This window comes from Chrysemys picta, chromosome 10, assembly GCF_011386835.1.
Source record: "Chrysemys picta bellii isolate R12L10 chromosome 10, ASM1138683v2, whole genome shotgun sequence".
NCBI classification, from domain to species: Eukaryota; Metazoa; Chordata; order Testudines; family Emydidae; genus Chrysemys; species Chrysemys picta.
This window is the reverse complement of record NC_088800.1, coordinates 64,711,861-65,000,011: the sequence shown is the minus strand read 5'-3', so window position 1 is coordinate 65,000,011 and position 288,151 is coordinate 64,711,861. Positions and strand designations below refer to the sequence as shown.

Genomic DNA, 288,151 nt, shown 5'->3' with positions numbered 1-288,151 from the left:
TGGGCTTGCACTACAGGGCAAAAAATAGCAGTGTAGACGTTCCTGCTCAGTCTGAAGCCTGGGGCTCTGAAGCCCGGCAAGAGGGGAGGGCCTCAGAGCCTGGGCTCCAGCCCAAGTGAGAACATCTACACTGCTATTTTTAGCCCCCTAGTGAAAGCCCTGCAAGCCCAAGTCAGTTGACCCAGGCTCTGAGATTCACTGCTGCAGGATTTCTTTGCAGTCTAGACCCAGCAATACCAGATCAAGCCTGCTCATCTTCCAACCTGGTTTGTTCTAAACTGCCAGCCCTGCAAACTCAAGAGCCTGAAGGCTGCTAGAGTCAAACTAGCTCTTTGTTTCTCAAATATCATTCACCACTAAAAATCTGCAGGCCAAATTTGGCTTAATTACCTGTATGCAACCCCACTGTCTTCAATGTGGCTGCCCAGAGGTAAGGGAGGACAGAATTTGGCCCTACGTTTGATGTTTGGGTGGCAATCCTGCTGATGCATGAGCAGGAATAGACTTCAGTTCATTCTCTCATGGCCACACCACCTCTTCAGTGTTAAGGGGAGTAAAAACTTTCCTCTGCTTTTGTCATGGAAGTAAGCAGATGAGGCTGAATGTAGACAAGCTATTGAGTAAGCTGAGCCCACTTTTACATCGTGACATTTCAGAGTAAGCCACGCAGTAAGGTCAGTCATAGGTTTCCTCCAAATTCTTCAAACAAAGGGACTGGCAGGGAGAGAAAAAGAGCAAGGGACTGCCACGCCAGAAGCTCTGCTTTGGGATAACTACAGCTTCATGCTCAGGGCCGGCGCATCCCATTAGGCGACCTAGGCAATGGCCTAGGTTACTACAATTTGGGGGGTGGCGACCGCAGCAGTATTTTGGCGGCGGACCTTCCGCCGCCTCTGTGGCGGGCGGCATTTTGGGGCGGGACCTTCCGCCGCCTAGGGCGGCAGAAAAGCTGGTGGCGCTCCTGTTCAGGCTGCATTACATTCTGAATAGATTCACCACAGGTTTGGGAGAAGATGAAAGACTTCATCTCAAGTTCTTCTCTGCTGAATTTGTGTCCTTGTACGGTATCCTACATACCATGTGGCGTCCCTGCCACTTCTGCCAGGGAGCCCTTCAGAAACCCCTTTTAAAGAGAATGCAGTGAAAGTCAGGACACAGCTGGGCAGCAGCTTAGAGAACTCCTCCATACTAACTGACAGTCTTTCCCAGGGCGTTGGGGGTGGTGGTGTCCTCAATCTTCCAGTCTGTTGAGACTGTTAAACTGAGCTGCCTTTTCTAAAGCTGTCATCTCAGTCTCTACCCTTAAGATGTAATTCATTGATCAGTGAACATCACTTCCTTTACACTGGGATCTAGAGAGCCCTGTCTGGTGGAGATACCATTCTGTGGTGGTGGCTAAACTCTTCCTTTCCACACAGGCAGAGAAAAATGCCCAAGTGGAGAGTCCCCTCCATATGCAGGAGGGCAGGTGAACGAGTGGTTACAGAATATTTAGTCACGTACTATTCAGGCACGAAAAGAGCTCACTTTTCAGTAGATGTCTCATCAGCCAATACCTTGAGCTGTTTCTAAATGCAGTGTGTCCAGGGGAAATCCAACACCCAGATAAACTTTTGGGTGGTTTACCAAAAGGCTTTGAACAGCAAAAATAGTTTTGCTTCCTTTGTCAGACCTAGATCTGAGAACATTAGATTAAAAGTAAGTCTTGCTATTAAAGTAAGCACTGTACACTGTAAATACATATACATAAAATATTAAAGTTAACTTTTGAATCACAATCTTTCCAAGGTTGTTTTTAAGGCTACTTTTACAAGGCTTTTCCAGAAAGCTCTGCAGGGCAGTCTATCTGTCTTGACCATACAACATAGTATTCACTATAGAGTAAACATGGATTTGGGGTTGGGGTTGGGGGGGAGAGTATAGTCAGTGGGTAGGGCACTGAACTGGGACTCTCGAGACTATGGTCCATTCCCAGCTCTACCACAGTCTTCCTATGTGACCTTGAGAAAGTTACCTCATCTACCCTATGCCTCAGTTCCCCATCTGTGAAATGGGGATAACAGCTTCCTTACAATCATGATGTTGAGGATAAACTCCATGATTGTGATGTGCAGACACAACAGGGATTAGTGACATATAATACCTAGATGGACATAAACTTGCATGCATCATTTTCCTCTGAAGAATAAAATGGACTGCTTTGACTTTAACAAGGTTATCTAAAGTCCTGCTGTAATTTCAAGACTATTTTAAAAATGTTAACATCAGATTTACGTAGAACCGGCACTTCCTCTGAATACAGAGAATTAAAAAACACAAGTTCTCCTTTTCCAATAACTGCATTTTTTTAAAAACAAGGGATAGCATGGCAAAAACAGAGCGTGTGAAAAAGGGAACTAAAGTCTTTTCTACATAGTGCAGGTAAAGCACACCAGCGGGGTGTGATTTGTAAGCGCTTTAACGTGCTGTACTCTAACTGCTCCATGTAGATCCTGCTATGCTCTAAAAGGTATCGAATTTGTGTTAACATAGTCCTGTTTCAACACACTAATGTAAAGTAGGTACCTTTTAGACTGGGCTAGCAGAGTCTATGGGGGCAGTTAGAGAGCAGCATGTTAGTGACTTTTACAAATCATACCCCTCTAGCTTGCTTTGCCATGTAGACAAGTCCTAAATCTGATTTTTGCTTCTCACTATTCATTGCATTCCTCTCACCTAAATCAGTGCATTTTTAAAAGGGTTTATTCTGTGCCTGAGGTGGAGCGCTATGTTCCTCAGTTTCTGACTTTGAGAGCAAACATAGTGCATGCTATGGGAACTAGGGAAATGCAACCTAGATGGTGCTACTATAAGGTTGGTGCAAAACTGGTTGGGAAACCATTCCCAGAGAGTAGTTATCAGTGGTTCACAGTCATGCTGGAAGGGTATAACGATCAGGGTACCGCAGGGATCAGTTCTGGGTCCGGTTCTGTTCAATATCTTCATCAATGATTTAGATAATGTCATAGAGAGTACACTTATAAAGTTTCCAGACAATACCAGCTGGAAGCTGGGAGGGGTTGCAAGTGCTTTGGAGGATAGGATTAAAATTCAAAATGTTCTGGACAAACTGGAGAAATGGTCTGAGGTAAATAGGATGAAATTTAATAAGGACAAATGCAAAATACTCCACTTAGGAAGGAACAATCAGTTGCACACATACGAAATGGGAAATGACTGACTCGGAAGGAGTACTGTGGAAAGGGATCTGGGGGTCATAGTGGAGGGTCATAAGCTAAATATGAGTCAACAGTGTAACACTGTTGCAAAAAAAGCGAACATTATTCTGGAATGTATTAGCAGGAGTGTTGTAAGCAAGACACGAGAAGTAATTTTTCGCTCTCCTCCGCGTTGATTAGGCCTCAAGTGGAGTATTGTGTCCAGTTCTGGATGCCACATTTCAGGAAAGATGTAGACAAATTGGAGAAAGTCCAGAGAAGAGCAACAAAAATGATTAAAGATCTAGAAAACTTGACGTATGAGGGAAGATAGAAAAAACTGGTTTTGTTTAGTCTGGAAAAGAGAAGACTGAGAGGGGACATGATAACATTTTTCAAGTACATAAAAGGTTGTTACAAGGAGGAGGGAGAAAAAATTTTTCTTCTTAACCTCTGAGGATAGGACAAGAAGCAATGGGCTTAAATTGCAGCAAGGGAGGTTTAGGTTTGACATTAGGAAAAATTTCCTAGCTGTTAGGGTGGTTAAGCACTGGAATAAATTGCCTAGGAGAGTTGTGGAATCTCCATCATTGGAGATTTTTAAGAGCAGGTTAGACAAACACCTGTCAAGGATGGTCTAGATAATACTTAGTCCTGTCATGAGTGCATGGGACTGGACTAGATGATCTCTCAAGGTCCCTTCTACTCCCATGATTCTATGCATCACACAAAAGGCATCAAGTTGTGCAGTAGCTTATGTTAACACAAAGGTCATTCTCAAGGAATGAGTGCTCATTCATGGCCTGAGCCAATGTCCACTGAAGACAATAGAGAAAAAAATCCCGCTGATTTCCCTGGGCACTGGAAGATGCCTTTGCAGTAATCCAAATCACAGGTCTAGTTAAGGCTCTATTAGCACTACCACTGTAAATTGTATATGAATTTACTCTGGATGAAACTTGGCATATTTACCACTACCACCACCCTGCCAGCTGATTACAGCAATAAGCCATAGCAGGGCAAGCATTAGTGTTTGACACATGCTTCTGGGGGCATTGCAAAGCACATGGCCAAGAAGTATTTCCAGCACCACCACGCCATAATTTGCTGCTGTTAGTGAATGGTTCCTTAATTAAAAACCTTATGGGGATGGACAGTGATACACCAGAACAATCCACTATGAAATATAGTTTCCAGTTAAAAGGCAAGATACTTTCCCTATCATTGTATCTTAAACCTAGTGAACCTACTCTTTAGAATATATTTATTTTCCCCTCAACTCTTCTCTTCAAGGCTCCCTGGACTATTACTTCTCTCTGCTTCCTTCCCTCAGATGCCCAGCTGCCTTTCCAGCAACAGATTGTAGCACAGCCACTTTTGTCTCATTCCCCCTCACCACCATTGCCCATGTTGCTTATGGTGGCATCTAGAAGACAACTAGTAAAATGAAAGCACTGACCACTTAGGTCAATTCAACATCCCATGGAACTTTCTGAAAAAGCAGAGGTGTTTTCATGACCAGCCCCCAAGTGGTTGACAGAGACAGTCTCAACAGGCAGTCTTAAGGTAAACTGCTGATCAGATGACTAACCAGTCTATTGATGGCTGGGGTCAGAGTCCTCCAGTCAGAGGCATTGCTGTGATTCTGAGCCCTAAGACATTTGCTTTGTATGCAACATAAAGAATATTAATAAAATCCCAGAAGTTAAGCGTCTGTCTGGGTTTGCAAACCAAAACCTCCCAGCTGGGTTTGCATGGGCGAAATGATAAGTCAGGTGACTGAGAGAGTAATAATAGAACTAATTTGTAATCAGGAAGTTCTGTTTTCTTGTGACTTCTACTTCAGAACAATACCCACAGGCGTGGGCTGCGTTTGGGATAAGCTTAGGCTCCAAAGGGATGGGCATGAGTAAAAAGGGGGGAATATGACCACATATGCAGGGTTTTATTTCCAACATGTATTTAAATTGTACCTCTAACTGAAAATCAAACCTGAGAATAAGAAATAGAGCTGAAGAGGGCACTGCCAATCTTTAATTATTGTCTTTCCCTTTTCTGGTGGCAAGCTTCCCTTCCTCACCCATCCCCCGGAGCTACAACATGGGTTATTTAATAGCAGCTTCTGGGTTTAGTTTTGTAGATGCTACAGAACTAAAATGAAAACCCTCCTATCTAAGTAGTTACCATCCTAAAAAAGCCTAGTGTCAAATCCTGCCCTTGGGTGACTGTGCATGCAGCTCTCAGTTGAAAGCAGTGGGAGCTCAACATGCCTCAGGAGGTTGAATATGGCCCTTTCATTCATCAGCTTATAAAACAGGTTGCATATTGGGGCATTGCAAAATGACGATAGTGTTTAAGTTTAAGGTGATCTGGCAAAGCTTGGTTTCATTTTTTAAGTGTGTTAGGTAGGGGTTTTCAAAGGAGTTTAAGGGAATCTAGGTGCCTAACTCATTGAAGTTCTGTGGGATTTAGGCACCCAACTTTCATGTGCCTTTGAAAATCCCAGCCTTACTGCAAGTTGAATAACTCAGAGAAAAGGAAGTGCAAACAGGCTGGCCTGCTCTGCACTTTGTAGACTCAGCACCATGCTGTGATGTTACAGCTATAAGAAGTCCTCTGTGGAGAATGGATCCAATTTCAGAGGGCACAGATAGGCAGTCATTTAAACCTGGCAAGGTATACAGTGTTTTTCTGAAAATATCATGCTACTGGAATACACACACTTCAAAGAGTCATCCAGCCTGCCACTTACTCACACACCTGGAATCCATTTCTTTCGCTAGCATCAGCATCCTGGTAGCACTATGGTACACACTGGGATGTCACAGTAAAGTGGGAGCTGCCGGGAATAACTGAAGGGGATCTAAACAGAAAATAGAACAGAGCTTGTATGCCAAATGCTCCTTAGTCTCATACTTTGGGGCTGATGTCCCAAAGAGCAAGGGTAACTCACTTATAAATATTCAATACTTTTATTTATGCCGGGTCCCCCTCATCTAACTTCCAACGGATTCTCTCCCTATCCCCCCCAGTGAATCTGTGCTATGTGGCAGGAGTGAGGGAAGGACAACCCACTAAGCAATCTGCACAGTAGCCCTGTAATTTCTCATTGCCTTCCCTAGCTCAGTCCTCTCACACTTCTGGGCAACATAGCCCTTTGCTTTCCCTAGACAAGTGACTGGGGAAGGTGGAGCAGGTGCAGCAGAGGCAATAATCATGCCATAAAGAGTCACCAGACCCGTCTAACTCCATCTGCAATCTGCTCTCAACTTACTGGCAGAGTGCTCAGAAGTTTTGTGTAGGAAGGGTGTATAATGCCCTGGAGACATACCCTTTCTAAATCCCCCTTCTGCTTATGGCAGTGGAAAATGCTTTATGAGTTATGACCTCCAGTTTTTAACACTTCCATGCAGGGACTAGTTCTCTTTTACAGCACCAGCAAACACATTTAGTTAGAGCCATCCAGATAGAGCCTCACTGGAAAGAAGAATCAAGACCCATGGGCGCTCAGACAGTATAAAGGAGATTTTAGCCTCTCTTCTAGTTCCTGGAGAAAGCGATGGTCTTATATTGCATCACATACCTTCTGGTCAGTGAGAGTGAATGTATACAAAGCAGATTGGGCCAGACTGCAATCTTGAATGAAGCTAGTTTGTCCCTAGCTAACACATTTCTAGAGTGACTTTAGTTCTTGTGAAAGCCACCTGACAGTCATCCCTGGAGGAGATGACTATTTCATTCACAAGAAGGGCAGGAACGACAAGAGCTTCCTGACTCTGACCTGCCAACCTCTCCCTGCTCTGAGAAGTCTGGTGTAAACTCAGGTGTTTTTACTGAAGATGATATGAGCCAAGAATTGCTTTTTCTTTTTTTTTTTTTAAAAGGAGGTAACTTCTAGGACTACATGCCTCTGCCCCAGCTCTCCACCCCAGACCCCACCCTTTGTGGGTTTCATTGCAGCGGGTTAAGGGAAGGACCATGGTAGGCCCCAGTAGCAGAGGGGATGGTGTCACTCATTGAGGCAGTTCCTCACAGTGTGAAAGGCATCAGGCAGATGGGAAGATACCAATGCATATGTAGGTGAGGATGCTTCCAATGGGGACCCACCCCTGAAGGAGAGTGAACACTTTAAACACGATCAACTGCAATAGGGGTGAACTGGAGGAAGCATGCACACAGCACTGGAAGCAGCAGCGCTCCCCGCTCCAGCAGACGTCTGCTGGATACCAAGACCTGCAACAGCAGGCTCCCAATCCTCATGAACTGCTCTCCTGCCCACAAAGCCAAGGTCATGTGAGACACTGAGGGAGATGAGACAATTCTCTTGATTTGACCATAGACCTCACAATATTTAATGTTTTTTTTAAAAGCCCAGCACAGCTCCTCCAGTCAAGTTAATCTCAGCTTCCATTTAAATAGAATACATTTCTAGTCCTCATGGTTGCTGAGCAAAGCTGAAAAGCATGACCTGAATGTTCCCCAAGGGCTCGGAAACTAGACGGTCAATAAAAGCCCAAAATGCTTGTTTGAGTTTTTTGGTCTCATGATTTTGGGGCCCTGATCATAATTTTTCAATGCTGGGGGTTGGTCCTACTAGGGAAACATGAAAGTCATAAGAGGTGACACATTAGTCAGGTGGGCTGTTCTCATGAGATGGTGAGTTAAGTTCACAAAGAAGTCAATATTTTTACTTCCTTATTAAGACACCAACAAGGGTGGTATCTGATATAGCAACTTCTGCACAAATTCATTTTGTATAAATCATCTCACTACAGATCTAGCCTGTACATAAATCAATAGCAAGTGATAAAAGTCTCTTACCACCATACTCTGAGTGAACCAATGAAGATATTCTGGTTAACAAGACAAACAGACTCATTTCTCTGACATATGAGTTACCTAATTTAAGACAAAATGCTTTAAAATAGACACTTGAATAACTGCTGGTATTAGGAAAAAGGCCAGAGAAATTAATAAAGATTCTTTGACCAATAGAGTATAAATAGTGTAAGTATAGTCAATTGCAAATTGTCACATAAGTTGGAGATTACTATCATATTGAAGTCAGACAAAACCAGAGAGGGAAATGCAGTGAAAAGGCCAAACTGAAATAACCAAAGAAAGGGACGTGCAGAACCACAGTGCTACGTTGAGTTTCAGAATGACACAGACTAAGCAGAAGCCCTGAAAGAGGCACAAATTGTGTAATGGATAACAAAAATGAGAAACATGCTTGGAAACCCCCTGAAATATGTACTAGACACAAAAGAGACTGGGGCCTTCACACTTGTACTGTTTTAGAGGTATAAATATTTCACATAACGTATTGTACTTTGGCTTAGCAAGCTCCATTCACTGTAGTAGAAAAGATGCAGCCCTTGCTGCTTTCATTCTAGATTGGAAAGTGCCAGAGAGCATGGCTTCATACTAGTTTGTAAAAAAGCATGCACCATTCTCATCATACTTTGTATTGAGCAGGAGGGATGTTTCCAAATAAGTTTCTGAATATTTGCTGTAATAAGAAAAGGGAATTTCATTTACCTGTATTTGGCACAACAGATTTTGAACGCCAGCGTGAATTAGCTGATTCTAACGGCATGTCTACCTTGCAGCTGGGAGGTGTAATTCCCAGTGAGGGAAGACATACACATGCTAACTCTGCTCAAGCTAGTGCCTAAAAATGGAAGTGTGGCTGTAGTGGTGGCAGCGGATCAGGCCAATTGCCCATGTACAAGTCCATCAGACCATGTGGGTATGTACTCAGGTGGCTATCCTGAGCTGCTGAGTCCACATTGCTATTTTTAGCACAGTAGCAGAAACAGAGCTAGGGCTTGTATGTCTACCCATGCTGGGAATTACACCTCCCAGCTGCTGTGTAGACATAGCCTAAAAGACACTTATCCTGCATGTAGAAGCATGCCAGATGATGGGTGTGCCCACTCAAAACAGCTTAGATTTCAAATCTGATAACATTTACAACAAACTGCTTGTGACATATCTACAGAGCAACAATCATATGAAGAAACTACTGAGCAAACAGCTTTGGACATTTACACTGGGAAAATCTTAAGCAGTTCACAGAAAACAGACATAATCTCTTTGTTTGCACAGGTTATTCTTCCAGCTCCAGTACTGACACAAGTCATAATGCAAATGGTTTAGTTAGAAATGGACCAACACAGATATTGTTTACCCAAACCTGCCCATCCAGAGAACTTTGGTGGTTCACAAGATGGACCCCAGATCCAAACCAGCCCTAACTCTGGTTTTATTTCTACAAAAATGGAACCTGTACACACATGAAAGCCAAATCTTTGCAACTTCAGACCACTTCCAGTTTTAATACAGAATTTAGGAGATTTAAAAATCAGGAAGGTGTTGTTCTCTAGTTTCCCACATACATTTAAATATAAAAAAAATATTCTAATACATTAAGAGTCTCCCCTGATGGGGAAGTTTTCCCTCATCCACATCTCTTTGGTCAGAAAGGCTAGACACAAGCTATTAAATCTAGTAAGAACAATCTTGGCTGAAAGGAGCAGGAGGTTCCCTCTTCCTTCCTTCAATTGAGTTAATTTCTTCTGCAGCACTCCGAGCGATTGCCATCTGGAACCAGATACCAAAACATACCACCCCCCAGGGTACCTTCTGTTGTTCTACTGGGAAATAGCCTTCCTCTTTTAACACATTTTGCAGCTCACAGTTTCTTGGCTTTAGTATTTTTAGCCTTAAAACTACCCTCTAAAATCTAATAACTAAAATTTCTATACGATACTATCTTTTCTCTAGAAGTCACTGTGACCCTCAGTGCTCCCCAGTGTCACCTGCACACTATTGTCATGATAAATGCCCAAATGTTGGTATGTAATATATCACTGCAAAACTAATAACTCACCAATCATTAATGTTCTTGTGTGATGTATGTATGGTAAACCCACAAAGGACTTCATAGACATGTACTGCAAATGAGTTCTTAACATTTAGGAGGCAGTGCCTAAGCCTTGCCTGTTTCAGACAAAGGAACTTGGTTCTACCAGATTGAGTGTCTCTCTCATGTAAATTGGGCAAGGTATGACCTAAGACAAAGAAAACACATTTGCATGCACGTAAACAAAGACATCAGGAGTGCAAGTGTGGAAAAATGAATACTTAATAATCTTGACTGGGAATGGAGTCTTTACCCCATGACCCTGATGTTTTGTGTTCAGAGGCCTCGTCCAAATGGCAGATAAGGTTTTGCACTTCTACAGGGCCTTTAATGACTGAAAGTCTTGCAGCCGCCCCCCTGCACCACCCTCGAGTGTCCCCCAGCCTCCACCTGCTGCCCCCGCACAGCTCCCCGGGGCCTGGACCGTTCCTGCCTCTCCCCTGCAGCTCCTCGCTGACTCCGCTTTTCTGGCTCCCTGCATCAACTGCTGCTGCAGGTCCTAGTACCCCCCACCTACTAATGCCAGGGCAGGCTATCCTGCCTCTGCCCTTCTGCCTCGGAGGTCCCATCCTTTTTCCAGCGGGACCCTCCACCAGCACGGGGGGGCCCCCGCCCGCAGTCACCGCTCCTGCCCCACGCTGGGCAAGGGGCAGCCCCATCTCCCATCCCCAGTGAGGCTACAGTGAGGGGCAGCAGCAGGGGAGGAGGTGCACATGTGATGGCAGCCCCCCCCCCCCCCGGCACCCACCAGAGGGGAGGTGATGGGGCTTCCTGGACCCGAGAGGGGCCCTAGGAGCACGTGCAGTGACAGTGGTGCAAATTGAATGTGCTGCTGGGGGAAAGAGGAGACCCCTCCCCCCAGAGCTCACTGCTGCCAGCGAGGAGAGGGCTGAGGGGAGTCCTCTTCTCTGGACCCAGCCCTGGGGCAGCCTGCCTGCATCCCAAACTCATCCCCAGCCAGAGTCCTCATCCCCTGCACCCCAACCCTCTGCCCTAGCCCTGAGCCCCTCCCACACCCCAAACCCTTCATCCCCAGCCACACCCCACAGCCCTCACCCCTGCACCCCCTCCCTCCACACCCCCTCCGATCCCCAAACTCCCTCCCAGAGCCTGCACTCCTCACCCCCTCCTGCACACACCCCCACATTCCCCCCCCCCACACCCCTCGCCCCAGCCCGGAGCCTGCACTCCTACCCCTTTTCACACACCCTTTTCTGCCCCCAAACTCCCTCCCACAGCCTACACCCCTCACCCCCTCCTGCACTCCCTCCCACAGCCTGCACTCCCATCCCTTGGCCCAGCCCAGAGCCTACACCCAAACTCAGTCCTAGAGCCTGCACCCCTCACCCCCTCCTATACCCCCACCTGCTGCCCCAGCTCGGAGCCTGCAACCAGCACCCAAACTCCCTCCCAGAGCCTGCACCCTTCCTGCACCCCAATCCCTTGCCCCAGCCCAGGGCCTGCACCCCAGACCTCCTTTCCCCACCCAAACTCCCTCCCAGAGCCTTAGGCAGGTGGGGGGCGGAGTTTGGGGAGGCAGGTTCTGGGTACCACCAAAATTTCTACAAACCTGCCACCCCTGCTACTACCCCCCTTTACAGCATGGAATCCCCCTCTGTGGTTTAACAGCTCACAGCAACATTCCATAACAGTTACAGGGCAGGAAATGAACAATACCAGATCAGACTGAAACTGCAAGATGATTTTAGGGAGATAGAATGTAAGTTACTTGAGTTGGAGTTTGGCTGGGAGACCAAGATGAACATATCACTGTTATAAAAACTGCAATAGGATCTTGAACAATCGCAAGCACTAGCGAAAACAAAGAAATGAGAACTCGGGCCACTTTAGTGGAGAGATAGTTGGCAGGTATGTTTGCACTGCAATCACAAGGTATGGACATACCTAAGCTAACTTTAAGCTAGCTAGTTCAGGTACTGGTCTGGTAGTACTGAAACTGCATCAGTGCATGCAGCATTCCTAGTGGGCTTGTTTAGCCTGCTCTGAAGTGCATCCTGCCGCGTCTTCACTGCTGTAGTATCCACATTAGCTAGATCAAAGCTAAATTGGGCAAATCTACACAAACTGAAGTCACACCCAATGAGAGCAGTGCAGAGATACCCTAACCGAGATGGTACCAATAGGGCACTTGGAACACTGGGCAGAAATACACAACAGAGAGACAAAGAAAAAGGAACGCCCTGGAAACCAAAAAATGAGTTTTAACCAGTCATATGGTCAGATGTTGTGGCAATGAAGAGGCAGGAACATGCTCTCATGGAAACACAGCTGGTCTAGAAATACAAAGGTTGCATGTGTGTGCACACACCAACCCACCCAGGTGTCATGGTAATCTATTGCTACATCATTTGAACTAGATGTAGAGAGGGTACCCCTGTATGGGAAGTGCTGTGATCTTCTGAATGCCCCATAGAGCAAATAGTGATCTCTACTGTTAATCAACAGATAATCCCAGAATAAAGGATTTTTTGGTTTTGACTCCACAATTAAGCTAGTGAAAATTAGAAATGTGATTTAAAAAAGAAGACTAGTGAAGGAAGAAGGTGTAGCTTCACATAAATATTGTAAATTGCTTCCTAACTAAGGCCCCAGTCCTGTGACAAGTTATGCACATGAATAATTTGATTAAAGTTAAGCACATGCATAACTGTATGCAGGACCAGGGCCTGTGTTCTGACCAGTATGCTATACAACACAGATACAAAAGTTTAAAAAAATTACACCCCCTCCCATTTCAAGTTGTCTTTGGCTGAATACCAGGAATCACTGGGCTTGTAGAGCACCGTGTTGGTAATATCAACAGAATAGCATACCTATTTGTCTAGGGATGGGTATGGGACCAGCTACCACAGTGTTTAGGCACACAAGAATGTTGCTTGCATAAGGACTACAAGATGAGACAGATGAGAAAGATTACAGATGCAGGCATAAATATACTGACACACGAAGAGAAGGGAGTGGATGTGGTGAACTTGACACCTCCTCATCAATTATTGGGAGTGGACCACGTCCACCCTGACTGAATTGGCCTCTCTCCACTTGTAAGGTAACGCCTTTCTCTTCATGTGTCAGTATATTTATGCCTGCATCTGTAATTTTCACTCCATGCATCTGAAGAAGTGGGGGTTTTTACCCATGAAAGTTTATTATGCCCAAATAAATCTGTTAGTCTTTAAGGTGCCACCGGACTCCTCATTGTTTTAATTTTTAGCTAAGTCATATTGCATCCACTATTTCAGAGATTTGTTACACGGTACTGTATGATCTTCATGGCCCTACGCTACCCAAGAGAAAAACAGTCTTACTATGGCAGAGTGTGTCCTATATTCTACACGGTTATCCATATCAAGCATAACAAACCCCATAGTAACACATATATATCCTGCTACAGTAGATAGACTGTCAGATTTTAAAAAGGCAGGCAGGCATTTTATTCACATAAATAACTTAAAACCAACTGATACGTCATTTTCTTTGGAGCATTGTACAGTAAGTTGTACTGGCATAGTTTCTAAGGCTCAGCATTCTTTTATGCTGCATGGGAGACATTTCAAATGAGCACTCATGAATTTTGGAAAGAAAGAAGTAGACCATGATGCAACACGTAGGACTGAAATATGACAGTTGTTCTGAGAATTTACTCTGAAGACAATGAGAAGTCAGTGTTCCTTGAGTGGGATTTTTCCCTAATTAAGCACCAGTGTGCAACCAGTTTCTATCTTCACAGGAATAAGTATAGGCAGAATTTGTCATCAGTGCATTTTCTATAATCCACTCATGAAGAAATTATGTAGGAAGGGTGATATAGGGCTGGAAAGACTGTAGGGAAGGGGACATCCTTCCAAAAGTGTTAATTGCCTTTGATAACGAAGTACCACCTTTCACAGTCTTGGAGCGCCCTTTGCAGGCCCCTGTCTCGCCTTGCCGGGCCCCCGTGTCCCTCCCAGACCCTGGTGCCCCTTTTCACTGGGGTTCTGCCCCTTGCAGTACTCCCACAGTCTCAGTGGGTCTCCCCTCCCTGGGGAGCTCCCCACCCCCCTATCCCCACCTTGCCTCAGTCTTGGCTACTGCCAGTCCCCATCTAGCCCCCGCTCACTGGGGCAGACTGCAGTATGATTGCCACTCATCACTGGCAAGGAGGGTTTGGGCCTGCTGCCTCTGCCTACCTGTGGGCTGCCCTCTGCAACCCCAGTACCTTTTGGCCTTGCACTAGACCAGCAGCCTGGGGGTGGGGGGGATTTCCAGGCTGGAGCTCCCCAGCACCTCTTGCCTTCCCCCAGCCCTGCTCCACCTTAGGTACCCAGGTACACTCCCCAGCAGCCAGGCTCTTCTCCCTCTAAAGGCAGAGAGAGAGAGAGAGGGCAGGTCTTCACTACCCGCTGGATCGGTGGGTAGAGATAGATCTATTGGGGATTGATTTATTGCGTCTTGTCTATACGCGGCTAAATCGATCCCCAAACGCGCTCCCCGTCGACTCCGGAACTCCAGCTTGCGAGAGGCGGAAGTGGAGTCGATGAGGGAGTGGCAGCGGTCGACTCACTGTCGTCCTCATGGCCAGGTAAGTCGACCTAAGATACGCCGACTTGAAGTTGCGTATCTTAGGTTGACCCCGCCCCTAGTGTAGACCAGGGCTCAGAGCGCCTGGCTCATAGCCCTTTTATAAGGGCCAGCTGTGTTCTGTTTGGGGTGTGGCCCCAGCTGAGGCTGCTTCCCCAATCACAGCCCTCTCCTGGGCTGTTCTAAGCCCTTTAAGGTGGGAGCGGGGCGACCACCCTGCTCCACACCTCATCAGTATTGTATAGGTATTCTTATAACAAGTATTAGAAGATATTGCTATCACTCCAGTAGCTTCTACCTGTTAGAAGACAAACTGATACCGTTTTAAGGGTGTTAGCTCTAAAAGTGTGCCAACATTAAGGAGCCTGGCCAAATTAAGGCAACTATTTTCGATAAATTAGTTGTCTAGCACTGACTAGGGTGACTATGGAGAACTGCCAAGTCCAACAATTCAAGTGCACATAACTGGGAAATCCCATATACTGTCTACAGCCTTTGGATAAAAGCAGGAGAGTTACACAGTAAAGTAGTTGAACTAAAAAACACTTGTTTGTAGAGTATCAAAAGCTAAAATTGGGTACAGCTGACACTTCAAAGCCATTGTCAAAAAAAAACCCTTATGCTAACTGAGATAATGTATTTGTTCTGATAATGCTAAATTACAAATCAGAAAACTCTGCTACTGGAAACTGGCTGCTAATCCAGGAACTATTACCCACACAAGTAGCTCTCTTGACTTCAAAGGAAAAATGCTCCCATTTGCAGTAGGGTAGAATTTCAACAATAGATCTGTGTTTCATGTTTTAGGACCTCTATAGTAACTCTGTGCTGGCCAGTTTCTTTTTTATTACAGTGAAAGTCCAGTATTTTGGAATACTTTGGCCTGTAGACAATGTTAGTGAGAGAAGACTCAACATTTTTTAATTATAATGATTTTATTGAATAACCTTTTTGAACCTTTGGATGCAGTATAACAATACATGTTATGAAATCAGAAAGTCACAATCTCATTCCCACCCGCTCCCACCAGCTACAACTCTTCCTACTGGAGTTTATCTGGAGGCAGGAAAGAACATGAAAGGAATCTAGTATTGGACATACTGGGCCTGTTAAAAAAATCCTTGGATATGGGAGGGTCTGAAATTTATATCAGGTTGAAGCAGATTTAATTCTGGACCTCAGAAAGCACAATGTGGCCCTAAATACACAAGGGTATTTTTGTTATTGTTGCCTTTACATCTTTAAGGTCCTATTGACTCTTCCATGGGTGTTTGTGCCATTGATGCCAACTGGCAAAAGGTTCGCTGTTCTTTATGAGCGACTCCTCTCTAAAACCTGACAAACTCACTACAAATAATCCACCACTAGCATGATATTTATCCATAAAGGGTAAAATGGGAGGCCTCTACTGAAAGCTTGTAATTTTTCAAAGCTCAGAATCATTGTGGGATTATGTCTGAGTAATATTTAAGCAATAATGTAACTATATTGAAAATTATACCCTTACAGTCTTGGAGTAAAAGTGCGTCACCAGGGAATATGTCTCAGGGATGGCCTATACAAGTGTGAGGGAGTTGTCACCTCCTGCCTCTGCCCAGGCTACTCAATAACATAATGTATTGTTCAATTATCCACCTTTGCACCAACCTAGAAAAGTCAATGAAAACCATCAAAGACAAACCATAAACGTCAAAACCACTTTGAAGTTGAAAGGAACAATATGACAACAATGTCATATTGTGATAAAGCCAAGAGACTGATTCAGTATATCACAGGGTGGAGAAAGACACTCTGCATCCATTCACTGAGGAAGTAGTTGGAGGAGTGGGGGTTTCCATGAAGGACTGGGTCCTATCTCCTTAGGGCTAGCAAGTGCTGTAAGAGACTGAACGTTGAGGTGAGAATCTACTTTATTAGACAGGAAAGGAAACTCTCACTAAGGATAGGTCCTAGTTCTTGGTTTATGATTTTGTTTTGTATGTAACCAGCTATTTCCCTCACACTTGTTTCTAAGAAAGAATAGAGATTTGAATAAATACATTTCCTTTTGTCTTACTATAATTGACCCTAGCTGTGTGTTATAAAGGAGCGGTGGGCTAAGGTGAAACTGGGGTACACTGTTCCTTTTGGAGCAGAGGATCTGGGATTTATGTGGGAATTCAGTGATATGAGGCTGGCTATGATGCAGGGACATTTTGAAGGAACTTTGGGGTTGGGATGCATCTATTGTCAACCTCCAGGGCAGGTGTAGCCCAGAGGAGAGTGCTTGAGTGGCTGACAGGTTGATTGTGTTATGGAGCTAACACCCAGCTACAACTCCCTCATGCTGGAGGAAGAGGTGCTGGAACAATTTGTTTGGGGGGGGGGGGCTGAGAGCCATTGAACCAAACTGTAAACCCTATGTATATGATGGAAACCACTACAAGCCCAGGGGTATGGCACCATCCCCAGTTCCAGCACCTATAACGGGAGGCAGGTGGCAACAAAGTGACCCTCAGTTTGGATGCCCCAAGAAGTGTCACAGCATTGTAGAAAAAGAGATGTTAAACATAACTGTTCAAGAGTAGCATAAAGAAAGCTATACTCTAACATCCTGTAATAACCCAATGTGTTTCTAATGCAAACAGAAGTAGGGTGGCTTTTGGGGAGCAGAATACATCAAATAAAAAAAAACAATAATTTATAGATGACTGCCCTCATTGAGGACAGGATGGAATGTACTCACAATATTCACTTTATCCTCTATTTAATGAGTGTTCTGAGGCTTATTTGACCATTAATCATCCAAATATTGCACTGAATATAATTTTGATTATTTTCTCTACATGTTTTTATAGTGCATTCACCATAGAATTGGTGTCAAGTATCAGAGAGATAGCCGTGTTAGTCTGAATCTGTAAAAAGCAACTGAGAGTCCTGTGGCATCTTTAAGACGAACAAATGTATTGGAGCATAAGCTTTTGTGGGTGAATACCCACTTTGTTAGACACAACATGCTCCAATACATCTGTTCGTCTTAAAGGTGCCACAGGACTCTCCATAGAATTGGTGTGGTTCACAAACCTCAATACATTTTTCTGACAATACTCTTGTAAGGGGAGTGCTATTATCCCAGTATGGAAAATGGAGGCACAGAAAGATCAAGGCCAAAGTTACTGTGCCCACTGTTGTCACAGTTTCAAGGATAACTGCACCTTCACCCCCCCCCCCAGCCTTTTTTTGTGGTCAGTTCCAGGAACACCCCTCAGGTCTCCAGCCATCACCTGTCTGCAGGCAGGGACATATGTCCAGCTCCCTTCTGACCATGGATTTTAAGACTGCACAGCTCCCTGCCATACACTGTGATGTCCCCAGTAAGCCAGACTGCCTAACAGCCAGCTCCTATACTTTGTTCATAGCCCTTGGAGTGAAAGCAGTGTATGCCAACAGTTACAAGTTACCACACAGCTTTTCAAAAGCAGAGAACGTTTAAAACCATCAGAGAGAACATATAAAAAACAATAAAGGGTTCTATATACTTAATAAACCTACTGTAAGTCACCTATCAGACCTATGGGCCCTGGTAGGCTAAAGTTCTTTCACCTCTTCCCTCCAGGATTGGGGTCCCCTAGCACCAAAAGGTTCTGTCCATTTTCTGAATCAAAAGGAAAGTCTGTTTCAGTCCAAGGTCAACTTCTTACACCACAAGCCCTTTTGAATCTCGGAAAAACCCAGTTTCAATCAGTAGCTACTTCAGTGCATTACCTCTCAGGCATTGTTTACAGTCTCAGTGACTCACAAACAACAGCCAATATTTTTAGTTCCTGGAGGACTAAAATACTGCCTAGGGTAGCAATATTTGTCACATATAACTCCAGATTTTTCATTGGACTTAGCATTATATAAGAGTTTTGAGTTTTGAGTGCTTAGAACTACTATAAATCAGTTGGGCACCCAGAAAGTGAGGAACCACCCTTAGTGGCCAGGAGTAAAAATTTATTTTAATTTAAATTTAGCATTACCTAGGAACTCTGAGGAAGAAGCAGGGATAAGAATTCCTCTCTTTAGTGTGGCAGAGAACTGGCCTTAATCAGGAGACGCTCCGTTCCCTTCTAGGAAAGTCTCCCAGGCTCATGACAGGTACACAACTTCTGATATACATGAAGCAGGGGTCCCACAGACAACAGCCTCCTTCACTATACAACCCTCTTTCATCCTGTCAAGGCTGGTTCCCCACTTTGAACTTTAGGGTACAAATGTGGAGGCCTGCATGAAGACTTCTAAGCTTAACTACCAGCTTAAATCTGGTCCGCTGCCACCATTCCCAAATGGAGTCCCTTCCCAGGGAAGCCTTGAGAAACCTTTCACCAATTCCCTGGTGAATACAGATCCAATCCCCTTGGATCTTAAAGCAGGGAGAAATGAACCATTCCCCCTCCTTCCTTCCACCAACTCCTGGTGAATACAGATCCAACCCCCTTGGATCTAAAAACAAGGAAAAATCAATCAGGTTCTTAAAAAGAAGGCTTTTAATTAAAGAAAAAGGTAAAAATCATCTCTGTAAAATCAGTATGGAAAATAACTTTACAGGGTAATCAAACTTAAAGAGCTCAGAGGACTCCCCTCTAGTCTTAGGTTCAAAGTACAGCAAACAAAGATAAACACTCTAGTAAAAGGTACATTTACAAGTTGAGAAAACAAAGGAAAACTAACACGCCTTGCCTGGCTATTTACTTACAAGTTTGAAATAGGAGAGACTTGTTTAGAAAGATGTGGAGAACCTGGATTGATGTCTGGTCCCTCTCAGTCCCAAGAGCGAACGACTCCCCAAACAAAGAGCACAAACAAAAGCCTTCCCTCCCCCCCGCCCCCAGATTTGAAAGTATCTTGTCCCCTTATTGGTCCTTTGGGTCAGGTGTCAGCCAGATTACCCGCGCTTCTTAACCCTTTACAGGGAAAAGGATTTTGGAGTCTCTGGCCAGGAGGGATTTTATGGCACTGTACACAGGAGAGCTGTTACCCTTCCCTTTATAGTTATGACTTGTCCCCCAAATCACAGATAGTGTTGGACAGCCGGTTCTACACTGGCTGTGATTTCTTCCTGGAGCTCTAGGAGAAAACAGAGTTAATAAGATACATGCACCTTTAGACATACTACTGATTATATAAAAACTAACAATATGTTCCACATTCCAAGAACAATTTTTAACCAGTTGATTCTGGGAAACTTTCCTGGGAGAGTGCATCAGCCACTTTGTTAGAAGCCCCTGAAATGTGTTGTATTTCAAAATCAAAATCTTGGAGAGCTAAACTCCACCGAAGAAGTTTTTTATTATTCCCCTTGGCGGTATGAAGCCACTGTAGCGCAGCATGGTCTGTTTGTAGTTGGAAACACCGTCCCCAAACATATGGGCGTAGCTTTTCCAGCGCGTACACAATGGCTTGGCATTCCTTTTCGCTGATTGACCAGTGGCTTTCCCTCTCAGACAGTTTCTTGCTGAGAAACACGACAGGATGGAATTCTTGATCCGGTCCTTCCTGCATTAAAACTGCTCCCACGCCTTGCTCGGACGCACCTGTGGTTACTAGGAACGGTTTGTCAAAGTCTGGGGCCCTTAGCACAGGGTCAGACATGAGTGTTGCCTTAAGCTGGTTAAAGGCCTTTTGACACTCATCAGTCCACTGAACTGCATTTGGCTGTTTCGTTCTGGTTAGGTCTGTCAGCAGGGCGGCGATTTGGCTGTAGTGTGGTACAAATCGCCTATAATATCCGGCCAAGCCTAAGAAGGATTGGACCTGTTTCTTTGACTTTGGAACCGGCCACTTTTGGATAGCATCCACTTTGGCCTGTAGGGGATTTATAGTTCCTCGACCCACCTGGTGCCCCAGGTAAGTCACTCTGTTTTGGCCTATTTGACACTTTTTAGCCTTAACAGTTAGTCCTGCCTGCCGGATGCGCTCGAAGACTTTTTCCAGGTGCGCCAGGTGTTCTGTCCATGAATCAGAAAAAATGGCCACATCATCGAGGTAGGCAACTGCAGATTCTCCCAATCCCGCTAGGAGACCATCTACAAGTCTTTGGAAGGTGGCGGGTGCATTTCACAACCTGAAAGGGAGTACATTGAATTCATACACCCCTGCCTGGGTGACGAAGTCTGACCTTTCCTTAGCGGGTTCATCTAGTGGTACTTGCCAGTACCCTTGGTTAAGTCTAAAGTAGAGATGAATTGGGCATGTCCCAATTTCTCGAATAGCTCATCTGTGCGTGGCATTGGATAGTTGTCAGGACGAGTTACAGCATTTAGCTTACGGTAGTCCACGCAAAAGCATATTTCCCCATCTGGTTTGGGAACTAGAACCACTGGAGATGCCCATGCACTATTAGAGGAGCGGATTATACCCATCTGTAGCATGTCCTGGATCTCCCTTTGTATAGCAGTTTTGGCATGAGGTGACTCCCGGTAGAGTGGGGTTCTAATTGGGTGAGCATTACCTGTGTCAATTGAGTGGTATGCCCGTTTGGTCCGTCCTGGAGTGGCTGAGAAAATTGGTGCAAAGCTTGTGCACAGCTCCTTGATCTGCTGTCGCTGCAGATGTCCAAGGGTTGTGGAGAGGTTCACCTCTTCCACGCCACCATCCTTTTTTCCTTCGTAGTAGACACCTTCAGGCCACTCCGCGTCATCGTTTCCTGGGTTGTAAACTGGCAAACATTTAATTCTCTGGAATAAAAGGGCTTAAGAGAATTAACATGATATACCTTAGGTTTTATGTTGGAGGTGGGGGAGGCTATGAGATAGTTAACAGCTCCTAGGCGTTCTTGGACCGTGAATGGTCCTTCCCATGACCCTTCCATTTTATGGGCCTGGAGCGCCTTTAAGACCATGACTTGGTCTCCTACTTTGAAGGACCGTTCTCTGGAATGTTTATCATACCAGGCCTTTTGCTCTTCCTGAGCATCCTTTAGGTTTTCTTTAGCAAGGGCTAAAGAGTGTCAGAGGGTGCTTTGTAAGTTACTTACAAAGTCTAGAATGTTAGTTCCTGGAGAAGGCGTAAACCCCTCCCATTGCTGCTTTACCAACTGTAATGGCCCCTTAACCTCGCGGCCATACACAAGTTCAAATGGTGAAAACCCTAAACTGGGATGTGGTACAGCCCTGTAGGCAAAAAGCAACTGCTGCAACACTAGGTCCCAATCATTGGAGTGTTCATTTATGAATTTACGTATCATGGCCCCCAAAGTTCCATTAAACCTCTCCACCAGACCATTGGTTTGATGGTGATAAGGGGTGGCAACCAAGTGATTCACCCCATGAGCTTCCCACAGGTTTTTCATGGTCCCTGCCAGGAAATTAGTTCCCGAATCTGTAAGGATGTCAGAGGGCCAACCTACCCCGGCAAAAATGTCTGCTAATGCCTGGCAACACTTTTAGCCCTGGTGTTGCTTAAGGGTACTGCTTCCGGCCATCGGGTAGCAAAATCCATGAAAGTCAGTACATACTGCTTTCCTCTGGGTGTCTTCTTTGGGAAAGGACCCAGAATATCCACAGCTACTCGCTGAAATGGGACCTCAATTATGGGTAGTGGCTGGAGAGGGGCTTTAACCTGGTCTTGGGGCTTTCCCACTCATTGGCACACCGCACAAGACCAGACATAATTAGCAACGTCCTTGCCCATTCCCTCCCAGTGGAAGGACTTCCCCAACCGGTCTTTGGTTCTGTTCACCCCAGAATGGCCACTGGGATGATCATGGGCTAAGCTCAAGAGCTTTACCCAATACTTAGTGGGAACTACCAACTGTCTTTGAGGATGCCAGTCTTCCTGGTGTCCACCAGAAAGAGTCTCCTTGTATAAAAGTCCTTGTTCTACAACAAACCGGGATCGGTTAGAAGAGCTGAGAGGCGGTGGGGTGCTCCGTGCCGCCACCCAAGCTTTCTGAAGGCTGTCATCTACTTCCTGCTCAGCCTGGAACTGTTCCCTTGATGCTGGAGACATCAGTTCCTCCTTGGACTGTGGACTGGGGCTTGGTCCCCCTGGAAGCGATGCAGGTGTTGGGGCTGTTTCCATTGACTGTGAACCGCTGTCTGCTGGTGCACTATGTGGTATTTCAGGCTCTGGCTGAGCCTCTTGGGTAGGGTTATCTGCTGCTTCCGCCAGTTCAGGCTCGCTGGTGCCCTCTGGCATTGGAGTTGTAGACGGGTTTGCAAGCACTGGACTCAGTGCTGGCAATGGTTCTGGTGCTGGTTGCGTTGCCAGTTCCGGTTCTGGGACTGGCTTTGGCTGGGTCTCTGGGATTGGATCCACTAAGGCTGTTGCAGTCGTTGGCAGGGGATCCGGTTCCACTACCTTTGTTTGGGTCTCTGGTAACACAGACGGGGCCCTGCTGGACAGCTCAGGAACAGGGATGGGGGTGCAAGCTTGCTTAGCCTGGCTGCGGGTGACTATTCCCACCCTCTTGGCTAGCTTCACATGGTTGGCCAAGTCTTCCCCACCTCTGCTAAGGGTCCACTGAGCTGCGGCCTCAGCTCTACCATGTATTGGTCTACAGTGAGGCTGTATCCAAGGCAGGCCCTTTCAAAATTTTCTAAGAAGGCCTCAGTATCATCGCCTGCCTTGTAGGTGGGGAATTTTCTGGGATGGGAAGTGGTACCTGGAGAAGGGTTGTTAGGATTGGCTGTTGTATCCGGCCTAGCCCGTGCTAATTCCAGTTCATGCTTCCTTTCTTTTTCTCTCTCCTCCATCTCTTTTTCTTTCAGCTCCATCTCTCTCCTGTGGGCCTCCTCTTTGGCTTTTTCTTCTTTCTTGTGGGCCTCCTCTTTGGCTTTCTCTTCTCTTTCTCTCAGCTCTATCTCTTTTTCTTTCAGCTCCATCTCTCTCTTGTGGGCCTCCTCTTTGGCTTTTTCTTGTCTTTCTCTCAGTTCCATCTCTCTTTTGTGGGCCTCCTCTTTGGCTTTTTCTTCTTTTGTAGTCGTTTTCTTGTGCTGGGTCACACCCCTCTGCTCTTGACTGAAACTGGGATGCACTCAGCTCTGGCTGCTGCTGAGTTAACAGAGACTTTCTAACTAGCTACTCCCGAGGATGTAAAAAGAAAAAAAAAAAAAACAATTCAGCTTGTAAATTCCTTTTACCAGTTGTTTGCTCATTAATGAACACTTCTCTTAACAAAGGCCCTTGTTAAAAAAACTTAACACCTCTGCCTTCAGGCAAGGAGAGATAAGATATGCATCTACCTTCAGCTCTGCTTTCCAAGCAGCTAGAAGGAAAAAAAAAATCTTACTGGCTTTTGGGTTTAAAATGAATCCCACCTCTGCCACCATGTCAAGGCTGCTTCCCCACTTTGAACTTTAGGGTACAAATGTGGGGGCCTGCATGAAGACTTCTAAGCTTAACTACCAGCTTAGATCTGGTCCGCTGCCACCATTCCCAAATGGATTCCCTTCCCTGGGAAGCCTTGAGAAACCTTTCACCAATTCCCTGGTGAATACAGATCCAAACCCCTTGGATCTTAAAACAAGGAGAAATTAACCATCCCCCCTCCTTCCTTCCACCAACTCCTGGTGAATACAGATCCAACCCCCTTGGATCTAAAAACAAGGAAAAATCAATCAGGTTCTTAAAAAGAAGGCTTTTAATTAAAGAAAAAGGTAAAAATCATCTCTGTAAAATCAGTATGGAAAATAACTTTACAGGGTAATCAAACTTAAAGAGCTCAGAGGACTCCCCTCTAGTCTTCGGTTCAAAGTACAGCAAACAAAGATAAACACTCTAGTAAAAGGTACATTTACAAGTTGAGGAAACAAAGGAAAACTAACACGCCTTGCCTGGCTATTTACTTACAAGTTTGAAATAGGAGAGACTTGTTTAGAAAGATGTGGAGAACCTGGATTGATGTCTGGTCCCTCTCAGTCCCAAGAGCGAACGCACTCCCAAACAAAGAGCACAAACAAAAGCCTTCCCCCCCGCCCCAGATTTGAAAGTATCTTGTCCCCTTATTGGTCCTTTGGGTCAGGTGTCAGCCAGGTTACCCGAGCTTCTTAACCCTTTACAGGTAAAAGGATTTTGGAGTCTCTGGCCAGGAGGGATTTTATGGCACTGTACACAGGAGAGCTGTTACCCTTCCCTTTATAGTTATGACACATCCCCACAGCAGGTCCAGTCTACACATTAAATAAAGGAGCGGCTCTGTTGTAAAAATAGTCTGTATCGTAACACATAGGCACAGAGGAGCCAGATTATGGTTGCATAGGAAATATTAATTTAGACATTTCCTAATATTTTGAGTGCTTCACTTTACAGTATTGTTAGATGACAACTACTGTGTGTGTATCCGCATAATATTTGCTAAGAGCTGGAAGTCACAATGAACCTGAAAAGAGATTTATTATATTTGAACTGGGAGGGGAAACTCAGTTTCTTGTTTAAAAATATTGTAGGATTAGAGAAGCGATGTCTTGATAGTGGATTTTGAAATAACTGTTCAAGTTGTTTGGATATGGTTGGGAGTTGGGTGGTTTATTCTCTTAGAGAAAAACAAATTATGGGCTCAGTTTTGCCTTCTAATATGTGCATACAACACTTAGTGTGCCAGGTAATGTGCAGATCTGCCAAACCTTGGCCATTTTGGATTAAAGACGTAAAAAAAGTATCTTGCTTTTGTGATGAAGGGATTTGCAATCTTACAATGAAGTTTAAAATTTGGAAACAGCACAAGCCCAACAAATAAATGTGACATTGTATGTTCAAAAGGAACAATCACTAAAAATGAGGGTAGAAATAACTCCAACTGAGTTCACTTAAATATAGGCTACATAGAAAAGAATCTTGCTAAACCATGCTCTTCAGTTTGCACAGAAAATTGACTCTCTTTCCCTAATTCTCAGCAATAATTTAATAGGTGATGCAGTAATGAGTTTAATATGGCTAAGAATTATTTTCACTTCACATGGGCCCAGTCTGAAAACACGATCAAAAGTAAACCTTGGTACCATGAGCACTCACGCTGAAGTAAATTGGACTGTCTACAAGTAATAGCTACTAAGCTTTTAGCATCCAGGCCCTGTATTACAGTAAGATTATTGATTCATAGATTCATAGATTCTAGGACTGGCAGGGACCTCGAGAGATCATCAAGTCCAGTCCCCTGCCCTCATGGCAGGACCAAATATTGTCTAGACCGTCCCTGATAGACATTTATCTAACCTACTCTTAAATAGCTCCAGAGATGGAGATGCCACAACCTCCCTAGGCAATTTATTCCAGTGTTTAACCAGCCTGACAGTTAGGAACCTTTTCCTAATGTCCAACCTAAACCTCCCTTGCTGCAGTTTAAGCCCATTGCTTAAGGTGAACAAGTTTTCTCCCTCCTCCTTATGACACCCTTTTAGATACCTGAAAACTGCTATCATGTCCCCTCTCAGTCTTCTCTTTTCCAAACTAAACAAACACAATTCTTTCAGCCTTTCTTCATAGGTCATGTTCTCAAGACCTTTAATCATTCTTGTTGCTCTTCTCTGGACCCTCTCCAATTTCTCCACATCTTTCTTGAAATGCGGTGCCCAGAACTGGACACAATACTCCAGTTGAGGCTTAACCAGCGCAGAGTAGAGCAGAAGAATGACTTCTCGTGTCTTGCTCACAACACACCTGTTAATGCATCCCAGAATCATGTTTGCATTTTTGCAACAGCATCACACTGTTGACTCCTATGTAGCTTGTGGTCCACTATAACCCCTAGATCCCTTTCTGCCGTACTCCTTCCTAGACAGTGTCTTCCCGTTCTATATGTGTGAAACTGATTGTTCCTTCGTAAGTGGAGCACTTTGCATTTGTCTTTGTTAAACTTCATCCTGTTTACCCCAGACCATTTCTCCAATTTGTCCAGACCATTTTGAATTTGACCCTGTCCTCCAAAGCAGTTGCAATCCCTCCCAGTTTGGTATCATCTGCAAACTTAATAAGCGTACTTTCTATGCCAATATCTAAGTCGTTAATGAAGATATTGAACAGAGCCGGTCCCAAAACAGACTCCTGCTGAACCCCACTTGTTATGCCTTTCCAGCAGGATTGGAAACCATTAATAACAAGTCTCTGTGAGTACGGTTATCCAGCCAGTTATGCACCCACCTTATAGTAGCCCCATCTAAATTGTATTTGCCTAGTTTATCGATAAGAATATCATGTGAGACCGTATCAAATGCCTTACTAAAGTCTAGGTATACCACATCCACCGCTTCTTCCTTATCCACGAGACTCGTTATCCTATCAAAGAAAGCTGTCAGATTGGTTTAACACGATTTGTTCTTTACAAATCCATGCTGGCTATTCCTTATCACCTTACCGCCTTCCAAGTGTTTGCAGATGATTTCCTTAATTACTTGCTCCATTATCTTCCCTGGCACAGAAGTTAAACTAACTGGTCTGTAGTTTCCTGGGTTGTTTTTATTTCCCTTTCTATAGATGGGTACCATATTTGCCCTTTTCCAGTCTTCTGGAATCTCTCCCGTCTCCCATGATTTTCCAAAGATAATAGCTAGAGGAGCAGATACCTCCTCTATTAGCTCCTTGAGTATTCTAAGATGCATTTCATCAGGCTCTGGTGACTTGCAGGCATCTAACTTTTCTAAGTGATTTTTAACTTGTTCTTTTTGTATTTTATCTGCTAAACCTACCCCCTTCCCATTAGCATTCACTATGTTAGGCATTCCTTCAGACTTCTCGGTGAAGACCGAAACAAAGAAGTCATTAAGCATCTCTGCCATTTCCAAGTTTCCTGTTACTGTTTCTCCCTCTTCACTGAGAAGTGGGCCTACCCTGTCTTTGGTCTTCCTCTTGCTTCTAATGTATTGATAAAAAGTCTTCTTATTTCCCTTTATTCCCGTAGCTAGTTTGAGCTCATTTTGTGCCTTTGCCTTTCTAATCTTGCCCCTGCATTCCTGTGTTGTTTGCCTATATTCATCCTTTGTAATCTGTCCTAGTTTCCATTTTTTATGAGACTCCATTTTCTATCTTTCCTAACCAGCAGAATAGCTTGCTTTTGGGCCCTTAATAGTGTCCCTTTGAAAAACTGCCAACTCTCCTCAGTTGTTTTTCCCCCTCAGTCTTGATTCCCATGGGACCTTACCTATCAGCTCTCTGAGCTTACCAAAATCTGCCTTCCTGAAATCCATTGTCTCTATTTTGCTGTTCTCCCTTCTACCCTTCCTTAGAATTGCAAACTCTATGATTTCATGATCATTTTCACCCAAGCTGCCTTCTACTTTCAATTTCTCAATGAGTTCTTCCCTATTTGTTAAAATCAAGTCTAGAACAGCTTCCCCCCAGTAGCTTTTTCAACCTTCTGAAATAAAAAGTTGTCTGCAATGCAGTCCAAGAATTTGTTGGATAAACTATTATTTGTTGGATAAGCTATTATTGTCAAAGTAATAAAATACATCTTATCAGTAATCTTTGCTTTCCAATTGTTTGTGTATTTATGTGCCTATTTGCAAAATTCAGTTGACAATGGGTGAAAGCTTGCACTGTATTATGTATTTACTTGCTGTATTAATAGCTGATTAAAGCTAGGTCCTGTGCAACATTTTGGAGGTGTACTTACTTGGTAATTTCTTCATTTAATCCAGATTTTTCTGTATTATTATTTCAGTTAGATGTTTTAGTGCACAGTGATAAATTACGCTTTAGCGTGTTTGTCTAGTGACTGTAATGAATCATATCTAATATGCTATAGATATTAACCCTTTTTTAATCCTTCATCCAACCATTATCAAATTAAAATATTTTACCCACTGGTCTCAAAAAGCCCCTAAATTTCTGTCACATTTCCCTCCTTATCTTTTTCTCATAACAATAAGTTATTAAAGTTGCTAAAATGTTAAGTGTAGCTTAGCTGTGTCATTTCATGCTTTCATTATGTAGTGTAGCTGAGCTACACTACATATACTATACTTAGGCATGTCAAACAAAAAAAAAATCAGGTGATTATTAAAATAACCCTCAGATAAATCCTGCTTCAGTTACACAAGTATTTAGCCAATAATAGAATTACACAAGTAATTCATTGTTTTCAATGGGACTATTCACATATTCACATGGGGAAAGAGAGCAAGATTTAAATAAAACAAAAACACACTGTGTACTTTCCCCTAGTATGTTGGAAATCTCATTTTAGTAGTCTGAACAGCACTTTTGATCACATCATTGACATGATAAAGTGTATTTTTAAATTGTAAAAAAAAAAAACCAATTGTTTTACAATGCTTATGTGTGTGTATATATATATATATATATACACACACACACACACTATATATATATATATATATATATATATATATATATATATATATATATATATATACACATACACCCACACCCACACCACTGCCAGCTACGAGTAATAAGGAAACAGAATGTACTCAGTACAAAAGTAAGAAATTAAAATCAGTTTAATGGGCTCTCAGGCTTGGATTACAAGTTTTTTTTTTATATAGAAGCTTCATTCTATTCTATTAAATCTTTTGCCATTTTCTCCCCACTTGTGGGTTTTGTCTTCAACAACAGAACCTAAGAGCTACTTCCTAGACTGGATATGTTTTCAAAACCAATGTTTGTTGTCACTGAGACTCAAACAAAGGTTCTTTTCTTGAAAAACCTATACAAAAAGTGAGAGAATAAAGGAGCTCACTAAAATAACAAGGTATTTGAACTGTTTTTTTGTTTTAATCAACTTAACTTTTTTTTGTATTTTGGTTTAATAAAGGCAGAAGAGGTTCTGGTTTGCCAGCATACAGCAAACAGAAACAAATTTGAGAGCAAGAGGCTGTATCTGAATTAGGTTGCTTTGTTTCTTAATTAAAAAAAATACTGAAGGTAAATGGAAAGCAAACAAGTAGGTGAGTGGTGAAGGGGAGGACAGTCTCTGCTATGGGATTGGATTTTGTACAGCACCTTGCTCAATACACCACCAGTAGCCCCCCCCCTGCAATATAACTAATCATCTAAAAATCCCATCCACCCTTCCCAGCACCTTCTCCACCAACTAGCCCAGACCCCTACCCACACCTCTAATAGCCTAATCCCCTATTATCCTCTCCCCCCGCCTCGGGCCGGACTCTTTTCACTGTGACACCCGCTTCTCCCCCCGCCCCCCGCTCCTTAGCAACCGGTCGCGGCTGGCCCGCGAGGCAGAGCCCGCTGCCGTCCGGGCCGGACTAGGTCCGGGGGGACCGCGGAGCATCCGGCTCGACTCGGCGCGGACGGCAGGATGAAGCAGGTGGGCCCTGGCGCCCAGTCCTTGCGCCTCAGCCAACGGGAGGCGAGCGGGGAGGGCAGGGCCTGGGTGGAGGTGCGGTGTCAGTAGGTGAATGGGAAGTGGTCGGAGGCTGGGGGCAGAGGGAAAGGGATGATAGGGTGGGGGAGGTGGCTGGGGGCAGAGGGTGATAGGGTGGGGGAGGTGGCTGGGGGCAGAGGGAAAGGGGTGATAGGATGGGGGGAATTGGGGTGTTGGGGGAGGTGCTAGAGGGCAGAGGGAAGGTGGTGATAGGCTGGTGAGAATTGGGGTGTCAGGGGAGGTTGGGAGGGCAAAGGGAAGGTGGTGATAGGCTGGGGGAGGTGGGGTGTTTGGGAAGATGGGTGGGGGGGCCAGAAGAAAGGGGTGTAGGCTGGGGGAAGTTGGAGTGTCAGTGAGGAATTGTCTCTTTTGCCATTGATGTCTGGATGTTGGGGGGTTTCTCTCTCCAGCCATTAGTGGATGACACTGAGGATGTGTCTCTTGACTTTGGGAATGAAGAGGAACTGGCATTAAGGAAAGCAAAAATCAGGCAAGTACTTTAGAAATTTAGTGTAAATTAATTACATGATTATTCCCTTAAATGCCATATCTTAAAAGCAGGAATCTGTGGGAAAGGCACTGGTTTTACTGATAGACAACCAGAACAGGAAAATACTCCTCAATGTGCATGAAACCAGCTGTCTGTCTTTCCTCCTTGACAAACTGCCGCCCAGGAATTATTCATGCCTTTAGTCAGGATCCAAGCATCGCTTTGCCAGTTCTTAAGCCTCTTCAAAATTGCATGTATCACCCAGAAAATATGTATGCTCTCTTTGCTGTGGACAGCGTGTTAGCCTTTAAAAATCCAGCTCAAAAGAACATTTTCTTCTTCCATAAATTTTTTTTGTATGAAATAATCTTGTTGAAAACAAAAGGTTCCTATTCAGGACACTGTTCCAGCCCGGAGGGAAGGCAAACATCATTTACTGGCACCTTCTCTTCATCTAGTTGTAAAATGCCATTTGCAGTACAACTGTCACCTAGTGGGGGAGAACAGCTTGTCATGCCAGATGACCAGACTTTCCTTTGTCATGTAATTTGAGCTGTTCTTGTAAAATTTAGCTGTTAGGTCAATAGGTCTTTTCCAAATCTATCTGATCCATCCTTTTGGAGCAAAGTAGGTTTGTTTTCCCACAGTATTCTAGTACTTTGTCCATTCTTCATTTAGATGTCACTATACATGGAGATTTCATTACTTTAGTTAGGAGACTGTTCCACAGTCTATTAGAGCAATGCCAAGGTTTTTATTATGCCAACAGGAATAGAAGTATACACAGTACTGATGAACGGATAACCTTGTGCTTTGATTTGTATTACCTTCCCCTCACACAGCAGGTGTTGGTATTGTTTATTTGCATCAATGGGAGAAGGAAACTAGGGAAAGATGCAAAGTGATCAATGTGTCCTAATCCATCTACTTTCTTTAGTATTATTTCCATAGGGATCAACCTCTCTTCTCAATATGGCAATAAAAATTTGTCTCATTTGCAAAAAAATCTGTTTTAAATTACAGAAATGTGATTCCTTAAGCTATTCCCATGGAAGCTTATTTTTATATTTCTGAAAATGTGTGTGTAAAGGAAAGAGGATGGAAAACATCAAGGATCTAGTCATACTTCAGTTTGTTGTGATTCAGAGTATCAGAATAATATGCACGCCTTCTCCTTGATTTAACTTCCCCTTTACTACTGCTTCACGTAGTTTGAACTCAAAATGGTGCTTATACAAACAGTTACCCGTAGTAGCCTGTGCATTTCTGGTTCACTGATGGCGTATCAGGCAGTGAGATAGAATGCCTTTAAATACTGAAGGGCACTGGTGTCCCAAAGAACGAAAGAGTAGCCAGTGCACTAAGGCTATGTCTGTACTAGAGATCTTACAGTGGCACAGCTGTACCAGTGCAGCTGTGCTGCTGTAAGATCTCCCATGTAGCTGCTCTGTGTCAACAGGCGTGAGCTCTCCCGCCGGCATAATTAAACCACCCGCAACGATCATGGTAGCTATGTTGGTGAGAGAGTGGTGCCTGCCGACATAGCGTTGTCTACACTGGCGCTTCTGTTGGTGAAACTTATGTTGCTCAGAGGGGTGTTTTTTCCCCCCACACCCCTGAGTGACATAAGTTATACTGACAAAAGTGCTAGGGTAGACAGCCTCTTTGCTGTCTCTTTAGTTTCTTTTGCTTACTTATACCCACAAAGTTAACAGTCCTATCCCCAGTCGTTTAGAAATGTAGGCTGGAAGGGATCTTGAGAAGTCATCAAGTCCAGCCTATTGCCATAGGGCAGGACCCAATCCAGTGGTTCTCAATCTATTTACCATTGTGAGCCGCAGTGCAGCTCTCTGTGTGTTATGTGGGCCGCCTCCACACAATATATATACACTATCTGTATGGCCCTGAGGATGTCACATGGGCTGCAGCCATGTGCTGATCAGGGTGCGAGTTGAGAACCACTGCAATAAACCTAGACCAACCCTGTTTTTAAAAACCTCCAATAATGGTGATTTCACAACCTCCCTTGGAAGAGTATGCCAGAGTTTTATAGTTAGAAAGATTTTCCTAATCTCTAACCTAAATCTCCCTTGCTGCAGATTAAGCCCTCTACTTCTTGTCCTACCTTCAGTGGACATGGAGAACAGTTGAGCACCATCCTCTTTATAACAGCCCTTCACATGCTTGAGGAAAGTTAGCAGGACTCCCCCCTCAGTCTTTTTTCCTCAAGACTAAAACATACCCTCTTCTTTTAACCTTTCCTCATAGGTTTTCTAAACCTTTTATCATTTTTGTTGCTCTCCTCTGAACTCCAATTTGTCCACATCTTTCCTCAAGATTGTTGACCAGAATGGAGCACAACTGAGGGAGGCCTCACTAGTGCTGAATAGAGCAGGGCAATTATCTCCCGTGTCTGACATACAACACTGCTGTTAATACATCCCAGAATATTAGCCTTTTTTGCAGCTGTATCACATTGTTGATTCATATTCAATTAGTGATCCAGTATAACCCCCAGATAAGTTTCAGCAAGACTACCACCTAACTAGTTAGCCTCCATTTTCTAGCTGTGCATTTGATTTTTCCTTCCCAAATGAAGAACTTTACACTTGTCTTTATTAAAATTCATTTTGTTGAAATCAGACTAATTCTCCAGTTTGTCAAGGTCATTTTGAATGCGAATCCTCTCTTCCAGAGTGCTTACAACTCCTCCCAGTTTGGTGTAATTTGTTAATATAAGCATTCTCATTTCTAACCTATAGGCACACTCTCCACTCCATTATCCATTCATTAATGAAAATATTGATTAGCACTGGATCCAGGACTGACCTCTGCAGGACTCCACTAGATATACCCTTCTGGTCTGACAGAGAACCATTGATGATTACTCTTAGCGTATGGTCTTTCATCCAGTTGTGCACCCACCTTATAATCATTTCATTTATAGTCCAGCAGCTACTTTCAAAAACTAAATGTGGAGTGTTAAACAGGTCACATTTTAGTTTTGAAGGGAGAGAACTGAAAGGGCAGACTAACGGACAGGAAAAGTGTCCATTTGCTTTATTTTTTGTTTTTCTGTTTAGCATTTTTTTTTTCTTTTCAGATGAGCAAGTCATGGTGGCTCAGTTTGCTTACTTGATGGCATCAGATACAACCACAGTTCTAGGAATAGTCCAATTGTTAGCATGTGCTGCCTCTGCTGGGTGCACAGCCACAGAGTACCTCAGCAGTAGATATGAGATAGCGGAGTGGAGACTGAGGAAAAACTTTTCATATAATCCTGAGATTTGAAATTTTCATTAATAGGCAAAAGATAATTACTTTGACAATACCTCACAACTCCCCTAAAGGATACTTTCATGCTTGAGATTTTTTTTTTTTTGCTATACCACATTTACTACTCACTCCAGCATTTTTGTTCTGATGAAAATGTACCAGACACAAAATCAGCTTTGCCTGCTCTTACCTTGATGGAACGGACTGAATTTATTCAATAAACAAACAAACAAAAAAAAAGGCAGCCTATCCACTACAGACAAAATCAATTGTGCAAGACTTTGCTATAATTAACTTTAAAAAGTGCATTTGTAGGATGAGTAAGTGGCCACTCTGAATGTTGCAAAATTTTAGGAAGGTATTTTTCTCAAAATATTCTTACAAACAATTGTGGCACATTGATTAAGAACAGATTAAACATAACATACTTGTAAATAAAGAAGTAAAGTCCAGATCCAATGCACATTGAAGTCAGTGGAACAACTTCTACTGGCTTCAAAATGGGTGTTGGATGGGATCTCAAGGTAATACAAAATCTACAAGAATTGGCTCTTAGATTTTATTTTCTAACCTATCATTTTTTTCCAAAGGTTTTTAAATAATTCCTTGAAAGCTGAAAATGAAATTTTCACGGGAACAAATTATTTAACTCCATTTAAAGCGAGGTGGAGTTGCTCATAAGTGCTTTAAATGCTTACAAATGTTCCTTAATAGAAGGGCTCCTTTATTTAAAGAAAAGGGGCAGGGGAGTAGATCAGTCTGTTAGGTTTTCAGTACAATTCTAAGACTAGGGTCAGATAAAAATAGAGCAAGATTTGAGCCTTTCAACCTTGACATTGTTTTTAATTAAATGATTTCACTTCCTCCTTTAAACATCTGTAGCATTTTGTTTTTACTGTTAATCTCAAATTAGACTCTTTACAGACACACTAATTCTAGTTAACATTGTCTCCATTTCAATTTGATAAATAAAACTCATTTTGCATGACTTATTCAATCATGTCTTTGACCACTGCTTGTAGGTTATACCCTTCTCCCCCAATTTCTGTTCATCTAGTCCTAGGGCTAGTCTACACTACCCGCCCAGATCGGCGGGTAGAAATCGATCTCTCGGGGATCAATTTATCGCGTCTCATCTAGATGGATAAATTGATCCCCGAATTTGTAAGAATGCCTGTGATTTGAGATTATTTTCTGCTGGTTTCATCTTAGCAATAAAAGGAATGTGAGGTCTATCTTGTTTTGCTGTAGTTCTTCGTTAGCAGACCAAGAACATTTGGTAGGCCATTAAATTAAGAGGTAGTTCTGTTAATCCTTAACAAGAGCTTTTAACTTTAAGGTATTTGAATTTGATCTTTAACAAGAAAAAGTTTAACATTCTGAAGAGAAAATATTTCCCTTTTCAATCGGATTTCATTTCCTAGATAGGCATCAACCTACTTTTAGTTTAGTTTTTCATTTGACTAGTCTTTCCTGTTTTTCTTGGAAGACTGAATCTGAACTTCTAAATAAAAAGTAAAAAACAAATCACCAAGAACCTTTTGAGCCCTGCCTTAAATAAAAAAAGTAAATACCCATTTTTTTCCTTTTACAGGCCACTATCAAAGAGCCCAAAAATTAAGTATCCCTGCGTACTGTTTACTAAGGGCTTGTCTATTCACTTTTTACATCTATTTAACTAGATTGGTGCAGTTGCCTAGTGTGGAGGCAATTATACCATATCAAGGTGTAAAACACAAGTATAATTTTTCAGTAAAGCTAATCCAATAAACGCCTTTATATCAGTATAACTATATTCACACTAGGGAAATGCACCAAATGTAACTAAATTGATTTTTCTACCAGTTTAGTAAAATGGTTCAAAAATTCAGTGTAGAGAAGCCCTAAGACTGCCTTCTTTGATGGCCACTGTCCACTGAGAATTAAACTGAAATTGCCAACTTAATTTATAAGCAATCATTTAGCTAGAAGTCACCGATTCTGCATGGTGTAGTGCTCATGTGGAGCCCAATGTATGCATACAAATGCAGGATCAGAGGGTGAGATGGTAAGTTTTGGTTACTGTTGCTCAGGACTGGCTTTGAATGCATGAACTAGAGCTAAAGGGTCATTACATTTTAAATGTCTCCTGAACCATCCTATGTCACTTAGTTCTCTGCCTCTAATACCAAACTATAGCAATCATCTTAGAAAAAAATCATGATGCTGTTTCTTTGAACTGCATGTTAGTTAATATGAATTGGCTTTTTTGTTTACTAATTACATTGGCCTCTTCTGACTGTCCTTGTATGTCTAGAGAGCTTTTAGGAAGGGCTGTTTTCAGTTGCAGAAATAATATTGAATTAAATATAGATAAATACCATTTATGATTTTGGAAGGTATACATTTCGCTTTGTTCAAAAGGGACACAGGTGTTCTGGCTTAATGTTTTACCTGCTTTATAACACAGTTCTGCTTGGGAATATTCTGTCAAAAATCTTATTTAGACAGTAGGAACTAGAAACTGTCAGTTGCAGCTCTGAAGCAGAAGAGTGAACAAGTCAACAAATCTATTCCCAGAGTTTTTTTTCCTGGTGCATAAATGAGGAAGTAAATTACTGTACCAGATTAATTTAAAGGTCCTTTGGCACAAACAGAAATGGACTACATTGAAATACAACATGGAATTCTTTAAGCTTCTGAGAGGTTATTCTAAACAATGGGGTGCAAGTTATTACATACATACATATGCACAAAGCAGAAGAGCCTGGAACCCTAGCTCTGTGAGTAGGTTCTTGACTGATTAAATCCTGCAGGCCAACCACTTGGTCAATAGTATTTGCTATCAGCATGACTTAGGTAATATATAAGATGCGTAAACACACTTCAGTCACTGTTTCCCAAGTGCATAAATGAGGAAGTAAATTACTGTACCAGATTAATTTAAAGGTCCTTTGGCACAAACAGAAATGGACTACATTGAAATACAACATGGAATTCTTTAAGCTTCTGAGAGGTTATTCTAAACAATGGGGTGCAAGTTATTACATACATACATATGCACAAAGCAGAAGAGCCTGGAACCCTAGCTCTGTGAGTAGGTTCTTGACTGATTAAATCCTGCAGGCCAACCACTTGGTCAATAGTATTTGCTATCAGCATGACTTAGTTAATATATAAGATGCGTAAACACACTTCAGTCACTGTTTCCCAAGTAGAAAAAGGTTTCAAAGCCATAAGCTAGTGAAGAATATGCTGAAGTCATTGAATAAAATATTACACTTTTGCTCAGCATTGTCTGATATGGCAATACAAGATTGACAGGGATACCATGGTGGGAGCTTCAGAAAAAGCAGAAGACCATCACTCAGCCAAACATGTAGTTTGTTTTGGTTTATCGTAATCCTACCTTCCTATTTTTTTAGCCACAGGTTTCCATGGTGAAAACTAAACCTAATTGCCTTTTCAACTAATTATGCAACTTATCTTTATGATTTACATTCTGAACTTCCCACAAAGAGGAAGCCACGTGTAGGTGTCGGATATAAAAAAACACCCAATATTTAGAGAGAGAGACAGGACATATTAATTTGCGAAGAAGTTAGAAAGCTGTAGAGCACATCTCAGTCTGTAGAGAGGCAGCATTTCATGGCATCAATTCCTCCTCAAAGTCCACTGCCTTCTTGCCAAAACTCCTGCAAATATGGTGCAAAAATAAAAAAAATCCCCAATTTTAACAATTGTAATGGGACCTATACTCTGGGGGAAGTGAGGCCATGATTAACTTGTGTGACAAAGTTCCTCCTCTGCCTTGGTAGGTCCTGCATTTTTTGGCAGAATTATTCACCTCACAGGTTCACTGCAGCCCTCAGTTTGGCCGCTTCTGATAGAGGCTCAAACCTACCGTTCGCTCAGCTAACCTCATCACAGGCCAGCATTGGGGAACTGGAGAACAATCCCTGCAGTCTCTCTGTCCCACCTAGTGGGTCAGGGACAGGCCAGATCCCTTTCCAAATTAGACCTTCCCTTCTGGTGTTTCTCACAGACCAGGTCAACTCCTCCTGTGTCCGATCAGGAGTTTGGGGGGAACCCAGACCCACCCTCTACATCGGGTTCCAGCCCAGGGCCCTGAGGATAGCAGCTGTCTACAATGTCCCCTGTATCAGCTGCATGACAGCTACAACTCCCTAGCCGACTTCCCCATGGCCTTCCCCCAGCACCTTCTTTATCCTCACTGCAGGATCTTCCTCCGGAAGCCTGATCACGCTTGTACTCTTCAGTCCTCCAGCAGCATACCTTCTCACTCCCTTCTCCTTGCATGTCCCTTTACTAACTGATGGGAGGTCCTTTTTAAACCAGGTATCCTGATTAGCCATAATTGATTCTAGTAAGTTCTTAATTGGCGCCAGGTGTCTTAATTAGCTTGCCTGTCTTAACTGGTTCTAGCAGGTTTCTGATTGCTCTAGGGCAGCCCCTGCTCTGGTCACTCAGGGAACAGAAAACTATTAATCCAGTAGCCAGTATATTTGCCAGTCTGACCTGTGGGAAAATTCCTTCCCAATCTCACACAGGGTGATCAGTTAGACTCTAAGCATGTGAGCAAGAACCAGCCAGCCAAGCACCTGAGAGAGAGAATGCCTGGTGTCACCTTAGAGTCCTGTGTCTCCAGCCGTGGTCATCCTTGCTGCTTCAAAGGATGCTTCTTCCAGTGAACACCTATCCAAGTCTGGGATCAGAACATTTCTAAGTCCTGGTAGCACTATTAACACCTTAATGTCCCTCAACATTAGTACAGCTAATACATTTCAGCAACTGGTCTATTCTGGCAGCCGTTACCCACCACTTGTCTGCCTGGTTTTGCTCCATCACTAACGTTTATCAGCACAATGCACCTTTTATGTGAAGCTCTGCCTTGTGTAACCTCTCCTTGCTACTTACCACAGCAGAGTAATAGTCACTTGCCTTTCTGGTCCATTTCATTAATGTCATAGGTCTTCCCAGACATCCTGGCAATGACTACATAGCTCCAACGCCCTACATTTCCCCATATTGATTTGCTGTTAAAATCAGAAAGTGTGAAACATACATTCCTCATTATCCCTACTGGAGTGAAGTTGACACACATTACAGATCTGCAATAGTAATTCAGTATCCCAGTTTTGACAATTTCCAATATAATCATGTCTTTTTACACAGAAACTGCTCAGAGGAAGTAAAAAAAAAAAAAAACTTTCATCTAAAATTTCATATGCTTAATTGTAAACCAGAGAATGGTTTTTGGAAAGTTTGAGGTTAGTGTGGGTACGAACAGAAGAATGATTAAATATCAACTCATCTGTTTACCTGGATTTGTTCCCTGTGTCATTATTGCTTTTTTAATAAAGTGAGTTTCTCTCTTTTGTGAACACTGCATTGCCAGTTGGTTCTGGAGGAATGAAGTATTCTATTCGGCTAGCACATCATAAACAATTATTAACTAAGTTTTGACTGCAGGAGCTTTGACTGGTGTGGATTAATGAATGTAACTCTCTGGTATAACCATATGTTAATCATATACTTTTGAAAATACTACTATCTACAAAAATTTATTATTGTCCACTCCTAACTAAAAACTTAAACATCATATTTTGAACTCAATTAAAACTATTGCATTAGGCTTTACATTTACTTTTTTGCAGTCTTTTACTTTAGTCAGAGTTAATTCATTTAAATGTTAACATCTACAAAACTGCTAGCATGTCAGCTCATTTCTGGAAGTAATCATTTTGGATAGGACCCATTCCATAAGTTTCACCTTCACCTCCGGATACTATATCACCAGCGAGGTATTTTGATCTGTTAATATTACTGTATCTTGCTGCTTAAGTCTTGTAAAAATTTGGCTATACTAATTAATGGCAGCTTTATAGGGACAATTCCAACATTTTATATGCAGGCAACATTGTGAATTTTATGTTGGAGACCCAACACTGGGTCTACTGCTCACGCTTCCTGCTACCTGTCACATTTAAGCGTCGGCTATGTCTCATTCATTTAAAAAAATAACTTTCTTTAGAGGATCAGTAAAGATATACAGCAGGGGTACTCAAGCTGAGGGTCAGGAGGTTATCACATGGTGAGGTCGTGAACTATCAGCCTCCACCCCAAACCCCGCTTTGTCTCCAGCATTTATAATGGTGTTAATATATATAAAAACGTGTTTTTAATTTATAAGGGGGGGGGTCACATTCAGAGGCTTGCTATATGAAGGGTCACCAGTACAAAAGTTTGAGAACCACTGCTATACAGTGTTTTTACTATACCTTGCATAATAGCATTAATTATTAAAATGGGAAAATTGACTAATTATTGATTAACTAACAAATTAGCTGCCTTATTCAGAAGGTAAATTGTGTTTTTCCATCACAGGGGGTGATAGTTGAATTCCTAAAATAGAAGTGCCTTCAAAATTAATTGGCAAGCTAACACTGAAATCTGTATATGTGCTAATTAAGTATTAGTCTGCTACCTTGCAGATGGAATCTGCAACATAAAACATTCCTCAATAAAACAGCTTTCCTGCTGAACAGGACAGATGCAAGTTCACCTTCTTTCCAAAGGGACAAGATTTGTTTAAGTGGCTGGGTTTTTGCTTGTATCAGCCGAACAGGTCCAACTAACCATTGGAACTGTGAATTGAGCTCAAGTTCACATACTTCATAGCTTGTGTACGCCAAGCTTATTGTCTACACCAGGGGCTCCTTGCATTCCTCCATTCTCTCCCACAAGCTCCTTCTGTGCCACCCTCCTATCCCCTTCTGTTTCAGGGTTCCCCTGAAACTCTTCCCTGCCACTCCCATTTCCACCTTTCCCCCATGCCAGGGGCTCTGTATCTCCATCCCCCACCCCACCAGGGGTTTCGTGTGCCCACCCCCCCTATTCCTGGGTCTCTGTGTACAATCCTCTTTCCCAGGTCCTCCAATCTCCCCCACCACCAGGAGTTCAGTTCCCAATGAACCCCTCTCCCGTACCAGGGTCCCCCATTCTCCCCCCTCTGCCAGGGGCTAAGTGCACCCTCTTTCCCATACCAAGGTCCCCCTAGTCCCTCCCAGGGTGGGTGTCCCCCTATTCTCACCAATATGCCACGGGACTGCCTACAACAAATGATGAAAAAACTAGATTTTTTTTGTTCTAAATTGGGGAAAGAAGAAATGTTTATAGGTAATAGGCAGCACAATCTTCTTTTTAGTCTTATGCTGAAACTTAGCTAGTGGGAAAACCATGATTGTTTTGTTGAATAAGGGATCTACATCCTATCACACACATTTAAGTAGATATCACATGTTTTTCAACAACATTTCATAAACATTAAATTGCAACATTGGTAAATATTGTAATATGTTTTGTCTCTTAAGTTAGTAAGTGTTCTGGATTGTTTCTCTAGGCATCCCCTGGCTACCTTTTTTCACCTGTTTTTCCGAGTGAGTGCTATTGTTACCTACTTGCTCTGTGACTGGTTCAGCAAAAGCTTTGTTGCCTGTTTTGTCACTATTCTTCTCCTTCTGTCATTTGACTTTTGGTCTGTTAAGGTAAGAACATTCTGAACGAGTAATGAAGTTTAGAAATATCTGTTTATTTCTTGATTTTGATTTTTCTTAATGACAAATACAGTGAAAAATAACCATCAGATAATCCTGTACTGCTCTTCCTTTATTGAACTTGCTGAACAGCTTTGTTTTAACTAGATGGAAGCAGCATTTACATATTTTAGTACAAATATTAAGGCAGTTACCTCACCTATGGTAGTCTTGTTTATGCTTTGCCTTTGGAATCAGGTAAGGTAGTGTTCTATGCCTTAGTGATCTTTACATTCAATTTAAAGAGCAGTATTCATTGATGAACTCCAAAAAGCATGATAGCTATAATACCATATAATATAAGCTATAATATAAGGCCTTTGAGATTGAGAAGCTTTTGATGTAAGAGGGGAAAATTTTTCATTTATACATCTTTTAAAAAGCCTGGAGTCTAGGCACCCTGAAAGTGTAAAGAGATACCATAAATTTCTAATAACTTCAGAATATAACCCCATAGCTTTAATGCAGTTCTAAACCACTTAATAATGGAGAAAATGCAAAGGATCAGAGAGGAGGACTAAGGCACTGATTTTACAATCAAATCCGTGTGGGTAGACTCTTGTGCCTGCATGGAACCCTCACAGAAACCAGTGGGGCTCTTCATAGATACCAAGGATCACTGAAGTCCTGATCCTACAGTTTGAACTGCAGAAGACAGCAATATTGCCACTAATGTGCTGGGCCTTCTGAATTTGACCCCATCTTGTAGAAAAGTCTAGTGATACTGACAGGAAAATCTGTCACTACTCACTAGTTATTTGAAAAGCAATTTTAAAATGAAGACAAACTGGAAAAAACAAACTTTTAATCTTGTTCTGCCTGGTCATGATGTCTTAGAAAGCTTTGGAGTACTTAAAGAAAACAAAGAGTTTATTTAAATTTTTTGTCAAACCGATAAAAATTGATCTATGTTAAATCTAGGATTTTTTTGGGGCGGGGCTGGGGGTGTGTGTGTCTGGGCAAGAAAAGAAGCCTAGAAGTGAGAAAAAGTTACCTGAGCTATAAAGCCTGTGGATGTCCCTACCTACATATGTGGCTTTCCATTTTACTTCAAAAGTGACTGAATAAACATTGTTCCTGTATTATACTAAATTTAGATTATTTTGAGATTTTGGGGAGGGCCTTTGGATGCATTAAAATGGGCAGTTGAATATATATGTTAACCTTGCATTCAAAGAAAGTCTTAGAATGAAGGGAAAAGGGAGAGAAATGGAACAAGGACTGTGTGTTAGTTTATAGATGCATGTTGATATAATGAAAAATTTGTACAGTAATCATTCATATGTAAAGATTAGTGCCTAACTTGTTTGTTTGTGAATCTTTATTACTTGCTTGTTTATAATGAATGTTCCTCTTTTCTGTCTGTTCTATACCCTTTTGGATTTCCCCTCTTACATTCACAGTGTGACTGGGTGTTCCCCAGATGAACTTCACTATCTGAATAACTCCTCTTGTAATCGACTTGGGAGAGACATTTTCCCATTGAAATAAAATTGCATTGTATTAATGCTTATATTAGAACAGTATTATAAGGCTCTATAGTTTATTGGCCTGTCACCATGCACCCCTAAAAAATTTGGCATAACTCTCAAAACTTTAAACAGTTGACAAAAATGATCTAGTCTTTCAGAGTCGTGTTTGTGAATTAAAAATAAATAAATCTTGGTCTAATGTGAATTACCTAGTTGATTTATGGAAATAACTGACTACCTCTGTCTCTAGAATGTAACTGGAAGACTCTTAGTTGGCTTACGTTGGTGGAACCAGATTGATGAAGATGGAAAAAGCCACTGGGTTTTTGAAGCAAAAAAGGTACTTTTAAAGTAAGAACTGTAGTAAAACTTTATCCATGTTACAATGTATAATGATAAACAGCTGATAAGTAGCGCTGATACACTATTAAGTGCAGTTAATTCTGGAATTTTAATGTTGTGTAAAGGATATTTTTATCCCGATTTTACAGCTCTTGGGATAAATTTACAGAGCAATATTAAAGGAATTGAGAGCACATTTGAGAGTTTTTTCATAGCACTAAACTTTTGTCATGCTACAGTTTCAACACTTTGACCTTGGTGACAACAACAGGTCCTGGCTTTATGACAAATTTATATAATTTTATTGCTTGTAGAGTTACAATTTTTATTTCCTGGAGAGAGAACATTATGTGTTAGCTTGGTGTTGTATTTGCCCACTCCTGTTACTGATGGCAGTTCTGCTCTGATACTCAAGAATTGTGCTGGAAATGAAAGTTACCTATCTATAACCAGAGCTCTTTGAGATGGACTATGTATATTAACATTCCTGGGTGCAGCTCAGACAGTGGAATCTTTTCATAGCAGTGCCCATTACAGTGCTCATGTATCCCTCCTACCTCTTCCCCTTGCATTCCTGAATATTCTGAGGGCAAGGTTATAAAAAGGCATATGGTACCTTTTGCTACTTCAGTTCCTTTCACCACTTTCTCAGACTCAAGATTCTATTAAGATTCCAAGGAAGAGGAGAAATTGGGTGGGGAGTGTCCATCTCGGAGGACAGGTAAGTAAGAGGATACTCAAAGAAATGAAGGTTACTATTCCATTTATGGAGTACTGCTTGCCAAACTATCATATAAGTGGGAAGGTAGGACTTTGAGTGCTAACTGAAGCCAAAGCCAGGTAGCAGTATTTTGTAAATGTACGTATAGAACTCCAAGGAGCAGCCTTTTAGAAATGCAGAGTTTAACTATCCCTATAATCCAAGCTTTTTTCCTAATATCTAACCTAAATCTCTCTTGCTGCAGATTAAGCCCATTATTTCTTGTCCTACCCTCAGATCTGCCATGGAACTGGAATTGAAGTCTCAACTAAGAACAAAGAATAAAAAACTAAGTTTAACACTATACTAAGCTAAAGCACTGCATTTTTAGAGAATGATTTGGGTGTGATGGTTCCAGAGAGATTCATGTCAGGCTACTGCCTAGTTGAAAGAAACTGAAGTGGTAGAGGGCACCCTCCCCCCTTTATAATAGCCTTGCTTTCAAACATTCTGGAATGCCAAGGAGTGCATGAGTGCTCTAACAGACACTGCTATGAGAAAGTTCCAGTCTGCCTCACCCACTGGCGTATCCCCAGAGTGGGAATATGCTGAAGACATGCTATAACCTTTCCTAACAAGCTCTTGGGGTAAAGATTCATCAGTTTCCAACTTGGATGCTATAACTTTTCTGACCATACTGGATTTAAGTTCTATAAAAAACCCAAACTCTTTGTTTATAAGACCTGTGCACTGAATCTTTACTTTGCTCTACTTAAACCATTGCTTCCCTTTTTGTGCTTCATTCTAGCTCTTCATACATTTTGGATGTTTCCTCTTTCACTCAAGACAACTCAGCATTTTTGTAGATTGAAAACAGTCCTGTTTGTGCATAAGAGAACGTGTTAAAGTCAAATCAGTACTTTAACTCGCGTTAGTGTCTGAGTTACCTCTTCAGGAGTCAGCTCAGATATATCTGGCTTCTGCGGGAGCAGGAGTCATGCCTATTATGTATTTGTTGTGACTTCAAAATAGACTGGGCATGCTCTGCAGTTACCCACTTAAACAGTAATCTTGAAGGATTCCCTTTGTATTTAACAGAGAATGAAGTTTGCGTGGTGCTAGGCATGACCTTCACTGTAAAATATATCAAACATTTAATAGTAAGTTATACAAATAAAGTGAAATCTATCATTGTACACAGTTTAATAATAGAAGAGCTGGCTTGCATTTCATGATTTCTAAATTGTCGTATGTTGCAAGCTTGAAACATATAGCGTGCCAATTTATTCTAAATGGCTTTCCAGATAGTTATGTCATTGCTCATTTGCAGTGGAGCATTTTACACAGCATAGAGTATATCTAGAGTAGACCAGTGGTCTCCAACCTTTTTACACACAAGATCACTTTTTGAATTTAAGGGCAACCCAGGATCTACCCCCACGCCTTCCCCGAAGCCCCACCCTGCTCACTCCATCTCCCCACCCCCGTCCATTGCTTCCTGTCCCTCACCCTCAATCACTTTCACTGGGCTGGGGCAGGGGGTTGGGGTTGTGGGGGATGCAGACTTTGGGCTGGGGACGAGGGGTTTGCAGTGTGGGAGGGGGCTCCGGGCTGAGCCTGGGGCAGGGGGTTGGGGTGAGGGGTGCAAGCTCTGGTAGGGAGTTTGAGTGCAGGAGGAGACTCTGGGCTGGGGCAGAGTGTTGGGTGCAGGAGCGGGTATGGGGTGCAGGCTCTGGGAGGGTGGTCAGGACTGGGGCAGAGGGGTTGGGGTGTAGGAGGGGGTATGGGGTGCTGGCTCCGGGAAGGGGCTCAGGGCTGCGGTGCGGCCTCCCGCTGGGCAGCACTTACCTCGGGCGGCTCCCGGTCGGCAGCACAGTGAGGCTAAGGTAGGCTCCCTGCCTGTCCCGACCCCACACCGCTCCCGGAAGGGGCCAATGCACCCCTGGAATGAGCGGGGGGCATGTGGCTCCGCACGCTGCCCCTCTCTGCAGGCACCGCCCCCACAGCTCCCATTAGCCAGGAACGGGGAACTGTGGCCAATAGGAGCTGCGGGGGCAGTGCTTGCATGCAGGAGCAGCATGCAGAGACCCCTGCCCCCCCTTGGGGCCATGCTGGCAGCTTCCAGGAATGGTGTGGGGACGGGGCAGGCAGAGAGTCTGCCTTAGCAGCAACCCCACTGCCCCCCCCAGAGATCGCGATTGACTGGGAGAGACTCTAGGATCAACCGGTTGGTGACCACTGGAGTAGACTGATCTGTGCTCCTAGTTTTTCCAAAATCCAAGGTGAGATTAAATATGAGCCAAAATGACACATTGATTTTTGAGAATTAAGTGGCGGTTTGGTTCACAATTTGCTCCTAAAACATTATTATTCTGCCTGTTAAACAGTGTAGTGTGCCGGACATACTCATTCTAGGGTACTTCATAATTTTGTAGCATTTAAATAAAATCAACTGAGTTCTACCACTTAGTATGTTTCTTTTCATATTGTTGAAGATAAACTTGAATTTTAATGGCTGTTTCATGCAGAATATAAATGTCTAAAATGCTTGGTGGTTCAACTAGTTACCCAGCATACCTATGGTACTAAGTAGAGTTCAGGGCATGACCAATTTTTGTCTGTGTAAATAAAATTAATACAGTATTTAGAAGCTGTATTTTGTTCTCCCATGCTGCAATGATTTCAGTTAACTGAATGCCAATCTAAGGAAGCATACAGCCAGGCAATAGGAAATAATTTATTTCAAGTAGCTACAGCTGATATTATATAAAACACAACAGGAACATATAAATGCATATAAATTATCTGTGAAAGGAATGCCTCAGTCCTTAACTCTTGTTAGGGTGTTTTGGTAACTAAAACTAAATGTTTTTCCTTCTAGGTATCTACAAGCATAGCTGCCTCAACCGAAGTTGAAGCTCGAATCTTTTGGCTTGGACTGATTATCTGTCCAGTTATTTGGACAGTGTTCTTTTTTAGCACTTTGTTTTCCTTGAAGTTGAAATGGCTGGTAAGCATGGGGTAACTCCATATGAGCTGTGGGTGATAAGTGCAGTGAAGGGGAAAGGAGCAGAGAAACCAGTATATTAAAAATATAGTTTTAAGTTAGATTCCATAGGAAGTAAGAATTTAAGTTAGAAGATTAAAATGATAGCTTCAAGAAGTTGTAGAGCAGGCTTCTGTTTTCAAACCGTGAGACATTTTGCTGACATTGACCGTCTACAGTCATGGCCTCCCGCAGCTCCCAGTGGCCGCGGTTCGCTGTTCCCGGCCAATGGGAGCTGCGGGAAGCGGCGGGCAGCAGGGGCTGGGAATGGCGAACTGCGGCCACTGGGAGCTGCGGGATACTGTGCCTGCAGACAGTCAATGTCAGCAAAATGTCTCATGGCCTGCAATCAGATTACCCTGATGGGCCGCATGCGGCCCGCAGGTTGCCCACCATTGGTGTATAGCATATGCTTGAAATGAGGCCTTTTAAACTTCAGTTACCATTACTGGTTCCAAAATAAGATTCTGTTTTCTAGAAAATGTCTGGTACTTTCTTTGGAAGAGAGTACTACCAATAATATTAATTTTCTTAAGTTCATTAGACAGCTAGATGGAGAAGTGCAAAGTACTATACTTAGGAAGGAAAAATCAAATTCACAGCTACAAAATGGGGAATAACTGGCTAGGTTGTAGTACTGGTGAGAAGGATCTGGCTGTTATAGTGGATCACATGTTGAATATGAATTGACAGTGTAATGCAGTTGCGAAAAAGATTAATATTCTGGGGTGCATTAACAGGAGTGTCATATATAAGACACAGGAGGCAATTGCCCCACTCTATTTGACACTGGTGAGACCTCAGCCAGTACTGGGCGCCACACTTTAGGAAAGGCTTGGACAAACTGGAGAGAATCCAGAGGACAGGTTTTATCATTTTTGTGGCTGTCACCGTTCAATCACCAAATAAGCACTATTTTTTCCATACATTGTGGAAAAAGTAACCATGTAACTTTTCTAAATTGTTTAGAAAACCTGACCACTGAGGAATGGTTAAAAAAACGGGCACGTTTAGTCTTGAGAGAAGACAACAGAGGGGGGAACCTGTTATGTCTTCAGATTTGTTAAGGGCTGTTATAAAGAGGACAGTGATCAATTGTTCTCCATGGCCACTGAAGGTAGGACAAGAAATAATGGGCTTAATCTGCAGCAAGAGAGATTTAGGTTAGATATTAGGAAAAAAGCTTGGATTATAGGGATAGTTAAACTCTGCCAAGAGGTTGGCAATCCCCATCATTCAAGGTTTTTAAGAACAGGTTAGACAAGCATCTGTCAGGGATAGTCTAGATATAGTTGGTTGTGTCTTATCGCAGGGGGCTGGATTTGATAAACTCTCGAGGTCCCTCCAGCAGTCCTACATTTCTGTGATTCTGAAAGCTGCTGAAGGTGACCTATTAGAAAATGTTTACCAAATTGTTTTGTGGTACTAAAATTATGCTTTCTGCAAATGTTGGCATATCTTCTAAACTGTACTCTTAAGTCTTTCATTAATTTGCAAATTATTATAGAACTTCCTTTGTAGGTAAAGGGGTAGTGGCATTCAAGGTTAAATATATTAAAGGTCTTGTAAATAGCTGGTAGTGAGAATTTGGCTATGAATGTCTTAAAATGAAGGGAACATGACTGTATGTAGATTTAAAGCACTGACAAAATGGGTCAAGCTGGAAGGAGTGAGACCAGAGCTGGGAGGCGGGGAACTGATTTCCATCCTTGAAATGTAAAGTGAGACTTCCTTTCCCCCCCCCCCCCCCCCCCCCAAAAGGCTAATCTGTCAGTGGCTAGGGAGAGGTGTTACTGGTTATTTAAGCTTCCTAAAATGCAAGCTTTATTATTTGAAGGTAAATTCCTTTTGATATTACTTACACTAATCATCATTATCATTTTGTCCATACTAAGTTGTTGATTGTCTATAGCCTCTTAGAGAGACAAGTTGGGTGAGGTAATACCTTTTATTGGGCCAACTTCTGCAGGCTCTTGTGATAGCTGGAATCTCCCTTCAAGCTGCTAACTTATATGGATACATCCACTGTAAATTAGGAGGGAAAAAAAGCATCAGCAAAGTAACTTCGAGGTTTTTGTCACAGCAGATGTTTCAGAGGGTAAGTATTAAGCTTAGTTATTATTCTCAATAGTCTCATCATGTATGTGTTTTCCATAGCAGCTTTTAAGGAATGAGGCATTATGCTGATTTACACTTTGATAGACATGATTGAGGAATGCCAGGTTGTGCTTTATAGTGAGTTGTGTTCATCACATATACATCTAAGTGGACCTACAGATTTCCTGTGCACGAATAATATCAGCGCAAAAGTCTGTCAACACTTTTAAAGTCTCAAGCTAGTGGTCTCTCTTTCTGAAATGCAAAATTAGTGTTTAATCTGAAAAACCAGTTTGGGAATTGTACGGTCTAACTGCTGCACTGCAAAAGAGTAAGTGTGACCTGAGAAGCCAAAAGGACCCATTGACAAGGACTGCTTTGCAATAAATGAAGGTTTTCCTTGAAAAGTGGCCTGTAAAAAGGGCCTATAAAATTGTCCTGGTATTTGTTCGAGTTCTGTTCATGGTTTGGGGTATGGTACAAAAAAATATCTTGCTGCTGCTACTACACTCTTTTCTTTTATGGATGTGGATGGCAAAGACCAACAAATCAATTTCTTGTTTCCCAAAAGATGCAGAATTGAGTGGCTTAAGAAAATAAGCACAATTTTCCCCCTACATTGTGGAAAAAGTGACCATGTAACTTTTCTAAATTGTCTTGTGTGCATGCCTGAGGTATAAGACAATTAGACAATGTGTTTTATAAAAAACCCATTCTGTGCTGATGTATTACCTCCTTGGAATAGTTAAGATTAAGATTTTGTAAAGTACATTAGAGGTGGCAGCAAAAATGATTGAGGAATGATTGCAGTAGATGTTCTAGATACTAATGCTGGAGCAGCGTTAGGTTAGTAGAACATCATCTTTGGATTTCATGTTTTCATTCTACAGGAGAGACAAGAAGAAATTCAGGGTATGGATGTCCTGAAGGATATGGAAATACATAACCACTAGGTGACTGTAAGTTGAGGACTGATATTGGAAAAATGGATAAGCAATAAGGCAACATCTATTAAGTAACACTATTCTAGAGCATGAACCCTGTCTGAACAAGAATAAAGAATTGCTTGATCAAAACATGTCAAACTCAGATTTTTAGTGACAGAGTTCCTTTGTTGCAGTTATAAGCTAACACCTTAAGATAAAAAGGCAATGTATTCAGGAAGGAAAATTTCAATTTTTACTTAAAACAGGCCAAAGTATCCTACCATGCAAATAATTTCTTGCTTCTGTTTGAGAAGTTAATACAGAGTTTGTTTGTTAATGATTGGGGTCATTTTAAACATTAAGATAGAGATCGGGAATCCTCCAGAGGATTTCTGATCTCTGGGTGTTTCTAATACTCAGTTCTGTGATATTCATACTATATAGATCAGGCAGCATAATTTCAGAAGTGTAATAAAAAAGACAACTGCAGTTTTCCTAAAGTATGTGCTACTCATTTCTCAGAGTTTGGGCTTATTTCTGGCATAAAGGAGGGAGGTCTGGAATCGGAGATTGGGATCATAGAATATCAGGGTTGGAAGGGACCTCACGGGGTCATCTAGTCCAACCCCCTGCTCAAAGCAGGACCAATTCCCAACTAAATCATCCCAGCCAGGACTTTGTCAAGCCTGACCTTTAAAACCTCTAAGGAAGGAGATTCCACCACCTCCCTAGGTAACCCATTCCAGTGCTTCACCACCCTCCTAGTGAAAAAGTTTTTCCTAATATCCAACCGTAACCTCCCGCACTGCAATTTGAGACCATTACTCCTTGTTCTGTCATCTGGTACCACTAAGAACAGTCTAGGTCCATCCTCTTTGGAACCCTCTTTTAGGTAGTTGAAAGTAGCTATCAAATCCCCCCTCATTCTTCTCTTCTGCAAACTAAACAATCCCAGTTCCCTCAGCCTCTCCTCATAAGTCATGTGCTCCAGCCGCCTAATCATTTTTGTTGCCCTCCACTGGACTCTTTCCAATTTCTCCACATCCTTCTTGTAGTCTGGGGCCCAAAACTGGACACAGTACTCCAGGTGAGGCCTCAACAATGTCGAATAGAGGGGAACGATCACGTCCCTCGATCTGGCAATGCCCCCACTTATACAGCCCAAAATGCCATTAGTCTTCTTGGCAACAAGGGCACACTGTTGACTCATATCCAGCTTCTTGTCCACTGTAACCCCTAGGTCCTTTTCTGCAGAACTGCTGCCTAGCCACTTGGTCCCTAGTCTGTAACAGTGAATGGGATTCTTCCGTCCTAAGTGCAGGACTTTGCACTTGTCCTTGTTGAACCTCATCAGGTTTCTTTTGGCCCAATCCTCTAATTTGTCTAGGTCCTTCTGTATCCTATCCCTACCCTCCAGTGTATCTACCACTCCTCCAAGTTTAGTGTCATCTGCAAACTTGCTGAGAGTGCAGTCCACGCCATCCTCCAGATCATTAATGAAGATATTGAACAAAGCGGGCCCCAGGACTGATCCTTGGGGCACTCTGCTTGAAACCGGCTGCCAACTAGACATGGAGCCGTTGATCACTACCTGTTGAGCCCGACAATCTAGCCAGCTTTCTATCCACCTTATAGTCCATTCATCCAGCCCAGACTTCTTTAACTTGCTGGCAAGAATACTGTGGGAGACCATATCAAAAGCTTTGCTAAAGTCAAGGAATAACACATCCACTGCTTTCCCCTCATCCACAGACCCAGTTATCTCCTCATAGAAGGCAATTAGGTTAGTCAGGCATGACTTGTCCTTGGTGAATCCATGCTGACTGTTCCTGCTCACTTTCCTCTCCTCTAAGTGCATCAGAATTGATTCCTTGAGGATCTGCTCCATGATTTTTCCAGGGACTGAGGTGAGGCTGACTGGCCTGTAGTTCCCCGGATCCTCCTTCTTCCCTTTTTTAAAGATGGGCACTATATTAGCCTTTTTCCAGTCATCCAGGACCTCCCTCGATCGCCATGAGTTTTCAAAGATAATGGCCAGTGGCTCTGCAATCACATCCACCAACTCCTTTAGCACCCTCGGATGCAGCGCATCCGGCCCCATGGACTTGTGCTCGTCCAGTTTTACTAAATAGTCCCGAACCACTTCTTTCTCCACAGAGGGCTGTGCTGCCCAGAGCAGCAGTCTGGGAGCTGACCTTGTTCGTGAAGACAGAGGCAAAAAAAGCATTGAGTACATTAGCTTTTTCCACATCCTCTGTCACTAGGTTGCCTTCCTCATTCAGTAAGGGGCCCACACATTCCTTGACTTTCTTCTTGTTGCTAACATACCTGAAGAAACCCTTCTTGTTACTCTAATATCTCTTGCTAGCTGCAACTCCAAGTGTGATTTGGCCTTCCTGATTTCACTCCTGCATGCCTGAGCAATATTTTTATACTCCTCCCTGGTCATTTGTCCAATCTTCCACTTCTTGTAAGCTTCTTTTTTGCGTTTAAGATTAGCAAGGATTTCACAGTTTAGCCAAGCTGGTCGCCTACCATATTTACTATTCTTTCTACACATCGGGATGTTTTTTTCTTGCAACCTCAATAAGGATTCTTTAAAATACAGCCAGCTCTCCTGGACTCCTTTCCCCCTCATGTTATTCTCCCAGGGGATCCTGCCCATCAGTTCCCTGAGGGAGTCAAAGTCTGCTTTTCTGAAGTTCAGGGTCCGTATTCTGCTGCTCTCCTTTCTTCCTTGCGTCAGGATCCTGAACTCGACCATCTCATGGTCACTGCCTCCCAGGTTCCCATCCACTTTTGCTTCCCCTACTAATTCTTCCCAGTTTGTGAGCAGTAGGTCTAGAAGAGCTCTGCCCCTAGTTGGTTCCTCCAGCACTTGCACCAGGAAATTGTCCCCTACACTTTCCAAAAACTTCCTGGATTGTCTGTGCACCGCTGTATTGCTCTCCCAGCAGATATCAGGGTGATTAAAGTCTCCCATGAGAACCAGGGCCTGCGATCTAGTAACTTCTGCTGGTTGCCGGAAGAAAGCCTCGTCCACCTCATCCCCCTGGTCTGGTGGTCTATAGCAGACTCCCACCACAACATCACCCTTGTTGCTCACACTTCTAAACTTAATCCAGAGACTCTCAATTTTTCTGCAGTTTCATACCGGAGCTCTGAGCAGTCATACTCCTCTCTTACACACAATGCAACTCCCCCACCTTTTCTGCCCTGCCTGTCCTTCCTGAACAGTTTATATCCATCCATGACAGTACTCCGGTCATGTGAGTTATCCCACCAAGTCTCTGTTATTCCAATGACTTCATATTTCCTTGACTGTGCCAGGACTTCCAGTTCTCCCTGCTTGTTTCCCAGGCTTCTTGCATTTGTGTATAGGCACTTAAGATAACTCGCTGATTGTCCTGCTTTCTCAGTCTGAGACAAGAGTCCTCCCCTCTTGCACTCTCCTGCTCGTGCTTCCTCCCAGTATCCCATTTTCCCACTTACCTCAGGGCTTTGGTCTCCTTCCCCCGGTGAACCTAGTTTAAAGCCCTCCTCACTAGGTTAGCCAGCCTGCTTGCGAAGATGTTCTTCCCTCTCTTCGTTAGGTGGAGCCCGTCTCTGCCTAGCACTCCTCCCTCTAGGAACACCATCCCATGGTCGAAGAATCCGAAGCCTTCTCTCCAACACCACCTGCGTAGCCATTCGTTGACTTCCACAATTCGACGGTCTCTACCCAGGCCTTTTTCCTGCACAGGGAGGATGGACGAGAACACCACTTGTGCCTCAAAGTCCTTTATCCTTCTTCCCAGAGCCACGTAGTCTGCAGTGATCTGCTCAAGGTCATTCTTGGCAGTATCATTGGTGCCCACATGGAGAAGCAGGAAGGGGTAGTGATCTGAGGGCTTGATGAATCTTGGCAGTCTCTCCATCACATCGTGAATCGTAGCTCCTGGCAAGCAGCAGACCTCTCGGTTTTCTCGGTCAGGGCGGCAGATAGATGACTCAGTCCCCCTGAGGAGGGAGTCCCCGACCACCACCACCCTCCTCCTTCTCTTGGGAGTGGTGGTCGTGAAACCCCCATCCCTAGGACAGTGCATTTCATGCCTTCCAATCGATGGAGTCTCCTTCTGCTCCCTTCCCTCAGATGTATCATCTACTCCACTCTCCGCATTAGTACCTGTGGAGAGAACATGAAAACGGTTGCTCACCTGTATCTCCATTGCTGGTACATGGACGCTCCTCTTTCTTCTTCTGGATGAGGAGAGCAGAGGAAAAGAACATTTGAGAGAGATGTCTGGCAACACAGCACTTTATTACCTAGTGAATTAAACTCCTACAAATAAATTAAAGCCTGAACACTGACTTATTTCCTTGCTATAAATCAAGTAGGCAGGAAGCTCCCTCAAGTCAACTCATTCTGTTATGCAACCACACAGTCAAGTTTATATTGATTTAAATTTGAAAACAAATACAGTTAATTTTCCCTTGACATTTACCCTCTAATTTCTTGTATTACAAACAAGGAAACTAATGTTAACTTGTCTAAGTAAAAAAAAGGTATTAATTTGTTCCTACTAGGCTGAAAGTTATTTTTCTTTTCCCAGACACTCTGATCACAAAAGAGGAGACAATCCTAAATTTAAGTGACTGCACTCTAAATATGGAACTCTACTAATCAAAGAAAAAGATGTCCAAGTGATCTTATCCAATGAAACACAGCATGGAAATGCACACTACAATTAATCCTCAAATGAAGAAGGCTTGAAAGTACTAATATTTAAAAAAAGAGACTCAGGTAAATGTTCCAATGAAAATATGTATTTAATGTATAAGAGTTTCTGAATAAAGTCTATATGTGAACATCTTTGGAGATTAATTTCACTAACGACATATGCAAGATTTCAGGTATCACAAAATAGTGCATCAGAGGTGAAATCTACATGCAGTAAGTGACTTATTTCTATAAACTTATAATAAAGCTTTGAGACAGCAGATGGACTAGCTGGTGTTCAAATAATATGGTGATTGCACACAACAAGAACAGGAAATTAAAGCAAGGACATTAACTTGAAAGCTATTTATTTGCAATACAGAAAAGGAGTACAAGTCTTTACATTCTTCTTATCAATTCAGGACACAATAGTTGCTTTCCTATAATTAACTGTACATTTATTCCGTTCCTTGGTTAGATAATTTTTCTTGAGTGGTGTAGGCCACAATATTCTTGAATCCCTTCAAAGAGGCAAAAACAAGGTAGTAGTGAACTTATTTTAGGTATTGTTGATCACTGTATGGATCTATTGCCTGCTGTGGGCATAAGTCACAACTTATATTTGGTTTAAAGAATATCTCAACATGCCTTTTAGACCCATTTTTCTTCTGCTATTTGAATACTTTCTGCATTTTGTACATTTGCTCTTCCAGAAGTGTAAGAGTGACATATTCAAAACTTCATTCACTGGTAAGCTACCAAATTCCATTTAAGAAATGCCTGTTCATAGAAAGCAAAACTATTTTATTTTGTCAGTAAGAGTACATGATGTATTTGCTGGAACTCAGTGAAGGTCAAAATAAGCCACAGAAGACACATTTATTTTAGTTACCTGGAGTTAAATAGCTATCATTTTAACAGAATTAATATAAGTGGCTGAAGTAATTCTCTGAGACAAATAAAGAGATAACAAATGGTGCAATTTCATGATTCTTATACTGTACATTCTGCCAAAATTATGCTGTTGATGCCTTCATAGCACATTTTAGAAATTAATTGCTCAGACAAATAATTCACAGATCAGTCTTTTAACATGACATACTTACTTTGGATGATATTCCTGTAAGATGAAGTAGCTGGGGACTCAGGTATTTCAGACAAAAAGGATTGGCCTTTATCACAACTTTTCCCTCTAAAAAAGAAAAAAAAAAGTTAAAACCCTTGTGATGCAGGAAAACAAACAAACAAACAAACAAACAAACAAAAATTGCCTGAAATTTACCTCCCCAAAATTGCTGTACCAGTCCAGTGAACCAAGGACTTATGTTCTTCCTGTGTCAGTAACATATAAATGAAGCATGGTAGCTATTTTTTTATAGATAGCTATTAGAACTAAGTAGCAGAACAATATAGTTTTTCAGATTGAGGTCCTAGGTTTTCCTAGATTTAGAAGTCTATGCACATGCCCTGTCTATACCATCTTTCCATCTACATGGGATGCTGTTCCTTAATTCCATGGAAGAGTAGCACCAAGATGGTCTTGCTTTGCACTCGATAGTGTAGATTGGTATATATTATCTACTAGTAACTTGGTTCTTTACATACTAGCTCTTTTCTTTTAATATATCTAATTATCCACTGAAAAAATCCAACTAAATTCATACAACTAGCATTTTTTCAGTTGTTATAGAAGCTCTAGTTTTAACTATATCAAAACTTGATGTTACAAGATTTTAATCTTCCTGTAAATGAGCGGTTTTTCAAATAAATTGCACACTCTAAATTAGTCATGTTAATAAGTGTGAAAGGCTGACATGATTACTATTTAAACCTAAGCAGGAAGTTCTCTCATCATTTTACTTATTTCAGACCAAACCATATTATCACAGTTCCACAAACTATATTTACTAGAATTTTCATTCTAAAAGAATCAGCTATTGGACACTGTATTTTGTGTTTATCACAGTGAATAAGTCTAACACATAGTTGATATGCCAAAAATAACCCTAAAGTAATGGCAAGCACATTGCTGCTTATTATTATGTAATTTGCCAAGCTTCCCTATTTGAGGATCTAGGAGCACTTTACCAAGGAGAGAAATATTTAAATTTTGGCCCATCTTCTCTGTTCCTCCAGTTGTTGGCAGAAAGATTTGAGATTCAATCTGTAATATTAAAAAAAAGGACAAGTAATACAAGACAACTCCAGAAAAAATCATTTTGAGAACGACATTTCTTCAGCTTTGTTTAGTGGTATTTTCCAAAACATCACTTATTGAAATCCCAATTAAAACAGGACCATAAATTGTGGGCTTCTGAAGGCTGTGTATGGTAGTTTGCTGGTATACTATCACTAAGTACATTGGAGGTCTACACAATTAAAACATTTGACCTAAGCTTTCGTACAAATCATTTCTGCCCATTAAGAGCATTTTAGGTGCATATATAAATCACAAGTACCATTTCTAATACATTTTTCCTCTTTTCGTCTACTTTAGGTTACTATTCCTCCAAGATATTTATTGTGGTATATACACAATCCTAATTTTAAAATTGTGGGTTAGAATTTAAATTTACAAGAGTGAGGGATTTGAAAGCAGACAGTGTGGCCAGCCAAAAGCTGTCAATATTCTTTAATTCTGACCTGCAAAAACCTAATTCTTTCCAAGACCTGGGACTCCTGAACAGAGACTGACGATTATGTCTGATTTTCAAGCACTCATATTGCTTTGAGGATGTGTTCCAATGGGTAATAGGTTGATGCCAAGGAACTTACCTGAAACCCATGGACCCACATTCCCAAGACCAAAAACATGCAGACTAATGCACTACCGTCCTTCAGTTCTTCTCTAACTGGGTCAGTAACATGTCCTTTGTCATCTTGTTCCCTTCCAAGACCAATCCTCAGACTCTGTATGTGCCAGTCATGATAAACATAATCAGGCATGGGAATGTTTTTAGAAAATGATTACGGTAACAGTGTAGCTATACCCCATTCCACAATGCTTCCAGTTTGTACTTTCACGTGTTGAAAATAACAAGAAAGTTCTGAAGCAAAAGCAGTCTGTGTAGCTCACTTATGTATTAGGATTATCAGGAGTTCAACATCTAAAGGAAATGGATAGTAATGCAGAAACATCTAAATGTTTGCGTAAGCTTTTAGAAGCAAAACTAAACAAGAAGGGAGGGTGCAGTAGTGCTTGAAAACACAGCACTTCAGAAGTTTCCTACATCACAGAAGCTGCAACATCCCACATCATCGATTCAGAGATGCCAGCTAGTGGCTCCTCTTAATAGGAGCATTTAAGACATAGAGTTGTTAAACACAGATCTTAAAGTAGGTCTGTCATTAAAATATAGATGTCTAACATGTAACATCCCGCTGTGTAGCTGAAGCCTCCATTTCAAAATTGCTATTTTTATACAATGTCCTGGCTCCTAAAAGAAGCTACAAAACTAGTCCTTGGCCTAAGGAAAGCATGTTTCGTAACTATCTAAGGACAACAGTACCTGTATAAAGGAGCTTGATACTGTTTCCACCAACAGAAAAAGGATTTTTTCCGGTACTACTCCAAAAAGGATTTTTTAATTAATGGCTTTACTCAAGAGATCAAGCAAGTTTGTGGCATGATAAGTAAATCCTTTCCCTTCCCTCATGGTCACCACAAAACATACATACATTTGGAGTGCATATATTAAGACGAGTTAAAGTATTTTTAGATAGTCTTACCTTACATTTTGGGCATACAAAGCCACTCATATTTTCAACAACACCTATGATTGGCAGTTTCACCTTATGACAGAAGGTGATCTCCTTTCAAACATCTTGAAGTGATATTTCCTATCAAAGGCAAGTGTTATTTTGTCAGTCCGCATGTACTAGACTTTTTTCATCTATGAGTTTCCCCTACAAAGCAAGCTTTCCTAGTCCAGAAATCTTTCAAGCTACTGTTACAAGAGCGCTCACTGAATTCTTGCTGACTTCTCTTCACATTCTGAGCATGTTTTCCACCATCAGATTAAACATATAACCTATTGTCTGGTTTACTCAGTTAAGGTATCTTCTGTTTTGAGACTGACCAAAGATTATCAAGCTTTTTAGATCCTTATTCAACCAACTTAGCTTCCAGCATCTTTAAATCTGTCCAACAATTCTGGCATGGGATCAATCATCTTTATGCATATCGCCTGCATTCAGGTCCTATCTTCAGTGACAAGTATTTTTTAAATAGAATGGATTATGCAAATATTACTTTTGCATCTACTGTTAGTTTACAGAAAGACATCAACAAACTAATCTGGTGAAGGTGTTGAGGAAGATGTGCGGGAACGGGTTTACTCACTCTTTCCAAAGTAAATTCTAACATCACTCCCTCATCCTCACCCTTCTCATGCACATGCCTGACTTCATTTCCTTCTACTCCCTCCTACCACATAATTTGCATTCTGCTCCCTACTCAGTATTCCACTTGTTTCCTGCCCCTTGTGCCTCTGGACATTTTCTTGTTGCTCCTACTCCTGTAAAACTGCCTCTTCCTGCACAATTGGCCTCTTCTCCGCTTCCTTCAAATTACCCACCAAGAATGTACCTTTGATTTAGCTAGACTTCTGCCACTAATCTCAGCTCTGGTGCCTGACTTCAAACAAAAAGCGCCTCCCCCCTATCTCCCCAAAAAACACAAAAACAAAACAAAACACATTATACACATCCCAAGAAGGAAAAGTATACTAAACCACAGAGGTTCTACTTTCCTTAAAAAATAAAAATAAAAAAAGCTCACTACAATTCTCCCCCACCCCAACATCACTAGTATTGGCCTGCTGTTTAATGTTATCACTCCTTACTTCCCTCCTAACACCACCTGTAAGTCAACAGTATTGCAAGTTCCTGAAGGAAAAAGGACTCTGAAGTCTGTAACATGCCATAGAGCTGTATACAAGTCAACATAGTGTCATTTAAATGAGAAAATTATTTGATCTCTACCGATCAGCATCCAATAATTTCATAGAATCATAGACTTTAAGGTCAGAAGGGACCATTATGATCATCTAGTCTGACCTCCTGCACAATGCAGGCTACAGAATTTCACCCACCCACTCCTGTATCAAACCTGTGTCTGAGCCATTGAAGTCCTCAAATCATGGTTTAAAGACTTCAAGATGCAGAGACTCTTCCAGCAAGTGACCTGTGCCCCACGCTGCAGAGGAAGACGAAACCCCCCCAGGGCCTCTGCCAATCTGCCCTGGAGGAAAATTCCTTCCTGACCCCAAATATGGCAATCAGCTAAACCCTGAGCATGTGGGCTAGACTTGCCAGCCAGACACCCAGGAAAGAATTCTCTGTAGTAACTCAAATCCCATCCCATCACAAGCCATTGGGCATATTTACCGCTAATAGTCAAAAACCAATTAATTTCCAAAATTAGGCTACCCCATTATACCATCCCCTCCATAAACTTATCAAGCTTAGTCTTGAAGCAAGATATGTCTTTTGCCCCCACTACCTCCCTTGGAAGACTGTTCCAGAACTTCACTCCTCTGATGGTTAGAAACCTTCGTCCAATTTCAAGTCTAAACTTCCTGATGGCCAGTTTATATCCATTTGTTCTTGTGTCCACATTGGTACTGAGCTTAAATAATTCCTCTCCCTCCCTGGTATGATTGCTCTCTACAAATATATCGGAGGAATAAATATCTCCCCTCAGCCTTCTTTTGGTTAGGCTAAACAAGCCAAGCTCTTTGAGTCTCCTTTCATAAGACAGGTTTTCCATTCCTTGGATCATCCTAGTAGCCCTTCTCTGTACCTGTTCCAGTTTGAATTCATCCTTCTTAAACATGGGTGACCAGAACTGCACACAGTATTCCAGATGAGGTCTCACCAGTGCCTTGTATAACGGTACTAACACCTCCTTATCTCTACTGGAAATATCTCGCCTGATGCATCCCAAGACCGCATTAGCTTTTTTCATGGCAATATCACATTGGCGACTCATAGTCATCCTGTGATCAACCAATACTCCAAGGTCCTTCTCCTTCTCTGTTACTTCCAACTGATGCATCACCAGTTTATAACAATAATTCTTGTTCTTAATCCCTACATGCATGACCTTGCACTTTTCACTATTAAATTTCATCCTATTACTATTACTCCAGTTTACAAGGTCATCCACATCTTCCTGTTTGATATCCCGGTCCTTCTCTGTATTGGCAATACCTCTCAGCTTTGTGTCATCCACAAACTTTATTAGCACATTCCCACTTTTTGTGCCAAGGTCAGTAATAAAAAGATTAAATAAGATTGGTTCCAAATCCAATCCCTGAGGAACTCCACTAGTAACCTCCCTCCAGCCTGACAGTTCACCTTTCAGTACAACCTGTTGTAGTCTCCCCTTTAACCAGTTCCTTATCCACCTTTCAGTTTTCATACTGATCCCCATCTTTTCCAATTTAGCTAATAATTCCCCATGTGGAACCGTATCAAATGCCTTACTGAAACTGAGGTAAATTAGATCCACTGCACTTCCTTTGTCTATAAAATCTGTTACCTTCTCAAAGAAGGAGATCGGATTGGTTTGGCACAATCTACCTTTTGTAAAACCATGTTGTAATTTGTCCCAATTACCATTGACCTCAATGTCCTTAACTACTTTCTCCTTCAAAATGTTTTCCAAGACCTTGCATACTACAGATGTCAAACTAACAGGCCTGTAATTGCCAGGATCACTTTTTTCCCCTTTCTTAAAGATAGGAACTATGTTAGCAATTCTCCAGTCATACGGTACAACCCCTGAGTTTACAGATTCATTAAAAATTCTTGCTAATGGGCTTGCAATTTCATGTGCCAGTTCCTTTAATATTCTTGGATGAAGATTATCTGGGCCCCCCCGATTTAGTCCCATTAAGCTGTTCGAGTTTGGCTTCTACCTCGGATGTGGTAATATCTACCTCCATAGCCTCATTCCCATTTGTTATCCTACCATTATCCATAAGCTCCTCATTAAAGACTGAGGCAAAGTATTTGTTTAGTTATTGGGTCATGCCTAGATTATCCTCAACCTCCACTCCATCCTCAGTGTTTAGCGGTCCCACTTCTTCTTTCTTTGTTTTCTTCTTATTTATATGGCTATAGAACCTTTTACTATTGGTTTTAATTCCCTTTGCAAGGTCCAACTCTACATGGCTTTTGGCCTTTCTCACTTTATCCCTACATGTTCTGACCTCAATAAGGTAGCTTTCCTTGCTGATCACTCCCATCTTCCATCCTTGTAGGCTTTCTGATTTTTCTTAATTGCCTCTCTGAGATGCTTGCTCATCCAGCTTGGTCTACAACTCCTGCCTATGAATTTTTTCCCCTTTCCTGGGATGCAGGCTTCTGATAGTTTCTGCAACTTTGACTTGAAGTAATTCCAGGCCTCCTCCACCTTTAGATCCCCAAGTTCTTCAGTCCAATCCACTTCCCTAACTAATTTTCTTAATTTTTTTAAGTTAGCCCTTTTGAAATCAAAAACCCAGTCACAGATCTATTTTTCTTTATCCTTCCTTTGGTTGTGATGAATGGATCATGCTGCACATGGGTCCCAAATGGCAGGAAGAAGATTCTGAAGCCAACTGGCTGAGTTAAATAATTTCCTTCCATGGAGAGACATTCCTTTGTGCTACAGTTGATTGACATGGTCATTTCTGTAAAGTTAATAAGTGTTCCAAAGCAAAGATTTGATTTAACTGGTATTACATTTGTAGCAGTACTTCTCTTACCTGAGGGGTAGTGATTATAACTGCTCCATCTTTGTATGCAGAACTTAGATATGCACAATAGATAAATGTTCATCTGAAGTACCTGGAGGTGTATCCACAATAAAGTAGTCAATTTCACCCCGCTGCACATCACAAAGAAATTGTTTGATCATTCCTAAGAACAGATGCAAGATGAATAACAAATTTGAAATTTAGAAACATACAAGCTAGAAAATAGCAAGTGTGCACAGTTTCCTCACTCTCCACTGTAAACTTAAAGGAGCCAAAAGCTTGAGTGAGACATTGAGAATTTGGTCTGTTATTCAAAAAGTCTGAAAGGCACTTTGAGAATCTATTCTATGCTAAAAGATTAGAATTCGAGAATTTGAAAGTAGAAGGCAACTTGGGTGAAAGTGATCATGAAATCATAGAGTTTGCAATTCTAAGGAAGGGTAGAAGGGAGTACAGCAAAACAGAGACAGTGGATTTCAGGAAGGCAGATTTTGGTAAGCTCAGAGAGCTGATAGGTAAGGTCCCATGGAAATCAAGACTGAGGGGAAAAACAACTGAGGAGAGTTGGCAGTTTTTCAAAGGGACACTATTAAGGGCCCAAAAGCAAGCTATTCCGCTGGGTAGGAAAGATAGAAAATGTGGCAAAAGACCACCTTGGCTTAACCACGAGATCTTGCATGATCCGTAGCAGCTGCCGGTGCCTCTGCGGGCGTTGCCATCCCGGACGAGCCCCCAAATTGTCGGAGAAAAACAGAGTTCTCACTATTTGTTTAGGTACAGCAAGTCAGATGCTTTATTAACTCTCACAATTGCGCAGAGGGAGAGAGCTAAGCAGGTCTCTCAACAGGTAAACAATTACAGCAAGCATTTATACCTTTTGTTACAGACAATAATGAGCAACAGTTGCATTTTGTTTATACATAGGCCATCTTGATATCTCATTTCTTCACTTGTTTTGACTCTTGCCAACATACAATATTTTCTATACCTTATCTACACAAGGTCTTCTACACCTTATCTATACCAGGTCATAATGACTTCTTACACAGTTCTTTCTTACCCGCCTCACACAATCCTCGCTTCTACAAATCTCGCGTTATCAGGGTTACAGTTAGCCTAACTCTTGCTAACAAACTGTCATGCATTGCATCCCCTTCCTGTCAGTTCTTTCTCTGCTTCCACAAAAATAAAAAGGAGTCATATAAAAAAATGGAAACTAGGACAGATTACAAAGGATGAATATAGGCAAACAACACAGGAATGCAGGGGCAAGATTAGAAAGGCAAAGGCACAAAATGAGCTCAAACTAGCTACGGGAATAAAGGGAAACAAGAAGAATTTTTATCAATACATTAGAAGCAAGAGGAAGACCAAAGACGGGGTAGGCCCACTGCTCAGTGAGGGGGGAGAAACAGTAACAGGAAATTTGGAAATGGCAGAGATGCTAAATGACTTCTTTGTTTCGGTCTTCACCGAGAAGTCTGAAGGAATGCCTAACATAGTGAAAGCTAATGGGAAGGGGGTAGGTTTAGAAGATAAAATAAAAAAAGAACAAGTTAAAAATCACTTAGAAAAGTTAGATGCCTGCAAGTCACCAGAGCCTGATGAAATGCATCCTAGAATAGTCAAGGAGCTAATAGAGGAGGTATCTGATCCTCTAGCTATTATCTTTGGAAAATCATGGGAGACGGGAGAGATTCCAGAAGACTGGAAAAGGGCAAATATGGTACCCATCTATAGAAAGGGAAATAAAAACAACCCAGGAAACTACAGACCAGTTAGTTTAACTTCTGTGCCAGGGAAGATAATGGAGCAAGTAATTAAGGAAATCATCTGCAAACACTTGGAAGGCGGTAAGGTGATAGGGAATAGCCAGCATGGATTTGTAAAGAACAAATCATGTCAAACCAATCTGATAGCTTTCTTTGATAGGATAACGAGTCTTGTGGATAAGGGAGAAGCGGTGGATGTGGTATACCTAGACTTTAGTAAGGCATTTGATACAGTCTCGCATGATATTCTTATCGATAAACTAGGCAAATAAATTTAGTTGGGGCTACTATAAGGTGGGTGCATAACTGGCTGGATAACCATACTCAGAGAGTAGTTATTAATGGTTCCCAATCCTGCTGGAAAGGTATAACAAGTGGGGTTCCACAGGGGTCTGTTTTGGGACTGGCTCTGTTCAATATCTTGATCAACAACTTAGATATTGGCTTAGAAAGTACGCTTATTAAGTTTGCAGATGATACCAAACTGGGAGGGATTGCAACTGCTTTGGAGGACAGGGTCATAATTCAAAATGATCTGGACAAATTGGAGAAATGGTCTGAGGTAAACAGGATGAAGTTTAACAAAGACAAATGCAAAGTGCTCCACTTAGGAAGGAACGATCAGTTTCACACATACAGAATGGGAAGACACTGTCCAGGAAGGAATATGGCAGAAAGGGATCTAGGGGTTATAGTGGACCACAAGCTAAATAGGAGTCAACAGTGTGATGCTGTTGCAAAAAAAGCAAACATGATTCTGGGATGCATTAACAGGTGTGTTGTGAGCAAGACACGAGAAGTCATTCTTCCGCTTTACTCTGCGCTGGTTAGGCTTAAACTGGAGTATTGTGTCCAGTTCTGGGCACCGCATTTCAAGGAAGATGTGGAGAAATTGGAGAGGGTCCAGAGAAGAGCAACAAAAATGATTAAAGGTCTTGAGGATATGACCTATGAAGGAAGTCTGAAAGAATTGTGTTTGTTTAGTTTGGAAAAGAGAAGACTGAGAGGGGACATGATAGCAGTTTTCAGGTATCTAAAAGGGTGTCATAAGGAGGAGGGAGAAAACTTGTTCATCTTAGCCTCTAAGGATAAGACAAGAAGCAATGGGCTTAAACTGCAGCAAGGGAGGTTTAGGTTGGACATTAAGAAAACGTTCCTAACTGTCAGGGTGGTTAAACATTGGAATAAATTGCGTAGGGAGGTTGTGGAATCTCCATCTCTGGAGATATTTAAGAGTAGGTTAGATAAATGTCTATCAGGGATGGTCCAGACAGTGTTCAGTCCTGCCATGAGGGCAGGGGACTGGACTCAGTGACCTCTCGAGGTCCCTTCCAGTCCTAGAATCTATGAATCTATGAATTACCCGAAATATGACTGCAGCCACACTCAACATTAAAAGCATGGGTCTATTCCGCAAGGAGAGTATGTAAAATGGCACCGTCTCACTCAAAATACCTGCTCTGTGTCTGACTTCAGCAAATATATATTTTTACTCCTGTTAACAGTGCAGAGCCATCACAGATGAGTGAGGTGGATTCTATTACTTCATATATATCAGAATTATTTAGCAAGTTCCAATCAGTTACATCTGTAAAACTCCATCTATGGCAAGTGATAAAAGATACCACTGAAGCCATAATTTTGCCTGCAGAAGTTTCATTACTGGTAGTGATGCTATAAAGTAAAGAATTCAGTTTTACTCTCAGATCCCATCATTTGCAAGGCTAATACTTAGAAATCACCATCTTTTCAGCTGATCATTTTAAATGTAGAAGGTTTTGGATACAACAATCCTGGACTCTCACAATATCAGTACAGAGTCACTGTTCAGAAAGATCTGCACCTTAAGTTATACTTCCAACAGAGCATTCTACTCAAATTTCTCTATATTTTAACTCAATATAAGAACCATCCTATAGTGAAAGGAAATGCTAAGAATAACTGCTTTTCCAGCAAACCAAGTTTTATATGGAAAAAAGGAAGCCCTCTACATTGCAATAGTTTATGCTCCCCGATGCAACAATCAACAACAATGAAAATACTTAAGCTACAGACCATCTTTTTTGGGTCCTCTCCAGATAACAGCATCATCAGAACCATTGAGCAAGAACCCCACTGACATGACACTTAAGTTTTCTTCAATATACTAGAAAAGAGGAAGCATACTATTAAAATAGCCCAGAAAGAAATTTACTTGACAAAATAACATCCTTACCAGTTCTTAAATGGAGCAAAACATAGTTTAAGAAAACGGATGTTGGAGGAAAAGTAAGGACACTTCATTTTTTCAGTCAGTCAAAGGCTGCATGATTTCTGTACAACAGTCAGTAATCTGACTATATTTACATTTTAAAGAGCCTTTTACAAACTAATAATGCCAATTAGTGCAATAATCTTCACAGAATCACTATTGAGAAGGCATGTGGCTAAAATTCTTCCCTTTCTCTCTCAGATTCAGAAAAGTATTTCTGTGGTGGCATTGAACAAAATCTGAAATAGTTCCATGCGTTTTGTTAAGAACATCACTTCTGTTATCCCTTGGGATTTAATTATCAGCAATGTTATTATAACTGAAAGTGAAGTATTGTGCATAAGTGCATGAGAACCAGAAATAATGAAACCGAATAGTCTATTTTCACTGCCCAAACCAAAATAAGTGCAAAGGAAAACAGTTGAAAAAAAGCGAAACTTTACTTTATTTTAAAATATTTGGTTATAATAACCCACTGTGATGCTAGTAACAGAAGGAATTTTTGTAACGCTATGATTTTTAACCTGTAGTGAGTCTTTAAGAAGCAGGACGTCTGTATATGGAAAAGACTGGGTGGTAGGGAGAAAATAGTTCTAGTTTCTCTCTGGAATAGGCCCCCGAAATGGTATTCTTTTTTTAAAAAAGAAAAAAAAACCCTCAGTTCTAATGGGCAGTCATTCACCATCTCAATGGAAGTTAATTTGTATCTTCCTTGGTAGCTGCAGCAGGAATTGCCAAAGCATGGAAATTGAATTGTCCCCTCATGCTCAGGGACAGACCCCTTGGGATGGTCTGTGCAGGTCAGGATCGGCACAAATCAGCCAGTGCAATCCTGAGCAACTTTGTGCTACTGCTGTGTATCCACTGATCTATGAAAAAATACTTCAGGCTCAGACATTTTTAACGAAGGCTAAATTCCCTTAAAGTTACTTGAGAGATTAGGAGTTTATTACTCTTCAACCAGCAGTATTTGAATTGAGATCTTAAACATCTCAGTATTTACAATCCATTGTGAGGTACAACTTTTTAAACAGTCTAAAACAAACAACAAAAACAGTCTTAAGCATATGTGCAACTCTCAGCAATTAGCCATTTGTGTACCATTCTGAGCAGCAGGGGGAATTGCTTGAAAATAAATTGCTTTTGCGGGAGTCCTTTCTGTGAATTTAACATGTAGCAAAGCTTCTGAAATGCAATTTGAACTCGTCTGTGCTACATTCTTCACCACACTCAGAGCAAAAAAGGTTATTCTAAAATACGCGGGGCGTACGGGGCCTATCAGGGTAGTCCGCTGGTGGGCTGCCAGACAGTTTGTTTATATTTGCATGGCCACCTGCAGCTCCCAGTGGCTGCGGTTCACCATTCGCAGCCAATGGGAGCTGCGGGAAGTGGGCGCAGGCTGCAGGATTGCCCACCACTGATCTAGAGACATGTTCAGCACACTCAGATACAAAGACAAGCATTCCTCTATCTAGCTAATTTCTCACAGCCCCATAATTTAAAAGAACACATGACAACAACCTCGAAGCAGATGAAATTATAGCAAAAAATAGAATTGACAGCGATTAAAAAGCCTGAAGAATAGTGCAAAAGTTTAGTCTCTTGGTTAGGGCAATGGGATTCTTGTCTTCTCTTCTCAGCTCTGCCACCTACTCATGCAAAGCTGTATCAAGCTGGAAATGAATAAATAGCACAGAGATTGCATTGTTATACTATGCTTTGTTTTTGAAACATCTGATATTTTAGTAAGAAAAATGAGCAAAAGAAGTTTGATGTTTAATAACAACTGAAATATTTTTGAAGTACAGTGTACACATTAGAAACTAATTCAATCTACACATTGTAAACCAAGATCGGTTTCTTTGGCAAAAGATCAGGGGGTAGCCATATTCGTCTGTATCCACAAAAACAACAAGGAGTCTGCTGGCATCTTAAAGACTAACAGATTTATTTGGGCATAAGCTTTCATGGGTAAGCGTGGCGGAGGTTTTTTACCCATGAAAGCTTATGCCCAAATAAATCTGTCTTTAAGATGCCACCGGACTCCTTGTTGGTTTTTTTTGCAAAAGAATTATTACAGCTTGTTTAAAGTGTCATAGAACAATCCTGGATTGTCCAATCCTTGAGTTGTTATAACTAAAGCAGGTAAATGTTCCCTGAGCAGCCAAGCAGGAATTGGTAGAGCCCTGTGCGGATACAAAATTTATATCTGCGGATATAAAATGGATATCTGCAGCATTGCAGGGCTCTAGCAACAACGAGAAAGACCAGCAGGGCCATGGCCAGCGACTACGCCAGGCGAAAGCAGCAGCATGTTGGGCCGCCGCTTGCAGGAATCAGTGCCCAGCCTGGGCAGCTCCTCTGGTGTGACTGTACCACACTCTGCCCACTGGGGGTGGCACCAGGCTCACTGGCAGCTGTCCCTAGTCACACTAGTAAGTGCAAGTGGCTCACACATTCCCGGGAAGGAGTCCCTTCCAGGCAGCGGTGTGTATCACCAACATGGGAGGGGTTGCAAGCACCTTGGAGGACAGTATTAGAATAAAAAAAGACTGATAAATTGGAGAATTGGTCGGAAATCAACAAGATGAAATTCAAAAGAGACAAGTGCAAAATACTTAGCTAAAAAAATCAAATGCACAAATACAAAATGGGAAATCACTGGCAAGGCAGTAATACTGCTGCACAGCATCTGGAATAGCGTGTCACAAAGTGAATGAGGCAATAATAGAATGCAGTTGTGAAAAAGATTAATAGTCTGGGTGCATTTAACAGATTGTAGGTAATTTTCTCACTATACTTGGCACTGGAATACTGTACACTTTAGGAAAGATGTGGACAAAATGGAGAGCGTCCAGAGGAGAGCCACAAAAGTGATAAAAGGTTTAGAAAACCTGACCTCTGAGGAAAGGTTAAAAAAACTGGGCATGTTTAGTCTTGAGAAAAGAAGACTGAGGGGGACCGTAAAACAGTGTTCCAGTATGTTAAGGCTGTTAAATAAAGGACAGTGATCAGTTGTTCTCCATGTCCACAGAAGGGAGAACAAGAAGGAATGGGCTTAATCTCCAGCAAAGGAGATTAATGTCAGATTAGAAAAAACTTTCTAATTATAAAGGTAGATAAACTCTGGGCGAGGCTTCCAAGGGGAAGGTTGTAGAATCCCCATCGTTTGAGTTCTTTAAGAACAGGTTAGATAAGCACCTGTCGGGGGTGGCCTAGATATACTTGGTCTTACCTCAGCACAGGGGGCTGTATTATAGGACTTCTAAAGGGCCCTTCCAGCCCTACATTTCTATGATATTAATATAACTTGAGTGCAACAGTGAAAGGAGTGCAGATTTTTCTTATTTTGGGATATTAGAAGCTTAGCAACTGTATTAAAAAGGACTGTGAAACAATTGCTTCCATTAGAAATACACATCTCTGTAATAGAAACACATGATACTATCAGGTAAATTGTCCAGGTCTTTAAAAAACCTTCTAATGCCACTTAGTTTCCAAGCATTATTCTTCCATATCTCTTAAGTGTTAGGAGAAAAAGCCATGAGCTGCAGAGGCATAATGATCTCTCTCTCAAATATTATATCGTACCTTTCATCAGCCTTACGGCAAACTACATAGGCAAAGGTATCAGGGGGTAGCCGTATTAGTCTGTATCCACAAAAACAACAAGGAGTCTGGTGGTACTTTAACGACTAACAGATTTATATGGGCAGAAGAAGTGGGTTTTTTACCCACGAAAGCTTATGCCCAAATAAATCTGTTAGTCTTTAAGGTGCCACCAGACTCCTTGTTGTTTACATAGGCAAAATCACCAGGACATATAGGACAAACAGCCCTCTGCCTACCAAAAAAAAAAAAAAAAAAAAGCACACCATACAAACAAGAGAAATACCAGACAAGGACATAGAGCAAACTCCAACACTTACGAAATGTCAAGGTCTCATCCCAAAGTCCTGATTTCTTTGTATTCTTGTGACATCAGAAGGAGGAAGACCTGAGTTGACTGTTCAACGGTTTGAATCTGCAGCCCTTGGGAGACTAGGTATCCTTTCTCACTTTTAACTTTCATCTGTTGAAACTAAATCTAGTGGTCTTTCAGATTTACACAGCATCATTGTACAATGTGAAGAAGACAGCTGAATTAAAGATAGACTAAAAAAAAAACACTTGGAAAATATAGTTTGTCCGCTGAATGGTTCTGAGGAAGAACTGAATCAGTGATCAAGTCCAACATTTGACCTTTTATTTGCATTGGGGGAAGAAACAGATTTTAATTAAATAACCACAAGAATTGCTGAAACTCTCTCACAATCGTCAGGTATACAAAGGTTCCCCCCACTTGAAAGTCTCTGAAAATGTGGATGCTATTTTTGCCAACAGGTCTGGGAAAGAAAAAAAAATCCAGCCAAAGACTAAGAGGTACATGATAACCAACAGGAGGGAAAAAAGAATCAGAGTGGAAAAGGCCCATTGCATTATTCCAATGCAAGAAAGTTCTCTGCAGTACATTTCTAGTGGCTTTTTCCAGAGTGAATAATAAAAAAAATTATTTGATTTTAGAGATAGTTTTAAGGGGAATGCTGCATTAATCTTTCTACTGTTGGATAATCACATGTCCCTCTAATGACAGGTTTCAGAGTAGCAGCCGTGTTAGTCTGTATCCGCAATAAGAAGAACAGGAGTACTTGTGGCACCTTAGAAACTAACAAATTTATTAGAGCATAAGCTTTCATCTGAAGAAGTGGGCTGTAGTCCACGAAAGCTTATGCTCTAATAAATTTGTTAGTCTCTAAGGTGCCACAAGTACTCCTGTTCTTCTTTTTATGTCCCTCTAAGAGGACACAAGGCAAGGGCTAAATTACCTTTAGATTAAGTTCAAATTCCCCTCTGTTATCTGGTGATTTTGAACCAGCCACATACACCAACACAAGATAAAGAGGTAGAATACATTGATTAATATTTTCAACTAGTGAGGAAATTCCACTTACGCAGAAGAGAAAAATATAAGTCTTATGATAAAAACCTCTTGAAAGAAAACAAGCCTAACTTCCAGATGTTCATGGTCAGAGTGGTCAGCCATTCAGACCTGGTTCCTCAAGTTTAGTGATAAGAGTTTTTTCTGACTTCTGTGTCCCCAGTGCAGCAATAGCAAATGTCTGCTGGGTTTTTTCCACCCCCACCCCGCTATTTTTTTTTTAAATCATGAGGTTTTTTTACAGTTTCACTCAAGTGCCCTTTGACTTTCTGTGGAGGATACTCGGCATTTTGTTATTCAAAAAGGCTTGTTTTCATTACCATATGTCCTTACAAAATATTTAATAGGAGTACTTGTGCCACCTTAGAGACTAACCAATTTATTAGAGCATAAGCTTTCGTGGGCTACAGCCCACTTCTTTGGATGCATAGAATGGAACATATATTGAGGAGATATATATATACACATACAGAGAGCATAAACAGGTGGGAGTTGTCTTACCAACTCTGAGAGGCCAATTAAGTAAGAGAAAAAAATTTTTTTGAAGTGATAATCAAGCTAGTCCAGTACAGACAGTTTGATAAGAAGTGTGAGACTACTTACAAGGGGAGATAGATTCAATGTTTGTAATGGCTCAGCCATTCCCAGTCCTTATTCAATCCTAAATTGATTGTATCTAGTTTGCATATCAATTCCAGCTCAGCAGTCTCTCGTTCTAGTCTGTTTTTGAAGCTTTTCTGTTGTACCATCAGGGGCTCATTCACCTGCACATCTACCAATGTGATATATGCCATCATGTGCCAGCAATGCCCCTCTGCCATGTACATTGGCCAAACCGACAGTCTCTACACAAAAGAATTAATGGTCACAAATCTGACATCAGGAATCATAATACTCAAAAACCAGTGGGAGAACACTTTAACCTGTCTGGTCATTCAATAATGATCATTCACCTGCGGGTGGCTATTTTACAACAGAAAAGCTTCAAAAACAGACTCCAACGAGAGACTGCTGAGCTGGAATTGATATGCAAAATTGATACAGGGACGGCTCTAGGCACCAGCAAAACAAGCTGGTGCTTGGGGCGGCACATTTTTAGGGGCGGCATTCTGGCGCGGGCCATGCCACCCCTAAAAACGTGCCCCGGCTGCCCTAACTCACCCCCACTGCTGCCGTTCACGCGCCGCTGCTCGCCCTCCCTCCCAGGCTCTCAAACCCAGGAGGGAGAGGGAGATCCCAAGCAGCTGCGGCACGCAAAACAGCTGATTCGCTGGCCGCGGCCACTTGGGATCTCCCCCGCCTTCCCGGGTTTGAGAGCCTGGGAGGGAGGGGGAGCAGCGGCGCGCGAATCAGCTGTTTCATGTGCCGCAGCCGCTCGGGATCTCCCCCTCCCTCCCAGGTTTGAGAGCCTGGGAGGGAGGGGGAGACCCCGAGTGGCTGCGGCGCACGCGCTGCTTCTCCCTCTCCCTTCCTCCCTCCTAGGCTTGAGAGCCTGGGGAGAGGAGGCAGGGCTGGGGATTTGGGGAAGGGGTGGAGTTGAGGTGGGGCTGAGGGTGGGGTAAGAAAAAAACAGGGGGGGTGGCCAAAATTGTTTTTGCTTGGGGCGGCAAAAATCCTAGAGCCGGCCCTGACTAGATACAATCAATTTAGGATTGAATAAGGACTGGGAATGGCTGAGCCATTACAAACATTGAATCTATCTCCCCTTGTAAGTAGTCTCACACTTCTTATCAAACTGTCTGTACTGGGCTATCTTGATTATCCCTTCAAAAGTTTTTTTTCTCTTACTTAATTGGCCTCTCAGAGTTGGTAAGACAACTCCCACCTGTTCATGCTCTCTGTATGTGTGTATATATATCTCCTCAATATATGTTCCACTCTATATGCATCTGAAGAAGTGGGCTGTAGCCCACAAAAGCTTATGCTCTAATAAATTTGTTAGTCTCTAAGGTGCCACAAGTACTCCTGTTCTTTTTGCGGATACAGACTAACACGGCTGCTACTCTGAAAATATTTAATGGCACTTTAAACTATCGTAATAAAATATTGTCTGCCTTAAAAGTAATAAACATTGAATTTTAAGATATGGACTTGAGAATGCTCAGGAAGCTAATTATTGACAATTCAAGCTGGCAGATGCATGATGGAAATGTTAAAAATACAAGTGTTTTGAACCTGTGCAGTTTACTGTTCCAGTTACTAATTTGTTTAGAATTAGGGGCCATTCCTTTTAAGTAACATTGAGCACCTGAACTTCTAAAATGGGCACATTTTAAACGGCACTCTCTGCAACGAAGTCGTATTTATAGAATGTCGATGTTACACTTCAGCCAATATTCCCTCACTAACTACCCCAGCAACCTCATTCACATTTAATACGAGGGACAACAGCAAAGAAGCACAGATGAAAGAACCCTCACATCAGAAGAATAATTACTCAACATAACAATTTCTCTGAAAGAATGGAAGAGAGCTATTGAAGATTAGCCTTGTTCACTCCGACCAGGGACAGCAGACATCTCAGCACCACCTCATAATCAACTGTTTAAACTAATTGTAAATTGAAAGATAATTGGTCCACATGCAACACATTGCTGAAAAGTCAACTTTTGACTAAGAATTAAAACAGCGTCTCACCCCAAACTTTCAGATCTGGACCCTAATTTGTTCTGCTATCTTCTCACTGCTTGCAACATGAATAGAGAGCCCAACCTTTTGTTAACATTAAAGTAGTCACATATTTCTCATTTTCAAGTGATCTTTTTTAATTCCATGCAGCAGGCAAATAATCCTATTTCTATAGATTCTCCCTCTTTGTTCACACAATAGGTGGTTTATTTGCACTGAGCAGCCAGCTCAGTTCCCTCCTTTTGCTGATAAATTATCATCCCCGTGAGATGAATGTTAGCTCTGAAACACAAACCTACTCTGGATCTTTGCTACGCTGCTGGAAGTGAAAAATAAAACACAAGAGCATCTCTTTGCTAAATTTAAGACACCATGGCAGCTTTAACCATCTACTTGCTTCTAGTTATGACACTACCTTAATGTAGTTTTGAAGATATCCTTACAAAAACTAAGATTTTGAGATTTTACATGAAAAATCAGTTACTAGGTTAATAATGCAAAAAAGCCCAATAAATGAATATTGTGGCAGTTTCCTGTATGGGAATTAGCATAATCAAATCTATTATTTGTCAGCTGCTAAATGTTGTTTCATATTAAATCCCTAAATCACATTTAAGTCTTCCCATTCATTTCAATATGAATTACCATTCTAGTAGATTTGTGTCCCTCTTAACAGGAATGTAAAAACTGGCACACTGGACGAGATCAGCAGTCAATGTATTCCAGTATTTCACCTCCACTATTGGCCAGTAAGTACCAGCTGCTTCCAAGAAAGGCACAAGAAATCCCATAATTGCCTACTGCAGGGTAACCTGGCCCCAGGGAAAGTTTCCTCCTAACCTCCAGTGATTAAAGATTTGTTTGTGTCCTGAAGGGTTTATATCCCTTCCCAGACAAATGCACTTTATTTTGGATGGAATATAACAACTATGAATATTCTTGTTATCCCATGTAAGTGCCCTGCTCTTTTTTGAACCTTGTTCAGCTCTTGGCCTGAATGTCTTGTGCCACTGAACTTCAAAATGAGTGTTGCATGAAAAAGTGTTTCCTTTTACCAGCTTGGCATTTTTCACCTTTCAGTTTCACTGAATGCAAGGTTATTCCTGTAATCTGAGACAGGGTGAGATACAAGTTTGATCTACCTTCTCTGTGCCACTCATTGTTTGTATTTCCATTTGATTAGTCACCTTTAAAGTAAAGATTCTAAGTAGGGTTTATTACTAGTGGCAATAAGATTAAAATTTGATTTTGAATAAACACTTTTTTTTAGGAACAGCTGATTGCAGAAAACATGTCAGTTGTGAAACAGTCCTAATTATTGGGAGGAGGAATTGTTAGGGATTTGGGAAGCCACCCCCAAGCAGGCCCTGGTTAACCCCTAGCTTCTCCCATTCATTCAGGCACATCTGCCCTGGCCCCCTCCTCCTCCACATCCCTCTGCCCCAACTCTCCCCTGCCCTCCCACTCCCATTCAGCCCCATCTCAGTGCTGTCAGCCCACTAGCCCCTGTGCCCCTACCCCACTCTGTCCACCTCCAGCCCTTCTGAACCCTAGTCTAGGTGACCCCCCCCCCAGCAGCCCCATGTGCCCCACTTTGTCCGTCCCCCCTCACCTGGCCTTGCAGGCAGGGCGCTGTGAGAAGGCAGTCACTGCTGCCTTCCTCTCCACAGCTGGTTGCTCCTGCCTGGAGCCAGCTGCCCTCTCTACTGGCACCACAGCAGCTGCTAGTGGGCAAAAGGTGTAATTGCAGCACCTCCCACAGAATCTATTTCCTGTGGGCGGGAATGATTTTTGCACATGCACAGTCGTGCAGAATTCCACAAGGGGTAATTTCTAGGTTTTTTTAAATGTTCTCAACTGTTATCTTGAACCATTTTAAGTCACATAATTTTAAAATTGCTGAGCCATTAAGTCTCAAGATTTAATTAGTTAATTGCAAGTACTACTAGCAATCATACTATATGTCTTGCTGTCTTCTCACCACACCTGACAAGTCAATCTTGTCTCCCGTCTTTCCCCAGTATTGTAGTTTTTCTTCAAACATAGATGCCACCAACCCACCTTTACTTCAAAGAGACCATTTCTACATATTTAAGAATTGATTCTAGTCTCAGAAACAAAGCATGCATTGTCTTGTGTTTTAGAAATAACTGCAACTTCACTTGGTGACATGCAGCCCCCACATATGGCATATCTGGCAATGTGAATGATTGTCTTTGACTGATTTTTTCAGCCTGGACTTTGGAAGCACTCTAATAATACCATCTACCAGAAGGTGAGTGCGCAATTCATGGGTCAGTATGCCAATATCATGACTTTCTAACCCCTGCCCCCAAACCAACTGTATGCTGGCTTATTTGGAACTGTTCCATACCCATAAGAAAAAGAATAAAACTCCGAGGAGGATTTGGATTAAACAAGTTAAAACCTGAAGAAAGTGCTCTGTGTAGCTCAAAAGCTGGTCTCTTTCACAAAGAGTTGGTGCAACTTTGTGGCCTTGTAGGTTATTTATTACAGAATTTGGAAAACACATTTGGCAATACCAAGTGGGAAGCATGATCTTACGACTGCTGGAAGAGCAGAGCTTCGGGGGCTCCCACCTACCTGAAAGTTCTAATGGTTTCATCATACAAACTAAGGTTTCAGAGTAGCAGCCGTGTTAGTCTGTATCCGCAAAAAGAAGAACAGGAGGACTTGTGGCACCTTAGAGACTAACAAATTTATTAGAGCATAAGCTTTCGTGGACTACAGCCCACTTCTTCGGATGCATATAGAATGGAACATATATTGAGGATATATATCTCCTCAATATATGTTCCATTCTATATGCATCCGAAGAAGTGGGCTGTAGTCCACGAAAGCTTATGCTCTAATAAATTTGTTAGTCTCTAAGGTGCCACAAGTCCTCCTGTTCTTCTTCATACAAACTAAATACCCTGTGTTTTATACATACTCTACCGAGGCAATCTGAGATCCTTTGGAATGAAGGTCTACACAGTATAAATGCAAACTGATTATGTACACAATTAAGTACATCAAATAAAGTGACATTAGTATGATGGATTTACATGAATTATAAATAAGGCTCCATGTTTGTCACAGAGGTCACGGATTCAGTGACTTTCTGTGACCTCCGTGACTTCTGCAGAGGCTGGTGTGCCTTGCCTGGGAGCTGCCTGAGCCCCCGCCCAGTTTTAGTCAGTGGTATATAGTAAAAGTCATGGACAGGTCACTGGCTGTGAATTTTTGTTTACTGCCTGTGACCTGTCCGTGACTTTTACTAAAAATACCTGTGACTAAAACATAGCCTTAATTATAAATCCTATCCAGTAGAAAGGCAATCATCATGTTGTTAGACTATTGCAACACCGCCAGCCTCACCGCTTTGGAATCACGAGTGCGGAATCTCCATTTGGCAACCACTACATAATACTGTTTCACACACATATTTTGCAATTACATGTGACCTCTGACCTCTCTCCTAGTCACAGAATCTCAGACTCTGCTATAGCAACACAATAAGGGGATCAAAGGGAGCTCCAGGGATGAAGTCAGGGAGAAAAATTGTGGCAGTTGTGTAACCTCAGATAATTTTTTGATATCTTTTACAGTTCAGAGACCAAACTAATCAAATTCAGCTTTTTGTGCAATGTTATAGTCAACTCTGACTTCCTATAAAGTGAGAACTTTTGACAACAGCCATTCTCACTGTTTAGTCTATTGCCATAGTTCCCTCCAAAAAGACACGCCCCCTGCAATCCAGTGGAAAACTCTCAAACCAACCAGAAAGACATTCTAAGCACGTGTATTTTGAGTTTCCAAACTCCTTTCTTTAAAGGGACACTGAGTTGCATTTGGGCACGGAGCTAGCATCCACCAGCTCTCAGAGCTTTTTAGCTGTTGAGCACACTCAGTTCTTGCGCCAAATGCCACCATTATATCTGCCTTTTAACCAAGTGATGGAAGTTACAAACTCCATAGCCCAGATGAATGTAGTGCTGTAGAATAGCTGACAACAAATGTTCTATAACAGGTTGGCCAGCTTGTGACCCAAAACAGGTTGCATATGCAATTACGTTTAACTTTCACCATCCAAGAATTTCACTAAGAGCTTCTCTCTAGATTGAGCATTAATCCTTCAGTTTTATTCTTTGTTTGCCTACAACGATTATATTGTTTAGCCAATAGGGCTATATATCCACCTTAAAAGAGGCACTGAATAACAAAATTATTTGTAGTATCCTCCCAGAAGTTTGAAACCCTGTCTTTGTCTGTTTTAATCGTCTACAACTAACAAATCCCTCCCCCCCCCCCCCCCACCCCCCGCTCCACCCATATCTCTTAAGAGGCACAAGTGTAACATGATCTTCACACAATCCTGTTGCTCTTCTTTATGTTTGGTAACACAGCTCTGGGACCTGGGTGTAACTCATGCTCCCTCTGGTGACTGGTATATAAATTATATAGAAACAGTTTCTATATTTGTGTATGTATTTAATGTCTCAGTAACAGAGTGGTGGATTTATAAAAAGCTTTAGAACCTAGATGGCACTGCCCAAGCATGTAATCTTGAGTATCAGAAATTGTTGCACAGACTACCTTCAAACTGATTATTGCACAGACTACCTTCAAACTGATGTAATTAGAACGCAACTGTCAATGTCTGATAGTGAAAGCATATGAATCAAATAAAATGTTAAGCAACTGCATTGTATGGTTGAAAAGAAGATCTAATAACTTTTAGTGTATTTTCTTGGGGGGGAAATTACCAATGTTCCAAATTTATACTGTTGCTTATGAAGATTCACCTTGTCAGGCCTCAGCAACCCTAGTTCTACTTGCATGGAAGCAATGTCAGACTCAGGTAATTTAATTTACATTGGGAAAGTGCAGACTGAACTAACTTATGCAGTAGTATGAAGACCAAACTGTCCACATAGTACAGACTTCACTTGCCAACAGGCAAGCAGCATAAGAAAATATTTCACTTAGTTGTTACATATTATACATTAGACAAATTACCATGTGTGTCACAAAATAAAGTCACTTATTTCTAGTTTTTTTTATTTCTTTAACATGCCTGAAACATTGATTATTGAATATGTTAAACAATATTCTGTAGAAACCTGTTTCATAGAGGTATCGGTTTTGCCACATCAGGGTAAGGGGAAATGAGAATTGATCCAATATGAAGTGTTTGTGAAAGATTTGTCTTTCTGAATGAAGTAATACCGCATGTGGAAACTCACAAGCATGGGAAAAGATTTAAAAGCTATTAATTAAAGGAATGTTCTTTCCTGAAAAACAGAAGCTGGTTTCATAGCATTAACTGCAAACCTATTGAGACAGATTTTAGAAAAAAAGTTCATAAACATAACATTCTATCAGTACTAAGCACATAGCATAGGGTTACCATATTTAACAAATAAAAAAAGAGGACCCTCCATGGGGCCCTGGTCCCGCCCATTTCCCACCCCAGCCCCGCCCCAACTCCAACCCTTCCCCGCCCCAACTCCGCCCCTCCTCCCTCCCACTCACAGCCACACGAAAAGGGCTGCCCGAGTGCTACCGGCTTCACGGTTTGCCGGGCAGCCCCCAGACCCTGCGCCCCCCGGCCGGCGCTTCCCCAGTGCAGCTGGAGCCCGGGAGGGGAAGCACCCAGCCGGGGGCGCAGGGTCTGGAGGCTGCCCGGCAAACCGTGAAGCCGGTAGCGCTTGGGCTTCGGGCAGCCCCTATGCCTCCGGACCCTGCGCCCCCGGCCGGGCACTTCCCCTCCTGGGCTCCGGCGGCGCAGGGTCCGGAGGCATGGGGGCTGCCCAAAGCCCGTAGCGCTCGGCTCTTAAACAGAGCCGAAGAGTCAGGGGAGGAGCAGAGAAGCTCTGCTCCTCCCCTGACTCTTCGGCTCTGTTTAAGAGCTGAGCTGCCCGAGCGCTACCGGCTTTGGGCAGCCCCCATGCCTCCGGACCCTGTGCCGCCGGAGCCCGGGAGGGGAAGTGGCCGGCCAGCATTTTCCCAGACATGTTCGGCTTTTTGGCAATTCCCCCGGGACGGGGGTTTGATTGCCGAAAAGCCGGACATGTCCGGGAAAAACCGGACGTATGGTAACCCTAACATAGCACACATGTTCAAGGTGTTGTTACTGAACCTATTTACTCTATGTGTGCCCAAAATTTCTCTTTTTGTGCATACTGACAAAGACAACTTTTTACTGTTATCAGTATTGAAGAATCCAGACAGCATTAGAAGAGTCAGCTACATTCTAGACTACCTCACGTATCAGCAACACAAATGGCTAAGCTCATATTTAAAAAAAAAATATTGTTTATGGTGACTGAGGAAGTAGGAAGCCAAGAAGAGTCGCACACCACAGAACTTGAAACCAGGCTTCACACTGAGGGTGTTGACAGTTAAGCTTACAAGTCAGCACAAGACTCTTAACCGATTTGATAATGGAAGCTACTGGGGAAGCAGGGCCGGCTCTACCATTTTTGCCGCCCCAAGCAAAACAAAACAAAAACACCCGGACTGTGCCACCCCAAGAATGGAAGGAATGCCGCCCCTTAGCATGTGCCGCCCCAGGCACGTGCTTTTTCGGCTGGTGCCTGGAGCCGGCCCTGTGGGGAAGAATGTCACATGCCATTTTTATAATTATTTTTCTGATCTTAACTGTACTGGAAACAACCAATGAAATGTTAAGGTTTTTTATTGTGTATGTCAGATTTTTTTTTTAAAGATGCATTTTAGTAGCTTTCACTTCTCTGGGGTGGGAAGGGAGATATAGGAGTAAAATAAAGCCCCCTTCTTACTCCCAGAACCCCTTAGAACAGACTAACAGGCACATGGGAAGACAACCACATGCCTGAACTACTTTTACCTGCTCCTCACAGTGCCCAGGTGTGTGCAGGATAACGCGTTTTATGGCAGCTTCTCTCACCACCTACGTATCCTCTTGCCCAGTGGCAAGTCTAGCTAGATTGTGCCCTTTCAGAGATGCAAGCAGCTTCCTTTTCACCTCCAAGTTCCCTAGTCAGTGATGTATCTGTGTGGGAGGGGCGAAGAGGATGGGACACCAAAGACAGAACAGAGAGAGTTAGCAGGTGGACTGTAGTTATTTGTATTTATTTCAACAAGATACCTAGATATGGACTGTGCTGTCTTACAGACTGTGTGTGCCTACACCCAAAAATACTGAATCTGTAAGAGACTCGTGTGGGGCAGTCATTTGATCTTTTGGGGATTTCAGGGGTGTTTTCCTTCAACCTAACACCAGTTCCAACAGTTTAAATGCTTGCAGTTTTTGAGGGAATGACAAATATCTTATTTACAAAAGAATTTTAAACACACCAGCAATTCCTCTTATACTAGGAGTAACGATAAACAGGAATTCCTCATACAAAAAGGGAAGTCAGTTATGCAGCATTTTCCTTCTTCAGAATTAGGCATTAAAAAGGTGAGGGACAGTTTTTACATCTTCTGGCATAATCACAGTACATCTATCAGGGGGCAGGGAGCTACATGTAACCTCATTAACCCCCATACTGGCATTGCCCTATTGCCCCTTCCTACCTCCCCCACTAGCACTTCCCAAATGGCCAGTTTTGCCAAAGAAAGAAAGAAAGAAAGAAAGAGTCAGGATGTCCAAGACAGAACTTAAAAAGAGGACTGTCTCAGCCAAAACGGGACATATGGTCACCACCAACTTAAAAAAAACTTATTTGTTATCCAGTTAATCTCCTCCAAATTAGAGATTCCCCCTGAGTATCAATATCTCTTTGATGCGGCAGGATGAAACCTTCATTCTTGGTAAGACTCTCTAAGACTGGGGTGGGCAAACTTTTTGGCCTGAGGGCCACATCGGGGTATGGAAATTGTATGGTGGGTCATGAATGCTCACAAAATTGGGGGTAGGAGTGAGGGAGGGGGTGATGGCTCTGGCTGGGGGTGCAGGCTCTGGGGTGGGGCCAGAAATGAGGAGTTCAGGGTGCAGGAGGGAACTCCAGGCTGGGGTGTGGGCAATGGGGAGGGGGTGAAGGCTCTGGGGTGAGGCTGGGGATGAAGGGTTTGGAGTGCAGGAGGGTGCTTCGGGGTTGGACCGAGGAGTTCCGAGGGTGGAAGGGGGATCAGGGCTGAAGCAGGGGGTTGGGGTACAGGGGAGGGGTGTGAGGGCTCCAGCTGGGGGTACAGGCTCTGGGTGGGGCCGGGGATGAGGGGTTTGGGGTGCAGAAGGATGCTTCGGGCTGGGACCAATGGGTTCAGAGGGCGGGAGGGGGATCAGGGCTGTGGCAGGGGATTGGGGCATTGGGGGGGGGGGGGCTCAGGGATGCAGGCTCTGGGTAGCGCTTACCACAAGCAGCTCCCAGAAGCATGTTCCCTCTCCGTCTCTGAGGCGTGGCCAGGCGGCTCTGCACAGTACCCTGTCTGCAGGTGCCACCTCTGCAGCTCCCATTGGCCGGGAATCGCGGCCAATGGGAGCTGTGGAGGCGCCACCTGTGGATGGGGCAGCACACAGAGTCGCCTGGACGCGCCTCAGAGACAGAGTGGGGGACATGTCGGCTGCTTCCTGGGAGCTGCGTGGAGCAGGGCAAGCCCCCGACCCTGCTCCGAGGGTGGAGTGGGGCAAACCCAACTCCACTCCCCAGCGGGAGCTGAGCAGGGCCGGCTCTGGCTTTTTTGCCGCCCTAGGCAAAAAAGCCACCCGCCGCCCTCCCCCCCCCGCGCGGCAGGGGAGGGCACCTAGCCCAGTCACGGGCCCGCAATCCCCGACCGGCTGGAGCGCCGGGGGGGAGGGTGGAGAGCCCAGCCGGGACTCTCCACTCTCCCCGGCGGCCAGAGAGCCGGGGGGAGAGTGGAGAGCCCCCGCGGCCAGAGCACTGGTGGGAGGGCGGCGAGCCCACCGCAGCTCTCTGCTCTCTCCAACCAGCCGGAGCGCTGGGGGGAGGGCGGCGAGCCCTGCCGGGGCCCCGCTCTCGGGCCGGAGCGCCCTGCCGTGCCGCCCCCCTCCAGGCGCCGCCCCAAGCAGATGCTTGGTGGGCTGGTGCCTGGAGCCGGCCCTGGAGCTGAGGGCTGGGTTAAATGGTCTGATTGGCCGGATGTGGCCCATGAGCCGTAGTTCTCCCACCCTTGCTCTAAGAAATCAGAAAGTCAAAGATAGGACATTGATGGAAACATTACTAACAGGCTTTTCCTCTCCTTCCTGGTCAGTTCATTTCTGGGGCCAGCGCTGGTTGAGGCTCAGACAGGCAACGGGGCCAAATTGAAGGTGACACTGTTGACAGAAGGCACAGCCTCCCTTTTTCAATCTCATGCTTGGGTTAGGGATCTAAGCCCAGATTCAGAGGAGAGTCTTACCTACCAGCAGTCATATGCTCAAGGGACTAATAAAGATGTGAGCACTAGTAGATGTATACATGTGTCACCTATGAATTTATGTATCAGAGGGATAGCCATGTTAGTATGGATCTGTAAAAAGCAACAGAGAATCCTGTGGCACCTTTAAGACTAACAGATGTATTGGCGCATAAGCTTTCGTGGGTGAATGCCCACTTCGTCAGACGCATGAATTTAGACTCCAGTGCAGGCGCTCTTCTAAACTGGCTGTGGTTGGTAAGGGAAACCACACACCATTCTTTGCTTTGAAGTACCACTATGGCAAGAGCTAGTCCTGCTATACATACACATTATCATTCCTCCACTTTTGACTACTTTATTTTTATATTACATTAGTATCTAGAAGAAGCTTTAGCCAATTCAGGGGCCCATGGGGTTATATATTCAGCTAACATATGGTGAACAACATTCCCTGCTTTCTCTCAGCTGTTTCTTTCTTCTGTCCTTAATGTGTTGGCTGGTTTATTTGCTTCAGCGCCACACATTATGGACAACTAGTAGCTGAAAGCCTGTGCTGTAAGAACTGTGCCAGTTGATCTAAGTAATCCACCATCTGTGCAGTCTCCCTCATACACCCAATGCAATTGTTGCATGAAAGTTATCTGTAGAGGAAGGGTGGTGATTGGTTAAGTTACTTCTGAGATCACAATGGTCTAGAACTCTTGGCATGGCATAAATGCAAGCCTTTCTGCCACACAGGTGTAATTCATAAATGGCTGAGAACTTAAATTGGCTGGTAACAGATCACAGATCCGATTGATGATTAAATGTGGTGATATTCTGAACAAAACCAGCTCTCAACCATTTTTATAGCTGTTTCCATCGCTTCACACTGCTCAGATATTACAGGCTTCAGAGTGACAATCCTGGATTCTTATTATATGGATAGATTTTTAATCTAGCCAATGAGCCAGAAAAATGTGTGGTGTTCAGTCTCCCTTAACCTATTTCCTTCCAAGTCCCTGATTTTTATACTGAGATCTGGAAATGCAATCCCAACTGTGCCTGGAGACAGTTCTTATAATACAAACAGAAACATTAACACCTCCCCCACCCCAAATTGCAGCATGTGAAAGAGACAGGCTGCAGCAGTGAGGACAATTTGACAATGTTACATTGTAACTTATCCAAATCAGTCACTAGCTTTTCAGTAACCTCATTTAAAACCAAAACCAACTCCTAAAATCATAGGGTTGGAGAAATTCTACTCTTTTGTGCATACTGAGCCACATAAAAGTTGCTCATTCATATTTTTACAGAGCAAGGCTGATTAAATGAGAAATTAAAATTCACATCAGCGTGAGAGCTCATGCCAGCGTATCTAGCCAAAGTACATCCAAAGGGAGAAGGGAAATTGCTGATCTCAACCACAGAACTCTTGACATCAGTTTTTAAATAGTTAGAAGTAGTAAATATTGTCAAACATTTTGAAGGTTTTTACACAGGAAAGACCAGATTGTGCTTCCAAAATTCACACATAGGGGGCACCTTCTGCATACATATCTTCTGTTCTGTGTTTGAAATTAACAATTTGAGATTGTCAAATAACAGGCTCAGATATAATTATTTAATCAAAGATTACCAATCAGATTAGTATAGCACTGTACAGAAAGAATAGATACATTACCACCCTTAGCATAAGGTAAAGAATCAGCCTCTATTTCTTCCTACTCTGTCTCTGGTAGGATGGTGGCAGTCTGTACTTCCCACTGTAACTTCTGAACCTGCTCTCTTTTACAGGGAGGTGAGACAAAAAACTTAAAATGATCTAAGACTTATTTCTAAATTACTTTACCTGCCTGACCCTTTGGGTTTTGGCAACTAGTGTTTGTAATATGTCATGTGATCAAACTTCCTACTTCACCAATCTGGATAGCACTACTGTATAGTGCTAAAAAAGTCATTTCCTCACCATGGATGTTCAAAGATTTTCAACTTTAGTTTATTTAGTTAATAACTGTAGGATACCATAATGGACTTTTCAGAGCACAGGACATATCCGTGACAATTATTGGTAATGGGGAAATAGGAATTTGAGGAAGCCATGCCTTGCATTCTATTTGGTTGTCTTTGGCAACCCTATAAACATAAATGAAATGTCAGTTCTAAGAAGATGGTGTTGGAATTTCAAGGGAAGTTTCTTCATTTAGTCCAGATGGGACTAGATGAACCATGAATGCACATCTGTAGTGAGAGATTCTGCTACTAATCTGTCATTACCACTTTTACACTGTGATTTATTTCTGAATTGTCCTGTAACATGTTACCTTTGGGAGATTATTTTGTTTACTGTGAAACTTCCTTTACTTTCTAAATTCCTATGCTATCTTTGTGATATCTATGCATGGATTTATTTACAAATAAAACTGCTTTACCAAAGTTACTTTGAGTGAAGAAAGGTAAAGCCTTTGAATATTGGAATTGTTTGTTAGCCTACTGATGCATTCTGACCATTCAAGGGCAAGCATCCATACAGGTAAGCCTACTGAAATCAGTAGGCACTACTATGGTCAGTTGAACTACTCACATGCAGTATAGGGAATGGAAGCATAGGTCTCTAGCAGATGAGCTAAATAGGAATTGTCACTAGTTGTCATTAGCGTTTGATTTTAACTGTAAAAAAATTGTTTAAAAAGAGTCTTACTAAAGTAATCAGTGAAGCGAGAAACAGTGAGTGCTACCATAATCCTGACACACTTCACCCCATCACTGTGTCTACATATAAAGCAGAGAACCCAGGAGCTAAAAGTAGTGCAACTTTTAAACTCCGTAGGCCAGCCATTAGAGGGTGACATACTCAAAAAGTTGAGCCAGTCTACCCAATAAAGAGGTGGGGTACATATATAGATTATCTGTCATGTTATACTGGCCCACTAAATAATATTTATTACCTTTTGGCTTTGAAAAAGAAAGTTTGCTACATGAGAGATCATGTATTACTCAGTCTAGATAATAAAATGGCATTGCTATTGTTCACAGAAGTTCTGAACACATTTTTCTCCTCTCTGACTAGCAGATAATGGTTGCCTTCCAATGAATTTCATTAGGGAAGTCCCATTTTCAATATTATTCCTCCTTCACTTGAGTGTTGGCACCAGGGGGCTACTACCTCTGAATGGATCTTTACTGGCTCCCAGTGGAGCAGATTACTGTCAGACCAGTGAAAAAGTCCACAGTAATTAACTTGCATACACTGCAGTTTATTTGAGAAGGAATTACACAAGCGGTAAAGGGTTACATTAAGCACATAACTCCTATGTTAGACATTAAAGAACTATACATTAAGAGCTATACATTCCTCTTAGCGAGCCTCTCTTTCACAAACATACACAAACAGGCCCTGTGCTAGCCTCACACAGTTCCTGCTTGGCAAACAGAGAAGGTGGCTACCCATTCTAGGGGCAACTTCTTCTCTCCAGGTCTGGTCTCCTCAGCCCTCTGGTCTATCTCAGATTTCCTTGAGGCAAGGCCTTGGCTGACTGGAAATCCCTCTGGCTCACAGTCCTACTCGAGCCCACGGAGCACATTTTGGCTACTATGGCTAGCTTCTTCAAGCGTTAATTAAGGAATCCCCCAACAGAAATTTAATTTGCTTGATTTTTATATTCTTTTTTTCCTCTCAAAGGAGTCATATGCCTTCAAATAGCATAACTCAAATTGATGTAGCTTAGATCCACTTACCGTGGGGTCCACAGTACGCGATGTCGACGGGAGACGCTCTCCTGTTGATTTCCCTTACTCTTCTCGATCTGGTGGAGTACAGGAGTCAACGGGGGAGCGATCGGCAGTCGATTTAGCAGGTCTTCACTAGACCTGCTAAATCAACTGCCGATGCATCAATCGCCACTCGTTGATCCCCCGGTAAGGGTATGTCTACACTACGGGATTAATCCAAATTTATATAATTCGGATTTGAAAAACAGGTTGTATAAAGTCGAAATGTATGCGGCCACACTAAGCACATTAATTCGGTGGTGTGCGTCCAAGTACCGGGGCTAGCGTCGATTTCTGCACCGTTGCACTGTGGGTAGCTATCCCATAGCTATCCCATAGTTCCCGCAGTCTCCCACGCCCAATGGGATTGTGGGTTAAGATCCCAGTGCCTGATGGGACAAAAAACATCGTCGCAGGTGGTTCTGGGTACAGCCTCACCTCCTCCCTCCCTCCTCCCTCCCTGCATGAAAGCAACGGACGGCAGACAACCATTTTCGCGCCTTTTTTCCTGGGTGGGTGAACACTGCAGACTCCATACCACGGCAAGCATGGAGCCCGCTGAGCTCAAGACAGCAGTCATGAACATTGTAAACACCTCGCGCGTTCTCGTGGAGTTTATGCTCAGCCAGGACCAGAAAAACGAGGCGAGGAGGCAGCGGCGGCGTCAGCGCAGCGACAAGCATGATGAGGACATTGACATGGACACGGACACGGATACAGAATTCTGTGAAACCACGGGCCCCGGTGCTTTGGAGATCATGTTGTTAATGGGGCAGATTTTATCCATGGAACGCCGATTCTGGGCAAGGGAAACAAGCACAGACTGGTGGGACCGCATAGTGTTGCAGGTCTGGGACGATTCCCAGTGGCTGCGGAACTTTCGCATGCGTAAGGGCACTTTCATGGAACTTTGTGACTTGCTGTCCCCTGCCCTGAAACGCCAGAATACCAAGATGAGAGCAGCCCTCACAGTTGAGAAGCGTGTGGCGATAGCCCTGTGGAAGCTTGCAACGCCAGACAGCTACCGGTCAGTCGGGAATCAATTTGGAGTGGGCAAATCTACTGTGGGGGCTGCTGTGATGCAAGTAGCCAAAGCAATCACTCAGGTGCTGCTACGAAAGTTAGTGACTCTGGGAAATGTGCAGGCTATAGTGGATGGTTTTGCTGCAATGGGATTCCCTAACTGTGGTGGGGCGATAGACGGAACCCATATCCCTATCTTGGCACCGGAGCACCAAGCCACCGAGTACATAAACCGCAAGGGGTACTTTTCAATGGTGCTGCAAGCACTTGTGGATCACAAGGGACGTTTCACTAACATCAACGCGGGCTGGGCGGGAAGGGTTCATGACGCTCGCGTTTTCAGGAACACTACTCTGTTTAAAGGGCTGCAGCAAGGGACTTACTTTCTGGACCAGAAAATAACCGTTGGGGATGTTGAAATGCCAATAGTTATTCTTGGGGACCCCGCCTACCCCTTAATGCCATGGCTCATGAAGCCGTACACAGGCAGCCTGGACAGGAGTCAGGAGCTGTTTAACTACAGGCTAAGCAAGTGCAGAATGGTGGTAGAATGTGCATTTGGCCGTTTAAAAGGTCGCTGGCGATCATTATTGACTCGCTCTGACCTCAGCCAAAGAAATCTCCCCATTGTTATTTCTGCTTGCTGTGTGCTCCACAATCTCTGTGAAAGTAAGGGGGAGACCTTTATGGCGGGGTGGGAGGCTGAGGCAAATCGCCTGGCTGCTGATTACGCGCAGCCAGACACCAGGGCGATTAGAAGAGCACACCAGGAAGCGCTGTGCATCAGAGAAGCTTTAAAAACCAGTTTCATGACTGGCCAGGCTACAGTGTGAAATATCTGTTTGTTTCTCCTTCATGAAAACCCGCCCCCTTTATTGACTGATTTTCTGTAAGGAACCCACCCTCCCCCTTCCCCCAGCTTTCTTTCAAACCAAATAAAGTCACTATCATTTAAAAATCATTTATTCTTTATTAATAGATTAGAAAAAGAGGGAGGGAACCCGGGTGGTATTTGGGAGGAGGATTGCTGGGAAGGAAAAAGCCACAAAGAAAAGGTTAAAAAAATGACAGCCTTTTGCTTGGGCTGTCTACTGGGGTGGAATGGGAAGGTGTATGGAGCCTCCCCCCCCCGCATTCTTACACGTCTGGGTGAGGAGAATACGGAACATGGGGAGGGGGGAGGGTGGAACAGGGGCTGAAGCGGCAGTCTGTTTTCCAGCAGCCGTTCCTGAAGCTCCACCAGACGCCGGAGCATGTCTGTTTGCTCACGCAGCAGCCCCAGCGTTGCATCCTGCCTCCTCTGGTCTTCCTGCCGCCACCTCTCATCTCGAGCGTCCCTCCTCTCCTCACGTTGGTCCCTCCTGTCCTCACGTTGGTCCCTCCTGTCCTCACGTTGGTCCCTCCTGTCCTCACGTTCACTGGCTTCTTTCCTATACTTTGAAACTGTTTCCTTCCACTCATTCAGATGAGCTCTGTCACTGCGGCTGGATTCCATAATTTCAGAAAACATCTCGTCTCGCGTTCTCTTCTTACGACGCCTTATCTGTGATAACCTTCGGGATGGAGGAGGGAGGCTTGAGGAATTTGCAGCTGCTGTAGGGAGGGGAAAAAAAGAGAGAATTGTTTAAAAAGCTACATTTTGCAGAACAATGCTTATACTCTTTCACGGTGACCAACACTATTCACATTACATAGCACATGTGATTTCTGTGCAAGGTCGCATTTTGCCTCTTAATGCTGAGTGCCTGTGGCTTTGCTGCTAGAGATCACAGGTCTGGGCAACAGAATTCGGCTTGCATGCGGCCATGGTAAGCCATTGTTTTACAGCTTCTGCGCCCTCCTTTCCCACATACCAAGCATAGCCTGTAGAGTGCTGCGGTTTTTCTGTTAACATTCAGCAGCAGCAGCAGAAAACAAACTAACCACCCCCCCCCCTCGCCATGAATTCTCTGGGATGATCCCTGATACCAGCCACGCGGTGGGGGGGAGGGGTACAGCGAAGATCCCTGCAGGCACCAAACTAACCACCCTCCCCCCCCGCCGCCGCCCCCCTCCTGCCATGAATTCTCTGGGATGATCACGGTACCCCTCCCCCCACCGCGTGGCTGGTAACAGGGAAGATCCCTGCTAGCCAAACACGAAAAACTCAGGGCCAATTTCCCATCTGCGCTTGGCTAACTGCAGGGAAGGATTTATTTTCCGCCACAGGCAAACAGCCCAGTAGGAACGGCCACCTCTGTCCCCTTAATTAAGTTCCCGTATTTCAACCAGGTTACCAGGAGTGATATCACTCTCCTGAGGATTACACAACAAGATAAAGAACGGATGTTGCCTGAATGCCAGCAAACACCGGGACCATATGCTGCCAGGCTTTGTCAGGCAATGATACCAGATTACTTGCTGCAAGAATGGTGTGGTCAAGTGTCCTACCATGGAGGAGGGAATAAGGATGCACTGCCCAGAAACCTTGTGGCAAGGCTTTCGGAGTACCTCCAGGAGAGCTTCATGGAGATGTCCCTGGAGGATTTCCGCTCCATCCCCAGACACGTTAACAGACTTTTCCAGTAGCTGAACTGACCGCGAATGCATCCCAAGTCCTCAGGGCAAAGTAATCATTAAAAACCGTTTGCTTTTAAAACAAGTTTTATATTTTAAAAGGTAAACTCACCTGAGGTCCCTTCCATGGGGTCAGAGTCTTGGGTACTGGCTTGGGAGGCTTGGGAGGGTACTTCAGTCAGGGTGAGAAAAAGATCCTGGCTGTTAGGGAGAACGGAGTGCTGTGTGCTCTCTGCAAGCTCATCCTCATCCTCCTCCTCCTCCTCTCCCCCATCGGCAGAATCCTCAGGCGTCGCTGATGAGACTATCCCCGACCCAGAATCCACGATCACAGGTGGGGTAGTGGTGGCAGCCCCCCCTAGAATTGCATGTAGCTCGGCGTAGAAGCGGCATGTCCGCGGCTCTGACCCGGAGCGACCGTTTGCCTCCTTTGTTTTTTGATAGGCTTGTCTGAGCTCCTTGACTTTCACGCGGCACTGCTCAGAGTCCCTATTGTGGCCTCTCTCCATCATGCCCTTGGAGATTTTTTCAAAAGTTTTTGCATTTCGTCTTTTAGAACGAAGTTCTGCAAGCACTGAATCCTCTCCCCATACAGCGATCAGATCCAGTACCTCCCTCACGGTCCATGCTGGTGCTCTTTTTCGATTATCAGCCTGCATGGCTACCTGTGCTGATGAGCTATCTGTGGTCACCTGTGCTCTCCACGCTGGGCAAACAGGAAATGAAATTCAAATGTTCGCGGGGCTTTTCCTGTCTACCTGGCCAGTGCATCCGAGTTTAGATTGCTGTCCAGAGCGGTCACAATGATGCACTCTGGGATAGCTCCCGGAGGCCAATACCATCGAATTGCGGCCACACTATCCCTAATTCGAAATGTTAAAATCGATTTAAAGGGCCCTTTACATCGAAATAAATAGCGTCGTTGTGTGGACGGTTACAGGGTAAATTCGAATTAAAGCTGATAAATCCGAATTAAAGTCGTAGTGTAGACCAGGCTTAAGTGTAGACAAGCCCTCAGATACCCAACACTGGAGCGTTTTGCACTGCTGCTAGACTGAAAGGCCAATTCCACAATATGTTCATTTTACTTTAGGAATATTTTAGTTAACACTTTGGATAGAGGAAACATTTCCAGCTGGTCTGATCCTGGCAAATTGTTATACAGATAAGTTTGGAAGGATTTTACCATACGTACTCAAACCAACGAAAAATAGTTCCATTGATCATCAAAATTTACATATAGGAAAATAAGAAAAATGCTGCTTGAGAACTTAAGAGTTTGCTTTAAGGATATTAAATGATGAATTCTGACAGCAATCTTGCCATCAATGATGCACATGAATAACTTTGCACCAATGAGTAGTTGCAATGTGTTAGTTCATTGGGGGTACTCATAGGAGTGAAGTTACTTATATGCACAAGATTTTGCAGAATCAGGCCCTCTCTGCTTAAAAAGCCCAATCCAATTTCCAGTGCAGTTGATGTAGCTTCATTCCCTGGGTTTAGCATGCTAACCCAATGCTGCTGAATGTGTTCCTAACACTGCAGGGAAATTACATTAAGAAGTCATCTTTAAAAAAATACCCCAACCTCCATCCCTCCTAATTTTGAGCCCAAATTAACTGACAGTGTCTCTCTAGTTTTCCCAGACAGGAATGTGCCACAGTGTAACTAATGCTCATATACAGTATATTTCCCCAAATTGAAAATTAAACAGTTTCATATGCTGTAGATAAAAAGCAAAGATGGTCATTGTCTAGAATTGAACACTTACAATTTTGAAACCAATCTGCAGCAATTTAAGGAATATTGTTTAAGAGAGAGAAACATTATTTCTATTGAAACAAATGATTTATCTGCAAAATTCCTTGTATGGGGATGAGCCACATGGAGGTCTCAAAGCAGTGGATTTAAGAAAGTCTAAGATGTAAGACAGAGGTACAAAATATAGAGAGGAGAAATGGGAAAAATGCATTTCCAGTATGGGATTTTAGTAAATATTTGTAAATGGGAGGGAATAAATTAAAAGGAGGCGTGAGAGAGGGCGCTCCACCTTACAAAAGGAAACCTCATGTAAATGCACAAACAGAGGCAAAGCCTGAGGTTTTTACTCAGTTTTACTTTATACACACTCAGCCAGTTTTCTAAGTCAATTGTACAGATAACTATACAGTTACTTGTCTGGGGGTGACTATGCCAAAGGCCGTGTTAAGCCTTTAAGCATGGCTGGTGTAAGCCAGATGTTCCCAGGAACCTGAGCACAGGTCTGCACTGGGAGCTTATGCAGTGAATAACAATCCTCTGCAGTCTTTCAAAGCAACCTGCTTCCTCAGTTTGTTTGTTTGCTTAATAAAGCCAACCTGAGCATGCTTAAGGATCCTTTGTGGATGATGATGTCCTCAGCAGGCTTTATGACAACATCACTGAGTCATAGAGGATAAAACAGCACCTGCAATAAAAGCAGCACTGGCCAGGAGATACAACCATTCCTCTCTGGGCTTTGAAACTACACTGGCTGCAGTGTTTGGGTTACAAACAAAGTAAGGGTGGGTGTATGAGGTAAGGAGCAGGATGGAGTTCCTTGGAACCACTCAGACAGCCAGCTACTGTGGCCCCAAAAAGAGCTACTTATTCCCTGAGCCAGTCTCCACCAGCACTACTCAGGACAGTTACCAGTCTTACTACCTGCCAGGTTACCGCTACCTCAACTCGTGGAGACCCAGCCTGTTTTACAGAGTATCAGCAGTCCCCACCAACTCAGGTGAGCAGGGGAATATGCGAATCTGTGCCCCTTTACGGCCACCCACTATACTGCCCTCAGTGCGGTCTGCTTTATATGCTCGCTACTCCCCCCGTGACTGGTATCAGGCAAACACAGTTCAATACAAAGGATCGGAATCCTGCCGGCACTGGGCTGGCCGGCTGAATGCTGATTCTTTGCGACTGATGCAAGACAAAAGCCAGCTGACCCAGCAGACACAGGACAACACTGGAAGGAGCCTAGGACAGAGACTCTCTGACATCGATTTTTGGAGGTCGGAGCTGACCTATGAGCTAGAGCGTCTGCTGACGGAGACTCATGCCCTGGAAACAGCCAAGAGGCGGCTGGAGTGTGCTGCTGATGAGGCCCAAAGGCCACTGAAGGTGGGTCAGCTACTGTTCTCTAAACCGCTTTGGGGAACAGGCAAAGCAAATGGATGGAGTTCTAGCTTAATACTGAATATATTAGTATGTCTAAGCCTAGCTCTTATTTTTACCAAAACACAGCCCTAGAGATTGCATTTTGAAGATCTAAGGTGCAAGTTAATTCCAAACAGAAAAATTGCACTAACATGGATTTAAGTTTTGCTGTTTAGGAATGGATGTCAGCAAACACTAAAAACATCGGAAGTCTAGAGTTAGAGTTTATAAAAACTTGTAGAATATTATCTGTGAAAGTTATTTCTATCAAAGAAACTTGTATGCAAGTACAAATATAAAAATCAAAATTCAGGATCATGTCCTGCAGCTTGCCCTTAGAAAGAAAACACCAACAGAGATAAGCATAAATCATAGACATGCATCCGTTATATACAATGAAACCACCCCAAAGTATCAAGTACAATTCTATTCCATCTTTATTAGAAGGCCACCTCTTACCAATCTGTTCAACGGTCCCTTGACAAGTAAATTGAAGTTCCTTTGTATAGTGCAATACTGAATTTGATGCAAATTTTCCTCTGGTTTGCTTGCAGGTAGCCTTGGAATGCTTATATAACCGTGAGAAGCGGATGGGGATTGACCTAGTACATGATGACGTGGAAAAGAACCTCATACAGGTATGATGAGACTTGTTATTTGATAAATTAATCTGTAGAAAACAGCTAAAAATCAAAGCAGACTCTCTCCGTTGCATTCAGAATTCAGTTGCAAGACTGAAGAGAAGGGGGAAAACATATCAAGTTAAGGAACCCCTAGTAATTTTGAGAAATTAATCATGAACATGATTGTTATCTTTTGGCTACGATGGGTAAGGTGTCAGAAAGCTTTAGATACTACATCACATAAATTCTGTTTTAGTGTCTCGCCATATAATTGAATACCCAGGCCAATCTACCCTGTGGGAAGTTAGTCGACAGGGAGAGATGGCGATAAACACTACGGTGGAGGGAGCTTATGTGAGTTTATGTGAATGCAGCAGGGGTCATGGAAGAGGGGAAGCTAGGGTGGAGGGATGAAAGCATATCCTTTCTTCCTCACCCCAATAGCCAGGAAAGAAAGCTTCATTCTGGTGGTTCCTCCAATCACTGCTCTGGAGCTATCTTTGGGCTTCATCTGCGTAGCCACCTGTAAGGTAGTGTACTCACCACCCTCTTGTCCCCTTGTCTCCAGCACCTTCTGCAGGCCATCTGCCTCTCACCAGGTGCTCCATAGCTTGGCCCTCCAGCCAAGTCACGAAGTTCTGCTACCTTCCAAGGTTCCAATTTGAAAATTCACAAAACATCCCAATACAAAAGAGCCTTCAGCCCCCTCTTGGACTATTCCTCAGCCCACCTTTCAGGGTCAGGCTTCAGTCCCAACCTGGACTCAACATTCTTTCTACTCGGCTTGCATGCTTCTTCCTCAGGAGTGGCAGGGGAGCCCAGGCTCACTCTCTACTCTGGGTTCCAACTCAGGGACCCTATATTAAGCAGCTAGGTCTGCTGCTTCATACATGCTGCTGTTTTCCTGGGCCACTTCTTACCTCCAACTTCCCTTGTGCTGCTTCCCCGCAGCTTGTGCTTAACTCAGCCTCCCTTTGGTTCTCAGGCCTCTAGCTTCTCCCTAGGTCCTTACAGCTTTTCTATTCTCTGCTGAACTAACCCCTTTCCTGCCCTTTAGGGGATGACTCACACTCTGTGGATTTCTCTCTACAGAAGATTGCTTTCTCTCTTGTAGCTACCCACCTGACTGTAAGGCCCAGGAATCTAATGATCCTATCCTAGCTCTGGCCCCCCTCCTGGCCCTCCAATCAATCAGTCACAGGTTTTCTACTTGGCACTTAGTCCCATCAGGCCCCCTTACACTCCTTGCTTGGCTAACTGACTCATCTGGAACAAAAACTAGTTGCTCCTGAGGGTATGTCTACATAAACCATAGAGTGTATGATTGCAGCATGTGTAGACCTATGTGAGCTAGCTTCAGTCTAGGTAAGCTTATGCATTAATAGCAGTGAAGCCACAGCAACACGGGCTTCAGTATGGTGTACAAACCTTCTTGGGGTGCTGGTAATTACTCAGGTGGCTTGGCCCTGCTGAAGCCCATACTGCTATGGCTTCATTGTATCAGTACATGAGATAGCTAGATTAAAGCTAGCCGGGGTATGTCTACCGAAGCTGCAATTATGCTTCCTGATTTCAGTGCAGACATACCTTTAGTGGATGGTGGGCAGCGTCAGAGGTGGAGTTCAGGGTAAAAAAAAAAAAATCACCTTATTGGGAAGGGTTCCTAAGAAAGTACTGGAATTGTTTTTAGAGCATTTGGAGGCATGTTTCAATTGGAGGAAGAGTGAATTACCCGATTAATTAAGCTTTTTGGAGCAGGGACAGTCATTTTGTCCTGTTTGTACAGTACCTACCACAAGAGGATCCTGGTCTGTGACTAGGATTCCTAGGCGCTTCAGACCTACTACTACTACTACTACTACTACAGTCATGTGCTCTTTTAAATTCAAACTGGCCCCATATATATTTTCCTGTTGGTAGCCTTTGGACCTAAAGAAACCAGTCTTAGGCAAATGAATACAACTGTCATTTTGTTCAAAGTCTATGTCAGTGTGCGATCACTTTAAGACAGAAGAAGGTCTACTAAGAGGTGCTCTTGATGTTTTAGCATCTGTGAACATGAACATGTGTGTTCTGAGAGACTCACATTGCCTCTAAGTTTCTAGGCTTGTCATGGCAGAGGTTTGGGGCAGAGTTAAAGTTGTTCAGGTGACTGACTGTGCATTTTCTTATTTTCCTATCATTTTTTATATTTTTTTAAACTGGGGACCTTGATTTTGAATTTCCAGCTTTGCAACATTTATGATTTTTACACCCTTAAGTCCAGGTTTAGACAATCAGATGTGTATGTAATCTGCAGAATAGTTAAGTTTATTTTATATACACTGAAGTAAATTAATGTAATCACAGTATTACCAGTTGGACATTTTTCATTATAGGAGGTTGACTTGTTCAAGTCTTGTCAAGAAAGAATGAGAAAACTTGCAGAAAGAATTGATCAACAGTTGGGGTAAGTGTTTCCTTTTAAACCCCATTTAAAAGAAAGGGGAACTGAATCCAGTTTCCTTGGGAAATGTAAAGTATTCTAGAATAAATAATGTCTGATTACATTCACTTCCTTCAACTACTCAATAATGATATGGACAAAAAGATTCATGTTTCTATTCTCTCCCTGCTAGGTGCAAAACTGCCATTGGTATAACTGGAAGCAGTCACACATCAAAGGGAGATGATTATACATGATGGTTAGGCCACATGGGAAAGACATATATAAATAGATTTTATAATTACTGTTCTTGTCAATGGTACAGTTATATGAGTCAAGTTGAGGTGCATTTCTGACACTCATTATTGCAATACCTAAAATATTTTTGTATTTAATACCGATCAAATAAAAGCCAAGTTTATATTTTGGCAGCATGAATTCTACTCACTTCTATTGGCTGTGATTTCTAAGTTAACTTTTATACAGTTTTATGACCAAATATGGAAGACACAGATTATAATGTTTCAATTGAAAAGTATTGACAGAAGATATATTGCTGAGTTTAAATGCCAAGGTACTAGCAAACCTCTTACTACTGAGAAAAATAGGGTCTTGATCTTTCCCACTGAAGTCAAAGGGCCGGGTGTCCCCTGCTGTGGAAGAAGCAAAAGGAAGAGAAGTTATTACAAAAGTTCCATGTAGCTAAGAGAGCAAAAATGGAGCCACATATCCCCTCCTTGTGGGCAGGATGAGCAGTAACACTGGAGAGGCAGGGTGTGGCTTTCTACCCACCCAAAACTTGACTAGCTTTAGGTCAATCTGACTCCAAAATCTGCAGGGTTGGGAGATCTGAACACTGTACTTACTACTTGTACATATGCATCTGAAGAAGTGGGCTGTAGCCCACGAAAGCTTATGCTCTAATAAATTTGTTAGTCTCTAAGGTGCCACAAGTACTCCTGTTCTTTGTACTACTTGTCTTTCCATTCTGCCTCCCACCCATAGCGACATAGCTGGCTCAGGTGTTCCCATTGCAAGTTTCCTACCTTTTCCTCTCCAAGACAGGAGGATAGAAACTTCAAAAGCTAGTTTGTCACGCCAGCTACAGGACTTCGCTACAGATGCATAATGCATAAAACAGCCAATCTTTATCTCTATCCCTTCTGGCCATCCACCCACCACCAAAATGATGATTATTTTTAAATGTGTTGAGCTGTCCAGATGGAAATACCAGAGGTTAAGTGGTGGGGCAGGGACAGTCCCTCATGGATCAGTAAGTGGTTAAAAGACAGTAAACAAAGTGTAGGAATAAATGGTCAGTTTAACAGTGGAGATAGGTAAATAGCAGGGTCCCTCAATGATCTGTACTTGACCCTTGCTGTTCAACATATTCATAAATGATCTGGAAAAAAAATGGTGAATAGTGAGGTGGCAAAGTTTGCAGATGATACAAAATGACTCAAGATGGATAAGTCCAAGCAGATGGCGAAGAGTTACAAAAGAATCTCAAAAAACTGGGTGACTGGACAACAAAATGGCAGATGAAATTCAATGTTGATAAATGCAAAATAATGCACATTGGAAAATATCCTAATTATATATATACACAAAATGATGAGGTCTAAATTAGCTGTTACCACTCAAGAAAGAGATCTTGGTGTGATTGTGGATAGTTCTCTGAAAACATCCACTCAATGTGCAGCAGCAGACAAAAAAGCTAGCAGAATGTTAGGAACCATTAGGAAAGGGATAGATAATAAGGCAGAAAGTATCATAATGCCACTGTATAAAGCCAGGGTAAACCCATACCTTGAATATTGTGTGCAGTCCTGGTCACATCATCTCAAAAAAAATATTGTGGCAGAGCACTGGCTTTGCCTGGGGGGGGGGAGGGAAGAGGGCGGGGTGTGTGTCCTACGCTTCTAGGCGGTTAGGGTTTACATCAGAGGTTTGCTGTGACCCTCAGTGTAGCCTCTCTCCCCTCCTAGAGGCAAGGGTTACAGCTTACTGAGTCACCTTCATCATCGGCCAGTCAACAGGTTTGGTGTAAGAACCCTCTTTAGTCCCTGTTTGCCTTCTCAGGGAGCGTTTGTGTGTGTAGGGAGGGTTTGGGGGGAACCCGAGCTTCCAGCCCAGGGACCGTAATTGGCAGCAGAAACAGATAGTTTTCCTATACTACTGGAGCTACGGCCCTTCCCTGGGCTACTTCCCCAAACGGACCCTCCTAGGTACCTGACCACACTTGTTCTCCAGGGTCTTTTACTGCACACTTTCTTTCTCCCAGTCTTCCCACAGCACACCTTCTTACTCCCAGCTCCTACCAGTTGGCCCCTGTCAAGAGGATTCCTTTTAAACTAGTCCCAGCCAGTTCTAAATGGTCTTCAGGTGATCGGATTAGCCTGCTTCCTTTGATTGCTTCTAATTAGTTCTTAATTGGTTACAGGTGTCTCATGGAGTCTGCCTGACTTAATTGTTTCTAGCACCTTCTTGACTGCTCTGGGGCAGCGTCTGCCCTGGTCACTCAGGGAACAGAAAACTATCCATCCAGCGTCCAGTGTGTTTTCCTTCTACCAGACTCCTGCACCCAACCGGTCAGGGTCTGTCATATATCCCTTCCCCCTGCTCAACAACAAGAGGTTGGGCAGCTTGGGACACCATACAGAGCACACGTGACAAACCATCGGCATTGCAATGGCGGCTCCCTGCTCTATGTTGCACGTGAAACTGGAAAAGTTGGAGACACAAGAACCACCTGGTTACCCTGGAGTTCTTCTCCTTGTTTCGCTGCATCTATTGAAGAGGGGCATGGTCAGTTACAAGGACAAATCTATGCCCGAGCAGGTAGTAATGTAACGCTTCCATGGCAATCCGCTCAAACGGAACTTTGATGATCAGCAGGGGTACCAGAGGGACTCTTAGATGTAGATGAGGGCTGTGCAATTGATATTTGGGACAGGAGGTGGACATTCTCATGTACCCCCAGCCAGAAGAACCTGGGCAAGATTTGCGCCTGGGTTTTCTCCGCCCTCACATGTCCTCCAAAAAGGTGACTGTGGGCAAGGTTTAATATTGCCCTCTGGTGTTTCCAGGGTATTAGGAGCTGGTGTACCTCTTGCTCCTGCAGGCACACAACCAGGTACAGGAGGTCCTTCTTGATTATGAAGTACAGCCTGGGCACTCGAGTTTTTCCCCGCTATGGGTACCCCATCTATCTCAGCCACCTCCTTCCTGGTGCTCTCATACCTTGAATCCTCCACCTGGTCCCATCTGAAAGTCGCCCTCCCGGGACTTATCAACTGGAACTCTGAGGGATCTTCTTCTACCCTCTCGGCTGGCTCTGTGGGGGCGGGGTGTGTGTGTGTCGGAACCAGTTTCTGAACCTTCCTGCATCTCGGGGTCCTTCCTTGTAGTAGCCTGTGTCTGCCTGCCTACACAGGCAGCCCTTTGTTCTTATAGCAGGATTCAGGTACCCAACACCTAGGCAGCCCTTCTTTCCCTTTTGGTCTTCCGGCCTCCCTCAGGGGTGGGGAATAGTTCCTGGGATACTTCCATGAACACTGGGGGAGAACATTCTGCTGTTGAGGCCTCCCTCAGTTTGGGGAGCTCCTCTTCCTCCCACCCTTCCAGTGGGAGCAAGTTTCCAAACCCGGGAAAATCTCTTCCGATAAGCATGGGACAAGGAGGTGTGGGACCACCCCTACTTTCACCTGAGTGACATTTCCCTGAACTTCTAGTTTTACTGGTATGATGGGGTAATAGCTAACAGTCTTATGGACACATGTTATCCCTGTACATTCAGCCTGTATTAACAGGCTGCACTTTACTAGTTTACTGAGATGAGGGTAATAGCCCTCCTGGAATCTACAAGCGCCATGGTTTCTACCCCATCCACTTTTACTGGCCTTGTATATTTGTGTGGGGTGACTGCGACCCCCACAAGGTTGAGCAGGGAGCATGGGTCACTCCGGTCCCCAAGATTACACTGCATGGGCTCTTCGAGGTTAGGGCACTTGGCCGCTATGTGACCCAGCTTCCCACACCCATAACACCTATAATTACTTCTCCTGGGTTAGGAGGTTTAGCCTTGAGGTTTCCCCAGCCCAATCCATTCCCATCCTCCTGGATTCCCGTCTGGTCTTCGGCCTCCCTCTTCTTCCACATAAGGGTCCCCGGGTGTCTGGTCACCTGAACCCCAGGTGTTGGCTTTGGTCGCCTGCCTTGTATGGGGCCTTCCCTAGGTAGATGGGTCAATTCCTTGGCTGTCAATTATCTCTCTACCAGCACGATTGTTTTGTCATAGGTGGATGGGTTGTGCTGGCCTACGCACGCACGCAGGTCTGGCGGTCGTCTCTGCATAAATTGGTCTATGACCAACGTCTCCAAAATTTTCTCCGAGCTGCATGCCTAAGCCCATAACCACTTCCGAGCAAGGTGCATCAGATCGAACACCTGAGACCTTGGGGGCTTGCTCTCCTGATACTTCCAATCATGGAAATTCTGGGTCCATACAGCTGCCGTCACCCCTGACTGTTCATCTTAGAAAAGAGATGAATAAGGGGGGATATGATAGAGGTCTATAAAATCATGAACCGTGTGGAGAAAGTGAATAAGGAAGTGTTATTTACCCCTTCACATAACCCAGCAACCCAGGGTCACCCAATGAAAATAATAGGCAGCAGATTTAAAACAAACATAAGGAAGTACTTCACACAATGCACAGTCAACCTCTGGAACTCATTGCTAGGGGACATTATGAAGGTCAAAGGTATAACTGGGTTCAAAGAAGTAAGTTCATGAAGGAAAGGTCCATCAGTGGCTATTAGCCAAGCTGGTCAGGGATGCAACCCTGTGTTCTTTCTGGGTGTCCCTAAGCCTCTGACTTCCAGAAGCTGAGACTCAATGACAGGGGATGGATCACTTGATAATTGTCCTGTTCTGTTAATTCCCGCTGAAGCACATTGGCCACTGTTGAAAGACAGGATACTGGGCTAGACTGACCATTGGTCTGATCCAGTATGGCCTTTCTTATGTTTTTATGGGGGAGAGAATATGCCATAGCTACCACTTCCCTAAACATGCTCTCTAACCCAATTGTCAGTGCAATAAGCTCATGCTGTCCATGCCACCCAGCAGAGGCCAATGGACTGTAGGATCAGGTGGGTGGAAGTCAGGCTATACAGGACTGAAATGAAAGGAACCAATTAATCTGTAAGCAATGCCAAAGTAAATGTGCTGATTAAAGATGGATTATATTTTAATGTAAGAACTTGCTCTTTGCAGTATCAACAGAGATGCACAGCACGCGCTAGAGAGAGATCTTTCTGACAAAAACTCAGCGCATTTTATTGATGAGAAGTGTTATAATCTGAGGAACACATCGGACAGCATCAGCTTCTATCATGGAGTGGAAAAAATAGATGGAACGTAAGTATGAATAATTATTGTACTCTCTATCCCTGATATGACACCATCACATATCTGTGGGGCAGATTCCTGTGCATGCCTTATAGATTCATAGATTCTAGGACTGGAAGGGACCTCGAGAGGTCATCGAGTCCAGTCCCCTGCCCGCATGCCTTAATGTGCATCAGGGTCTCTCTGCTTCTTTAAGAAATGATAGAGAAAGAGAAAGAAAAAGAAGTGGCCTTTTCCTTAAGATTGCACATTTTGCCCTGGAGACCCTCCATTACCCTCAGTTACTCCTTGCTTTTTATTTATTCCTTCAGACGCTTCAGGGAATGTCTACATTACAGCAAAATACAGACAGCTGGCCTGTGTCAGCTGACTCAGGCTCACGGGGCTCAGGCTGCAGTACAATTAAATTACAGTGTAGACGTTTGGACTCGGACTGGTGCCCGGGCTCTGGGACCCCGCAAGGGGGGAGGGTCTGCACTGTAGCACTTCAGTGTAGACGCCACCTAGACCGATGGGAGGGTTTCCCCATTGGTGTAGTTAATCCATCTCCCTGAGAAATGGTAGCTAGGTCAATGGAAGAATTCTTCTGTCGACCTAGCTCTGTCTACGCGGGGGATGAGGTCAGCTTACCCACTCCACTTAGGGGTGTGAATTTTTTACACCCCTGAGTGACGTCGCTGGGTCGACCTAACTTTGTAGTGTTGACCACACCTATGACTGGATCTAGGTCCCTCTGGAGCTTATCAACACCCTTCATTCATCTGGCAGGGGGGAGATTAAATATTTACTGATAATAGGCCACACCACCAGGTTTTGCTGGCAAGGCCCCTTTGAAAGCATAGGTGGCCCAATGTGGAGCTGAATCCCTTTTACCTTCAACCCTGTCTCCACATATTTGAAACTCTTTGTTTCTTTTTAAAGAACATGATTTGAACAAGTAATTGTCATGAAAGTCCGGTCAACATTATTCTTGGAGACGTGTGGGAAGTTGGTCATCTCTGCTGCCTATACATAACTTAGCCGGTAGTGAGCTTTATCTTCCAGCTAGAATGGTCCTTTAAAGCCGTGGGAACCTTCACAGGGATTCATGTAGATTTTCCACCACTGTTTGATTCATAAATATTTGCACCCTTCAATTAAAAAAAACAAAACAAAAATCAAAGTAAAATTTCGCTGTAACTGCAAAGTGTGATATGATTTGGGTCAAAACCATGCAAACACACACCAAGCTTTGTACTACACGTTTCCATAAAATAGCCCAGGGTTACTTGAGAATTAGGTCTCTGGGCTTGTCAAAATTTTTTAAACCTTTCCATTAAATTGGTAACATTGAGAAAGTTCGGCATAGCTCTGCCTTTACTGTCTGGATTTAGATTTTCAAAAGCTAATAAAAAAACAAACAAACCCTGGCACTAGTCAGTTAATGAGAAAACTACTGATGACTGACGAGAATCTGTCCTGAGGGTAGCCTTAGATGTAATTGAGAGACCTACATCTGGCTTAAAAATGACAGGAATAAAATAACTTCATGCAACAGAGGGCAGTGTTTGTTGTGCTAAAGGCATGTTAGCTGCCTGGTAGAGATCAATTTGTAATGCAGCTTTACTTGTGGTTCTGAGTCTACTTCATACATACGAATGATAGGTAGCACTACCTGCTGATGTCTGCTCCTGAAGGAAGAAACAAGGTGGGTGAGATAATATCTTGCACTGGACCAACTTCTGTTGGAGAGAGAGTCTATTTATTTAAATAGTGCTTTTTATAAGGGATCACACTTACTACTGAAATGGAGGCATCTCTGGGGTGGAACTTGACAATCATTCCACTGGCTCTAGCATCACGACACATGTTGGGAATTGGAAGTGAATAAGAATATTCTAGCTAACTGAGGTAAAAACAGTCCAATGGGTTTTATACTCTTGTTACCATATAGCCATTTCCCTCTTATGCCCCCATGTTATCCACAGCAATGCCATTTTCCATTAACGTGATTGAAAAAGCATATCTGTTCCATTCAGGACATAGCAGGTGTGTTCTACCTGGACCATTCAGCACAGTCCACCAGATAAATTATAGGCTGGGAAAATAGTGTTATGAACCAATTAAGATATTCAGTCAAGAATGAGACCTTCTAGGAAAGTTTGTTTTTATGATAATTCCATCAGAGCACAAAAGAGGAGAAAGTGCACAGAGATGATCCAGACCGGTAGCTGCAGGCAGGGTTGGCTCAAACGAGCATGGTATTTAACCTATACACTCATGCATCTAGCATGCTGATTTATGCACGATACTGTGGTGTGTCATGCACGATACTGTGGTGACAGAAGCTTTTCAGGACAACTGCCTAAATAAAAGTGTGGCATTTGGGTGGTTTAGTTTTCAGTGACAAGAGCTGCCAGTCCCCTGGCTTTGTAAATTTATTATTTCAGATCTGAGAGAGAGAAACCACAAGGAAAACCATAAAATATCCATTGAGAAAACAAAAATTGACAGGATTATTTTTTCCCCGCCCCTTCAGCTGTTAACATTTAGCCCTAGTTTTCAGCTAAAATATTAAAGAAAAAATATGACTGGAACTCTAGCAATAGTGAACAGATCTTTAAGTGGTTAGATTCAAACATGTCTTTAGAGGGAAGCTTGGGGTAGAGGAAGGTAGATCTGAACTCAAACAGAAGCTTGACTTGGCACTTCAGTTTAGTCATGAAGATCTTTGTTCATTTTTGTTTTGATGGAGACAAGATCAAGTAGGCTCCACAGTGCATTACATACATGGATTAAACTAATTCAAAGGAAGGCAGTGGTGTAGTTCCCCTTTGTAGAGTGTGTCCTTTGTAATACTGCCACATCCAGGCTAGCTTTCCGTGTTTATCTTTCCATAATAGCCTTTAACATTTGCAATTGCACTCTTAGTAGTTAGCAGGATGAGTTGTAACTGTGCAGCCATGTTAGCTCTGCAACTTTCCAGCTTTTTGCCTTGTTGGTGACTTATTTTCCTTGTTGGATTTTCTTTAATTAAGCTAACTGTGGTTTTCCACAAGAGGATCTAGCTGCATCATTCCAATCACCCTGTAACTTAACAATTTTCATTTGAGTCATCGTCATATTTCGGGAGAAGTCAGAGGAAGGAGTTGCAACTAATCCCCTTGCTGAGAAGCTAATGCTGAAAACACATGAGATCAGAAAAGTAATGATGTGGGAGAGAGAACTGGTTGACATGGCTCCTAACACACACTTACAATGGGGGTAGAGGGAGGTCACAATCCAAATGAAGGGGAGAGCCTGTTGAAAATCCACATCTGCAGGATATAGGAGGTTTGGATACTGAAAGTCAACCTACAATCTTGTTCTGACTTCTCCCTCACACACCTATGATTTTTGTTGGGAAGCCATGCCAGTATCTAGGCACATCATCTGCACACAACCTCCCACCAATTTTAAATACATATGTTTGCAGCTATATCTGGTCAGAGAAACTCAGCTGGAACTGTATTCTGTTGGATTATGCGGGTCTAATAACATACAAACACTTTGTGAATGCCAGTCAATTTAGTCATAATTTAATTTCTGAAGAAAACATGGGGAAAAAGAATTCCAACAACGTTGAAATGCCCTATATTGACAGTCTCAGAATGAAACATTTCAGTCTTTCATTTTAAAATATTTCACTTCACATTTTGTAAATTTTGTATTATATTATAATTAATACAAAATAAAAATGAATGAAATATTTTAATAGTTTTGAAATGAGGTTTTGATCAACCTGAAACTAATTTTTATGGGGAATTTTCCTTCATGGAGAATTTTGAAATTTTCAGGTTTTGTGCCTATTTGGAACATCAAATTTCAAAATCTCATATCCTTTCTGAGAGAGAACTTCTGTCCTCCACACAGCTCTATTTGCAACACGCAAAGCTTGGGAAGGGCTCAGACTGCAAATTTAGATCCAGATCCACACACACTCAGAGTTTAGTGATGTCTGAATCTGGGATTTTGGTTCACACTGTGAAGATACAAGCCAGCTGTGAAGTTTTGACATGAAACCAAACCTCCCTAAAGTTTGGGCATGTACAGTACACTGCAAAAAGAATGTTAATGGGTGCCTGAACTTTGGCTCTAAGCAGCTCCATCTACACTTCCACTCAACCTATTTACCGGCTTTTCTCTGGCAGTCACTGTATTATCCAAGTGCCTCACCAATATTACCAAATTTCTCTTCAGCACCCTTGTGAGTTAGGCAAGTGGTGCTCTCGAATTGGGCTTGTCACCAGAAGCGGATTCCGCAGGCACCTGAGCAGAAGTCTTATGTGTACATATACCATGATGTAGTTTGGCTTGAGGGTTGCCAAGGTTATCCCCATTTTACATATGGGGAATTGAGGCATGGGGGAATTAAGTGAGTTGCCCAAGACCACACAGAAAGTCTGGGGAAGAGGTGAGAATTGGCTCCAGTTCTGAATCCCAGTTCAGGGCCTTAAGCACAATACTCGTTCCTCCTCCAACTCCAGTCTGTGTATAGCAATTGCAGACTAGCACAGGCATTGGAAGCATGTAGGGTGCCCTACATCCGGGGTTCTTAAACCAGGGGTCAGGACCCCTCAGGGGGTCGTGAGGTTATTACATGGGGGGTTGCGAGCTGTCAACCTCCACCCCAAACTCCGCTTTGCCTCCAGCATTTATAATGGTGTTAAATATACAAAAAAGTGTTTTTAATTTATAAGGGGGGGGGGGGGGTTGCACTCAGAGGCTTGCTATGTGAAAGGGGTCACCAGTACAAAAGTTTGAGAACCACTGCCCTACAGGAATACAACCGTACAATCATTCACTTCTCCGTCCTTTCCAACAACTCATCAATTCCCCTGAATCATATGTCAGGCTGAGTCAGGTAATGGCTCCAAATGTGACCTAGAATCATTGCACTAGTTGCAGCAGTGCTTCAGGGGTGGTGCTGCACTTGTTAGTACAAGGACTCAGGGACCTGAGGTAGGAGATCAGAAACACTGTTAAAGAGGGGGATAAGTCAGCAGAAACTCCATGGCTGGAGAAGAAGTTGGAGGCTACCCTATTGTTGCGTACCAGTGCTATTCCAGGAGCAAAGTCTCTTAGATGTGGTGCCTCGGGAAGGGGAGGGGCTACTTCACCTATGCACCCCACCAACTCCTCCTACAAGCATCCAAAAAAGACTGAAATACAAAAGGTCACAGAACCAGTTGTTTCACTAAAATGTAGTCTTCAAATCTGTCCCTCCTAAAATAATTACCAAGGGAGGAAAAGACCCTATACTTTGTCACTATTCTGAGATACTTTAATGGCATGTTGGGTGGGGGAAACAAAGTCAGATTCTTTGTGTTGGACAAAATGTGCCAAGTGCCAACTCACATACACCAGGCATGAACTCAGATTGCTCTATACACTTGTTAAAGAGCAGGATAGGCGTATAATGTTGACATACGTGCCTGATGTTGAAAAATTGTAATTTTGTGCTTAAGTATATGGAGGAAATTATGTAAGAACAGGTCATTCTTTAAAAAGTAAAACAAAAACAAACTTAGCCGGGTAATGAAGCCAAGTGCAATGAGACCTTAGGTTGCCTGTCTCACAAGTGTTGGCTGGAAAAGGAAGATTTGTCTGTGGGATTAATGTAAATCACTTAATTTCCTGAAAGTTGGATAATTTTTCCATTCCTCCTCCTCCTGCTGCCTGAACTAGCTTAACATCCTTCTTTCCCTTTATTCTGACCTGTTTCAAATTGTACATCCCTGGTGGTGCACTCAATGAATATATCTCCTTTGTATGTCAGTCACTTTCATACACATTTATACTTTTACAAGACAATTCATCTCTAAAGCTTGTCCTTTGGAACTAAGCTACATCAGATAAAGGATAATTGTCATTGGCTTGAGAATCTTACAAAATGGCTGTGCATTTTTTTAAACTGATATCTACTACAAAATCCAAGAAAGCTATAGGAACACTGTAAAAGCAATAGCTCTTCTGAAAGTTTGTTCAAAGTTGAAAACATTTTTCTGTTCCTCCTGCACAAACTGGTTTTGATATGGAACAATAAGATAATGGAATAACCCCCCCCACACACACACAGTTAGCTCATGGATTTAAGTGTTTAATTCATTTGTGCTTTGCAGTTGTGGTAATTGAATGCAAGCTTCATTTTGGCTGAGGACTTCATTCTTTTCCTCTCAGTTCAAATTGTTTTCTTCCAGAGTTTCAGTTCCTGAGACATGGGCAAAGTTCAGTGATGACAATATTAGGCACTCTCAGAATGCACGGGCCAACTCCATCAAGCTCCGTGAAGAAACAGAAAACACATTGGAGAATGTATCTGAGGAAATGTGGAAGCAATTTACCGATACCAACTTGGCCTTTACCAATCGCATTGCTGAAACAGCTGATACAAAGAACAAACTACAAACACACCTGGCTAAGGTAAGAAAATGACTGCAGAAGTAATAGGGGTTGGAAGCTACAAGGTATGATTCAGGACAGAAAGAACCAGAGTTTTCACTGGTGAGTTAAATACTCAACTAAAAGCACCTTTGTTGGCACATTACCAAATAGCTTTACTAATGTTCTCCAAATGGGAGCACAAGTTGCATTTAGAGCCATAAGAAGAGCTGTTAGCATAGCAGCAAAATAAGATTTTGCTGCACCACAAAGCCATAAAGCAAAACGTGCCTCAGGAGGTGCACTGTGATGCTGCTTGAAGCTGGAATGTCAGAGGAAGGAGGAGGAGTAAGAAGGTGACTTAAGAACCGCCTCTTTTTGCTAATTGACAGTAATTAAAAACACAAGCAAATGCAAGATATTTTAGGACTTTAAGGATTTCAAGGCCTTAGCAGAGTACATTTTTTTAACGGCTTTTGTTTGGTTAATCGTTTCCTTTGTTCTTTGTTAGTGGTGCACTAACCTTGGAGACAAATCAAATAGAAAGTACTAAAAATCCTACAAGCAGCATGCCTCAATTTTGGAAGAAGGGGAAGATTTTAATATTGCATGTTTATTTTAAAGCAACAAGGGGAGAGCCCACACAGAACATTTATTTTAACTTAAGTATTTTTAAATTTTAATTAAGAATTTTCATTAATCTAGTTCAGGGGAAACTGAGAATTCTGTACAGGCAAAACCAGTGCCCATGTGGACTTTTTAACTTTGTAGATTTCTTTCATTTTATACCTGGGACTAGTAAAACAGATGGAAGAAGATTATGGATGACAGACCAAGGTTAGCCCACTAACCACATACCTTCCTTATCCCAAAGACCTTTCTGCACCCATAATTCCCATTGCCTGGTGGCCTGTGTAATGATTGTGAGATCAACACATTTTTATTTTCTTCTGCAAGTCAAGTCACCCTTGTGACTTGCTATCTCATTTAGCTCCAGACTCTCACAGCTCTTATATTGACCTGAATTATTTAATCCTTCACTCTTTCATTAATAATTTAGCACCCAAAGTGAATAATTTAAGTGAGCAATAAATTCTCATTAAAAGAGACTTCTTGAATTTTTGCAAAAGACAAACAGATGATGTAATAGCTAGCAGAGAAGTTTCATTTTTCTGTGCAGGAATCTTTTTTGGTTGTTTTGTTGAAAACAATAACAAAATCTGCATTATTGTTTAGGGTCAAGCTTTCAAGGGGCCTGAAGGGATTTGTAAATTGTAGCTGCAAAAACACACACTTGCAGCACATATGCCAAACAAACTGGGTAGAGACTTTCCTCAATTTTCTCACTCAAATCAGAAGCCGGCTTGAGGCCTTTCTAGGTTTTGGAGAATAAAAATATTACATTTCTCTTGTTTTGAAGACTACCCTCTCATTTAATAGGATTATAAAATGCCACTACAGTCTTCAGCGATTCATGCTCAAAGTTGTTTCATCCCCTTTGATATAAATATCTCCCACATCCTTAACCTAAGTTACAGCTTGGGTATGCTCAAGGAAAATAGTCTACAGTTCTTTGGTGGATCAGACAATCTGACTTTTCAAACATACATTATACCTCTCTTCTTCACACTTATACAAACCATGGATGGTATTTAAATAGCCAGTTTTGTATTTAAATTCCATCTTTGTTAGCTTTGCAGTAATTCTTTCACTGAAGTTTAAGAAGAGACACGACAGTATTAGTTGATTAGCTAAAACATGTAGAACAAAGTCAACAAGAGGTATTCCCTCTGTATTGATAGATACATGTTGACTGGAATCTCGTTAAATTGTCTAGACTCACTGGGATCCTTTCATCTGACTTCAGTTACACTAGCTAGTTTCTCCATGAAAAGCCTCTTTCTGTTGCAAAGATGACAAGTTTGTTTCAACGTGCATTTGGAAACAATAGGGCTTTTCTTGCCATCCTGTTTGCCTGAAGTTCTATAAATTATTAGTATTAAAGTAGAGTAAAGAGTATCCATAGGCGTATAAAGTGCCCTGTATGATATCAGCAATCTGAACAGGAAATATGTCCCATAGTGATAGGGATATTATCAAATAATCTCTTACATTTGAAATATACCTGAAACATTCATTACAGTCTAGATGAAAAATTTAACATTGAAGTGCTTTTTTTAAATCAAGTTTAGCTGTGATTTGTGTCCCTGTAACAGTGCAGTTCTTTTCAGTAACTTGCTATATGAAATCGGAAGAAAGTAACATTCAGTTTACATAAGGAAATTATTATTTTGTATGTTACATGTTGGTAAGCAAAATCTGCAGAGCTCCTTAGAAAACTGCATTGTTTTCTCTCTCTTTAAAGAATCCCTCTGGTGTAAGTACTGCGTTACCAAGAATTGGTGAGATATAGTGCTAATAATTAGCGCTTACATAGCACCAATAGATTAGTCATCCCATAATCTCCCAGGTTTGCTGAAGATAATTACAAGAGAATACAAGAGAAAAGTACAACATGTGCTTGGGATATATCAAAGAAAACTGGTAGTTGGTGCCAGGTTTGGGTTCAAGGTTATGTTTCTGTTTTTCTTTAGCTTGATATTTTCATATGCTTATTTTGTGAAACCGCTCACAGTTTCAATGTATCTTTCCAATTTGTCACTACATATTTCAGGACAACCCACCAGAGCTTCAGAGAATCTCTAGCCTAGTGAAAAGAAGAACAGGAGTACTTGTGGCACCTTAGAGACTAACAAATTTATTAGAGCATAAGCTTTCGTGGACTACAGCCCACTTCTTATATGCATCCGAAGAAGTGGGCTGTAGTCCACGAAAGCTTATGCTCTAATAAATTTGTTAGTCTCTAAGGTGCCACAAGTACTCCTGTTCTTCTTTTTGCGGATACAGACTAACACGGCTGTTACTCTGAATCTAGCCTAGTGGTAATTCACTGCACTGCCATTTGAGAACTCTAGCTTTGATACCTGACCCTAGTGCGTTGCTCCAAAGACAGCACTTAAGGAAAGGGAAAGTGCCTGGGTCACTCAACAAATCCTTTGGTAAAGATGATTGATCGGATTTTATGGGGATGCTGTCCATGATCTATGTCCTTAAGGATGGTGGCTTTGACAATATCTCCAGAGTGAGGGCCTAGATGTAAGGAGGAGGGAAAGTGAGAGCCGGGATGAAAAAGAACTACCTGCTGAACAGTTTGGTATATTTTAGCTGTAGCTAAGGCTAGCAGACTGCTTGAGAGTTCATGCCCCTTCTCCTGAACCCTGAGAATATGTCATAAAACAATGACATCAGAACTGGACCTAGGGGCTACCAGTCATTTGACAAGCTAACAAAGGGGGGTGGGCACTAAGCAACAGCCGCCAAAACCTATGAATGAGCAAGCTTCCTCATTGCCTTTGTTCTGTCTTTGGTCTATGATTCTTCTGAAAAGCAGTTATTCATGATTCTGTTTAAATCTACTAGTCATTAGACAATGGGTCGCAGAGACCCTTCATGTTAAAAATCCTTCTCCTTTCAGTTTGTTTTTGCATTCATTTCTCAAGAAATGAATACAACCATAAAGCCCTTTGCTTGTGTGCCAAATTCTTTCCCCAGCTAAGCAGGCTACCTTTATGAAATGGGGAGGAGAGTATTGTTTGAAAAGGTTTGCTATCTTGGAACCAGTAAGAGTTATTTATTTAATGAGGTCTGGAACCCATTTCTGAATCCCAAATATTTTTCGTCTTTGCAAACTGTCAGAATCTCTTCCAAACAAACACAACCAATCTCTCAGTGTTTTTTCTAAAACCACTTCCTTGACAGAGGAAAGGACCAAAAATTATCTGAAAGGGCCAATACCATGGTTGTGGGGATGATAATCCATGCAACTGATACTCTGATGCATTGTTGCATTTGTGTTCTGTTTTGTATCGCTTGTGTAAAAAAAAAAAAAAGTCAGTCAGTAAAAATTCAGACCCATAAAGAGCTTTAAATTTCTCAACCCCTGGGCCATTGGGTGTGTTTTACACACACAGTCTTGGATGAATAGCTTATATCTTACTCTGTGAACTTCATGTAATGCCTCTGAAAACTTACTTGGTTTCCTTTGGAATTAGGCTTCTTGTAAAAACTGATCTAATTAAACTTATAAAATCTTGGATCAATGCATTACACTGGCATAGGGCTGTCTGTAATTGATACTGTAGAGATGACTATGTTGTGTGCTGTGGTTAGTACATACAGTGTCTGCCTTCAAAATGTTTCTACTGGTCTGAAAGCTTTTACTTGTTTTATATTCCTTAAATAATGGCGAATACCAGTTGAACTGGTAAAAACTCAAACTTGTAAAAATTGCACCCATTGGACCTTTCCCCCAACGTAATCTAAATAAGTAAATCCCACTAGGAAATTCTGGCTATTTTCCTTTTGCCTTGTACAAAGTCTCACTTGCGAATTACACTTTTCCATTAAATTGCATGGACACAACATGTCACTTTCTACCTGCCTTTATATCTTGTCTCTTCACTGAGAAGGCAAAATACTACCCTTCATCTTCACATGTGCAGATGTTATCAGTTCTGCTCATAGGTCAGTGGAACTAGCCCATGACCTCATCACAAGAGCACTGTGCACTATTTCACAATTCAGTGAGCATGCAGCGTGGTTGCCATTGTTAGCTGGAGAATAACTGCAGGGACAGAAGAACATCCTCCATTTGAAAGGTGGAGCTCTGTACTGCAGGTTGCAGCTAACACCAGCTTTTTGTTGCTATTATTAGAATTGTGTAACATTTAGATAAACATAATGTTACATACAAGCTCTCTGCATTCTAGTAAAGAGAACATTGCAATGGGCATGATTCTTTTCTTTTGGACCATAAAACTGGGGATAATACCAGGGAATATTGAAGTAAATGGGATTGAGGTGCATTAGTAGAGCCGAGTGGGAAACCTGTTCAGTTCCTGCCTGTTCCATAGTAAGGCTGGCTTTGTAACCACCACGTTACATTCCTGGCATTTGTGTGCAAGAAGAACGTCATTGCCCCAACCCACTGCTTAGAGAAATCAACTACAAAAACGCACACTGACATTGTTATGATGCGTTACAGCATTGCTTTTCAAATGTGCACAGGCTATGTTCTGCCACCCTTACTCATGCTGGACAGCACCGTGATCCACAAGGGAGGAGGTATTAGGACTCTTTCCCAAGTATGGTACTATTTACTTAGTGCTAGATTGGGTGGAAGAATCTGGCCCAAAGCATTTAAGTGGTTTGGTGTAGGCTGGCATTTTAGGTGTTTTTCATACCGGAATGTCAAAAACACAGGAAAATTACAAAGGGGAACAAACCTGCACTGGTCAGGAGATGGACTGATATTCTAAGACGTCTTCATTTCCAGTGTCTGTGATTCTGTGTGATGTTTAGTTCCTGACTCATCCTGAGCAACCTGCAATGTCAGTGGCTGGAGCATGGCAGGTATGCTTAAGGTCACAAGACTGAATCAAAGCCTCATACCTCCCTTGGCCAGGTACAGAGTCTCCCTGACAGGAGGACTTGGAGAGGAGAATGAGAGAGCCAATTCTTTTACAATGCAAGTAGGCTGGTAAATCCCTTAACAGGTTATTTTAAGATGTAAAGAAGTCAGAACATGCAATAAAACCCCCACAGCCCACCAGTGTCACAACCATTGCTTTTCTGCATACAAAAGCCAGGGCCAACATTAGGGGATTTTGTTGCCCAGTCACTCAGGTTTGTGAGATCCCCCAGTAATATTTGCAGTCAGCTTTGAACTTAACTATCTTGAATAATTTTGTGTCATCTGCAAACTTTGCTACTTCACTATTCCTTCCCTTTTCCAGATCATTAATGAATATGTTAAACAGCACAGGTCCCAGTACAGATACTTGGGAGACCCTAATGTTTACCTCTCTCCATTGTGAAAACTGACCATTTATTCCTGCTCTTTGTTTCCTACCTATTAACCAGTTACTGATAGATGAGAGGACCTTCCCTGTTATCCCAGGGCTACTTAATTTTCTTAAGAACCTTTGATGAGGGACCTTGTCAAAGGCTTTCCAAAAATCCAATTACATTATATCACCTGGATCACTCTTGTCCACATGCTTGTTGACTCGCTCAAAGAATTCTAATAGATTGGTGAAGTATGACTTCCCATTACAAAGGCCATGTTGACTCTTCCCCAACAAATTGTGTTCATCTATGTGTCTGATAATTCTGTTCTTTACTATAGTTTTTACCAATTTTCCTGGTACTGAAGTTAGGCTTACCAGCCTGTAATTGCCATGATCACCTCTGGGGCCCTTTTAAAAAAACTGGCATTACATTAGCTACCTTTCAGTCATTTGGTACAGAGTCTTGTTTCAATGATAGGTTACATACTACAGTTAGGAGTTCTGCAGTATGGGTAAATACCATCTGGTCCTGGTGACTTATTACCATTTAATTCATAAATTTGTTCTAAACCCTCTTCTACTGACACACCAATGTGGGGCAGTAATGCAGATCTGTCAAAGTTAATAGCAGTTCTGCTACTGAACTCAGCAGCTGCAGACTGAGCCTTCTGATTCCTTCCAAAAGAATACTGAGTTTGTGTTTTTAAAATACGAAGTGTGGAGACAAACTGGGCTCGTCTAGTATTCTGTTTAGCTTCCCTGTTCCAGAATACCCTTTTCTACAAAGACCAGACCTGCGCACACTATTGCAAAGGAGACCTCATTTACTTCAGTTCCTTACACACTAACGGGACATTTAATGTATCTATGTAATGAAGATTTTTTCTTCCAGTTTTTCTTATGTCAAGCGCAGTGCCAAAATTTTGCCAGGAACTTGCCCAACAGTGACAACATCTCCAACTCTGGCATCCATAAGGTAACGACCTATACAAGGCTCAGAGTAATGACTACACAGTAACCCATCTGTATTTGAAAGTATTTGGTCTCCTAACAGCACTGCTGGTATGTTACCAGGCATGCCAGTCACTTATCAAAGATGAGTGCTCTGTACAATCTGTTCCCTCTTAGGAAGTGAGAAAATGATCCTGTAGTACAATTAAAAGATGGCCAATAAAACTGCACTCCTTCTCCTGGGGGAGTTTTGTCATTGATGTCAACCCAGGTAGGTTCACATCACAGGAGCGTAGCTACTAGCCCTCTCCATTCAGATGTAGCTCAGTTAAACTCAGCTGTTCCCAACAGACTTCACAAAGTTTACCTTAAATCAACTTCAAAATCCTTAAGGTTGTAACATCAAGGAACGCATCTAAGAATTTATTATTGTGGGTTTTGGAAAACAGATTGTGTGGATTTGATGTTATATAAAGAGCACAGAGGGAAAAAAACACACCAAATCTACTGGCACAGCCCTTGCCTCTTTGCTGCATTACTTTAGTTCAGCAGGATCAAGTGCTTTCAATTTCTAGTCATCAGACACCACACAGGATGAAGATAATCCATGCTGTATCATTTTACAGGATATATCAATTGTTCCACCACATTTTTGACTGTAAAAACTGACTGAATGCAAATTAGTTCAGGGGAACAAGAGAGGAATTTGCAGACATCTTGTCTTAGCAAAGATCAGCTTTGTACTTACCCTTTATGCTGTTGGAGACTTGGCTATTTGTCTGAAACCTAAAAATGGTCAGGATCCAAATTCAGAGCAAACATCCAAGCCAGTAGGAGGGAAGTCTCATAAGAACACTTGTAGGCGGTCAGTAAGTCCGCTTTCATTCTTACATTTTCTGTCCAGCTGCTGTTTCCTGTTACCTTTACTTCACCTGGGACTCTCCCTCAGCACTGACTTATTCTGCAAGTGAGCCATAGGTTCCCATCCATGGGATTTTCAGTGGATGCTAACTAGCTGCTCCTTCCCAGTACTTCTTTTGGGGAAGCTGCCAGGTGAGGCTAACACACCCATAGTCCAACAGGAGTCTTTCAGGAGCTGATTTGCATGGGGAAATAGTACAGACTCACTAAGTTGCTTTTTTACAGCATGGAACAGGAAACTATTAGGACAAGAAAAATGGTCCTTTGACATCCAGTCAGACTCCTTCTCGTTCATTGTGGAGCTTCTGTGTAGAACAGTCCCCAGACCCCCTCCAGCCTGGTTTTCTGTTACAGTTCTAAGACATTTTACAAATCATACAGTGGTAAGGAACCTGGCTCTTTCCTCACACATGGGAGAATGGGGAGAGGCACAGGCCACTTTTCAAAGATGCTAAGGGTGACTTGGGCAGTCTATAAGCACCTACAGAGGGAACAGAAATTAGACAATAGAAGTCTCTTCAGCCTAGCAGACAAAGGTATAAGAAGAACCAATGGCTGGAAGTTGAAGCTAGACAAATTCAGACTAGAAATAAGGTGCAATTTTTTATTCATGGGAGTAGTTAACCAATGGATCAATTTACAAAGGGTCGTGGTGGATTCTCTACCCCTGGACATTTTAAAATCAAGACTGGATCTTTTTCTAAACTATGTGTTCTTGTTCAACTACAGCTTTTGGACTGGAAGCAGGCATTAATTAAGGGAAGTCCAATGGTCTGGGTTAGTCAGGATGTCAGGCTAGATGATCACAATGATCCCTTCTGGCCTTAAAGTCTGAAGCACCTCTGTGGTTCTCTAGCAACTGTCGCAGGAAGTAGGTCTGTAGATGGGGTCTAAATGGCCTTTTGGGGTTTTCAGCATAGATATCCCCCAAGAAAAAAATAAGATTATGTCCCTTAGCCTACTGGGTTCTCAAGCTGGGTTCTGTAGTGCCCCAGGACCAGAATTTGAAGCTAGTGAACTGAATAGGCCATGGAATATAGTACAGAACCCTTGGGATGTAATTGTCACCATTCCTCATTACAAGAGAGACTGTCCAGTTATAGCCTTAAGGACCCCGTGCCAGATTCGGAGAGAGGCCCATTTTAGAATTGGGGGGAGAGGAGGGGAAATACATCCACCCTTTCACACCAGGAAAGAAAAGGAAAGTCTTATCATAGTGCCAGTCCTTCCTTAAAATGCTTGCATCTCTTTTCTCTAAGATCTACATTAACATGAATAATTACCTTGGCTTCACTCTCCCAGAGATCAACAACGGAGTAGGATGTTTGCATATGGGAGGTTCCTATAGTCACTGTGGGAAGCAGTCATATCAGACCACAAGTGACATGTTTACATAGTCCTGTTTTAAACCATACCAAAACAGTTGAATATTTCAGTCGGCAAAGTACAAGACAGAACACTTGTAACATTTTCAGGAGTGTTTGTATTTCCAAAGGTAAAACACAGCCCCACCCTTCCTGCAACACTGCCTTTCTGCCACTCATCTGTACGTGGATATAAAATATATTATAAAATCAGACACGATTAGTAAAACTATGAAAATATAAATAAGTAACTGCAGCTGGTAAGCCACATGCCTAAGCTACCGATTCAAGCTAGATTTTATGTCTCAGCCATACCTATTCATTGGTCTGCTTACAACAAATTGTAACTCATGTGAGTAGACCCTTTGAGATCAGTGAGAACTTTTGTGACTAAAGGTCACAGTCCTCTATATTTTCTGATGGTAAAACACAGCATAGTGCACCAGTGACAGTACAGAACTTGATCCTGGAAAGTAAACTGCGTTTTTGAGTTGGACATTTTTACTTTATATGAGTGCAGAAAAGCATTTACAACTAGAAGAGTTGGTTTATTTCTCCCTGCTGCCAAATTAGTTTGATTTAAAAACAAACAAGCGCTGGTTTGTCAGGACAACATTTTGGAGAACACTGGAGAGAAGAAATAAAAGGCAATTTCAAAAAGAGTAAACAGATTGTATTTTGGAAGAAGTCAAAAGGCTCCAGGCTATTTATTTAGATGGTGTCCATTACTGTTTCACCTGGGCCCTTCATGTCAAACAAAAACTATCACAATACAAAAACACAAAGTCAGCCACAGAAGCAAGCTTAATAAATCACACCTTCAGTTTGATTTTTGTGTATCTAGCCACTTCCCCTCCAACTTCTTTAAATAAGATTTTCCATCACTCACCCCCCAAGGACAAATAATTTATTTTTAGACAAAGCTGAAGGGCTTTTTCCCTTCCTTAGCAACAATAGAACATGCTTACATGGTGGCTAGAAAGAAAAAACAAATACATTTTACATTCTTATACCCCCATTCTTTATTAAGGGGGTCAAAGGAGGTTGCACTGCTTCACTCCTGGTTCTAGATTTTATGATAGTTGTAAGGTGTCCCACACATTCCCTTGCAGTAAAAATCAGAATCTGGATACCTCCTTCGAAATATTTTCAGAGGTCACCTGCTATAGATCTGTCCATTGAGGCTGATCTGAGTGCTCATGAATTTAGTAACAAGGGCAGAGCCTGACACCTCAGCACTTAGCTTACAATAGGCTTAGATAAAAACATATTAAAGCTTGATTGGGGCGGAAAGAAGTGGTTGCGAAAATGTGTTGGACCTGCACTCACATTGAAAAGCACACACAGTGGGTGGTAAAAAGTTGGGGTGGAGTGGGCAGGTGTGGGACTCATTCCCCACAACAGGTTACACCGCTGACCCTGAGTTACACACATGGGGCATTTTCAGCCTTCATATCTCAGACTCTTACAGCTTTCCACACCCATTCCTGATAGTGGAACAAACAGTTAATTTTATTCTTTAATATTGGAACCTGTTTAAGAATAAAAGTCTCAGATGATTAGTGAACTGTGACTAAGAAGTGATTGCAAAGGTGTGTGCTGGTACGATCAGCTCAAACTTGCCCAGCAAAACCTGTTTAAAGGGGAAAATATATATTTTTGTCCACAAATAGACACATATTGGGCCTGTGCCGACAAACATGTAGAGGTGAAAAATAAGTCACTTCATGCATTTCCCCTGAACGCTACCCTGTGAGGAAGAGCAGGGTTCTCTCACTGGAACGAATGATTAATCCCATGATATTGGAGGAACGACTCCTGCTCTCACTGGTGAGCAGAACCACCGTGGTTCCTGCACGTGGGGCAGAAGGAAGGGAGTGGTTCACAGACAGGCCATGGAGGAGAACCCTGCCCTCCCAGCATGCCATGAGGCAGTACTCCATAGTAAAGCACTTCATGACAGAGCATGGGAGAAAGGGGAAGTTGGGAGCGTGGCCAGAGAGACCACAATTGAGTGACATTGCCATGGCTACATGGGTCTGTTCAGTTTGGTATGAATCTAAGTGATTTGATTTGCAATGTAACATGAACTCTCCTCACACTCAGGGTATATGTACACTGCAATCTGAGGTGTGATTGCAGCCCAGGCAGACATACCAGCGCTAGAACATCTAAAAAATAGTGTAGTATAGGCTGTACAAGCACACCAGGGGCCCTGCGTTCAGACCTGCATTGCTGAAGATGGCACCCCTGTATCTAACCTGCTATTTTTAGCCATGCTAGTGCGGGTATGTCTAGCCAACCTGCAATAACATCTTGGATTCCAGAGTAGACATAGCCTTAGGGCTAACAGGCTAAAAATAGTTGTGTGGGAATTGTGGCTGTGGCGGAGATTCGGGTTAGCCACCCCAGCTCAAGTGCAGAGGGTTGGGTGGGCTTGAGCCTTGCTAGCGTGGGTGTGTCTGCTTAGGCTGTGAAGATCCCTCCTAGCTGCAGTGTCGACATAGAGGGACTTTGCTAAGCTGCTGTGTGAAGACAGATTGGATTGACCATCCACCATGAGTGAAATTTTGCTAATACTGCAATGGAGATGAAGACATTCTCTCTCACACACACGGCTGTGGCATTATTATGCAAGAAATCTGTAACTGGCATTGCTGATGCTCTGCTACTTCTCAGTGGTTGGAGGGAAAATCCCTCCCCTACAACCACTGCAGAGCCCATCTGTGCCAAACCGGTTTACACAGGCTTGGCACAGGGACCAGAATTTGGCCCAAGGGAATGTCAATCTTCTGAATATGCAGTAGTAAAACCTTCCCTTACACTTAGCAAGGGCTGTATGGTAGGAAATACAGTGATGGACATATGAAGTAAGTTACCTAGAAGAGAAGCATTTAGGGATGTAGTATTTTCAGACAGGGGAAATGGTCTTCTTCATCAGTTTAGAACCAGAGTGAATTGGAGGTGCTGGAGGTAAGAGATTCAAAATTAAAACTTTGTTAATGATTGCAAAGAACCTTTTTCCTGAGACTGAAGACAGTATACTTAACACAGGTCTTTCCTAATGGTCCTACATTTTATAATTTGGCTTAAATTAGAAGATCAAAGTACATTTCTTCAGCTCTCTACCTAAGGTTATCTCAAATTGATTGCCTCACCTGAGAAACCACAGTAATCTTACTACTTATATCTCAGCTTCAACAGAATCTGAAGTAAAACAATTATCAAAACTCTGTCTAAGGTTACTGATGACAGAGGACTGGCTAGCTAATTTTATGGACGAGTTGTTGAGTAGCAACCTTTTCTCTAATTATATTAACAGTACTTGTGTAATATAGATTAAAGTCTGGTTCTTAACAGTCCAGTCTGATTGCTTGAGAAATATTTTTTCAAAATTAGCTAGAGCAAAAATTCCAAACTTCATGAAAAGAATGTCTGAACTCCAAGAATGAATGATTTTCATGTGTGTGTTTAGTGAACAACTGAAAAATAAAGTAAGAGTAGTACAGTTTTAATCAATTAAATTTCTTACTTTTTTCCCACGTTACTAACTCTTTTGGAGGACTACCTTTCTTACAGTCTTGTTTCCAATAGGTTGTTTTCCTTTGTTAAATTACTAAGATACAGCTTTTGTACCTCTTTCAATATAACTAGAATAATGTTTTCAAAATTTAATGTTAGTTTGAGCTGGGGGTCATATTCTTGAAAATGTAAAGAGTTATTATGTGGTCTGCATAAATATTTCTCCCAGTTAATTTCCCTGTTGACAGATGTTTTTTCCCTTTAAAGACTTAGAATTTCTGAGCCTCATGTTAAGATACAGATGAGTCTCATTTTGTTTTTTAAATATATTTATAACCTGACAGTCTTTTCTAGTCTATGCAAAAAATCAGTTTGCATAACTGAGCTATAAATAAAACTATTAGGATTTCACGGGTACTTTTTGGCATCTCTACAGCTCAAAGATTGCTCTGGTATTGAACTCTGAAGATTGTTTACTGTGTTTATTTCAGCCCATTTAGTTTTATTGTGAAGCTTTGTAAAGAAAGGTTTGCAATGGTCTATCAAGTCCACAGCACCACCCTCCCCACACACACTGTGCCTAATCACTTGTGTAATGCTGTACATGGAGGGGGAAAAAATCTTCCAGGCAGGCTCCATGTTGATCAGTTGATGCTCTAAAGTATGAAATTTGATTACCCCTGTCTTAGCATGCACAACTACTGTACAAATGTTACTATTCATACTTATTCAAACCTCTTTTCAATCCAGCTAAAATATTTGATTGCATGACCTGCCTGGCAAAGAATTCTATAGGCTGATGATGCACTTTGTAGAGGAGTATTATAATTATTTGTTTTAAATGTACCTGCCTTTATGGACCTCGGGACTCTACCCCCTTCACCGCCCCTATTTCCCCCCCCCCCCCATCAAAACAAAACTTAAAAAGCCAGAAGGCAAAAAGTGACCTGAAACTAAAAACAGATCAATCAACCAACCAACCAAATCAAAACACTACCCCCAAGCAGTTATTTTGACCCTGAAAAGAGAGGAGCCAGAGACACCATGAAGTTTCCCAGGAACTTTTCTATTGCTAATTGATTTTACATAGAGGACAGCATTCAGATCTCAGCAGCAGCATAAAACCTTAAGATAGATACAGTTGAAAATATGTTGGGCCAAATTCATCCAGCTTTGACTTAATTTAAATTCTGAGTTATACCAGGGATAAATTTAGTCAAAGACTATTACATATAATCATTAAACCTTGAAATACTATACTCATGTGTCGTAAGACTAATTGTGAAGTCAACCATAATTATACTAATCACTCAGGGAAATGAAATAACTAGCAAAAAATTACTTAAACATGAAATATGTACAACTAGAACATTAGATCAGACCATGAAACAAACAGAGGAAATTATAAAACACCGAGGCACAATGCTGCAGCTAACTTGTTATTACCTGACTGTACCTTAGTGTATTCAGCTCCAAGGCATTTAGCAAAAAACACAGAAACAAGGACATTCACAGCTAGGGACTGAGCATAATATTTTAAAAATATGTTGTGTGTAAGGTTATTCTGACCACACCATGAAGTATGAGTGAGATTTCAACAGCTCTTGTTTCCAGTAATATTGAATCCAGCCAGTAATAGCCACAGCCTTGATGAGGTGGAAGTGAACAGCAGTTTATATAAAGCCTCAGGAATGCCACAGCACAAAATTCTGCTTATTTTCTGTAAGTGAAGGGTGTATGATGGGCAGCTGCTGAAGCCAATCTCTGGTTAGACTCTTTCAGGAACACACAATTCAGGATTTATTGTTTTTTCTTCCTGCCTTTGGAGGTCCTCCAGAAATGACGTGGACTGGTGCAACACTATCTGGTGATTCTCCCCACCAATCCGGTTATGCATTTTAGATTATTTGAATGATTTAATCCAATGTGTAGCTAGCATGTGTAATCAAAGGCTATTTGTATAGAGCTGCTACCATGCGTTGGAGGTGATTACCCTAGGGCATTTGTCTTTGTGTGTTCTAGATGATGGAGTTTAAAAAAAAAAATAGAGGCCAGGAACATGGAATAAGCCTAAACCACATCTATTAGAAACATGAGCAGTCACAGTTTAAAGATGGCTGCATGTCTTCAGTTTGTATTGTGAGTTCACAGGCAGGTTCAAATAATATTTTTTCAGTGACTGAACAGGGAGGGAGTTCTTTGCTCAGTGGCAGTAACCAGTTTCCTTGACTGAGCATAATATGCTTTCACAATATTCTCAGCTCTGTGAGCAATACATCTGAACATTTACTGAAGCCATATGGTATAAGGAGTGCTTTGTAGTTATTGCTTTTTGTGCTAATTTAAAGGAGAATTATAGTTGAACACATAAAACTGTGAAAAAATGTAAGTGATTTACTTGTATAATAAAACTCTCATAACTCCTTGAGCATTTCTAGTGACGACTGCTCTATAAAGACAGCCACAATAAAAAGAAATGCTTCCCAAGTACAGTCACATCTTACCCTTCTCAAATTTTAAAAGTTTGCTTACTGAAAGAATGCAAATTGCACAAGCCCCATGTAGCTTGAGTGAAGTCTAAACATGAAAAATGATTTTCCTGTACTTGTCACTTTATGTTACTTGAGGGGAAAAACAAACATGCATTCATTCAATTTCCTATAAGAGAACAAGATAATCCCATGCCTTCCATGTTATGAAGGGAGCAAATGCACGTTCATTGCCTATACAGGAGGCTGTGTGGCCTATGCAGATGTGGTTATACAGTATGTTTCATTCACCCTATAGCTGTCACTCACAGCACCTCCAGTCCAATAATGTGACTCTAGAGAAAAGTATCAGTTATGGGGTCCTTGCTGCCAGGAAGAGAGATGGAAGAACTGCAGTAGCAGCAGTGTGCTTCTATAGAAAACTGTATAGAACTTGGAGGGAGGAGGAGGTCTCAGGAAGTCAGTCTGTGTGCACATGGCTAGAATTTTAGCTGCAGTTGCAGCACCTCTGTAGCTTTTTTAGTAAAGAGCCACTTTGGTTTTACAAGCATGGAGTCATCTCCTGTTATTACCCAGAACATGGTACATAAAATAAAAAACACCATAACTAATCTAGGTACTACCCATAAGTAGGGCCCTACCAAATTTACGGCCATGAAAACTGCATCACGGACGGTGAAATCTGGTCTCCACCATGAAATCTGGTCTTTTGTATACTTTTACCCTATATTATACAGATGTCACAGGGGAGACCAGCGTTTCTCAAACTGGGGATCCTGACCTAAATGGAGGTTGCGGGAGCAGGGTGTTACAATGTTATTGTAGGGGGGGCCGTGGTATTGCCACCCTTACTTTTGCACTGCCTTCAAAGGTGGGTGGCTGGAGAGTGGTGGCTGCTGGACGAGGGCCCAGCTCTGAAAGGAGCAGCCCAGAAATAAGGGTAGCAATACTATACCATGACATCCTTATTTCTGTGCTGCTGCTGGGGCAGTGATGCCTTCCGACCTGGACTCCCGGCCAGTAGCTGCCGCTCTCTGGCTGCCCAGCTGTGAAGGCAGGGCCACCAACAGCAGCAGCACAGAAATAAGGGTGGCAGTACCCCAACCCCTCTACAATAACCTTGCAACCCCCTCCCCCCAACTCCCCTCTTTTGAGTCAGACCCCTACAGTTACAACACCGTGAAATTTCAGATTTAAATATCTTAAATCATGAAATTTAGAATTTTAAAAATCCTATGACCGTGAAATTGACCAAAATGCAACATGAATTTGGTAGGGCCATACTCATAAGATAATGCTATCAAACTTCAGAACTACATCTCCCTCCATGGCTTTCAGCTGATGTTGGAAGCCGATAAGAAATATGGCTGTGATCCAAATGATATGGTCCCTCCTGTCTTGATGGGACCTTGGGCTCTGTGTATCACAATGGTTCTCAATTTTTTTTCCATTTGTGGACCCGTACAACATTTGGAGGTGTGGACCCTTTGGATATCTTAGACAATCTGTGGACCTCCAGGAGTCCGTGGACCTCCAGGAGTCCGTAGACCACAGGCTGAGAACCACTGGTGTGTAGAAAACCTCTTGCCTCCTTCCACATCACCAGCACCAGCACATTCAGGGTGAGAAGTGGAGTGTAAGAAAACTAATACAAATAAAAGCAGCTTTTCAAGAGTCACGGGTTTGACACATACCAACACACACACAGGGCTGAAAATGTTAACACTTGTACACAAAGGTACAAACTGCTCCTGCACACAAGTGGAGGTAGGGTAGAAATGGGGCCAGAGTGAGAATCTGGCCCTAATGTTCTCTTTGCTCATTGAAGGTGAAATTCAAGACAATGGGCTTTTCACAGGAGACTAAGAACAGAGTTGTGGGATGGAGTCTGTCAAGCTTAGTCATTTGTAAAACACGCACTGCCATATATTGGATCTGCTCAGCATTGTCCATAGTAGATAATAGTGGGCTCTGCTCTGTCCCTTCCACATCATAAAAAGCTCTGTGCTTTTAATAGAATACTTCACTCAAGCTGGAGGAGAGGGGGCAGGACACAGTCACTATCACAGCCTATAGGTTACAGTAGTGGCCATGCTTTGCTCTGTGGGACTGTGGCCAGTGGAACTGCTCTTTTCACATTTGGGCATATCCCCACCCCTTCCCTGCTCCTCCCACAACCGCCCATGTGCTCACCCAGACTAAGTCACCGCAGTGAACAAGGGGCCACTGAGTTCCCCTGTTTCTTTTCCCTTACAAATACATTTCAAACTGCCTCTCTCCTCCAGGGTGTGGTGCCTAGTCTACTCTGGGCTGCTTCAATTGCTCAGTAAAGCAGGCAGGAACCACTTGCTCAGCTAACCTGAATCATCCCATCCACCTGCGCGTGAGACAAACAAGGGAGGGGCTGGTAGTTGGGTCTGGCTGAAAAGGCACTATCGTGGCATGCCTCACTCAGAGTGCACAAGTCCTCCATTCCATTTTAAGCAGAAATCCAGGACCCACCAGCGGTTAAAGAATTACTTATGAATACATTTTTGCCTGATGTTTTATGTGCTGAGGAGACTTGGGCCAGATTTTTTATTTGCATTACACACTTTTTTAAAATTCAAAAATATTTGGAATGAATTATAGTACTCACGAAAGTGAGAATAATATGCTGGACTAACATCACCCCAAGCGTAGCACTGCTGGAGGCAAAGATATTACACCCTAGTGAATTTGGCCCACTGGCACACAACCAGGCATAGCATGGAAAGAGCTACTGTGGAGACAGAAGCTGCAATACAAACACAGGAAAGGAGGACCCTGATAAGTAACGACTGACCTCTAGAAGTAGTGTGTGTTTTTTCCCCTCAGATTCCTGTTACACCTATGCAGGCTGAAGTAATATTTGGTTTGCATTAAAGGTAAATAGTGATTTTAGTAGCCTGAGCGAGGCATAGTAGTAAGAGGCTCTGTAAGATCTCACCCACAAACATCTGCTAAACCACTGGCAACATAGCTAGAAACCAGCTCTTTTGTCAGGGTAGAAGGAGGGAGAGCTCCTTGTAATATTAAAAACAACCCTAGCAGCACTGAGCAAAGCTACAAAGGGTGAAGGCGATTCTGCTGACATTGGAAACTACTCAAGTTCTACCTTTTGAACAACAACAATAGATCAGAAACAAAACCTTTTGGACTTACTGTGTTTGCTACATGGGAAGAACAAGGATGTGGATTTTGGATCCACTTAACTTCATTAGGTCTCCTGCCCTGATTTCTATCCTGAGGGGTAAAATAAGCTATATGAAGCTGGTAGCACAGTATGTACAATATCTGTTTATATAACACTACAATCTTATCACTAAGTTTTTCTTTTGCAGAATAGGTGGCTACAAAACTCATACTGTTAGTGGTGTAAGTATATACAAGGTTACTTATATGGTGATTACTAAATTACAAAAGGAAATGCTAAAATGAGCAGGAGAGACATGCTAATCTTAGATTCACTTCCTTTCAGTACAATTTGCGTTCTAGTCATAGAATCAGACTGTTTTGCTATAGGGAAAATCCTGCAACACTTTACAAACAGACTTAGGGATTAAAGTTTCTGGGCAGCCACCTGCCATCCTGACACTCCTGACAACAGCTATGCGTCCACATATATCAGTTCTTGTCTATTCCCAAACTTGCACCAGTTTAAACTAAATCAGTTTAAAGAACAAACCTTCAGTGATAATGACTCTTAAGCTAAATCATGTAAATCACTCAAACTGAAATAAGTAGCCACACATGGGGTTGCACTGATGTAACTACGTCAGTTTATAAAATGTACAACTAATCAATACAACTCGTGTGTAGGTAAGGCCTATGTGGCTTATTTTAGTTTAGCTTGACCTGGCTTTGTCTGCTCTAAATATAAAAGTTGCACCAGTTTAACTGAAGGGTGTTTAAAACCCATTTGATTAAACTCATGCAAATCTCTAAGTGGCCACAGCAGTTTATATAACTTATAGTGGTCTGTACTCAACTTGCATAAGCCAGCTGTAAAAGAGATATAGATGTCCAGGCAGGGGTTTGCACTTGTTTAGCTGAACTAGTTTTTAAACAGACTTCAGTTAAACTGGTGGAACTGTTGTGGGAAGACAAGCCCTAGAAAAGGTAGGAGTTCTCTGAAACATAGGGACGTCTATCTGCATTGAAAATTTCCTTTACATCCCCATAACATGCCTACTACCTCAGGAGAAATCCAGGCATTTTTCAGGGTCATCTAAGGGTATGTCTACACCCAGCCGCTAATTTGGCGGCTGGCAATCGAAGTTCTGGGTTCGACTTATCGCGTCTTGTCTGGACGCGATAAATCAAACCAGGAAGTGCTCGCCATCGACTGCGGTACTCCAGCTAGACGAGAGGAGTACCGCGGAGTTGACGGGGGAGCCTGCCTGCCGTGTGTGGACCGAGGTAAGTTCGAACTAAGGTACTTGGAACTTCAGCTACGTTATTCACGTAGCTGACGTTGCGTACCTTAGTTCGATTTGGGGGTTTAGTGTAGACCAAACCTAAGTCCTTATCAGCATCGCCATTTCCAAAGGCTATGAATGTGCTACAACTACCAGCCTTATTTTGTTCATCTCATGCTATCAGATAATGGAGAGCACGGAGTGGCAACTGTCGGATACCAGACAGAGTGCACCTCTGGCCACACCTGGTGTCTCCAAGAGCACCCCACTGCTAGGCCTCAGGCCGTCATCTCTCTTGGGATGGAATCATATGATTCTCCCTGTGTAGTCCCATGTGTACCAACCATGACCACCCAAACAGGTCTGAGGTTCCTTGAAGCTAAGTTTCAAACAGACAATTTACAGTGACAGAACGACCAGTGCAGTTATAGGTTAGTGATTTTTATAATGGGGATTCTTCTCAGGTAAGTGTCTTCATTTAAATATTGGATGTATAAATAACTGGCTTTGTACCAGTTCCCTTCTAACGTAATCTAAAGAGGACAAGATCAGATAAGTGGTACCCATGGCCATGTGGATTAATTTAGAGTGTAAAATTGGGTGAAGGGTTGCAAAAATCACTCACGCTTGGCAGTCTCAGCCAAAAAGAGGCAAGGAATCTAAATGGGCACTCAAGTTTACATATCCTCCCACCGCTAAAGACTGTCACCTCCAGGTCCAGGGTGAGGCAACCTGAAGAAGATTGTACTGTCAATGCATGTGCTGTACCGGTTTTGTGGATAAATAGGACTTCAATTACTAGTCACATTGAGGCCTCAATACAGATTATAAAAGTGTCAAGTAAGGGGTTGATCACATTGGCTATGAAGATTTAGGATCAGTGAAATTAATGCACCATAATGCAGTGGATGGAACATTTACCTTACCTATAATTGCATCTGCCACTGTACAGGCAAGACAAAACTTTGATTTTTCCCCTGCTGTTTTTCCTATTTTTATTATAGTTTAAATCAAAGAGCCTACAGGCTCTAAGGCATAAAGGACACTGTTATTGGAGGCAATCATGCTACTTTACAGTTTAAAATTATGCTGCTCTAACTGCACCGGGATCTCCCCTTTGGGGCTACTTCCATTTGAAAAAAGGTTGGCTTTGCACAAAAACTGCTTTTTTTTTTTTTGCTCTGTTCAGAGAGGAGTTTTTGAAAACTTCTGAATTCAGCTCCAGTGTCAAAGAGTGAATGTGATTCCTGTGTTCTTGCACAAGGCATTGCTGAAACATTTGGAGTATGCAGTGGTATTCAAGGGGCCAAATTGAGTCTCTGTCCTAAGATTTTTGACACCATGACATGGGTAGAAATAAGGAAATCAGTGTAAGCTTGGAATGAAAATGGTAGCTTATCCATGTCTATGAGCACCTGTGCAACACTTCCAATGCTCAAGCTGCATCTTTGTGATGTGGGAGCAAATTGGAGAATGGAGCAAAAGGAAAATAAATTCCTGTAAATCTCTAACCCATTACTCTAACAAAGTTCTCTTTGAAACTGGCTTTAGACAGTATGACATTATTAGAAATTGTTTCCCAGAAAAGCTCTGTGTTTTACTTCTGCACATTCAGGAGAGGGGTCAGGAGCGAGTCTACAGAACTTACACTCCATTTTGTTTACAAAATTCCCAGTCTGCAATTAGAAAGACATGGCTTGTTTTCAAGTAGACTTACCAGAGTGCTCTGGTGTTGCTAGAAATGACTGCAAATAATTGACATAGCTTTCTGAGATGCAATTGTAGGGGCCTCCACTTGACTATTCTGTGTGTGTGTGTTCATATGTCCCTCAGAGGAAGGGACAGACACTCTCTTCAGTATTAAACCAATGCAATATGGAACAAAGATACTTGGTTGTCTTAATTTAGGAGATTTATTACTGATTAACAACGAAGTGATGTCAGAAACTAGCTAGTTTTAATTAGAAGTTGCACATTTTAAAAATAAAACCAGAGTCTGATAACCCTGAACCGTTCACTAGCCTTGTCATTTCCAGCAGCAACTTCTGCTGTGGTTGAGGAGATCAGTTTCAAAGAGGAATCTGTGGATTCCAACCCCCAGGCCTACAGACCTCATGTGGTTGAGGGGCTTCTTTCCTGCTGATGGCCTGGGGTTGAGACAGTGCACATTCCATGATCATATTGACTTTTCAAAGGTTTATAGTTGGTCCTGTAATCAGCGAGGCAATGTGACGTCAGACCTAGGAAAAACAAGGACAAAACAGAACCCAACATTCTGTTTAACAGCTATTGAACATTTTTATCAATGGCCTGGAAGAAAACAAAATAATCACTAGTAAAGTTTGCAGATGACACAACAATTGGGAGAGTGGTAAATAATTAAGAGATCAGTTTGCTGATACACAAGCCGGGCGCAAGCAAACAATATGCATTTTAATATGACTAAATGCAAATGTCTACATCTAGGTACAAAGAATGTAGGCCATACTTACAGGATGGGGGACTCTATCCTAGGGAGCAGTGACTCTGAAAAATATTTTTTCGGGGGTGAGGGGGGGATCATAGTGGATAATCTGCTGCACTTGAGCTCCTGGTGAAGTGTTGTGACCAAAAGGGCTAGTGCAATCCTCCAGATACATAAGAAGGGGAATTTTGAGTAGTAGTAGAGAGATTATTTAACCTTTGTATTTGGCACTGGTGCATGTGCTGCTGGAATACGGTGTCCAGTTCTGGTGTCGACAGTTCAAGAAGGATGTTGATAATTGGAGAGGGTTCAGAGAAGAGCCACAAGAATGTTTAAAGGATTAGAAAACATGCCTTATAATGACCGACTATCTACTTAAGTTAACAAAGAGAAAGTTAAGGGGTGACTTGATTACAGTCTATAGGTACCTACATGGGTAGAAAATGATAATGGGCCTTTCAATCTAGCAGAGAAAGGCAGGCCATGATCCAAGGGCTGGACGTTGAAGTGAGACAAATTCAGACCAGAAATTAGGCATACATTTTTTATTGGTGAGGATATTTAAACATTGGAACAAGATTCCCAGAAAGCATGTTTCTAAGTTCCTATGAGCACATTTTCCTCTTGTTCTGGGCTCAGAGCTCCCATTAATCATGATCTTTACACAGAAAAGGGACAAACATATTTGCATAGGGATTCCTATCTTCTGTTCATTATCCCTTTGAGAACAGTGGAAATTATTCCCCTTAGCTCAAGGAAGCTGCTGTCCATATGTTGGGCTAATTTTGCTGCTCATATATAGCTCAACAGAAATGCTTACATATAAACTGAAGTAGGGAAGGGTAATAGTGTAGAATTCCAAATAAGTATATGGTGAGACCTATAAAAATGCTGTTGTTTTATTCAGACACTTCAAGAAATCTTCCAGACAGAAAATACAATCATGTTGCTGGAGAGAGCTATAATGGCAAAGGAGTGCCCACTGAAAGTAGCTCAGTCCCATCTAGAAGGAAGAACAAGACGACCCAATGTAGAACTTTGCCGTGACATACCTCAATTTAAGTAAGTGCATGCTCTGGTTGACCCATTTCTCAGATGGTAGTTCTAGAGATGAATTTCAGATGGATTAACTCTGGGCTATTTCATGAATGCAGTTCCCGCAAAGAGAGAAGTCACACAATACTTCAAGATTAGAATGATGTTGGTTAGATGATGATAACTAAATTAAAATGGTAAGACCTAGAAGAATGAGGTATAAATCCAGACCAAGTATGTCCAAATTCAAACCATGGGCCCAAACTTGAGATTCTGAGCATGTGCAATTCCCATTGAAGTCCTCCTACCTTCAGTGTGTTGCAGGTGGCTGGCATCTCTTGAGATTCAGTCCTGTATTTGATTTCTGTTTACTGAACTGTTTTGCAAGCCTATTCAATAGGTAATATTAGGTTCTCTTCAACAATTGCTTAATTTAAAAATGTTAAGTTTTAAACAACATTTATCCCTGCTGAGCCTGTATCTCTGTACCATACTAAAAAACTTATTACAAATGATTGATAGCTGGTCCCCATCTAAAACTTAGTTATACATAATAGCATGAGATCAGCTCTCAAAACCCTGAAGTAATTCTCCAATGCTTTTATACATTATCTGTCACTTTAATGATCACCTTTTAAACAGATGCTCTGCATATGCAGTTACTTTTGTGTACAGTGTTTTCTGTGATAATGGATTTGTGCAACCTAGGATGTTTCCACTCCTTCTCTAGAGGCTCATGAGGCAGTCCAACTTTTTCCCTCTTCTCCTGCTCATTTGGAGAATACCATCTATGTGCAAAAGTTTCCTGCTGAACTTCATCCAGTATCTAAAACCTTTAAATGTTACCTTCAGAACACGCAGTCCTGGTTTTCTCAAGTAATGGTGTGATGCCAACACTCAGTATTTCTCCAGTAGATAGAGAGCACTTCAGACTCCAGCAGGAAGAATTTTGCAGGTTTTTATGAAAAGCTGGGCAACAATGCCGGTTTGATTTTAGTCCAAAGGAAAAAACCAAATGGTGTATGTAGCAGCTTCGTGTAGGATAAGTGGATTAATAATACAGGTCGTGGTTGGGCATAGATAGGTATTTACTTACTTTTTTAAAACTGCATCAAATAGCCTTTTTTCAAACTGGGATGTAGTAGTGAATCGTTCATTATACTGTCACCTTCACACTTTTCCCTCCAACTCACTGACCCATGAATTGGGGAATATAGTTTATTTTTCCAACATTACATGCCTCCTCAGGCATCGGTATGCAGGGGCGGCTCCAGGCACCAGCCCACCAAGCTTGTGCTTGGGGCGGCACCTGGAGTGGGGCGGCGCAGTGCGGTGCTCTGGCTCTGGCCGCCGGGGAGACCGGAGCCCCGGCCGGGGCTCGCCGCCCTCCCCCCAGCGCTCTGGCCGCCGGGGACAGCGGAGCCCCGGCATGGGCTCGCCGCCCTCCTCCCAGGGCTCCGGCCGCCCTCCCCTGCCGCGCTGGGGGGGGGGAGGGTGGTGGCCGCCGGCTTTTTTGCCTGGGGCGGCAAAAAAGCCAGAGCCGGCCCTGTCGGTATGGATGGCTTTGAAATTCTTCTGAGCATGTCCACATATTAGGCGGCTTAATCTTTATGAAATTCACAAATCCAAGAGGGGGGCGGGGGAACTGCTTTGGCTCTAGAATTGGATATTACCTCAGCAACAGTTTCCTTTCTGCAGCTGCTGTCATATGAAACAAACTTTTATTACATGTACAGATAAGCTGCAGTTTCATAGGATCAGCCACTGTTCTGTATTTCCCCTTACAAGAAAAACAGGTGAGCATAAACATTCACCTCTAGCTCAAATCGTGCCTTTACTCGGAGGCCTTGGGTGATTGCCAAGATAGCCCACAGCGATGATAATGATTTGCCATTTACCATACCTAGATGATAGGATCTCACTGCTTGTGCTTGTTTTCCCCAAGCTACTCTCCTGAAGGTCCCTTTCATCTCTCTTCCACTCTTTGTGCCGTTTTTCTTTACTGCCTCGTTGTACTCGAAATCTTTTGATCTTCTGTAGCATTGAACCACCGCCTTCTCCTTTAAAATGATTCCTTAAACACACACCTTGAAAATTTGCTGATGAAAGTCCACTAGAGAAAAATATTTATCAACCCTCCTTCTTCCCTCCAAAACCCTGCATCACTAAGACTGACCTCCAACGGGGCTTTGTGTATCTGAACTGCATGGCTTGCCTGATTTAGAACGTAAGCTCTTTGGAGAGGGGCCACTTCATCCTTTGGACTCTCCACTGCATCAGGCTGGGAGAACTCGGCATGGAACAGAACACAGTGGTGCCACACCATACACCAAGCCACAGCTCACTTTGAGGGGAACAGACGTGCCCATGAGACAGAGAAGTGACAAAGGAGGAAAGAAATGGCACAACGCTCCAGCCAACAACTGTCTCCTCCAAGATTACACCTGTCACTTCTATGGGAAAATCTAGAGGGCATTAATTGGGCTCCTCAGCCACTTGTGAACCCCCTTAGCAGACGTCATCCTCGCATCAAGGGATAGCCGAAGAATTCCACTTCCACAGTATAAGCTGTACAAGTATAAACACTTATATAATGATACAACCGTGCCCACCCTTGGTGGGCTGTGACACTAACTATGCTTGGTAAAGTTAGAGATGTAACTCAGTTGAGGAAGATTTTTAGCTTCTATCACAATTCGATTGTAAACATGCTGAAGTCATAATTACTGCATTTCAAACACAGTTATAGGATCATAAAAGATTCATGAAAACCACAGCTGCGCTGGTTGGTTCTGATGAAATGAGCTGAGCAGAAAGTGACAAACTCAACCCAAGCACCATTTCATTTTGGACACTAGAAAATGTTCAGCAACTTTGCAAAGGGTGTGTACAGGGTCTAGTATTCATATATTAAACTTTCAAAGTCTTTTTAGATTTTTCTGGGAGACATTTATGAAGCTAAAATGAAATCTGGCCTACGAGTAATTCAATTCTTGGATGGTGGAAATACTGTAAAGAGCTCAGATAGCCCACAAAGTACTTTATTTTCAGCTTAATAAATACCTCTGGCAAAGACTGTCATCATCAAATGTGCACAGTCTATTGAGGACTGTTGCACCAGCCAGAACGATGACAGTTAATTGCATCACGCCAAGCATTGTGCAGTGAAGTTCCCAGATCTGGCTCAATTCTGCGAATCCACCAATCTCTGAGGCAGCCCTATGGGTGGCACCAGGTAGGCTCAGGGCATGCACCCATTCACACGTTGATGGAGAGTTTGAGAGCATGGTGTGCTGGTGACATAGCCAGACAGCACTGCTGCTTTTAAATATAATGAGTGATTGAAAGAAGGCCAGTCTCTATGAGATTATGACACAAAGTCAAACAACTTATTGCTCATGGATTTGGTACTACTAGAGCATATGGAATGCCTCTAGCCACTTCAAATCTGCCTGTAAGTGGGCCCAGGTTTCTGATCTGTATAGCAATATAGGCTGTACATGCACATTTGATAAATCCTAAACTTTGTCTCAGCACAATGGCATAAGCGAGTGTCATGGGGTGTATGTACCCCATGCTAGCCCAGCAACCAAAGGGCTAATACAGGCATGCCAAGCACTGCTGATTGGAAGCCTCACAGCAGCTGGAGGATAAAAGGGCTGGGAAGCAGAGGGGCGGGGCGGACACCAGACAAGTAAGCAGGCTGGAGAAAGGAGCTCCTGCCAGCAAGCTATTAAAGAGCCGCCCAGAGACAATAGCCCAGGAGGGGACAAACTGACCGACAGGCAGGAGAGACTGCAGAATCCAGGGGCAGGTAGGGAGAAACTCAGGGGGGCACTGTCAGAGTCGATCAGCCCTATCCTGCTTATCTAGCTTGAGCATCCTGAACTGGAACCCAGGGGAGTAGGTGGGCCTGGGGTCCCCTACCAGCCCCCTGACAGACTTGGGAGTGAAGAAAGGATTTTCAGACTCCTGGGCATCAGGAATAGACTGACAGCCCCACTGGGCTGAGAGTGCAGGGGCTGTGCCATGCTTGGCCACAGTGGGGCGCTGTTGTACTGATGCCCCCCTCACAGCAGGACATGGACTTCATGCAGGAGACAGCAAGACCTATTCATCGAAGAACATCTGGTTTGCTGTGACTGAACTCTGCTTGCAGCCCAGGTTGATGAACTTGTCAGGGATCTCTGTGGTACATGACCCTGCCTGCACCAGGGGTTCTGATGGCCCAGCCCTGAGGTTCTGAACCTTGATCTCCTGTCATGAAACATTCAGCCCCAGTGTGGGGACAGTGACTTCAGACCTTGGAGCTGGGGCTGAAATTCTCTGACTTCTCCACAAGCAAAGCAGAGTTCTCAGTGTCTTGGTCAGTGAGCACTTCTTGACCAACCTAGATTCAGACAGGAGTAGCGGCAAGTTCTAATATCCAGCTGATGGCTCTACAGAATAGTACTGGGGTGTGAATGCATCCCTGCGGCACACCTGAGGTCATGTAGAAATGTAGCTGGGAACCAACGTGCACTCTCACAATGGCACCTTTGTGAAGATCAGCAGACTTAGAATGCCAGCTCCTTTCACTGCGAGCCAACGTGCTGATTGGTCAGCTGAATCAAAAGCTGTTTTGATTTCAATATATGCCACATGAAGCAGGGGGTGGGGGGGTTAAATTCTCAGTGCAGCTTAGCCAGGAGCTGAAGGATAAAGACAGTGCCCATTGTCAACTGCCCAGCTGTGAAACCTGATTGCTGTGGACAACTATGTCTGTTAAGGAGAGGCTGCATCCTGCTCAGCAAAGACCTTTCCAGGGCACAACAGCAATCTGTAGTGGTCACTCTCAATGTGAGATCCGTTGCCCTGGTACAAGGACATTATGAGGGCACCTTTCTATTCTGCTGGTACTTTGCCTGATGCCCACGCTTTTAAGAACAGTTGAGGCAGGCCAATGCTTACTGGTTCAGAGGCATCTTTGAGTGACTCGAACCCTCGGCTTCAGCAGCATATCCATTTAGTAGCTTTTGTACGACTTTTCACACAGAGGATCAATGTTCATTCCTGGGTCCACAGCTGTGTGGGTTGCCAGGTCACGTAGCTCTGGAGAGCTGTCAGCAGGTCTGGATTCAGCATGCTTTCATAATGTGTTTTCCATCTATCCCGGACCTCATCCATCAATGAGCAGGGAGAGCCATCTGGTTTCATGATAGGGATGTTAGAAGGCTGTTCATGGCTGCCAGCCAGGTGCGTGATAGCTCTGTAGGCAGGATGCAGACTGATGTACTTCAGGCAATCCTTGATTCTGTCGACCAGGGATTTGATATAGATCATCCTTTTATGTTCTTGGACATCTCCCTGCTTGCATGCATCTGCCACCCTCCCCTTTTTTTGCTACTATATCAGGCCTCCTCAGAAAGCCAAGGTTTCTTGCATGATCGTCTGAAGCTGTTTGTTTATCTACTAGGAAGTTGTGCTTCGTGTTTGGTGCAAAAGTAGAAAAGGAAATGGGAGAGTGTGTGTGTGTGGGGGCTAGATAATCTTAACATTCTTTAAACTTAAAGCCAAAAACACCCCCTGATAAAAACAAAACATCAACAAAGGAACAAGCTGCAGGAGTAAAAAGAGAATGCATGCAGAAGTCCAGCAACAGAGTGGGGACTACCCAGTTTATTGCACCCAATGCAGCATGTATGATTACCTGCCCTATGGGCAGGTGGTGTATGTGTGCATTTGGTGCAAGGAGCCCCTGACCTTCAGAGACCATATACGGGCTTCGGAGTCCAGAGTGGCTGAACTGAAGGAGCTAAGGGAGACAGAGGTACATAGATGAGACTTTCCAGGACACAGTAGAACAGTCCCACCCCTGCCTGGTTCGACAGCCTCTGTGCTGTTGAGGAGAATGAAAGTCTCAGGGAAGGAGAACATCCAACTGGAGCAGAGGGAAACAATCCCATAGTTGGGACCCTCCTTCCAGATGATGTTGTGGTATCCTCTCGCACTGAGGATACCTCTCCAGGGGAGGGATCTCCAGTTATTAGGAAGAGATAGATAATAGTTATGAGGGATTCAATCATTAGAAACATAGATAGCTGGGTTTGCGATGACTAGGAGAACTGCATGGTGACTTGCCTGCCTAGTGCGAAGGTTGCGGATCTCTTGAGACATCTAGATAGACTTATGTGTAGTGCTAGGGAGGTGCTGGTGGTCGTGGTACATGTAGGTACCAATGACATAGGGAAGGATAGGAGAGAGGTCCTGGAAGCCAAATTTATGCTGTTAGGTAAGAGATTGAAGTCCACAACCTCCATGGTAGCATTCTCTGAAATGCTTCCAGTTCCATGCGCAGGGCCAGTTAGACAGGCAGAACTGCAGGGTCTCAATGCGTGGATGAGACGATGGTGTAGGGAGGAGGGGTTTAGATTTAGTAGGAACTGGGGAAACTTTTGGGAAAGGGGTAACCTATACAGGAAGGATTGGCTGCACCTAAACCAAAATGGAACCAGATTGCTGGCACTTAAAATTAAAAAGGTCATTGAGCAGTTTTTAAACTAAGGGCTCAGGGAAAGCCGACAGGTGCGTAGAGACATCCCTTAGGGGAGGATCTATGAATGGAGATTCTCTATGTCTTAGTAAGGAGGAGAAGATGGAAGATGATAAAATACAGGTAGGATCTGACGAGAAACAGTCAAATGAAAAAGAGGCCCATTCAATTTCATCATGTAATGGCAGACAGCTAAAAAGTGACAAGTTTTTAAAGTGCTTGTATACAAATGCTAGAAGTCTAAATAATAAGATGAGTGAACTAGAGAGTGCCTTGTATTAAATGAGGATATTGATATAATAGGCATCACAGAAACTTGGTGGAATGAGGATAGTAAATGGGACACAGTAATATCAGGGTGCAAAATATATTGGAAAGACAGAACAGGTCATGTTGGTGGGGGAGTGGCACTATATGTGAAAGAAAGAGTAGAATCAAATGAAGTAAAAATCTTAAATGAACCAAACTGTACCATAGAATCTCCATGGATAGTAATTCCATGCTCTAATAATAAGAATATAGCAGTAGGGATATATTACCGACCACCTGAACAGGATGGTGATAGTGACTATGAAATGTTCAGGGAGTTTAGAGAGGATATATAAATAAAAAACTAAATTATAATGGGCAATTTCAACTATCCCCATATTGACTGAGTACATGTCACCTCAGGATGGGATGCAGAGATAAAGTCTCTTGACACCTTAAATGACTGCTTCTTGGAGCAGCTAGTCCTGGAACCCACAAGAGGAGAGACAATTCTTGATTTAGTCCTAAGTGGAGCACAGGATCTGGTCCAAGAGGTGAATATAGCTGGACCACTTGGTAATAGTGAACATAATATAATTAAATTTAACATCCCTGTGGTGAGGAAAACACCACAGTGGCCCAACATTGTAGCATTTATTTCCAGAAAGGGGGACTACGCAAAAATGAGTGAAACTGAAATTAAAAGGTACAGTGCCAAAAGGGAAATCCCTGCAAGTTGCATGGACACTTTTAAAAAAGACACCATAATAGAGGCTCAACTTAAATATATACCCCAAATTAAAAAACAGAGAACTAAAAAAGTGCCACTGTGGCTAAACAACAAAGTAAAAGAAGCAGTGAGAGACAAAAAGGCATCCTTTAAAAAGAGGAAGTTAAATCCTAGTGAGGAAAATAGAAAGGAGCATAAACTCTGGCAAATGAAGTGTAAAAATATAATTAGGAAGACCAAAAAAGAATTTGAAGAAAAACTAGCCAAAGACTCAAAAAGTAAAAGCAAAAAAATTTTTTAAGTACATCAGAAGCAGGAAGCGTGCTAAACAACCAGTGGGACCACTGGACGATCGAGATGCTAAAGGAGCACTCAAGGATCATAAGGCCATTGCGGAGAAACTAAATGAATTCTTCGCATCAGTCTTCACGGCTGAGGATGTGAGGAAGATTCCCAAACCTGAGCCTTTTTTTAGGTGACAAATCTGAGGAACTGTCCCAGATTGAGGTGTCACTACAGGAGGTTTGGGAACAAATTGATAAACTAAATAGTAATAAGTCACCAGGAGCAGATGGTATTCACCCAAGAGTTCTGAAGGAACTCAAATGTGAAATTGCAGAACTTCTAACTGTAGTTTGTAACCTATCATTTAAAACAGCTTCTGTGCCAAATGACTGGAGGATAGCTAATGTGACACCAATTTTTAAAAAGGGCTCCAGAGGTGATCCTGGCAATTACATGCCGGTAAGCCTGACTTCAGTACTGGGTAAACTGGTTGAAACTATAGTAAAGAACAAAATTGTCAGACACATAGATTAACATAATTTGTTGGGGAAGAGTCAACATGGTTTTTGTAAAGGGAAATCATGCCTCACCAATCTACTAGAATTCCTTGAAGGGAATGTGGACAAGGGGGATCTAGTGGATATAGTGTACTTAGATTTTCAGAAAGCCTTTGACAAGGTCCCTCACCAAAGGTTCTTAAGCAAAGTAAGTTGTCATGGGATAAGAGGGAAGGTCCTCTCATGGATTGGTAACTGGTTAAAAGATAGGAAACAAAGGGTAGGAATACAGGGTCAGTTTTCAGCATGGAGAGAGGTGTCCCCCAAGGCTCTGTACTGGGACCAGTCCCATTCAACATATTCATAAATGATCTGGAAAAAGGGGTAAACAGTGAGGTAGCAAAATTTGCAGATGATACAAAACTACTCAAGATAGTTAAGTCCCAGGCAGATTGCGAAGAGCTACAAAAGGATCTTTCAAAACTGGGTGACTGGGCAACAAAATGGCAGATGAAATTCAATGTTGATAAATGAAAAGTAATGCACATTGGAAAACATAATCCCAACTATACATATGAAATGATGGGGTCTAAATTAGCTGTTACAACTCAAGAAAGATCATGGAGTCATTGTGGATAGTTCTTTGAAAACATCCACTCAGTGTGCAGTGTCAGACAAAAAAGCGAACAGAATGTTAGAAATCATTAAGAAAGGGATAGATAATAAGACAGAAAATATCATATTGCCTCTATATAAATCCATGGTACCCCCACACCTTGAATACTGCACACAGATGTGGTTGCCCCATCTCAAAACAGATATATTAGAATTGGAAAAGGTTCAGAAAAGGGCAACAAAAAAAGATTAGAGTCTGGAATGGCTGCCGTATGAGGAGAGAATAAGAAGACTGGGACTTTTCAGCTTGGAAAAGAGATCACTAAGGGGGGATATGATAGAGGTCTATAAAATCATGACTGGTGTGGAGAAAGTAAATCAGGAAGTGCTATTTACTCCTTCTCATAACACAAGAACTAGGGGCCACCAAAACCAGCAGGTTTAAAACAAACAAAAGGAAGTATTTTTTTCCACACAACACACAGTCAACCTGTGGAACTCTTTGCCAGAGGATGTTGTGAAGGCCAAGACTATAACAGGGTTAAAAAAAGAATTAGATAAGTTCATGGAGGATAGCTCCATCAATGACTATTAGCCAGGATGGGCAGGGATAGTGTTCCTAGCCTCTAGCAGAAGCTGGGAATGAGTGACAGGGGATGGATCACTTGATGAATACCTATTCTGTTCATTCCCTCAAAGGCACCTGACATTGGCAACTGTTGGAAGACAGGATACTGGGCTAGATGGACCTTTAGTCTGACCCAACATGGCTGTTCTTATGTTCAATTGTCATGGGCTTTAAGAACAGAGAGAAATCAGGAAGCACTGGATAGTTCATGAGTCTGTTCTCTTGTCCAAGTCCAGTTTAGATAGAAGAGGTTCCAAACCCCCTAAACTCAGGATATTTGGAGATAAATACCCAACTATTTAGATGCTTCCCCAAAGTATATCTGAGCTATCCACATAATCTGGGTCTGCAAGAGATTTCCAGTGTTTTCCCCCCACACTTGAACAGGCTTAAACTATTGCTAAGGAATATTCTTACGGTATTTCATCACTTCAGCTTCTGGCCTCAATCTGAATCAGTAGCAGTATAAACGCATATGGAAAATATTCCTGACCCTCCATGAAAGAATCAGTAACAGGTTGTCAGTTTCAGGTACAATTGCAGGTTTGCAAGTCATTTTACCCAGTCTTGCTCCCCCAGCCTTTGTTCATACAATCATCTGAATCCAAGTCATGAAGTCCTTACATGGGCAAAACTCTGAGTTAAACAGAGTTTTACTGGGCTAAAAATTATACAATCCAGCTTGTGAACTCCCATCTAGCTAATGTAAAACCATTTACTGTCTATTTCCTTACTTGAAGGATTTATGCTCCTGGAATAATTTGTATTGGTTGTTTCCTCTCATATGGTTAAAAACAAGGATAATTCAACCCAAAAGCTCAACTGTTATAGCTAGAGGAAGAAAATACCCATTGAAACACCCTTTAAAAGCTGAAAATGTTATCAGAGTTTGCTGTTTATTTAGAAGGAAGTGCTAATATTGGCACTGGTTCTCTGACTCGGTGCGCTGCCAACAGTACAGCTGAAGGAATTAGATAAACTACTAATTAATAAAGGAAAGTTAGCTTTGCTGTGCATTTTACTGCAGCACCTGGGAATACTCTTATATGGTAAATTAAGGTGGATCCTGGGAAAACTGCTGTTTATTATTTTACAGAGTAAGAAAACAGAAATATGCTTTGAGCAACTGACAGAATTGATTGACGAGGGGCTATCCTGTATGATCTCTAAAGCTGCACACGTTCAACAACATCCAGCCCAGAAATACACTAGAACAGTGATTCTCAAACTAGGGCCGCCGCTTGTTCAGGGAAAAACCCCTGGCGGGCCAGGCCGGTTTGTTTACCTGCCGCGTCCGCAGGTTTGGCTGATTGCGGCTCCCAATGGCTGCGGTTCGCCGCTCCAGGCCAATGGGGGCTGCGGGAAGGGCGGCCAGCACATTCCTCGGCCTGCGCCGCTTCCGCAGCCCCCATTGGCCTGGAGCAGTGAACCGCGGCCAGTGGGAGCCGCGATCGGCCAAACCTGTGGACGCAGCAGGTAAACAAACCCGCCCGGCCTGCCCGGGGCTTTCCCTGAACAAGCATCAGCCCTAGTTTGAGAACCACTGCACTAGAACACCAGCTAATAGGGGGTTGACACGGCAGTGACATTCCTGGAAATGCTGCATTGACAATTGGCAACGGGGGAGAGAGAAAGTTATTCTCACAAACTGTCTCAACGCAGGGCAGCCCAAGCTGCTGTTGAAGGGGCTCCCCTTCCTACCAAGTGCTCAGTCCAATTCAAAGCTTCTTTTTAACACTTAAATTCCCTTAGTCCTGCAGACAAAACCTGGCCATCCATCACCCCGAAGAACAGACCATGGAAAGGGTTTGTTAGGCATTTGGGTAACTTGTCTCCTCTTCCCTTTTCAGACTCGTCAATGAAGTGTTTACTATAGATGACACACTACAGACCCTGAAGCTGCGCCTGCGAGAGGCCCATGATACTCTTCAGCTATTGGTCCTTAACAAAGCAAGACTGGAGCACGACCTTTCTGTGAAGGCCAATTCCCTCTTCATTGACAAGAAGTGCATGGACAAGCGCAAAACATTCCCCAGCACCCCACGGCTCGTTGGCTACACTTGAAAGGGCCCGAGTCTTCCTACATCCTTTCAGTATGTGACATAAAGGTTGCAAATTATGAAGGAAATACTTTTCATTTAGTTTTTTTTTTTTAAAAAAACACAACCCAATAGAAATAAACATACCAAAACAAAAACTGTCATAGTGCGTTCCTTACAGCAACTCGTTCTCAGCAGCTGCAGTTAGTCTGTGTAGTAGGAGGAGAAACCATTTCAGACAGAAGCAGATCAACATGAAAACAGTCCAAAAAATCTGTGTGTAAATGTATTGGTGGTGAAAGGTGCGGATGGTTGCCAAATCTAGTGTTATAGTGATGTGAACATCTGTCAATTGGGAACTAGAGTCAGATGAACCAAGCTTGATTCATACAGGTTGCAGAACAGCTAGAAGGCAATGACTCCAAGTCACTGCTCACCTAGGCGGGATTGAAATTTATTTTGGGGAATTTTTATGGCTTGGGTGTGACATTACACTCCATATTCTTTATGGAAATATGCTTATGATACGGATATGGCATAACAGATATACTTTATGCAAGATGGCTTGTGTAAGATATCATGGAAAGGTTATGATTTACTGAATGCGATTATCCAATTTGTATGCCTGTATCATTTCTGTATCTGAAGTTAGGAATATTAACCATGTATCTGTATTTCAAATGTACTACTTTGGATGTCACCCAGAACTAGCCTTTCAGGTACAACAATGACAAAGCCAGGCAGGGCTGATGGCCCATTAGCAAAGACAATGGACTGTAAAAAAGAGATTAGTCTTCCTGTGGATACACCAGACTGCCTGCGAGTAATGGCTGCTACAACCCTGCAGAGACATGGGTTTGAGTCACCTGGTACTGGACCCCCTGCCAGTGTTTTTCCACTGGAAGACAAAGGGATCACGCCATACACAAAAGCTATATAAGGCACGGGAGTGACATCATTGTGGCTCTCCTCTGCCTCCCCACCCAAAGAGACTCTGAAAAACACCTGGAAGCAAGAACTGAACTGGGGGAAGAAGAGTTGAACCCAGGCTAGAAGGGCATCTAGCTTGTGAGTAATAATACTTGAAGTCTCAGGCTGAAGGCAGAGCAGCTGACTTTCAAGACTCTCTGTAGTCTGCCTGTGACAATATTTAGGGTGAGAAATTACTATTTGTAGCCAACTTCTTTAGTTGATCAAACTTATATTGCATGTTTTGTTTTATTTGTTTAGTAATCTCTTTGACCACTTAAAATCTGCCTTTTTAGGAAGAGGGTGAAATTTTATGAGCTTGCGCTGTGCAGATTTTTCTATACAGTGTAAGACAGTATTATTTTGGATTTATCTCCCAAAAGGGGCGTGCACGTGAGTCCTCTCACACAGAGCTGACTTCAGGCTGTGTCTGCAGCTGGGTGTGGCCCTACTTGTGTGTGTGTACTGCAAGAGGCTGGAGGGCCTAATTCAGCAAAACAGGGAGAGGGAATCCAGGCTGGTGGAGCAGGAGAGGCTCAGTGAAACCCCAGTACATCAGGTGGCATCCCGGACAGGTGCGTCCAACCCATCACACTGGGTTATAGAGAAAGTCAGCCTAGATGATCACAATGGTTCCTTCTGGCCTTGGAATCTGAAATTGGTCACCTAGAGGTAAAAACCAACAGACTCCATCTAAACCTAATTTTTAAAATTAAGTTTCTTGATCACGTGGATATGAAGAAAATATTTTACATATGAACTGAGTGTGACTGATATGGTGATATCTGTTTGAGTCTGCAGGTGGCATAAATATTCAGAAATATGAACTGTACATATTCAGCTCAGAACGTTAACTCCAAAACAAAACATATTAAATGTCAACATTGACTCTCTATTGCTGATCCTTTTGGGAACAAATAGCCAGGTAACCCAGGCTCTTAGCTAGGTTTTAGTCCTAATCCTCCTATCATCCACACAGAAAAACCTCTGACCTGGGTTTGGAAGTGCTTTAAGACAGGCTAGTTTACAAAGGTGGTGATATGGGTTGGAACCCAAGCTCTGCTTTAACTCGGGCTGGAACCCGCCCACTTGCAGTGAGAGTACAGGGAAAATCATCCAAGTATTGATAGTCCTCCTGTGCCTTTCCACAGATCCCCCTCCCCCAAAGTACAGACATGTTCTCCAGCGAGAGCCCTAGAGCATCTCAGCACAAAGAACCATCGGATACACCCACAGACACGGGGAGTGCAGAAACAGTGAAGACACAGTAACGTGGGGGAGCGCACTGCAGGGGGAATGCTCACAACCAGGCTAGGATAGCCTTGATGCCAATCATCCAGATTAACTGTGCAGTGTAGACATAATCTAAGGGTTTGTCTATACCAAACAGTTTGCGGCAAGCTGGGGTATGAATCTACTCCGCACTAGATTGCCATGCATTGTGTGCCTGCGCGGGCCCTCTCCACGCACTAAACGTTCCCGTGTGCTTTGATTTACCCCACTTTGAAACAGGCATTTTAGCACACAGCAGGAGGACATTTAGCGTGCACCAGGCTAGTGCAGCGCAGATTAGTAACCCAGCTTGTTGTGAACTTAGCATTCATATTGACAAGTCCTGAGTGTGCTTATCTTACTACTGCCCAAGCCTCTCAAGGGCCAAAAGCCACAACTGTCCTCTGCCAAGCTGCCTGTGCCTTCAGCGTCCCTTTGCCAACTTCTCTATTGCAGTTTGTGTTCTCAATATAGAATTCTGCAGCATGCTGAAAATTTAGGGGCAGCATAACATGAATCTGTAAAATTGTAAGCTCTTTGCGGGCAGACACTGCCATTGCTGCTTAGCCATTTGTTTGATTTTATTTTTATGGAATTATTTTCTATTTAATTCAATAAAAGCCTTACATTTTTTAAAATCAGCTGAAGATACCTAAGAATTTCCTGCTGCAGAAAGCAAGGCATCTTATTCCCGTAGTTATCAAGTTTATGCACAGTTAATGGGTCATTAAGCTTGTCTAAAGTATGACTAGCAGGGGATATAACTATCCACAGGTATTGATAGAGTATAAATGCCACGGTGTGAGACGAATTAAGCTTATACAAATGGTTCTAACTACTATGATTAGTTGAATTTAAGAAAACATTTAGACTAAAAGGAAAATGTCCCAATTATGAGCCATTGAACTATGGGATAGTTCACCAAGGGAAATGGTGGAAGCCATGAATCATGAATGGATCATGTAGGGAACAATTCTTCTCTGGCAGGAGGGGTATTGGTGATGTTTTGGGCCACTGCTATGGTGATGATCCTCAATACAAGCCTTGAATCCAGATCTTACAAACAAACAGCAATTGGTGGCTTTCAGAGTGAAGCTTCAAAGACAGTTGTCTTGTGACTAAAACTTTCTCTGAGGCTCAAATGCTGTTTCCATTGTGGTGCATTTTAATATATGTTACTGTGGTGCCTGGCGATCCCACCGTGCTAAGTACTGTACAGGCAGTCTGTGATCTCCAGTCGAGTACCCTATCCTCTGGGAAAGCACAGAATAACACAGAGCTCCATATTAATCTCTAAGGCATAATTTGACTGTTCCTGGAATGGCTTCCCTATAAGTATAGGAGGAATGCCAAAAAGTAGTCATTTTCCTTTCCTGACTGAGACCCAGGTATAGCCCAGAATTTATATTCCACTATCTGGGCTACATTCAGGGGCGGCTCTAGGCCCCAGCTAAACAAGCTGGTGCCTAGGGCGGCAAAATGTATGGGGCGGCAAAATGCTGGGGGGGAACTGGCTGCTGCCCGCAGGAGAGCGGCGCGAACAAGCCAAGGAGCAGCCCGTCCTCTGCAGCCGGGGCAGGGCCGCTACCGGCGCCTGCCTGGGAGGGGGGCGTGTGTGGCTGCTTCCCACTGCCTGCGGGAGAGCGGCGTGAACAAGCCGAGAAGCGGCCCGTCCTCTGCAACCGGCGCCTGCCTGGGGGGAGGGGAGGGGGCGGAGGGCCGCTTCCCGCTGCCCGCGGGAGAGCGGCGTGAACAAGCCGAGGAGCGGCCCGTCCTCTGCAGCCGGGGCAGGGCTGCACTACCGGCTCCGCCTGGGGGGTGGGCGCTGACAGCGGGAGAGCGGTGGGAGCTGATAGCGCGGCCCTGCTCCGGCTGCAGAAGATGGGGGAACATGGCGCCCGGGCAGTCCGCTCCTCCTTGGCTTGTCCCCGCCTCTGCCTCCTCCTCCTTCTCCTCCCTGTGCTGCCTCCTGCCAGGGGAGGGGAGAGGGGAGTGGAGCGGCAGCTCAGGCTGAGCCCAGCTCGTGCCAGAGCCAAGCGAAGCCCAAGGATGAACAGGGCTGGGATCCAGCAGCAGCCCCAACCCCTGGCCCTGGGAGCGGCAGTGACCAGAGATGACTCCACCTCAGGCCAGATCTGCAGCAAGGTAAGAGTTGGGCCAGGCGGGAGGGTCCCCAGGACCCCTGGGGAGCTTCTGCCTGCTGGAGCCCCAGAGGCTGCTGCCTCCCTCCCCAGCCCCTCACAGCACTCCAGTGCCTGGAGTCTCCTTCTGCCTCCCCTCCTGCAGGGGGCGAGCGACCTGGCAGAGAGGAGCAGCATCTGCCCAGCAAGCCCTGCACCTCTTCCTTGGCTCCTCCAGCCCCAGAGTTCTCTCCATTGCATGCTCCTCGGGCTCCCAGCAGGGTGGCCTCAGGGTGCCGGTGCCTGGAGTCTCCTTCTGCCTCCCCCCTGCAGGGGGCGAGCGACCTGGCAGAGAGGGGCAGCATCTGTCCAGAAAGCCCAGCACCTCTTCCTTGGCTCCTCCAGCCACAGAGCTCTCTCCATTGCATGCCCCTCGGGCTCCCAGCTGGGCGGCCTCAGCGCTGGGAAAACGCCAGCAGGGCTGGGTCCAGTGTGTATCCGAGCTCGTGGGGAGCTCTCTCGCCCCAGTGACTAGCGCCTTGTCTACGGCAAGTACAGTAGTGCAATAGGAGTGTGACGTGAAAAATATGTCATGTTGTGACACGGTCACTCAAATCACGATTACGTGTGTGTACTGTGCTGCCCTATCGGCACCATTCGCGCTAATTTCCGTTTTGCGTCGGTGCCAGTGGTTATAGGGCTAAAATGCCGGGACAAAAACGAAAACGACTTTCTGGTGCTGCTTACCGGCAACAAAGAGAGAAATGGCAAAAAGAATTAGAAAAACTATCTCGTACTTCAAAAAAGTATTTCAAAAAAGTCGACAATCAAGGAGAAAGCTCTAAGCAATGCACTGAAGGTGATTATTCATCAACTGATGAAGACCGATCCAACCAAAGATTACCTTTATCAATTGATAAAGATGAACAACAATCTGACCAAAGATTATCTTCACTAACTGATAAAGATGAACAATCACAATCCATCCAAAGATTTACTACTTCAGCTGAAGAGTCCAGAAATGAAGAACTGTTATCCAAATCTAAAACTGAAGAACAATTATTGGAAGGTGGAGAGACTGACATAGGATCGGATCCAAGTACATGGCCGACAATAATTACTGATACAATGCGAATTATTATTGTGAAAAAAGGTCCTTCAAAACTACATTTGAATATTCATTTAATGAGTCAAATCGTCAATTTATGCCATCCAGTATGAAGAAAAAAATGAAAAATGAGGAACAAATTAATAGATCGTGGTTAGTGTATTCACAGACCAAAGATGTAGTTTTTTGGTTTTGCTGCAAACTGTTCTGTAACTCGGACATTTTTCTGGCAACTGCAGGTTTTAATGACTAGCGAAATTTGCATCAGCATTTGAAAGAACATGAAACATCAAAAAATCATTTACGCTCATTGACAAATTGGATTGAGCTGTCAAACAGATTACGTACCGGTACAACAATCGATGCGGTACAGCAATGTCAACTAAATTCAGAAATTCGACGTTGGCAAGCAGTGTTGGAACATTTACTGGCAATCATTAATTTCCTAGCCGAACAGTGCCTCGCATTCCGTGGAGCCTCGGATATTTTATATGAGAATAACAATGGAAATTTCTTAAAATTGGTTGAGCTATTGGCAAAATTTGATAATGTTATGGCTGAGCATGTACGAAGAGTGAAAGATGGAGAGATTCACACCCATTATTTGGGTAAAAATACACAAAATGAGATGATAGAATTAATTTCTAATGGAGTGCGTAATGAAATTTTATCGAATTTGAAACATGCCAAATATTACTCAATTATAGTTGATTGTACTCAAGATCTGAGCAAAACCGAGCAAATGTCAATAGTTTTACGATTTCTGAAAATTGATGAAAATGCAGAAGTGAAAATTTGTGAACACTTTCTAGAATTTATACCAGTGAATGAAACTACTGGGAAAGCCCTCACAGATGTAATTCTACAGAGATTGGAACACTATGGCATACCTTTAGAAAATATGCACGGCCAAGGGTACGATAACGGCTCAAACATGCGAGGACGACATGCAGGTGTACAGCAAAGAATATTGAATTTAAACAATCGAGCTTTTTTCATTCCTTGCCATGCGCATTCGCTCAATCTGGTTGTCAGTGATGCCGCCAAATCATCTAAAGATGCCGTTTCATATTTTACCACAGTGCAAGCAATTTACAACTTTTTTAGTGCTTCCACACACCGTTGGGCAGTCTTGAAGAAGCATCTTGAACAAAAACTCACACTTAAACCTCTGAGTCAAACTAGATGGGAAAGCAGGATAAAAGCTATTAGACCATTCCGATATTCATCAGGAGAGATTTACGATGCACTATTCGAAATAAGCCAGGACTTGTCGTATGATCCTTCATTTCGACATGAAGCTGAAACATTGGCTCAGAAAATGATGCAGTTTCAATTTTCATGTTGCACGGTTATTTGGCACAATATTCTAAATCAAATTAATTTGACCAGCAAAGTTATGCAGAACATAACCATAGACATATCCGAGGCAAAGATGATTTTGAATAAAACGCTGGAATATTTAAAAAAATACCGTTCAGATGAAGATTTGAAGAAACTGTCAAAGGAGCAACAACAATAGCAGAGGATCTTGATTTTGAACCAATGTTTGCACCTCAAAAATTCATTCGTCCTCGGAAAAAAACAAGACAGTTTTGTTATGAGGCTCATGATGATCCTATTCTCGATCCAAACGAAAGGTTTAAAGTTGAATGTTTCTATTGTATTTTGGATGTAGCTATAACTTCCACTGAAGAAAGATTTTGTCAGTTGCATGGTCATTGTGAAACTTTCGAATTTTTATCCGATATTGGAAATATTAAAAATCAGTTTTCCAAAGAAGACCTCATGAAGCAGTGCCAAGACCTACATTTAGCGCTCAGTACTGATAACACTGCTGACATTGATGCAGTAGAATTGTATGATGAATTAATAGCTTTATCTGACCTAATAAGTCCTAAAACTTCTCCTCTAAAAGTATTAGAATTTATAGCAAGAAATGATTTTTTCACTCCAAACACTGCTATAGCATTACGCATTCTTTTAACATTACCAGTATCAGTGGCTTCTGGTGAGCGCAGTTTCTCAAAACTGAAATTACTAAAAAATTATTTGAGGTCCACCATCTCTCAAAATCGTATGTCAGGACTGGCATTAATTTCAATTGAAAGTACTATTGCAAAAAATTTAGATTTCACTGACTTATTAAAAGACTACGCAAGTATAAAAACCAGAAAAATTCAGTTCATATAAATTCTTTTAATTTATGAGAAACTGGAAGACACTAAAGCTTTTCATTACAGTGTATAGTTGAACTCAAATTGTTTGTTATTGTGTTTTTGTTAAAATTAAATGTTAAAATTACACTAGTAGGAAATTGTTTTATTTCACTAACTACAAATTCTCTGTTTTCATTTTTTTTAAATTTTAAACAGACAAAACAAAACTGCAAAGTGCAAACATGTGTAAAAGCCAAAAAAAAGCACGGGGGGGGGGGGCAGCCAAAAATTTTTTTGCTTGGGGCAGCAAAAAACCTAGAGTCGGCCCTGGCTACATTGAGATAGACTTGGACGGTGAGCAAGTTTTCAAGCCATGTGACAATGGTAAAGAAACACAGGAAGAGCTGGTTTATTTAAACAAAGGACTTTGTCAGAGTAAGGAAAAAGCTACTGGTTCATTAGAGAACTTCTGCCTCAGACTTTCTCCACACCCCTTGCCAGTCTGGCTTCTTACTACAGCTTTAAAGACAGAGTACGCATCCTCCCAGCAAGGAGGCTATAAGCCTACATTACCTATGTGGCCACACTGGGTAGTTATTAGATTGTAAAGCTCTTAGGGTAGATACTGTCTTGATCAGCACCAAGCTAACTGTTGATACGAAATGATATAATTAGGGTCGTCTCTGCCCAGAAACACACTGCTATAGCCCCAGTTTCTGGTGTGGAGACAGCAGGGGGAGGCCACAAAATCCTAATACACGGCCATGCAAAACCTATAGATTACCCTGATTGCAAATTTGGGTTCAATTTAAAGGATTTACATTACATAGATAATTGCTAGGAGTCCAGAATGGCAAGGGAACCTATCCTTTTATCTAATTATTAAGAATAGGGTGGTGTACTTTTTTCTGACAACCCTAGAAAGGAGACTCCATACATACCATGTTTGTTTAGAACCAAAGAAACTGTAGCTTACAGATAAGGAGACAAAATTGTTTCTGGTGTAACTCCAGTGATTGCAAACCAACTAGGAATTGTAATTATATTCCTCATTCGGAGCACTAATATTCAGGGCAACCACTGCAGAGACACTGTCTTTCCTTTGCAAAAAAAATAAATAGAACTACATATTTCATTAAGGTGAGGACTGCTCCAAGCATGTGCAAGTCACAAGCTGGCCTAAACTAAACAGGTTTCCTGGTTATCTGGGCAGCTCTGGCACACGCTTTTCTTCTTCGACAAAGGGAAGCTCTTTTCTTCTTTGACTATTACATTGCAGCCTGATTGGTTTGGATGGAAATAGCTGCATCAAAGAACACTCCACTGGAATAATTATTATTTCTCTGGAAATTTTCTTTTTTTAGTTATTGGGTTTGTTCATGCCTCTTTACAGAGTAACCTGAGGAATAGGAGTTTTATGGCATAGTTGGACAGTAGTTCTCCATGAACATTCAAAATCCATTTTACTTTGTATCAAAGCCAAATTTGGGACCAAAGCCAGATTTGGAAGACTACTGTATAAACCTGCTCTGCTCCTTATTCCCTGTATTGTCTTCTAAACTATGGTCTAAGTCTAACCATTGCAGTAAGTAACATGGTCTGCGAGTGGCAGGACTGAATCAGGAAGGAACTCTTGAAGTTTAATCCTGATTCTAACTCTAAAGTGGCTTGTTCGAGGCCACAAAGTCCCCCTCAGTTTCTTCAAATAAAAACCACTTCTGTGTCATGTGGCCATTGTGAGAATTCATGTCACTAAATCTCCCTTTGCACTCAAATAGGATGTTATATTTTCAAAGATTCAAAATCTGAAAGAAAAAAAAAACACTTTACAGATGAAGAGGGCAGGGCTGAATCATTGGCGCACAGGACTGGGAGCCAGGAGATTTGGGCCTGTTCCTGTTTCAGCTTCTGGCACACACACTGTAGGACTTTGTACCTTAGTTCCCCCATCTCTAAAATGAGGATAATATCTGCATCGCCATTGTGGAGTGAGCAGTAGGTAAGTCCAACAAGCTGATGCTAACCAGGGTTGCAGTGGCCTCCTAAGGATGATTTTTCCCTCATTCTTCAGAGAGACTGCAACATCTCATTGTTGCTTGGATTGTGATTTGAGGATGGGGAACAGTTCTGGGTTCTTGCCCCTATCTGTACCCAGATCTGGAAGAAGTTCTGTTCCCGGAGTCCTTACTAGTAGCCTGCTCTCTGGGCTAGTAGTAGCATGTCACTGTATCCTATTGTGAAACGCTCCCTAGCACACCCCTAACCATAAGGCTCCTGTTTCAACATGTCCTTGGGTTGGGGGAATGCGGAATTCTCATTGTGCTCCTCTCCTTGAGTTGGGTGTCAGAAAGGGAAGTTGATTCTATGGACACGGCTTTCTCCCTGTGCTCTGAGGTTGAGGGGATCTCACTGCTTGCTTCTGTTGCTGCCCATCTTACTAGGGGATAAAAGAGTAGAATTTGGTGGCACTTGTTTTAGAGAGAGAGAGAGAGAGAGAGATGTTTGTCTTAAACTATTAAATGCTGATAGTATCCCATCCCATTTACCAAACATTGCCAGCTGACCACGTGAAGGAGTAGACACTGTTTAGAAATTTTGTCCCATTTCAAGCCTTAAAATAAATTTAGGAAAATTGGAGGCTTCCCCAGTTCATACAACTACTAATGGCTAGAAATAGTTTCTCTCAAGCCAAGAACTCTTATTTTGAAACACGTAGCAAACCAGGTGACATTCTGAAAAGAGATGAGCTCTGATCTCTGTCTGTGGAGAAGAGAGGAGGGGGACTCTATCTTTGCCTGAAAAGGTGCATGTCAATGAAAATAGAAGTAGGCCTGAATTAAAACCCTAGATTTGAACACTCTAGGGTGACCAGAAGTCCTGATTTTATAGGGACAGTCCCGATATTCGGGGCTTTTTCTTATATAGGCACCTATTACCCTCCCCACCTCCTGTCCCAATTTTTCACACTTGTTATTTGGTCAACCTAGAACACTCTGAACTGTGTGTGTGTGGGGAGGGGGGAGGAGGATTTCAGACACTGGATGTAACCATCATATGTTCAAATTCCTTTCTAATTAAAGCTAATCAAACTCTTCAGTGCTTCCACTTCTTCAACAGTGATCTCTCTGGTCTGCTCCACTCAGGTACCCTGTCTCTAGCTCCCTGCAGCCAGGCCCTTCTCTCTCTGAAGGCAGAGAGAGAGTCTGTCTGCTTGAGCTCCTGGCTCAAGCCTTTATAGGGCCAGCTGGGCCCTGATTGGGGCGTGGCCCCAGCTGAGCCTGCTTCCTCCCAATCAGCCCAGGCGTCGTGTCCTTCCACAGCCCTCCTCCAGGGCTGTTTTAAGCCCCTCATGGCAGAAACAGGTAACCACTCCTCTACACCTTGGTTGTATTCTCAGCTCTGCTATTGATTTTCTGTGTGTTCTTCATAAATTTTTTCACTTCTGTGTCTTACTTACCCCCTCTGTGAAATAGGGATAATGATACTTCGCTACCTCTGTACACCACTGAGATTGGTGGAGGGCAAGTGCTCCATGAAAGCAAAGTACTATTACGAAGTATACCAGAACCTGAGTCTGGGAGAACAAAGTCCTCTAACTCAGTCCACAGGAAAAATACAGCATGGGCAGCATCAACAGTTCTCCTCCACTACCCCACGCATTCCTCCACCCTGAGCTGGAGTGAGTCTCTAGCTATGATGGTGCCACGTTCAGTTTCTGTTTTTATTCAGCCTGTGGTACTTCTTCCACAACTACCAAGAGCAGTGCCAATAAATTCCAGTTGTGATGTGGATACTAGTCTATGTAAAATAGATCCAGTTCTTAATGGACAACTAGATGCTCATTCCTGGCTTTTGGAGAGGTTCTCAGATACAATAAAATCAAAATAAAAACTGTGCGGCTTTTTAATTTTTGGAATCTCTGCTAATGAACCAAATTTTGCCCTCATTTACATACATGAAACAACAGATTTCAATAAGTAGCCCATCACATTTTCATGAAATTTAATGAAAGAAGTTTAATGAGCACCCAGAGCTGGTGCTCAGAAGATAAGATCTGTCTTATAACAAATTGGCTAACACAGGCAAGACTAAAACCTGCCCCTGCCTGTGTCAAACAATGAGATTATTTTAGTTTCAGGCAAGATATTTCCTTTAAATTATGTAACCACAGCTCATAAAAGTGAATGGACTCAATATTAGCATACAGCATGAAAACAAAGGATTTAATAACTTCATTAATGATAACCTCAGTGCTGGGCCACAGGCTGAGTAATTTAGGGTGAAGAGCACCGTAGTCTGACAAACATAGCAGCAGCTTGGCTTTTTTGTTATTTCGGGTTTGTCTAGTCAAACACTTGAGCTTGCAGCAAGCTAAGGTGTAAATCTACCCCACACTAGCCTGATGCACATCCAGGCTTCACGTGGACCTTTCTGAGGCACACTAAAAGTTTCCTAGTGTGCTTTGATCCACCCTGCTTTGAAACAGAAGCAGACTAAAGTGCACTACAGAACTGTTAGTGCACGCTAGCCAGATCCACATGCACACTTAGTGCGTGGCAGGCTACTGAGGGGTAGATTTATATAGACAAGCCCTTATTTAGCATGACAGAGGGGAAGCGCGTCTGACAATCATGATAAAGATGATTCCTGGCCCCAAAGAGCTCACACCTGAAGCCCCAATCCTGCAAACCCGCAGGCATGTGACTAAGGTTACTCATGTGATGAGCTGTCCCATTAGAACACTCATATGAGTAAAACTAGGCATGTGCTGATAGCACTGGCCCTAAAGTTAAAATGAGAACCACAGAAGACAAAGTGCTAAGAAATGGTAGCGGTTTCACTGCTGCTGAATTATGTTCCCGCAGCATGTAGGAACATGCATCCTGTTTTTTCTTAGAGTCATAACAATAACTACTGCCTCCTGATTATGTGCATTGCCAGTTCAGATCTGTTCTCTGGCCTGAGGCCTGCTGAAAATCCTAATACATGCATTGCTTTCTGCTCTTAAGTTGTCACTTTGAATTTAGTCAGGAGAATAATGTACAAGTCAGAGCATAGAAAAAAAATCATTTGGTGAATGGGGATTCTCTTAAAGTTATTTGGAATCCTCAGCTCAGATGAGTGTTGGATCCATAATGTCTGTCCATCACATACGTGATCTCCTTTAATCTCCTGTGATCTTATTTGTTAAAAAAGACCAAATACAATTCCTGCATTCCTAACAGACAAATAACCAGGTGGATTGAAGCACTGGTTTGAACTTTTGATGTTCAATTAGGACTTATGAGCACTCCTGCAGCCTTTTACTTGCTGGCTGTGGGCAAGGAGATCAGTGCCGATAATGATATATCCTCACACCTAAGATTTCCAATGCCCATTCTTAACCTTAGCAAACAAAGCAGACAAATATTACATAACAAATAAGGCTTGTAGTGGTGAAAAGAGGCATCCTCTGTAGTATTACTATCCAGGCAGTCTCTAAACTGAGTGGAATCTCAAGATGAAAGTCAGCAAGGGAATATGTTTAGACAACAAACAAGGGGGATTTCTGATGGGAACTCTCAATTATGAAACACGTATTCACAACCAAATTCAGCATGTGAAAACCAATTTTTAAATGAATACAAGCAGCTGTGAAAATAGTCTTATCTAAATCAATGGGAATTTAGCCCTATAAGCCAAGTGTGGTCAGGGTAGGTGGTATAAAGATTGTGGAGTATTATCAGAGGCAGTGGTGTAGGAGCTGGATTTTATAATGTACTATGAGAATTAATGTATGATTTGATTTCATCCTGCCAGCCACCCTTTTTGAATAGCAGAAAGGAATGACAGACCAGAACAATCCTTATGACTAATTATGGTCATCCTTTTGTTTTAGAATAAGTTATAAAGCTACTATGGTTTCCTATATGTATTACAAATTAGGAAGTAAGAGACAGGATTCTCTATTGTGTCTATGTTAAGTAGCTTAGAGGAACATTGAAGGCCTGGGTCTCAATGTAAATTGGCTTGGTTATTGATTGTAAAACTTAGCAAGGTTTAAGTTGCAATGTCCTTTTGCTCAATATAAAATACTACTGTTTGTATTCTCGATCTCTTTGTGTGAATGAGGAATGTATGCATTAGAAAAAGATAAGGTGTGAAGGCCATTGTTATAGCCAGTGTCAAGGAAGAAGGAGTGAAGAAACTTAAAGGACATCAAAGAATCATCAACATGCATCCATAAGGAAGGGCAGATTGACGACCCTGAGGTAAAGGCTGGCACCCCTAAAGACAATTGATTAAATCGGAACAAAGAACAGGATGACCCTCTCGGAGGTGTATTGGAATGTTTACACCAATTAAGAAGTAACCGGTCACAAAGTGACACAGCAGAATCCATAGGCTTCAACAGAGAAGAAATCCTATAAGAACAGGGTGCTTTGCCATAGGACTTTGGGTTCGTCTTGCCACACTCCAGGAGCATCGGATCGCGACCGATAGAACCCCGCTCCTCTCTGCGACCAATCTGGCTGGCCACTAGATTGATCCAGACTCTGGACTGGTAACTATAAACATCACTGCAGGACTGTGTGTGTGTGTTTATATATATAAAAAGCATATGCTACTGTGGTATTCTCAATAAACGCTGTGTGTATTTATCTTCCTCTATAAAGATCCCGTGTGCTTTGTATGAGCATAACAGTGGTTTCATTGGCTAGTTCTCCAGAGTTCTGGTTTAAGAACACATTGAGCGGTTTGTTTAATGTTTTGTATCTAAATTGAGCTAGTGCAGTCTGTAGTAGAAGAAGGGAGCTCTATAGGCCAATTTAACTGAAAAGTGCTTCATGTTTACGGCCACTACAGCCATCCTACACCCCCTAAACCTCACTAGCAACCACAGCCAGCCTGTAACCAAGCCATGACGATGGTACTGTTTGCAGAATATGCCTTGTTTTGGTCTCTTGCAATAGGAATATACAATAAAGATACTTAGCAAACTTCAACAAATAACCGATACATCCGTTAGAGTTGGGCCCGACACAGGACCCCAGATGCGACGGGAACACTTTGGGATGGTTCAAGACCTCGACCTGATTTTTGGGGCCCAGGCATATCTAAGTAATGGCACTAATTAGGCAATGAGGCACAGAAAAAAAAAAGTCTGACTTCATAATGAATTTGGGGCTTTATGAATTTACAGTGTTATCATTTGGACTATCAGTGCAGGAGCTATCTTTCAGAGGCTTGTTAACCAGGCGTTACATGGGCTACAGGACTGCGCACATGCATATATCGATATCACATCACCATTTTTGAAGCACTTGGCAAGACCACAAAAATCATGTGGTATTGTGTTGCAAAAACTCAAAGTGAAGGTTTGACTGTTAAGGTGTCAAAATGCAAAATAGGATCAGCTAAAATCCCTTATCTTGGTCATTGGGTGGAGGGGCCAAATTCATCCTAATCCCCTAAAGGTGGAATCTACTGTCAAGTGGCCTGTACCCCGAACTTAAAAGCAAATACAGTCCTTCATAGGATTGGCAAATTATCACAGGTCTGTAGAGGGATTTAGTGATAATTGTATCAGTGAGCACAGATGTTTGTAAAACAAATAAACCAGAAAAAGTCATTTGCTCTGAAACCTGTCAAAAGGAGTTTTGATAAAGTAAAAAAAAAAAAAATCCTGTCAGAAAAGCCAGTTCTGCAAGTCTTGATTGTAATAAAGTGTTTGAGCTGTGCAGAGATGCAGCCAAATATTGGATGGGGCGGGGTGGGGACAGGGATGGGGTGGGTGGGCAAGGGGCGGTTGTAATGCAAACAGGGGACAGCAACAAGAAACACGCTATTGCATTCTTAAGTGAAAAACTAACCTCCAGTGAACAAAACTACTCTGACAGAGTGAGAGTGCTATGCAATTGTGTGGGCAAACAGTTAAAACATTATGTGGTCAACAGAAAATTTAGGGCATTAACAGATCACTCTCCATTGATGTGGTTACACAGAACCAAAGGTACCAGTTATAGGCTGTTGCGGTGGTGCACAGTGCTGCTGGAATAGGAGATAAAGATTAGGCTTATCAAAGGGAAAGAAAACATGGTAGCAAAAGTCCAGAACGGATCCCTGTGGAACAGCCGGGGTAACCCTACTGGGTCAATATCCCTGGGGAGGTGTGACACAATGACCCCTTGACAAACAGTCCCCCCCTGTTCTTTCTAAATCTCTCTCACTTCAGACCTGTCAAACTCATTACACCAAACACATAGCTTGCAGGGTATTTATCCATAAAGGATATTATCTGAGGTATCTATAGAAAGCTCATAACTTGCCAAGACACAATCATTGTGAGATGTTCATACGGATAATGTACATATGGATAACCCACGACAGCTGGATCTGGGCATCACAGAGTCTCTGGCTCTGCAGGGCACACACCTAAGTGCACACTCCTTGTCTGCAACCCTTCCTTGGGATGCAAGACACTGCAGCCCAACTGCCTGGAGCTTCAAAACCAGTGCTGATGCTCCCAAGCCTGCCCTGTTGCTTACGCAAGCTCCTCCACAGCTCCACCGCTGTGAGCACTCTGGTGTTTTCAGGGACACCCGGCAAGTAAAGTGAGGAACTGAGGCTTTCCCAGCAACTTCTTAAACAATCCTTCTCCACCCACACACCCCTTTTAGGGTTTGTCTACATACTGCGGCTACACACACTAGGGGTATGTGATTTTTAAAGCACACTAACATGCTGCTCATTCATTTGTCCATGTAGACCCTGCTGGTGTGCACTCTAGTGCACTTTAACATAGTGCTTTACTATGCTAAAATGCACTGGGGAACCTTTAGTGCACACCAGCAGGGGCTACACTGACCATTTAATCCAAAACACGTTAATCTGCTTTAGAAATGACACCCCAGAAGGCGCATTACCCCACCCTGTAGACAAGCCTTTAGAAAGCATATGAGAGATTTACAGATCTATGCAAAATAAATTTGTGAATGCAACCCTCCCCTCCACCTGGGGCCTCAGAAGTCCTTCTTGCTTTCACTTCTCCAGACATGTTTTCTGTTGGTCCTCAGGGACTAGCGTCCTTGCTTAGAGCACTTGTCACCCTTAAAAGCAGGGTCTTGCATCGTTTTCTCTTCTTCTGCTGGGGGTTTTCCATCCCCCTCTGGGAGTGCTGGACTAATAGTTGTTAAACACCAGTGATTCTGCCAGTTGCAACCCCATTGTTCTACCAGGGTAGAGCTATTCCCCTTGGATGGCCCTGTCATCCTTTTGCAGACATACCTCCTCACTGAGCCAGGTGCTGGCCATCAAGTGGTGATCTAATTCATGACTAGCCCCAATCAGAAATGCTCTTCATGAAGCACAAAGAAATTAATAAATTAACAGATATTCCCCAAGTCATCATGCTTACCTTTCATCTAAGGCTTTCTAAGCACTTCACAAATATCAATTAATACTCAACATCAGAATGAGAGAGGGCAGTACAGGTCTTTTTTTTTTAATTAAAGGAATTTGTAAACCGAGTCCATAGCAAAGCTGGAAACAGGCATGGGTGCTGATCTCTAACCTCTAGGTGACAGTGCCTTTTGATGGGTCAATTTTCTCCCTTTTCCCTACTATATGTTGGAAAAGCAGAGATTAATTTCAGTGAATTTAAAATAAAGTGAAGTCAGTTTTGCCTCGGTACATTAAGCTAGCATATTCATAAAGATGTGGGGCTTACCACCTTCACAGATCCGCCTAGAACTGTAACACTTGCACAAGTTTTCACTAGCAGGGTCACTCAAGTCCTCAGCAATGTAGGATTTAAGTTGTGCCTGATTTGGGCAAATACACTAACGTAAGTACATTATAATCTAAGCACTGTCCCACAGCCAACCATTTTTACAACCCGTTCCTTTAACTTTAAATTGGGTAACAGAAACATTTAAATCTGTCAGTGTGATGTGTACTGATTCAACTGTATGAGAATTGTTACTCTTGACTGCAATACAATGCATCTGCTCACGTTTAAAGCCACACAAACCAGCACTAAAATGGACTCATTGGTTGTCAGTCTTAGCAAACAGGCACGAAACCCGAACTAAATTTCTTCCCTTGCAATGTGTTTTTCAGGTCAAGGGTGTAACACATTGGTGGGACAGCAAGGGGAAAGCTGCATTTAATGGGAGATTCTTCTGTTCTGAACCCACAGTTACAGGAGATATTGACTTTGTATCATTGCTTCCTGCTGTATAGCATTGATGTGCGCTATTACATTGAAAATATGTTGGGCCACCAGTAGCATGGTACCAACACATTCACTGTATGAATGATAACAAGGCTCAAAATATAACCAAGAGTTTTAGAAAGTATAAATCCTCCTGCTTCAGAGCATAAACCAACCTGTAACTAGTGGGCATTGGGAAGAAAACCACCCTCTGGTGAGGTTATTTGCCAACTGGCTACCCTGTAGGCTTCCTTGCATGTTCCCCTGAAGTACTTTGTCAGCATGAGGGACTAGATACGGACTAGACGAACTACTTGTCTGATCCAGAATAGCAATTCCTATGATCTGAGCTAGCGTAACAGTCAAGTCCTCCCATGCTAGGTAGGGTGAGATTTAATAGTGCCTGAATTCATTCTCTGGAACAATGGTTGCTGACTTTGTGCATATTTTACCTTTCACTGATAATAAAGGTGAGTTATCAACTTGTGTGGGAAGTTGATTAGATACTTTGGTCCCATACCAATAGCTGGGAAGGTAAGTGGCTAGCAAAGAAGGCTGAAAGATCGATGATAAAAACAGAAGGAATCTGATAAAGGGACTGTTTTTTTTTTCAACTGGCAAATGCTGCATCCTAAACCTTTGCTATAAGAGGGAAATTCATTCTTTAAATAAAAGCAATTGCAACACTTGCCAGATGCTGTGAGAGTAATTTACATGACAAAAAGATATTGGGAGGGAATAAAAACTGCTAAGACTGATTTACAAGGACCCTAAAAGCAATGAATTTATTTTTAATAATAAAATGGTGAGGTAGTTGATTGATTTTGTGCTCTGGGACCAAGTGGTCTTACTGGCATCTTTTCAGAACAGCATGCTTCTTGGTAATATGTTGCTCTAGAGACTTTTTAACAGCAAGAAGGTGGCTAAGGGATGGAAAGTTCTCCCTGCCCTCCCAATTCTGCCATAGTGCCTTTAACCCATCTGACTTAGTTTGCAACTCTTACAGATGGTGAGAAACAGGTTATCTGGAATCTGAGTTTATGTAACAGTAAAAGAGGCCCCATTCTCAAAAGCTATGTAGCACTGAGATGGAATTTAAGTGAATAACCTGGGACTGCTTTTTAAAAAATCTTAAGTTTAATATAGAAAAAAACATTTTAATTAAAGTTAACTCAAGAGTCTTGGCACTGATATCAAAAACCTAGGGCTGACATCCCCCTAAAGGAGAACATTTGGGTTAGCTGCAGTAACGAGAGTTCTGATATTTAACAGCCTATTTTTATTGCCTAGCAAAAAGCAGTGAAGTCATACACTGCAGATATTACACGTTTATTCCTTTGTTCTTTACCATGGAATATTTTGGCTGCCATATAACTGCAAAGATCAGTAACTGTGTAAAGGCAAGGGAAATTTTCAGAGTCGATATGAGGAAACGAGAAAGATAACCCTCATGTTCGGTGGTATAATTTTTTCTTCACAATCGAGTCAAGGACAAGGACAGGCCTTGAAGTGAAACAGCAATCCCCTGAAGGCCTGTAACTGTCATAGTGAGAGATCTTGGAGGTCCCTCTGTGGTTCGTCTCTTGTCATATTTAACTTCTCTGTTTTTTAAACTTTACATTAAAACATGACCGCTAGACAAGTTCATGGTTTCATTTTCTCTTGAAATGATGCCAGTGGTAGAGAGATTAACAGCTTCTCATGAAATCAATGTAAGTTCTGTCACCACCAATTCATTATCTGTCCCAGAAGAATTAACTGATCATTTAATTGTAATGAACTGGCTAGTGCATTTAACGTACCACTAATCTTTGCCAGTGGGAATCAGAGCTGCTCGACTGCATGTCATATACCTTATGATACTAACATCTAAAGGCAAGTCTCCTTTCCTCAGGCATTAGTGGTTTGTACTATTGAAGCAAACAACAAAGGTCCAAGTTCTATCCTGTGAGATATGGCTGCACTTACAGCTCTTCTGCTGACTAATCTATGAAGAGCTACAGACATTTCGGTTTATGAAGGAGCTATTGAAAGGCCGAGTACCACTGCAGGGACTCAGAGTTGGGGAGGGGAGGCGAAAAAAGGATAATAAAACTCTAAAGAAAAATATAGATAAACCAAACTGCTATTCTGCTATAAAATTAGGGATGTAATTGAAAACATATTAGTAGAAAAACAATAAACCTGAATGTTTATTTCTGGGGTGCTCTTTATTAATTTATACCCATATGAACACTTAAAACATGCCTAATCAAAATATAACTAGGCCTGAGAACAAACATTTTCTTTTTTTTAAAATTACAAATGGCCAATGTGGCCACACATATCAAACAGCTCCTCACTATCCTCCCAGGCACACCCTCTATTGAAATAAAACCCCTGCTAATTAAAAGCCATATTGTCCTATGCCTGAAAGTCAGTACAACTTGGGCTTGGTTAAATAAGGGCAAGCTCCAGAGAGGAGGTCCCTCCAATGAGAATGACAAGCCATCAAGCCCCTCAAGTTTCAGTCAAGGGAACAGACAAGAAGAGTATTTCAGGAGTCTGGCATTACCTTAGAAGCAGAGTGATGTGTTATTGTCTTTTCTTAAAGAGAATCCATTGAGATAGTAGGTGGGAAATGAGAATGGTAATTAAATATGGATTCTAACTTTAGGTTACTGATTCAAATTCAATTCAGGTAAGTGGATACTAGAAGTCATCATCTGATGACCTTTAAGATACCACAACTACCCAGAAAGTCCCTATGAAATGAATCGTACATTCTTAGCACACTATTGCAGTACACAGATCTAAGACACCCTTGTTCACAAAGCCAAAAACTGAATGAGAGATGGATTTGTCTTCTCAGTCCTACAGGTGATCCCCTCCAGGTCACAAGTGAGGAATAAGCACAGGGAGAGCGTAAGCCTCAACATCTTACTGTATGCCTATGGCTACAATAAGGACCTGTGTTTCCAGTGCTATAGATCTGTTATCTTTGGCCTCCACTAAATCTTTTAATACAGAAAAATTGTGATATTAGCGTGCATTACCAAGCTTTTTATGGCAATGATGTCCCAGATAAGGTGACTATCAGTCTTGACTTATTCTGTTTACCTGAAGGAATTATAATCCTGTTAAGTGCTAACTACAGTACACAACCACAACAGACGTGTCCATCTGTCCACCTGCCTCCAAACAGCTTGTTTGGCTTCTATGGTGCTGCAAAGAACAGTATCTCTTCTATGTCCATGGCATCATATTTTAGTTGCATTTTTCATTACATTTATCATCGTCAGTTAGAACATTTTGAACATATTATATATACAACATAAAAGAACATACATAAGAAACCCACCGATCACCACATTTACCTCCTCAGATCCAGTAACCACCCTAGACCCATCAGGAAATCGATTATCTAGTGCCAAGCAACCAGATACCACAGAATATGTTTCAAGGAGAAAGTCCAGTGTACACACACACTGAAAACTGCCTTCAGCAAACAAGGACACTCCATCGGAGAAGTAGATTGCATCCTGGAATGCGCCACCAAATACCTGAGAGAACTGGCTTCAATACAGAAGGAAACCTCCCGCCCCACCAACTGCACACTCCTAGTTGTCACCTACCACCCCATGCTGGAACCCACACAGGGTATCATGAAACAATTACAAGCCACACTTGATGGGGACCACATCCTGAGAGGTGTATAGAGGTGACCGATGTAGTGCAGGCAAAATGGAGATGGGCGGATCATGTAGTCCGCAGGCAAGACAATAGGTGGACAACCTGCATCAGTGACTGGATCTCCAGAGACCACAAGCAACCACTGGGCAGACCGAAAACGTGCTAGGCTGATCTCATGACAAAACATTTTGGCCAGAAATGGAAAGAACATGCTTGCAACAAAACAGAATGGTGTGGTGTCCACTTGCGTCCGTGGAGGGACAGATGAGGACAAGCCAGACAGAGGTGACATCCTGAAAGAAATATTTCCAAAACCACCTCTTCTGGCTTTCAAACCCCCCCGCCCCCACCACCACCTTATCATCAGAAACAAGCTCAACACAGACCAGGACACACCAACTCAAAGTGGCACCAGACTGCCAAGAAAACAGATGCAAAACCTGTAGGATGTCTTAATCAACAATGCCCTCCCCCCCCAACACCACTTTCAAGATCCAGGTGTCCTACTCCTACACATGCTCATCACAACATATGGTGTACTTCATCCAGTGCATCAAATGCCTCAAGAACAACTATGTGGGTGAAATCAGACAGACAATCTCTACATTCTCAACAAACTCACACCGCAAAATGATAAAAGACAAAAATACCCATCACCCATGGGTGAACACTTTTCACAAGGCGATCACTCTATATCCAAGCCTATCAGTCCTTGTCCTCAAAGAAAAACTGCATAACACCTTCAAAAGACAAGCTTTGGAACTTAAATTCATAACTCTGTATCATGGGGGTGCTCTACTCATGGCTAGGATGGCACCTCCTCCTCCTGGTCACTCTGGGGAATAGCTCACAAGGTCAATGCCCCTTCCCATGGTTGCACTGTGTCTGTCTGTCTCTCTGTCTGCAATCAAGACACGAGAAGTAATTCTTCCATTCTACTCAGCACTGATAAGTCCTCAACTGGAGTTCTGTGTCTAGTTCTGGGCCCTACATTTTGGGAAACATGACTTAAGAGGAAAGTTTGAAAAAAGCGGAGGAGATGGGGGATTGTTTAGTCTGAAGAAGAGAAGATTGAGGATCATAACAGTCTTCGAGTGCATAAGAGGTTGTTATAAAGACGAGGGTGATAAATTGTTCTCCTTAATCACGGAGGACAGAGCAAGAAATAATGGGTTTAAATTGCAGCAAGGGAGATTTAGGATGTTTTTCTTAATGTCTAACCTAAATACTTAAGCCTGGAACAAATTACCTAGGGAGGTTGTGGAATCTCCATCATCAGAGGTTTTTAAGAACAGGTTAGACAAAAATCTGTCAGGGATGGTCTATAATACTTAGTCCTGCCTCAGTGCAGAGGACTGGATTAGATGACCTAACAAGGTCCCTTCCACTCCTCCATTTCTATGATTCTACCACAGACCAGAAAGAGCACCTATTCGTAAACCTTCTGTGTTGGAGGAAACTGACTTTACAGAACTCACAACTTTGTAAGCAAGAACAGAACTTTTTGGTTGTAACATTTGCATTTCTATCATTCAAGACAACGGTTAAGAATAGAGCTGGCTGGGAAATGGAATTTCCTTCCCACTAAAAATTTCATCCCGATTCAGGATGAGAGGACAAACACTCAACATTTTTCATAGGCAGCCAGGACAGGCGGACAGGAAACCAGGCAGGGAAGCTGATTGGCCAGCCCGGCCTTCTCAGTTTCCATTGAAAATTTTGATGGAATCAAAATGTTGCTGTAGAACGTTTAGATGGAAAATACTGAGTCAATTGTAAACAAGAAAATCTGTTTAACTGGAACATTTCCCACCAGTTCCAGTTAAGAAACTTGTGATGGTTTTTCCTGCACACACATAAAGTAGAAGGGTTAATATGATGTGTGACTGAGAGGCTGGACCTCGAGACCATGACAAAGAACCCTGAGACACAAAACTAGCAGGGACTACCTAATAGATGCGGCAAAGGAAAATTGTCTTTCACTATCTTATTAGTATTCTTTCAGCATGTCAAAGTAATGGATAAAGTACTAGTATTAGGTGTAATTCATTGCCACAGGATGTAATTAAAGCCAAAAGTATAGCATTAACATATTGCAGTATATTCTTGTTATCCGTATAAATGTCCAATCTGTTTTCAAATCTTGCTAACCGATTTTGGAAGAGATTAAACCTCATGCTTCAGTGCTTAAACCAGCCTTTATTAGAGATTAGGGGGAGACAATGTGATTATCCCACATCTGCAAGATTTCTTGCCCTTTCCTCGGAAACATCTATTGCTGGCCATTGTCAGAGAGGATACTGGATACTGTAACCATGACCCGCTGCGTATACAGACCACAGGAAATCTAACAGGCTGCACCTCATGGCTCCTGATTGGCGCTCTACCCTATACAAAATCAGTACTTGGTCCTGCTAGTGAAGGCAGGGGGCTGGACTTGATGACCTTTCAAGGTCCCTTCCAGTTCTAGGAGATAGGATATCTCCATTAATTTATTTTTTATTTATTTTATTTAAGGGGCATTCCAGGAAATGTCCAGGCAATGGTGTGGATCTTCTGTAGCTGCCATGACCATTCCTGCTCTTGAACTCCTGGCTTTGACCTCGGCTTGATTTGGACCTTGCCCACTCACCCAGACCCTGAAACCTGACTGGTACTCTAATCCTTGGTATCGACCCTGGTTTAGAACTTGACTGCAAACTCCTCTGCTATTCTCAGCCTCAGGTTTCACCCTGCTCTCGCCCTTGGTCCTGAATGCTCTTGTCAGGATCCTGACACAAGGTTCCTGAAGTCGATTAGGTGCATCCCAAACAGCTGAGCTGAGTCTCTGGAACCCTTACAGCAGCCAGTGTTGCTTTCCAGGCTGCCAAGCCAGGACCTGACCATCTTGCTGGCTGAGGTAAGTGACGGCTTTGTCTGCCTCGCTGCATGGGGACCTTTACTCTCCTCTCCTGCTTCTGTCAAAACAGAGCTGGGGAAACATGAGACTAGAGTGTGTTGGAGGCAGACAAAGAACGGAGCAACCCCCTCATGACGTGGCTGGATGAGGAGACGCTGCAGGCGGTATGCTTCCTGTTCTGTACAAGTGCTCTTGACAGAATCTTAAGATACAGGCTGAGTGAGAGTGCGGAAGCAGAATCTGAAATACCCCTGAGGGGAAATGCTCTTGTTTAGAAACCTCACCATTCAGCACATTCACTAGCACAATTGATTTTTAAATTACTACACATTAGTAAAATTCGCTGATTAGCTGGACACAAATATGCACAATTCTAGTTCTCTCAATTTCTGTAAATAGGACGTCAGGAGCAACGTGTTATTTTCTTGGGGGAAGCAGAAAAAAACTCTGGCAAATAGTGAAGAGGGGAGGAGCTTTGCTACAAGTTGTGACTGACAGGTCTGACTTTCTGACCAGCTTCCAGTACCAGCAGAGAGGAGGAACAAACCGTGGCTGGATTTCAAAACACTCCAAAAATAGGTGAAACTGAGATTTCCTGAAATAGCTTGGAACCTAGGCGGCGAGGCAACATGACTATCACCAGAGGTTGATTAAAATATTTTAAAGTCTTCTTTATTTGCTGAGTAAGCTTCTGTGCCTTAGCCCTCGCCTGAAGCCTAGAAGTTTTTTTTTTCCTGCTGCAGTTTCATTAGCAGCAGATGAGTACAAATCTTAAAATAGCAACCCAGGCATGTTACATATTATAATACAAACTGAATTTTAATCTTAGTCAGTTCCTGGTTTTATTGCACAACTTTCCTGTTTTATCATACATGCCACTAACATCAACATGTCTTTGTACTTGGTAGAAAAAATAGCCTGAACTGGCTACATTATCTACAACCAAAAGTACGTACTACATTATCTACAACCAAAGCAGCACCATGCTCATTCAACAAAAAATTTCCTTCTACAGAACAGGAAAAAATTCACAAGGAACTGGGAAAGGCCTTTCATTTCAGTATTCACACAACTACCAATCTATATTAGGTATTTAAAAGCAGAGCTGGAGTTATGAGTTAAAAATCACAAATCTAGCCATTAAAAAAAAAGTTCTCGCTTTCCAAAGAAAGTGACTGTTTCCCTATTTTAAATTCTCCTGGCCTCACTTTCTAGAGCTGATGGAAAAAGAACCTCATATTAGTTAGTCCCTCATATGGACTAAAACCCGAGTATATGGTCAGCTAGCTAGCAGTGGCAGGGCCGGCCCACAACATTTTGGCACCTGAGGCGGGGAGCTCAAATGACGCCCCCATACTCCCTCGCTTGGGCCAAAACTTTGAAAGGTCTCAATTCTGCCTTCTTCCTGTTCTACTCCTCTCATGGTACTGCTCTGCTACCTACCCCAATAAAGGAGAACTAACAACTTAAAATGCCTTGTTCAAAAATCTTAAGTAACACTTAACTTTTCAAATGCCTGAACAGCAAATGTAACTTTTCTTGTCTGCGTAGTAAACACTGGCATTTTTATCTGTTTGAATAATCAAAGTGGTGCTTTCCGCGCCTTCTTGGTTACAAAGATTTGAACTGCTTCCTGCTGAAGGTCCACAGTTTGGGCCAACTCATGCTCTATTGGGATGGTTGCAAGGCCGACCAGCCTCTCCTGTGTCATTGTGGAGCGTAGGTGTGTTTTTATTAACTTCAGCTTGGAGAAGCTGCGTTCTCCATTGGCAACTGCTACAGGAAGTGTTAGAAGTATGCGCAGAGCAGCAAAAGCATTTGGAAAGAGGGTGGTCATCTTATTTGTGCACATATATTCCAGAACAGCCTTTGGAGTTGATCCTGGTGAAATGTATCTTGAAAGGGCTTTCAGTTCATCACCTAAATCACTCGCATCAATATCATGCATGTCATCATGTGTCAACACTGTCTCTAGTGCCGTCCATTGCTGGTGTAGGTCTTCTTCACGTATAGTCAGGAGTTTTGGAATATCATATAACATCCCAAATATACTGTTGTGTTCCTTGAGCTGCATGAAATGTTCTTCAACTGACTGTATTGCACAATCCAGCACCTGGTTAAAGAATTCAACTTTGAATTGTTGTTTGGGGTCTCTTATAGGATTGTCCTGTGCCTCATAATCAAAAGGTCTTCTTCTGTGACTCCTGTATTCTTGAATGGGAGGGAAAATGGCTTCAGTGTGAAGTTCCTCTGCCAACTTCTGTGCACTCTTCAGAAAGTTTTGAAATCCCTCATCTGACTGGTACGACTGTAGGTATGACTTTGCTTTGTCCAGTTGTTCCATTGCTCCAGATATATCAAGGTCAACACCTTGAAGTCTCTTGCTTACAACATTTATTTCAAACAGTATGTCATGCCACAACACTAAGCCACACAGAAATTTGAAGTTATGTATGTTTCTGGTGATTCCATTTCCCCCGTCACTGTTCTACCACGAACAGTTCCTTTCATAGCATTATCCTCCATAATGGCAACTGTGGCATCATCTATCTTCCCAATTTGTGTTTGATAGGCTTTATCACCTCCACTCGACTTTCCCATCGTGTGGCACTCAGTGGTTTCAGTGTCAGAGAGGATGTTCCCAGATGTTGCTTCAAAATTTGCCATCGATGAGTTGATGCAGAGAAAAATACATAGATGCTTTGAATTACATTAAAAAATTCAACAGCCTCACTAGAAGCTGACGTTGCATCACTGACCACCAAGTTCAATGAATGAGAACTGCATGGGACAAAAAAAGCTCGAGGGTTTAACTCTCGGATCCGTGTCTGCACTCCTCTGTTCTTTCCCCTCATGTTGGCACCATTATCATAGCCCTGACCTCTCATGTCAGCTATTGCAATTCCCATATCTTCCAGCTTTTTAAGAAGCACATTTGCCATACCAGCTCCTGTAGTATCATCAATGTCAATATATTCTAGAAAATGCTCTCTGACAGTCACCATTGCAGGGACATTTTCACTAGGTTCTGTTGTTGTTACAAAACACACCATTAAAGTCATTTGTTCTGTATGGCTGATGTCAGGTGTGCAGTCCAGAATAACATCTTGCTGATTTCAGATCTGCCACAATCTTCTGTTTGACTTTTGTTGCCAGTAACTGTATGATCTCATTTTGAATTGTTTTCCAAGGTAGTGGTATGTGTACATTTCTTGGGTGGTGACTCTTCTTAGATGTTCCTGGAGTACAGCATCAAACTCAGCCATCAGCTCCACAATTTTAAGGAAGTTTCCATTGTTTGGCACATACAGCTGATCTGAAGTGCCACACAGTGCTATGTTTTAGGTAGCAAGCATTTTCACCATGGCAATAAGCCTTTTCAGAACATTTTGCCAGTAAAGAGACTCTGATGCAATCTTCTCTTGATGCTGATCATCTATGGTGGCCTTTAACCTTAGTCTCCTCTCAAGCTCTTTCCACGTATGGAATGCTGCCTTCTCATGGCATGCCAGATTTCTAGACAGATTTTTCCAGTCCTTTGTTCCGGTAGAACCCAATGTGGCTGGAGCATTAGACTGGAAGAGTTTCCAACAAAAACAGTATGCAGCATTCTGGGTTTTTGATTACATAAGCCATGGCCTCTCCATGTGTTGGATGGAAACTTCTATTTTCATAGTCTTTGGGGAACATGAAGTTTTTCACTTGCTGTGGCCCATGCAGTATAAGGAAATCCCTCAGGCTACTGCTCAAGTGGGCCCACAGTCCTGGATCATCTAAACTTAAGGAACTAAACTCAGCAGCAGCGGTTTCTTGTGCCTCCACCACACTCTTCTCTGATCTACACTTTTCTTCAGCAATGTGCATGGTTACATCCATTTGAGATGGAGATATGGATGCTGCAGTAGCTGCCAGGTCACATGCACTCTGACTAACTGGAAGATCAGGCATCTCCTTGCCACTCACATCCTCACTGAGGCCAGAAGGTTCACTGTGAACATTTGTGTCTATGCATCTCAGGAGAGCTCCTTCCTGCTTAGATAGAAAAGCTTCCTTTGCTTTCTTTCTTTTTCTGAATGCTGCACCAGAGGAGCGTTTTCTTCTTTCACTCATGACTACTGTTCTGTGCCAGCTATAGTGGCTCTCAACACTCAGGTGAAGGGACAAATAAGCAGGCTGGTAGCAGGGCTGAGTGAGGGAAGATATCAGCGTCTTAAGGACCTAACTGGCTCTTACTACTTCAGTTAACTGCCTTTTCTCCTCAAGTGGGTTCAGGGAAGCAGCAGGAAACAGGAAGCTCCCTGAGAAGCTGGTGTTAATCAGTCCAGGCACCTGGGGGTGCTAGAGAGGTACATAAGAGGCTCCTCCTCCTCTCTCTCCCTACAGCTCTGCTGTTTTCTGTTATTCCCTCTCACCTTTTCTCCTGCCTGCCTGTTATGTCTCTTATGCCCTCCTTCCTCCAGCACAGCACTCCACCATCTCTGTGCATCTAGAGCAGAGAGAATACATATGCACCAGCAGCAGACACAATTTTCTACACTCTGGGTCCTAGTGGCACCCCCCCCACACACACAGTCTGGCACCTGAAGCGGCTGCCTCAGTTCACCTCATGATAAGGCCAGCCCTGAGGCTGCAACCTGGAGGCTGAGAAGGAAGTGTAGAGAATACTCAGTAAAAATGGAGAGGCTTGAAGCTATCAGTGTACCAAGAGACAGAGCACACAGGGTTGCAGCAGAAGGTTGGGGAGAAGCTCAGGGTCTGAAACAGAAGAGTGGAGAATGAGGCATAGGCTTAGGGTCTGCATGAGAGAGGCAAAGCAGAGAGCTTGGAGAGAGTAATTGGAGAAGCAGGAGAATGATTTTAATACTATAGATAAGGATAAATTGGGAAATTTAATAGATTGAATTATGGTTACCATCAAAATCCCATCCCTTTGCAGCCACTTCTGCCGACATGTAGATCCCACTGAAGTCTATAGGGTAGATCCTGCTGCAGGTGTATAACATTCAGGGCAGTCTGAGTGAAGTTTGACTCATGTTATTACCATGTCTTCAGGATGAACTGCAAGAATTGCAATGGCTGTCAGAGGTACTGAACAAACATATATGAATCTTCCCTATCATGTATCCCAGGAAGATACTGAAGGCCTGTAGTTCAGTCTACAAAAGAAGAAACATGCCCCATTTCTCTTGTGGACAGAAATTGAGAGGCATGACCTTGATGAGTAATTGTACAAGGAGAGATTCACTCACAAGCAGGTTTTGATAAGGCTTTGTATCAAACTTCAGCCTGTATTTATAGAAGTCAGCCTTCCTGCACATGTACAGTATCAAGGCCAGATATATAATCACAGCTAGTTGACAGCTAGAATGCTGATCTCTCCCCAATACTGGGAGGATGAGGAAATAATGCTGTGAGAAACATAGTGTTTAGACTTAATTTTGACTTTGGAAATGAGATATGATACTATCATTCCAGGAAGAAAGGCTCTTGTCATATTCAGGGCCGGCTCTAACTTTTTTGCTGCCCCAAGCAGCAAAAAAGAAGCGCTGCCCCACGAACCCCCCCGCCGCGCCCCGCGCCCTGCGCCGCCCCCTCGCCGAGCGCCGCGCCACCGGAGCCCGCCCCCGAGCGCCGTGCCGCCGGAGCCCGCCCCCCTGAGCGCCACCGGAACCCCCCGAGCGTCGAGCCCCGAGCCCCGCGCCGCCCCCCCGGGCCGCCGGAGCCCGCCCCCGTCCAGCGCCGCTGGAACCCCAGCGCTGCGCCCGTGCCCGCGCTGCCGGAGCGCCCCCCCCGCGGAATGCTGCGCCATGCCGCACTCCCCCCACCGCCCCTTACCAGGTGCCACCCCAAGCATGTGCTTGGGTGCCTGGTGCCTGGAGCCGGCCCTGGTCATATTATATCATTTGTGAAGGTTGCAGAGACCATTCTTGTGACCACTGCTGAATGGAAACAAGTTTACAGACTATGAATGCAATAATGCCCTTCTAGGGGAGTACAGTGTCAGTGATTTGTCAGTGGTTGCCCTCCCATGCATTGGTCCTCTTTTAATCAGTTTAATGCTTATGATTTATGTGACATCATGATTCACTATTAGTCCATGTACTGATACAACTGTTTGTCCAGCACATAAAAAAGAAATTCCTTAATGATATTCATGACCTGGGAAAAACAGATCTGGGATTTATTTGTTCCTGGTAGAGAAGTTTAAAATGTCTAACTCTCAGAGCATTCCTAATTGTTCCAAATGATTTATGTGAACTACATAATTACCAAAGCAAAGCAGGGACATACTCAAACTTACCTGGGTTATTTCTTGCCAAGTAGGAGAATATTGTCTATTCCACAAGTGGGCTGCATTTTTCTCTTGTTTATAAATGTCAGGGTGTAAACAGAAAACAAAGTAGTAGCTTGTTCCCCTCTCAATTTCCAGAGTTCACTGAACAAGGAGCCTTTTACAAACTGGACATGGAAAAAAAAAAGACACAAATCAAGTAATTAAAATGCCGATTTTACTATTTTCAGATCTCTCACATACAGAACATTCTTTAACGTTTGCAAAGCAAACACCCATCTATTTAAAAAAAATCCATCTGAGGTTTTGAACAAGCCTTAAGGACTTTCTGGCTTTCCTATGCTTAACTGCCTTGTGTTTCTATACAATACTACCGAAATTAAATCTTATTTCACTTGTAAAGTCAAGTCTATTCATTGCATAATTTATATTTAGTTTGTATATTTGCCTCTTACTTGCCAAGTTCTTTTTTTCTATTCCTAAAAATAAAAACTTGTTTTGAAAGAAATATGAAAAAATTAAAGGGATTGTGCTGAGCCAAAGGCCCTGGTTTCTCTACCCTCACTGTAGCATCTGGAAAGCATCTGGCAGGCACATCTATTGATAATTTAAAAAAGCTTTTTATCTGCCCTTTTGACTTAAGAAAAGTATTTAGCATGTACGAGCCCATAAAATTCATATTCATTATCATTGGTTTCTAAAAACAAACAAACAAACAAACACACACACACAAAAACCCTCCCCAAACAACCCTCCCCAAAAAACCCTTGTCTGGAGAAAACGACATGGCTGGTAATGTTGAAGTTTGTGCTTTGTGGGGTGAGGGGTGGGAGAAAGGAGATTTACTCTGTCCTGCGTTTGCACACTTTGCAGGTTTTTGATCTGATATGAGCAGGTCTACTGCAAATGTGGCTGGATCCAAGAGTGAAGCTGGGCTTTACGCTGTATCTAGTGAAGATCCTTTTGTAGCTGTGGTACAGTCACTGAAAAATGATGGATGGAAAAAGTTTTGGATTGTGACTGTTGTTTAGACAAAAGTTGGCAGGCAGACCCGGGTTACACAAATATTGTAGCTTGCAAATTTGTGGACTGCTTACTCTAACACCAATCAGACAGTTCTCCATACAAGTCCTCTCCACTGTAGTTTTCCTTCATTCTCTTCCTGAACTACCAGAAGCGGAGACAAGTTCAGTAAGAGGTATATACTAATTTTTCATTTGGCCACAGTCTCCCGGAAACAGACAGGACAAACAATATCAATTTCTCAATTAAAAGAACATGCAGAGAAAACTAACAGCTCCCCTCCTCCACAAACCAACCCACCACACATTTTCTAGCCTCACTCATAAGTCTAGCATGCTTCACAAACCAACCTAAAACGAAACAGATTCATCCCTCTTTCTCCACGAGGATCACCTTTAATTTCTGATTCAGTTTAACTAGTTCAGTGCTCAGTTGTGATATTTCCTATGACCAAAAATAACTAAGAAGCTAGAAATTAACATTTGTAAAATCGAGTTTCTTGGATGAAAGGTGCTACAGAAAGACAAAGACTTACTATTATCCCAGACTATGTAGTGATATTTTTAGAGGTAGCTGTTCTGTATGTCTTCTTCAGTACACAAAATTTCTGTTAGGACTCACACACCCTGCCCAAGATTCTTGGCTAGCCCTTGCTTGTCCCCTTCTCCTACCATAATTCATTAGCAGTTTACATTGCTAGAAAAACTCTTCATATTGTAGTAGCATCTCGGAGTCTCAGTCATGGACCAGGGCCCCATTCTGTCACTGTACAAACACATAAGACAGTTCCTGTCCCATAGAGCTTACAACCTCAGATGGGTTTTCTCTTGTTGCTGCCAATGAGACAATAGCCCAAGCTGTAAAGTTCAGATCTGGATCCCAAACCTACCCGAAGTTTGGACTGCTAAAATCAGAGGTTTAAGTCTGGGCCCATCCCTGCTGTCAACAGATCACAGATCACAGTTCATATCACAAAGTAAATTTCATTCAACTTAATGAATTTTGAGCATATGCCAACTCCAAGTCTGGATACTTGTAACTTTCATACATGTTTCGGCCAATGTAGCCTAAGGATATTTATTTAAATATTGCTATCAATAATACAACATTTCCCCCATCCTCTAGAACTCAATCTTAGTAATAATTCCAGGACACACAGTTTTCTCTTGACATAATTTTGAGACTAGTTGTGTGAGGTTGTGTCCTTCCCCCTCAATTTACCAAAGTACTGTAAAATATATTTAAAGTAGGAGTAAGTCTCAAACCAAGAGTTTTGTCAGCCTTCCAACTTTCCTGATCAGGTGACAGTTCAAGATTAGCAACAACAAAGCAGCAGATCTGTTCAGTCTCAAAGCTGAACCTGTAGCTGAATACAGATATTGTAGCTCATGTCCTGGTTAACGAAGAATAATCGGACTATAGGCAGCCAGAAAGAGCCCTGGCGGCAGCCTCCAAAGAAATAGCAGGACTTTAACGTCATGAGTCTGACGAACCTGGCAGCTCTCCCTCTGCCACTGGAAGAACAATAAAGTACAAGTTTCTCTCCCTGAGCATGAATTTAAAGCTCACTCAAGACAGGCTGACAAGGAGGAAATTATGAGTTGTGATGTCTCTCATGTGCATTTGTGTTGACTTCAAGATTAGATTATGAAAATAACCCCCAAAAAACCTCAGTCCTAATTGAACAGCAAGGTTATTCGAGAGAAGTTTAAATTGGAAAGAAATGAAAATATTTACAATGCTTAAAGCTTGCCCATTTTTAAACCTCCAAGATGTTGCTCAACTAGGAAAAGGATGTAAAGCGATTTTCTAATATCCTAGTTTCAGCAGTATTTCTCTATGTATGCTACCTACAAGATATCTGAATATGGACATTTTGTACAAATTTCCCATTAACATGAGTTAAACATTGCAGGAAAAATAACTATAATTTATTTGGAAACTTGAAATTAAATAGGATATGAGCACCTAACTCCTTTAGGCTCTTTTGAGAACCACTGTCAATGTAAAAGTGATTGTGCTACCCTGGCTGAAATGCTTAATTACCACTCTGTGCATAACAAAACACCCACCCAAATTTAGTTCTCTGAATATTTGGCTTCAGACATCAATGTAGATCTGCTTTGTTGCAAGGACAATGTCATTACCCCAAATGACATTTCCTATATAATACAACCATAGTAAATCTTCCCCCTCCTCCTTCTTCACCCCAGATGTGTAGGATGTGTGTGCAAGTTACAAAAACAGATTGACTTGGAAAATTGGTTCTGCTTTAAATGAAAGCAAATAATTGAAATATTCTTTGGCAGATAACTCATTTTGAGAGTTAGCTTAAATGCGTTATAGAAGTTAAGACAGTGTTGCGAGTGAGTCAGACATTGAGGAAAGGTTTTTGGAATGTTTTCTTGGCTATCTTATGATCCATACCTGGCACAAAAAAATCAGCCAGTATTACTTGCAGGTGGCTGTACGTGTTTCATAGGTGAAGCTTGAGGGCCCCTACTCTATGTGCTCATGCATGTCCCCTGAGGGCCTTCTGTACAGCCCAGCCAGTATATAGCCTTCATGGTATTCAGCACCAAAAGAAAAGCAGTGCCGTGTAAGGAAAAAGCATTAAGAACTCTCCCAACTGGTGAGCAGCTTAAGTATAGGAACTGCAAAGCTCCCAACTCTCAGCTGGGATGCAGAAGAAAATCTTGCCCAGATTTTTACTTTTGACCCATAAAAGGTACATTTTTCTTTGTAAAGGTCCAGTCTGGTTCCACTGAAGTTAATGTGAGATTTATGAGTTACTTAAAGCAGAACTGAGCCCCACAGCAGTTTGTGGCAACTGTCCATTAATGATACTACATGGGGTTAGGCAGTCTGAATATCCTGCCACATGCTCTTGCCAACGGAAATTCCATTTTAGCCATTTAATCTCTCTCCTTATACATGACTGTCGTGTATTTTTTAAAAAAGATTTTAATAGCAGTTTACACCAACTTTTCACCTTGCGTCGCCTCCTCATCTTTATTTTTCCTAGAGGTAGCTTTTATTGAAGATTGACCTGGTTTGCTTTTCTATCCTCACAAATAGTTCACTATCATGCACCGAATTTTTTAATTGGTTGACACAGATTAAGAGGATTATAGGGAAGGGAATACACCTGTTGCCCAGAATGTGTTTACCATTAAACGCAAAGGTGTAACCAATTTGTAAAAGATTCCTTTTACCCCCATCTTTTTATTCCTTCTGTCTTTTGTGTCTGATTATTAATACCAAGTTCTAAGGGACTTCAAATGGGCAACAGCCATGTTACTATATTACATCCAGAAGAGTGTGATCAGCCCTTTGTTCCAATTAATTTAACCAGACATGGCACTGGTTTGGTAGAAAAGCTTATAGTACAGTCTAGACCTGGTTTGCTTTTCTATCCTCACAAATAGTTCACTATCATGCACCGAATTTTTTAATCGGTTGACACAGATTAAGAGGATTATAGGGAAGGGAATACACCTGTTGCACAGAATGTGTTTACCATTAAACGCAAAGGTGTAACCAATTTGTTACTGAACATTGGTTATATTCTGTTGGCTACAGAGAGTGAGACACAAAAACTAACTATAGAAAAGCCTTTCTTCTTTTGTTTTACTCCAGTAAATATAAAATTCTACAGATTTTCATTAATATAACATGCACCACAGATTATATCAGATCTGCCACATTTTACTCATTGTGGATTAATTGAGAGAATTTTAAAGTATCTCACTCTTCTGATGAAGGATTTTACAGTGAGAAGTTTAAAATCTCACTCCATATTTTTGGATTGCTCTCATTTAAATGGTCACAGATTGAGGAAGCCCTATTATATCTTCCAGTAAAACAATGTCATTTACTGGCTAGACTGTTTTCAGAAGCTTTTAAATTATGAACTGCAAGACTGACCCAAATTTAGAAACTCACTTTCATCCAATTCTTTCAAACTTAACTTTGAAAGAAAGTTCAAAAATACACTTCTCCCACATCAAATACATATGTACAGTAAATATCTATGAGACCCTAGAATAGTCTGACTTTCCTTCCTCAACTCAAGAACACTTATGTTGTAGTCATGGCATATATGCTCAATCAAAAGAATAAGTATGTGCTTAACTTTAAGTATGAAAAATCCCACTGGGAAGTTCCTGGGGTTCGAAGTCAAGGCGATTACTCATGAGCTTATGCGTTAAGCAGATGTTTAACTGATTTGCTGGATCAGGGCTTTAGCATTATGGTGGTGGAGCAGCAGCAAGACCATAGTTAAGGTTGCATCATACACAGAGATGTGGAGTCCGGTGGAATATGAACGGGTATGTTCTCAATAGGTAAAAAGCATGACCATAAAAGTAATTTGTAGTCCCCAGTTCTGGTGATGACTAATTTTCATGCAACTATTTACTTCATTGTTTTCAATATAAAAGAATGGATGTCTTAGTTGTGTAAGTCTCCGTTTTTAAGATACCAAACTCCTTAGAACAACAGGTTCAAATCTCAGCAAAGTCCATTTAAAATGTACACTTCCATGCATACATTTATGCAGCACACTGTGCGCCTTTGATCTCCTTTTCCCACCCCAGAAATGGTTGCATTTCAATGATATATCATTTGTAAAATGGTTTAGAATCTTTGGGAAGAAAGATGCTATACAATATAAAATATAATATCTAAAATAACACATCTTAAAATATAACAAATATATAATAATATATAACAAATAGAAGCAAGATTAAAAACAGCAGGTTAGATTACAGCTTCATGAGACACCACTATTCAGGTCCTACAAATATCTTGCTAAGGGATTCCAGCAAAGAGGAAAATTAAAGCCTCATTTGTAATGTTTAAAATAGTTAAAGGTGTTTTAAAAAAATAATTTTACACATCTTAAGTAAAAAAAGACAAAATCATTTTCGATTTGATTTGCCATTTTTGTGTTGTCTCTGTGGAAGTTGAATAGAAAGGTGACAAAGTAATATTAATTTGGATTACTAGCTATATAACTTAATAGGCAATCCTGTAAACTGCAGCTATTAATACAATTCAGAGTTTCAAAAGCAATTAGTGGTTCTTTTCTTCTGTATCTGGTTTACACACTCCAAAGCCAGAGTTCATTTACCACATATGCTCAATGACTTTCCAGGTCCTGAACATTTTTCTTCCATTCATCTTAATACACAGACTTCAAATATTAAAAGCAGCAAAATCATGCAGCATTCACATATATTTTGACCTTTATTATTAAAGTGGAATCTTAAGCTCAAACTCAAATGTATAGCTAGTGCACTGTGTACAGTATCTGTTTTTTATCAAACATGAATCCCTATGAAATAGCGAAGGAAAGAACTTCAAACTGATAAAAAGTCTTGTGATACAGCATAATATAATCACTAAAATGTTGAAATGAAGTATTGCCTCTATTTTTATACCCTTTGCTATACTGGACTGTGCTCTAAACCAGACAAAATGTAAATCATGGGAACTTAACATGATTTACCTACCATACAAAAGACTCTTTTGTTCTTTTTACCTGTGATCCAGTTGCCTGCCAAAAATATAATATGCTAATTAAGTATCAGCTCTTGTAATGAAATAATCTATGATCTGGGGAGGAAAAAGGGAAATATATGATAAAAATTCAGCACCAGAGAACTTGAGAAAAGGAAAGAAACTGGTGGCAATTGCTTCTTTAACTCTCTTTAGACCGATCTTTTGCATGAGATTGACATACAAATCAAACTAGTATAACTCATCATAAATTGGTATAAACATAAATTGTCCTCTGAGACTAAATTTCATCCTTCCCGACCCTACTTGGTTAGACTTGTCCTCTCCCTTAGTCTCTTCCCTGCTTCAGGTCTGGCACTCCCACAGCTTCCCAAGTCTTCTCTCCTTCCCTCTCTGGGTTGAGACACTGTCCTGCAATCTTCTGCTCTCTGCAGCCTGCAGGAGCCTTCTAAGCTTCTGCAGCTTCTCTCTGACACAGCTTTCCCTCCTATTTCCTGCTGCTGTCTTCAGGGGTCGGCAAACTTTGGCTCCCGGGCCATCAGGATAAGCTGCTGGCGGGCCGAGATGGTTTGTTTACCTCAAGCATCCACAGGCATGGAAGTAAACCTAAGTAAACAAAGTGTCCCGGCCCGCCAGCGGCTTACCCTGATGGGCTGGGACAGCAACTGGTGGAGAAATTTTTTTGGAGGGGAGAGAAGCTGGGAGTGAGGGGAGTAACCCCTGTGACCACCCCCCACATGACCCCACCCCTAGCCCGAGACCCCCACACTCTCCCCATCCCATCCCTTCCCACCTTAGCTGGGGTGGGCCAGGGAGGATGTCTCTAGCCTGGCCAGAGCTGCTACGGCAGGCTGGGTGGCACGGCTACAGCCTGCTCCGGCAGGCCAGACCGGGTGGCACAGCCGCAGCATGCTCCGGCAGGCGGGGCTGAGCGGCGTGGCTGCAGCCTGCCAGCCCCGGAGCTGCAGCTGCTTCGAAGGCTGGGGGAAGAGCAGCATGGCCAGAAGCGGAGAGACTATAGCCCCGCCTCTTCCCTTCTGGCTTTGCTGCCTCTCCTTGCCCCCTCTCTTGGGGAGAGGGGCTGTGTCCCACCTCTCCCTCTCTATACCCGTTCATAAGCCGACCCTTGCCTCTGATGCTTCCCTTTTTACTAAAAAAATTCAGCTTATGAACGAGTATATACGGTACACTATAAATAGGCTCTAAACTGTCCTGAGGAATGACATACAAGTAATATTATTCTCAGCTCCCCATTCCTCCACCACAGTTGCTAATCTGACCCACTTACTCCCTCATAAGATACACACCCCAGTCTGGCTCTCAACTCTTTTTGTAACTCCCCCACCCTCTATAGTGCCTGAAAAGAACCTTTCCTCAAGTATTCCTTCATCCATCTTATACCTGCTGCTTGCCCATCACACCCTCAGCTACGTTCTGCTTTTCACCCATATAGAAATGCACTCTCAAGCTGACCCCCATCTGACAGGAAGTATGGAAACAGCAATTAGGCAGGTGACATAGAAACTGTCTGTACTGGGATCTTGTGGTGATTCTGACAGCAGGGAGAGGAGGTAGATCAGATGACAATGGTGGAAGGTTTTCAGCCAGTGGAATCTCTTCCTCCATCAGTATATTAACATTTTTCTATGGAGACTGACAGATATTGCAGCGTCATAGTACCTCTCATGGCCAGGACGTAGGTAGCCCGGTCTAATGGTTAGCGACCTGGTTCAGGAAAGCCACATTCAGGTAGGGTTACCATATTTCAACAATCAAAAAAGAGGACAGGAGGAGCCCCGCCCTAGCCCCGCCCCTGCCCTTCCACTTCCTCCCACTTCCTGCCCCCTCAGAACCCCCAACCCTCCCCCCCCACTCCTTGTCCCCTGACTGCCCCCTCCTGGGACCCCTGCCCCTAACTGCCCCCCAGGACTCCACCCCCTCCCTAAGCCTCCCTGCCTCTTGTCCCCTGACTGCCCCCTCCTGAGACCTTCCCCACATCCTAACTGGCCCCCTAGGACCCTACCCCCTACCTGTCCCCTGACTGCCCCAACCCTTATCCACACCCCCACCCCCTGACAGCCCCCCCCCAGAACTCCTGACCCATCTAAACCCCTCTGCTCCCTGTCCCCTGACTGCCCCCTCCTGGGACCCCTGCTCCTAACTGCCCTTCAGAACTCCACCCCCTACCTAAGCCTCCCTGTTCCTTATCCCCTAACTGCCCCTTCCTAAGACCCCTCTCCCTAACTGCCCCCCAGGACCCTACCTCCTACCTGTGCCCTGACTGCCCAAAACCTTATCCACCCCCTCCAGAAAGCCCCCCCCGAACTCCCGACCCCCCCCGCTCCTTGTCCCCTGACTGCCCCCTCCTGGGACCCCTGCTCCTAACTGCCCTCCAGAACCCCACCCCCTACCACAGCCCCCCCCCTGAACTCCTGACCCATCCAACCCTCCCCCTGCTCCCTGTCTCTTGACTATCCCCCACCTCCCCCCCCAGAACCTCCCTGCCGCTTCTCTGACCCCCGGCCCCCTTATTGTGCTGCAGAGCGGCGCGCTCCGCAGCAGGGGGAGGGGAGCAGGGTCGGAGCTCCAGACTGCCGGAGGCCGAGGCGAACGGCCAGCCAGCGATCTGCGAATGCAGGGAGGGAGGGGGAGGGAGAGAGAGGAGGGGACTGGTCTCAAGTTGCAGGGGAGAGGAGGGGGAAGTGAAGGAAGGGCTCTGGCTGCCGGAGCCCGTGCGAGTGGCACGATCCGGCCAGCTGCCCTGTAAGCCGCGCGCGCTCTGCATGTGGGGGGAAGTCCGGACATTGACAAATTCCCCCCGGACACTATTTTTAACTCAAAAAAGCCGGACATGTCCGGGGGAATCCGGACGAATGGTAACCCTACATTCAGGTTATCAGGCAGGAGCTAGTCAAACTAATCCAGGCAGGAGCAGGCACTATTTGGGTCACCAGGATTGAGGCTAAGATTAGGACCCTGGGAGTTAGGTAGGCCAGAGTCTCTAGTGTAGGTGAAGGGGGTCTGAGCAGGAGCCAGGTAGAGCCCAGTTGTGCAGACAACTTCCTGTGCCTCTCTTTGTATTTAAATAGGAAACCCTGACCAACCAGAGGTCTTGGTCTTCTTCCAGTCAGAGCCCAAGAGAGGCCTCCCTGATGTAGCTTCAGGGCCTTCTTTCTGATCAGACATAGACTTTTGTCTGACAGGCCTCAATCCTGATGAAGGGTTGGAAGGATTTTAGCTTGTTAGGGCCCCATAAGACTGATGGGTGACTCCTGGTAGATTTAAACACATGCTAAACCTATTTATTGTTTTTATTATGTTTTCTCTGAGATATTTTTACCTTAAGGATATACGTGCATGCTTAGAGAGAGCCGTATAGTAACTTGCTGGCAATACACTGTTCATAGCCCGCGGAGAGAAAGCAATGCAGAGCTGCGGGTCATTAAGCAGACTGGCTTGCTAGGCTTATCACAGTGTATGGCAGGGAGCTGTGTGACCTTAACACCTCCTGGTCAGAAGAGAGTGGGACAAGAGTCCCTGCCCTGAGACTGGTCACAGCTGAAGGCTGAGAACTGGAGAGGGGAATACAGCCCTGAAAGTGTCACAGAGCCCATGTACAAACCATAAAAGCAGCCGCTTTTATTATGGTTAATTGACAAATGAGAAACAAGATATTAAGATTTCTGTTTCTCTGGTTGACTGTTTCTCTGACTGCACTGTTGACTTCCAAGGCACCGTGTGTGTGTGGTTTTTTTTAAGTAACAGCTAACTTAATAAAGCCTTTCCTTTACAGGAACTCCTGTTATAAAGATGTTGGCATCTGTCTCCTCTTTATTTTGAGTACTCCCCACCCACTCAATAATACTCCATGCTAGGTCTGCAGAGATATTAACGTCCCTCTTTGGAATCGCCAGACTGGTGGTTGCTAATTCCTATACGTAAGGACTGAATAACTATTTCTAACAAAAACAAACAGACGTGAATTTAATCAGGATCTCCGTACACATCAGTAGGGGACCCAGCAGCAGCTTTATTACAGTATGAGGTCTGATTCCAAGCTGCCTACTATATCTTTGAGATCATAAGCAAATTCTACCCACACAAGGCAAATGCACTTAACACTGAGTACTAACTCAAGACTGAGAGGAGAGATTAAAAATTGGCCTGTGGACATATTACTTGCAGTATATGGTGACAAAAACAGTAGTATTTAATTTATATTTCTTTTGATTTTACAGCATCAGCGTACCATTGGCACCTAACTGAACTGAAGGTCACAATACCCAGTGTAAACTCTAACCAGACCTTAACCAAACAGCCAAATCCATCCCTTACACTTAGCTCATCACATGACCCCTCTCCTCTTCCAACTTCCCTGAAGAAAGTGTCATCTTTGCAGCATGCCAGGAAGCAACTTGGGCTCTGGCAAAACAAGGGGGAAAAAGACAAGTTAAGGATCCCACACAGGAACCCCACTGCCAGGTTCATGACTTAAAGAACCCCAGTGTTGTTAGAAGTGAAACCTATTTATATATGGAACAACAAGTGCATAGAGGAGATTTTAGAAGATATATCTTTAAAGCTTGGAAGAATGTGACTGGAGTGTAGGTGCACTGGATCTCATAGGTATGCAGCCCTCGCCTAACAAGAATTACTCAAATAAGAGACGGACTCAGACCACAACTTTGAAATGGAGGGATGAGCTATCCAGTGTGGAAGTATTTGGAGCCGAGGCTTTTGAGCATTTGCAAAATTTGGGTGTGAACCCAAGTTCAGATTTCAAATACCTTGAAATATGGAAGTGTTTGGATCTGTGGGTTTAGCCCTTGGCATACAGTATTTTAGCAGAGAGTTCTTCATAACTTTGAAAAAGATGAAATGACTAAGGGTAGGGGCAAGACCAGCTGCCAGAAGAGCTCAGTGAATTCATGCTCCAAACAGCAGAGCTACTATCATCAGTCAGTATGATAACTATGCAATTGTCTGGAAATAACCTGTAGGTTACAGGGCTCAGGCTGAGATGTTGAGAGAGATACCAGTAGTTGCAGGAGTAATGTGGGCCATTGTTAGTTCTAATTAGGCTGAAAATACAACACTACAGAAACTGACAATGGTATCTAATAGGAAACAGAACATGTACAAATCAAGTCCATCTATAGTTAATGATTGTAAAAATTATTCTCATAGTTAAGTATAAATTCACACTTCAGATAAAATGTTTAAAATGTTAAAAATTTAAGGCTCACCTGCTATAAAAAATGTCCTTTAAAAAAGCTACAGCAATAGTATGTATAGTAGAGTAATTTCCACAGTAAATCCAAAATACTACAGTTAAGATTATTATTGTAGGAATTGAGCTATTACTGCAGAATACTGTAGGTTTGTTTTCTGTTTTAAATATACTCTATATAAATGTAATATAGGAAAAATAGATTGAATGATATTTTTCAATTGATATTTGAAGGCTTTTGTTTAAGAATTTCTGTATGGGAGTAATTTGTTTCACTATACGTTGAGAAACTTTGTGTAGTTTAAAAATCAAACTGCTTTCTACTGAGCAGTAATTATTTCTTATCCAGATATTTAGAAAAGTGCTCCTAAATTTACAGATAAGTTCCCCTCCTCCCACCCAACTCCGTTTAGGTTAACCTGGGCCTCAAGGAAAAAAACAAACAAACATACATGATCAATCTTCATAGTGGCTGGCTGCAACTCAAACTCTCATGTGTTTTCCATGTGTCCTTGAAACCTACTGCACTTCCCTGTCCTAAATCACATCATGGTGCTTGGTGCTTTTAAAAAGCTGCCAAGTTGCATCATGTCTACACTGGTCTTCATCACAGAGATACATCAAACCCACCGTCACAACACATAGTGAAGATTTTCATTCCAGCAGACTGACCGCACATAGTTGTTTAGCCACTGTGCACTTGAATAAGTGGAGACAAAATTGTGTGCCTAGACAGATATGAAAAGCATTGTTCAGCGCATGATTGTGGGCAGTGCACAGTAAGCATATTGTTTGTTTACTTCCCACACCAGAGATTTTATCCACTAGACATACCAAACAGCTTAGTTACAAGGGTGACTAACACTGAACTGAACTATAAGAAAAAGCATGTTCAATTTATTTTTCATAGTTTTCAATTTCCCCCTTTGTCTCCCAGGCTGTTCCTATGCTTTACCTTGTCCTGAAGCGTCACTAATACACAACAGAATGCAGTCTCTTATACGTTCATGTTTTATTTCAGCCGAGTAGATACTTTTAGAAACATTATGTACATAACAATATACATACTACATGAGCTGCACCTTTATTTACACAATACCTTATCCAAAGGTTCCCAAATGTTTTACGAGGTTATCTGTGGACAGTCTAATATGACATTATTTAATACACTATATTTGCATAAAGTGCCTGAGAGTTTATGGCAGCTCCTTGATCAAACTCAAGTTTAGGGACAATATTCTGCTTATCAATATCCTCTGCAGTTTCAGCTTGATAGGATATTCCTCACTTCCCTGTCCTAAATCACATCATGGTGCTTTGTGCTTTTAAACAGCTGCCAAGTTGCACTGTGAATGTGGTTGCATTATAATGGTGATGAAAACCACTCCTATATATTTACATACAAAAAATTGCACAGTGAAATAGTTATATTTGCCACAATATAGGTTAAGCCATTTAGTAGATATCCTTTACTCCTCCACCCACGAGCACATGCATTACCATTGCTACAGCTACTGTACACTACAGCCCCATACCCTGTCATCTTAACTCTGCCATTTGTTCACACTTCCGCACACACGCCCTTACTAGACAACTAGTAAAACAGGAAAAACATTAAGAGGAAAAAGTCTAAAGACTATTTTTCAGTGTGTGCCCTTTTGAGCACCTTAAGCGGACAAATTTTAGCCAAATTATTTGTGGCCATGCAGTACCTTTGGAAGTCAGGCTACCTTTATTTAAGTGCCTATACAGGAATTGAGGTGTCTAATTGCAGGCACCCAAGTTGGAAAATGTTGGCATAAGAAGGTAGATAGTGGAATCATGAGCAAAAATCAGCATGCAGTGATAAAAAGCACATTGTCAAACAATCCAGGTTTTAATAGATAAATGCAAGGTACTGGATTATAGGAGATGTAATTGTGCAGGTATTTTTAATAGTTTGTTGAATGCTAACAAGAAATTGATCTTCCTTAAGAATGAGTATGGCTACATCTACACTACGGGGGGTGTGTGTCGATTTAAGATACGCAAATTCAGCTACGCGAATAGCGTAGCTGAATTCGACGTATCGCAGCCGACTTACCCCGCTGTAGGGACGGTGGCAAAATCGACCTCTGCGACTTCCCGTCGATGGCGCTTACTCCCACCTCCGCTGGTGGAGTAAGAGCATCGATTCGGGGATCGATTGTTGCGTCCCGTCGATCCCCGAGAGGTCGATTTCTACCCGCCGATTCTGGCGAGTAGTGTAGACCTAGCCTATGTTTCTTAGAAGCTTTATTGAGTGTTCTTCTTCTCCAGAGACGAGGAGAAAGTGCTGGTGGTCACAACTTCACTCCCAAACACATTTTCTTGAACTGACTGGTATAGAAGACTTTTTTTGTGCTCTTGGTGGTGTATCGTGTCTGCCAAGGGATTTATACCTGAAAATTTGTGAATACAAAAAAAAAAAACCCCAAACCAAGTACACACAAAACCCCCCCATAGGCTTACATACCAGTAAAAGTGTAATTTACTGAGTCTGATTCAGCACTGTTCCTGCAGATTTACACCGGTGTAACCTCACATAACACTGAAGTAAAAGTAATGAATCAGGCCTGTTTGCACCACAGTAAAAATCCCACCTTCAGCTAGAGCTGAGAGATTATAAAAGAGATACATGATGGTATATAGGGTTACCATATGTCCGTTTTTTCCCAGACATGTCCGGCTTTTCCCGGACATGTCTGGCTTTTCGGCAATCAAACCCCCATCCGGGGGGAATTGCCAAAAAGCCGAACATGTCCGAGAAAAATACCGGACGGGCACTTCCTCTCCCGCGGCTGCTCTGCTCCTCCCCTGACTCAGACTTCGACTCTGTTTAAGAGCCAAGCTGCCCGAGCCAGTGCTACCGGCTTCGGGCAGCCCCCTTGCCTCCGGACCCCAGCCGCCAGCCGGGCACTTCTCCTCCCCGGCTCCAGCTGCTCTGCTCCGGCGGCGCAGGGTCCGGAGGCAACGGGGCTGCCCGAAGCCCGTAGCGCTGGCTCAGGCAGCTTGGCTCTTAAACAGAGCCGAAGAGTCAGGGGAGGAGCAGAACAGCTGGAGCCTGGGAGGGGAAGTGCCCGGCCGGGGGCTCAGGGTCTGGAGGCATAGGGGCTGCCCGAAGCCCGAGCGCTACCGGCTTCATGGTTTGCCGGGCAGCCTCCAGACCCTGCGCCCCCGGCCGGGCACTTCCCCTCCCGGGCTCCAGCTGCTTTGCTCCTCCCCTGACTCTTCGGCTCTGTTTAAGAGCCAAGCTGCCCTAGCCAGCGCTACCGGCTTTGGGCAGCCCCCGTGCCTCCGGACCCCGAGCCGCTGGCCGGGCACTTCCCTTCCCGGGCTCCAGCTGCTCTGCTCCGGCGGCGCAGGGTCTGGAGGCAAGGGGGCTGCCCGAAGCCGGTAGCGCTGGCTCGGGCAGCTTGGCTCTTAAACAGAGCCGAAGAGTCAGGGGAGGAGCAGAGCAGCTGGAGCCCAGGAGGGGAAGTGCCCGGCCGGGGGTGCAGGGTCCGGAGGCAAGGCGGCTGCCCGAAGCCCGAGTGCTACCGGCTTCACGGGTTTGCCGGGCAGCCTCCAGACCCTGCGCCCCTGGCTGGGCGCTTCCACTCCCGGGCTCCAGCTGTTCTGGGGAAGCACTGGCCGGGGGCGCAGGGTCTGGAGGCTGCCCGGCAAACCGTGAAGCTGGGAGTGCTTGGGCAGCTCTTTTCGCGTGGCTGGGAGGGAGGAGGGGGAGTTAGGGCGGGGCTTTGGGGAATGGGCGGAGTTTGGGTGGAGAAGGGGTGGAGTTGGGGCGGGGCCGGGGGTGGGAAAGGGGTGGGGCCAGGGCCCCATGGAGTGTCCTCTTTTTTTATTTTTTAAATATGGTAACCCTAATGGTATATAGCAGATCCAGCTACTCAGTTATAATACAAGAACTATTGCCAGTAAAGAGAGACATCATTTCCTTAATGTGGGGTGTGCAGGCTAGTTGGAACTAGCTCACTTGGAGTCCATGGAAAGAACTTCTTGTAAGAGTGGGTGGGTTACAGTTATGAACAAGATAAGAAAGCACTATTTAAATCAATTAAGACTGATTCATTTCAAGTGAGATTCAGTCTCTGGAGCCTGTGAAAAGTCTAGTGGTCAGTCTGTGGAGGGGCTTCCTCCCAGATGGTTTTGAATGTGCAACAGATAAATGTTTATGAAAAGGATTGGCAGAGGTGGAAGGGGACACTTAAGTTTTAGCTAAATTCTTGTTGCCTCCATTGCAATGGAATTTATTTCCATCAGGAGTTGGCAAGTTTTTCCTTTACCACATGCTGATTATTATTTTGTACTTTTGCAATGAGGACTATATCTGGAGATCTGACTCTGGAGTTATGGTCACGTGTGCATTTGTACATTTGTGTTTAAAGCACTGAAGATTAAGAACTGCAGTTAAAAGTCCAGTTGAATTCGCAAACTGACAGATTTATTTTAGGCTTTATTGTGTTCAATTGCTAGCGCAGTTGCTTTTGGAGTGCTTTTCACTTCTGGCCTCCAACCTTGGACAATGTCACACTCCAAACAGAAAGATCTCCCTTTTGTTATTTCCAAGGCGTTTGGTATCCAAATCACTCTCCTTTTTATTTGTGCTTGACAACAGCAATACAAAGCTAGTGGCAATAAAATCAGGCAGAGGTACTGGAACAGCAATTACGTCAGCTGTCTCTAAGAGATTCCCTGGGGGGTTTAGGTACTGGAAAAACTACTGTTTAATAAATAAATGTCATTAACTTTGACTGGTTGTTGAACCAAAATTAAGGGTGGATCTGCCTTTATTTCAAATATGTGTCTCCTCGAACTGTGGTTTTAAAGAGTGTTACTTTAAAAGGGACATAAATGAAAAGTAATTGTCTTGTGCTAACTGACTAGAATAATAAAGTGTAAATATAGTCCTCCCCATCTCCCCAGTTGAAATGCTTTGTTAGGAATGTATTTCCAGAACTAAAAATAAACTCACCAACTTTTCTTTAGGGAAAATTCCTAAACTGAGAAAAAGAAATAGCTTTTCAGAGTTAGAATTCACTTTGTATGGGTGGGGGAGGGGGGTAGAGGAAGAGGGGACTGGAACATTTAGGGCTTATATCATCTTGGGTGTCAGAACTAGTAGATTCTGGAATGTTTCCACAGAAAAACAACTTTGGATTTTGCAGTCTCTAGTAATCAGAATAATATTTTATAGACTAAACTTAGCATTGGGGTAATGACTAATGATTAAAATGATCCAGAGCTAAGGACCATCTCCTTTGATGCATCTTACAATATTGAGTATGCTTCAGAGTCAGCCATATTCAACTATCTGAATAAGAAGTTCAGAGAGTTTCCATTCAGAAATGTCAGAGTTCAGAGAAGAGACTGCAGTGCCTCATGGGAGATGTAGTCTAGCAAAGGAGCTTGGCTCATAGGAGAGAATGGGAGGGAGGGACGACGCACTACAACTCCCAGGAGTCACAAAGGCATCTCAGGCAGATGCAGTTTAATGCACTACAACTCCCAGGAGTCACAAAGGCATCTCAGGCAGATGCAGTTTAATGTTAATGACTTGAAAATAAATACTTTGTCAATATTTTGTTTATATGTTTCTGACAGAAAATCAAAAGATTTGTGGGGAAAAAAATCAATTTTCCCATGCAAAGTTTTATTTTGTGGAAACTACATTTTCCATCAAAATCATTGACTGAAAATTCCCAGTTAGGGTGACCAGACAGCAAAAATGAAAAATCGGGACGGGGGTGGGGGGTAATAGGAGCCTATATAAGAAGAAGACCCAAAAATCGGGACTGTCCCTATAAAATCGGGACATCTGGTCACCCTATTCCCAGTCAGCTCTCCTGAACAAAATCAACCAAAATTATGTTGGGTTTTAAGTATTCCTGCATCTCTAACTAAAAACAAAATAGATTTCCTCTCACCCCTTATGTGTCTTTGGTGGAATTAGGGATAATTTCCAAATGTCAACAGTTTGACCCACTATTCTCACCCTAGAAGGGACAAATGAGCCTTGAAATACATAGCCACTGCACTCAGTGGTCAGCCTGAGACTTGGTTTTCATTCCATGGAAGCCTCCAGACAGACTGCTTTAAAACTGACTTTCCCCCTAATGATGTATTTTACAATGTGAGCAGCCTGTGAGTTGTGTTAACTATTGGTTCGGCATTCCCTGCACATACCTGTAGAACTTCACGGAGTTTACAGAGATTAAATACGCAATGCCACTAAAGGTGGAAAAGAGTTTAAGATGTATAAGCAATGGGGGGAGAGCACTTTCTAGAGGAGGTTTCTAAAGAGACAATTGAAGTGGTGTAGGATTCCAGAGAAGAAAATAAAAACAAGGAATGGAAACAACAACATACACTCACATCTCCAGCTTCTGGATCACATACCCTGCTTCTCTGTTCAAAAGCATCAGAAACATAAGCAGTTCACCTCAGAATATCCATTTACATTTTCCCTTTGAGTGTTTTACCACAAAAGAATAAAAGCCGTACAGTAAAATTGATAAGTGGCATCTCCAATGGTTTTGTGGTTCTTATTTGAAATTAAGCTATGTATAATGGTATGAATAGTCTCTTATTTCATCCTGAAGTTCTGCTGTCCTCCTCCACTTGGTCTATACTATTTTTCTGGATACGCCAGCCATCACCACTCCGAGAGGCTGGTTACATATTTTCTCTTCTAATGCTATCCCAGAAAGGTGTGCGCAATATGGTAGTCCACACCCATTTTCCTAGAGACAATTTTAGGCAGTCAAGTCCCCTCCCTCCCGCCCACGAGTTGGAATGTAACTTCTTAACTTGAGGCCTAATTCTCAGTCCTGTCAGGCAAGCTTGTAAAAGATACCTTTGGAACGTGCATTCCTGGTTTCTAGGTTTGTGCTACGATGTCATCACTTTGTGTTTCCCAGCACACGTGACCATAACTCCAGAGTCAGATCTCCAGATATAGTCCTCATTGCAAAATATACAGGAGTCACTTAACAGTAAGATGCCAGAAATCTATTTCCTTCAGTGACACTGAACTGCATTTTTACATTCTTAATCATCAAGATGCAAAGCTTTCCTTGCAGAATGCATGACACCAGACTCAGAGTCTGGCACAACCGTTTAATTATAATGACTTTATCCTATATTTCTCTCCTTAGCCTTATGGATTGCTTAGGCATTGGGATGTGAATACTAGAGCAGGACAAAAAACTGTTTTCCCATTCCATGAAATCTTTCAAGATTCTAAAAAGTCTTATTCCACATTTGGACAAAATGGAGATCTATCAAATGTTTTCCCTGACAAATGAGAGAGACCCATTCCAGACAAGAGTGGTGGTTAGCCATTACAGGATTCAGAGTGTAACCCACACCAGCGAGGGGTTGAGTCAGAGCCTGCCCTATAACCCTGGATTCCTCAAATGCTTTGCTACTGTAACTCCCTGCCTGGGATGTTCAAAGTCAGCAACAAACATACAGGTCACACCCTGAGGGTCTGTGTATAATTTCAGTGCTGGTCCAACAACTGCAACCCCAGCAGCCTGCCAGCAACATACTAGCCACGCTCCTGGGTCTCTACCAGCTTTGGTTACTGCTTGCAAGGTGACTCCAGCACCCTTCCAGTCCTGAATTTTCCCAAAACCAGATGCTTTGTAATATCCAGCCCCCTCCTGGACAGTCCAGAGAAGTAATAAGATTTGTTTATTCCCCTAAAGACCCACAAGCACATCACAGCCTAGTAACTTAACTGGGGTAAATACACCCTTCTATTTAAACACTGCATTGAGCTGGTTTATAGTAAAAATAAAACAAATGTATTAACAACAGAGCAGAGGTTAAGTGAAGCCAAGTAAAAGGAATAAAATTAGAAAGGGTTACAAGGAAATAAAAGTGAAAAGACATCTAAAAGTTTAAAACAATCTAGCAAGGTACAGCCTTTGTTGAAGATGTATTCAGTTCCCAGAGACTTCAATCCACCCTTGGTTGAAGGACCTATCTTTCTCAGCCCGATCCCTGCCATCCCCGGCTGAAGCGGGAGTCCGAGCCCTGCTGCCCAGAGCTGAAGCCAAAACCCTGCTAGGCAGGGCTGAAGCCAGAGCCCTACCACCAGTAACTTAGCTTCACAGGGCCCCTGGCAATTGCCCTGCTTGCTACCCCCTAACACCGGTTTTGTGTTCTTTTCCGTGATTCATTGTTTATTTCCCGCATCCTGTCCATGACTTTCAATAAAAATACCCAGGCCAGAATCATAGCATTAACCATTACTGATGGGCCTAGACTGAACCATCTCTAAACTTATTAGCTCTAGATGGGGCATTCTCCTCTATCAATAAGAACTTGGATCAAGATTTGACATACATCAGTGCCTTAGGAGCTAAAATATGTTCACTTTGAGTAGTGAGGTACCAGTGATTTTTATAGAATTTCTCACAAGATTACCCACTGGCAAGGGCTGAAATGACCTGACAAACTCTCATGCTTCATTATAAGAATACCATCCAGTTTCTGAACGCATAGCATACATCCAACATGAATCTGCTCAATGAAGCGTAGCTATTCATTGTGTGGGTCATCTTACAGCAAGAAGCTGAAACATGATTCCAAGTTCAAAAATTGAAGGTAACTTTACTATTGTATCCCTAATCAAGGCAGCATCTCTCTCTTACCTGTTGTCTTAGGACAAGTTTAAAATTGTACCATTCACAATTTCAGTGTTTTGAGATAACAAGCAAACTGTTAATAGAAACTCAGACTACTAAATTAAGACCAGACCAAACAAACAATCAAAAATCCCAAACTTACCTCATCACATTGGTCAGAACGCTCCTGCACAAAAACAGGATGCAAACCAGCTTTTTAAAAAACACCCTTATTTTTATGTTCTCCCCCTAAATGTAACAAAAATATATGGAGATTTCTCCCCCTTTTCCAAAGGTAGCTAAAAAAAAACACCAAAAAAACACACACAATTTGAAACGTCAACTGCTACTGAGAAGCACAGAATCCACAGTACTTGATCATGCACTCCAATGTTAACTTTCAAAACTGATTTGCAATTTTAATATATACATGCATTTTGTTAATGATTTGGGAATCTCAAAGAGTTTTATTGGTACAGATTTTTTTAAAGCAGTTAAATTCATCTCCAATAAACCTTTTCCAGAAGATTTTATGATACATACAAAAATATAAAGAAAAATTCAAAAATATGTATTCAATTCAAATTCCTTGACAGTGTTTTTACTAACACCTCACATTATTAAAGTTGAAAGATTTTAAAAATCTAATTTAGTTTTCACCATTTACGCTGTGCACAAATAGCATATTCTGGGATGCAATCCAGACCAGTGAGAGGTTGTGTCACCACCTGCCCTGCAACCTTGGGTGACTGACAATGCTTTGCTGTTGTTGCTGCCAACCTGGGATGCTCACAAGCAGCCAAACAGCATTCAGCTCACACCCTGTGGGTCTCCTGCAGTCCTGCTCCAGCAACTCTGACCCCAGCTGCCTGTCAGCAACACTCCAGTCACACTCTGGCTTTCACCAGCCTTGGTTACTACCTGCAGGGTGACCCCAGCACACTCCCAGTATTGAATTTCCCCCAAAATATGTGTTCTGCACTGTCCAGCCCTCTCCTGGGCAGTTCAGATAGAGGCTTGTTGCCCCATAAGAGGTCAATATCCAACAGTTTGCTCCTTTAACTGGAGTTACTAAACAGTTCAGTTTAAACTACCCTGGATTAGTTTTTGATTAAAAAATAAAACAAGTTTATTAAACTAAAAAGAGAGATTTTAAGTGAGTACAAGTACACCGCTACCCCGATATAATGCTGTCCTCAGGAGCCAAAAAATTGTACCGTGTTATAGGTGAAACTGCGTTATATTGAACTTGCTTTGATCTGCCGTAGTGTGCAGCCCCACCCCCCCGGAGCACTGCTTTACCGTGTTATATCCGAATTCGTGTTATATCGGGTCGCGTTATATTGGGGTAAAGGTGTATAAGGCATTAAAGTCAGAAATGGTTACAAGAGAAATAAAGATAGAATGCTTTCTAGTAGGCATATTTTGTACAAAGATTATTACAATCATGTATAGGGTGTGAATACGGGGGCATTCGGTCACAATCGTTTTTGCACTTTGCTCAGCATGGCTAAGCTGTTTCACTTTCTGCTTCTCATGTACTAGTAGTTTCTAGCCCTGCAGGGGAAGGTTAAAATTTTAGTTTTTTAATTAAAAGACAAAACAAAAACACAATTCCTATTCAATCTTATAAACCTCCCTTTCTGCTGTAAAATAATTTTGGCTCTAAACTGATAGACATTGCTCCTTGATTCTGGTAATGGAGAAAAAAAAATCAGATGTGGAAAAACTGGCATGGACATTGGGAATTGAGGTGATTTAAATGGTAACTCTGGTGGTCATTTTGGCCACATCATGAATGTACTCTGAGACTCAACCCCACTGATATACCTGGTAGAATACACACATGATAATAATGTGTTTAATCTGAGTGTGTTCTTGTGTGCTTTTAATTCATCTTGTTTAGCTACCCATTTCTTGTTGTTTATTTTATATTTTACCTATATTTATGCCATTTTAAGTTATTCTGTTACTATCTCCTACAAAGGAAAGATACCCCTATGGTTAAGACACTGGACTACATGATCTGCATTCTTTTAGTAGCTCTATCGTGGATTTACTGTGTGACCTTCAGCAAGTCAGTTGGACTTTTTGTGCCTCAATTTTCCCCTCTGTAAGTTAACACCTATCTCATGGATGCTGTGGAGCTAGATTCATTTATGCTAAATGTCTAATGTAAAATTTAACATTTAATTCATTAGATGGTAAATTATTTGGGGCAGCACCTAGCACAATAGGTCCTGGTCCTTGACTGAGGCTCTTAGGTACTGTGGTAATACAAATAAAATAATGATCCTCAGATGGCATTGTATTATATAATTCTGTGCATGTATCTCCTGTCTCTTTTCCTCTGCTTTCCCACTTCATGGCTGCCGCAAACAGCCCAGAATCATCAAGACAGTTTGCTGTTAGGACACTTGCCTTCAATATAAGAAATTAGGGTAGGCTGCCTTAACAAGCAGTGAATTGGGTTTCTAAATCCCTTTGCACAGATTACAAGACTAAGCATGTTTAGAGTTTAAAGTTTGAGGCTCCCCACACTTAAATGGGGGGCTAGATACTTGCTAAACAGAAGTGCAGCTATGATAGTGTTACACTGATTAGCCGATGTGGTATTAAAAGGATGCACTCTGCCTACACTAGCGTTGAAAAAAAAGATAATACCATTATAGCTGTACCTGAGGCATATACCTATTAAATACGGTTATACATTTTTCTAGTGTAGATAGGAAGAGTAGGGTTTTAAAGTTAAAGCTTTTCAAGGCTGTTGGGTTCTTGGGAACTACTATTTTGGACTTGCAGCCAAAAGTTCAAGTGGTTCCCGTTAAATGGATGACTAATGATGAAACTCCTCCTCACAGACTCAGCTACTAAATTGTATAACACCATCAGCAGAGCATTTCCCAGTTTTAAGTGCAAACACACTTAAAGTTCACCATTTAGCAACATCAGCCTGGGAAAATACAGCCTGTCTGGCACCGAAATTCTTAATTCAAAAACAACTCCAACATGGTAAGCCTCTGGAGATATTGACATTAACTAAAACCTTAGTAAAAAGAAAGTAGGATCTTCCAACTAAAGTCTAAGAAAAGCCAGAGGATTTTAAGGCCCAGTCACAGCTCAACTGAGACAGGATGAGACAAGTCAAGTGCTTGGGAGAGTAACGTATTATAATTGACACCTCTAAGGGAGATAGAGGACTCCCTGCCACCATTTAATACAATATCACAGCATTGTCACTGAAGGTGAAAAATAGACTGTCACTTGCTGCTTGAGAGCACTGTGGTAAACATGCTACCTATATTGGCCCCTTCCCCCTTTATAATGTCAGCCTGCAATTTATTTATTCTAAGGCCTGTTGTAAACATTTATCTCCATCACACAATGGGGGTTGGGGATACATGGAAGACCTAGCCATCTATCATTTCATATCATATATGCATTATGGCCAAATTCTGCCCTTGCATGTCCACAATGATGTCAAAGAGGACATCAAAGCAAAAATTTAAGAGGAAAATTTAGCATTAGAAGCTAAAAGTGTTAAAATATTCTCCAACATCCGCAGTTTGTGTGGAACTGTAGGCTTTTCCAAAATACACTTAACGTTCCCTACGTGCGGAACATCTAGTCCAAATGGCAACAAAGTCTCAAGAAACCGCACTCAAATCTAACAACTTACAGCCAACATCACTGTGGCAATGCAGTGACAAAGACTGCTGTCTACCAAAGCATGGAACGGGCACCATAACAATAAATCATGATTTCAGACTCTGCACAGGAGCAATCTTCTTTTGGGAGGCTGGCAAAGTTGCGTCTGCTGTTTTAGTACTTCTGGATCTCCTTGAGTGATTCAAAGCACATATTTCTTGTTTACTCTGTTTTCCAGCTGACATCCAGGAATCCTAGCTAGGGTAGTTGTGTAACTCTAGGTCTAAATGAAACATGTAAATGCAATTACTGTTTGATGTGGCTGCCTCTTGAGAATACAAGCAAAGCTATGGTGAATACAGGGTTTCAAGTGACCAAATTCCACTGAGTCAGTGAGTCCAGTTAGCCTTGGCCGGCTTTTATTATAGTGAGGTGTCTAGTGTCCATTGGTACTGGCTATTGCGGCATTAAAACAAACCAGCTCTGATGGTTACCATAACTTTGGGAAGATACCTCCTACTAGGATCCAGCTCTCTGGATCTCTGTCTACACTGTACATTTAAACTTAAGAAAAAATAGTTTTTTCATTTTCGTTTAACCATGGAAATAAGCCTGGGATGTGGTGCCAATATTTTAACAAAGAGCTCCCAAAACATTTCCCTCCTTAGCTGGTCATAAAAATCATGTACCATAAGAATATGTGTTTGCAAAGAGGAGGATAAGGAACTAGAAAATCTATTAATTTGTTTGCTCATTTAGACCACTGCTCTCATAACCAAGGAGGGAGGCAGCACCACTGAGCACTCCGGCTTATATTAAGGGCACTTCCTGTAAGTGTTATACTTTTGTTCCTAACAAAAGACACTCAAATACACCTCTACCCCGCTATAACGCGACCCGATAGAACACGGCTTCGCGTATAGCGCGGTAGCAGTGGGGCTTCAGTGGCGCTTTAAAGGGTCCGGGACTCTGGCTGCTGCGGGGAGCCCCGGACCCTTTAAATCACCGCTGGAGCCCTGCCACCGCTACCCCGATATAACAGGGTTTCAGCTATAATGCGGTAGGGATTTTTGGCTCCCCACGTTATAGCGGGGCAGAGGTGTATATTCATAGCATAATGTCTCTTAATTTGCAGAATTGGAAGAACTCCCATTCCTCCACAGGCCCCCAATGCACTTCTGTTTCAAGTTGAAGGTTCTGATCTTCTAGGCCAAATGCCCATCAACACTAATGAAACCGTCTTAAAAAAAATTCCCAGTGTTGCTAAAACTGATTTAGCTTCACGAGCTTTAGGAACGTTGACAGCCCTAGAGTAAAAAGAACAGGAGTACTTGTGGCACCTTAGAGACTAACAAATTTATTAGAGCATAAGCTTTCGTGGACTACAGCCCACATCTTCGGATACATACAGAAGTGGGCTGTAGTCCACGAAAGCTTATGCTCTAATAAATTTGTTAGTCTCTAAGGTGCCACAAGTACTCCTGTTCTTTTTGCGGATACAGACTAACACGGCTGCTACTCTGAGCCCTAGAGTAGGTGGCCCTCCAATGTTTTAATACAGTGGTGATATGAGGTAGGCTAAAAACGCTGGTGGAAACAAGCAGCCCATCTACACTACAGCTCCGAAAGCTGCCTATACTGGTGAAGCTCCAGTGTTAGCAACACAAACATTTTCCAAAAGTTTCCCTAGCGTAGACAGCGCTGAACAGTCAGAATCCAGTGATATCAGAAACTGCAAACCTCTCCGTGACTTCCTAAGTGAGCTGCTCTTCACGGGCAGGGTGCAGCTTATAAGCAGGAACTGTGGCACAGCTGGTGATAAATCATTTTTTTGTCACAGAGGTCTGGCTATAAAACGAACTCTGGAAGGAGCAGGTCACATTAGGGGCGTGCTGGTAGACTCTCCTCTCTGAAAAGGCTTTCCTGCCCTAACTAGATTGACAGAGGTGGTGGTGGGGAATGACAGGCATTATTTCAAGCACAGTCTCCTATACCAGAAAAGGGAGAAGAGGAGACTCCATGGAGTGCTCACCATGAAGTTGTAATTTACATGGGAAGCGCTTAGATACTATGGCAATGGATTCTTATAGAAAACTGTTAGACAAAGAGATATCGTGAATGGGGAGTGGCAAACTAATAGGGTGCATCCACACAGGGATAAAAAACCCAGGGCTGGCCTGGTTCAGCTGACTGGGGCTTGCAGGATTCCGGGGTGAAAAATTGCCAAAACCCCAGCAATTTTTAGCTTGGCAGCCTGTGCACATGAGCTCAAGTCAGCTGACCTGGGCCAGTTGCAGCCATGCCACGGGTCTTTTATCTCTGTGTAGAAGTACCCACAGGGGCCTTTTAAAAGTTTCATTGTTTGGTATGTTCCCAAGAATTGCTGGCATGAATGATTTAGCAATTTTCAGAGAGTAGGGGGGGACTCCATCAGCAGTAGTGGAGTCATCCCAACCTTCTCTGCAATTTGGTGGCAGAATTTTAAGAAGATGCTCCCTGGAGCACTCTTCAACCTATCGCTTCAATCCCGACAGATCTCACACAGCTTTTCCTGTGTTCCCTGCTCCAACTGCTCTACAGCATTTGTTTTGGACAAAATTACTTTAGCTCTTCCCACAATACACTAAAGGGTGGTGTATAATAAACAGCTATATCACTAACAAATGTGCTTACTGTCCCTTTCACCTGCAAGGTCTATGCTCTCTGCAGAAGTGGGCTGCCAATTTGTGTTTCACACAGATAGATGTAGAAAATACTAGGCTCTCCCATGACTCTTTACTCATTGGGGTTTTTTAAAAAATCTAAAACAAGTGTTATTCAGATTGGAGGTATCGGTTCACTCTGTAAAAAATAAAACATGCTCGTTTCCCCTCAGTTCTTATGCGGAGTATGTGCACTCTGCATGTCACAAGGTTATTGAGCACCCATGATGGACTAATGTCTGGGGAATTCAAGTTTTCTTGGTAAACAAAATGGTCCGTTCCCATAGGAGTTGATGGGTCAAATTCATATAAGCTGGTGTAACTCTGGTATAAGCAGCTTTAATTCTACTTCAGAGCTGTGCTTATGTCATGATGGAATTTAATTACTGCACAGAAGCAGTTGCTACCTAATTTGCCCTTAACAGATTCAGAGACAAGTGTTATCTTGAAAGTATCTTTAAGCATTTGCCATATTTGCCAATTAGACTCAGTCTGATATTGAGCTGGGACTCTAATGGCTTAAACCCCTATTGATTGAAGATTTCAACTCATGACAGATTTACAACATTCAATCAGTTTATCCCACAAATCCAATTAGTAGAGTTCCCTAAGTGGTGGCTGGACTCAATGGGTGAATTGTCTGCACGTCTCTGCATGCAAGACTCAAACACAGACCCTTGCACGTTATAGACAGCAGGTCTAACAGGGTGGGCCTAAAGGGAACTTTTCTCCTTGAGGGAACCCGCCGGAGTCATGTAAGCTATTCTCATCTCGAAGAGAGTCTTTGCATATCTTACATTTCATAAGCATCTCTAAACCACAGTGCAGCACAGAATTCTCTGTAAAGCCAAACCCAGTGGGCGTGCAGTTTTGCTTTCTTTGTCCTTCTGCCATTTCTAACTTTGGTTGACATTGTTTCCTTTGGGAATCTAGAAAAAACATGCAGTTCCCAGAGGCTCCAGTTGCAGAGGTGAACTTCCTGCTTGATAAAGAAGTATGGAGCCAGATTCAAGCGGTCTATGAAACTGGTGTAAATTCAGAGGAATTCCTCTGATTTTCTCTACTGCTACTCCTGTTTTACACCAGTTACTGGGAGCAGCATCTGCCTGTGTCTTTTTTTTTTTTAAATAGCAAAGTCCAAATCTTGTAGTAACTATTCATAACCAGTTAGAAGCCACCATCGCTCAGCAGGAAAGCACACAGTGATTTTGTTTTTTCTCAGGCTATTTTATTAATCTTAGCAGATTGTTGCAATTTGTAACTTTAAATGTTTTCTTTTTTTTTTTTGGCATAGCAGTTAAATTAAACTTCAAAGTCTTTGGAGGGTTTTCCTTGCTGGCATGGTCAAATTTCTTGTCTCAAACCTGGAACCGGTGTTTAAAGAGTGCCTAGTTGAAAGAGGTCACAGATCTGGCAAATAAAATTTCTAAACCCGGAGCTGGGTTGCGGAGGGGCATGCTTTCATCCCTGTCTGAGGAAAACCCCCTCAAATTGGCTTCTTTCCCTGCTTCCCCATCTCTGGCAGTGTAAGCACCCAGGGGCCCACCATAGAAAAAGCCCAGTGACTCCCCTTCGTCCTTCCCAGCCTCCTGTCAACAGTGGGATGGTCTTCTGTTCCTTTCCCTCCCTGCAATCCTGGGCCTCGGAAGAGGGGCCCCTGCTGCAGCCCACCCCTCGGCCTGGGAGAGGGGTATAGAAAACTCCAGGAGCTGCTGGAGGAGCAGAGGTAATGCTGCAGGGGCAGAACTGATGTGGGGCTGAAGGGGCAGAAGGACAGGGAGATGTGATGTCACTTTCATTTCTGCAGAAAAAGATAGATTGGCCCCCTCTCCCACACCCACCTTTTGGACAACTTTAAACACTTCTCCACACCCCCAAAAGTCTAGTTTTACTTAATACTGGAGGCCAGATTTTAAGAGCCAGAATGAGTAGTACTTTCTTTCATGAATAGTCCTATTGATTTCAATAGGTGATATTCAACTTAAGTAAGGTGTCAGAATCTGGTTCCCTTTTAGTATGCCCATCTGTATTTTAAAAGCCAATCGATAGAAGGGAAACCACTGGTGGTGTATGGATATTGAACATTTATTTTCAAATAAGCCATGCACAAAAGAAAAGCTAGGAGAGAAAACAAACCAAAACAAACAAACAAACAAAAAAACACACAAGGCACGTTAGGCCAGACTTCAAAAGAATCAGCCTCTAAAACTGTTCCAGAAACAATGACATATTACTTTTTAACTAATAAATACTGTCCTGCTATGTCTTCATTCAGGAGGTCAGACTAGGCAATCACAAGTTACCAAAGGTCATGGTGCTTTGTCCATCACCGACAATTTTAAAATCACATTTGGATGTTTTTCTAAAAGATCTGCTGTAGGAATTATTTGGGGATGTTCCATGTAGGGTGACCAGATGTCCTGATTTTATAGGGACAGTCTCGATATTTGGGGCTTTTTCTTGTATAGGTTCCTATTACCCCCCAGACTCTGTCCCGATTTTTCACACTTGCTGTCTGGGCACCCTAGTTCCATGGCCTGTGTTATGCAGGTGGTCAGACTAGATGATCACAATCGTCCCTTCTGGCCTTGGAATCTGTGAATACTTCCAACCAACTAGGATTTCACAATACTGTTATGGTGGGGGTCACCAGGTGGTGCTGTTGTAACCCACACACCTTCTGGGTGTGGTGTTCTGTCCCATCTACTGGTACCGAGACCACTTAAAGAGAGAGATAAAATGAGTCTGCTCTGCAGCCTTTGCTAACAGCCAGACAGCTTTTAGCTCAGGTGGTAGAGGCTCATGCACTAAGCTCCAAAGATCCCAGGCTCAATCCCCCCTAACAACAACCAGGGTCTGTCGGTATTATACTGTGTTACAGGTCTTATGTTCCTTTTCTTAGCACACAAGCACCGTGCAGTTTTTTTGAACAAAGGCCTGTGTTAACTTTGTGAATATGTTGTCTTAGAGCTGTGGCAAGCAGCAGGGAGCTCATTCTTTGCTTTAATCATTCCACCTCGAGACAATTCTTGGGCCTGAGTTGCTCCCTGAGAACTGGGGATTGGGGTTTTGACTGAGATTTCTGAAAGATGGCATTGAATGCACGTTGCTTAGAGCTGTCTTTGAACAGAGCTGGTCATAAAGTGGAAAAACAAACAAGAATATACCCAGAATCCACACCACTGATTTCCCCTCCAAATGGGAAACTGACCTGCAAGATTCTCCCCCCCCCACCCCCAACATCTGATACCCAGCTTACCCTTAATCAATGAAAAGGACAGAGATGCTTTCTAAGTTGTAATATTCTAAACAATGGGCCAGTTCAGAGACCTTCACTCAACCTTACTCAAGAAAGACACCTATTAACCGAGTAAGAGGCTCTTAATATTCCGCTTATTTGTATTCTACAGTTCTGTCAAACAATACCTATGTCTATATAGTTATTCACACTGCTTTTCAATAAAAGAACAACATGACAATATCTGGCAAAATAAACAGCTGCAGGGTTTGTAGGTGTTATTAAGGGCTACAAATTAATATCAAACTGTGCAATGTGTTTATACTTATAGCTAAATGCCTATTCTTTCACTTGTCTTTTCCAATCTAATTTTTTGCTGGACATCTCTGATCCACTGAAATCCTCTCTGAATTAGAGCCATATGAAACTGACCCAATGAGGCCCACCCATTGAGCTGTACAGACTTGACTTTCACTTATTCTTTCTTCCTTAGAGTAGCTAAATGCAAACAGCAATTCTGACAACATTTTGGTTGTGGAACTCAGAAAAAAAAAAATCAACAACTCCAAACCACTGCAGTTACCTGAGACATCTGCCTCACAGACAGTGACATACAACTCCTGGCGCCACGGATATTCATTTTGACTGCCTCCTCTTCTTCACCCACTCACTCTCATTAAAGAAAAGGAAAGTGTGCAATTCAAAAGCTGTTACAGTGGAAGCTTACAGAGGTGATGTGCCTTGGTAATACTCTCAATTAGTTGGTGTTACAATACTGCAGCAGACTAACCCACAGTTAGACCACAGATTACTGTTCTTGTACAATACCAGTAAGAATGCTGAACCTACTCTAAACCATATTGTGAGTTAAGGGCCGCATTCAGACCCTACAAGTGAGTTGAATAGCACAGACTAATCTTAACTGTATGGAGGATCAGTGACCTATTCCTGCAGGATGCTTCAGAGGCCAACGGGAGGTATTCTGGAGTAGAATTTACTGCGGCTTTGAAAAGGCACAGCATGCACCATCTCTAATACACAGGGCACTGGTATATGATGATATGGTGAACCACCACCGCTCATGCTCCCATCATGTTCTCCAGAACCTCAGCTTTCAGTTTTAAAAAGTCAGTTTCTAGCTGTGATGGTTCCAAAAAACTTCAAAAATATAAACCAAGTGTAACTGATGCAGAGATGTCAGAGTCAGCAGAGAGCTTGGAACAATAGCTCTGAGAGGTTTCACGGGAGAGGGAGAGTCACAGATTTACATAATGTACCATGACACCTTATTTTGGTGCTACAAGAGGGTGACATTTAGAGATGCTATTTATTTCCCCCCCCACCCCGCCCGACATACATACATACATACATACATACACACACACACACACACACTCAACAAGCCAAACCCAAGGAGAACAGCAGAACCCATGGGCACATTTGAGCACCACTGAGGTGGGGACCAAGCTGAAGGAGCCCTGAAGAGCTCAGTGAATGTGCATAATCGTATTTTGAACATCTGCATAATCTGCTGTGAGCAGTATCTGATTCTTGCAGCTTACCTAGATGACACTTTTTCTGTGGTAGAGCCTGGAAGCAGACCACCACCTTGCCCCTCTGCCCCAGAATACATGATACCAAACAGCATATGTATGTTGGAGCAAACAAACTAACCAGCCAATCATGGCCCACCTGGACAGATGCTCCATGAGGTGAAAGGCTGAATAGGATTTGTCTTTAACGTATTTTAAAATGTTAATATGAGACCAACGTAGATGACATGCTCTGCACTACCATGCATGACAGATGAGTGCGTCCAGTAGCTGACTGAATACATGGATTAAAAGTAAAAGTAGCACTCGTGTAACATTCTCCTTGTCCTACAGCAATATGGGGGCTTGGGTTTATCTAAATGAATGGTCTAAGGCAGGCTTTGATTTCTTATTGAAAAGTGAGCTTATCCTGGTAAGTCACACCATTTTGAAAGACTTTGGGCTTGTCTATGCTACAAGTTATATTGGTATAACTTATGTCACTCAGGGGTGTGAATAAGCCATCCCCTCTCCTCCCCCCGAGCGACATAAGTTACACCGACCTAAGCACCAGTGTGGACAGTGCTATGTTGGCGGGAGAGCTACCCCCTCTTGCAGAGGTGGTTTTATTATGGCAATGGGAAAGCTCTCCCCCGTCGGCACAGTCCTGTAGTACTTCTAGTGTAGACTAGCTCTCAGTGAAGGCATAATAGAGTAAGTTAAGGACAGGCTCACCTTCCAGTCTAAATTTCAGGGTTCCCCAAATCTCTTGCCAAAGTCTGGCATAGAAGAAGTTCAAGTGAACCAAACAAAGTTATCAACATATAACTATGGCTGAACGAATTTGCATTTGGTGAATATAGAAAGTTACATTAACTTGCCATGCTTTCAGCGAATTTAACAGCAGGCTACGTTTCCTAGGAATGATCCTTCAGGCAAGGTTTGTGTGGATCGAAAAATAAGAGGTCTAAAATTTTCTAGCATTTCCAAATCTTGCTTTCCTCTTCTCCATGCCACAGAGATTTCTTCAGATCTTTCTTCTGATTATAAGGGGTGTACTCATCCAATCAAGGAACAGAAATAGCAACATGGTATTTGTGACACTGTCAGCACAGATTAAATTTGGAATATTGAGCAAATATTTATAAGAAAACTGTTCACATGGTTAATGCACAAAGTATAAAAAGTTCCTAATGTGTTTCGAATAAATTCAGATATTTTTGCTATCTGAAGATACTGTGTTCTGTTCATGAATTGTTTGAGCAAGAAAAACTAGATTTAAATTATGTGCTGAAAGTTATTCACTCAGTTCTAACCAAAATATGAATATCAATGCACATATTTAAAGAGTTGGATAAAAACACGTTTTCAGACTAATGACAATTTTTTTAAAAAGTCACTTTGGAGTGTCAGTGCAGTCAAAGCTTCTAAAACTTGTGAATTGTGTGTGTCTGTATCAAGCAAGAAGTGGAAGAACATTTTAACACAAAAACCATGATCGTGGGGGCCATATTTCATCCCCAAATTAAGTTACACAGCTTACACAAACAAACTGGCAAAACTTCCCCCAAAGCATTATTAGCAGACATGGCTAAAATACAATACTCAACTTGTGGGATTACTATTATCTGCAGACTGAGTTTGTTTCTTCCGGTTCAGATCATGTAACTTGACCCAAACTGAAAGCAGACGTTCCTGCTCTAGTCAGCTTTTAATACTCCTCAACTTTGGTTTCAATTCAAGTGTGTGACTTATTTTTATCCAAGCAGGCTTTTCCAACTTCTTATGGAAAACTGCAAAATGGAAATGGTGAAATCCATAAAGGAGCACATTGGCAGGTCCTCCTGCTAGCAAGTCTAAAACGATTCCAGCAGATTGCATCTCTCTTGGAACGCAGAAAGTATCAGGCAGCACTGAAATCTTGAATTTCCTCTACCACATGATTTCAATTAGGGGGATTAAGAGAAAAATGTATATAGCTATGACCTTAATGAACTGGGAAAATAGGATAATAAGATACTATATGGGATCCAATAGCATGGATTTATGCCTGGTCAGAGTCCTACTGACTTCAGCACACCATGTGGATCGTATTGCAAGATTAGGACCTGAAAGTCAGAATTGCCACCCCCAAGCATTCAAAAATAACTAGTTAAGTCCCCAACGATCATGAGATTGACTTGGAAAGACATCAGTGATATTTTTTAAATTTAGGGTCATTTTTATTTGCCTTCTGCTTTGTTTTTAGGTTTTCAAGCTTCTCTCAAGAACTATAAGGACCCAAAACTTTTTTTAAAAATGAAAGCTGAGATTCTCACATAATCCCATTTCTCCAGGAACTGAACACACCAGAAGCCCTGAGGCTCACGATAAAAATCACAAGAAATGGCAAAATTTAGGTGCGTTTGTTCCCTGGACTCCATTAGCACAACATGACATTTGCTAAACTGGAGACTCACCCACACTCAACTCTGGTAGTGCATGAAGGAGAATGTTTGCATACAAGTAACTATTGGCACATGCAAATTCCTGACACAATATTAGTGCTATTGCAAGGTTTTACATGACTATAGGATTTATATATCCTGACTGCATTGTGTTATGCTATGTTGTTGCTCTTCAATGTATGAAGAGAGGTCTTCAAGCAGCACTCCTCAACTCAAATACATCTCAAGTCTGAATATTCAACCAAGAGGTACAGTTAGTATATGGGAAATACATGAAATGATGGTACTACTACTGAAAGGATGATAGTTCTGATGCATATGATTTCTGCTATTTACCACTAGGAAAAACAAAAAGCGCATTCATAGATTCATAGATTCTAGGACTGGAAGGGACCTCGAGAGGTCATCGAGTCCAGTCCCCTGCCCGCATGGCAGAACCAAATACTGTCTAGACCATCCCTGATAGACAGTTATCTAACCTACTCTTAAATATCTCCAGAGATGGAGATTCCACAACCTCCCTAGGCAATTTATTCCAGTGTTTAACCAGCCTGACAGTTAGGAACTTTTTCCTAATGTCCAACCTAGACCTCCCTTGCTGCAGTTTAAGCCCATTGCTTCTTGTTCTATCCTTAGAGGCTAAGGTGAACAAGTTTTCTCCCTCCTCCTTATGACACCCTTGTAGATACCTGGAAACTGCTATCATGTCCCCTCTCAGTCTTCTCTTTTCCAAACTAAACAAACCCAGTTCTTTCAGCCTTCCTTCATAGGTCATGTTCTCAAGACCTTTAAACATTCTTGTTGCTCTTCTCTGGACCCTCTCCAGTTTCTCCACATCTTTCTTGAAATGCGGTGCCCAGAACTGGACACAATACTCCAGCTGAGGCCTAACCAGAGTAGAGAGGAAGAATGACTTCTCGTGTCTTGCTCACAACACACCTGTTACTACATCCCAGAATCATGTTTGCTTTTTTTGCAACAGCATCACACTGTTGACTCCTATTTAGCTTGTGGTCCACTATAACCCCTAGATCCCTTTCTGCCATACTCCTTCCTAGACAGTCTCTTCCCATTCTGTATGTGTGTTCCAAAAGGACAAACTCAGATTCTTAAATAATGGGTCAAATTACTGGCGGAAACAGGTGCAACTCCATGGAAATTGATAGAGCTGCCCCATCTATAGGGTGTCTCAACTTCCTTGTAATCTAATCTGCAACGCCTCCGCTCCCAACCACAACCAAGTATATCCTGGTTTCCAAGCAAAGATTAATAACTGAGCACAGAGCAGTTCAGCTCCCATGCTGCCACACCTCGCACCTGGTAGAGCTGCATACACTGTCAAAAGAAAAACCTGTTTCTCACCTGCCAGGCAGGTTTAGGGAGGGGGGAAAAAGTGACTTTAGAACACTGCCCCTGAAACAGGATCAATCAGTCCAGGTAATAATAGCATGTCTAGGGAACATGTGTTTTCAAGCCAGGGAGGGAACTGCACAATTTAAGAATTGCTCAGTGTAAACCAGTTCCTTCATCCACAGCATACACCTTGTTGTACTGCTGTTTGGGCAGAACTGCAATTCCAGTGTCATTAATTCCTACTAAACAAAAGATAGAGGAGAGAGCCTGAGACAGGCCCCTTTCTGCAGCAGCTAGTCGCAAAAGGAATCTGCAAAACAGGCTTAGTCCTAAAGTCAAGGCTGCGGTCCACCAACGGGGAGGGGGAAGCTTGCAAAAACCAGAATTCAAATAAAGTGAGAACTTCCAAAAGCTCAGCTATTGGAGCAATTTAAAGGTGCACACCCATCTGGCGTCCTCCAGTTCCCAAAATGCTCACCACCACCCCCCCACACACACACTGCTTCTGTTTCAAATCCCACCCTTCAGGGGAATTACCTGTGTGCTGCCCATTAGTCTTAAAAATTTATAAGACATCAAGAATAGCCTAAAATCAAGACCTAATCCTGGGACAGGCCTCATTACGGTCAACTACTTTAGGACTTTTCAGTTGTCTAAAATGGGGAATTTTAATCCCATTTGCCCAGCAGTGAAGGGTTCCATCCACATCACAAAGCCTCAAAACACCAAGGAAAACCCTTACCCTCTATAACAGGCTGCCATTGTGAGGGATAACAGCAAAAAGGAAGCTGGGAGCCAAATCATGACTCATTTGGTGCTACTGTCAAAGTTGCACGTAGAAAAAGACAAAGCCCCCATGGAGCCCTGCTTCATTAAGTGTGCTTCATACATAGGACAGGCAAACACTGGCGGATTGCCATTTCTCTTTTAAAAGAAACGAGAAAATCTCAAAACACTAAGAGAATGTTAAGATTGTACAGCTCATTGCTCGAAGGTCACGCTGGCAAAGATACAGCAGCTCATGTAACTTTCATTCTGTCTCCCTGTGGTAACTTTTAATCGACACGTTATTGCTCAGAAACAAATTGAGCAAACTCCTACAGCCTTGTCCTGTACCTCTCGAAGCAGGCACATTGTGTAAGGTATCTGTAGCATGGTTCCTACATTCACCATGGATAATGTATATAAGTGGATTTCAGTATACAAGTGGATGGCACACACAGAGTAGTAACATAAGAGTAGAAGCAACTCACGTGTAACTAAAGTTGTAGGGAAAATGAATAATTTGAGACATAGAATGTGCTCCGTAATTCAAAGCTGTCAAAAGCCCAGGGGGTCAACAAACGTATTCATTCAACCTTGACTTTGGTAGTTCATTTTTCAGTGCTTAACTGTGCAAACTTCATGTTCTTAAAGCAGAACGATTTTTTGAAGTAACTGAAAAAATCGTAAGTATTTCTGAGATTTAAGTACTAAATTGCAAACAAAGATCATGGACAGATATTCCAGACTATTTAGATTAGAATATTTTGTGGATTGCAATAAATAAAATAAAATAAATAAGATAAAGGCTCTAGCTGTGGTTATTCCAAGTCATTCAACACGTGATTTTTGCAATCTGGTAATAACAATACTGTATAAGTCTATAGGTATAGGACAATAAGGAAGACTCAGAGCATTTAGTCTGCTATACATGTATTGTGCTCTTGTTCAGTTTCGGATTTAAGCAAGTTATATCACTGGCTATAAATTAGTCCAAGCCAACACCACAAATTGTCTATTGTTATAAACTGATCCTTGTTCACCCTGCAAATTTTCAAAGCTTGCAGAAAAATATCCAATGCACTGATGCAAGTCAGGCATCTGCAAACATAATTAGCTAGTTAGGTGCTTTTAAAAAATAAAAATCTATTTCAAAATTTCTGTGAACATTTTTAATATTAAAACCCAGCCTACCAAAATACCTGCATAATAAACAAAAGCAACCACATGGTCTTGTTTTGTGTAACCCTTGTCCTCCATTACCCCGACCCATCACTTTTGGGGGTGTTTTTTCTGTCAGGTTTACCTTGACTGTAAGCTTTTTAGGAGAGAAACCATATTTTATTGGCCTGAAAGGTGCGGTATGATATACAGTTGTAGCACTATAAATACTTAATGTGCACAAACACATTAAGGTATTTACATATTTAAAGTTAGGCATGTGTAAGTGGAGGTGCCAACGGCTAGTATCTACATTTGACAATGTAAAATTGTGGGTCTGAAATGGGCAATAACTGGAGCTACATCAGAAATAAGGTTGAATTTTCAAGGTAAATGGGTTCTCATGAACTATTTAACATGAGCTACTGAGACCTAGAGGAAAGGAGAATACAATCCCTGCCTGGAAAGTGTTGGACTGAAAAAGAAATTTGCAATATGCTTGTCAGCAAAAGTAGTCCCGTTCTTGGTGGCATTGAGAGGATATACAGAGCAAAGAGGAAACAATCCTCCCTCACACGGCTCTGCCTCTGGGATAATATATTTGGTTGAGGGCCTCTGAATACTAGAAAGATAATGACAAATGGAAGGATTTCAGAGAACAACAAGAACCTTTAGGGACTGGAGGGATTAATTTGTGAAGCTAGGGGGAAAAGGACGAAACATGCGAGGGTTGACTAAACATTGGCTGAACTGAGTAGATGTCAGCAGGGTTAATATCATGATAACTGTATATATGAGTATTTGAAGGGTGTCAATAAGGTGGGATAAATTATTTAAGGTGGTTACATGGGCATATAGGCAGTGAGAGAAAAGAGGAAAAAAATATCTTCCTGACAACTAGGTCTAAGAGAACTAAAAATAACCTCTCAAGGGGGAGAAAGGATTGACCCATGGTTAGTTTAATACTCGAGAGACTAACCCTGTTTCAATTCCCTGCGCTGCCACAGACTTCCTGGGTTTCAGTGGGCTGTAGTCCATGAAAGCTTATGCTCTAATAAATTTGTTAGTCTCTAAGGTGCCACAAGTACTCCTGAGACTTCCTGGGGGAATTTAGCCAAGTCATTTTGTCCTCTGTGCCTAAGTTCACCCTACTGGTACTTCCCAACTTCGTGGAGGTGTTGAGAGAATCAATACATGAAAGATTGAGGCACTTAGATACTATGGTAATGTGGGCCATATATGTACTTAGGGGCTTGTCTACCTTGGGAAGTTAGCGTGCACCAAGCTCGGGTGTGAACTTACAGGTCACTATCTACCCCCAGACCAACTCCCCATGTGGACGCTCTTACTGGGCACTGCAAGTGCCATCAGACAGTTTAGGATAGAAAGCTAAACAGCCAGATGGCACTTTTAATGCACAGCAAGAGTGTCCACATGGGGAGTTAGTCTGGAATAGGTAGTGACCTAAATTCCCTCTAAGCTGCGTGGCCATGTAACTGCCTATTAAGAGCTGCGCAGGCACTCAGGGCTACGGCAGGAAGAGATGCCTCTCCCTAAGCCCCGAATCTGCCATGATGCCCCTCTTCCGGCCCCGACCCAGCCCTGAACCTGACACAGCCGGGGGACAGGCCCCTGGCCTCTGGCCCCTAGCCCTGACCCAGCCCAGCCCCGGCTCTGACCCAGCCGCGTCCAGGGGAGAGGTGCCTCTCCCCCCAGTCCAGGTGCTGCTGTGGCGAGAGGGAGCTCGGGGGGAGTATCCTCTGTCTCCTGACCATAGCCCTGGGGAGCCCCACTGCACCCCAAACCCCTCATCCCCGACCCCACCCCAGAGCCCGCATCCCCAGCCAGAGCCCTCACACCCCAACCCTCTACCCCAGCCCTGTCACACATCACCTCCATATTGGTGCACATAACAAATTCATTCCGCACATGGGTGGGGAAAATTAGAGGGAACACTGGCAGCGACCTGTAATTTCACACCCTAGCTTTCCATGCACTAACTTCCCAATGTAGACAAGCCCTAAGATAGAGTGGAAACCGCTTGAGACTTCCAGAAGTGGACTGTGCACAATACCAGGGAGGCTCAAAGGACTCTGAGGGATTCCAAACTCTTCGGAACCTCAGCATTTTTTTTTTTAGCTTTAATAGAAATTATTAATCCTTCTTTAAGTCACTCCTTCACACATAGGGAAGAAAACAGCTTACTCCAAAGTAAGAAAATTAGATAATGCTGTACAACAACAATGCATTGTGGAGAAATTGGAGAGGGTCCAGAGAAGAGCAACAAGAATGATTAAAGGTCTTGAGAACATGACCTATGAAGGAAGGCTGAAAGAATTGGGTTTGTTTAGTTTGGAAAAGAGAAGACTGAGAGGGGACATGATAGCAGTTTTCAGGTATCTAAAAGGGTGTCATAAGGAGGAGGGAGAAAACTTGTTCACCTTAGCCTGTAAGGACAGAACAAGAAGCAATGGGCTTAAACTGCAGCAAGGGAGGTTTAGGTTGGACATTAGGAAAAAGTTCCTAACTGTCAGGCTGGTTAAACACTGAAATAAATTGCCTAGGGAGGTTGTGGAATCTCCATCTCTGGAGATATTTAAGAGTAGGTTAGATAAATGTCTATCAGGGATGGTCTAGACAGTATTTGGTCCTGCCATGTGGGCAGGGGACTGGACTCGATGACCTCTTGAGGTCCCTTCCAGTCCTAGAATCTATGAAAAGGCATCAGCTTATGCACAAAACAAATCTTTTACCACGGCTCCTTAGTCCAAGGCTTTTGGGGGATTTGTGTATTTTCCCCTCACCCACTCTAAAACTACCTAGTTTCTTTCCACAACCCATTCAATGTCACAGTCCTTTGCAGCCACAAACAATTTTGGGATTGAGGTTACAGCAAAAAACCCTAAGGCTGCTTTGGTTGCCAAGGGCAAGGAGCTTGTGTACACATGGGGCTGCAGGTGCTGAACGGGCTTCTTCCCTTCTCCCATCCTTTGCCAAGCACTCGCCTCTGGGCGAGGCTGCTTTAAAAAAAAGCCAGACATCCAGCTGCAGAGACCCTGGAATCCTGCAGGGAGGTGGAAGGGAGGGGCACAGAGCAGCTTTGGGACTGAGCAGGATAGAGGCAGCAGCAGGAGGAGGGGAGAGAAAGGAAGGGAAAGAGCCCCCCGTCAGTCTTCGTGGCTTTTTTTTTTTTTTGGCTGCTTGGGGCGGCCAAAACCCTGGAGCCGCCCTGCTCCAAGAGCTCAATCTATTTAACTTAAGAAAGAGAAGGTTAAGGGGTAACTTGATTACAGTCTATAAGTATCTACATGGGGTACAAATATTTGATAACGTGCTCTTCAGTCTAATAGAGAAAGGTAGAACAAGATCCAATGGCTGGAAGTTGAAGCTAGACAAATTCAGACTGGAAATAAGGTATACATTTTTAACAGTGAGAGTAATTAACCATTGAACAATTTACCAAGGATTATGGTGAATTCTCCATCACTGGTAATTTTAAAATCAAGATTGGATGTTTTTCTAAAATATATGCCCTAGGAATTATTGTGGGGAAATTCTCTAGCCTGCATTATAGAGTAGATGATCACCATGCTCCCTTCTGGTGTTGGAATCTATGAAGCATATTCAGACTGCCTGGGTTTTTAATGCGATCAAGTTTGATTGTGGACATGTTTTGACACTGTTCCATTCCAGCACCAGCTTAGGGTATAATACCAGCATCTTGTCTGGCCTGTGCAAGTGTCAACATCAGGGGACCTAGCGTCCTACATGGGAAAACTAAACAAAACTATGTCTTTCTAAACTGAAAATTCAACTTTTAAATATGCCAGTTGTGAACATAAACAGGATGTTTTCAGGGCCCCGGGGAGATAAAACTGCTCCAACAGTCACCCATTTTCATGTGCAACCATACAGTGCTCAATGGAGGAGGCAAAGAGTATGAATCAATGCTCAAGGTTCTGCATTAGTCAGGTTAGTGGCTACAGTAACCATCCAGGTACCAGGACATTCACACAAGTTAAATCAGGGTTTGGTATCAAGAAATTCAAGACACTTCAGTTTGCTCCATACATTGTGTGTGATACACACCCTAAATGGTCCTCCCTTTGCTTCTGTCGGCTACACTATAAGGCTACTGTAGCCATGTGGTTTCTCAGCAGTAATTCGTCTCATGACAATGCCCATCTCTTCAGACAGTTTAAGAGACTTATTTACATATATAGTCAAACAAAAGCATCAATAAATGAAGTTCTACAAACATGAAATACCTGCACAAGCTACAAAGGTTATTCACACAGTAGCTAGAACGCAGACCCACCCATCCCTGTTAAAGCTGGTAGTTTGGATAGGTTCCCCTCTTTAAGGGTTACTAAATCATAGCCTACTAGAATTGGTGGAGGCTCATGCAGGGACAAATTGTCATGGATAAACAAGACTCCTGTCCTTGGCTTTGAAAATATTCCCGATGTTTTGGCTAATGTAAAAACATTTCCATCTTTTACTTCTCCAAGGCCATGGAGGTAAAGGAGAATCTTTTTCTGCCACTACAAATGATTTCCCTTCATGCAGGCTCCCAGGCGACTGAGCAACTGTTACAGACACCCGTGGTGCCTGCTGCTGGTGCCCAGTCTGAGAGCGAACAAATGGGGGCAGACACCACTAACAAAGAGGAAATGATTTTATTACCATTCACCTATTACTTTCCAGTTCAAGTTTCCCTGCTGCTCTGGTCTTCTCCTCCCATGTCCATTTCACTGATCTGCCCCATCTAAATCAGACCTCATCCTTGTCTCCAGCACCTGAGCTCATCTCACAGTTATCATCTGGCTGGTTAACTCTGGGACTATCTTCTATGCTCTGCCTGCCTGGCCTTCCAAACTATCTGCCCACTTGTCTTCTGTTTCAAGACCTAATTTTCTACCTTCAGAGATTCTCTCCCTTAGCGGGGTCCCCTTTTTAAGGGTTACTAAATCATAGCCAGCCTGGTCCAGGAATAGGGTGATGGCTTTCTGACTACTGATCCTTTCGGTTCACTAAAAGACATTCACATTATCCAAACTGCGTAAGTGCTAACTAAGGCTATGTCTACACTGCACTTTTGTCGGTAAAACTTTTGTCGGTCAGGAGTGTGAAAAAAAACCACGCCCCGACCAACAAAAGTTTTACTGACAAAAAGCACCGGTGTGGACAGCGCTTTGTCGATGGGAGAGGCTCTCCTGCCGACGCAGCTAATGCCGCTCGTTGGGGGTGATTTTATTTTGCCGGCAGGAGAGCTCTCTCCTGCCAGCAAAGAGCAGCTACACGGGAGACTTTACAGCGGCACAGCTGTAGCAGCACAACTGTGCTGCTGTAAAGTATGCAGTGTAACATAGCCTAAGAAACAAACAGTTAATTAAGCCAATGATATTCCATGTCACCCAGAGAGGATGGGAGAAAACTCTGCATTTAAAAATCTGGACAAACTACTTCAACACCCCTTCAGATTACAGATAGGTGGCAACCCGAGGAAAAGCAGAGAAACACAATTCAAACTAAAGAATGTTTCCAAATACCACGACTGGAAAACAAACTGTGGACCTCTCACTTTCTACTGTGTAGACACTTGAACCAGTTCACTGACTGTTTAAATATGATCAGCAGCCTTTTGGCACTTTAAGAAACTCCTGCTTCGATTGACCCTCCGCAAACGATGTCAGTCTAACTTTTGGTTGTTGATTAAAGCAGACATTTTAAGGTTCTTGCTCATGTAAATAACATGCTTTCTTTAAAAATGGATGGGAGAATAGCTAATTCAAAGTTAGAAAGTGGCTCAATTGTACTTTTTATAGTCAATCTTATTAAGCAATCAGATAGATAGTAGCTGCATCTAGTGTTTTAAAAATAGAACCAAGTTAATTGCTGGCATTCGTATGCTCAAGTCCTTAGATATTGGATATATTTGGAAAGGGGTCTACAGGCCAGGACACTGGCTTACCCCATACTCAGTGTAGATTTTCAGACACCAGTGATGTGAGATCTAAAAGTGCCATGACAGACTGTGCAAAACACGAGACACTGTCTCTGACCTAGAGAGCTAACATTATAAAATAAGCAAAATAATGTAAATATATAATGAACTTAGTGGCTAGAAGGAGGGTTTCTCTCATAGCAGCATTTAAGTAAGATCTGTGCACTGTAAGCCATTTAAAAAATATCTTTTGCTGCTGAATTAACATTGGTAGGCTTGGCAGGAAAAATATTTTCTTTGGTCTCAAATGTTACAGGAGGAGAGAATACATGTAGCAGAGAAGGAGCAGAAAGGCCTTGCCACTGGGAGTCTGGCAGCCAAAAGCCAGAAAGCAAGGTGAAGAAAGACAAAGAGGAAACATGTGACAGACAAAGACATGCAAAAGGATCAGAGAAAGCAAAGGACTACCATGAGCCCACTTATTCATGTAACACTCATGGTGTTTAGACTTGCCTGCACCTAACCACCTTGATGGCATTTTCCATTGGGCACATTGCCTTTGGCCCAACCACTTCACATCTGTTTGCTATTCATTTTCCTCTGGCTCATGTATCCATTGAGAGTTTTTTCATACTAGAGGAACCCAACACACACACTCTTTCTCTCTGAAAAAATAAAAAGACACACAATGGATCTGGCTTTAACTCAAGAGCCAGGAAAAGCAGAGTGAAGATTCTTTCTTCAACTCACTCCCTTGGTGTCTGGTTATTGAAGGGCAGAGTCCTCTTTAAGAGCTATGAGCTGAAAGAACTTGGCACGATTGGCAAAACTCAGGAGACAGTTTTAAGTTTAATGCTGCATTTCCTGTCTTTTGTGGGACTCAGCCAGACCCTTCAAGTTATGCAAGAGACATATATAAGTACTAGGCCTTTCCATCCCTCAGCACACAGAGACACACCATAGACTTTTATAGCCAGATTGTGTTTGTTAAGATCACCGACACCAGAATGTAAATATTGGATTTATCAGGTTGTTCGATCAAAGCTCTCTGCCTTTGTTTTGTAGACATCTGTCTCTAGAATAATTTGCCTTCTATGCAAATCATTTTTCATAAAGTCATATTGATCTAGGGAACCATAATTAACATTTAGAAATGGAGGGTGGAATGTGTTGTTGAAACACAAAGTATTCTTTGTAATCCAGAATTTACACCATCTCTCCAATGTTTGTCGGTCAGTCCATAAAATACATTTTAATCACCTTAATCTTAATTCAAGTAATCCTGCATAGCAATCAGAGTACAGGCTGCTTGGTCCCTATTAGACATAAAAACTTAAAATTCCTACAATGTGTTTTCCTCAGCAAACAGATAGTCCTTGCTACTCCTAGAGACTCTTACTCTTCAACCTCTTCACAATGCCTATTGCTTGCTTTATATCTATTAATTCCTTGAAAAAATTTCCAGAGAGGATTAAAAGGCAAATATATTCAAATAAGAACCATTACAATGACTAGAAGACACCGGAGAGCATTCTAGTGGCTGAGGCAGAAGAAATCAGAAAATGTGGGTTCTAATTCCTGGTTCCTCTGACCTCTGTATGACAAATCACTTATTGACTATGCCTCAGTTCATTCCTCTCTCAAATGACCTCTTTTGGGTGTTGTGAGAACTGTTTTAAAGTCCTATCTATTGGCTGGAAATCACTATGTAAGTACAAACATTAATCAAATGCAAAACTATACTAAATGCAACAGTTTGAGTGCCAAATGGTGTAGTCTAACATCAAGAGTTGAAAAGTATAAATTCACACCCTTAACTCTGTCCCCTGGAGTATGTATGCATCAGTCTTTAAATTCATGATCACAGTTAAATAAATAAATAAATAGAGATATCCTATCTCCTAGAACTGGAAGGGACCTTGAAAGGTCACTGAGTCCAGCCCCCTGCCTTCACTAGCAGGACCAAGTACTAATTTTGCCCCAGATCCCTAAGTGGCCCCCTCAAGGATTGAACTCACAATCCTGGATTTAGCAGGCCAATGCTCAAACCACTGAGCTATCCCTCCCCCCCCAAGATAAAACTTTTCATTCACATGTCAAGAAAAGAAATGTATTGTATTACTATAGTGGACATAGCAGTGCATTCTAGAGTTAAGGCTGAAATGCAATTCCTAGTAGAATCATCTTTGTCAACTGCTCACAGTTTTCTCAACACCGGTCCCTTTCGGGCTGCTATTTTTCACGCTTGTTGTCATCCCGGAGGTGAATCAGTTTATCAAATGCTGTTCTTCATATATAAACAAAATGCATTTTCTCGTGTTTTTATGAGGATAATCAGTAGTGCAGCATTATGGCTCAACAGTAAGGCATTATGCGCAGCCAGAAAGGGATATTTCTTGTGCCACTGTCAAATGTGTGATTATTTACTTCTCAAGTGTATATTCACACTGTTAAGTCTATTATTGCTCTTCAAGAAGCACCCACTCCCAGGCACCTTAGGCTGGCCTCAAACCGTTCATCTGCCTCACAGAGTGGCAAAAGGAACAGATACAACATGCAAGGGGACTTTGAAGCCCTTTGCGAGCCAGTGAGACATCCTCGGCTGGCCTCCACAATTCACTGAGGGAGCGGTAGGGAGAATTACGGGCACACCATGTTTAATTAGTTATAACGTGTTTTGGGTGGAAGGCCCCACAGGAGTGCAAAGTATTACTAGAGCCTCTAATTGAAATAGCAGTTTTGTAAATCCACATATCTAAGGAAATTATTTTATGTTTACTGGGATCTCCCTCCCCTAGGACTATTGTGAGCAGAGTAAACTTGAGAAAGCCATTAATTTTGTAACTTTGAAAGGATAGTTGGATAAATGCAGCTAAAACAGGAGTGCACTAATTACTAACTTTGCCTGTAATTTGAATCTTTGTTTAAAACAGATGTTGTGGGAGGCAACTGTCTGAAGGAAACCATCTGAAGCTGCTGGACTCGCCCAAGTTTTTTTTGTTTTTTTTTTTTAAAGCAAAGCAGCACTGTGCTGATGACAAGGGATTAGTTTTGAACTGCAACTTCTCTTCTGATTATAAAATTGAAACCTACAAGGATTCAGGTAAAAGTGCCATCATGGGACTCCCATTTTCTAACTGTTTGGAACTAAAGATTGGAAGAGTCAAATAAAACTAGCTAATCCAGTAAGCAGTATGGCACTTTAGCAAAATGCTAGCTAACTGTTCTGCTCAGGTCACTACGGCTGGTTGTAATGTGGTCTGCTCACACCTCTAGGATTTATTTTAATGATATCCTTGCCATGCACTGTGTGGCCAGCCAGACCATCTGAGTTTGAATGTGGTGCATAAACCCAAAGTATGCTGCATTAGTGCTAAGAATTTATCAAAAGAGTGACCAGTGAAGTAGTTGCTTTGTGCTGCTGCTGATAAACTAGCAGAGTTGAGCTCTTTCAAGCATGAACCATTCATGATTTGGGATTGAGATTTTCGCATGCATGAGGAAAAGGAGCTGCTGCTCACCTTTTAAAAAGTCTTCAGAAGCGGACAGATCTCACATAACAAGCAGTCATAGCCTAACACAGAAGAATTTGAAGATAAAGCTGGAAGACTTGTGCATGAAAATCTGCTGCTAGTTTATAAGGGAGAAAAGTGCCAGACCCCTTTCGTTTTTTTAAATGATTGTTTTTGAAAAGTCTCAGAGTCATGTGATCATTTGATTGCTGCTTTTTGACTTTCAGTGTTTAGGAGCCTGAGTCTTGTAGAAAAACTCAGCCCACTCTACTAGATTGCTATGAAACAGATCAAGTTTCTATGTCCCATTTAAACATGTGGTAGAAGACAATTAAGTGAGGAGGAAAGTCACAGAACTTTACAAAATGCTGTGTGCATTAGGGCAAGTACAGAAAAAGCTTGATCTTTGATATATCCAATTTTCAATTTATATTTTAGTTATTTTACAGATAAGGGAGTACTCATCACCTACATCCACTTGAGTAGAATTAGGGAAATATGTAATCTGACACTCCCAATAAAAGATTTAGTGTTTTTTTTTTTTTTTTTTTTAAAACCACTTCATTCATCAGGCCAGGATGACATTTTAAGGAGTTGTTCTGACCTGGCCAGGTACACACCCAATTCTAAGCAGAAATGGCTAAGGGTAGGAGAATCCACTCAGATAAAATAAGAACGCTGATTCATACCTATGTGAGGCCAATGCATCTTTCCTGAGGTTTAAATAGTTCAATAAGTGTTCACATTTGCATATCTATGCATTTTCTAGTTTTGATGAGAATCAAAAGACACAGAGAGGCTCTTTCCATGAACTATTTGACTCAGCTGGAAATAGAATGCAAGTTTACACTTAGCCAAGATAAAATTATAAGGGCTATCAGACATGTATTGACTAGTTTGGGTCAAGAAGAAAATTCTTAACAATACAGTTTTACAGAAAACATGTTGTGACGGACTTTTAAATAGCATCTGCTGAAGCATACAGTCCTGGCCATTGCCAAGAGATGGACCAATGGTCTGTTCAGGCACAGCAATTCCTACGAAAGAGATATCTGTAGCCTTATTAACTCTGGCATTTTCTAAACTGCTCTCTCTAATAAATGAATACTTATGAGGATGGCTGTAGGTTTAGTGAACTAGGAACCACTTCCCAAAGTCAGAGTATCCTGTGCATTCTGGTAGACTATTTAATGCCATTAAATATGCCATGTGCAAAGATTAAATCTGTTTCAACCCCTTTAATGGTATAAAAATAATCCTCTTAGATGCTACACTCTCAGGTCAACCACGAGAGGCAGAGTAGATCTTGACTCTAATGAAGGTCATAGATCCTGAAAAAGTTAATACATAGTTGGAGAATCAAACATGGTATATTAAGGCACTATGGAAACCCTTACAAGAAAGAGGGAAAATACAGAAATTCATATATAGAGTCAGTGGTAACTAGGTAACTTGTATGAACACCAAACAATGGAAATGCATTATATTTCCATACCACACCCCCTGCACTCCTACTTTGCATTTTTTAAGTTTAAAAATTAAAAACTTTATTCAGCTACTTTCATGATAGGCTACTTGTAAATATCTTACAAGCAAAATTAAAAACAAAACAAAAAAGAGCCCAAAACAAAAAATACACAATAGTTATGAATAGTTCCACATAGAGGAACAGACAAAGGGAACTTTCAACTACAACAGTGGTATTGCTCCTGGCAAAATACCAGATGTGACCCAATAAAAAAGGTGATTATAACTTGGGTTATGATTCTAGCATAGCACTCAATCTAGCTGTGATCTCTGATCACCAAATTGATTGGTCTCACAGCAGTAGGCCCTGTATTGCTTTGTCTTGTTACCTAGAGAGAATTCACCAGTATTTTGATCAGATCTTTTAATTTTTTAAGCTTGAAATATAGGGATCTCTGCTCACTTCAAGAAACTCAGGATCATTTCTAATGCTTAAAGTAATGGAATATGCCTAGGTTGACCATCCGTCTCAAACTGGGCAGGATAGTCCAAAAATGCAGAGTTGAAGTCCCGGTCCAGGGCTCAGTGATTCCGGAACAGCATTTGTCCCGGATTCCTTGCCACATCACTCCATGTCTGCACAAGGATCAGGGGCAGCGGCAGCCTCTTCCTGCTGGAGGAGGTGGGGGGCTGAGGTGGGCCTTAGCTCCCCCTTGCCAGAAGGCCCTGACCTCTGTTTCTCCTCTCCCCGCCGAGGCCCCACTCTGGCCAGGCCGGAAGCTGGAGCCAGGCCATGGTAAAAGCCTGGGCCACTGTGGGGAGCCCCAGACCCTCCATCTGCCCTGGGCGCATGCTCTGGGAGGGCAGGGACACAGGCCAGGGGCTGCATTTAGTCCTCCTGGCCTCCCACCAAGGTCAGGTGGAGGGTTCAGGGCTCTCCACAGCAGCCCAGTCTCCCTGGGTGGCTCTTATGGACTGGCTTCATCTTCCAACCTGGCCAGGGAGCGGGGCTCCTGCATGTGTCCTGATTTTGTTTTTTGAAAAGGTGGTCACCCTAAATATGCATAAACTGGATATATGCATAAATCAGCTCCCCTCTCTTCCCCCAGGTACAGGTTTGAGGGACTTTATGATCAGGGGAAAGACTGTTTCACCAAGAGAAATTTCACTGTAGATCATAAGCTCATCAACTCTTACAGACCACCAGCACGTGCGGTGCTTACAAGTCTGCTAGCCTTTCTGATGAGTTCCAGGCTGCTACCCCCACTGCACGCCTCTGCTCAGAGGCCACCAAGGAGCACTTCTACCTCCCCAGCATGAAAAAGAGGGAGGGAGCAACAGGATACAGCTCAACAGTATACAGAAACATGTTTGCTAAGCAGTACATTTCTTCAAAAGTGTGTTATTTTAATAACCAAAGATTTGACACTGACAAAGTTTAATGCCCTTTATTTGAACTCAGACCAAACATCTTTAATTACAGCCCTCCTTGGAGGTTGCTGCTATAAATAAATGGGAAAAGACAGGACTCATGTTAAAAAAAAAAAAAAAAAAAAAAAAAAACACATTAGTAAGCTATAGCAGTGAGGACTATTTAGGTGATGGTTAGGACTGGACTCTTGTTTTAATGCAAATTCATTAGGGAACTCAGGGCTGGGGTGGGAGGTGGAGGACTTCTCAGTGATTGTCTGCCGAAAGAGCTGAAACTTATCACTGATCACACTAGAGTTTTAGAGATGCTAGGAACAAAGGCATAACCGCCTTCAAAAGCGTGATCAGAAACACACACACTTCCATCACTTCAGTGCAAAAAATGTAGCATAAAAATAACTTACTGTAGGATGTTCTTCATTTAATCACATTAGCATCATGCTATTGTTGCATTAGGAAACAGTTTCATCTTAAGGCCTTTGCAAGGATCAGTAGCCTACAGTGTACCCCCAATGGGAATTAATTGACTCACGTTCAGTTACTTTCTTCCAAACGCCAGTGAAGACTCCTGTGGCTAAAGTCAAATGCAAAGCAGATGGTTTCCTTACAGCTAGAGCACAAGCATATAGGAAGAAGGCTTCTTGCAACCAGAGTTTCTAAGTGTCCTTCTATATCAGGGAGAGACTTCCACTGCCAGGACACCAATAAGTTTTTCCTCCTCTCCTCTTACAGAATTCTCATTCTTGAGGGCATAAGCATGCTCAGCTATGTCCAACCCCAATCTGCTGAATCCCTCTGCAGTGCTGTGAGAGTGGGAGACACCTGTTCATTTCTTGCTGTCAAATTAGGGTTTTAACCTTTTCTTTGCCGAACACTGCCAGATCAGTCCTGATTTATGTCCTTAAGGGGAAAAACCACATTGGATAATTTTTGGTGCTTGCTCTCAGCCCAAACGAGGACTGCTCTGGAAAGTTTCTGTTCCACTTTTTTGAGATATGCATGTCCATATATATATATATATATATATTTTCCCCCACTAGTGAAAAACATTGTATGCATTTTATTTCAACTACTCTGCATCAGCTTCTAGTAAACATTTCTACTTTGCCATGAATTTAGGCCAAAGTAAGGGCAAGTACCTTTGTCATGTTTGAAGACATATGGTTTAAACATGTGTTATGAAATTGTGCAATTTTCTATTGTTTTTTTTAAATGCCGAGAGGTGGAATGGGACAGCTGTTACTCTTGCTAACCAGGGAAAATGCCTATTACATGAAATAAATATCACTGGCAGCACTGGTGCGTGATGTGTCTATACATAAAGAACACATCTTGAACTTTTAGTCTAAAATTACTTCTATTTTAGAGTATGGAAAACAGGTGAAAAAAAGTTAAATTTCTCTATGAGAGAGAAAAACAGACATCAGGCTCTTGTAACGGAATAAAAAGGCTCCTGGATGCAACATAAATGGAGAGATCTTCAAGTACCTACCTTGCATGGATTTCGGTGGGAGTTGGAGTATTCACCAGCATGATGGATCAGATCCTCAAAGGGATATGGTTTATTAAGCATAATTTGGGGGAGGAGGAAGAACTAAACAGGAGTGTCCTATAACGGTTTCTGGGTGGTGATGTAACAGGTATCTTGTTGCCTTCGTTACAATTCAAGAAAAAGGCGTTTGCCAGAAAGTAACCATTGAGAGCTGAATGTGGCCTCCAAGTTTATCAGCCTTCCATGCTTCAGTCTACCCAGGAAGTGCTGGACCTACAGTATTTTATGTCTAATTTTTCCAACATGTTGGAAAAGATGCTAGGAACAAAGGCATAACCGCCTTCAAAAGCGTGATCAGAAACACACACACTTCCATCACTTCAGTGCAAAAAATGTAGCATAAAAATAACTTACTGTAGGATGTTCTTCATTTAATCACATTAGCATGTTGGTTGAAACAGTATTTCTCTAAGCTGAAATGATTATCCTTATAGAAGAGGAAGTAAAGGTAGCTTTATAGAGCAAGTTACCAGGCACTGAAGGTGGTAATTCTTTGTGACGGTAAAGACCATCTACCTTCAGCATGTCTACATAACATTACTTACAAAAAGCTATAGTGAATCACACAGTTGCCTTCCATCCCGTCAAGCATACTATTGTCACTCTTCTGGTCTTTCAGGAAGAGCTGTAAGAAAAACATCTTCACAAAAGAAGAGCCTACGAAGCAGCCAGAAGAGTTTCTACTAAGATTGTTATTTATACATCTGTGGATCTATGGTGCCTCCAAGGGACTATAAACTCATCTTCTCTCTTAAATTACTCCCCCCATATACTGTAATGTAGTTCTAAAATGGTCACTGTTCTAATTTCACATTTTTCTGGCAGATGGTAGACAGTTTTATTTACAGATTTACAAACATTGCCTATTGCACTGGCCTGGGGACAACTTACAGCAATTAAAAACAAAAATAAAATGTACTAAATTTAAAATACCTTGCAGCAGGGATGATATCAGCTAAATAAAGGCCTGGCCAAAACAGGTCAATTGTGCATTGATTCCTTATATTTACCCAAGGAAAACTCTGGTCTATTGCCATAGAGAGTGAGTTCCAAAGGCATATTATTACACTCCTGAAAAAAGATTGCTTTACATAGTGTATTTATACTATACTTCACATCTGATTAGGGTGACCAGATAGCAAGTGTGAAAAATTGGGACAAGGGTGGTGGTGGGGGGGTGGGGAGTAGGTGTAGGCACCTATATAAGACAAAGCCTCAAATATCGGGACTGTCCCTATAAAATCAGGACATCTGGTCACCCCAGATTGGGTGCAAGATAATGTTATTCCTGTGGAGAGCTTTCACTCTCTGAACATTAGGTGGCCATATTTTTTTTCCACATCTGGGACATATTCACTATACGTTACAGCTCAATATCAAGTAGGATTTTTGATTCCTTTTATAGCCGAGTATGAAACTCTTTGCATTGAAGTATCCAAAACACAGTATTTGCATAGCGAGGCTTAGTCATCGTGCAGAGCAATATAAGTGAGCCTCAATGCTTGAAATGAAGTATGCAAATATGAATGGGGCCAAGAGGACACGCCAGAGAGGAGTCAGAAAGGCAAGGACCGAGATACTTAAGTGTAATTCATTGAATAATGTGCATAGCTGCCATTTTTAGTATCTGAAGTTACTGACTGTGACGATGCTGCCTGTGGGAGCCAGCTGAGGTCACTCTATTAGGGTGAACTACAAACAAAACGGGGCAGACAAACCCCAAAAGCTGGTGGATATTCCAATACTTAGATTTACCAAGCCAGCACAAAACAGCTCCTGTATTACCTCACTGGTTACTCAGAAGTCCAAACAACACAGTTCCCTTAAAATGCCCAGCCTCAGGCCTCCATCCAGACACACATGTCAGATATGATGATGATTACAGAAAATCTTATCTCATCATATAAAAGAAAAGGTTCTTCCAATCCCAAAGGATCAGCCACACACCCAGGTCCAATTATAATTTAGATCTTAACCAAAATACACGCTTATAGCTAATTCTTGTTAACTAAACTAAAATTTATTTAAAAAGAAAAGAAAGAGTGTTATACATAAGATCAATATACATACAGACTTGAATTCAATTCTTGAGGTTTAGATACATAGCAGAGATGAGCTTGTAGTTGCCAGTAGTCCTTTTAGATATAGTCCATAGGTTATAGTCCAATGTCCATATTCAGGGTGACTCCAGTCAGTGACTGGGGATCTCAATTCTTATGGCTTAAGGTTTCTCCCTCTTGAAACCCAGAGCAGATCTGAGATGAAGAAGGATTGTGCCCCAAGGTTTTTATACATTTCCAGCAGGCTTTTGGCCTGAGAAAACTATAGGCTTAACTTTCCTTCTCCCAAACATCATGGCAATTAGTACAGGGTAATTTATCCATTAAACAGTTCAGCTACAGGTTACCACAACCTTCAAAGAGACATATAGACAATAATACTATTTCCCTCAAGTGTCTTCCTAAATACTAATACTCCTTTTTTGATCTTTGAATCAAAGCTATAGTAATAGACAAGACTTGTTTGCTTACATCACAAGACCTGAGCAAACAGCTACCCTTCTATCTCTAACAATGCAGGCTTGCATTTCAAAGCTCTATTCATTTACACATCTTCCTAACTAGTCTCTAAAGTTCAGCCATGGGTCAGGTCAGTCTGTGAGTTAATTAACTCTTCCTGGCCCTGTCACCTTTCAATGAGCTATTATATTACACTCCTAACGTCACACTAACTGCCCAGCAAATATTGACTTGACTGCTTAATAATTGCACTTAGACACAAAACAGGCATAAAATACTCCCAGGGCCCTGAGAAAACAGTATTCCATTGAGTGTTTTTGCCAGTCTGCAGAACCCCATTGTTAAGAGAACTGTGAGTGGCAAAGCACCTCTCTGAGCAGCCCTCCAGGTGGCTCAGTGCTGCTCATGGCACTCAGCTGCACTCCAAAGGATTGAGATGTATAGTGCATTTCAGTTCAGCTTTCAAACTCCAGCAAGTTAAACGCTGCCACAGTGCTTTATAAACAAAAGAAGTAGAATAGTTTATAATAATCACTTATACTTTATAGCTTGCAGTTGTATAGCAGCTTTCTTGATAGGATCATAAAGCACTTTACAAACAAACTGAGCAGACTTCATAACATCCCTGGTGACAGGTCAGCATTAACACCATTTCAGGGATGGGAGCTTGTGTGATTTGCCATATATCAAAAGGTGAGACAGCAACGGAGTTAGGGGAAAAAAAACCAAACCAAACCAGGAGACCGGACTCCCTGTTCTGCCCACTAGAATAATTTACCTCAGCAGTGGAGGGAAACAGTTTCCAAAAACCTTTGCAATGTTCCTGTACTAATGCCAAATGGGGGTGTGATTGTTTCCTTAGCTGGCCAGACTCACATGAAAAAAAAAAAAAAAAGTGGGTTTGAGCTGCCAGCCAGTCATCAGTGAAAGTGCCCTTTTAACAGGCTTTTTAAACTCCAGGGTTGCATAGAGGGGTGCACATGGCCCTTTTTGTCATTTTCCTTGAACGTGTTAAGCACAAAAGGTGTGTTGTATAGTATAGAATAAAAATAAATTGTGACTCGCCATGAGATTTCCTATTATTCACCTCTCTCAGATATATTTTAGATTTCATCTACCATCAGTTCCTTATAAACTTACATACAAACTGATTATTTGCAGGAACAAAAGTGCTCTCTAGGTTTCTTGGATGATTTAGTCCTTGATGTCTTTTCTTGAATATTGATGGCCATTCCTTAAATAGGAGCAGAGGAACCACAAGACTATGTAAATTTCCCACTCGTTGGCCTATACATATTGTCCCAGATGATGTTTTGACTGGGGGCAGGGGAGGAGTTTAGCGTGAGCGCTTAAGAAGCATAAACTTACAGCTAGGGTTCAAAATCAGCAGCCTAACCTGGGCATCCCAGCTGAATTGTGTTCAGAGCGAGGAGCCTACATGTTTTGCCAGCAAGGCATATGTTTCCTGAAAGCTGCCAGGAATGCAAAGCAGTGCTAGACGAGTCTGGACTGATCTCAGGATAAATGCAAGAAGCAATGAAGAAAAGGCCCCATCTGCGTGGCAGACAGACAACATTTGTCTGACAAAGGAACTGTTGCAAGCGTTCAGATTAACAGTGGTCCCAAAAGCACTGCTGGTTCTAAGGAACACTTCAGCTCCAAACAGTGAGGAAATACTGCTTGGCTGAATTAGCTTTAGAATTTTGTGTCAGTTTGACCCGCTTCCCCTATTTCTAAAATCAAACATTTTCAGATGCGGAGTAAGGGCCAAGTCCTGGACCTAGCCAGTGGACAGCCTACTGAAAAAGACCAAAACAACCCCCCCCCCCACACACACACACACATTCTCCTGCAAATATTTTCATCCACTTCTTCTAGAAAGCCTTTATCCAGATTGTCACCTTAACTACTACACTCCCCTTCTCTTGGCTCCTAGACGGCCCACTTCCTTACCTTTCACTCAAATCATCTGCTTTGCCCCCCACCCCATCACATCAGCCTTTTTTTCCCCAAACCCCTCCACTGACTTCCCCCAACCTTCCACTTAACACTTAAGTCCATCCTTGCCTTCAAGACTCTACATAGCTTAGCTGCCTCTTCTCAGTTCTTTCCACTGTGCAGCTTGCTACCTGTGTGATGTCCACGCTGACTGACCAGATGTTCCATTCACATCCTCTCATTCAGCTCCTAACCGTCTGCCCCACAACCCCTTGTATCCCAAACAAGGTCCTTGACCGATCTCCCTCCTTCCTTCAAATCCATTCCTAAAGCACAAATTCCTCCATCTTGCCTATTAATCTGAATTCTGAGTCTGATTTGTAGTCTATCTTTATATAGGTAACTTTGGCAGAAGCTCAGTCTACTCCATGTTCAGTACAACTCAAAACATATTGTCAGCACTCAAATAAATAACATGCAATGTACCAGTCAAAGGATATTGCTGGAAGGATTTTTTTGTTTCGTTTTTTCTGGGTTTTTTTTTTTTTTTGCATTTAGGCACAGGCCTGAATATGACAACATCTCAGTGTTGTTAACTCCAAAAATCAAGATCCAGGTCTTAAAAAAAATCATAAGATTAGCATTAAAATCAAGAGATTTTTAATAACAAATTTGGAGTATTATCTTTCCTTCTGTTTTTTGAGCCTTTAGATTACATTCAAGTCATGTTTTCTACCTTTTTTCTGCAACTTTTTGGACATTAAAAACATACTTTTTTAACGGAAATGGAGATGCTCATGACTCCAGGAGCTGGGGCTTTAAGAAAAACACCTAATATTGCAAGACTCACAATAAAATTGCAAGTATTGGCGACACTTGTGCCTGCAGTCATGATAGTGCACTGACTTCTCAGTAGGAATAAAATCCTAAAAGTAATACCTATAAACTTTGTTAACACTGTCAATTTATGCCTTTTTTTTTTTGGAGTTGCCTATATGTTCTCTAAAGACAGTTTGATTCTTGTTCAGAGAAGGGTTTATATTGTGCCCACCTAGTTTTCACATCATCTGTGAAAATAATTTCCATTGTGTAACACACTGGGCCAAATCCTGCCCACAGCTGTTTGTGGCATCTCCTAGTTAAGTCAACGGGATTTACAAACATGTGGCTGAGGGCAGATTTTGGTCGAGTGATGTTGCAGTGTCTCATGCAGCACCCAATTCTCCCTCGGGTACTTATGTGCAGATTCCACTGACTTCAGCGGAGGTCAAACCTGTAGGGTCCCATTTTCCACAGCGCTTTTTTCTGGAAGACAAGAGGATTAGCAAAATGCTGGAGTTTACATTGGATTTCAGTAGAAGTAGGAGCCTCAGTGCTGTGGTCTGCTAATAGAGAGCCTTATAAAGAGGCAATGTTACATATGGATACAGTCATTGCACAATCCTATACCAAGCTAGTGCATTTTTAGAAAGTATGCAGTGTAAAATAAGAATCTGTCCAATATACAACTTCTAGTCCTCTGACAATATACCTAGCCAAAATTCCTTGGAAATGACTGAATTACTGGCTTTCAAATATTTTTTAAACGTGTGTGTTTGTGTAGCTCTGGAACAGGCCTGCTATTCCTTGGAATTTAATTATTTAAATGTGAAAGCTACAGGAATGATACTACATGGTAGAGCAGCAGGATTGTTTCGTGGTTAGCATTAACTGTACAGTTGCCTATTTATAAGGGTATTGATACAGCAGGAAAAATCTCTCTGAAAATGAGTCCAAAATTATCACTCACAGGTCCCATTTAATCTCCGATGAGTAAATCCCGTTATATACTTTGACATTACTAAGAGATAACTACTATGATAATATTTATACCTACCTCTTATATGGCACTTTTCATCTGTAGCTCTCCAAGTGTACTACAAAGGCGGTCAGTAGCATTATTTCTATTTTACAAATTGGGAAACTGAGGCACACAACAGTGAAGTAACTTGCCCAAGGTCACCCATCAGACCAGTGGCAAAGCTGGAAATAGAACCCAGATCAAGTGCTAATTTGTCTTTACAAACCATGAGATAAATGGAATTGTATTCGTCTCCCACATTCTAGGCCTATGTTGCCATTTGAAAGATGTCAATGATTGGCATATCTATCGGTGGTGCTAGCTGGCATATTTATCACTTCACTGAATCTATTTGAGGGTGTCTGTATTTGCTGGGTGCAGATTGTGTTTTTGGCTGGCAATGTCACTATTTGAACTGACAATATTTGTGAACTAACAAGTCAAGTAGCTAGTTTGGAAAATTAATTTTTGGTAGGGCATTTTGACTCAGTTTTGAATTTTGTTAGCACAATTACAGCCCATCCCTGCAGTCCTTACTCCTAGAAAACACCCACCGATTTCAAACAATGGAAGTTTTGTATGAGTAAGGTCCACTATAGCTCTTATTAACAACCCGTGGACTGGTGGCCTGTTTCACATTTCTAGTACATTGACTTGCTTGAAGTTGTTCTCTTCTGTATTTTGTTTGCAAAGCTGACAGAGGGCTGGGTTGCTACTGAAATTACTTTGGCAGCATGCAAACAAGTGTACAGGTTTATTTGCAGTGTATGAGGACCTTGACATACTGTACTTTAAAGGACCGCACACTTTACTTTTATCAGTTTGTCTCTAATCTTTGCCAATTTCTTTTCCCTCTTTCCCCAAACAAAGGTAGGATTGTCAAATGTTAACACAACAGAATCTTAACATCTCGATCCAGTTACTCAGTATATTTAATTTGTCATCATCTGCACGATCACTGAATGAAAAAGAAAATATATATATATATAAAAAAAGTCATCAAGGGCCAAAAAAGAATAGCCTGCAATGCAGACACTCAGACCTAATAGATGCTTTTATCTTTTTAAGTCATTCTCAGAAATACTGCCTCCAAAAAGCTGTGCCTCTAAGAATGAGATCATTGCACTAGCAAATAGCTTTGTCCGATCCAGTAATAACATTTTCAGAGGTAACGCTTTAGTTTGTCTTGGCGGTTTGTGTTAGAAGTTTTACCGGCTTTCTTAAAGTAATTACAGCATTAATACAAAAGGGGCACTTTGCACGAGAACACACACGATCCATCCCTTTCATTTTAACGTCACCTTGGTAGATCTGCATGACAAGTAAAAGGAAAAGTAGGAGAACTATATTAATTGCTGCATTGTGTTAATCTATTTGGCTGGGGATAATACCTCCCTGCTCTGATGTCCCTTTCTACAGATCCTGTAGGCATCCATGTCCTGTAGGGGGAGGGACTGGAATAGCAGGTAGCTTGTAGGTGCAGGACGCAGTAGAGAGTGGAGGAAGAACTGCAGCAAATATCAACTCCCCTACTCCAACCTTTAATAGGCTTGCTAGCCTTTCTCACAGCCACACCCTTATTAGGCTCAGCAGATTTTCCCGAGCCTAAATGAGGTTTTCAGCCCCCTTGAACCTAAAGAGCGGGGACACTAATGATCCTATTTAAACTCATCAGTTTATTGGGGACAAAGTTGCTAAAATTGGGGGGTGGAAAGGTTAGAAAGTTTGTCCACAAAGGCCACATTAAGGCTTGTAGATGGGCAGGGGCCAAGGAGACTCCCCACAGGACTCCAAGGGTCCATGGGGATCATGGCAAAGACCCTCCTAACACCTGCAGTAGGGGAGGGGAAGGCAAGAGACCGCTGCTGAGACTCTTAAGGCACCAAATGACTGATGCACCCACTCAGGTGGAGTTGTGTGTCTTTGCAGCTCCCGTCACGTGGACCTCTGGAGATCTGCAGGAAGGGAGGGGGAAAAGAATGAAAGAGACAGACAATGAATAAGTCCAGTAAACATTGCAGCTTTTCAAAGCCGTGAGGGTGATGGTAGCACTGCTGTAGGCATTAGGTAGAATGATTGAGAGTGTGCCACTTTATTAGGATGTAACTTAATTACCAGCACCTTGACTGTGTGAAATGAACATTGAAAAAAGAAGAAACAGAAAGACACAGAAATGAAAGGAAATGAGAAAGGATAGTAAGACAGAGTCAGGGGTTACTAATTGCAAAGCCAATAACTTGAGCTGGGGACCTACAATAAAGTGTTTTCGTATGGGGCTTTTATGGTGTGCTTTGGGCTGCAATCCCCGTGGGGACTGGGAGAGTAAGTTAGGCTCTCCCACTAAGGCAGTCATTTTTTGACTCTACATTTCAGAAAGCGTCAAAGGAAGGCCACTTACAAAGTCAGATTTAAATTAGTAACATCAGGCCTATAAATCTAAAAATCTCCATTATGCAAAATCATCCTAAAAAAAAAACCTTGTGCCAGTATTTAGCCTAAGCCAACAGGTCAAACAATGAGAGTTTAATTGTAATAATATATTATGCATTTTTAAAGTTTGATTCAACAAGGTTATTAAAAGACAGTCTAAGTTTTTTATAAACTGAAAGATGAAATAAGGATAAGACAATAGCTCTGATGAGGTCAACACGGGATGATAAAATCCTTTGTTTTTCAGCAGAGCAGTTATTTTGTTTAGTGGTAGCTAAACACCCCAAATTTAGTGTGTGTTAATATAGGTCCATTGTTAATAAAAAATAAATTGATGAATTTTTAGAATATTTTTAATTGAAACAAATGGCTGTTTAGTTTAAAACATTGTTTCCTGAAACTATTCTATTTTTCTTGGTCAAGCTACATTAAATAAAAGAGGAAATAAAGAACAAAAAATGGTGAAATGCAAGTTGAGTTTCTTATAGTCTACTTTTAATAAATTATTACTAACAACAGTTTATTTTTACCTGAGTCTATTTGTAAAGAGCTAGCAAGTCCTCAAAAAATTAAACCAAAAATTAAACCCAGAAAAATAACAATAGTAATAAAAAGATACTGAGAGACAGAGAGTATGACTACAACAGTCAAACACAAAGGAGAGTATTCTGGGAAAGGCTCCTATCAAAGGGAAGGCTGAAGTGCAAGCTCAGTCATTGCTATGGGTTTCAAAGAAGCAGTAGACTAACCAGGTAACTATTAAAAAAACAGTAATGGTAAATTTTAAGCCATAGGAGTATAAGGTATTTTGAATTTTTGTAAGTAATTTTTTTCTTTTATACACTTCGTGGTGTACCTTCCAGTGGCGGTATCCTATACATCAAAAATGAGGGTTCCTTTAATTACTAATTCTTGTCCAGGATTGGAGTAATTGTACAAATACTTCAACAGACAACGGGGAGAAAATAAGTGGGGTTCTAGATTTGTGTGTTAGAGTAACAGGATCATGTAGTAAAATCTCACTGCTTCCTCCTCAGAAATGAGTATCGTGAAATTATCTATGGAACCAAGAGAAGGAAACTTTATAAAAAGATAAGTAAATATTTATTTTGTAAAAAGCAGAAAAATATTGCTACTATAATTGTAATGGAAAAACAATAACTAATTAACTTTTAATATTATAATCAAGTCCTAGCCTATCACTTATTTTTCATCAGCAATTGAAGTGACACAAAAAAAGCTTATGGCTTAAATTTTCAAATCTGGGTGGCTAATTAAGGCTTCCATACCCATATTTACGTCCCAGTCCTGAAATCATTTATGTCAGCCAAGGCAGTCATACCCAGTACATTTGTAAACCTTCATGTAAAACCAGTCATTTGGCTCATGAAAGAGGGTGTGGGGGGAGGGGGAGGATGCATCTGGCTCTCAGCCTCTGCACAGTGCATTAGAAGTTCAGACTCTTGAGAGTAATAGGGAAAAATGCTTCCTTCAAATATGAATAAAGCATTTAGGTCTCAGAGTTTATACCAAAAAGGATCATCATGGTCATCTAGTCTGACTTTCCGCACATTGCAGGCCACAGAACCTCACTCACCCACCCAACCCTGTAATCGTAGGCGCCAACTTCTCCTAGGGCCGGTGGGTGCTCGCGCCCCCATGCCCCTGGCCATACCCTGACTCCACCCCTGCCCTATCGCCTCCCATCCATGCCCCCCCATTCCAACCCCTTCCCCAAAGTTCCCACCCCAACTCCGCACCCTCCCTGCCCCTATTGGACTTCTTCCTCAAATCCCCGCCCCAGCCTTGCCTCTTCCCCACCTCCCCTGAGCGCACCGCATTCCTGCTCCTCCCCCATCCCTCCCACAGCTTGTTACGCCGCGAAACAGCTGTTTCACAGTGGGAAGCACTGGGAGGAAAAGCGGGGATGGCGCGCTCAGGGGAGGAGGTGGAGGCAAGCTGGGGTGCGGAGCTTGGCTGCCGGTGGGTGCAGAGCACCCACCAATTTTTCCCCGGGGGTACTCCAGCCCTGGAGCACCCACAGAGTCGGCACCTATGCCTGTAATAGACCCCTAATCTCTGACTGACTCACTGAAGTCCTCAGATCGTAATCTAAAGACTGCAAGTTACAGAGAATCCATCTTTTACTCTAGTTCAAACCAGCAAGTAACTCATGCTGCAGAGGAAGGTGAAAAAACCCAGGGTCTCTGCCAATCTGACCTGGGGGAAAATTCCTTCCTGACCCCAAATATGGGGATCGGTTAGACCCTGAGCATGTCTGGCTGGTGGATCTCGCTGACATCTGGGAAAGAATTCACTGTAGTGACTCAGAGCCCTCCCATCTAGTGTCCTGGCCATTGGAGGTATTTACTACTAGCAGTTACAAATGGGCAATCTCATTGTACCTTTGCTTTTTGAGGGAGCTGGAAGTAGAATGATCCATCCAGTACACTGTGTTATCAAACCAGCTGAAGGGACTTCAAGACATGCTATTAGAAATAAGATCTTCCAAAAGGGAGTTTTATACAGGTGTGTTAAAACAGTAAGTTATGACTTAATGTGGATATATAGAATGTGCTTTAAAGATTTTACAGACAGAGGTGGAAGATTACACAGAAGTTAATTAACATACTGCTGTGGTGAAGCTTGTTAACTAATAGTGGCACAGTGACAATAAACAATTATGACAATGAACCATGCCTCTCCCAAAAGACTGAATGGGAAATTTTGGTAGATTGGATACAAGTATCTAGGGTTAAAACTGCTGCTCATATTAGAGGTGCCTTGGTATCTTCAATTACCACAAGTTCTCAGGATCTTGGTCTTAAATATCCTCTACAAGATAAATCTATCATCTGTACCCTAACACCATGCTGTCTAAGCTGACTCTTGTTCACTAGTGCAGTGGAAAAAACACACTGGCTGGTCTACACTAGTGCTCCCACTGATGGAAATACAGTCTTGCTAGATTAATAAGAGAAGAACTGCACACGTCTGTGTAGTCAAACCAAGAGAAAGTGTCAGTCACTGCATCCTTCATCAACTACACTGGGTCCTTGCAGTCCTTGGGTTGATAAGCTCACCAGGGTCTCCAGTCCAGCCCAGGCCTGGAGAACTTGTGACCTGTGGTAGAACCATTGAACAAGGTATGTTTTCAGTGAGAAGCCTGAACTCATCTGGCAGAATATTAACATCTAGAAGCATCTAATTTCTAGCTAAAAAAAATGAGTAAGTAAACGATAAGAGAACCAAAAATATATGGAAGTGATGAGCAAGAAATAAACTGATTATGCTTATTGGCAAGATTAAGCCATTTATCCTACAGTGAAGGGAAGAAAGAATGTACTAAAAAGTAATGTGTGTGTGGGGTGGGAGGGGGGCATTAAACAGACTAACTTATCCCTTTTCTAGTCACAATTCACAGCCAGAAATACTTCATTAAAACCACTATGCTTTTTTAAAAAAAAACATTCTCTCTGAAATGGTTTGGTATGTATCAAAAGCATGGTTTAAATGACTTAATTTCCAGCTCTTCAGCCCAAGCAGTCAGCTGTTCACACTTATGCTGGCAAGTACAGCCTTGAAATGAGGGACTGATTTTATTCCCTGTCCCCTTTCAAAATACAGAGGCCCAGCCTCCACTGCTCTTATCCCACAGTTCCAGCTTTTCCCTTCTATTTACCTCTGCAGTCTGCTTCTTCAGGCTCAAGGATATAAGCAACTACCTCTAGATCCACTAGCTAATAATATTCTTTACTCAGGCTAGCAACAATGCAGTTATTGAAAACATGTTTGTCCTCCCTATTGACAAAGGATGCAATCACTTCAGGTCTCTGCCAACTTCCTCCTACCTAGTAACTTGGAATACATGACTGTACAAAACCTGACGTTTTGAATACAGGGACTGTGTAGGAAGACGCCAGTTCAGGACACTACATTTTTTGGTGAATCACACTGAAGTGACTCATGGACAAACACATTCTAATTTCTTTAGTAGCTAAAGCTAGTAGCAAATCATAAGCGGAACACACACGGTGAGGGAGGATTGCCTGTGTCTGAACTCTAAGTTACTCACAGTGCCCTATAGCAGTGGCTCTCAGCCTTTCCGGAGTACTGTGCCCCTTGCAGGAGTTGGATTAGTCTTGCCTACCCCCAAGTTTCACCTCACTTAAAACTACTTGCTTACAAAAATCAGACAAAAATACAAAAGTGCCACAGCACACGATTACTGAAGAAATGCTTTGTTTCTCATTTTTACCATGTAATTGTAAATCAATTGGAATATAAATAGTGTACTTACATTTTAATGTAGAGCATATACAGCAGTATAACAAATCATTGTCTGTATGAAATTTTAGTTTGTACAGACTTCTCGAGTGCTTTTTATGTAGCCTGTTGTAAAACTAGGCAAATATTTAGATGAATTGATGTACCCCCTGGAAGACCTGTGTACCCCCAGGGGTACATATACCCCTGGTTGAGAGCCAGTGCCTTGTATGTATAATGATCAATAGAGCCCTGGCTTCTCTCTGACTATAAGAGATAAGAGACATTCTGAATTCTTGTCTCCTATTTCCTACATTTAAACATGAAACACAAGGACCTAGCTACTTAGGGTTCCAGACAGGTGCCGATTTCGTACACAAAATGCCTCAAGTGAAAGGAACCCAATATTCAAAACTTGAGTAAATCCCTACTCAGGTAATTGGGCTGTTAGTATATGGTCTCTGGCTTGTATCCATTTTCTATACTTCCCCAAATTAGAGCAAGTCAGTAGGTTATATGCCAAACCAACTAAGCAAGCCAAACTTGATTCCTTAATAAGCAACAGAGGGTCTTGTGGCTTTTTACAGATTCAGACTAACACGGCTACCCCTCTGATACTTGATTCCTTAATGCGTGCAATAAATAAAATGTTACCCTTTCCAGGGACCAACTTGATGCAGGATTGCTCTTGGCCTAGATGGCCTTTTACTTTGTATCCCAAAAGAGCAGTATAGCCTTCCCTAATGTAGGTGACCCTCTTTCAATAAAAGTAATACCAAATACTCAGTACAGGAATCTGACATACCATCAGTTTGAAGGAAAAATGAAAGCATATAACAAACAGACCTAGGTTGTATCAATCTGAATAGGAAAGCAGTTATCTCCAGTTTTGAGACTAGAGTTTTGGTTTAATACAAGAAAAGTGGCTCAAGCAATACCCCTAAATGCTCATATTATAATTTGTTGTATTAGTAGCAGAATTTCCTAGTGTCATGCCTGTGACAATTGAGGATACTAATATTCTGACTTGTATGTCCGAAAGGATGGAAGTACCTTTTCCTATTCAGGTCCTACTTGGAAGCAGATACTGGAGCTCCTACTTGTTCTTAATCATATCTTGATCCACCTTCACCGAAGGGGAAAGCAGAGAAGATGGAGTGGTGTATGGTGGTAAGTTAGCACTTTTCCCTGTTGGACAGAGACCCAATGATCTTGATACCAAGATGGGATGTTAGAAGTAGGCATGCTATTTGAAGTACAGGAAGAATGACTTTAATACTGCCAACAGGACACTATGATTAGTCTTATGCCCAAATATGTGTAGAAGCCAAGTTGCATGGAGAGGCAAGGGTAAGATATTGTACCTTATTGTTGAATATTGCAGAGTTAAATAGACAAAAGAAGCCTTTCATGAGCATACATAATAAAGAAAACTCCAAAAACTAGCTGCGGCTACAATACAGTCATCATTTTCAATGCTCCAAGTTAAGGGCTAGCTTTAGCCTGGATTTCACCTCTTCTGGATTTGAACTTTCCTAGTGGATTCTCATTAATGAGATGTAACCATTTAGAGAAGATTGAGGAGAAAGTGTTAATTGAACCATGGTAAAAAGTCTGTACTCCATGGATTCACTGTATATAACTCTGACACTCATGACATTTTGAATATACACTATGTCCAGGAAATATCTTCAGATTTGCTTAAAATTTTAGTTGGGAAAGTGACTCTTGTACAGCAACACTGGTATCTCTCCTTGTGCTGTTTGGCAGTTGGCATTACCTGGAGGGAAAAAACAATTATTTAAAACATGGCACAAAAGTAGTAGTCACCAGGTTAATGGTATGGTTACAGGAGTCATCACCCCATCTACTAGGTGAAAGGTTCTGTGCATGAAAGGAAGCACTGGTGCTTACTGATGAAAGCAAGAGATGGTACATCAGAAAACCTGGGTTCTGTACCCCACTCTACCACTCACTTGTGGTGATCTTATGAGTCACTTGAGCAAACTATGCTTCACTGTCTCTAACAGTCAACTGGAGATAACATTTCCCTACCAGTAATGTACTCGGAGGTGCTCTGATTGAAGGCACTACAATGGCCAACTATTTAGTGGACACTCTAATACACCCATCAGAATTAAGATATTTCTTGGTGAAATGTCTGAGCCAAGGAACAAATCCTAAAAGCTGATAGAGGGGCTTGGCTCACTTTAACTGTGAATAGTACTGTTCAACATGGTTACAAAGCACCTAACATCCATATATTCCCCACAAGCTTTACAAATCATAGAATCATAGACTATTAGGGTTGGAAGAGACCTCATGAGGTCATCAAGTCCAATCCCCTGCTCAAAGCAGGACCAATATCAACTAAATCATCCCAGCCAGGGCTTTGTCAAGCCAGGCCTTAAAAACCTCTAAGGATGGAGATTCCACCACCTCCCTAGGTAACTCATTCCAGTGCTTCACCACCCTCCTAGTGAAATAGTGTTTCCTAATATCCAACCTAGACCTCCCCCACTGCAACTTCAGACCATTGCTTCTTGTTCTGTCATCTGCCACCACTGAGAACAGCCTAGCTCCATCCTCTTTGGAACCCCCGTTCAGGTAGTTGAAGGCTGTTATCAAATCCCCCCTCACTCATCTCTTCTGCAGACTAAATAACCCCAGTTCTCTCAGCCTCTCCTCGTACGTCATGTGCTGTAGCCCCCTAATCATTTTCACTGCCTTCCGCTGGACTCTCTCTAATTTGTCCACATCCTTTCTGTAGTGGGGGGGACCAAAACTGGAAGCAATACTGCAGGTGTGGCCTCCCCAGTGCTGAATAGAGGGTAATAATCACTTCCCTCAATCTGCTGGCAATGCTCCTACTAATAGATCCTGTAGTGAGGCGGTGGGACACCCCACAGTCCTGCTGAGGGCCGAACCTCCCCTAATCCCAACGTGGGTGGAGCCATCGGGTCCGGAGCCCGCCCCTCTGAGGTCACCGCCCCGACCTGAAAGTATAAAGGCCCGCTTGCAGAGCTCAGTGGAGCCCAGGCCGGCGGAGAGAGCAGACGTCCGTGGCCGAGCTCCCGCTTGGGAAACAGCCACAGGCCGCGACCAGCCTGCTGACTCACCGGGCCAGTCGAGCCTACCTCTTGCCAGGTACCCCGAGGAGGAGCCGAGCCTGCCCTCTGCTACCTACCCAGAGGAGCCAATGCTGGTGGAGAGCACCGACGTCACTAAGACGGCCCAGGTACCATACGAGGGGGAGTGTGGAAGTAGCCCGGGGGCAGCCGACCCTAGTCTGGCTGCTGCACTGCCAGAGCCGATGTCAGTGTGTTGCGGCCAGGATCCCCACTGACAGCAGCAAGTTTCTGTCGCTGCTAGGGCCCCGGGCTGGGACGCAGTGGAGTGGGAGGGCCTGCGTCCCCCCTGCCACCCACTCCTTGGGTGGCAGACTCCCCCTGTTTCCCCTGGCCTAGAGAGGCTGGGTACCTGATTGACTATTTGTTTGCTGCCCCGCCCTGACCTAGGGCCTGGGCTGCCCCAAACTGACCCAGCCCCTGCTTAAGGGCCTGGGTCCCTGACAGACTAGTTGCTTGCTGCCCCGCCCTAACTTAGGGCCTGGGCTGCTATAGACTTTGCCTCAGCCCTTGCTTAAGGGCCTGGGTTTCGGACCTCTTGACTCAGCCCCTGCTTATGGGCCTGAGCCCCTAACCGTGTGCCTGTCGTCCCAGACTGCTGCTGGACCAGAGCAAGGCGGTGGGACACCCCACAGCCCCGCTGAGGGCCGAACCTCGGCCCAAACCTACTACACATCCCAATATGCCGTTGGCCTTTTTAGCAACAAGGGCACACTGCTGACTCATATCCAGCTTCACGTCCACTGTAATCCCCAGGTCCTTTTCTGCGGAACTGATGCTCAGCCAGTCGGTCCCCAGCCTGTAGCGGTGCATGGGATTCTTTCTTCCTAAGTGCAGAACTCTGCACTTGTCCTTGTTGAACCTCATCAGATTTCTTTTGACTCAATCCTCCAATTTGTCTAGGTCACTCTGGATCCTATCCCTACCCTCCAGCGTATCTACCTCTCCCCCCAGTTTAGTGTCATCTGCAAACTTGCTGAAGGTGCAATTAATCCCATCATCCAGATCATTAATGAAGATGTTGAACAAAACCAGCCCCATTGATCACTATCTGTTGAGCCTGACAATCTAGTCAGCTTTCTATCCACCATTAATTCTTACCTCATTTTTGAGAGGCAGGTGAACAATCCCAACTTGAAACGGAGACATGGAGAATAAGTGTCTTCCCCAAAGGTTGCAGAGAAGTAACAGAGCTGGGGATAGCACACAGGCGTTTTAACTTCCAGTCCCTTGCTCTAACCATTAGAGGTGCTTCCTCTTTGTGGATGCTTTCAAGCACCGTAACAGTCAGACAGCACATAAATACTAAGTATTGCAGGAGCTGCTCCTTTGGGCAATAGTGGCAAAATATCATTTAAGATATAAAAAGGTCATTAGGGTTGACATAATTGAGCAATCACTGATAGGTGGTTGCTCAATGGATCTGTCACTATGATTTATTATGCTGCTTGTTTGCTTTAAATAAAACTGTAAACTTTACCCCAGGGAATTTTTTCCTAAAATGGAATATGGATGATGCTTCAGTTTTTGGAAGAAAAAAAAAAACAGTATCCACGTATGCAGTGTTGGTGGACCTGCATTGGTCCCAGGATATGAGAGAGACAAAGGTGGGAAAAGTTATTGGACCAACTTTTGTTGGTGAAAGAGAGAGGAGATTTTGAGGACCTGAAGAAGGGCTCTGTGTAACTCGAAAGCTTCTCTCTCTCACGAGCAGAAGTTGGTGCAATAAAAGATATTATCTCACCTGCCTTGTTTCTCAGAACCTGTGGACTCTCAGAAAAATAAAATTATATAGCTCCAGAGACATGAGGTAACAGAGTTCCACTTTAACCTCACTGCGTGGGACCAGACTGCAACCTGACGGACACCCCATATCAGTAGGGGGAGGAAGCCAGGGATAAATGAGCACATGGTAGCCTATAGTGTTGTACAAGACAGTCTTGCACCAATGCTATTTCAGTTCTTCTTCCCCCTCACTTGGGGGCAGGAGCAACTGATACAACTGCAGCTTCTTCACTCAGGGCCCTCTGCTTGGGTAAGGTAGAGATGAAAGGCTGAAGTCTCATTGGGTTACCTTGCAAGTTGTATCTTTGCTGTGCAGTTGCTCACCAACGGTAGCGGATCCAACACTCAGCAGTACCTGCCCCAGGGAGCCCAGCATTATCTCCTGCCCAGGACAGGTTTTACTTCCTGCTGGGCTACCCCTGAGGCATGCCTTTGCACGCTGTTGCTCCACATGCCAGGGAAGGGCTCTCCCTCCTGCTGCAGCTTGCCGCTACTAGGAGACTCCCTTCTAATCTGCTGCAGCTCCAGCACCAAATCTCGCGGGGGGAAGAGGGGGAAGAGCTTCAGTGCAGCCCCTTTCCCCAGAGGAAGAGGAAGAACAGCAGAATCAATTGCTTGAAACTTAAGAGCACAGCCTCTCCCCTTCCTCTCTCATCCCAGCTCTCCCTTCAGTTGCATACGTGACTGGAAGGGCATAAGGAGGGGGTGGCGGAGTGCGCACTCGCAGATGTTGGAGCTCAGCACAGTCATTCATTCATTCCACACATGGGAAAATACTACTTCCCCTCCCTTCTAATAACAGGTGCATGGGGAGGCCCAGTCAGTCCAGTAGAGGACTGTGTTGGGGGCAGGGCCGGCTCCAGGCACCAGCGTAGCAAGCAGGTGCCTGGGGCGGCCAATGAAGAAGGGGGTGGCACGTCTGGCAGTTCGGCGGCGGGGCCGTCACTCCCTGTTGGAGCAAAGGACCTGCCGCCGAATTGCTGCTGTAGAATGAAGTGGCGCTAGAGCTGCTGCCAAATTGCCACCGATCGCGCCCCCCCCCCCCCGCTTGGGGCGGCAAAAACGCTAGAGCCAGCCCTGGTTGGGGGAAGCCTTACTGCTGTCAACCCATTATGGCTTAGCTAGACTGGCAACCCCCCTCCCCCACCACCTTTTGCTGTAAAGATGGTGGGAAAATAATACACTTAGGTGGATGAGGCCCAAGTCCTCCCTTCATATGCAAAGACCACACCTAGACAGAGATGAGGAGCAGAGCTCTGGAGAGGGTTGAGGGTGGGCACCCCACCCTAACAAAAGAAGTGTGCAAGGTGGGCGAGGTAATATTTTTTATTGAACCATGGTTTGTTGGTGACAGAAGCTTTTGAGCCATACAGAGCTCTTCCCAGGGTCTGGGAAAGGTACTCTCAGCAAAATGCAAGGTGGAACAGATTGTTTAGCATAAAGTACTTGGCACATATTGTAAGGGACCATTCATAGAGTAGCCCATTAACACCTCTGCAGGCACAGGACAAAACGAGAAGGGTTAGTGGGTTACAGTTTGTTGTAATAATCCATAAATCCAGTGTCTGTTCAGCCCATGATTTTTAGTGTTTAACATGCTAAACAATCTGCTCCAGCGTGCATTTTGCTGTGAGGCTAGCAGCCCCACCGTGACCTGAAGAAAAGCTCTGTGTGGCTTGAAAGCTTGTCTGTCTCACTAACAGAAGTGGGTCCCTAAACCTCACCCCCCTTGTCTCACTAATTTCCGGGGACCGGCACGACTATAACTACACCACATGCAAAGAGTAGTGTCAGTCTGCACAGTGGTTGAATCCTACGTGCGTGAGTGGACCCTACCACTACTTCCATCCCAGTAGAGCTAGTGCTATGGTGCAGGGCCCCAGGCGTCTCTGTGTGGCCTTGATCCAGCCCTGGGCCTCAGTTTGGTCCATCAGTGCTTCTCAACCTTTCCAGAATACTGTACCCCTTTCAGGAGTCTGATTTATCATGTGTACCCCAAAGTTTCACCTCACTTAAGAACTACTTGCTTACAAAAATCAGACAAAAATACGAGTCTCACAGCACACTTACTGAAAAAGAGTAAGTGTTTTTACCATGTAACTATAAATAAATTGATTGGAATATAAATACTTACATTTCAGTGTATAGTATACAGAGCAGTATAAACAAGTCATTGTATGAAATTTAAGCTTGCACTGACTTCCTAGTGCTTTTATGTAGCCTGTTATAAAACTAGGCAAATACCTAAATGAGTTGATGTACCCCTTTGAAGACCTCTGGGTACCCGCAGGGATATGCATGCCCTAGGTTGAGAACCTCTCTGTTAAACTGCAGGAACAAATAGTAACTTATCTGCAAATCCCACGGCTTTTTTAAAGGGAAATCTAGGCCCGTGTGCACGCTCTCCCTAATCTCATGGGTGATTATTGGAGCATCCTACCTTTCTAGTCCCTCTTGGATAAAGCCAGTTTATTAGGCTGGCAGTGGGGGTAGGGGAAGGAAAATCCTTCGAGTCTCAGTGGAGACTGAAATTAGAAAATCTGGTCCTCAGGAGCTGTCTGTGACCCCCACTACAAAGAGTCTGGAAGCCAACCCAGACCTAGCTATCTGTATGTGTTTGGAGAAACAGGCGGGAAAAGTCCCCCCCCCCCCTTGCATTTCCAGGCAGTTGAGAGCCTCCTTTGAAAATTATTTTCTTTCCACACCCAGTTTGCTTCTGACATCATTCATCCAGGGAGGGAGGGCTGGAGAGAGCCAGAGTAAGACCTTCAAAACAACCCAGAGTCCTGCAGCATCTTCCCCTCGGATCTGCCTTGCTCGCCACCGTCTCCCTGCTCAGATCTCTGGGCAACTCCTGAGGCCACAATCAGCCTGTGAGTACCCTCGCTGGTTAGTGAGGGAGGGGTTGGTGGCGGTATTGCATTTTATTTTGAGATAAAGGTTTTGCAAGCAGTGCTGGCTGCCAGATGGGATTTAGTAGAGAGGGAGAGGAAAGGGATCTCTCCTCTGCTGGAGGGAGAGGAATTGCTTTTGCAGCAAAGAAAGGGAGAGACCAAGAAAGCAGAGGTTTGTCTAGAACAAACATTTCTAGAAATGGCACATCCACAAGTACTTTTTATTTAGGCTGCTGAGTTGGTCCTTCTAAAGTTGGCACTTAAAGAGGTGTTGCCCTTCTCCTGTGAAACACTGCCTCGGGGGTGCTTGAAAACTATTCACTTCCCCGGAGAATGGGGCAGCACTTTGGAAAGCTTTTAATTTCTCTGTCAAACTATCTTGCTTTTAGAAGAACAGGAGTACTTGTGACACCTTAGAGACTAACAAATTTATTAGAAACCTATCTTGCTTTTGAAATTTTAGACTTTAAAAAAAAATTGAGAGTCTTCAGCGGAAGATATTGCACAGCCTATCAAAATCCAGGAGGCACTTGGGGGCAGAGAGGGAGGGCAGGAGAAACTTGAAATTCACTTTATTGCAAGTAACTTAAAGCCTGGACAATACAATTGTAAACTTTTTCTGGGATAGTCTCTTTGTTTGTGATTCACTGCGGGGTTTGCTAAACTCCAGCAAGACCTCAGGCTGATCTTGACTAGTGTGCCCCCCCTAGTGGAAGCACAACATATTTAAATGTAATTCAGTACAGATTTTTGGCTTAAGAAAGTCTTGCTGGTGTTAAATGTTTTTTCCTCTTGAACTAGACTATAGCTTTTAAAAGCCATCTGCCTTCCTACAGCTGCATGCTGGTGCCTCTTTCCAGATGTGCTGTCCTCTCTCCTTCAGAGGGACTAATTGTCAGATGCAGGCAAAGGGCCTTTAGTAATTTATGTTGCTCATAACCCTCCGTACTAAATGTTAGAGGTTGTCTTGTTTGGAGATATCTGCTCAGAATGTTCCACAGCCCTCCCCAATTCAGCCAGATAACACTCAGGAAGCTACTAACTCTCTGTTCATGCTACCAACAAGAAATGTTCACCTGCACTGAGGCAGGACCAAGTAAACCTAGACCAGTGGTTCTCAGCCAGGGGTATGCGTACCCCTAGGGGTATACAGAGGTCTTCCAGGGGGTACATCACCATATCTAGATATTTGCCTAATTTTACAATAGACTATATAAAAAGCACTAGTGAATTCAGTAAAAACTACATAACCTCTCTTTATTAACAATCATCCAAACCAGACTGCACCGCTACACATACAGTGCTCACCACTCCCCGTAAAACAGATAAACTTTTCTTGGTGGCCAGTCAGAATCAGGTCCATCTGGGGGACTCCAGTTTCGGCACAGTGTCATTGGCAGAGTGTTGAGATCTGGCAGCTCTGAGCTTTGGGGCTATGTCCTGGAGTTGGTTTATAATTGTTTGTACTGCTCTATAGACTATACAGTATACACTGAAATGTAAGTACAATATTTATATTCCAATTGATTTTCTAATTATATGGTAAAAATGAAAGCAAGCAATTGTTCTGTAATGCTGTGCTGAGTCACTTTTGTATTTTTATGTCTGATTTTGTAAGCAAGTAGTTTTTAAGTGAAGTGAGACTTGGGGGGTACTCAAGACAGATCAGACCCCTGAAAGGGGTCCAGTAGTCTGGAAAGGTTGAGAGCCACTGACCTTAACCATCCTTGACATGTATTTGTCCAACCTGTTCTTAAAAGTCTACGAAGATGGGGATTTGACAACCTTCCTTGGAAGACTAGAGTCTTTATAATCTTTAGAGTTTAAAAGTTTCTCCTAGTATCTAACCTAAATCTCCCTTGCTGCACATTAACCCCATTATTACTTCTCCTGCTTTCAGTGGACTAGAGAACTGATCACTGGCCTCTTTAACAGCCCTTAACATATTTGAAGACTTATCAAGTCTCTTGAGGCTTCAAGACTAAACATGTGCAGTTTTTTTAACCTTTCCTCATAGGTAAGATTTAGAAAAATCTTATTTTTTGTTGCTATCCTCTGGACTCTTTCTAATTTGTCTACATAGTGCGGAGTAAAGAACAATTATCTACTGTGTCTTACATACAATACACCCCAGAATGAGATTAGTCTTTCACACAACTGTATCATACTGTTGGCTCATATTCAATTTGTGATCCACCATTACCTGGAGATCCTTTCCAGTTATTCCCCATTTTATATCTATGAATTTGCTTTTTCCTTCTTTGCACTTGTCTCTTGAATTTCATCTTGTTGAATTCAGACCCAATTATCCAATTTGTCAAAGTTGTTTTGATTCTAATCCTGTGCTCCAAAGTTCTTGCAACCCCCTCCCACCTTGGTGTCATCTGCAATTTTTAGAAGCATATTCTCCACTCCATTGTCCAAGTCATTAATTAAAATTTTGACTAGTACCAGACCCAGTACTAACCCCCTGAGGGGCTCCACTAGATACACCCTCTCAGTTTAACAGAAAACCATTGATAGTTACTATTTGAGTATGGTCTTTCTGATAGTTACTATTTGAGTATGGTCTTTCTGATAGTTGTGCACCTAGTAACTTCATTGTTCTTACAGATTGTTTAATAATTGGTTCCAGTATCTTTCCAGGTGTTGAAGTTGGTGAATTCATTAATATGCAGTTGACAGTGACTGCTTGTTAACAGGGTGTATAGAGACTTCCCTCAAAAATTTGATTGTGCATCTCTTAAATATTACATGAATGCAGGTTTGAAAGAAGCACCTCCTGCATTTTGTAGATGCCTGAGCATTCTGTTTATTTGCAACCTGGGTTCTCTGAAGCATCTGATGAGGTAGATACGACTATTACTTAAGAGGATACCAGATACTCCTGTGGAATGGCTGTAAAAATGTATGCCAGATCTTTCTTCCTAAATGGGACTGAAAATCCACAACCTTATTTTCAATCTCGATCAACAATGAAAACCAGAATATTATACTCACTTTCAGACTCATCAGCCCGCATTAGTAGGACAGCTATACAGAATAGGACTGATCATCTGCCTAATGAATGCTCTGTTTATTTGCCAAACAAAATATTTGTAATGCATCTTCTGGAACAGCCTGACCTCCAGCTTTGGCGTCAGATGTTCTGGTGTCCAGGCAGGTGCTGCAGTTAGAAAAAGGAAGACATTGTGGACCGTCTTGGGCCAATAGCAGTCTAACATGACAAATGTCTTCAGAGATTAAATGTGGCATAAACATATATGGTGTAGTAGATCCATGAATCTGAGTGGGGGAGCAAACCAGATACTAGTGTGCTATCTTGGGACTTGCTTTGTGATTGCCATTAAAAAATGCAATGTTTTCATGCCAAATGAAATGCCAAAGGAATGCAACAATTGTAGGTTTCCCCACCAGTCAAAATGGGAACAGAAGCAATATGTATCTTTCAGATACATCTTAAATCCCCATAAACATTCATTATAATAAAGTTATCCGAAAACTGACATCCTTGTGCAGGGGAAGGTAAAAATTTGAGACTAGAGAAGAACTTGGAATGAAGAGTCACTGATGCCTTTTACATCACTTTGTGCACTTAATTCTTGTTTTGCTGTTTGGGATACCAAATTCTTGAAGGGGAATTCAAGATTCATGATTGCACAATGCTGGATGCATGCCAAGTTGTGCTTATGAACTATTGTGCTAACTCAGTGGTTTTCAACTTTTTTCATTTGCAGACCCCTAAAAAATGTCAAACGTTGGCATGGACCCCTTTGGAAATCTTAGGCATAGTCTGTGGAAGCCCAGAGGTCACAGACCATGGGTTGAAAGCCACTGTGCTAACTGAACAATAACCCCTAAAATACTCCAGGTGAAGCATCAGCATGCCATACGTACCTTTAGGGGATGATCAGTTTCTAGGTCATGTGTCTGTAGCATCCGAGATGCAACACTGGCTGATTTCAGTCAGAAGCAGCAGAATGCTGGTAGATAGAACCCTGCTAGTGACACCCTTCCTCTGCAGGCCTAGGAGAGACTTATTATAGGCAATAAAGCAGTATTGATTCACAGATCTACTGTTTGGTAATGTTGTTATGCTGTAAGAAAAACCTTGGTGAAAGAGGCTGGGGTTCTACAGACACTCATGGGTCACCACTGAGGGCAATTGGATAATGCCAGTAGACCAGAACTCTGCAGTTAAACTCTTCCTCATCTGCTGGTCAGATCACTGCTACTGTTGAAACCACAGCTGGCTCCATTAACTGAAAGGTGCCCCCACCCCCCAAGACTGACAATTCTGCGTATGCCTACATCAGCTTTACTTCCTGCACTTTTTACTCCCCCCTTGCTGTGTCAGGGACTCCTGCTTCATAGCTCCTTCTGTAGCCATCCCCTCACGCTTCCATACTTTTGTTTGTTGTCCCTACTGTGTAAAGCTGGCATGAGTCTGCCCTCACATCTGTTAGGATACGGAAGGTGCTCAGACACTAGAGTGATGAGGCACGCATAGGTACTAGAATGAACAAATCCCTCCTTAAGAAACACTTCTGCTAGACTTACCAGTATCAGTCCACCACAGCTAACAGTGCTGTTTCCATATCCATTTAAAACGGAGACCGCAGTGTCCAGTGAGGACCTCTATTTGGTCAGCTTGGATAAATTGTTTGTGTTACTTACACCGAGGCTGGCATAAAGTCTTCATTCGTGCCTCAAATAGCACCCAGCACCTTGTTAGTTGTTAAATATCAGCTTTAAATTCACTGGTAATCTTCATGACACCATCTAATTGAAAAGATGGCGGCACAGGCTGGCAGCTGATGTTACTTTGGGGTTAGAAGATCTGAAATATGGTTATTTGGCATGGGACCTGTCTTTCCAATTGCTACTGTGTCCTGTACTGCCTTGCTTGAAAAAGACCACTAAAAGATCATGAAAAAGACCACTGTAAGACCACTAAACTTAAAAAAAAATGGAAGGAAATGCAGCACTTTGCAGTAGAATCAGATTAAGGTCTTTGGAGGAAAACTTAAGACATCACAATAAGGAATTCCCACTGATGAAGTAATTTCATTCCGGCATAGTTTTTGTCTACATTTTGGTAACTCATGGAAAAATGCTTTTTTTTTTTTAATGAACACAATACGGTATTTGTAGCTGTATTGGTCAAAGAAAAGAGTAGGAATAGGAGTAAACATGGCTCCTTTGGAGGTTCTAGAACAATGGGGTCCTAGTCCATGACTAGGGTGCCTAGGTACTGTGTAACAGATAGAGAACAGGGCACACAATTTTAACTAGCTATGTTTGTATATGTAATACTATTGCAGCTCACCAATGAGGAGCACTGAATTTGTATGTGGGGAAGCTTCCAGAGTGCCTGACATCTGTAATAAGGATATATCTATCGTGGGCTAGGAACAAAGTTAAGAGACCCATGATTCAGCATTATGGATAGAGTTAACAAGTCTATCCCATGGAAAAGTCCTACTGAACTTAAGTGAAAACCTTTCTATTGTGTTTTAAGTGAATATATAAATATATTGTCTAGTAAAATAAATCCAACAGGCTGAGCTGAGGGTACAGTGGTATTGCTGTGTCCTGCCACAGACAAGAGATAGGCATATATCCAGAACTGCAGTCTGTAGGATGAAAAAAGGTAGTCCTACCTAGTAGAAGGGAAAGCAAAGTGCTATCTGAACAGTTGCATCTTGGCTGACAGTGTGCCTAGTTGTACAGGGAGGAGGTAGTGAAGGAAGTAGGCTAGTTTATTCAGTATCATCCTAACTTAATCAATTAACAGTCCTCGTGACACTTTCAATTGCACCAGTTCAAAATCAAGATGAGAGAAATAATCACTAAGAATAAAGCTGCTTGTTCTCAATTGAATTTTAATTTGAATCATATGCTACAACAACTCATGGCCCTGACAGGAGCACTATGGAATGAAATATTAGCAGTTGAAGAATCTGCTATCTTCAGTTTATGGCTGATTATTTTGCAGGTAGTAGATGTATTTATCACCCTTGTTCTTGGCAGTTTAGTTGTAAACTTTACATTAGCTGAAAGCAAAAATTCTTAATATCTCCAGAATTAGTGTCTGATTATAGCCAAAATCAAAACAGTTTGAAAATTTTATAACCGTGAGCATAAAGCATTAGATAGCTATCAATATTATATATAATTGGCCAAAGTTAAAACAATTATATCTGCTTTCTCTTCTACTGAATTAAACGCATTTTCTTAATTTGGGAAGATAGATTTCTGCCTTTGTTTTGGCTAATTAGGTGGAACCACATAAGTGGTACTAGCTGTTCTAGTGCATCTGGAATAAGAGTTTGAATAAACAGCAGTCTGTTTTCAGTAGAGGTCATTTGTTGAACTGTACTCTTACAAATATACTAATAGGTCTAGAATTAGGGCAACAAAAGTAGTTTGGTCAGCCTTTTCAGTAGTATTTTGGAGAGTTCACTGGGCCAGACTAACTCCAGATTTCTGCCAGCATAGACACTGCTGGAGGGCCTGACAGAACAAAGTCTGACACTTTTGCACTGGGGAGATTCTGGAAGAGGGGCCAGTCACACCGAAAAAAGTGGCCAAGCTCTGATGGGAAGGAGTGGGGCAGGACATGCATGGATTCATTCACTCTCTTCATGAACTGGCACTCACAAGGCTTTTCTGGAGCTTTTGGGGAGTTACAGCTACTCCCAAGTTTCCCTGCTCCAACTTCAGTAAAAACTGGCCTCAAGTCTCTTGCTCCTCAATGTTAGAAAGACAACTATGCCAGAAGATTCCAAAAAGAGTCCCACATATTTCTTCATGTGACCAAAGTGCAAGATGTGGAAGGGAATCTTTGGCGCTCCTTTAAAAATGGAGAAGACCCTTCCCCAAAAATAAAAACCTAAGAAATTCTACAGTTTCTTTGAGATGGTTGTTTTGGGTTAGTGATCAGTTTTAGGTATCACTCCTCATATTGGCCACCCTGCTATATAGTTCAAAATTGAATTTCTAAGATACTTTGTTTGCTCTTTATAGTAATCAGTGGGACTGTAGGTTGAAGGAGTAGGAATAACATATGTGGTTTCTTCCAAAGATAGGAAGGAATTTAGAGGCCTGTGGGTCACTGGAATACAAGAGAAGGATTTTAAAGCATGTGGGGGTAAACTGCTGGAATTACCTGACTGACCTGCCATGGAACTAAAGTGCCTAGTAGAACTTGTTCTGTCCTTGCAAGATAGGTTGTTTGTGCACTGAATAAATTTTTTTTTTTTTTTTGTAGTAGTAGTAGTGATTTTGGATCTCATTACAGTTAAAAACATCAGTTTTGCTCAATTTGATTATGAAGAGATTTCAATGTATGTGTGACCCAAGAACCTCTTTGTGCCAACTGGCAGAGGGCACAGAGGATGTATAGAATTTTACAGAAGCCAGTAGCCCACTATTCATCATAATCACTGCAAAATGTGTATATGGATAATATTTAAAAAGAGTTGTCTATACAGGCAGTCCTCGGACTTACGACACAATGCAATTTTCAGGAACCAATTGTAAGTCAAAACATCTTAACTTGGAACTGCAAACCAATCCATTGCGGGACCGAGTGTCCAAGTCAAAACCAATTGTTGTTAAGTTGAATCAGGGTGTCAATTCAGAAATGTCGTAAGTGCCGTTCATTGTAAGTCAAACATCGTAAAGTCGAGGACTGCCTGTACTGAAAATTGTTAAGGCAGGTAACCAGGAGGCGACATGTCTCAGACAGGACGCTTCTCTCTCTCTGTCCGGTAGCATGTATTGGACATTGTAGGTCTGACAGTGAATACCTGTTGGCATACTGAGCCAAATGCTAATCAAGAGATTGTGAAATCTTTAAAGAGGAAATTTACAGGAGAAAAAAAAAACTGCAGGGAGGAGTACGAGTAAAGACAATGGATTGTTGGGGGGGGGGGGTATGTCTGACTACTGAGGTACACCCTGGATCCTTCACTAAGGAGACAAGCTAATAGTGTGTTTGTCTTATGAACAGAGGGTCACAGCCAAGCCTGACTATAACACACTGGAAGGACTTTGGGGGAAGCAATGTTCTGTAAGAGACAAAAGTATCTAGTTAAGTCAATCTAGGTTCTAGAATGGATATTTCATATGTAACCATTTGATACTTCTACTTGCGATTACTTGAATCTCTACACTTTATTCAACAAACTTACTTGTTTTCACTATAAACATAAGTACTCTGCATTATGTGGCGCAGTGATCTGAGGTGAAACTGCAAGCTGGGGTGTACTGCTTCTTCAGTAGCAGCTAGGGTGACCAGACTTCCCAATTTTATAGGGGCAGTCCCAATATTTGGGGCTTTTTTTATATATGGGCTCCTATTACTCCCCACCCTGTGTCCTGATTTTTCACAGTTTCTATCTGATCACCCTAGTAGCAGCAAATATGTGAATACTGCGAGTGTCCAGTGGAAGAGGGGTTGGACACTCCAGGGATGCTCAGGGGTTAGAGTGTGCTTATCTCTAACCTATGGCGGGGGGCTGCATAGGCCTACAGGGCAATACTTGTGTTGCCAATGGAGTTGGGAAGCTGACCCCTGGCAGGCACAGACAAGGACTTCCTCACACTAAGGGCAGGTGAAAGCAAGGTGCCTCGCAACCCTGGGAACCCCCATGAAGCACCACAGTACACACCGAAATAGTCTAGAATCTCTCTCAGGACTGATGTGTCCTTTTCTGGCTCGAAGCATTATAGTTAAACTCATTCCACAGGCACTCTTAAAAGTGCAAAAGTCACCAGTGTTTTGCAGGAGATTGTAACTTTTGCCAGTGCCAGTCAGGCCACGTAAGGAACTGAGAACTACAGCACAATACATTAATTCTTATGCTACTGTGAAACTCTCTTGAACTATGGCTATCTGGAGCAATATCATGCAAACTGATCTTGCTCCATATGCTATGCCCTATTAAGACTAGCTCCCATTAGCTTCTTCAAAAAGGCACGTGACTCCATTTTGAACACAAAGAGAAGAGGCATGTGCTAGTATTGGTTGTGCTGAGCAACATTCTCTGATGAAGAGGCTAGAGAGGTTTTTTTTTTTTTTTTTTTAAAGACAGGACGCTTACGTGTCACAAGGGATTCCTTGCATAGGGAAGAGTCATCTTCCATACTCACTGCAATTGAAGGTGGCAAGCACCTCACCGGAACAGGCCTACCACCACTAACTTCTCCCGACCTCAGGCTTCATTCCTTTGCATGTACTGTTACAAATATACATACAAATAATGAACTACCTACTAATATCCTTACCAGATAGACACCAATCTTTAGTACAGTAAAATTCTTGACAGATTCAAGGTAGCTTAGCATTTGGAGTGACCAACATAGGATCCTTTTCAGATATTACTTGAGATGCATGAGCCATTTGGAGTTATATCCTGGCTCATTTTGCTTGGGTAGATCTTCCTGTAGTGAATTGGCCTTTCCTGTATGAGATATTGTTTGACAATAAGGATCAAATAAGGCCCTGATTCTGATTGGAGGGCTCAGAATGCTACTGGCATACTAAAAAACAAAACAAAACAAAACAAACAAACACACCACCAAACAAAAAAACACACCACAGGCAAGTGATTTGAGGACATATCTGAAGTAAAGGATAAAAAGTTATGGGATCCAGGTTCATGACTAGGGCTTCCAGGCACTACAGTAATAAGACTATTCAAATGTCAAGAGGCTCTTGAGATACTATGGGAAGAAAGACTAAGTTTTCAATATGTCCCTTTAAATGAAAGCTCTCTGGAGCAGTAGAATATTCTGTTCAACTAAGTAGTTCAAACTTCTGATGTGCTTTGTTGTAACGGAAAAGTGGAGACTGTCCTGCGCCAGGGGGCCAGTGCACACACCACAACTTCCTTGACCCAAAAGAAAGCTCTAAATCAGAGCGTCTTTCTTCAACACTTAGGAGGAAACCTCCCTAGATTTCCTCTTACCTCTACCTAATTGAGCTCTGACTTCTCAGTACCTTACTTGGCTCCCAGCTCTCATACACATCTTAGTTTGAAGATAGGAAACTCAGGTTTAATGAGATAGTTAAACTTGTAGCCCTGAGTAAGTAAAGCTAGTTACAGGCGGATTTAAAGGGAGAAATCTGCAGACAACTCACTGCTGAGGGAGATTTTAGGTTGTTCTGTTTAAGGAGCATAAGCACGGTCTTCTGGACAAACACAAACCTTCAGTAGTGGTCACCAGTGTATAGAAAGGACTAAAACTGGACACAGTACTCCAACTGAAGCCTCTGAGCAAGTGGGACTCCTGGGGCCATCTACACTTGGAGCTAGGGCTGTAAGTCCCAGCTTGCATAGACATACCCATGCTAGCGCTCATCATCAAGTTGGCTCACTAAAAAACAGTAGTGTAGCTGGAGTAGCATGGGCTAGTTGCCACAAGTACGCACCGACTAGGTCCAAGTGGAGTTGTACTCAGGGTGGCTAGCCTGTGCTGCCATTCACCGCTGCCCGTGGTACTGCAGCTGCACTACAGTTTTTGAGTGTGCTTGGTTGATGAGAGCTACCATGAGTAGGTCTGCAAAGCTGGGAATCTGCTCCAAGCATGGACATAATCTTAGTGAAAACAATCAGAGGTGCTGGGTCCTCTCAAGGACAGAGTGCCCACTGCTGTAGCACTCCCTGATTCAAGAGCAGCAGTAAGTTTAGGACCTGGATTTATAGAGCCTGCATAGGATAAGTTGTCCTACATGCTTATGTCACTTAGTACCACATGAGGAGATGCTTCCTTCCAGGACTCATCACCCTCACTTTAGCCCTGTTTTAGCACTTTAACATCACGGTCCATTCATTCATTGCCACGACACTTCTAGCTGCAGACAAATGGCACTCAGTATCTCCCATGGTAGTTTAACAAGCTGAAGGGATCACTACTGTGTGGTAAAAAGCTCTCACTACACCTAGTTAATTTCTTGCATGGCCCCTATCACTGAGCACCCAGACAAGCAAGGATTGAGCCTACACACCCATATCAAGGCCAGAACACCAGGAGAAGAAAAGCCTTTGAGTCTGCTGCCTTAGACTATCAGCCTACCCTCTCCCCTTGCCTCAGTCCTCCCAGCTTAATGAGAAACGGACTAAGAATGAAATCCAGATCCCCCTTTCAGCTGTGTGGCATGCAATCACTAAACCAGAATCACTTCAAATCAGTCAAGGTACAGGGTTGCATGGGTGTTTGACAGTTTTATGCACAGGGTTACAAAGTTAGTTCCAAATATGGTTGGCATGTGCACCACATTTAAACCATTCTTTCACTGTTCCCAAGTCCTCCAGTAAGTCCAATTCTCTGGGAACCAAGTAGGCATAAGGAAGATTATAGAAGTGGGAGTGTTACATTGGCTCGTAAACAGGAGCAGCAAACTGGGAAGTTTTGCAAGGGAGTTCTCCAGGCTAAGGAGGAGGAGAGACTAAGTGACCCTCCCCCATCTGTTATTAATTCCCCACTGGTCTAGTGAGACTACGATTAGAGTGTTCCTTCTTGCGCTTTACTTCCTGGTTTTATACTGCTCAGGCTTCCCCTGCTGAGTGGGGCTTCAACATCAGTTAGATCAGTGTTTCCCAAACTTGGGATGCCGCTTGTTTAGGGAAAGCCCCTGGCGGGCTGAGCCGATTTGTTTACCTGCCGCATCTGCAGGTCCGGCCGATCGCAGCTCCCACTGGCCACGGTTCACCACTCCAGGCCAATGGGAGCTGCGGGAAGCGGCGGCCAGTATGTCCCTCGGCCCGCGCTGCTTCCCGCAGCCCCCATTGGCCTGGAGCGGTGAACCGCGGCCAGTGGGAGCCCTGATAGGCCGGACCTGCGGCAGGTAAACAAAGCAGCCCAGCCCACCAGAGGCTTTCCCTACACAAGCAGCATCCCAAGTTTGGGAAACACTGAGTTAGATCTTATCAGCCCTGACTCTCTTCCAGTGGCAGCCTGTCTCAGGATTAATTGGCTTTTTTTGGCCTACTCAGGCCTTGTATGGGAGTGGGGGACACACATCACATCCCCTCCCCACAAAAAGACAAAAGACCACCCCCACCCCAAGAAACCCTTGTAAGTGTAGATGTGCAGCCAGAAGTCCAGCAGAGTGGAGGCTATACAGGGCTGGGCTACACTAGAAAATTAGATCAACCCAGCTACATCACTCAAGTGTGGAAAATCCACACCCGAGCCACATAGTTCAGGCAACTTAAGTCCCCATGCTCCATGTGTCCCAAAAATCTCTGACTGCCAGAAACTGGGACTTGGTGACAGAGGAGGGATCACTCAAAGTTGTCCTCTTCTGTTCATTCCCTCTGAAGCATCTGGCATTGACTACTGTCAGAGACAAGATCCTGGCTTAGATGAACCATTTGTCTGACCCAGTATGGCCATTCTTATTAGTGGTAAGGACATTTTTAATTTGTCAAATGAGACTAATTGCAAAATTTCTGTAGAACATGAAACTACACTTTCTATAAAGAAGTGATGAGCAAGTTGCTACAAACCTAACAATAGCAGCTCACTTCTTTGACCAGAGAACTATTGATACAAGTACAGAATCCAGCTTACAGTCTCTTGGAAATGTCTTTACATGTGTAATCAATACATTGTATTTATTTCCCTGACAACTTTACATATCCTCAGGGCTAATAGTTTGAAGAGTATTCAGAGGCCAACATGTTAAAATCTAGTTGCCTTAAGTAAATTTCCTAATTCAATAGTTAAACACCTAACCTGTTTGTTTTGTTCCTGCCCCCTTTATCCCTACCTGCCCTTGTACTCCAAAGGGCTAACATCACCCCAGTGAAGGACTGTGTGGCAGGAGAAGGAGAATGCAGCAGGGCCCGCCCACCCACTCATCCTCCCAAATAGACACATTCTGCCTACAGGGGTAGGTATGAGGCACAGAGTCCTTGATGCAATCACTGAGTGGAGGTGGGACCCTGTTGTCACTAAGTGGCGGACAGAGCCATTGAGGGCATATGTGGTTTGCCTTATGTAGATTAATTGCAGTCAGGGTTAGATTAAGGTATTCATGGGTAAGGGTTGCATGACTGAGCAAAAGAGTAGATATGAACTTTGGGACAGGAATGTGTCATAACAGGACCACTCCTGGAATACTTAGAAATGGGTCAAGGGTCCAAATGCTTCTGTTACTCCAGTGTAAATCTAGCATTCTGGATTCACAGCAGCGTACCAGGGAGAGGGGAGGGAGAATTGGACCAGAATTTCAGTCTTCACTAAATTCCTCCTGGTAATTATGGATTTAATTTACAGTGTTAAAAGTACTAATGAGTACAAATAACTACACATTCAGTCAAATTTTTAATACCCTTGAAGGTTAGTTAAAGTAGAACCACTAACACTTCAATCCCTGGCTTGTTCAAAGTTATCATGGAAGCTGTCAAGACTAATTCTCTACTCTGGCACTTCAAGTGCAGAAGGTTGGGGCCCGCAACCTTATTAATTAATACTGGCCACTCCAGGCTTGTATTAAACTCCCAAGGTTACAGGTTCTCTCTGACCTTGGATTGGTAGATGCTGCCACCACCCAAGTGCAGAACCCCTTTGAGAGCCCAGGAAGCTGCACTTGGGAATTCCTTCCTGTGGGGTACCCTCAAGCCCTTTCACCCCCCTCCTCGGGGGGGGGGGGGGCGCTAAGGAAAAAAAAAAAGGAAGTCATTTGTTACCACCAGCTAATTAAACATATGCACAAACCTCTTAAGACACAAAAATCCAATTCTGTTCTTAAAAAGGGTATTTTCTTTTTTTATTAAAGAAATTTACATCTGGGAACTCAGGCTATTGCTAAATTTTAAAAGAGGAACTACAAGGATTAAGCACCAAGAATAACTTTCTTGAGGTCCAGCTTAAAGGTTACAAGCAAAACAAAAGCACCTGGGGTTAGCACAGAGGAATCCACAAGCCATAATGAAATAAAAGGGATAAACCTAATCACATCTTCCTAGACATTTCCTGATCTACTTACATATCTGGGGGTTTAAATACATGGGCCAGGTATGAAAAAATCATCAGTATCATACCTAGGAACTAAGCTTCTTACAGCATAGCTGCTGCCCTGTCCGCCTCTCCCCGGGAGAGTGAGACAGACAGACAAAAGGGGCGTCTTTTTTTAATTTTCAGTTCTAGCCTTCCCATTGGCTCTTTTTGCCAGGAGCCCACTCATTTCCTTTTACCTATGCATAGCAGGGAGACTTTTTAACCGTTTACAGGTAGAGCAATTAGGAAACAGCTACTAAGAGGGATTTTATAGCTACTGTCTGAGTGGGTGTCCATAAAAGGGAGGTCCCCCCCCCTTTCATTTATCACAGAAGCCCAACCACAGTTGATACTTGCTAGAACATTTTCAATCATCACAGCTGGCTAATAAACAACTTAAGCAAATAGTAGGCCTGTTTTTTCCACTGCCTGGAATCTGTTGTAGTTGCATACTTTGAAGGAGAAAATAACTGCAGAATGTGCTAGGCAGTGTCCCAAAGAACATCTGAGAGGCACTTCTATTTATTTGGTTTTATGATGCTTATTTTAATATTCTAGCCTGTTTTAAAAGTATGATACATTTATCCAAATGGAAAAGCATCCAGAGTCTCCTATTTATCTGTCCCTCATCTCAAGGAATACACTCAATTTAGTCCCAAAAGAGCACCCTGCAAATGTAATGTTAAATAGCTTCAAATAATGAAACTGAAATTTGTTTTCACTAAAGGAATTAATCTAACAGTATTAAGTTTCCTGAATTTTTGTGTCTTGCACATTGTTCCATGTTTAGGCCTCAGCAGGTTGACAAGTGTGCAGAGAAAGCTTTTGCTAGTTTGAAAAAAAAAAAAATAATCCACTAACTGAACCAGCTGATTTTACTTTTCGAACTGAAGATCATTGGACATGGAAAACAAGTCCAGCATACTAGATTTTAAAAAATGCAAGTTCCCAGTCTGTTCTTACAAACAGGTGAATTTTATACAAGTTTAGACAAAGGTACAATGAAAACATGAACTGGTTTCTATGTTACCATGTCATATGTCACAAGACGCCATGAGATAATCACAAGAACTTATTTTACTCAGAGTTCTTATGCAACAAGTCAAGAATTTTGTGATACATCATAAGGTAGCAAACCTCTCATGCCAATGCATAATTTTTCTTTCCCTTCTAACTTCAAAACATGTAGCCTTTACACTACTTGGAGTTCCTAAATATGGGACAGGCTTCTCCTGATTCAGTTTTGTGCTACTAATGATGTAGAAAATGCAGCTGAGGCTTGAAATCAAATTTTAACTCATGGACATTTGCTCTTCTTCCTGCACTTTAAGAAATCTCAAATGTGTGGGAAGTTCTTTACCAGATGCTGAACAACAAGTTAGGGTAAGATCCTCCCCCTGTCTTACACTGAATTCGCTCAGTTAGTCAAACTTATTCAATGTCCCTATGAAATTGGGATAATCACCTTGAATTGGAGATGCTTGGGGATTAGAATTTGAAACTCTGAAAAGACTGCACAGAAATACTGTATCTGTGAATTTTGGATTCTGTGTACTCTAAAAACTCAGAGGGTGGTCTTGCTTTCTCCTAAGTACATAGCCCAGATGGAAATGATATGAAGAGCTAGTTTGTGATTAATGGGCAGAGGACAGGAGTTGAAGTTGCAGGGTAAAATTACCGTCACCTAAATGCAGTGAGCACAGGATAAAATAACTAGAACATCTTTCCTCTGTAAAGCTCTGTTGGTCATAGAAAATGAAGAATATACAAATAGTGGAAGAGTTTGACAAGCAAAGGGTGGGATGCTGAAGTTGCCTTCCAGAACTCAGGCTTTATTCAATGAAGAAGGTCAAGGTAGATATGTCCAAGCTTTGAACTTCAGTAAAAAACACTTGCCATATGAAGGGGGAGGAACAGTTGATACAGAGGGAGAAAAAAACCTAAGTGATAAACATCATGGAGTTAAAATTGTATAGGTCTTAAAAGGGGGTTCCAAATAGGAGTAATGGAATTAAGATGAGATATTGAGGCTGAATATCAGGAAACATCCTGACAGGGAGAAGTCTCAGTGGAAAGCGTTATACCACCAGAGATGACATCTAGACTGGAAAGCAGTGGTAATTCTTTTGCAGAGAAGTCCTGCGTTAGCAGAGATGAACTCTCTTCTCCTTGCTAGTCTAAACATCAAGCAAAATTCAGTTTTTCCTGTATCGTCTTACATTTAAATAATGGAAAACAAGTCAGTAGGCTAAAGCAGCCTTATTTTCTGAGTAAGAGTAAGGGACTGGTATTGATCCCTATACTGCTGCTAACGTGGCATGCAGAGGCAAGCTATTAACCTCTCCAATAATGTGTTTGTTGAAAAACTGTCTGTTAGTTACAATACAAAACAGTTGGGAGTCCTGGGTTCTCTTCCCAGCTCTGTGATTGAGTTGCCGTGACACCTTATACAAGGCACTAACATCTATGCATATCTCACATGATGCACACCCACTTCTTTAAAGCATATCAAGTGGTGATAATAAATGTCTACCAATAGAGTGTAAAACTGAAAAAGCTAGTAAAAGACAAGAAGAAGTGAAAGCTGCATTTAATATTCCTCACTACAGTAGCAAGCTAAGGTAGCAGTTGAGCATATCTTCAGGATGAAACAGGGTTATCTAATTTCATGTATTAATTGGAACTTTTTTGCTGTTAATCTAATAAATGAGCTTCTGTTCTCAGCATGTGTTGTGTCCAGCAATTTACGTGAGTATAGCTATAAAAGCTTCTTGTCTCAACAAATCTGGATAGGTTCAGTAGGATTTTAATAACTCATTATTTTGTGATTAATATATTATACAATATTGATTTTGTTAAATTTTGGCACTCAGTTACCCAATTCTAAGTAAAAAGCAACAGAGGGTCCTGTGGCACCTTTAAGACTAACAGATGTATTGTAGCATAATGCCCACTTCATCAGACACAATTCTAAGTGTTTGTACAGTGATGTTAAATATTAGGGCTTGAAATTGAATTCTGGATGCATATTCAATATGCTGTTCCTATTGCAATCCTAAAACATTCAAAATAGGGAACTGGTTTACAAAATATTAGGCACTTCCTTGGTTTTGGGCCCTGCTACTGATGCCAATATTAGAAGTCTGGAAGCAACTAAACATTTTTGGCAACCTGGCTCTTAAAGGCATTTTGAAGTTTTGGCCAGGAGTTAAAATCCAGAATTCTTTCAGGCTTTTGTGATTCTAAGACTATCATGTAAAATAAACAGGTCCATCTGAAAATGTATATAAATATGAACAACCTTCCAGGTGTAACATGACTCTTGCAATATTAGTAGCTATCAACTTATTTTTTTATTTATTTTTAAGTGTCATGAAGTAAATCAAATTTTACCAGCATTAGGGTTTCTCCCCCCTCCCCCACCTCTTGGAAGCTTTGTTTAAGATGGATAGGACTATCTATGTGAATAGCATCACATTAACATATGCTGTATGCTAAAAGCAGGGCCGGCTCCAGGGACCAGGCACCCAAGCACATGCTTGGGGCGGCACCTGGTAAGGGGCGGCAGGGGGAGCGTGGCGTGGCATTTCACGGGGGGGCGCTCCAGCGGCGCGGGCGTTCCGGCGGCGTTGGCGGGGGCAGGCTCCGGCGGCTCGGGGGGGTGTTCCGGCAGCGCGGCGCTCCGGGGGGGGGGGTTCCGGCGGCACGGCGCTCCGGGGGGGGGGGGGAAATTCGTGGGGCGGTGCTTTTTTTTTTTGCTGCTTGGGGCAGCAAAAAAGTTAGAGCCGGCCCTGGCTAAAAGCACACTTGTCGAATCCTGCAAATACTTAGGATCAGTAGCTTTATTTGTGACTATTCCCGGTGAGTTCAGTTGGACTCAACTATCTATTTGTGTTGTGTCCATCTAAAATTAACATGTGCAGGGCTTAAATCAAACAATGTCAAACAAACCAGTGTTTACATTTTGGTTTTGAACATCTCTTTGAACAGGAAAACTAGGATTTTAATGTAGTGTTAATTTTGGTGGATCTACAAAATAGCAACGTAACGGGGTGCACTCACCTCATGCAAGCAGCCCCAGGTTGAGTTTGTGTGGGCCTGCGGTTTTTTCTCCGTCTCCTCCACTCATAGTGCCCCTGTCAGCTGCTGCTCTTCAGGCAGGTCTTTGGTGACTCAACCTTCCAGGCAAGTCACACACAGTCCATGTGTGAAACTAAACAAACCCCTTCCGGGGCATACAGTCCAACTGGGCCCATCTCAATGCCCTCAGTAATGTGCTATAGCCCTCCCCAGGCTCAGTCCTTCAACAGTCCAACAGGGGCCATCATGGCACCCCGCAGCTGGGGTCCGGCTAGCTTGAGAGGATTCCTGCTCTGGATTTCCTCCCTGGAGACTCTTTGCCTTCACTTGACTTCCCTTGAGTCCTCAGTGACCCCAGCTCTCTAGCTGAGCCACTTCTCTTGAACTAAGTTTATAAACCCCCAACCCTTCAGCTGAGTCAGTCTCAGTTCAGCCACCTTCCCTGGATGTACCAGAGTCTAACAGTCAGTCCCTTCCCTGGGCCTGTTTCAATCCCCACTTTCAGATCTTAGCCATTTCTCCAGTTGCTGTTGGTGGAACCCGGGCCCACCCACTACTCCAGGCCCCAATCCAGGGATCCTCTAAGTAGCAGCCACATCCCTTGAAGTAACAATGTTTCCCTGGGCTACTTCCCCATGACCCTTATCTTTCTAGAGTCCCAGCAGCCAGGAGAACTTTCCTTGATCCCCTGGTCCCTGCCAGCCAACTGAACTCAGACTGGCCCTGCAGCTCCTTTTATACAAACCTGATGGGCCCTGATTGGCTGCTTCCCTGCAGCCTCTTTCTGGTTGGTCTTGGAGGACTCTTTTCTACTGCCCTTCCCTGGGATGGGTGTGGTACGACTGAGAGGCCTCCAGCAGAGGGCCTCTGGGCCTAATACACCCCATTATAAGCAGAATCTAGTTAATTTGTTCCACCATACAATGTCATTAAGTTGTTTGTTATCACAGTATTCCATTTTGAAATAGCAAGGAGAGAGCCAACATTGAATACAGTGCCAAATGCCATGCTGTTGCTCGGTAAGCTACAACGCTAGGGGTTGATCTATTGCTGAAAGATCTGGGTACAATTGTGAACCTGAAGAGAACTCTTGGAAAAGTGTTGGTAGTGGTTGACAAGACAAAGTGGACAACTAGGATACAAAAAACTGGATAGGTTACTGTACTATCTGGACAAGTAAACAGTTAAGGTACAGAAGTGTCTGAATATTGATGGATGGAAGTCTTCTCCTCTGAACTCTTCCTAATGATTAAGAACTACACAACTAAATCACTCGAGACAAAATCCAGTGATGAATGACCTGGCTTCCCCTGAGCTTTAAGTGGCTTCTAGAAGGAAACTGGCCATTGTTTATGTAAATGATACAAATTTAAGGTGGCATGTTACATGCCACGGGGTTTGAAGGATAGCGAAGCAGAAGTAGCTGCTTATAGGAGGGTGTAAGTTAAAGAGCATGTTACCTGTTTTAATCAACCTTTTTGGTCACCTTTGAATTTCAAACCAGCATGTTTTGCTAAGAGTTAGTCTGTCTCAGACACACAGTAGGTAAATGGACATGTATCTGTGAAAGGGATAGAGAAGGATGAGTTAGGAGAGAAGCAATATAGGCTGAGGCCTGGTCTACACTACAAAGTTAGGTCACATAAGCTGCCCTCCATAGACATTGTTCATGTGTCTGTGCTTAAATGTGTCTCCCACTGACAAACGCCCTGTTACAGAGATGCAGTAACACCTCCTCCCGAAGCGGCGCTGAGCTGTGGTCGATGTACTGAAGTTGACGCAGCGGGAGTGTAGACGCTGCATTACCTACATTGATCTTAACAGTCCACTAGCAGCTGTCCCGTAATGCCTGACACTGACAGCTCTCATCACACTTGTGAACTCCACTGCCCAGGGTCACAGAGACCAGAAGTCCCCCCTCTCTCCACCCCATTTTAAGCCCTGCAACTTTTAAAATGCCTTTTCCTGATTGCTCAGCTTGGCGAGCACACGTAGCAGCTCTCCATTGTTGTGTGCAGCTGACCATGCCAGCTATATGCTCCAGACACACTCTGGCTTGGAGTAGAGAAGAGATATTGGATCCTGTGGGGAGAAGAAGCTGTGTGGGCACAGCTACAGACCAGTTGTAGAAATGTGGACATCTACCAGCAAATTGCACAGGGGATGCAGGAGAAGGGATGTGACAGGAATCAGCAGCAATGGCACATGACAGCGAAGGAATGACAATGGGCATATCAGAAGACTGGGGAAGTCAATCCAGTGCTTTACAAAGAGCTGCATGTCATACTTGGCAGAGACTCCTCTACCTCCCCACAGACCACTGTGGATACCTCTGAGGATCCAGTCACAGACCTCTGGCATGAACAGTGAGGTGGTGGTGGTGGGGGACATGCAACCATGGGCTCCAGCTACGCCATGCATCAGGATCTGTTTGAGACACCACCACAGTCCAGTCACTCCCGGGGAACGATTCTCAGGTAAGTGGGTAAATGTATTTCCCATTACAGTTATGGTGCTCCTAACGTAGCAGGACACAGTTATTGATCTTCCATTAAATTTACTCATACTAGAAAAGGTAGCAGTACAAGGAGAAGTAGCATTATCTGCTTTTCATTCCCCATAGAGTTAGGGAGGGGTGGGGAATGCAGACCATTTTGTTTATGTACACAGGCATGTCCCTGGCATTCTCCTGAGAGATCTTGACACTTTGATGGGGGTACTCTGCAATCCTCTCCAGTAGGTTTCTAGGGGTAGCAGCCTTATTTCTTCCTCCATGGACACTTTCCCACACCAGTCACAGTACACAGGCTAGCAGCATATGGGCCCAGGTGGCTTTAAGATGCCAGCAGCAGCTGTGCTCTCAACTGTGTCACCTTCAGGAGAGATATCAGCTAAAATCACCACTGCTGGTGGAAAATGGTGCCAGTATTCAGTGCCATTGCCCTATACTCCGTTTCATGCAACTGAGCAATTCCTTCCTCATTTCCCTCACCCTTGACAGGTCATATTCACCCTGCCTGGTGTTGTGAGTGGTGCCGTACTCAAGTACTTCAAGGCAGAAGTGTCAATAAGCATGTCTTGTTTAAAGCTTTAGGGGAGCATGGAAGGAGTCCTAAATCTTAACTTTCGCTTTCTGTTGTGACTATACTGACAATGGTACCTCTGTGTGTTTTATCTGTAGCTGCTGCCACTGCAGCCTTGAGGGGTTCCAGATGAGGAGAATGAACATGTCTTCCAGAGTCCTCTTCTAATAGATCCTATTAGCCAGTGCCACATCAGACTGTGCACAAAGGGCCTGGAGGTTGAATATTGCAGACAGCTTGGAGAAGGAAAGAGTGGATGCCCAGCAGGAAAGGAGACAGAGATGGACCAGGACATGATAGAGCTTCTCTGGCAGCTAACATGGATGCTGCAGACTCTTGTGGACCTATAGGTTCAACAATCACAGGCTTGTCTCTCTTTGCAGTCCATGGAGAACTTCATTACACCACCTTCCTGCTTCCTCAATATCCCATGTGGCTTCACGGACTGCACCCCTACCCACACCAAGGGACATTAAGGACAGCCACAGCTTCACATAGGCTGAGCTGTGAAAGCCATGGTTGCTGTATGTGTAGGTAAAATGGACATGCATGTTCTTTCCCCTTGTTAAGTTCTGTTTCATTAATTTATTAAATTGTTACTGTACTTGCCTTTAAATTGCACAGATTTTTCTTTGCGCATTGGTTGTGTTACTCAAAATTCTATTATTTGGAAAATAATTCATCCTATTAGTTCACAATATATGCTACAGAATGCCTAGTCATACCAAACACACCCACTTATTTGTCATCGCACAGTGTGACAACTCATAGGATCAGTGACAAACAGTGGAATAATCCTAAATATATAGCAAGTGCCACAAGATTAATAGGTCCATTGACAAAGTTGTACACCAATAGATGTACATCACACGAATCCTAACTTTGCCCAAAATAGCTGGGGCAGGAAGAGTACAGTACACCACAAGGCATTACTGTAGCTCCCTGAACAAGGGAGCCATCACTTTTAAAAGTGGGAAGGTTATGCCCTCCCAGTTTTACTGGCCATGAGGGTGAGCAATGGGAGGGAGAGAGGAGCAAGCAGAGGGTGGGACTTGGGGGGAAGGGGCGGCATGAGGGGGCAGAGCCTCATGGGAAGGGGCCTGCTCCCCACCCCCACATTTAGGGAGCTTCCGCCACTCCCGTTTCATGCTATGTCCCACAGCAATATGCCCTCCAGGAAATCATCATATTCCCACTGATTCAGTTCTTCTTCCAGCTCTGCAAATTCCAGAGGATTTTGCATTCTGTGCTTGCAACGCTTATGACAATAGTGCGGAGCTGTGCGGACTCCATGCTTCTGTCAAGATGGCAGACAGTGAGGAGGACCATGTGGGTTCATGGGATTTTTTAAAAAAAAAGGTGTGAAAATTATGGGATGGAGACAGTTGCATGCTGGGAAATTGACCCCTTCCTCCCAATCACCCCTGCACAACTTGTTTCTGTCCTACCACGCATTGCCAAAAGACAGTGTTTGGGTGATGGTGGATTGTGCACTAGAATACCTATCCATGGTGTACTGTACACAAACACACGCCATAGGCGGCAAGTTATATGGGCCTGTGGTGCCAGTGCTCCACCAATATTCAAGAACGTGGGCCCAGCTCCACGAATGTTTGGGCTCATGTTTTCAGAGCTGTCCTGTCCATAGGATGGACCAGGGCAACCGCCCCAGCCCCGTGCTTTGGGGGGCCCCACGCTTCAGGGGGATGCGGGGTCCAGGGAAGCCTGGGGAGTTAGCAGGGGACCTGGCACCAGCCGGCAACCCAGCCCCAGCCCACTCCTGCTCTGCCCCACCCCTTCCCCCAAGCCCCCCGCCCCGGGAGCCATCAGGGCCGGCTGGGGCCGGGTTGCTCGCTGCTGCCAGCGCCAGGCCCCTCGCTAACCCCCCAGGCTGCCCTGGAACCTGCATCTCCCTGAAGTGTAGGGCCCCCCAAAGCACGGGGCCCAGGGTGGTTGCCCCAGTCCATCCTACGGATGAGACGGCTCTGCTTGGACCCGTTCAAAAATTATACAAACCTGGCGCTCACAAGCACACCTGGTGAATATGTGCAGCACCAGTGCAAGAAGCCAAGTGTGCACATGTACAATATGCCAAGTGCAGCAGCTTTACGCTCATATTACTTGTGACCACAAAAATTTGAAGCGTAGCATGAATTTCTGACTCAGGCCACCGCAACACAAAGCTAGGAGTGGTAAAAGCTTGTAATATTAAGCACAACTTGGCAACTCCATGTGAAATGACCATTCTGACCTAAGCACTTTTATCCGGTAAGTTATGCCCAGAGGGGTTTGGAGAGCCAAGGCATGGCTTGCTACAACAAAGTTCCTTACAGAAAAATGGTCCATCCAGTGTTCTGCACCAGCCATTTTCATACAAATCCATCTTTCCCAACCCATTGCCAGATTTGCCTTCTAACTCTCCACAGTACAATGCTGTTATAGATAGCTAGGGGGAATCACTTTCCTACCTCTGGCCAGCCCTTCTACTCCACACTTGGGGAATATATATGCCTCTTTCTCCAGAGGAGGGATTTTAACCCCCTCCCTGCCAACTTGTGGACTGGGTTTTTCCCCCCTTCACATAATGGAATAAGTAGAGGGCCACGTGAATGGAGGGAGAAGAGATTAGTCAAATGATACCCCCCCCCCCAAAAAACCTACACAATTTTTACACCTACTGTCTCCTTCCCTATCCCCACAAAATGCTATATAGAAAAGATCACCACCACCATCCAGGGGGTGACTTAATTTTAACAAAGGCACCACTGCTGTTGCAGCATATTGGAATGTGGTGTGCCTACAGATGCACAGCTGAAATCTATTCATTATTACTTCTATCACAGGGCACACCACTCATGGTGCCTCCTGCTGGTCACTCTGGGGATTAGCTCATTCAGTCAACACCCTGTTCTGTGGTTCGCATGCCACCACTCCAGCTCTCTCAGCCTGCAGCCCCTCTTTCTGTCTCAGGAACCGCAGCATCCTCTCTGTGACTCAGCCCTCTGGCTAGATCACTCAAAGTTCCCCCTTTCGGGGTATAGTTCCTCAACAGTCCTAGTCAGTCTTCCCATTCATTACTTTGGTGCCACTCCCACAGTGGCCAGTAGGGGAATCTAGGCCCCCCCTCTTCTCCGGGTTCCAGCCAAGGGACTCTCAGCTCAGCAGTCCAGCCTTTTTTTCTCTAGCCTCACTGCTCTTTCCCTGGTACCCAAAACCTTCTTCCTCTCCCCAGGAAGTGACTACAGCCAACACACCCTGCAGTCTCTAAACTAGGGGTCGGAACGTTCGGCACGCGGCTCGCCAGGGTAAGCACTCTGGCGGGCCGAGCCAGTTTTATTTACCTGCTGACGCGGCAGGTTCGGCCGATCGCGGCCCCCACTGGCTGTGGTTCGCCGTCCTGGGCCAATGGGGGCGGCGAGAAGTGGCGCGGGCGAGCGATGTGCCGCGTCAGCAGGTAAATAAAACTGGCCCGGCCCGCCAGGGTGCTTACCCTGGCGAGCCGCGTGCCAAACATTGCCGAACCCTGCTCTAAACACTCCTCCCCCTACTCCTAGGAGTGTCTACGCTTTCGCAGCAACCCTCACTGCTTCTAAATCCCTGTCTTTATATTTCCTGCCCAGCTCATTCCTCCACAGCTAGGCTCCCTTATCCACTCAGGGGATTAGGTGCCCACCTGATTCCCCTCAGCTGTGGCTTGTCAGGTTAGTCAGTCTCCTTCTTGGCCCTCATTAACCATAGCAGTGAGTGTGTGAGGGAACACCCCATCACATACCCTCCCACTCAAGACTGCCACCCAGGGGCAGGGGTGCTGGAACAATTTTTTATATTGGGGTGCAGATGATAGAAACCATGCATTTGGTATTTGTTATTGCTACTTCAAGCCAGGGGGTGTGGCAGCACCCCTACTTCCAGCACCCCTGTCCACGAGGGAAGGGGGCAGGTACCTCCTCCCCTGGAGCTGTTGCAGTTGGGCCTGCAAGTCATCCCTCTCATGCTCCAGGTCTCCCACAATGAGGAGCAACTTGCCATTCTCCTCAATGGAGTCTCTGAACTTCTGCCTCTGGAATTCTTGTGCTACCTGCAAGGCCAGCCTGGTGGCTTTCAGCTTCTCCTGTAGCCCTAGCCTTTGCTCTACAGACTCTCCTGACACCCCTTCTCCCTGGGTCTGAGTTCCCAGCTCGCCTCCTTTAGCCTCTGTACTGGTCCCCACATCCATTTAGCGTGGCCTCTAAGAGACTCTTCTTTCTCTCCAATCTCTCTTTTCTCTTCTCCCTTTCAGCCTTCTCCACTACGTTAGTGTACCCCGCTCTGAGTATCTGGCTCTTCTTGGTCCTTTTTTTTGACCCCTTGCCCCTCACTTTTTTCTCATCCCCCATCCTTCCCTGGGCTACAGTTCTGCTTGTGAGGGCACTGCCCCTTCACATGCCCTGGCTCTCCACAGGTGAAACAAGCACCCCACCTTCCTGTTCTTTTCACAGGTCGGGCATCTTGGGGTTTTCCTGCTCTCTTTCCCTTGGGGCAGGATTTCTTCTCTTCCCAACAAGGGCACCTTCTCTTAAAGCGTCCTTTCCACTCACAGATTAACACTACTCTGCTCAGACTTCTGGCTTCCTGACTCTGGAACCTCACTTCTTGCCCAAGCCTCTCTGGTCCCAGCTCACTGGCTGGAGGGTCTTGAGCAAATAACGTTGCTCTTCAGCTAGCTCCCTCGTGTATTCTTCCAGGTATCTCTATGCCTCCTACTGTTGCTAGTGGTTCTCCAGGATCTGCCTCTTTAGGCCCTGGATTCCCTTTGGTTGCTCATCAACCCCCTTCAGTGGGGGCAGCCACTCTGAAGGCCAGCTGGGGTGGGTATACCTACTTTCTGCCAAAAAGACCTCCGCACACTGTAGTGCCATTGTCTCTTTACCCCTTGCCTTTCCCACTCCCCTTGTATCAGGGTGGCTATCTTAAACAGTTTCTCAGTCTCTCGCACCTCCCCTTATATCAGGGGCAATTTCCTGCACAATCTTTCAAACTCTCCTTGGGTCAGGAGTGAGTATCATACCCACATTCTCTGCCATATTGTCATGGGGCGCATCACTCACCGCTTGTGGTGCCTCTTGCTGGGGATTAGCTCATTCAGTCAATACCCTCTTCCAGTTTGCATGCCGTCACTCCAACTCTCTGGCTGGCCTGCAGCCCCCCCCTCTGTCATTCAGCTCTCCGGCTAGGTTACTCAAAGTTCCCCCTTCCGGGGTATAGTTCCTCAGTAGTCCTAGGCAGCTGTGGCCTGTCAGGTTAATTAGCCTCCTTATTGGCCTTCATCAACCCTAGCAGCAGAGTGTATGTCTGTGTGGGGTGGGAACAGGACACCCCATCACAACTTCCCATTTTAAAAAACCTACACAAACTCTGAAGAGGAGGAATGATGGAAAAACACTGCTTCAGAATGAAACTCTCTCTTCCTCAACTGGAACAGAATTGGAGCTGCTCCTCTTAACGTTAGGAATGAGAAAGTCTGGCCTGTAAGAGTATGACTATGTGCTTTTAAACATTCACAGCTGCCTTGTATCAGCTGATTCAGGCATGTAGGGCTATACAACTGCAGTGTACAACTCTTCTGGGCTTGAGCCAGAGCCCAGGCTCTGGAACCTTCAAGAGACATCTACATTGCAGTTTTATAGCCCTGCAGTTGAGTCAACTACTATGGGCCAGCTGTGGGTATGTCTACACTGCAGTATAAGCCCAAGGTTCAAACTCAGGTTTAAGCCTAACCCCCCATTCCTTCTACACATAAAGCATGTTAATCCAGGGTCCCAGGGTCCCTCAGGGGTGGAGGGTCCAAGCCTGAGTGAAGCTGGGAACCAGAGTTCAAGCTCTATTGCTTTACAATGTAGACACAGCCCTGTGGGACTTGTGCTCTGGGTATCTACCAAAAGTATTCCACAATTCCATGAGCCAATTTTCTCTATCCTTTAGACAATCAAGTTTGATGGACAGTCAAGTTTTCCCACACTGCCCCACATATAAAAGGCTAGAGCAGCCACATTTTGGGAGGATGCTAGGAAGTCTGGGCTATGGGTGGTTGGACTTGGGCCCATATAAAGCAATATGGACCCTAGAGCCACAGGTTAGGACCCTGAGTTCAACTATTCCTAACCTGGGGTTACAAATTAGTGTAGCTCTCAAGCCCTAGGTTAACAAATCCAGGGTCTGCTAACTTGAATGCTGCTAACTCTGGGCTTACATAGCAGTGTAGACATACCCTGAGGATGTTTTTGAGATGAGTGTTGTGCCTCTTGCCTTTGAGTGAAGAGAAATGGAAAGAGCTGTTCCTTTTGCTCTGTGCTGATAGAAGAAGTGCACAAAGCTAAGGGGATCTTTTCCTCAAACGGCTCTTCTGCATTTGTTTGAGGTGCATCACCAGGAAAAGTATCTGAAGACAGGCCACCTTAAGGCTGTGTATGAACCATGTTGGACTTCACTGGGCAGAGGGAAGGGCTGAGCAGAGAAAGCTAGCTTAAAAGGCACAAACCCTCCAGAAGGCCCCTAGTGAATCCCATCTTCTATTCCCTGTCCATAGGTCCTATACTTTTCTGACCCTCACTGTTTTCCTCTATTCCCCACTGCCTCTTGGTGAAGGTCCAATCCTTTCTTTTTCCCTAGCTCAGCCAGGGAAGGGGAGCTGAAGCTGCCTACTGCTATGAGAGGGAGGCTACCTGCAGAGGAGGTGAGAGGGAAGAATACTTCACTCACGATCCCAGTGCCCTAGAATGAGACATTGTCCAGGCTAAACTAGCTGTTTGCAGTGTTGAAGAAGAGCTCAGTGTAGCTCAAAAGCTCGTCTGTCACAGCAACAGAAGTTGAGAGAGCAGTGACCTGCTGCTTGGGAGTGTTCCCTGTGCTGCAGGCTCACCTCAGAAGGGAAAGTAGCTACCTGCTTCTGCCAGTGGCCATGTTCTATTGCACTTAGGTAGAACATACATCCTGACTGCTTCTGTTACTTTGAGGGCTGGGATACCTCTGCTCTTCTCAGCCTTGAGGCAAAGGGGAGCGAGCTGTTGCTAGTAATGTCTGGGCCATACAGACCTCTTCATTCTCTTCCTGGGTTTCTGCCCTGCTAAAACATGATGGGATGGCAGGTTTATTCCCACTGCTGCTTCTGTATTGGGCTAGCACTTGAGGCATCTCCCTCTCTTCCCCAATAACCTAACGGGCCAGTCTCCTTGGTTTTCAGCAATGCATTCTGGGGGATTCTCAAAGGAGGAAGTTGAGGAAGGGTTGTTTTTTTCAAACCTTAAAAAGACAGGCAGCCTTATATTGAAACACAGACATCCTACTTTAGTCAGTCATGCCTCAGTATGCTTCATTATGAAGGGCATGTTAGTCCAGAAATTATTTGTATTCCACCCAAAATTGCTGACCCTGGCACATCCTTAACCAATCACTCCTGCAATTAAGAATCATAAAACTGAAGATCTAAGCATTCTGCAAGAGGGAAAATAAATTCCCCTCATTGTAGGTCTTTGTTATGCATTGCATCCCATCCCAAGTTTGGGCCTTATTAGTTTGGAGGTATGATCTCAGTTAATGAAGCTGTAGACTTCCTGGTTCCTCTTTACCAGCTCAACCCTGGAGAAAGCTCTTTAGTATAGCTCTGATTTCAGACTTTCTTGGCTGGCTTCCAAACAGCAAATTGGAAGATTTGAGTCTATGTTAATTACTTGAATTTAGGTAAAAGTTCTGATGTCATAAAAATGTAATTTATAAAATAGGTTAAGCTTGTCACTGCTGAAGAAGTTGCATTTTTCATTGACTTCTGTGTTTAATTGGATAGTTGACAACAGGTATTGGCTTTTTCATGTTATCTTCTAGCTGCCACGAGGAGAGGTCTCCCTTCTTGGCCATTGCTAAATTTTTAGTGCACCCAGGTGCTGAATTTGACAGCTGTACTCTCCTATCAATTAAATGTACCTCACCAGCAGGGTTTTTAAATGTCTGATTCTTTGAGCACTGGGTCTTGCAAACATCTCTGTGGCCAGGCTGAATAATTTGATAGGTAACTAAAATCATTAGTAGTTTCATTATTTGCATCATAAGGGAGCTGTTGACCAGTGGATAGAGCACAAAGGATCTTAGATTCTACTGGGTTGCTAATCTACATGTGGTGATTTTTCTTCAAGCTCTGGCTCCTGGATTCAAGTTATTAGGAGATTCCAAGCCAAATTTCATTGGCATAAAATCATTTTTTGTTAAAGATTTTTTATTTGAGGACCTGATTGAAGTATTTTGAAAGCTTAAGGTTGGCAATATTGACTTAATACACAATGTCTAGTTCCTCATGACCCATTCTGTGAAATAAGGAGGATGTTTATCTATAACTTTCTAAAGTACTTAAATCTATAGTTGAAAATCAGTAAATCAAAACTGTTAACTTGGAAAAGATTTTTTTTCTTCTAGGCTAGTAAAACTTGATTTTACCAGGCTGATTTTGATTTGATCAAATCTGGTTAGTTTGTACAGCAGGATAGGAGATATGAATTAATCTCAAAATTGCATCATACTGCTTTTTCTACTGTAATACAATTTGCTTCTCTCCTGGTGTGGCAACTGACCTGTTGATACCTGATTAAGTTCTTGTTTGGGCACAATTTGTCCAGCAGATGAAATCTTAAACTAGGGAGAGAGTGTGCTCTCCATTCAGTATGGAGATTAGTGGTATGGATGGTTTCAAACTACCTTTATAAAAAACCACAAGATTTATACTCTTCATTCAAGGAAGAATCTGGATGACATTAATAGGAACAAACATGACTAATGGCTTCAGTTATATAATAGCATGGATTTGTTGGTGAAAATTAGCATACTCAAGGCTAGAGGTGGAAAAGGCAAAGTTTAACCGTGAGTAATTAGACAGGCATACACTGTAAAGTAGTTTCCTTTAACTTAAAATCCAGATTTAACTTTGCAATATTCCAGTAGGATTATGCCAATTACATATGAAAAAGACCTATCAGATCAGTGTTTTTTGAGAAAAGCTTTGTTAAATGGGTTCATACATCTTATGATACTCCATAGTAGACTCCGCCCATTAGTCTGGAACTTCTAGTTTTCATACAGTATGTCTATATGCTGTTCGCTTTTTGTTAAACTTTTGCAGAGTAGTTGTATTTTGGAAGAGGGGAATGCCAGTAGATCCATTGCTCTTTTAAAAATGCTGTCAAAGTAGTCTTTTATTTAGATAAACTCACTGTCTGCATTGCTGTGTGTACATGTAGTTCATGAGTCTAGCAGATAAGGCTGGGGTTGAGACACGCAGCAACTTGGTTGTGGTAAGTTTGTAAACATAGACTAACCATTAAATTAAGTCTGTTATGTGAATCTGGTCATTTGAAAAAACCCTCCATAGTAAAGGAAATGGAGAAATATCCGTTAACATAAACATCTTAATTTCAATCATGCATATCAGTACTCTCATAATGGTATATACAATGGCCTTATACTGAAATATAAAGAGCTTGAAACAGAAAAATACACAACTGGACATAAGTAAAATACACTCTCATTGGCAAGCATTCTTAAATAGTAAGAGGAAAAAGGTAAAGGATAGCAGGCAATAACACAAGTTTAAGTATGTTAAAGACAATACTTTCCCCCCTGTGTTTGGTGACTACCCATACCTCTTTCTTAGTGGTCCCTTTCTGATTGCTCTTGACATCAAAGGGGGGCTGACTGGGCAATAAGATAAAGGTGGACTGGAAAAAGAATTGTGACTGATGGTAAACTGGCTACAATGAGTATGAGCAAAGCTACACTTTCCTGACTGAGTGTTACTTTATCCTCCAATAGACAAAAGGCCTAGAACAGTTTTTCCTCAAACAAAAACTAAGACCTTTTGTATGGTGTAATATAATATAGTATACCATAGTCCTTGATAAACCTAGCAAATGATTCCTGAACTGCTTAATCTTCTCCCAGTTTCATTGGCAACAGCATCCTTTTGAATCCAGTATTTCTTCCTCCTTGAAGATTTAGGGTGAAATCTTGACCCTATTGTAATCCTATTGCCAGGACTCCATTGTCTTCAGAGGGACCAGGATCTCACTCTTGATCTTTAAAACACTAACTTTCTTAAAAGAAAAGACAAGCTATCCTAAACCCCATTTCATTGCTGGAGAGGCTCACAGTAAGAAATGTATGTGCCGCTAGGAAATTCTGTAGAACTGTTTGTCACCCAACAAGGGTAGGACAATGCATCTGTCTGTAATTGACATATTACAAAAAGCAACACTCCCATTCTCATATATATATAAGTTGTAACTCATTGCAACAGGAAAGGACATAAGGAACTCTCTAACTAATCCTGTATATCTAGTGAAATTGTTGCATTATGCTATTCTATACCAAAATTGACCAAAGCTACCAGAGAGCTTTCTATCTTTATAAAAGGAAGTGCTCTGACTTCCTGGCTCAAAATATACATAACAGTAACATTTTGGCAGATACAGTATTTCCTTACTCTGAAAATAATTAATACTCGCACCTTCCTATTCCGCAGGCGATTGAGATCATATCCATGTTTTAAGATGTCAGATGTCCGCTATTCAGTTTATCACTACATAATCTAATTATATATATATACCTTGTTTTTAAACAGCTTTATCTCACGTTAAACCTTCACGGAGCAACCATGTTGATTCTTCTGGCTTTCATTATTGTGTTTCACATAACTTCAGCAGCGCTGTTGTTCATCTCAACCATTGACAATGTAAGTTTCATTCCACCTAGAAATTCTAATTCAGAGCCATACGTTTCTCCATGTTATACTGACTTGAGCTTCAGATTATGCATTTTCTAGCTGTGTAGTCACAGAAAAAGCAGCTTCCCCAGCTTGTAATCTGGGCACAATCATAATTGAAATATAAATGCACCTTTATATAAAATGTGAAGAAAAACATTTCCTGGTCCTAGAGTCTAGCTGAATATTAAAAGTACAGTCAGATCAAAAATTAAACCAGCAGTTGCTCCTCAGGCCAACCCAAAATGTAACCAACTAGCATATTTAACCTAAACAATGCCCCTCTCTGCTGAAGTAATGCCCTTTTTTATCAGATCCCTCACTTCCCAACTGACTCTCTTCTCTCTTGGTTTTGTGTTTATTTCATACGCTTGTTTTTTTTGAGTTCTCCGAAGCATTTGACAGTGTTAGGATTTAGTACACTTGATCTAATTAATGGGGAAATTCTCGGCTTCTTGTACTTGCTCGTAAGACCTGAAACCTCCTGCTGCGACTGTGTCTGGAAGAGGCTATCCAAATCACTGCCACGCCGCTACGTTTCACAGAGCAGCATTCTGGAGCAGGGCAGGGGGATGTGACCTATGGGCCTGCAATTACATGTATCTACTGGCCAAGAACCTACAAACACTGTAGCTTGGAGGCTGAAGTTGTGGCTCTGGGTATTGCTGAGTTTGGGGAGAAGTGAAGATTTTACTGCACTCCTGCCAATGTCACATACACAGAACCAGTTAATTTATGATTTTTGTAGTGGGAGACTTTCAGCCTAATAAGCCTTATTAATACATTTGTGCAAGGCACCTAAAACAGTACTATGGAAGACACACTAGAAGTTGAAATACGTTACAGCTTCTGTGCTTGCTTGGAGTCAATTGAGCCACAAAGTTTAGAAATACTTTGGTGTTGGTTGGAAAGGTTAATTTTCCCATTACTGGCCTTTTGCTCTTATATAAAGGAATTTTGCTCTAGCAATATTTGTACATGTCTGGCTCTTCACCTGGATCTTTTCCTTTGCTGAACACCCTTTGTCCCACTGTTGCTACTGCAGTTACTTATCAGGGTACACTCTTGCTAAGGCAAATGTACACACAGGCTTTTAGGATACTGAAAACACAGCTTGTATCACCATCTGTTTTTAACTAGCTCAGCAAAACCTCCCCCTTTCCACACCCCCCGCCCCCATTAGCAGAAACTTCATTTGCAAAACTTTGACTTTTTCTTTGATGGGGTTGCATAAGACAGCAGGGGACTGGACTCTGACACAGGAGGTCCCTTCCAGTCCTACATCCCTATCTTAAGAACTCAAGTTCTATCAGTTGTCTCCTTTATAAACACTTTAGGGAAATACTGACTGAAAGACAGGTTAGGCAATATGCTAACTTCAGTGCAAATATTATACACTAGTGTCCAAGCAAATGAAACCCAAGTAACCCTAGCTATACAGAAGCATGCATTCTTGATCATCTAGTTGCATTGTTTTAAAAAAAAATAAACTATAGGTTTGTAACCACCTTCTCAATATTTTTTTCTCATTGCCTGAATTGGTTTTGCACAGTGCTGAATATGATGATAAATTAAACTGTATTAGAAATGGGTGTTCAAAATGCTACATTGGACCGAAACACTTGTTTGTGCCATACTTAAACTGCCAGTTTAGTTCATCTTGAACAAAGGCCAAGAGTACAGATTAGTCAAAAACCTGATAGACAGTTTCACATGTGAAACTGTCTATCTTTGTCTTCCTTGAATTAATATCCAGTATTTCAGGATACTATCCAGCCTGAATTCTCCTTGTAAAGTAACTAATTCCAGAACTGCTTTCCAAACAATTTGTTAGCCACTTACCGCTATAATCTCACAACTATTTCAGTAGCAGACACTACTGTAGGTAATATTTAAATGGCATATTTTTCCAAGCCCAGCAGAATAAAGGTCTGGGTAGTTATTTTAACTGGTCTGGATTTCCTCAGGAAATATGCTTGGCAGTATTTGTAGTGTTGCTATGTAAGATGCATTCAGTCATTACAGTGCTATTTTGTGCTAACAGACGGTACACCAACAATAGTAATATCACAAGTGTATCTTAATGAGTCACTAATCGTTTCCAGTCTGATGTCCAGTTGGACATTGTATCAAGAGTACAGACAAGTCAATACCAACTTTGCATGATGTTTGACATTAAATCAGTCAGGAAATTCATGCACAAGCTTCCAACTTCCCAAGGCTGTAGTTTTACTCCCTTGCTCGCATGTATTACAAGAGCATCTTATATCTCACATAACATAGGGCCCCACCTGAATGTACAAGGGAAGGCTTCACTTCTGTTCATTAAAAGAACAGACACTGTCATTTCTGGCTGGTGATCTCCTACTTCTGGCTAGGAGTAGCAGATGCAGCCATTGGCTTCTGTTTTATAGTTCTGGTGGCTGTAGTTTTGTGCTGTGTGCACTCACCTATCTTAACCTCAATATATCCACCACGCTTCGCTATTGCCTTGCAGTGATCTACCATGTGAGCATCTTGTGGCATAGACGGGTAGAAAGATTCATGACCCCTTTCCCCACATGGAGCTCTATTATTTGTCAACCATAGCAATGGAGCATAGATTGATAGTATTCCAATAGCGCCTACTACCCCCGTGTCAGTCACTGGATATATTTACAGTAAGAGTTTCCACAGCTGTTCACCTGTTGATTGGGTTTTAAGCCATAGGGAGAAATACAAAATTTGCAAACATACACGAGGTTATAGAAAAAGAAGCAATTTAAACATGTATGTAAATTCCAACTCCCTGATCCTCAGGGGACACATTTGAAATTTAGAAAATGTGAACTCTCTGAGAGCTGGAGCTAGGAATCTGATCTCTATTTTTCTTGAGAGCAAGGGGACTTCTGACTAGCAGAAAACTGGTACTTCTCCATATGGTATTGTGCAAGTTCCTCACTTAAAAGCAGACACATGGCATGAGTGGAGTTTTAAATTGGAACAACTTGTGATTTCTTTTTATTTTTTTTAATCAGTCCTAAAAATATCACCTGAAACATTTGCCTGAGCAGCAGAAAGTCCCTCCAATATCTGGACAAAGTAACTGGATATTTAAGTTTCTTGCCCATTCCCTTCCTATTCTTCACAGAAGACTAAATTGTACTTCACTATTGGAATTTAAGATTATTTAATTTAATTTCAAAATGTTTAACCAGTTAATGCAGGAAATGTATATTTATTAATTGCAGAAGCTGTTTTTATTCATTTGTATCCTAGTGAGTAGCAACTGATTTTTGTGATCAGTTTCTTGGTGCTACATAAATGTATCTTTTAGACTGTATCACTAGGCTGAAACCAGGTATATGCCACTTCCAAGTAATTTAAGTGGCTGAAGATGCTGCTGAGAATGCTGCTATTGTACATAGATGCCAACTTGTATAGCTGTGAACAAGTGCACAGTACAGTTTTTGGACACAGTTAACATATTTAAGCCAAACATTTTTTTATAAGACCATTTTAAGAGGTGGTCTAACTTTCCTGGTCTGAATTTTTATACATTTCCTTTATATTGTTTTACAGGCCTGGTGGGTAGGAAAAGACTTTTCTACAGATGTCTGGAAAGTCTGTATCAATACAACCAACTGTACAGCCATTAATGAAAACAATTCAGGTGAGTTTCAGTACTTACTATTAAGCTGTCAAACTAGAAGCTGCTTTTAAGGAGTATCATGTAAAGACACTATAAAATGTTTCAAGACAAATACTTATTTCTCTGCCTCAGTTTCTCCATCTATAAAATGTGGATGCTATTGCTTCCTCTCCATCCTACAAAGGAACTGAGAATTAATGTTCATAAAGTGCACTAGAGTGTGTTTGAAAGGTCTAACAAAATACACACCCTATTTTCTGGCATCAAGAGTCCATAGCAGACTAGTGAGACTAAAACTAAACTGGGTTAAAAACTGTGGTCGCATGTGACTGCAATGAAGGGCATTAAATGCTAAAAATAAGTTCCAGTTTTCAAATTCTAATTTAGAAGAACCTGCTAATAGTATTAATGGTAGTTACCAGAAATACTTTTGAGGAATCTAATTTAAAGATCAACAAAACAGAACACAATCCAAAATCTTAACTAAGGGAACACAATGTACAATATTGACTCAATTTATCCCATTTTAACATGAGTGACTTCACTGGGAATAAGAGATGTATTTCAGTTATGAAACAACAGTAGTAACAATTTCTCTTATCCCACCCATTCATTCTTGGTCTATATCGAAGAGGTGAACAATTTGACCCGTATAATCATGGATGGCTAGACAATACAATGATTTTCTATCTACAAGTCCATTTAGCGAGGAGGTATGAAGATTATTGAGGTAATTTATGGCCTCCATCAGGGTATGGTTATAGTAAGCACCTCAAGTATTTAAACACAACAAAACAAAACCAAAAGTCCCCACACTCTTTCCATTTCAGTTTATAGAGCAATAGCTGGATTGACTTACAGGATTGAGACTAAACTGAGGAAAAGATTAACGGAAGTAGAGTTTTGCACTGAGTTTTGAAAGCTGGTAGGTCCATGGTCACTTACCTCTTCTAGGTCTGCGGCAATGCCCTGCTGTGCATTCACGAGCCATCTCCCAGTGGCTGACAGTTTCACTGTGCTGGTGGAACACAGCTGGTACAGGAGGACATTATTTTGGAGCAAGACACAGTGTCTTTAATAACTAAAGTCAGTTCTATTGAAGGCTTTGCGTATCAAGACAAAGGGTGTCTACACTGCAGTTGGAGGTGTGACTGCAGCATGTGTAGATGTATGTGAGCTGGGGTTAATCTAACTAGGTCAAGTATCAATAGCAGTGAGCTAGTTGCCTGAGTACATACCCAGGCTCCCTGGGAGGCTTGTACTTGGGCGGCTAGTCTGTGCTGCAGCACATGCTGCCCGAGCTTCACTGCTGTTGGTACCTGAGCTAGTTAGATTAAATCTCGCTCAAGAATGTCTATATCTGCTGCAGTCACACCTCCAATTGCAGCATAGACCTACCCCTTCACCTTAAACTGTATCCTGTATTATAGGGCCACGGTGTAGAAAGCGGAATAGTGATCCATTCACACTGGCTTGTGTTACAGTTGCCCAGGTAGCTTAGTCGGTAGAGCATCAGACTTTTAATCTGAGGTTCCAGGGTTCAAGTCCCTGTTCAGGCGCAGAAGCTTTGGGGGGAGAGGGATAGCTCAGTGGTTTGAGCATTGGCCTACTAAACCCAGGGTTGTGAGTTCAATCCTTGAGGGGGCCATTTAGGAAACTAGGGTAAAAATCTGTCTGGGGATTGGTCCTGCTTTGAGCAGGGGGTTGGACTACATGACCTCCTGAGGTCCCTTGCAATCCCAATATTCAGTGCAATGCTAAGCAGATCATAGTCCACTCTTCCTTATTTAAGACAAGGCAACCAGAGAAGCATTAACACAGGAATCCTGAAACATCTGACCTCAGATGCTTTCTGAACGACAGCACTGCTGGAATTCATGTTCCTGAATACTGTAGCTCACCCTTGCATTGCTATATCCTCTGACTTTATCTCTGTACAACAGATCAGAAGCAAGGGATGGAATTGGGAAGGTGTAGTGTGACAGACTGGGGAAGCTCTATTTGTGCATTGTGGTTGCAGGGCTGTCAGATGCTGTTTAAAAAGCTGCCTTTAATCGGAGATCAGTAATAGATTCTAAGACCAGAAGGGATCATTGGGATCAGAATGTCCCCCATGTAATTCCTACAGCACATATTTTAGAAAAGTCAGTAAGGGTGAATGGAAATAGGAAGGTGGCACAGAGGCAGTGGCTTAAACAAGAAGGGGAAACTGCAAGGAGGGTAGCTAACAAATCCCATTAAGAACAGACTACGGTTGGGAACAGGTAAGGGTTGGTGCTAGTAGGGGAAGCGGCTGGGGAGGAAGCTGCCTTTACAATAAAACCTGGTTTTATTTTCACAGAATATCAGTCTGTGCAGGCTATTCAGGCCACCATGATCCTGTCTACTATTCTGTGTTGTGTTGCATTTCTGGTTTTCATTCTTCAACTCTTCCGCCTAAAGCAAGGAGAAAGATTTGTGTTAACTTCTACTATCCAGCTGCTGTCATGTGAGTAGCTCTTTGACATGTCTCACTTCAATAGCCCTTACATTAAAAGTGGGAAATAGGGTTCAGCATGGAGCCATGGTACAACACAAAGCAGAAGCAGAAAAATGTTGTACATAATTGGTAAGTTTGTACAAATAGAACAAGTGCAAGACTAATTCTAAAAACTAACCAGTTAGTTTAGCCTCAAGCACAGGCTAAAACTTAGTATCGCTAACCAAACAGTTCGTTTAAAAAGCAGACTACTTTATCCTTGCTCTGAGGTATATGTTAGAATTTTGAAGGAAAACCCAGATAAACTTCTTAAATGTACTAACTTAGGAACATACTTGAATAACTTTCCAAACTTTGCAGGCAAATATTCATTTTTACTTTCACCAAGTACAGATTTAGAACTGCCCATATGCCTGGAACCATCCTATTTCCCTTCAGACTACCATGGTACTTGACAGAGTTAGACAAATAAGTTTATTTTTTTGGGTGGTGGTGGGAGGAACTCTTAATTTTGAGAAGTTGAGAACTTCCTTTTGGACTGATCTGATTTTATTTATTTTTAATTTCCAGCAAATTGAAAGGTTGGGAGAGGGGAGTTAACTGAGTGTTTTTGCCAAATATTTTAGTTAGATTTCTAGCTTAACACAACATTTTAAATAATTAACAAGTTTCAAATGTTCTGATTTTTTTTTTGGACTTTGTTTAAAAAAATCCGTCAATATTCACAACATTTCAGTATCGCAGAATCTCCATTTTCTGCCAAAAATGTTTCAATTGAAAAACTTCATCCAGCTCTACTGACAGCACTTTAGTAACATGACTATTTAAACCTGGCTTAAGAAAAGGAATCATTCTAAATACAGTTATGAGGATGAAGAGTGATTGTGAAAAGCAGCATCTGGGCAGGGGATAAATAGTGGTTGAAGAACTACACACTGTGTGCCTGTATAACTGCTTTAAATCTTTTAAAGAGTAATAAAGACAGTTTTAATGCCTTCTTTCTCTTCCAGGTCTCTGTGTTATGATGGCAGCATCCATTTACACAAATAAGCATGAAGATCTGCACAAGAGTAATGGATATGAGTTTGATGTTCCTAGTGGCCAGTACGGATATTCCTTCATCCTAGCCTGGATTGCATTTGCTTTTACTCTGATCAGTGGTGTCATGTACCTAGTATTAAGGAAACGTAAATAAATGTCAGCATCTAGTTATTTCTGTCATTGCAGTACAGAAGCAGAATTCCAATAACCATTTTGTATATACTCATTTGTGGTTTTGTAGTAAAGGTATTGTTTCTCTAAAAATGTACTGTGTTCTTGGTATGAAAGACTATGGAAAAAATGATGTAAGTTTACTGGAACACTCTGCCAGCTGGGGTCAAGAGTCTGAACAAGCCAAGGCCAAATTAGATTTCCTTTGTATGTTCCACAACTTTAAATGGCTGCCATTAAACTAGGCATTAACAAGAGTTTGATCCTGCCCTCTAAATGGTTCACACCATGCATAGATGTACAGATGGCATTTAACTTCTGTTGTGGATGTTTAAAGGAACCTAAACACACCTGCTCAACACACACGGATGGGGTCTTCCTAAACTATTTAGCTCTGTTTACTTAAACTTCCTGAAAATGAGACAGGGATTTTTCTATATGGAAATAACTGATATAAACCTGTACTAGGCTATTAGACTTAAATGCTCTCTACTGTAAAATACAGTTTTGGTTAATGGTGATTTAAAGGTTGGTTAATCATCCTTGATAAAGGTTGTGGTTTTTACTCATCTATTGTAGCTTCAGGGTTTAAAGTAGCATTTTATAGTTTGGCATACTTAATCATGGCCTTTTTATACCTACCGTAGTTGGACAAACCCTAGGCCTAGAAAAAGGAAAGCTAGTAGGTTTTGAATAGGCCTGTAACTAGTTACACTTGAGTCAGATCAGCTAATACAAAATAGCATAGCTCTACTGAAGTCGGAGCTACACCCTATAGATCAGTTAAATAGTTGACCTACACAGCTTCAGTGAGAACACTTGTTTGATTACTCACAAGGTAGGAATGGATGCAACTCAGTGAACTATCTCAAACATGGGAATTGGTCTTGCTTTATTTCCCAAAGTGGTGGTGTTTATGTATTACTTGCAGGGGGCAGGAAAAAACTACTGGCTTAGAGAACAGGTAGAGTAAGAGGGAAACTAGATTTAAAGCAGTCCTAGTACTATACATTTTTGCCCTTGTAACATGACACTGCTAGTCTCTTATCTGCATTATTTCCCTTCTAAGTGTGTCCTAACTTGTGAAGTTACCAACTAACACTCCTTTAATTTGTAAAATGTTTGTCCCCAAATCTTCATTCTGTTAAAGGAATAATTGGGTACACAAAGAATAGAATTTGTTCTGTATATAAAAAGATGTACTATAAGGAAAGGGTTAAAGATGACTTCACCCCTGGCTTACATTTCATGTAATGAACAGTAAAATGATCTAATGAAATTATAATACAAAATACTTGGACCAAAACTATGTAACTGACTTATGACTAACGGGCCATACATTACAGTATAAATACTAACTGGCTACTTGACAGATACTGAAAATAACTGAAGTAAATCATTTTGCCTGGGTCATTTTATAGTTTGAATATTTAAATATGTAAGATACAGCATGCAAATATGTACATACATGTATACACAATCATGCTTTCATAATGAAAGCCTTAACCCCGTAAAGCAAATAGTATATGCTGGAAGAGTACATACAGCCATCTATAGATGCTGCCATATTTTAGTTAGTCCAAGTGTGAATCTTTTGTACACAAAGAAAATGCCAAGAAAAGTTTGAACTCTGTCTTGTGACAGGAAAACTGTATTTTTAGAATTTTTTTACCTACTCGGCCTTGAAAATATTTCATTTTCTATGTTTTATATACTCTGAAATTGTACATGAAAATAAAGCAGAAACAACTACTGTACTGTAACAGCAAGCTTGATACATTTGATAGCCCTTAAAGTTCTGGACCCATTTAAACATTGTGTGTGAGTATTTCTGTGCAAATAAGTAAAAATTAATAGCTCTTTACTTTCCCTGTGAGATCCTCATTAAGACACTATAAATAAAAACAAGTAGGTGGTTCACTATGGGAGAAGTAGCAAGAAGTATTTGTCAGCTAAGGAAGCTTTTCCTTAGTTGTCTCTAGGTGACTGGAGGTAGCTAAGCAGCTGGAACTTCAGGGTCTCACTGTGTGGCTATGAAGAGGGACCCTTTGATTAAAGTGGAGCCTGCTCCTTCAGCAAAGTAAAACCATATTGCTAGCATATACATTTAATAAGGTTTTGGCTGAGTGTTTAAACTAGAAGGTAAGGGAAAGATGACAGAAATTACATCAAGGATGTAGGTAATACTAATTTCTGTATCCAGTGAAAGGAAGGACCCAAAACACAACCCAGGCCAGGAAAAGATCACAAGCAGTGTGTGTGCCATCAGTAAAGTATAAGGAGATAAATGAACAAGGCATCTGTTAAAAAGTGAAAGTGAAGTCTATGTACAAATGCAAGAAGCTTAAAAGCAATATTAAAATGCCAGGCAATGGCAGAGGCCTTTCATATCATAAGTATTACTGAAACAGGACACATCACTTAGGCTAGGACTTGACTATGAACTACACAGAAAAGATAAGACTGCCAAAGAGGTGAACAGCACATTATTTAAAAGATTCAATCGAATCCACTGAGCAGCACTGAATGGAGAACACCACGTGGCTGAATATGGATGGATACAAAGCTTCTGCAGTCAGAATTTAAATATATTAGGAGGGTTACACTACTAGTTTCTAATTCAAAAGGATGAGCACACAATACTCAGTGGTCAAACTACCAGCCAAGTCTAGAACAGTGACATTGCTGGGGGAACTTTGGATACCCATGTGCAAACTGATCCAATGGCACAACTGGACAAAGTTTTGTTTGAAGAAGGAATCATTTAAATTGTTTCTCTAAACAACT

At 42.7% G+C, this 288,151-nt stretch overlaps 5 protein-coding genes, 1 long non-coding RNA gene and 1 other non-coding gene across 12 annotated transcripts; 4 read left to right on the top strand and 3 right to left on the bottom strand.

The window, feature by feature from the left end:
• The first annotated feature begins 29,778 nt into the window (after positions 1–29,778).
• TVP23A (trans-golgi network vesicle protein 23 homolog A) lies at positions 29,779–54,799 on the top strand. Of its 2 annotated transcripts, none has more exons than XM_042861620.2 (8): positions 29,779–30,022; positions 30,418–30,497; positions 41,176–41,320; positions 43,091–43,180; positions 46,764–46,892; positions 48,898–49,026; positions 49,916–49,984; positions 54,544–54,799. In XM_042861620.2, exons 1-7 carry the CDS (start codon positions 29,942–29,944, stop codon positions 49,976–49,978), a joined length of 717 nt encoding a protein of 238 aa, XP_042717554.1. In that variant the 5' UTR covers positions 29,779–29,941; the 3' UTR covers positions 49,979–49,984; positions 54,544–54,799. The 2 variants fall into 2 exon arrangements, with proteins under 2 accessions (XP_042717554.1, XP_005306768.1); XM_005306711.5 differs by having other exon boundaries at positions 29,786–29,950.
• A 97-nt stretch (positions 54,800–54,896) lies between these two features.
• Positions 54,897–62,606, bottom strand: NUBP1 (NUBP iron-sulfur cluster assembly factor 1, cytosolic). The gene is made up of 5 exons (XM_065559946.1): positions 62,405–62,606; positions 58,380–58,490; positions 56,739–56,814; positions 55,757–55,842; positions 54,897–55,171 (listed from the first exon to the last, which is right to left on the bottom strand). Exons 2-5 carry the CDS (start codon positions 58,407–58,409, stop codon positions 55,109–55,111), a joined length of 255 nt encoding a protein of 84 aa, XP_065416018.1. The 5' UTR covers positions 58,410–58,490; positions 62,405–62,606; the 3' UTR covers positions 54,897–55,108.
• Positions 62,607–89,106: 26,500 nt separating this feature from the next.
• On the bottom strand, positions 89,107–91,593 carry LOC135974054 (SRRM2 protein homolog rsr-2-like). The gene is made up of 2 exons (XM_065559945.1): positions 90,817–91,593; positions 89,107–89,741 (listed from the first exon to the last, which is right to left on the bottom strand). Exons 1-2 carry the CDS (start codon positions 91,361–91,363, stop codon positions 89,107–89,109), a joined length of 1,182 nt encoding a protein of 393 aa, XP_065416017.1. The 5' UTR covers positions 91,364–91,593.
• Positions 91,594–93,163: 1,570 nt separating this feature from the next.
• On the top strand, positions 93,164–143,526 carry TEKT5 (tektin 5). The gene is made up of 7 exons (XM_005306710.4): positions 93,164–93,848; positions 94,439–94,522; positions 96,886–96,956; positions 102,213–102,356; positions 108,566–108,788; positions 131,713–131,867; positions 143,227–143,526. The coding sequence occupies exons 1-7, from the start codon at positions 93,276–93,278 to the stop codon at positions 143,438–143,440; spliced, it is 1,464 nt and encodes a 487-aa protein (XP_005306767.2). The 5' UTR covers positions 93,164–93,275; the 3' UTR covers positions 143,441–143,526.
• Positions 130,246–272,769, bottom strand: LOC135973808 (uncharacterized). Of its 2 annotated transcripts, none has more exons than XR_010590826.1 (3): positions 272,350–272,769; positions 174,111–174,268; positions 130,246–130,581 (listed from the first exon to the last, which is right to left on the bottom strand). It is a non-coding gene; the product is annotated as an uncharacterized LOC135973808 (long non-coding RNA). The 2 variants fall into 2 exon arrangements; XR_010590827.1 differs by lacking the exon at positions 272,350–272,769 and adding an exon at positions 227,354–227,945.
• EMP2 (epithelial membrane protein 2) lies at positions 245,902–287,177 on the top strand. Of its 4 annotated transcripts, XM_042861617.2 has the most exons (7): positions 245,909–246,062; positions 265,898–266,656; positions 267,361–267,796; positions 277,902–278,012; positions 281,604–281,694; positions 284,015–284,161; positions 285,163–287,177. In XM_042861617.2, exons 4-7 carry the CDS (start codon positions 277,935–277,937, stop codon positions 285,345–285,347), a joined length of 501 nt encoding a protein of 166 aa, XP_042717551.1. In that variant the 5' UTR covers positions 245,909–246,062; positions 265,898–266,656; positions 267,361–267,796; positions 277,902–277,934; the 3' UTR covers positions 285,348–287,177. The 4 variants fall into 4 exon arrangements, with proteins under 4 accessions (XP_005295296.1, XP_042717551.1, XP_042717552.1 ...); XM_042861618.2 differs by lacking the exon at positions 265,898–266,656 and having other exon boundaries at positions 245,914–246,062; XM_005295239.4 differs by lacking the exons at positions 265,898–266,656; positions 267,361–267,796 and having other exon boundaries at positions 245,902–246,062.
• On the top strand, positions 283,160–283,232 carry TRNAK-UUU (transfer RNA lysine (anticodon UUU)). Its single transcript has one exon. It is a non-coding gene; the product is annotated as a tRNA-Lys (tRNA).
• Positions 287,178–288,151: the final 974 nt, after the last annotated feature.

Excerpts from the sequence above, each read along its gene's own strand:
- TEKT5 (XM_005306710.4), top strand. The coding sequence starts at position 93,276 with ATGGAGTTCCTTGGAACCACTCAGACAGCCAGCTACTGTGGCCCCAAA. Across the intron at positions 102,357-108,565 it reads GTGGAAAAAATAGATGGAAC|AGTTTCAGTTCCTGAGACAT; the intron begins GTAAGTATGAAT and ends GTTTTCTTCCAG. Across the intron at positions 108,789-131,712 it reads TACAAACACACCTGGCTAAG|ACACTTCAAGAAATCTTCCA; the intron begins GTAAGAAAATGA and ends TGTTTTATTCAG.
- NUBP1 (XM_065559946.1), bottom strand. The coding sequence starts at position 58,409 with ATGAGTGGCTTTGTATGCCCAAAATGTAAG. Across the intron at positions 56,815-58,379 it reads TTGTATGCCCAAAATGTAAG|ATTGAATCTCAAATCTTTCT; the intron begins GTAAGACTATCT and ends TTAATATTACAG. Across the intron at positions 55,172-55,756 it reads TTACAGGAATATCATCCAAA|GGATTCAAGAATATTGTGGC; the intron begins GTAAGTATGTCA and ends GCCTCTTTGAAG.
- LOC135974054 (XM_065559945.1), bottom strand. The coding sequence starts at position 91,363 with ATGCAGGCTGATAATCGAAAAAGAGCACCAGCATGGACCGTGAGGGAG. Across the intron at positions 89,742-90,816 it reads CCCCATGGAAGGGACCTCAG|CAGCTGCAAATTCCTCAAGC; the intron begins GTGAGTTTACCT and ends CCCTCCCTACAG.
- EMP2 (XM_005295239.4), top strand. The coding sequence starts at position 277,935 with ATGTTGATTCTTCTGGCTTTCATTATTGTGTTTCACATAACTTCAGCA. Across the intron at positions 278,013-281,603 it reads TCATCTCAACCATTGACAAT|GCCTGGTGGGTAGGAAAAGA; the intron begins GTAAGTTTCATT and ends ATTGTTTTACAG. Across the intron at positions 281,695-284,014 it reads CATTAATGAAAACAATTCAG|AATATCAGTCTGTGCAGGCT; the intron begins GTGAGTTTCAGT and ends TTATTTTCACAG.
- TVP23A (XM_042861620.2), top strand. The coding sequence starts at position 29,942 with ATGAAGCAGGTGGGCCCTGGCGCCCAGTCCTTGCGCCTCAGCCAACGG. Across the intron at positions 30,023-30,417 it reads AGGGCAGGGCCTGGGTGGAG|CCATTAGTGGATGACACTGA; the intron begins GTGCGGTGTCAG and ends TTCTCTCTCCAG. Across the intron at positions 43,181-46,763 it reads GGGTTTTTGAAGCAAAAAAG|GTATCTACAAGCATAGCTGC; the intron begins GTACTTTTAAAG and ends TTTTCCTTCTAG.